Source organism: Peromyscus maniculatus, chromosome 3, assembly GCF_049852395.1.
Source record: "Peromyscus maniculatus bairdii isolate BWxNUB_F1_BW_parent chromosome 3, HU_Pman_BW_mat_3.1, whole genome shotgun sequence".
In the NCBI taxonomy this organism is placed as follows: Eukaryota; Metazoa; Chordata; class Mammalia; order Rodentia; family Cricetidae; genus Peromyscus; species Peromyscus maniculatus.
Window position 1 is genome coordinate 154889191 of NC_134854.1, and position 260281 is coordinate 155149471.

Here is a 260281-nt window from a genome sequence, read left to right on the forward strand (position 1 = left end):
GGAGGATTCCTTCCGGGTCACAATTCGAGGGGAGAGAGTCTGTTGTGGAGGGGAAGGAACGGAAGACAGAGAGCAGACAGGATGTGGAGTCGGGCTGTCCATCCCCAAGGCCCGCTCCCAGTGACACTTCTTCCATCAAGGCTCCACCTCCCAAAGATTCCGCAATCTTCCAAAACAGTGCCGCCAGTTGGGGACCACACATTCAAACACACAAGCTTATGGGGATGCACTTCATATTCAAACAGCAACTCAAAAACAAAACAAACCAATGAACATTGCGTCATATAGCCTGGGATTCTACATTTCTTTCCGTCTCCTAAGTGATGGCCATTGCTGATCCAAAAACCACAACTTAGATGGTAAGAATCTAGGTTATTTTCATCAGGCATTCTTTTATTCATGCATCCTGGTTGATCTGGTTGATAGTATACCTCTAGCTTACATGCATTACTAAAATTAAATAAATAAGTTACTAAATATCTTCTAAAACTGCAACTGTAATGCTTTTCCAGATCCATTTTTGCTTAAAAAAAAAAAAAAAAAAAAAGCCGGGCAGTGGTGGCGCACTTTAATCCCAGCACTCGGGAGGCAGAGGCAGGTGGATCTTTGTGAGTTCAAGGCCAGCCTGGTCTACAGAGCGAGATCCAGGACAGGCTCCAAAGCTACACAGAGAAACTCTGTCTCAAGAAACCAAAAAACAAAAAGCTAGAGCTGGTAGGATGGTTCACTGGATAAAGGTGCTTGCCAACAAGCCTGGAGACCTGAGTTCAATCCCCAGGACCCACATGGTGGAAGGAGGGAACTCCTGCAAATTGTCTTCTGACTGCCACATGTTTGTTGTTGTACACACTCTAGCGTACACATAAATAAATAAACATAACACATTTCAAAAAATAAAGCTTAAATTTGATGCTGATAAAGACAAAAGAGGGGACTCTCCTGAGAGGCTCATGTCCCTCTTTGGTGCATACACTGCTCTTTCCTTTCTCTCATATTTTTTTTTTATTTTGTGAGATTCTATTTTTTTATTTATTTAAGAAATGTTTTATTCATTTTACGTACCAACCACGGTCCCCCATCATCCCCCATCCCCTCCTCCAAAAGGGTAAGGGCTCCCATGGGGAGTCAGCAAAGCTTGGTACAGTCAGTTGAGGCAGGACCAAGCCCCTCCTCACTGCATCAAGGCTAAGCAAGGCATCCCACCATAGGTAATGGGCTCCAGAAAGCCAGCTCATGCACCAGGGATAGATCCTGATCCCACTGCCAGGGGCCCCTCAAACAGACCAAGCCACACAGCTGTCTCCCTAATGCAGAGGGCCTAGTCTGGTCCCATGCAGGCTCCACAGCTGTCAGTCTAAAGTTCGATCTAAAGCCACAGTCTTGACCCCCCCCCCTTGCTTATATAATCACATTTTATGTGTATGAATGCTTGCCTGCATGTAAGCACAATCATGCAGTACCTAAGACGGCCAGAAGAGGGTGTTAGATCTACTGAGACTGGAGTTATAGACAGTTGTGACCTGCCATGTGGGTGCTGGGAATTGAGCCTGGGTCTTGAGCCTGGGTCCTCTGAAAGGGCAGTTAGTGTCTTAACCTCTGAGCCATCTCTCCAGCCCCACCACTACCCTTTCCTTAAGTCTCTGTGGAGACGACTCAGAGGGTAGAAGTGCCTACAGACAAGCCTGCAGCCTGAATTCTAACTCCAGAAAACCTACTCAGTGGCAAAGGAGAAGCAGCCCCACAAGTTGTCCTCTGACTTCCACACATGAGTGCCCTCAAATGTTAGAAAACTTTAAAAAGAAAGAAAAAGGGTCCCAGAGAGCTGGCTTAGCTTTGAGTGCTTGCCAGCTGGGCTATGATGACGCACGCCTTTAACCCCAGCACTCAGGAGCCAGAGGCAGGTGGATCACTGAGTTTGAGACCAGTCAGGACTACACAGAGAAACCCTGTCTCAAAAATCAAAAGCAAAAAAACCCAAAAAGCATGCTTGCTCCTCTTCCAGAGGAACCAAGTTCTGTTCCCAGTACCCATGTCAGGTGACTCACAACTGCCTGTAATTCCATCTCTAGTGGATCAGACACCTCAGGCACCTGCACTTACATGCACTTTCCCACACAGAGATAATACACATAATTAAAAATGAAGTTGGGTTAGAGTGATAGCTCAACAGTTAAGAGCATCACCTGCTCTTCCAGAGGACCTAAGTACAATTCCCAGCACCTACATGGTGGTGGCTCATGACCATCAGAACTCCAGCTCCTAGGCATCTGACACCTTCTTCTGGCCTCTTTAGGCACTACACATACATGTGGTACACAGACATATGCTGAGGATGTCATTCTGTATGCTGTGAAAATGTGTTGCTCTGAGTAGTTGATAAATACAACGCTGATAGGTCAATAGCCAGGCAGGAAGTATAGGCAGGGCAAACAGAGAAAAGAATTCTGGGAAGCAGAGGCTAAGTCAGGAGTCACCAGCCAGACACAGGAAGCAAGATGACAAGGCAGAACTGAGAAAACGTACCAGCCATGTGGCTAAACATAGATTAAAAATTATGGGTTAATTTAAATGTAAGAGCTAGTCAGTAATAAGCCTGAGCTAATGGCCAAGCAGTTATAATTAATATAAGCCTCTGTGTGTTTTCTTGGGGGACATGAATGGGAGCCGGGCAGGACCAGGAAAACTTTCAGCTACAGACATACATGCAGGCAAACACCCATGTACATAAAAACAAAATTAAAAATAAAATAAATATTTTTAAAAGAAAGAGAAAAAGATGCAGGGTGGTGGCACATGCCTTTAATCCCAGCACTCGGGAGGCAGAGGCAGGTGAATCTCTGTGAGTTTGATGCCAGCCTGGTCTACTGAGTGAGTTTCAGAACATCCAGGGCAACACAGAGGAACACTGTCTAGAGAAACAAACAAAAAAAAAAAAGAAAGAAAAAAGAAAAAAAGAAAGAAAGAAAGAGAGAGAAGTTACTTGCGAGCTCACAAATGTTCAGGATTTACTATTGTAGTCTGATCATAAGCTGTAGAGATTACTAGTGTTATAGGCTCTTGTGTCTGGTGGTGGCCGTGAAAACATTATTTTTTTTTCCTTTTTGCTTAAGTAGACTTCTGAAAAGTATTTCTATTCCAAGTTTCATACAGAGAAACTTAATTTATCCTAGCTACCTCCCACCCACCCCATGGAATTAAAAATAGCATACATGGATGTACTTTGTGCCAATTTCCCTTAGGACGTCTGCAGATGTTAACACACACTTCAAAGTCCAAAAAGGAACCTGATTTTCACGCAGGAGTGGGTGGAGAATGGAAGTCCCTTGATCCCCGGGAACAATGTGGTTGGATATCACTGTTGTTTCCTCTACTGAGAATTTCTTTGCTAACAAAGAGTATGAGTCTTTTTATTTTAGTGAAAATTTGATACCTACAGTGAACTTAGAGGCCGTAATTCCTTTACTACCAAAATGTATACTTCCCTAAACCCAGGGCAAGATTAATAAGTTGAACAGGCTAGAGATGGCACAGTGATTAAAACAGTTTCCTGATCTTCCATTGGATGCACATTGGGGGTTCACAACTGCCTGTAACTCCAGCTCCAGGAATCTGATGCCCTCTTTTGTTGTCCATAGGCACCCACACTCTCATAACATACACCCATGCGCACGTTCGCGCACACACACACACACACACACACACACACACACACACACACACGCACACACACAATACATACACATAAATAAAAATAAAAATAGTGCATCTCCCTTTTAAAAACGAATAAATAAAACACTCATTAAAAGGGGAAATTCCATCCACTGAGAACTGGGAGAAGGATTTCAGGTGGGAAGTTCATTCATTACTTTGCTAAAAATGCAAACTGAAGCAAGTGTGGCGGTGCAAGCTGAAGTAGGAAGATTGTAGCCTGGCTCAGCTACAGAGTGAGTTCAAGGCCAGCCCGGACATCGATACCATCTACCATGGTTAATATTGTAAACTTGACAGGATCTAGGATCAGTTAGGAGACAAAGCCTCTGGGCATGCCTGTGATGGATTATCTAGACTAGTTAAACTGAGGTAGAAAGATCCACTTTGCCTGTGGGTAGCACCATTCCCCATGGGCTAGGGTTTGGTGGGCATTTTGTCATAGTACTTAGACCAGTAACTAATATGCCATCTCAAACAACAAACAAACAAATCAATAAAGAAAAGATGGGTTTACCCCTGCAATCCAGCACTTGGGAGGTGGAGGCAGAAGGATCAGGAGCTCAACCTCATCCTTGCTTACATTAAAGTTTCTAAGCCAGCCTGGGCTACATGCAAGACTGCTTCAAACAAAACAAAACAAAAATATTTGTTTTGTTTTGTTTTGTTTGTTTGTTTGTGACAGGGTTTCTCTGTGTAGCTTTGGGCCTTTCCTGGAACTCACTCTGTAGCCCAGGCTGGCCTTGAACTCATCGAGATCTGCCTGCCTCTGCCTCCCCAGTGCTGGGATCAAAGGTGTGCGCCGCCCGGCAAAAATACATTTTTAAGAGGGCTCAGGATATGGTTCAGTGCTTGCCTACAATGTGTGAAGTCCTGGGTTCAATTGCCAGTATTGCCATTTTAAAAAATGCTAACTGATCCAGGTGTAGTGTACTTGTAGCCTCAACACTGGGGAAGCAAACACAGGAAGAAGGTATGTTCATGGCCAAAGTCTACGTAGGCAGACCCTGCCTAGAAGAATAACAGAAAAATAAACCAACACCAAATTGAACACTACTGCTCTATGAATACCAAAAGCATCAGGTGCCTGGGCCAGCAAGATGGCTCCACCATTGAAGGTGCTGTCCTTGCCACCAAGACTGACAACCTGAGTTTGATCCTGGGACCCACACAGTGGGAGGAGAGAACCAACTGTGGGTTCACTCCCCGTAAGGGTAAAAGCAATAACGAAAAGCATACGAGAGTATGCAGGGGCAGTAGGGAGTTTCACGGCTACTCGTCTGCCTGAAGGGCCGAAGGGTTACCAGAGCCTTAGACCCCGCCGGAGCAGAAGGGGTGCAGGGTCAGACCCTCGCTGGAGGAAGACTGCCAAGCCACAGAAGCCCAGCCCACCATTGGCCAGGAGAATAATCAGCTGGCTCACATTCTCTGTCCCCTGCTCTCCTGCTGGCAAGTCCTGTGAGCCGAACTGAACAAGAAGCCAGAGGGGAAAGGAAGTCATCCATGCAGTCTGTAAAGGGCAGCTTCCTGGGGCGCAGAGCCAAGAGGAGAGTTAAGTACACCCGAGGGGCAACATGGCGAACGTCCGGTACACTCGTGACTGGGCACTCTGCTTCCAGGTTACCTCGCTCTAGAGACCCTTCCACCCGTGAACCCGTGGACAGGCACAGCCTATCCTGCAGAGAGAAGGGGTTTGTTTTTATTTGTCTCTGTCTTCTGGGTGTGGGAATCACAGATGCGAGCCCCCAAGGGGTACTGAAGTTCTAAACTAGGGATTTGTGCATGCTAGACAACCTCCCCAATCCCTTGTTTTTGATTGATTAGCTGTTTGGTTAATTGATTGATTGACTGCTTGATTAAGACAAGATCTCACTATGTAGCCCTGGCTGACCTAGAACTCATTATGTGTACCAGTCTGGCTTCAAACTCACGGAGAAATGTCAGCCTCTGCCTCCCAAGTGCTGGGGTTAAAGGTGCCTCCCACCACACCCAGCCTGTTAGCCTTACTTTTAACAATATTTCAAACGTATTCTTTTGCAATTTCATGATATATTCAATGTATCTTGATCATATCTACCCCAATTCTCCCTTCTCAGCCTCCCTCAGGTACACCCCAACACACCCTCCTCCCATTCTATTGTTGTCTCCTTTTTTTCTGGAACCCACTGAGTTCAGTTAAAAATGCCCACTGGAATGTTGACTTACCTTGTTGCTTTGGCCTTGTGTGGGTGACCACAGCTGTTGTGAGTTCAAGAGTGCAGCATTTGTGTCCAGAAGACAGCATTTCACAGCACTCCTCCCCGTCCTCTGGCTCTTACATTCTTTCTGCCTCTTCTCTCGTGATGCTCCTGAAGTCGTGGTGGAACTGGTACATTTAAGGCTGAGCTGTCCCATTTAAGGCTGAGCACTCCAATTGTAGATTCTCCCACAGAGACCATGACCTCCTAAGCCATGTGCTTTTAGCCAGGTCTATGGTACTAGGCATGAATTCCTTCCTGTGGAATGGGCCTCAGATCCAATCAGGAAGCAGTTGTTACTCCACCAACAGCTATATCTTGAATGATAGGTTGACATGGTAGCATGAGCAATCCATCAATGGGTAGGACCACTGAGACCTTTTCTCCCCGAAGTGGTCTCAAACAGCACCCTTGTTCCTATGAAAGCTAGCCAGCCAGGAGTAAGTGCTGTTGTGGAGTATTGTGTTAACTAGGCAAAAATGTGTTACATTTGTTTATGCTGTGGAATATTACTTTAATTGTGTAAAGGTGTGTTACATTTGTTTCTGCTGCATTTGTTTAATGATGTAAGGATGTGTGTATGACTATGTAAAGATGTGTGCATTTGTTTTACCTTGCCTGCCTAAGGTGCCTGAATGGTTTAATAAAAAACTGAACAACCAATAGCCAGGCAGGAGAGGAACAGGCAGGACTGCCAGGCAGAGAGGATAAACGGAAGGAGAATCCTCATTTTGAAACGTGGAATGAAAGAAGAAGGAGAAGAGAATGGGGGAGAAAGAGAGGGACACACCCAGGGCAAGAAGCCAGGCGGCCCCCAGTCAGACACAAGAATCAGTGAAAGTAAGAGATACAGAAGGAAAGAAAAGTAGATAAAGAGAAGCAGGTTAATTTAAGTTAAAAGAGCTAGTCAGAAACGAGCCTAAGCTAGGCCGAGCATTTATAACTAATAAGTCTCCGTGTCATGATTTGGGAGCTGGTTGGTGGCCCAAAAGAAAAAGTCTGGTACAAAGTTCCCTGGTTAGCTCCAGCTTGGTTTATCTATGTCCTATAAAGGAAGTTATGTAGCACCTTCAGCAATATGGTCCTACGATCTAGTTATGATGGGCAACCAAAAGTAATGAGGATATCCTGTTTCCCTAAGTAAAAGCTCATAGGAAGAGAACCCTTGCCTGGTACCCATTTATTAAACCATGTCTTCTGGGGGTACCTGTGTTCCAACTCCCCTTTTTATTCTATTTTTATTAGCTTATAATGTAGTATGTTTACATAAGGCTTTTTTATACATCCTTAGTTTTGGTTAACCCACCTCCCATCTCCTTGTTTTCCCCATCTTGGTTGCATTTCTGTTGTGATAAGAGGCCACGATGAAGGCAACGGATTAAAGAAAGCATTTAATGGGGCTCCAGAGGATGTAGTGTCCTCTGCCCCCCACAGCTCTGCAGCTACTGTATTCATGAGCACAAACTGCTGCCCCCCACCTCCCCCCAACACACACTTTAAACAATTACATCCTGAATTTTAAAAACTGATGGAGAACACAAAATGGCGTGAGGGCACTGCAGGCATAACATGGCGTTCTGTTTAATAGGAAATGTCTTAAAACAGAGATAATAAACATTAAAAATATATAAACAAATAAATCAAAATATAGACTAGGGATGGTGAGGTGCCCGCCATGCAAGCTTGACAACCTGAACTCAGTGCCCTGAACCTGTGTAGTGGGAGGTGAGCACCGGCACTTTCAAGTTGCCCTCTGACCACTACAGGCACCCCATGTCTCTCTCTCTCTCTGCCTCTGTCTGTCTGTCTGTCTGTCTGTCTGTCTCTGTCACACACACACACACACACACACACACACACACACACACACACACAATGTAATTTTTGCAAGTTTAAAATATAGACCAGCACGTATGTGAGCCTTAGTCATCGCCATCAAGTATTATGCACAGAGCATGTGTATGCGTTTGTGTAAGTGGCTTCATAGTAGGTCATCCCAGCATCACTACCACAAACGTGTGAGTGATGCATCATTCCATGCCATGCAGGAAGCTACAGTGTCACTGGGCAATAGGGAATTTCCAGCTCCATTATGATCTCCTGGACCCAGCTGTGTGCAGTCTCTTGTTGCCCTCCATCTTGTTATGTGGTACAGGACAGAATCCCATGCTTTAAGTTAACCACCTGGTGTCCTTAGTACTTCCCAATGCTTTGCAACCACATCTTCAATCTTGTTCCCAAACCTTTCCACATTCCCAAGAACCCCAAATCCATAAGCAGTTTCCATTTCTCCCTATTTCCAACCCCTGACAACCACTGATCTGCCTGCTGCCCAGCTCCATAAATGTGCCTGTTCTGGACATTTCTACAGTCGGTCCATGTGACGCAAGCATTAGTGTCTTGCTTTCACCTCAGATAAAACTTTAGGGTCATCGACATTGTAGCATATATGGATACATCATCCTTCCTCAGGGCTAAAGAGTATATTAGATGCCCTCGGAGTCATATTTAGAATGATTTTAGGGCCATTGAGATGGTTCATTAGGTAAAGTGGCTAGCTGTCAAGGCTGATAACCTGGGTTTGGTCCCCAGGAACATCTGGTGGAAAAAGAAAACCAACTCATTCTGATCTCTACATGTGAGTTGTGATGTGTGTGTCCACACACTTTTGCACAAAATAAACACACACACACACATTGTTTTTTGAGACTATTTTAAGTGTATATTTCAAAGGCGTTGACAATACATGCTCCCACTGTTCAATATACACAACCATATTTGCTCTAGACCCTTGAGTTGCTTTTTTTTTCTTTCACTAGTGCTAGAGATTGAACCCAAGACCTCATTTATGCCAGGCAAGAGCTCTACCTACAGCTAGATCCCGCTTTTTCAATTTCTTTTTCATTTGGAGACAGTGTCTCACTAAGTTGCCCAGGTTGGCCTTCAGCTTGTGACTCTCTTGCCTCAGTCTCCCGGGTGGCTGGGACTTAGGCTTACAGCGTGGCTGTTTGAATGCTCCCCTCTTTCCTGCGTGACCAGAGTCAGGAGCTTGGGAGGAGGCCATCACCTGCACACCAGAAGACAAGGCCAGGGGTCACATCTGGGTGTGACCGTGAGGGTGTTTCCAGAAAACATTAGTGTTTGAGTTTAACTCAGTAATTACCCTCCTGGATGTGGGCGGGCATTATCCAATCTGTTGAGTGCCTGAAGAAAACAAAACAAAGGAGAAACACACACACAGACACACACATACACACACACACACACACACACACACACACACACACACACACACACACCCCTTACAGGTTGAGACCTCTCGTTTTGTCTTCCTTTGCCCCCAGACTAGGGTTTTCACTACCATCTCCTTTGGTTCTCAAGTCTTTGGACAGAGACTGACACAGTATTGACTTACTTTATTTTACTTTATTTTTGATTTTTTTGAGACAAGGTTTCTCTGTGTAACAGCCTTGGCTGTCCTGGAACTCTGTAGACCAGGCTGGCCTCAAAATCACAGAGATCTGCCTGCCTCTGCCTCCCATGTGCTGGGATTAAAGGTGTGTGTCACCACTGCCTGGTCAGCATTGACTTTTCTGGGTCATGTGACTTATCATCCTTCATAAACTATCAGCTAGTCCTCATTTTTTAAAATCTGTCTATCATCTACCTACCTATCATCTATTTATCATCTATCAATAATCTATTTATTTGAGACATAGTTTCCATGCAGCGCAGGCTGGTCTAGTATTCACTATGTAGCCAAGCATAACCTTGAACTTTAAATCAATTCTTAGTTTCCTAAGCAGAGTATTATCAGAGTATTACTTCCAACAGAACCAGGCATGGTGGCACACAGGCCTGGAGTCTAAGCATGTTCTTAGCTATGTAGTGTGTTTGAGACCAACCTGGGCTACATAAGACCCTGTTTCAAAAGAAAAGACAAATTATAGCTCAGCTGGAAGTGACTGAAGATGGAGGCAGGAGGATCAGAAGCTCAAGTTTTGGGCTGGAGAGAAGGCTCAGCAGTTATAAACATGTGCTGCAGGTTCGGTTCCCAGCACAGCATCCACTTGGGGCTCACAACCCAACTGTAACTTCAGTTTCAGGGGATCCAATACCCTTTTCTGGCCTACATGGGCATCACACACTCACATGGTGTGCATACATACATGCATGCAAATGCTCAAACACATAAAATAAAAATAAGTAAATCTTATTTTTAAAGCTCAAAGTCATTCTCAGTTATATAGGGAGTTGAAGGCCAGCCTGGGCTACATAAAACTGTCTCAGAAAAAAGTTACAAAGTGATAATTGTTTAATGTTAGAATAACAATAAGAAAGCCATATATGGGTAGATTAGTGAGAAGTAGAAATCAAGCATGCAGGTTTTTCTCGGCCCCAAAGAAATTCCCTGAGTTCTTGGTGGTCTTGTTCGTTGAGACAGAATGGAGAAGCTGAGGTGTGGGATAGAGTCAGCTTGGGGCGGGGGTAGGGTGAGGAATGGGGTGGGACTGTGGGGCAGGGTGGACGGCCTCAGTCGGCAGCCTCTCTAACTGGACGTAGAGAAATGGAAGACTCCAGTCCACATGGGAGAGCTTCAAAGGTTTGTGTTGTGTTCTTTCTTATCTCACTTCAAAAATGCCTTAAAAACCTCTTTTACAGGATCTAAGTGGGTTGTTTTATAGGCTCCTTTCCCAAACATTAGACCACTTAGCCCCCAAACCAAAGGGGTGCATTCTGGACAGATAGTGACTCCCAGCCTACCCATAAGGGACTGGGGTCCTGAGAAGGCTCAGTCTCCTGGCTAGAGCTCTGCTGTCCTGATTGCTACTCTAATGACATGCCCACTATGTCAAGAGGGAAAACGGCCAGTTTAAGAGTCGTCTTCTGAATTTACTCTTTCTTTACTTTCTTTCTCTTTCTTTCTTTCTTTCTTCCTTTCTCTCTCTCTCTCTCTCTCTCTCTCTCTCTCTCTCTCTCTACCTACCTATCTATCTACCTACCCTTCTATCTATCTACCTATCTATCTATCTATCTATCTATCTATCCATCCATCTATCTATTTTGAGACAGGATTTCTCTGTGTATCCCTGGCTGTTCTAGAACTCTCTGTAGACCAGGCTGTCCTTGAACTCACAGAGACCCACCTGCCTCTGCTGGGATTGAAGGTGTGGCCATCACCGCTCAGGTTCTTTCTTTCTTTTCTGTGATACTAGGGATTGAACCTAAGGCTTGTATATTTTATGTTTGACAAGTATTCTACCACTGAGCTAAGTCCTTGATCCTTTAATTAATCATTAATTTTTGGTTTTTCAAGACAGGTTTTCCTGTGTAGTGCTGGATGTCCTGGATCTCTCTATCTCTGTAGACCAGGCTGACCTCAGACTCAGAGATCTGCCTGCCTCTGCCTCCAGCGTGCTGGGATTAGAGGTATGTGCCACCACTGCCCAGCTAATATTTTTATTTTGAGAAAGAGTCTCATTAAGTAGCCTAAGATGGTTTCAAGCTTTCTCTGTAGGTCAGGCAGGCTTTGAGCTTTCCATTGTTCAGATTCAGTTACCCAAGTGGCTGGGATTACAAACCCACCAGGGCCCACCAGGTCTGGCTTAAATTTACTCTCTTTGGGGAGTGTTTAAATGGAGCTGGGAAGATGGCCCAGCCAGCAAAGTGCCTGCACCTGAGTATAAGGACCTGCGTTCAGATCCTTGGCACCCCTAAAGCCCAGGCTCAGGCTTTAGTCAGCATCTTTAGTCCCGAGCTTGTCTAACTCAGAGCTGGAGGGCTGGGGTGAAAACAGGTATATCCTTGAAGCTCATTGGCTGCCCAGCCTGGCTCAATCCATCAGGTCCAGGATCAGTGCGAGACCCTGTTTCCTAGTTGCATTTCCTGTGGCTGTGGTAAGACACCTTGACTAAAGCAACTTACGGGGAAAAGGGTTTATTTGGCTCACATTCCCAGGTTACAGTTCGTCATTTCAAGGGAAGTCAAAGAGGCAGGGATTGAAACAGCTGGCTGCATCCACAGCCAAGAGCGGAGGGAGAATAAGTGCATGCATGTTTGCACTCAGCCTGCTTTCTCCACTTTTACACAGTCCAGGTCCCGAGCCTAAGGAATGGGGCCTCTCACATGCATGGTGGCCGTTTCCAGCTCCAACATGGCTGGCCTCAAACTCACAGAGATCTGCCTGCTTCAGCTTCTTGAGTGCTAGCTAGGATTAAACTTGTATGTTACTACACCTGGCCAAAAAAAAAAAGTTTATATGGTATCAAATGTGTAAGTTACTCCTAGCTACCAGGCAAGTGTCTGCTTGTCTTTTACCTCTTGGAGGTACCTGAAACACTTCCTCTTTTAACTCTCCATGGGGAGACTGAAAGCCCAGACAATGGCTAGACCAACTGTGGCCCGTAAACTCTGACCCACAACCTCTGCAGTGAGTAATTGACGTCTATCCAGAATCGCATTCACTTTCCAACACAGGACCGACCAGAAAAAGCCAAGTACAACTGCCAAACCAATTGCTTAAGACACTTTATTTCTTGGTAGCCTGCCTCCACCTCCCCTGTTCCAATGACCTCAGATCCCAGCCTATCCAAAGCTGTCCCTTTTCACTCTAAATTTTCTTTTCACCTCCTCTGTCTTCCTCGGGTCTCTGCCAGAATCAAGAGAGGGTGGCCGACACCTTCTGTACCCAGCTCTGGGTAGACATGTCCTCCACACTCGTCCAAGTTGCCGTCATTTGCTTCCATGCCACTGGATGAATAATAAAAGATGCCATAAAGCCACGCTATGAAAAGAGCATCAGTTATTAAACATTTGTAAAGTGCTTTACAGTCACTTTGGTGTGGCTCATAAACACCTCCAAAGTACTGATACCCCCATTTCAGAGCTGAGAAAATTGAGAAGGAACTAGGAGATTAGGTGACTTGCCCAGAGCTAGGAGTGGAACATAAATTTTAAGGTCTGTTGTTCATGCACTGAGTGCAGCCTGCCCTTTGGAATCATTACCATTTTAAAGTATTTGGCTCTGGGTTAAGTGAATATTAAGCAGTAGATCACATTTCAGCCTGGCAGGCGTGAAAGTATTGTTTTTAGTTTGTTTTTCTAACTTTTAGTAGGGGACATATGGGCTACATTAACTCTACTGCGGAGCACAATTTCAAAGATAGTTTCTCTTCCAAAAAAATTTTCACCGTCATTTAGCATTTGAAAGTTCAGCACATGCCATCAGCCCTCTTGTTTTTCCCAAAGTTTTGCCTTTTGCAGGAAAGTGGGTGGGAGGTCACAAATCTAGCCAGGAATATGTTTTGTGATTGTGTCTGGGGATGATTTCCAATCATGAGTGGAGAGGGGATGGGGACAGCATGGACAAAGTTCCTCTGATACAGGGCTCCCCTTTTTCCTTTCTCTCTCTCTCTCTCTCTCTCTCTCTCTCTCTCTCTCTCTCTCTCTCTCTCTCTCTCTTCTTTCTTTCTTTCTTTCTTTCTTTCTTCACCCCCATCCTCCACACCAGCCAAAGCCTTCAGATTGGAAACTGAGATTTACAGCACCTAATTAGAGTATGAGGATGCTGGTCTAGAAGGCAAGGGAGGATAGGAAAGAATGTGTTTTGGTGGCTCCTTGCTGTCTGCAAAAATGTAGCTGTCCCTGGCCCCACCACTCTTGAGTATTTAAGGAGGAGGATTATTGGCAACAACATTTGATCTAATTGTCATTGTACCTGGTCATCCCAGCACAGAAACCCTTGCTGATTAGAGGACATCAGCCAAGGTTAATCAAGTCAGCATTATGTGTGTAGTTTTGGTAACGACTAAATAATAGACCCGGAGGTAGCTCAATTGGTAGAGTGCTTGTCTAGCACACAGACCCATCACTGCATGGACCAGATTTGAGTGGTTTCTAATCTCAGCACTCAGGAGGTGGACTCGGGATGATTAGGAGTACAAATTCATTCTTGACTATATAGAAAGTTTAAGGCCAGCCCAGGATATATGAGACCCTGTCTCAAAACAAACAAATAAATAATAATCTATGTTTGCCTGCTGCGGTGCATCTGCCTGGTCCCTGGACTCTCATGCTCCTGTGTTATCTTGTCTCACCCACTTATAATCCTAACCACAGCTCCAGATCACAGTTCCCCTCCATTGCCATTTCTGATTTCTCCATTTTGTTCTTCTTTTCATCCCTGATCTTATTATATTCCAAGTCTGTAGATGTATGTGATCAGAAAGGTGATGTGGGAGCTGGTAAAGTTTTCTTTGATGTCACAAGTGAAATGGGTCTTGTTTTGCTTTGCTTTTTCAGACAGAGTGTATTACTTGCCTGGACCCCCACCAAGCAGAGTAGGGGGGCTGGCCTGCAAGCCCAGGGATTTACCTGTTTTTGCCTCCCCAGCAGTGGAATCACAATTGTAAGGCTTTAAAAAACAAAACAAAAAACAAAAACAGTTTGGGGGGACTGAATTTAAAAGGCTATCACATCACTTACTGAACCATCACTTACCATCACTTACTGAGTATCCCCTTTTGTTGAAGAAGTATCTATTTTGGCTTACAGTTAAAGAGGGTACAGTGATCATGGCTGGAAAAGATGATGGCAGTGGACATGTAAAGCTGCTGACTCCGGGTAGATCAGAGAGCAGAGAAAGAAATATCTACACTTCCTAACTTTTACAAGTTGTGTCTGGCTGCATCTGTGTTTTCTTTTGTCCCACGAAAAGAAAAGCCAGGGGATTAGAGAGGTTAAGAGCGCTGGCTGCTCTTCCAGAGGTCCTGAGTTCAATTCTCAGCAGCTATAATGAGATCTGGTGCCCTCTTCTGGTGTGCAGGCACATATGCAGACAGAACATTGTAAACATAATAAATCTAAAAAATGGAAGGAAGGAAGGAAGGAAGGAAGGAAGGAAGGAAGGAAGGAAGGAAGGAAGGAAGGAAGGAAGGAAGGAAGGAAGGAAAGAAAGAAGGAAGAAAAGAAGGAAAGAAAAGCCAGTAGTCTTTAGAGCATTGGTAGTCTAGAAGATGTCAAAACTAACCACTAGGCTCCTCCCTCCCTCCCTTTTCCTTCCCCCCTTCCCTCCCTTTCTTTGGCAATGCTGGAATTGAACTCGGGGCCTCACATATGCTAGACAAACACTCCATCACTGGACTATATTCTAGTGCCCTCCCCCAACTTTGTGCTGGTGGTGCTGGGAATCAAACCCATGGCCTTGCCACAACCAGGCAAATGCTCTACCCCTGAGCTATATCCCCCAGGCCTTCTAATCACTGTGTATTGATCACTAACTCACTGCGAAGGCCATTGGGGCTCCAAAGCAGAGAAAGCAAGGATGGAGGGTGGAGGACCAGGTCAGACAAGTCCTGCTGCTCTCTGGGCCGTGTTTTTCTCATCCCTCACAACATGTAATTAGGATTAAATGGGGGTGGGGGTTAGGCACACACTCTAGCCACAGATGGCAAACGATAAAGACGCTAACAGATGAAAAGGAGGCTAAGAGGAGTGCTAACCTTCCAGACATTCTGCATATCGTCAGGCAGAAAAATTAGCCACATGAAAAGGCAAAAACAATCCAGGCTAGGTAGCACGTGCCAGCAGCCGAAGTGCTCTCAAGCTACTCAGGAGGCTAAGGCAGGAGACCACTTGAGCCCACAAGTTCAAGGCCAGCCTGAGCAACACAATATGACAAAAAAACAAAAGGGTACCAAGATGCTGAGGTAACTATTTTTTGGTCGTTATAAAGACACTATGGGGGCTGGAGAAATGGCTCAGAGGTTAAGAGCGCTGCTTGTTCTTCCAAAGGTCCTGAGTTCAATTCCCAGCAACCACATGGTGGCTCACAACCATCTGTAATGAGATCTGGTGCCCTCTTCTGGCCTGCAGGATTATGTGCAGGCAGAACACTGTATACATAACGAATAAATAAATCTTTAAAAAAAAAAAAGACACTATGTACGTAGTCATCAGAAGTATAGAATTTAGTTTCAGCAAATCATATATACTTTCATTTCCTTTATTTCCATATAAATGTATTTTTCCTACAAAGAACAGAGGGGAAAACAAATGTTTACTAAAGAAATTGTGCAGGGCATGGTGGCACTTTCCTGTAATCTCAGCACTCAAAAAGCTGAGGCAGGAGGATCACTGTGAGTTTGAGGCCAGCCTGGGCTATGTGAGACCCTGGCTCAAAAAAAGGGAGGGGAGGGGCAGAGGAGGAAGAAACCTGGGAGGAATAATACCCGCCTTGGAAGAGTATAGAGGTAGGGGTAATACTTGACTTGGTTTTGAAAGATGAGAGGATTTGCCAGGTAAAGAGGGGGAGTTTACCTACAAGCACAGTGGGTATCTTGACTCGCTTATGTGTCTGGCATGTTAAAGAAATGATGAAGAGAGCTGAATACATCTCAGGTTTTGTGGGAGGAAGGCAGGTGTTAGCAACTACTTTCTAGAACTAGCATGTAGTTAGTGGTCGAGTGCTTGCCTCATGTTCTGTCTAGTTGTATGGGAACTTGACACAAGCTAGAGTCATCAGAGAGGAGGAAGCCTCAACTGAGAAAATGCCTCCCTAAGGTTGGGCTGTATGCAAGGGCATTTTCTTAATCAGTGATTGATGGGGAAGACCACACTCTGGGTGGTGCCATCCCTGGGCTTGTGCTCCTGGGGTCTATAAGAAAGCAGGCTGGCAGGGTGGTGGTGGCGCATGCCTTTAATCCCAGCACTTGGGAGGCAGAGGCAGGCAGATCTCTATGAGTTCGAGGCCAGCCTGGGCTACAGAGTGAGTTCCAGGAAAGGCACAAAGAACTGTGAGTAAAATAAACCCTTTCCTCCCCAACTTGCTTTTGGTCACGGTGTTTCATCACAGCAATGGTAGCCCTAACTAAGACACCTATCATGTAACAGGACCTGGATTTGATCCCCAGAACTCGGTGGTTAGATGGTGTGGAACATGAAGAGCCTTGCCATGCCACACTCTGCTGGTAATGTCTGCTAGGTAGCAGGGACAGGTTGTTTCCTGTTTGGTGTTACAAGCCTGTGTGTTGTGATTAAAAGACGACTTGAAGTTGTATGGAGGGAATGAATTGGTGATGTAGGAGCAGATAAGGAGACAGGTAAGGACACTACCTTTGTGCTGCTGTAACAGAAGTCCTGAGACTTAGTCATTTAAGATGAACACAAGTTTATCTCTTACAGTTCTCCAGAATTGGGAATTCGAAAGTCCCTGAGACCGAATCTGATGAAGGCCTTTCTCACTCTTTGGTGGATGGAAAGGGAAAAGAAGGAAATACCTGCATGTGAGAGAGAGAAGAAAGGGGGAGAGGGAGAGAGAACGAGAGAGAGAGAGAGAGAGAGAGAGAGAGAGAGAGACAGAGACAGAGACAGAGACAGAGAGACAGACACAGAGAGACACAGACAGAGACACAGACAGAGAGAGAGAGAGAGAGAGAGAGAGAGAGAGGTGACTTTGAGAAGCATTTCTAAAAGGAAATGGAATCAGGGCATGGAGGCTCGCTCCAGTAATCCCAGCACTTAAGAGGCTGAGACAGGAGGATTGCCATGAATTTGAGGCCGGCTCAGTCTACAGGGTGAAACTCTGATTCAAAAGGGAAAGAAGGTAGAAGAAAGGGAGGGAGGAAGGGAGGGAGGGAATAGGTAGTACATAGTAAACACTGGATGTAGTGGCCAAGGCAGTAGACAAAAGAAAACAGTACCTTGCGGTTCCCCAGCGAAGGACAGACTGAGCAGCAAATGATACGATTTACTAAAATGAGGGAACATGGAGACAGGAGCAGCATGGCTCTCTAGTCCAGTGTTCTCCTGATAAAAGAGTGACTCTTCGTGCTGGGGATGTAGCTCAGTTGGTACAGGGCTTGCCTTGCATCACAAGGCCCAGTGATCAATCCCCAATACCCTATACACCAGACATGGCGCCTATAATCCCAGTCCTGGGGAGTTAGAGGGTCAGGCATTTAAAATCACCCTTAGCTGCACAGAAAGTTCCGGGCCAGCGTGGGATGCCTTTCAGCATCCCATATTCTTGTCTCAAGATGTCATGCTTTTAACAGCATTTAACAGCTGTTCTCTAGGACTGGGCTATAGCTCAGTAGTAGAGTGATTAGCTAGCATGTGCTGGGGCCTGGGTTCAATCCTCAACACTGAAAAAAAAAAAAGGAAAAGAAAGAAAGAGAAAAGGAAAGAAACAAGTTGGTATCCAGAATGTCTGTTTACTGCAAACCTGTTCTGGTTACAATGTGTAAAAACATGAGGAGAATGAACTCTGCAAATGCACAACCAGGGCAAGTGGTCTGAGGCAAGTCGCTTAAACCTATCTGTGCTCCAGTTCCTCCATCAGCAAAATAGGATAAAAAAAAAAAAAACTCAAGAAACTGTACTCTTGAAACAGAACTGGTGTTTGATGCTGGGCTCTCTGAAGGCCACGGTGGAATGCTTCAAGAAGCGTTACTAGACAGCCCTGGCCACCACATGGCTGGAACTGCCCATTGGGTGATCCACCTGGAGGGAGACAGGTGAGAAATCCTAGATGCTCTGCCATTGACTCTGCACACCACATGCCTACACATGGTGTGTGTGTGTGTGTGTGTGTGTGTGTGTGTGTGCGCGCGCGCGCGCGCGCGCGCGCGCGCGTGTGCGTGTGTGCGTGTGTGCGTGTGTGCGTGTGTGTGTGTGTGTGTGTGTGTGTGTGTGTGTGTGTGTGTGCGTGCGTGCGCGTGCGTGCGTGTAGCAGGGAATGTGTGCTGGGCATTGACTCTTCCCACTCCAAAGTGCCTGCTGACAGAGCTCAAGGGCTTGACTACCAAGAAGGCCCTGAAGCCCTGAAGGAGTGCCAGGCTGCCAGATGAGGCCTTAATAAAGTAGGGAGTCCAGGGGGAGACCCTGATTGCCTCCACTGTAGCCAGTGATGCTTTAGTCAAACTCAAGGAGCACGTCCTCTTCAAGGACAGCAAGCCAGGTACCTCGTGAGTTCACACGCAAGCCTATGCCCTGGCAGAGGCACAGGCCTTTTGGAGTAGAAAGCCAAGACAGCTCCTCTGTGTGTGTTATGAGCCCTTCACAAGCCACGTTCACAGACCCTTTATTTCACAAGATAGCCTTATTTCTCGATTGATGTTTAAAAAATTAAAGTGTTTTGCATCGAGAAAAGAGAATTGAAGGTTGCTGTAGATGAGCCAAGTACAGTGGCACAGGCCTGAAATCCTAGCACTGAGGAAGGGGAGGCAAGAAGATCAGGAGTTCAAGGCCAGCCTCAGCTACATAGTACATTCAAAGCTAGCTTACTCTACCTGAGACCTGGCCTCAGAAATTAAACAACCAAGAACATCTTTAATCCAACTGCTTCCTTATAAGACATGTTCCATAGCTACTGGCAGAGAGAGTCTGGCCCCACAGCGTCCCTTACCCAGACTACGGATGGCTGCAGCCTGCTCTCTGGTTGCTTCATTGGAGGAAGCATTTAGGAGGCTTATGCGGGCCTGTAATCCCAGCTTTTCAGGAGGCTGAGACAAGAAGGTCACAAGCACAGGGCTTGCCTGGCTGCAGAGTTGCATTTAAGGCCAGCTGGGACAACTTAGCAAGACCTTGTCACAAAATAATAATAATAAAAAAAAAAAGGGCAGGGTAGCTCAGTGGTAGAAGATGGAAAGAAAAGAAAAGAAAGGAAGGAAGGAAGGAAGGAAGGAAGGAAGGAAGGAAGGAAGGAAGGAAGGAAGGAAGGAAGGGAAAGAAAGGAAGGAAGGAAGGGAAAGAAAGGAAGGAAGGAAGGAAGGAAGAAAGAAAGAAAGAAAGAAAGAAAGAAAGAAAGAAAGAAAGAAAGAAAGAAAGAAAGAAAGAAAGAAAGAAAGAAAGAAAGAGAGGTCTGGGATACAGCTCGGTCAGTAGAATGCTTGCCCAGCATGCACAAAGCCCCTGGGTTCCCACCCTACCTCTGCATAAAACCAAACACCATGGCATACTTCTGTATCTCAGCACTCAGGAAACAGAGATAGGAGGATCAGAAGTTCAAGGATAAGCCTAGTCTCAGATCAGCATATGACTACCTGTCCAGTGGGTTTCCTCTGGGCCAGGCACCTGGGGAAATGGACTCTCACTTGGCAAGGACCAGTAGTCCACAGGACAGCATAGGAATTTGCAGAATTCGGGCAGCTTACAGGCTCTTTTCTCTGTCGTTATATTGGTGATTCTTTAGGTGGTTTTTAGTTCTACTTTGGCAATCACACATGCAATAGCTGTAATTTCCCCTGGAAATTCTGTTCTTTCTTGAATATTTTCTCCCAAAATTCAACAGGGGACTAATGCTTCTCAAATCTCTTATTTGGAATTACTAACTACAACTCCTAATCCTGGGAAATTTTCTGACTCCATAGAGATAGGTACATATGAGAAAACAACACTTGAAACATTAACTATGTCTCACAGTTTTGGAAAGGAGATTAGGGCATGCATACACAGAATAGGGAAAAAGCCTCAGGAATACACATAGTGCCAACTGTTGAGAGTAAGTTCCCCAGACACCAAACATATAGTATAGAATCAATGGTAAGATCTGGTATGCTCCAATGGGGAAAAATACAATGTAAAATATGGTATGGAAAGATCCATCTTTACCATACACAGGAGCTTATATTGGAGGAAGAAGCCTGGTACAGTGAGATGGGAAAAGAGTGCTTTGTCAAAGTCTGCCTTTTACAGAGAGTTTGAGACATGGGACCCTCCTTTAGAAAAGGGAACTGTATAAACACACCTTGCAGACACGAAAGAATTGTCTGGGTTTGAATGTTGTCCTTAAAGCATTGTGCCCATGTCTATTGTTTTTAACTTTGTAACAGCAAGTAGCTGCCAGCTGACATAAGAGCATCTGGGCGGTGGTGGCGCACACCTTTAATCCCAGCACTCGGGAGGCAGAGGCAGGCGGATCTCTGTAAGTTCCCGGCCAGCCTGGTCTACAGAGCAAGATCCAGGACAGGGACCAAAGCTACACAGAGAGACCCTGTCTCTCAATAAATAAATAAGTAAATAAATAAATAAATAAATAAATAAATAAATAAATGACTAAATAAATAAATGACTAAATAAATAAATGACTAAATAAATAAATAAAATTTTAAAGGGAAACAATGGGGGCTTTCATAATGATCATGATGTATCCCTTAAATTATAATGTATTTCTTAAAGTCAAAAGTAGAAGCCAATAATAGAGCTGCCCATGTAACTCTGGTAAGAAATACTCTGTTAAAGTATAAATAAAGATGGCTTGAGCTATCCAGGGCCACTTGAGTGCAATCCACTTGGTGGTCAGAAGTTTCCCTTGTGCTGATGCCCCTTCCCTGTCTCAGGAACTGAACCTGAGCTGAGGCTGGTGTTGGAGCCCACCTAGGATTTCCTAGTGGCTTTACCCAGCAGGACTGCATAAGAGAATGATTGGACCACTTGCTTGTATCTAGCAAGGGGGAAGTCTTTTGCCTCACCCCTTGGCATTGTTATAAAAAGTCCTTTGGAATAAAGTTCCGGACTGGTGGGTTTTGACCCAGGTCCTCCCCAGGCTGTAGCTGTGTGGTCACTACATGAGTGTGTGGGTTCACACGGATCCATGGAATGAAGACACTCGTGTAGTGACCACATAGCTACATTTGGTGGCCAATGTGGGGCTTGAACCCATGACCCTTCTCTTTCTAGCTAAGATTTCTTACTTCTCCCTACTCAAGAGTACCCTGGGTCATAAAAGTGGGGACTGGCCTGCCACAGGCTGGACCCCAGCAAAGGATATCCTTGCCTGCATAGCTAGTTTGAAGCCAGCCTGCACAAAATGAGACCCTATCTGAAAGAAAAAGAAAGGAAGGAAGAGAGGGAGGAGGAAGAAAAGGAGACATTTAGAGCCAGGTGTGGTGGTACACAGCTGCAATCCTGTACTTCTAAATGGAAGCCAGGAGGATTGAGAATCTGAGGCCAGCCTGGGCTACAAAGTGAGACCTTGTCTCAAAAAAGAGAAAGGAAAAAAAAGCAAGTCTTTCCATCCCAGGAGGGGCTGCAGCTAGGTGGAGCAGAGAATCAGGAGGAAGCATCCAAGAACACATAGCAAAAGCTTTTCTCTGTACTCTCCAAATCCATTAACAAAGAGGGGAGCCATTTCCAAAGCCCAAGGCACCTGGTTACTAATCTGATTCTGCTCTACAAGTGGATATTTAAAAAAAAATGCTTGTTAAATCATCTCAAGGCTTTATTTATTCAACCTACTTAAAGCTTATGTAAACCCCTTGGAGATTTGTGTCAAGCTGTTAAGTTGGAAAAATAGGACTTTCAACGGGCCTGCTTTTCTCTTAAAAGAGTTTTGCCTAGACCATGGTGGTGGGGGTGGTTATTAGGAGAATGGAGGGGAGGAAGGAGGTGAGAGATGAGAAAGAAGGGGAGAAGACTGTCATTTTCTCCTTTTGCCTTCATGGCTACTCTTGCTAACGAGCTACTGCCCTCTAGTGCTTGCTATATAGTTTGCATATGAAGTCCAAAGAAGTGTGTGTGTGTGTGTGTGTGTGTGTGTGTGTGTGTGTGTGTGTGTGTGTGTGTGTGTGCGTGCCTGTCTGTATATGCATGTACGTGCATGTAGGTACCTGCAGGGATCAGAAGGGGATGGATGTTCAATCACCTGGAACTGAGTTACACATGGTTGTGAGTACTGGCCACTGAACCCCAGGCCTCTGAAAGAGCAGCAAGTGCTCTTAACTGCTGAGTCATCTCTCCAGCCTCCTGAAGCCCATCTTTTTTTGTTTGTTTGTTTTGTTTTTGTTTTTGTTTTTGTTTTTGTTTTTCAAGACAGGGTTTCTTTGTGTAACAGCCCTGGCTGTCCTGGATCTCACTCTGTAGACCAGGCTGACCTCAAACTCACAGAGATCCGCCTGCCTCTGCCTCTTGAGGGCTGGAATTAGAGGTGTGTGCCACCACCACCTGGCACCCATTTTTATCTTTAAAAACCATGTTTAGGGACTGGGAATACAGCTCAGTCAGGAAAGTGCTGCTGTCCAAGTTTGAGGACCTAAGTTCAGGTCCCAGCAGCCACTTAAAAAGCAGGGTGCAAGGGTACACTCTGTAATCCTAGCACTGGGGAACTGAGACAGGAGGATTTCTGGAGCTCACTGTCCTGTTAGTCTTGCCAAATGGTAATCTCCATATTTGGTGAGACCTTGAATAAAAAATAAGGTGGAGAATGGCGGGGGAAACAAGCTGTGGTAGTTAATCTTGGTTGTCAACTTGGCACACTCAGAAAGACCAAACCTCCAGGAAGAACACCCTCCGTCATAGTGGCCTCTGGACATGTCTAGTTGACGTAGGAGGGCCCACCCCCTGTGGGCAAGACATCCCTAGACAGATGGGCCTGGGCTGTATGAGAAAGGGAGCAAGCCAATAGGCAGGGCTCCTCCATGGTCTCTGCTTCAGTCCCTGTTCTTCTTGCTATCCTGCTCTCCCTCACTGATGAATTCCCACCCAGAAGTGTAAGCCAAATAAACCCTCTTAGGTTGCTTTGCTCCTGGTGTGTCACAGGAACAAGGGTCAGACTAGACTCCCACCCAGCACTGGCCTCTGCACCCCACATACAGGTACATGTGCACACACAAATGTGTGCAAACCCGTCTATATCTACATGGGTCTACCATCCTTGTTTTGTCAGTAAGAACATCGGAATTCAGACATGAGGTGTCCAGCTGACCCAGGTGGCCTACACTCTTAGTTACCCGGGCCCCCTTGACTGGCAAACTCTCTTCCTTATAAGCGTTTCCCAGAAATTTCAGAGCTTAACCAATAAAAAGTATAGCATATTAATAAAAATGCTATATATTACTTCTAATATCATCCCCAGTAAACCTGTAATTGACCGCTGTTCAAGTTTAGATAGTCAGAAATAATATCAGTAATTTTTAAACTTGGTACAATTTTAGAAAATGTTAACACTTTAAAAGTTAGGCCAAATCCCAGTTGGGTTTGTTTGGCTGTGTATTAGAATTTACTAATTTACTAGCCAGGCATGGGGCACATATTTGTAATCCCAGCACTTGGAAGGTGGAGGCAGGAGGATCAGGAATTCAAGATCATCCTTGGCTCCATAGAGAGTTTAAGGCCAGTCTAGGCTACATGAAACATTGTCTTAAACAAATAAATAACAAAAACTAACTTATCATTGTCTCCATGGTGGATTAATATTCTGCTAAAATTCTCCCAAAGGAACTTCTTTGGTCATTGACGGGAAAAGAGAGGTTGTCGTTTAACATGGAACACATATTTTCTTCATTTCATCATTTTGCTGGTGGGAAGAAATTGAAAGCTATCCAGCTGGCCATACCACCTAGGACAATCCTGAGTAACAAGAGATTTATTCAAATATTTAATTGGGGGAAAATACATCTGGAATGAGTTTTATTGGAATTCATATAAAAAAGGAAAGAGAATCCATTAAAACTAGTATCAAACAGTTGTCATTATCTGGAATGAGAAATAGTAACGAACTGAAACTCGGATGGCCTAAACTTATGTTTAGATGCAGGTTTCTAGTTTATACTCAAGTATACTTAATATTTTAGCTAGGAATTATTCTCAGCTACTATTTTACATACAGGTCACTCAAATAACTTAGTTTCTTTTATCCTTTCTCCTCTTAAAAACAAAACCCCAAAAGCCAAGCACACAAAAAGGAAGTGGTTGGGCTGGGGATGTGGCCCAGGAGTAGAGCACTTGCCTAGCATGCAGAAGGCCCTGAATTTGACCTCTAGTGCTGCAAAAGAATTCAAAAACAATTTTTAATTAAAAATTCAGACATGGTAGTGAAAACCTGTAACCCCAGAACTGGGGGTTGGGGGGAAAAGGCAGGAAAAACAGGGGTTCAAGACCAGCCTGAGCTACCTGAGCCTGTCCCAAAAATGGAAAGAAAAAGAAGAAAAGTAGTGTAGGCATCCTTCAAGCTATAGTTCCCACTAAGATGGGCTGGGCTGAAGGAAGACAGGTGCATTTGGCAATGAGTTCTTACATGAACTAAGAGATGCCCATTGTGTCTTTAAATGTCAACATAGATCCCATTGATCAAGTAGTCAAGTCTTGAGTAGCGTTTTCTACGGAGGGATTCTGCCAGCATCCTACCCAAGAGGACGAGGCCTATTACCAGGAACAGAACACCAAAGAGCAGGGTCCCAATGAGAAGCCACTTCTCAAATGAAAGGCCATGCTGGCTTTTTGGAACTCCACTCAGTGATGAACCACCTACACTGACCCTCCCCTTCTCCCAGGAAACAGTCTTGCTTTTATCAGAAGACTCTGAGGTTGTCAAAGAAAGGACCGCAGAGCTCTTCCCATGCTCCACGTCTGAGGTTAGCTTGGAGCCTCCTCGAAAGGGCTCTGTTTCTAAGATGCCTTTCGAGTCCGTCTGTGCCTGAAAGACAGTAGTCGGAGCTGCCTGGTGGGTAACACTTGTAGACACAGGGGCTGCGGGGGGCTGCCAGGTCTCGGTGGTTACAGGTGGAGCTGTGGTGGCCACCCTCTGCTTTAAAGTCACAGGTGCCGCTGAGGCGGGGGCCAACAGAAGTGCAGCCTTCAGAGTGGCAGAGACATCATGGAGAGAGGCAGCAGAGACTGTGGCAGATGGGGCTGGGGCAGTCGCGTCTTCAGGGAGCGGAGGAGCCATTTTTAGTTCTGAGGATAGCTGCAAACTCTGGGAATGGCCTTTGTCTTTATAAACAGGGAGCTGTGGGCTCGCTTCATCAATCTTGATTAGTTTCTTCTGTGAGTGAGCTGAGGCAGGGGACCTCTGAGAAGATATGTCTCTCCAAAGCAGGCTGGTGGGCTTTGGGTAACCCACGGGAGGAGAAGCCCGGGGAGAGAGTGCTGAAGAGGTAGGGCCAAGTAAGGGGGAGTCTTCTGGAGTTAACTTTTGGAGTGGTGAAGTGACTCTGGTCAATGGAAAATCTGGAAGTATGAAGGAAACAAAAGGAGAGTTAAAACGTCCACGCTAAGATACATGTAAAATACAGATGTCACCATGTCCCCCACTGCTGATACTTGATGCCTGTGCTGGTCGGTTGTTTGGTGGTGTTTTGTCAACGTACAGAAAACAGAGTCATGTGGGAAGAGGGGACCTCAATTGAGAAAATGCCTCCTCCATCAGATCAGCTGTAGGCTAGTCTGTCAAGGCATTTTCTTGGTTTAATGACTGACGTGGGCAGGCCTGGCCCCCTGTGGGTGGCACCATCCCTGGGCTGGCAGTCCTAGGTTGTATAAGAAAGCAGGCTGAGAGCAAGTCAGTAAGCAGCACCCCTCCATGATCTGTGCATCAGCTCCCACCTCCAGGCTCCTGCTTTGGTTTCCCTCGATGATGAACTGTGATCAGGATGTATAAGCCAAATAAACCCTTTCCTCCCCAAATTGCTTTTGGTCAGTGTTTTATCACAGCAACAGAAGGCAAATTAAGATGAACTGACAACTTATTTCTCTGTCTCTCTGTCCTATCTGTGTGTGTGTGTGTGTGTGTGTGTGTGTGTGTGTATACACTTGTACATGCATGCTGGAAATGAACACAGGACCATCTTGTACACATTAAGCATGCACTGTACTACTGAGCTACATCCCCAGCCTTAGATACTTGATATTTCATCAAAGCATGTATCAAACAGAAAAACACAAATTGCAAAATAGCACAACAGTGTCTCTCCACCTCGCAGTGTGGTTTATTTCTAGCTTGGCACAGAAGAGAAAGTGGGGGTGGGGCGCATCAAGCTGACTGAGGCGTAAGTGGGAGCAGCAAGGAGGCTGAGAGAAGCATGGTGCAGAAGGCAAGAGGTTTAGGAGGATAAAGTCGGCTGAGGGCAGAGGCAGGGCATGGTGGGGCCGGGGTGGCCTGAGCAGGAGGGGACTGGCAGGGGAAATGCTGATGTGAGACAGGCATTCCTGCAGACTTGTCAACTGCCAATGAGACAGGTAATCACGGGACAGATGTTCCAGCCTGGGCATGGGACAGGTGAGAAAGAGTAGTAGAAACCTTGGGGAAATGAGGAGTCATGGGAAGCAGAAGCTGGCCTTTCACAGTGCTGAGGATTTGACAGAAAGGGGGAGGAGCAGGCTTGGAGGGTCTGGACTCCTTAAAGAACACTGAGCCAGAGGACTAGCGCAAGGCAGATAACATTTCCCGAGTCAACTCAGGGGTGGATGGCTCTCCAGTGTTATCAGAAGAGGGAGGTCACTCAAGAGACTTGATTCGTACTCTCAAAGCTTGGAATTGTAGAGAGAATGCCTTAGGTTATGAGTATGATGTTTGAAACATAATGCCCGCACTGGATAGGCAGAGCAGGGCTATTCAGACCCACTCCTAAGGTGGGGATTTGACTGCCAGAGAACACTCAGGGTTTTGCTCTGAGCCACACAGCTACTTATCACAGTCCAAACTGGAAAAGCTTGTCAAGGCAATCAAGTGCAGTGAGGGGTAATTTCAACTGCTCAGTGTTAACTCTGCTTCTTGGCTATTTTGATAGTATCAGAGCTGCAGGTTGGGGCCGGGAACGTAGCTGGGTTGGTAAGGCACTTGCCCAGCATGTGCGAAGCCCTGGGCTCAACCCCAGGCATGCCATAAACTAGGCACAGTGGAACACACCTATAACCCCAGCACCCAGGTGGTGAAGGCAGGAGGATCAGGTGTCCAAGGCCATTCTCTGCTGCTACATACAGAGGTCAAGGCCACCAGGGGGTATATGAGACTCTGACTCAGACACTAACGAGAACCAGGACAGAAAGAACTTCAGGAAGCACCGGCGGCAGCAGCCTCCTCTCCCCCTTTCTTCTTCAGGGCCCCTCCATGTTGGTCTCCAAAATAGACCTGTCATCTCCCCCTAGCAGATCCAGAAACAACTGCAGAGGTGTGATATCTTGAGAGTGCTCACTAATCCTCACACTTTCCCATGGTTCTTTATTATTTATTTTAGTTTTTTTAAAATTATATTTTAAGCATTTATTTATTGGGGTGGGGGAGGGTGGCACACATGCCCCAGCATATGTGTGTGGAGGTCAGAGGAAAACTTGTAGAAGCTGGTTCTCTCCTATCATGTGGGTCCTGGGGACCAAACTCAGGTCATCATGCCTGGCATCAAATGCCTTTACCCACCGAGCCATCTTGCTGGCCCTACTTGATTTTTTTTTTTTTTTGAGACTGTCTCGCATAGCTCAGGCTCTTCTTGAATCTGATACACAGTCAAGGCTCATCTTGAGCTCCTGATCCTCCTGCCTCCACCCTGTTGGAATTACAGGCATGTATCACCCCACTAGACTACATGAGCCTTTCAAGCCACCACTTGATTCCTGTAGGACAGGGTTTCCCGCCCGCCCGCCACCCACCTTTCTGTGGTTTGCAAGCTGTGAATGAAGTTTACATTTTCAAATGGCTGAAAATAACTGTGAATGAAGTTTACATTTTCAAATGGCTGAAAATAACTGTGAATGAAGTTTACATTTTCAAATGGCTGAAAATAACCAAAAGAATTTTTGACATGTGAAAAACCATACACTATTTGAATTTTAGTGCTCTTCAGCCAAGTTTTACTGGTGTCCAGAATGTTCATTTATTTATAGATTCCCTGTGGCAGCTTTTACACTGTAAGGTCAGTGGTGAACAGATACAACTGGTCGCACATGGCCAGAGGACCTCAAACACAGGCCTCCAAAACCTAAGTACTGTCTGACACTAGACAGAAAAGCTGCTTGACACGTGCCATGGGCTACTGTACTCTCCTCTAAGACAGAAGCAGAAGCTGGGTGTGGTGGCGATGCCCATAATCCCAGCACACAGGAGGTAGAAGAGTCAGGAGTTTGCAGTCATCCTCAGCTGCATAGTGAGCTCATGGCAAGCGAGCCTGGTTTACATGAGACTCTGTCTCAAAATACTTCACTATGGCACTTGAGAATCCGGGTGCTTGAGCTTACCTTTTCCTCCAACAGCACAGGCAGATCGCTCCCTCTTTAAATTTCATCCTTGTTTATTCTTTTTTTAATACATTACTACAGGTGATGTCATCACATTCATAGCACCACTATCTGTAGCGTTAGGTATTTAATATAAATGATGACCCAGGGGTTGGAAGTGTAGTTTATAGTATGCATGAGCCCCCAAGATGGATCCTCATGATCACACACACAAAACAAGCAAACAAAACACACCTCAGCATGTTCCATTTTAAAGATTAAAAAAAAAAAAAGTCAGTTAGATGGCTCAGCTGGGCTGCCAAACCTGAAAAGCCTGAGTTCAGTCAGTCCCCTGGACCTACGTGGCAGGAGAGAATCAACTCTCACAAGCTGTCCTCTGACCTACACACACACACACACACACACACACACACACACACACACACACACGCAAAATAAACAAATAAATAAATGTTATATTAAAAACTTTAAATAATAGTCTAAAGTAAAAAGAGAGCAAGGAAGAGAGAGAAAAAAAACCAAACAAACTCAAGACCATTTAGCTAACCGACCTGCAGTCTGTGTGACATTAGACGTTAGATGCGTCCACTGACAAGAATGACCAGGACAGCTGTTTGCTTTCTCAAGCATGTGCGCTCAGCTATAATGAAAAGGCAGCACTGGTCCCATTTGATAAGACGCATGGGTTGGCAAAGAGCCTAGAACCACACAGAATCCTCCACACCTGCTCCTCTTACCTCGCCCACTGCTGTTTGCCCTGGGCGGGGCTTCTCTTTGTGGACATAAGCCACGGGAGCTGGGAAACAGCCCTGGGCCTTCACCTCTTCTAAGAGTTTTATTTTTCAAGGGATTTCACTGAGTAAAAAAAATGAGGGACTATTTCTTAGAATCCAGCTAAGCAAACAGATTTCCAATTTATTGGGTTTCTGAAACCCACCCATTCTTACAGTCCTCAGTAGAAAAGATATATTACAAAACTATTAAAGACACATTGATGTTAAGCTGCAGTATTTTCATAGACTGAGCAGAATCCACTGTGAGCTTTCAAAGTGTCAGTCTGTAAATATTAGTCAGTTGGTCACAGGAAATAAAAGTTCCTTCAGAAACAAACCACCAAACAGATATTTATGTTTCAGTTCAGTTCAAACAGAATAATTTATGATCAATGGAATAACTCAGCCCATGAACACGGGCATATTTATAAATAGAATTAAGAACATAACTTGTATACATCCTGTTGGAATAAACAGTCCTCTGCATGTGTCCAGGCTCTGGTGTCACTGCCAGGAAACGTCCTTCCACCTGCTCTGTGTTCATTATGCCCCCTGGTGGCTACCACCAGACAGCTTGATTCCAGTTCCTCCTCCTGGGTACTCATCCTTAAAAGCATCCTACGGAGGTAGCCCACTTCCCTCCCCTCTTGCCTCCATTGGCCAGCATCTTTATCTTGTATTTCTTCTTTTACACATTCTAAAAGCAATAACAACTCTACAGAAGTAATTTGAAAATGAGAAGACTTAATCTTCAATTGTAACTTATGTCACCATAAGCAGATCATTAAAACAATCTGTGCTTTTTGCAACTGTTTAAGGAAATGTTTGGCAGGTTGGGTTTCCCTGGGTCTGGAACAAAATTCAGGCAACCCCCAACTCGGGAAACGGAGCAGTCAACACCCAGGTGCCCCAAGTAGTTCATTCCACAAACACCCCAACTTAGCAAGCAGGAGAGAACCCTTCATTCTACTCTACCTCCTGACTCTCAAACTGCTCTCCCCAAACTCCCCCGGCTCACCCATCTCGATGTTCAATTCAAAAACTAGTATCCAGCCTTCCTGTGTTCATTTCCCTGGCCACCAGCAAGTCCTACCAACCTCACCTCTCTCCGTCTCCTTTACTGTCTCCCTGGACCATCTTCTGCCCACATCTGACTTCCCATCAACCAGTCTTTCCATTTCCCCACTGCCTGTAACTCTACTTCCAGGGGATCCGACACTCTCACACAGACATACATGCAGGTAAAATACCAATGCATATAAAATAAAAATGAATAAATCGTTAAAAAAACAAAAGCAAAAAAAATCATTTGGGCAGACAAGATGGCTCAGAGGGTGGAGGCACTTACTGCATAAGCCTGGCAATCTGAGACCTGAGTAAGACACCCAGAATGCACACACAAAGGTGGACAGGGAAGACTAAGTCCACAGGCCTCTTGCTGACCTCCATGCATGCCATGCTATGCGTGTACAAGCACATTCTCTCTCTCTCTCTCTCTCTCTCTCTCTCTCTCTCTCTCTCTCTCTCTCTCTCTCTCTCTCTCTTTCTCTCTCACATAGTAATTTTTTAAAAAGACACCATGGAACATGCCTACTTAAAGACTTCCCACAGCTTTCCCTACACACCTAGAATAAGACCTACCTCCTCTGGATGACAAATGCATGTGTGGTCTGGTCTCTCCACCTCTCCCCTCTCCATACTCTATACAGCTTACTTTGCCTCTAGGGTATCGGAATGAATGACTGGCCTTCAAACATTCCAAATCCATTCTGCCTGAGGATCATCATTGTCCTGGAAGATCTTCCCCATCTTCTCATATCTGGCTCCTGGCTTTTCAATCTCAATCTAGGGGTTACCTCCTCAGTGATCACCTCATTTAGGGGGGTCCCTTGGTGATGATTCTGTCAGGTAATCTCAACTCTGAACATTCTTCTTGGGCATGCATTATGGTTATTATCTCTGTCCCCAAAAGTCAGTTTCAGAACTAAGAACCGTGGTGTCATGTTCAGTGCATCATCCCTGGAGTATAACAAGTGTGCCGATGCACAGGAAATGCCACATAACATTTGTTATTTATTTAATAAATGGAAAAATAGAGTATTAACAACCAACAGTTCTCTCTTAGGCTAGCCTGGGCTACATAGGAGACTTTGTCTTTTTTAAAAAAGAAAAGGTTTCATAACAAACCTGTGTACTTTTAATAATATGAAGGTAAAACAAAATTAAAAAAATACTGCCAGATGCTATTGTAGGAAAATATATTTTTGTTTAATGAATTTCAAATCATGAAATATTTATGAACTCTTTTGGTACTTAGACTCTTACAGGGAATCTTCCACAGAAACTGGAGCTTTAAATAGCTCAGTCACAAAAGAAAGAGGACAATGCCTCCATTACCTCTGATGAGCCTGTAGCTCATAAGTCCCTTTGCTGGCTTCAGTGGACAGGCTTCCTCACTGGGACAGAAAAACAGGTAGCAGTTGGGCTGGCTGGCTGGCTTCCGGGTGTCGAAGATCATCAGATTACATGGTTTGTCCCCTGCAATGAAAGATTTGCAAGCATGGTTTCAAAATAGAACTTTCGAGAGGAGGGAGAGCTGGAGGGGCTTTACTTACTCCAAGGTACTCTGTTCACTTTGCTGACCCCTCAGACCATTTCCTTTTTCTTAGTTGAGTGATATAAAGCAACTTCAAAGGACACTGATTTGGTTTATAAACCCAAGTTAAGGTAATCTTGGAAAAACCATTTTTTTTATTTAAAATTTTATTATTATCCATTTTATGTGTATGTGTGTCTCACCTTCACATATGTGTACCATGTGCATACAGTGCTTGCAGAAGCCAGAAGAGGGCATCAGATCTTCCAGAATTGGAGTTACAAATGGTTATGAGCACCATATGGATGCTGCGATTCAAACCTGGACTCTTTGGAAGAGCAGCCAGTGCTCTGAACCACTGAGCCATCTCTTTATCTTCCCAAACCAATTTTTTAGCAGCATGTTTAGTTCTCTAGAGCTAAATCTTCCATTTGTTAAAATAGCTTTTAGAGGCTAGAGTGATCATTTGTATCCCAGCATACACAAGATAAACATATATGTAGGAAAAACACACATACGCATAAAATAAAAATAAATCTGAAAAACACCCTGCCCTCCCCCCAAATGCCATGGTTTAACTAGGTGTGGTTGTATAGACCTATAATGTCAGCACTCAGGAGATAGAGGCTGGAGAAGCAAGAGTTCAAGTCCTCATGCAGTACAGAGTGAGTTTGAGGCCAGTCTATAAAGGATCTTATCTCAAAGTACCAAAGTCTGTAGACAGGAAAGAAGAGTTAGCCCTTGCCAGGACTCTACTGCTTCTTCCTCCCCTCCCTCCCTCAACCCGAGGCAGCCCCGCCTTTTCTTTTCCAGCAATGTGACTCACAGTGGCATTGGTGACAGTTAATGTCACCGTCACCTTGATAGGTTTGAGATGCACCTAGGAGTTAGTGAAGCACGCTCCTGGGTGTGTCCCGAGCCTATTTCCAGAAAGGATTAACTTAGAGGGGAAGACCAGCCTTGACTGTGGGTGGATTGTCCCTTAGACTGGGAACCTGGATAAGGAAGAACGAAAGTGTGGAAGGGAGAATGCTAGCTGGCGGCAGCACAGGTCTGAAATCTTAGCACATAAGAGGCCAAGGCAGGAGGGTCAAGAGTTCAAGGTCATCCACAGCTACACAATGAGTTTGAGGCTAGCCTGAGCTACATGACACCCTGCCCCAATCAAAAGCTGCGCATAGCTGTACATCCCATAATCACAGTATTCAGGAGGCAGAGACAAAGGGATCATTCCAAGTTCAAGGGCAGTCTAGTCTATACAGTGAAACACTGTCTCAAAAACAAACCAATAAAACAATTTATGTGAAATATAAATATTATCTGTGAGGACTTAATGCTGGATGTGTGGGTGTTTCCTGCAACACAGAAAACCAGGCATTTGTCCTCAATTCTAAGAACTAACAGTTTCATACCTTATTTTACAGTGAAAGTACTCATACAGCTTTGCCACCTAATGGAGCTTAGTTCACAGATTTTGTTCTTTTTCATTCATTCATTCATTCATTCATTCATTCATTCATTCATTCATTCATACTTATCTATTTATTTTACATCCCAGCTGCAGCCCCCCCATCCTCCCCTCTCTCTCTCCCATCCCTCCCCGAATCTCTTCCTCTACCATCTCCATCCAGGAAAGGGCACGTTTCCCATGAATATCAATAAAACATGGCATATTGAGCTGAGCATGGTGGCACACGCCTTTAATCCCAGCACTTGGGAGGCAGAGGCAGGCGGATCTCTGTGAGTTCGAGGCCAGCCTGGTCTACAGAGTGAGTTCCAGGACTCTGTTACACAGATAAACCTGTCTCACAAAACCAAAACCAAACCATGGCATATCAAGCTGCAGTAAGACTAAGCACCTCCCCACATATTAAGGCTGGGTAAGGTGACCCAGTATGAGAAGGAGGGTCCCCAAAGCCAATAAGAGTTGAAGACAGCTCCTGTTCCCACTGTTAGGAGTCCTATAAGAAGACCAAGCTACACAACTGTCACATATATGCAGAGGGCCTAGGTCAGTCCCATGCAGGCTCCCTGGTTGTTGGTTCAGTCTCTGCAAACCCCTATGAGCCTAGGTTGGTTGATTGTGTGACCCTTCCTGTGGTGTTCTTTCCTCTCATTTATTCAGGCGTTAAAATAAAAACTACAGCTTTAAAGTCCTTTGATAATTTGATGATGGCCGTAGACTAGGAAAATGAACATCAACACAAAGGACACAAAATTTTGCCTGTGATTTGATTTTTTTCTGGACCTAGCACTTTATCCAAGAGCCTACTACTATGACAAAATAACTGATGTAAACAGACAGAGGGAAGAAAGACCGGGTGAGCCCTTGGGGCCAGAGGCATCCGTCTAGGCACATCCAGGGTGGTATGGAACTCATGATTCTGAGGGCTGGGATTTCAGGTATGAAATGCTTGCCTCCACCTCTACTTCAGATAAATGTTTATCTCAACGTTTGTAAGATCATTGCTTTAACCTCTGAGCTAGTGAAGCTTCTACATCAATATTTATGTATTTAAAAAAGGTAGAAATTTAAGTCAAATCACTCTACTTTTTAGTAACTACAGCACCAGAAAGCATACTGCTCAATTGGAGGTCATCAAAGGGTTACTTCCTATGGATATCTAGTATAGGCTCTCTTTCCACACCATCTCTCCAAACCCTTGCCAATAACTGGGTATCTTACAAGTCAACCTATTTCTGAATCTAACCAGCTGGGGTTAGCACCAGACTCCGTAGGCTTAAGGGTTCTCTGCTGCAAGCCTGCTGTCCTCCCAGAAGCCAGTGGCAAGTGTCAGCTCTCAGGTTACCTAACTCTGTGACTTGACTACAAATTCAGAGGTTGCCGCAACCCTGTCCCTCCCATTTGATAATCTGCTAGTATGATTCATAGAACTCAAAGAATAGTTATATTTACAATTACATTGTAAGATGAAGGCCATAAATTGTTTTTGCATGTGTGCTGGCTATCAAACTCAGGGCCTTCCCCATATAAAACATAAAGGATAGAAATGAACATTTGGATGAAGGGGTACATAAGGAAGAGTCTAGAAGGGTCATGATTGTAGAAGCTTCAGTCCCCATGGAAGTGGGGGATGTTCCCCTCCTCCCACACAAATATATTCACCCACCTGCCTGGAAGCTCTCCAAAATTCATCCTTTAGGGACCTATATGACAGCTCCATTGTGTAGGCATAATCACTTCAAGTCACTGACCCTTTGGTTCAGTGCACCCTTCCCTGGAGACCAGGGCACAGGGATGAATGTTCCAAGCTTCTGACCAGAGTTTGCTCTTTCTGATGACCAGCAGCATCTAGACCAGTCTGTAGGCCTGTTAAAGTAGCCTCAACTAGCACAAGTGAGTTATAGTTGAAAGGCACTTACAATGAGACTTGTTCCTGTCACTCTGTACATCCAAAGTGTTTAGGAGCTCTGTACTGAAAAGACAGGACAGCCTGTATGTAATCTCAGCTACTCAGAGGCTGAGTCAGGAGACTGACAAGTGCAAGCCTGGCTGGACTACAGATGGGTTCAAAGGTAGCCTGACAATTTAGTGAGCCCATGCCTCAATTATAAAGTAAAGAGGGGACTGGAGAGACAGACGGCTCAGTGGTTCAGAGCACTTGCTGCTTTCACAGAGGACCCAAGGTTCCTAGCACCCAAATGGCAGCTTACCTGGAATAGTTTCAGAGGGTCTGACACCCTCTTCTGGCTTCTACTGGCACTGCACACACATGGTGCACATACATACACACATTCAGGCAAACACTCATGTAGCTGGAGTTTTCTCCAGTCCTGCCCCACAGACCCCACACGTGCTTATAAAATAATCACTCAGAAGCTCATATTAATTGAACTACTCAGTCATTAGCTCAGGCCTACCACTGTCTAGCCCTTACACTTAAACTCAGCCCATTTCTATTCATCTATACCTTGCCTCGTGGGTTATTGGTATTTTACATCCTGTTCCTCATCACGGCAGCTGGCAGTGTCTCTCTGTCTCAGCCTTCCACTTCCCAGACTTCTCCTCTCTCTTTGTCCCGCCTATACTTCCTGCCTGGCTACTGGCCAATCTGCATTTTATTTATCAGTCAATCATCCACAGCACACTCATACTCATAAAATAAAAAATAAACCTTTCTTTAAGTAAAAAGAGGACTGTGGAAAAGAGCCTAAGTGGGAGAGCACTTACCTAGCATACATGTCCATGAGGCCGTGGATTTTGTCCTCAATTACAGTACCGCCAAAAAATAGGGACCTGAGACAAAGACTACGTATACATTCCTCATGCCACGGCCTCACAGAAAGAGAGGTTCAAGAACAGACACCTGGCTTAGTGTCTTGCCCATTGCTGTTTCATGCAACTTGACTGTGAGGTTTTCCAGTCCTCCGTACTAACTAGCACTTAGCAAAGCGTGGCATACTCAACAAAGTGAACACTGTTTTGCACAGAGAATTCAGATAGGGTCATGAGCAAAGCTGAATCACTGCCAGCTCTAAATACACACTTCTCTTCTCAGTTTGCCAATTTGAGGCCTGGGATGTTTGAAGGTGCTGATTTAAATCCTTGAGCCTATGTGTTCTTCTGTGTCACATAAATGTATCAGATTAAATGATTCCCTTCTGGACCAGCAAGATGGGTCATCTGGTGAAGGGGTTACCGTGTAAGCCTGGTGACCTGAGTTTCATCCCTGAACCCATCTAACGGATATATGGACACACTTATCAGCAACTTAATACAACTCTAGGAAGGGAGAGTAAATGTACTCAGGGACGATTCCCAGTCACTGTGTCACTTGTCTGTCTGCTCCAGTGAGAATCACTGGTATAAACTAACCAGCCACACCCTCCAGCTACCTTGTCACAAAGCACTCAGGCCCCAGCAGGCCGTGCACTGACCTGCTATGTCGTGTGTGGAGCAGCAGGCTCCGATGCAGTCTTCCTGAGTTAGCGTGTGTACCGGCTCATTGCCTCGGATCCCTTTTGAAAGAGAAGACTGGATGTCGATGACAGCATCCTCTAGACTCTCGGTGAGGCACTTCTGACCAGCAGACAGCCTCGGTGTCAGCAAGCAAATTACCACCAAAGCATAAGCCAAGCTCTGTTCCTCCCTGAGGAGCATTCTGAACTCCTGCTAATCTTGGTCTCTCTTCAGAGGTCAAGGATGACTCTTCTGGTCTCAGTTTACTTCAGGAGGATTGTATGGATTGCTTTTTCTCTAGAACAACAACAACAAAATAGAAACACATCAGTGACCCTTGGGAGGCTGAAGCAGGAGGATCAACATGAATTCAAGACCCACCGGGGCTATGTAGTGTGAGTTATAGGCCAGCTTGGGTTACAGTGTGAGACAGTTCAGCGGTCAGAGCACTTGCCAAGTCCTATCATGAGGACAGAGGTTTGGATTTTAGCATCCACGTTCAGTGGTTCACAAACTGCCTTATAACTCCAACTCCAAGGATCTGACACCCTCTTCTGACCTCTGCATAGGCACTGGCACAAAGACAAGACAGACAGACAGACAGACAGACAGACAGACACACACACACACACACACACACACACACACAAACTTATCTTTAAAAAATAATAATATTCAAAAAACCAAGAAGAATAAAAAACAAATAATAATAGTAATAAAAGCTGAAAGTACCCGTGAAGAAGTAAAAATGGTCGTTCTGTCTGTGGGGTGAGAGTCCTTCATCTCCAGTCCTTACCCTCAGGAGGAGAAAGGCCATAAAACCGCCAGTGCTGACGGGAGGCTGCCAGCCCAGCACACCGCCTTTCTCAGTAGCAGCAATGAGCCTGTAAAGCCGTGTGCTGGAGGCAGGCACGGACTGTGCTAAGCAACTCACACACGTTCCCCTCTTGAGTCCTTGTACCAGCCTGGCAAGAAGTTGCTTCTCTTTAAATAACAAATGAGAGGCAGGAAGTCTCATGCTTGAATTCTAGGAACTGAGGAGAACATTCTGGCTCTGATAAGGGAAGGTTTAGGGGTAATTTCTTTTTTATCTCCGACATACAAAAGTTAGTTACAGGAGTGGTACATGCCTGTAACCAAACAAGAAAAACACACGACTCTAAAAAAATCAGACTGTGTCAAATACCAACCTCATGGGTAAGCTGGTTTTTTAAGGAAAAATGTTAAATTGGCAAGCCACACCTCACCTACCCATCCTCACGTTTCCAGAATACATATTTTGTTGGCTTAATGCACAATTGTGCTGCTGCTTTTCTTCTGTTCTTTCCTTATCTTGAGACAAGGTCTCACTGTGCAGAGCAAGCTGGCCTGGATTCAGAGAGATCTGCCTGACTCTGCCAGCTAAGTGCTGGCATTAAAACTGTGTGCCATCACACTTGGCTATGGGTATGCGTGTGTGCGCGTGTGCGTGCGTGCGTGCGTGTGTGTGTGTGTGTGTGTGTGTGTGTGTGTGCATGTGCGTGCGCGTGTGTGAGACGCACATGTGTATGGGTGGGTGGATGTGGTTATTTGAATGACAAATGTCCCCTGTAGGCTCGTGTGTTTGAACACTTGGTCCCTAGTTGATGGTGCTTTTGGGGAAGGTTATGAAACCATTAGGACACACAGCCATGCTGGAGGAAGTGCATCACTGGAGGGGGGCTTTGATAATTTATAGCTTTGCCCCACTTCCTGCTCCTCTTTCTCCCCCTCCCCCATTTTCTCTCTGCTTTCCTGAGTGTAGATAAAGATGTTATCAGCCAGCTTCTTGATCCTGCAGCCATGCTATGCCCTTCTGGCCATTACAGACTCTCCTTCTGGAATTATAAGCCAAAATAACCATTTTCTTCTCTAAGCTGCTTTTGATCATGGTATTCTACCCCAGCAACAATAACAAAAAATAACCAATACAGTGTGCACGACCCTACACGTGTGTGCGGAGGTCAGAAGAGGATGTGGAGTGTTCCGAACCAGCGCTCTCCAGCTTATTCCCTTGGGACAGGGTTTCTACTGGAGCTGGAGCTGGGCTGGCTTGCTAGGACACTTTGCACCCCAACCTCCGCATGCCCAGCACAGGGGTTACATGGATGCCTGGTATGCCTGGCTTTTTTTTTTTTTATTCATGTATTTTGTTTTAGGTATGAGTACTCTGTCTGCATGCAAGATAGAGTTTCAGATCCCATTATAGATGGTTGTAAGCCACCATGTGGTTGCTGGGAATTGAACTCAGGAACTTTGGAAGAACTGCCAGTGCTCTTAACTGCTGAGCCATCTCTCCAGCCCCCTCTCACCATTCTTTTTTTCCCAGAGATGAGGACAGAACCCAGGGCCTTGTGCTTGCTAGGCAAGCACTCTACCACTGAGCTAAATCCCCAACCCTGCATGCCCGGCTTTTTATGTGGGTGCTGAGGATTCAAACTCAGATCTTCATGTTTGAGCAGCAAGTGCATTACCTGCTGACTCAGCACCCCCGGCTCCGAAGTCCTGCTTTTTTAACCTTTCTTTGGTCATGGTCTCCGTTGGTAATCTAAGGCAGCATAGGCTCTATCCTGAGAGAAATGCTCTAAAGTGCTTAAGATGGAGCTGAGGGTGTAGCGCGAAGCATATAAGCATATAAGATATGCACAGCATATCTTAAAGCCCATTACAAGCCAGCTATAATAGCAAATTCTTTTGGTTATAACTCAGTTGGTACTGTGTAAGGAGTCTTTTCCTGTCCTGTCAGCCAGGTCCCAAATAATAACATGGAGACTTATTAGTTTTGAATGTTCAGCCTATAACTTAGGCTTGTTCCTAATTAACTCTTACAATTTAAATTAACCAATTTATATTAACCTACAGTCTAACACATGGTGTTATCTCTCTTCCATCTTTCATCTCCTATTTTCTTTCCATGTCTCCTGGTATCTCCTGCATGCTTCAATTTCTCCTCCTCTTCCTTTCTGTCTGCCCAGAAGTCCCAACTATATCTCCTGCCTACCTATTGGCCATTCAGCTTTTTATTAACCAATCACAGCAATACACCTTCACACAGTATACATATACCCCACAACATTTCCCCCTTTTTGTCTAAATAAAAAGGAAAAGTTTAACTCTAACATAGTAAAACTATATACAATAAGAATGATTGTCAGGTAAGAATTACATTTACAATGTTCAGTCTATCTGTATTTAGTAAATTCAAAGAAAATACTCTATTATCTATCTTATCTTAATGAATTTAGAATTTTAGACCTAAACCACTTTCTATCCTAACTTGTATTATTATCTTAAAACTATTTTTTAGACCTCAAAACATTTTTTTAGATAAACATTTTAAGCTTTTATGCTCTCAACCTTATATACTTTATACTTCTTTAGTGAGTTTCTTTTCTGAATTTGGTAACAAGGAAAACTATAATTATAACTATCTAGTCTTCAACCCTATCAAAGACCTGAGAAGGATACAATATTACCTGAGTAAACAGGAAGTATAGCATAAACAACTTCCAAAACTATAGAAATAACAGAAACAGTTGGCTGCCTGGACAGTCACCCAAGGATCCTCTGCAACAATGAAACAGCCATCTTCAGCCTACAGGCCTAGAATATCTGACAGACTTTTCCGTGAAGCAGGAATTATGAAGGACTGTCCTACCTTGTCTTGGCAAAGTTTGGCAGTTGTTTTCTTTGTGTCCTGCTTGTTCAGTTTGGACAGTAACCGTCAGCAACCAAGGCAAGGACAGTTTCTTGCCCAAATAGCTAGCTTTGCCATATTGAAAGCAAACTCCATATGGAGGTTCTTCGATACTCATCATCTTTTCTGAAGTAGTTTGGTGCTGCCAGGAGCGGATGTGTCTCAATGTCATGAAAAGCCTTGTGTTATTAAAACAATTTAAATGCCATATTCTGTAGGTCTCTGAAGTGTTTGAAGACCATCTATCTATCTAAAATATATCTCTGTATGACCTTGAAAATGTACCTAACATGACTACAGGTTTGATTGTTACAGATGACTAACAATCTGTCTTTATTGTTGTATAATTATAAATAGCTTTCAAGGACTAAAACTTTATATTACATTTTTAAATAAGCTGCATCAGCACAATACCTTAAACAAGAATAGAAACATATAATACAGTATAACAAAAAACCATAAATTTGTATCAATATACAAAAATCCATAGCAATGTAAAATATTTGCAAGTAGTGGTTGTTCAAAAGTAGACTCAAAAAGGCACAAAGCTACACAGAGAAACTCTGTCTCGAAAAAAACAAAAAAAAAAAGTAGACTCAACAATCCACCCTTTTATCTCATCATTTCTATCTATATCTCCCTTTTCCCCTTCAGAAAGAGATCCTCAAATCTAATCTCTTTTATTCAGCTCTTTTTTCCTGACCATGACCAAATACAACTCATAACCAACCCTGATAAATGATGACAAACATCCATAACCCACTGAATGACCAAAAACCACTCACCACACCTCTTGGGAATGTGGGCATGATGTTTTCTGGACTGCTTCCTGTTGTCTGGGGGCAATAGCATCTTTAGGCCTCCCTGAGAAAATTGAGGTAATGGCCAAGTCTTGGGAGAGCTAATTGTATCACTTTTCCAGTCTCTGTGTTATGGGAAAGTATAGAGCTTATCTGAAGTCTGGCTAGAGTAGTCTGTTAAGCTTAATCATCTCAGTTAGCAGTTTGGAAGCTGTTCTAGATGCAGAATTTTGAGGAAACTAACTGAGGCATTCTGAAAGGCTGGATCACTGGGCTACTTGTCTTTATTGGTGTCTGGTCCTTTTTTTCAGAAAATACATAAACTTTTAGAGGTAATGTATATATCTGCATTCACACAAGTATGAAATGTGTGGTGTATACACGTCAGCTAAAGATGATTTTTTATTCTATGTTTGAGCCAATAAAAGGCATTTGTTAACTTTATAAGTCTGTTTGGACTTTATAACCAAACCTCTATCCATGCCATATAAAAGGATGGCATGTAATAATAAGTCATGAGGACTCTGTAGCCAACAAGATTTATTATATCTCATCCAGTCTCAGAGCTGTTCCCATAGTAGAGGGATCAGCATATAATATCTATCCTGTAGTTTTGTTTTGTTTTTTTGTTTTGACTTTTTCTCTCATGTCTGCAGCCAAGGTCCTAAGGAGATCTCCCCTGATCAAATCTGATCTTTATTAATTTTAAAGAAAAACCATAACTTGTTGTTTCCTGTGGAACCAAAGGCATAACCTGACTTCCATTTTGAACTTAAGACATCCTTAAAATATATAGGTTGGTTTAATTTAATAGTTTCCATAATCCAATGTCTCTCAGAAGCTATTTTTTTTGTACATTAGCATTTAAAAATTCAAAGTCAACAAAGTGCCATAAGGATTCAGATGCCCTGTGTATTTCCCATTACATGGCTTATTCTTTTTATATTACTTTACTCTTTCTTTAAAGACTTTATTTTTATTATTTTTAAATTGTTTTTTTCTATGACTGTCTATATCTATTTTCTTTTCTTTCTTCAGTTTCTAAGCACATCTGTGTCTGTTCAGAGGTTTTCTGTCTGACTTTACTAAGTGCCTGCAGCTACATACTTGCAGTGTTCTCTGATACATGAGCCAGATCTTAAATTGTTAAGCCTTGGCTAAGCCCTCTGTCACTAGTGCGTGGCCTGGTGACTGGCTCTGCCCCCGTAGGGTCAGTGAGAGCAAGCCCTCGTGCCTGTGGACCTGGCCTGGAGCAAGTCCATCCAGCCCAGCTCCAGTAGGTGCTTCTACCTAGTTTCCCACCACCAAGTAGCACACTGCCCAAGTACTCAGTAGCAGGACCCCTTAAAAGAGCCACACCTGTGTATGTTGCAAGCACCAAGCCTATTCAGAACTTATTCCCCCCCAGCTTTCTCAGGGCCTGTGTGGTTTACATGCCCCATGTTGGGTGTCAAACATAATGAGTCTTTTCCTGTCCCACCAGCCAGCTCCCAAATAATGACACGGACACTTATTAATTATGAAAGCTTGGCCTATGATAGCTTAGGCTTGTTCCTAACTAGTTCTTTTAACTTACATGAGCCCATTTATATTAATCTACACGTATATATAATTCTATCACATGGCATTACCTCTCTTCCATCTTGTACTTCTTGTTTCCTCTCCATGTCTCCTGGTGTCTCCTGTGTTCCTCAATTCTTCCTCTCCTTCCTTTCTTTCTGCCTGGAAGTCTGGCCTATACCTCCTGCCTCACTATTGGCTGTTCAGTTTTTTATTACACAAATCACAGCAATACACCTTCACACAGAGTACAAATATCCCACAACAGTACCGTTCACATAACAGCCCCCAGGCTCTGTGTTTGGTTCCCAGCACAACATACACAGGGCCTGGCAGCACATACCTACAATCCTAGCACTCAGGAGGTAGAGACACGTCAGAAGTTCAAGGTCATCCATGGCTACATGACCAGTCTAAGATATATAAGACCCTGTCTCAAAACAAACAAAACCAAACAGGATATATTTTTTGGTCTGTTTTTTTGTTTTTTTGTTTGTTTGTTTTGTTTACCTGTAAAACTCTAATGAGAGCTGCAGCCCTAGATTAGTGGTATAGTGCATGGTTAGTGTGTACAAAGTCCTGGGTCCATTCCCAAGCACCAAAAAACAAAACAAAGAAAAAAATCTATCCAGGAAGTGGTGGCACACACTGTAGCTGAAATTTTCCTGGTCCTGTCTGGCTCCCATGGCCCTGCAGTCGATAGACCCAAGTAAACACACAGAGGCTTATATTAATTAAAACTGCTTGGCCATTAGTTCAGGCCTACCACTGACTAGCTCTTATATTTAAACTAACCCATAATTCTTATTTATGTTTAGCCATGTGGGTTGGTACCTACTCTCAGTTCTGCCTTTACATGTTGTTTCCTCTGTGTCTGTCTGGCGACCCCTGACTCAACCTTCCTGTTCCCAGAATCCTCTCTGCTTATCCTGCCTATACTATACTTCCTGCCTGGCTACTGGCCAATCACTGTTTTATTTATCAACCAAATCAGAGCAACACACATTCACAGCATACAGAAAGACATCCCCAACAACACGCCTTAATCCCAGAACTAATGAGGCTGAGGCCAGCCTGGTCTACAGAGCGAGTTCTGGGATAGCCAGGGTTACACTGAGAGAAACCCTGTCTCAAAAAAACAAAACAAAACAAAACAAAAATCTCTAATGAAAGAAATAAAGACTATCTAAGCAAATGGAGAGAAAGTCCATGTTTGTGGCAGGAAGACTATTATTAAGATATTAGTTCTTCCTAATATCATCCATCAAATCACTCTGTGGGTAACACCAAAATGATTTTTAACAATTACGTGGAAATGCAGAAACCTGTGAGAGTCAGTCAGCACAACAGTGAAGAATGTCAGCAGACCAACAAACACTTCCTCATTCAAAACTTACTAGAAAGTTACAGTTATTTTTTTTTAAAGTGTATTGGCAGAAGAACAGACAAATAGATTAATGGAAGGAGATACAGGCTTCGAGGAGACAAATACAGACAACTGATCTTGGGCAAAGGTGCAAAGGCAATTCCAATATAGTGTTAGGGGCTAGAGAGACAGCTTGGTGCTAAAGAGCCTTTGCTGTTGTTGTAGAAGACTGGAGCTTGGTTCCCAGTACCTCCTCAGGGGGCTCACAGATACCTCTAAATCCAGCTCCAGGGGCTCCAACACCCTTTTCTGCCCTTTGCACACATGTGTGCATATTTATACACAGACATATAAATAAAAATAAACTAGATTAAAAAACAGTGTTGGAACAGTGGGACAGACACATGAAAAAAATAAATGGAGAAACAAACCTTTTACCTTACACAACAATAAACTCAAAATGGATCTCAGCGATAAATGTATAACACAAATCTATATGATTCTAGGCAATAACAGAGGAGAAAAGTCTTCATGTTCTTTGACTGATTAAATGATGCACTTTTAGATACAACAGCAAAAGTATAATCCCTTTAAAAAGCTGGGGTTTTTTTTACATTGATTTTATGTGTATGAGTATTAACCTGCGTGTATATATGTGAACCATGTGCATGCACGGTGCCCACAGATGTCAGAAGACAACATTGGCTACCCCTGAAACTGGAGTTATGGATGGTTGTGAACCACCACATGGGTGCTGGAACTGAACCCAGGTCCTCTGCAAGAGCAACAAGTACTCTTAAGCATTGAGCCATGTCTCCAGCCTCTGATGTTATATTCAATTAAAATTAAAAACTGCTGCTTTATAAAAGCCACTGTTCTTCCCGTGTGTGTGTGTGTGTGTGTGTGTGTGTGTGTGTGTGTGTGTGTGTATGTGGGTGCACATGCTTGTGCGAACTGGTGTTCAGGATCTTCCTCAATGGCTCTCCCATCTTTTTTTCCAATGGGTTTTTAATCAAACTCAGAGTTTGCTGACACAGCTAGTCTCTCTAGCCAACTTGCTCCAGGATCCTGTCTCTGCCTTTCAAAGACTGCCCAACCTGCCCAGAATTTGTGAGGGTTGGGGATCCAAACTCCGGTCCTCACATTTGCCCAGCAGGTGCTTTTACCCACTGGGTTTTATATTATCCCAGCCACAGAGAAGATATTTGTAAAATACCTGTCTGGTAAAGGCCTAACATCTGAAACATACCAAGAACTCTCAACAATAAGAGAAAAACTAAAAAAGGGAGCCTGGCATGGTGGTATATACCCTTAATCTCAGCACCCAGGTGGCAGAGGCAGGCAGATATCTGTAAGTGTGAGGCCAGCCCAATCTATATATTGAGTTTCAGGCCAGCCAGGACTGCATAGTGGAACCCTGTGGGGGAAAAAAATCCCAGAAAAAAATTCTCAAAAATGGGAAAAACATTTGAGCAGATGTCATTTATATATATATATATATATATATATATATATATATATATATATATGATGACAAACATACTGAAAATGCTCAACATTGTATCATCAAGGAACTATAATTTCAATCAACACTGAAACACCACTACACACCTATTAGAATGGGAAAAGTCCAAGAACAGACAGCACCAAACACTAAGATGTGGACCAACAGGAACTCCCATTACTTGTTGGTAAGAATGCAAAACGATGGGGCAGTGGTGGCGCACGTCTTTAATCCCAGCACTCAGGAGGCACAGGCAGGTGCATCTCTGTGAGTTCGAGGCCAACCTGGCCTACAGAGTGAGTTCCAGGAAAGGTGCAAAGCTACACAGAGAAACCCTGTCTCAACAAACAACAACAACAAAGCCAAAAACAAAACAAAACAAAAGAATGCAAAATGATAGAGCTATTCTGGAAGAAATGGGGTGGTGCCTTTCAAAGCTCATCTCACCATAGAATTCAGCAACTGTCCTACATGTGTTTATCCAAATGCATTAAAAACTGTCCAGGGGATGGAGGGACAGTTTAGCTGCTAAGAACAGATACTGTCTGGGGCTGTCAAACTCCGGCTTCAAGAGGATCTGACATCCTCTTCTGGCCTCTTTGGGCACTTCAGGCTCCTGCACAAACCAGTACACACACACACACACACACACACACACACACACAGTTAAAATTAAATTTTTGAAGTTTGATTCTAAACAAAAAAATCTTCATGGGAATGCTTATAGCAGCACTCTTCAAAATTGCTCAGAGTTAGAAACAATCAAGATGTTATTCCATAGGAAAATGGATAAATAAGACACAATCATGTATTTAAAAGTTATTTAGCAATGAAAGGGAATGAATTATCAAGCAACAGAAAGATAGGAAAAATCTTCAATTGTATATTGCTAAGTGAAAGAAGCCAGTCTGAACAGGTTTGACTCTGAGTTTGACTCGGAATATATCCTGATAGTCTGGAAAAACCAAACCAAAAGTACTAGAACTGGGTCTAGAGAGATGGCTTTGAGGTTAAGTACACAGGCTTTTCTTCCAGAGGATTCAGGTTCTAGTACCAGCATACTCGTGGTATGTTAACTATTTGTAACTCAAGTCCCAGGAGCTATGATGCCCTCTTCTGGCTTCCTTGGGGAGTACACACAGGTGGGCACAGACCTACATACAGGCAAAACACCCATAGACATAAAAGAAAAGAAAAAAGGAGAATCTTATTCTTTCTTTATTATTGGTTTTTTGAGACAAGGTCTCTCTATGTAGCCCTGGTTGTCCTAGAACCCAAAATGTATACCTGACTGGCCTCAAACTCACAGAGATCTGCCTGTCTCTGTCACTCAAGTGCTGGAATTAAAGGTGTGCACCACTATGCCTGGTGAAAAAGAAAAATTTAAAACCCTAAAAGTATATTGGAGCTTACTAAAAGGGGAAGAGGGATGGATAGATGGAGTATGGAGACTTCTCACAGCTGTGATATTATTTTGCATGCTAGCTAGTATAACAAATATCTCATTGTATATCTACTAAAACCCATAGAACTATAAAACACTTCAAGTGAACCCTACGTGAATAATGAACTTTAGTTGATTAACTAACAAAAGTTAGCATACAAAGCCAATCTATGATAATAGGACACAAGTATAATATTTCCTTGGTGATTACATCCAGCTTCTGTGTACAGTAAAAGGGAAATGTATCATTTTCACATGCCAGATTCTATGTACTTTATACAGATCATGTCCTCAAATCTTCACAAGAAATCCAGTGTAGCCCAGCATGGTAGTTCACACCTGAAATCCCAGCACTTCGGAGGATGAGGCAGAGGAACCAGGCTTTCGGATAGCTTGAGCTACCTAGTGAAATCTAAGCCAGCCTGGAATACAGTGAGACCCTTACTCAACACACACACACACACACACACACACACACACACACACACACACACAGAGAGAGAGAGAGAGAGAGAGAGAGAGAGAGAGAGAGAGACTACCCTAATGAGACAGATACTATTTTAGTCCCAACTCCAGTTAAAATAAGAAATAAAGCAACTGTGTGATGTACATGCTTCTTTATTTAATAAAAATAATAAGTGCAGTATCAAATAACTGCCCCACAATTGTGAAGTAGTGTTGCGTATCATCATTTGAGACGTCTGTAAGGAGTAACACCTATGGGAAGTTCTGTGCTCTCTAGCGGTGGTAAACCACAGTTACTGCTAACGCTGCTATGGCTTCTGCCTACATTCTTCTTGACGGAAATGCCGCTTTTCAGTGAGAGGCTAGGGAAGTAATAAATTTTCCCAATGTTCACAGACTTCCTGAATTCTGTCCATGGAGCCTGGAGAGCGGAGAAGGAAGGGAGGAGAGGGAGAGTTTGATATAGTCTGTCCTGGAGCACTTGCACAGAAACATGACCTGTGTGCAAGGAGACAGAGCAGGAGCTGTGCTCTCAGGTGCAGGAAGTAACATCCCTAGAGATGGCGCAGTGGGTAACGGCACCTGCTGCCAAGCCTGATGGCCTAGGCTTCATCCTCGGGACTCTCACAGTAGGAGAGAATTCCCTGAAGTTGTCTTCTGACTTCCACTATGCATCAGGGTATAAACACATATTCATGTGTGCACACACAAATACATGTCGTTGTTGTTTTTTTAACAACAACAAAGGTATTGGCATGGTGGCATTTAACTTTTCACTACAGCACTGGGTGTTGTAGAATATTTGTTTACACTGTAAAGATGTGTCTTTACCAAAGATGCCTTCTGATTGGGTTAATAAAGAGCTAAATGGTCAATAGCTAGGAAGGAGAGGATAGGCGGGACTTCTGGGCAGAGAGAGAGAGAAGCTGAGAGGAGAAATCTACGCACATGATTTTGCTAGCAGACTTGGAGCCAGTTGGATGAGCATACTAAGAAGAGGTAACCGAGCCACATGGCAGAACATAGATTTTAAAAATATGGGTTAATTAAGTTATAAGAGCTAGTTGGGGAAAAGCCTAAGCTAAGGCCAAGCTTTCATAATTAATAATAAGTCTCCAAGTCATTATTTGCGGCTGGCTGTCCAAAGATAGCCCAACAGGAACGCTTGCTACAACTGGGAGGCAGGAGCAGGCAGATCTTTTGAGTTTGAGGCCAGCCTGGCCTACATAATGAGTTCCAGATCAGTCAGGGCTACACAGTGAAAATGCAATAAATTAAAGAATTAGTTTCATTAAAGTTACCCAACAACTGGTTACTTAGGTTTCTAACTTTTTTGTTTTTTGGTCCCCAATTAAGGATTACGTATTAGCACAATCCTGGGGCCAGGACCCAGAACCCTCTACACTGAGCTACACAGCAGCCCATTAAGTTATCCATCAGCTATTATTTGGGGTTTAAGGCCTAGAAGCTCAGCTTAATCTTGCTGAAAAGGGGGACAGACACAGATGGAAGAGAGAAATTCCAGCCTATTAGAGTCACTCAAACTTAACTTGTACGTAGCTATTTCAATTATTGGAAATTATTAACAACATGCTATCAAGAAGTCAATAACTGTTCTCTCTCTGTCTCTCTGTCTCTCTCTGTCTCTCTCTATCTCTGTCTCTCTCTCTGTCACACACACACACACACACAAACACACACACACACACACACACACACACACACACACACACACACACACACACACGCATCCCTGTACAGAGGATCACACAGCAGGTTAAAAAAGGAAAAGGAAAAACAAGCCATATGAGAAAACATGGGAACTTTTCCCTTTGAACAAACCGCACGCTGCTCCCGGAGTGCTTTGGCCTCCCTCTGCGGACAACTTGGAGCTTGTGCCATTTATAGCAGGTGCTTTCAACCCGCCTGCCATCTGCTTTGGGATATTGCAGCGACACACTTTGCAGACCAGACCCTTTTTGCCCTAGCCTGGTCCCTGGGGTCGCTTCGGTGTGGGTGCCTGAGCCGGCCGAGGGAAAGAACAGAACTGCTCCCGGCAGGGGTCGACTCTACCCGAGGCTGGCCAGGGGAGGAAAGAGACGCCTTTACCTGCAAATGAGAGATCCTTGTGGTCCCCGTGGCGCTTGGGCTCAAGGACAGCAAGGTGGCTTTTTCAAAGGACCGGGGAAGCGCATAAGGGTCTGGAGAGGATCGCAGGGATGCTCTGCAGCTCGCACACTGGCTCCGCAGATTTGGTCGTGATCAAGTTCCTGCTTCCGTCGCAGCGACTGAAAGTTTGCACGGGGGAAGGGCGCGTCCCTGCCCTGCAACCCGGAGCTGCTTCCCAGCAACATCCAGCCTGACCGCCCCAGCCGGGACGTGCGAGAGCCCAGGCTCCAGGTCCTCAGCTCCCGGCCTGTCGCCACCGCACCCAGCACACTGCGAGCCACTAAGAGGGAGAAGTCCGGACCCTCCGGGTCATCAAGGGTCTGCAGCTGTGCTGCCGGATGGCTGAGAGGCCCTGAAGGGCAAGCACAGGTGCTGAGGGGGAAGCCACACACCCAGGTGTACCCAACCCGCACACCAGGGTCGCAATCTTCTTGTTCTTGCTTCAGACGCAACCACTCTAAGAGGCAGTCGCCGCCACTTTTTGTTTTCAGATGATGTCTTAAAGGCCTGGCTGACTTGGAATTCTTCGTGTAGGCAAGGGTGACCTTGAACTCCTGATCCTCTGGCCACTATTTCCCAAGTGCAGGTATTAGAGCGGTGCACCACCACATTTGGTTCAGTAACACCTTCTTGGTCAAAGTTCACAGTGCATCCTATTTGGACATAATTAGGAGAATCCTATCTCCATAACTGGAGAACAGGGGGGCCTCAATCACAGCTGGCAGGTCCCCAGCTAACTGTGAGGCAATCCTGGGGGAGGCATTTGGCTTTGGGGGGGATTTACTGGGTGGTTGTTGTTGCTGTGGGTTGTTTGGGTTTTTTTGTTGTTGTTGTTTTTTGTTTTGTTTTGTTTTGTTTTGTTTTGCTTCTTTGAGACCGGTTCTCACCAGTCTGGCTTCCAACTCCATATGTAACTGAGGAGGAACTTTTTTTTATTAAGAGATTTTCTGTTCATTTTACATACCAACCACAGATGCCTTTCCCTCCCTCCTCCCACCCCACCCCTCACCCCCACCCCCCCACCCTTCAGCCCACCACCCATTCCCACCTCCTCCAAGGCAAGGCCTCCCATGGGGAGTCAGCAGAACCTGGTACATTCAGTTGAAGCAGGCCCAAGCCCCTCCCCTGTACCAAGGCTGTGTAAGGTGTCCCCCCATAGGCAGTGGGGTCCAAAAAGCCCGCTCATGCCCTAGGGATGGATCCTGATCCCACTGCCAGGGGGCCCCTTAAGCAGATCAAGCTACATAACATGCAGAAGGCCTAGTTCATGAGTTCCCACTAGTTTGGTTTGGTTGTCTCTGTTTGTTTCCCCAGCATGATCTTGAGGCCCTTGCTCATAGAATCCCTCTTCTCTTTCTTAGACTGGACTCCTGGAGCTTGGCTGTGGATCTCTGGATCTGCTTCCAACAGTTACTGGATGAAGGCTCTATGATGACAGTTAGGGTATTCACCGGTTGATTACCAGGATGAACTTTTAAGTTCTGATCTTCCTGTCTCTACCTCCTAAGTGCTAGGATTACAGGAGTGCAAGTCCAGTTATGATTTGCCTATGAAGATGGATAATAACGATGAAGGCAATGATGTCCTTTGCCGTTGTTAAAATGGCATCCCTAAACAATTAGCATAGCCCTTTGGATGTTAGAATGGCTAAAATGTACTTGCTGCCAAACTAAAGGAATCCGAGCATTGATGGTTAAAGTAGCCCTCACCCACTGTCCCTGTCACCCCTGCTTGCATAGAACCCCAAACAAATGAACCCTCACTGACACGCTGATACAGTTTGGTCTAACTTTCAGCAATGTCTTCACTTTGGCTGGTGTGAAAGATTTCAAACTGCAGTTATAGATGATGATTCTAGGCTGGTACAGCCAACATATAAGCCCAGCTTTAACCAATAGCTGCAGGAGGTATATGTTGCCAGAGAAAGCTTGTGAACAATGGTCCATTGTGTGAAACCAACTTCCGGTAGGTAGACAGTGACCCACTTTCCGGCTATAGCAAAGTGTTGCCAAGGGAAACTACACTCCAGTGTGGATTAATTATGGCACTGGAATAACTTTCCTGCTGCAACAAGATTCCGTCTACGCATATCCCATCTCTGTAGATGATATGGTTGGGGGTGGTGGGAACCAAGTAGCTCCCCACCATTAGAAACTTCAGGTTACAGGGTGTCTCCACACCTGCCTTGTAAGCCCCAAACTCAAGACGGGAAAGCAGGAAGATCAGGTCATCGTGGTTGCATAGCCAGGACTTCATGAGGCCCTGTCTCAAATGACAAAGAAAGGCGGCTTTAGTGTTCTGTGACAGTGGGTGTGTTAGACGTCTCGGTTACAGCAGTGAACCAAGGTCACTGACGAAAAGAATGACTAAACAAAACTTCCGGGAGCTGGACCGGAGGCACAGGTTTGTAATCCCAGCTAAAGGTTAGACAGCAGGATCACAAGTTTAATGTCTGTCTGGGCCACAGTGATTGTACGGCTAGCAGGCCATTTAGTGAGGCCCTGTTTCGAAATACAAAATAAAAATATCAAGAGCTTGAAAAGTGGTTGAGTGGCTAAGAGTTCATACTGCTCTTCCAGAGGACTCAAATTTGGTTTGCCACACGCACATCAGGCAGCTAACAACTGCCTATTAAACATTTTTTTTGAAGATTTATTTTTGCAGGGCATGGTGGCACGCACCTCTGATCCCAGCACTCAGGAAGCAGAGGCAGGCAGGTCTCTGAGAGTTTGAGGCCAGCCTGGTCTACAGAGGGAGTTCTGGGATAGCCAGAGATATATAATGAGACCCTGTCTCAAAATTTTTTTTTAATTTTATGTATATGAATGTTGTGTGAGCATGCCCAGTACCCTGGAAGGACCAAGAAAGCTATTAAATCCCCTGGAACTGGAATTACAGCAGTTATGAGCCACCTTATAGGTGCTGGGAACCAGACCCAGGTCCTCTACAAGAATAGCAAGTGTTCTTAATCACTGAATAATCTCTCCATCAGGTAAAAATTAAGAACCAGGTATATAGCTCAGTGGTAGAGCACTTTCCTAGCATGTACAAGGTCCTACTTTCAAATCACAGAATAGTGAAAAGTACAAAATAAACACTTCACAATTCTGTTGATATGAAACAGATGTTTAGATAGAAACCAAATCCATTGCTACCTCATTGCACAGTGAGGTTTTGTTATGTTTTTGAAACAGGGTCTTCTTAATGCAGCTTAGTCTAGCCTTGAACTCAAGACCTTCCTTCCTCGGTTTCCTGAGTGCTGGAATAATGTTACACTCTGCACTGCTGGGTCCTCCAGACCCGATTGGGATGATGAGAGAATGAAGGTAGGACAGACACACAGACACATGTATAGAAAAGCTGGGATCCAGTAGGTTGAGCTTGCTCTAGTGGAGGACCACAACAGAAACCCAAAGAGTAAGTGCTCTGGGTCAGGAGGGAGGTCTGTGCATACAGCTGAATAAGGAGGCAGACTTAGCTTATCTTGGTAGAAAGGCTCTGTCGGGAGCAGTCCCAGGCTGCAGCCATCCTGGGGGAGGAACCTGTGGTTGATAGTTTCTACATACACAGCATTCGAACTTGGACCGGAGAAAGCCTTCGCCATCCCTCAGAGGCTCATCTCGAAGGCTTTGCTACTCCCGTGGGTCTGAGGCGCTGGGGTCCTTGACATGGTGTGCTCATGTCGACAACATTAACTCAGGGCTTCATCTGCCCCTTGCACATTCACTCAGGGCTTCATCTGCCCCTTGCACATTCACTCAGGGCTCCCTCTGATCCCCACGGCATCACAAGTGTGTCTCACTGGGTCTGGTACCTGAAGGGATTTTTGATCCTCTTCCCTAAGAGTTAGGACTCTCATCTACACAGAGGCACTTAAAAAATGTTTATTAGGAAAATATCTGTTATGTACCTCAAGGGAAAAATCAAAGAATAAGACACGGGGTCTGACCTCAAGATGCTGCATGTTCTGTGAGCAAGACAGATACATCAAAGGCTGTGGATGCACAGAGAGTGTGATAGAAGGTGTTAACTAAGGAAGCTCAGAGGACGGTCTTCCAAGAGGCATATAAGTTAGATCCAAACGGGGGAAGCTCAGCTAGCTAGATAAGGAGGAAGAGGAGGAACAAAAAACTGAGAAATAGCCGGGGGGTGGGAGGGTGGGGTGGTGGTGGCACACTCCTTTAATCCCAGCACTCAGAAGGCAGAGCCAGGAGGATCTCTGTGAGTTGGAGGCCAGCATGGTCTACAGAGGGAGATCCAGGACAGGCACCAAAACTACATGGAGAAACCCTGTCTCAAACAACAACAACAACAACAAAAAACCAAAACCAAAACAAACAAACAAACAAACAAAAAACAACCCCCCCCCAAACAAAACAAAACAAAACAAAAAACCCAAAAAAACTGAGTAATCCAGGGAGAGGAAACCGACCACTCAGGGATCAGACTATCTGGCAGGAAAGTTGCCTGTACATTAAGGAAAAAACAAATATTAGTCAGAATATACTAGTTTTCTCTCTTCTTGCTACATGGAGAATAGATTGAAAAAAGTGAGGTCAGAGGCTTCTGACTTCTAAGAAATGTTTGAACTGGGCATGGAAACAAAGGAGAAATTAGAGAGACAAGCTCTCCACGGGACTTAACAACTAGTTAGATGCACTGGTGAGGCAAGTGGATTTTTGGATGGGAGACTGGGTGGATGGACGTGCTGGGTAATACAAGGAAGAAGAGGCAGCCTGGAGGAGGCACCGGCACAAAGAAAATAAGAAAACTTTAGTCTTGGGTGTATCACACCTCTGTGTGATCAAGAATAAACCACTTCACTGGGAAAATCAAGAGAGGTGTTTCCAAGACAGGAATAGTGGAACAACCCTATAATTCCAGGACTTGAAAGGCTGAGTTAAGAGAATTCTGTGAGTTTAAGGAGAGCCTGGGCTACAGAGCAACCGTGTCTCAAACATTAACAACAAAAACCACAGAAAAGAAAAAAGGTTTTTTTTATAAGATGTGATATGACTCATATATATGAAAGTGATATATGTAACAGAAATTGCTGCTGTGATAAGAGTCACCAATCTCAAATGAAGAAAACTTACAAACACTCATTACATTTTCTTGTCAATGAATTGTAGGTTTCTTAAGGAGGAGGGCTACATCTTGCTGAATCTTTTCTTCTTACCTCTAACATGTGCCTAGCACCTGACAGGTTTCCAGTAAACGCTGAGTCAGCAAATGAGGGCACACTAAATTCCATATTACATTACACCCACCCATTTAAAGTGTATACCTCAAAGACCGGAGAGATGGCTCAGCAGTTACAGTTGTGTACTGCTCTTGAAGAAGGCCTGACTGAATTCAGTTCTCAGCACTCACATCGGGTAGCTAACAACTGGCTGTACCTCTAGTTCCCAGAGCTCTCGTGCCCTCTTCTGGTGTCCACTGGTACTTCAACCCACTTGCCCCTATTCCCGGCTCCAAATAAAGTCTAGAAGGAGGAGGAGGAAGAAGAAGATGAAGAGGAAGAGGATGAAGAAGGAGAAAAGGAGAGGAGAGAGAAGAAGAGGAAGAGGAGGGAGAAGAAGAGGAAGAGGAGGGAGAAGAAGAGGAACAGGAAGGAGAAGAAGAGGAAGGAGAAGAAGAGGAAGAGGAGAGAGAAGAGCAAGAGGAGGGAGAAGAAGAGGAAGAAGTAGTGTGAATTCTAATTGGTATTAATAATAAAAACCCAGAGCCAGATATTGGAGTAAATGCTGAAAGCAAAGAGACAAAGGAGCAAGCCACAGCCACGTCTTATCTCTAGGAATCCTCAGACTGAAAGGGGGAGCTCTTGTCTCCACCCCACCTCATCACTTCCTCTCTCTGCCCAGCCAAATCACTTCCTGTTCCTCCTCCCAAGTGCTGGGATTAAAGGTATGTGCCACCACTGCTTGGCCTCTAGCGGATAGCTCCTCACTCTGATCTCCAGGCAAACTTTACTTGTTAGAGCACAAACAAAATATCACCATGAGGAAGAGGAGGAGGAGGAGGAGGAAAGTAATACTTGTAATCCCAACATTCAGGAGGCTGAGGTAGGAGGGTCATCTGACCTGAACTTGTGTATCAAATACTTAGACCCGCTAGGGAGAGAGAGAGAGAGAGAGAGAGAGAGAGAGAGAGAGAGAGAGAGAGAGAGAGAGAGAGAGAGAGAGAGATCCTGTCTCAAAAACACACAGCACACCAAACCCCAAACAAATCAAAATAATCTCTTATCTTCTAGGAGCCTATTTTGGTCTCTAGGTAAATTTTATGTCTATCTTCATATTCCTACAAAATACTGAACTTGAAAATCTATTTGCATTGTAAAGGGGATTGAAGCAAGAGCCAGTTTTGAAACCATAGTCCCACTTCTTACCACCTGATAACTTTGGAAATTTCATATTTATTGGCCTTAGAGTTGCAAAAATTAAATGACGTGAAATTGGGAGCATGTTTGTGTTATGGCAGAGGAAAGTTAAAAACCAGTATGTCAATTTGGCCCTGCTGGGATTATATTTATACACAAAGTCATAGGACATTTTCTTGTTTTTTTTGTTTTTTGTTTTTTCTTTTTAGATAGGGTCTCATGTAGACCAGGCTGTCCTTGAACTTGGTAGGTGTACCCGAGTGGAACTTTGATCCCCTGATCCTCTTGCGTCCACCACCACAATCTCTGAGTGCTGGATTACAGGCTGTTGTACAGGACATGACCCAAAGCAGTGCCATTTTCAGGATTCCACCTGGGCCTGCTTACCAGAGATAATCACAGCTGGGCTTGCTGACTGTGACCTTTCCTCTTGGAAGGAAAGAGGGGGTGAGGGGGATCATGGAACGCTCACTCTGAGGATTGAGCCACTCAGTCCAACCAGTGGTATGCAATTCTGCCTTAATTGCAGGTGGCCTTGGGGGTGGAGGACTATCTCTGGGTGGGGCTAGAGCGCACAGGCGGAGGGTGAAGGGTGGAGGCTCTGTTTACACACTGAGGGTTGGGTGAGTGATCCCCATATTGGGTGCTGAGCTTCCAGGGAAGCCGCTTTTAAGTCATCCATGGTTCCGCCTCACCCATTGCTCTATAAATAAGCCTAATGAACTTATTGGTTCCTCAGAATGTACTTTGGTGGTAGTTGGGACTGTAGGAGGGTGTAGATGTATTTATATTTCCCCTAGGGAAGGAATTTTAGCAACACAGGCATATATCATAGAGATAGGTGCTTGTACTTTGTTGAAGCAGTTGAGGGACCCTTTCTTCCCTGCCGCCCCCCCCCCCCCCGAAGGCGTTGGGTTACTACCTGTATATTGGATTTGCTCACACAAGCAGTTTCTTTTGTATTATCTGTACATCTTCCTGGCCATTGGTAGTTCCATAGTGACCTGTCAATAACCATCAAGAGCCTCAGACAGTGCCTAGGTGCACTTCCCGTTCAAGAGATGTAAAGCAGCAGGCACTTAAAGTTTTTCTCTCATTTCTAGCTCCTTTCTTTACAGTGTCTTGGCATTTTCTGTATGGTCGCCCAGTGCTAAACCCCCTGTTTTCAAAGTTTAGAAAAGAGCTTTGCTTCTGTACTAGTGTGGATTGAAATTCGAGGTCTACAGACCACCTTTATTCTACATTGGTAAAACGGGGGAAAACACCTATTTTGGTATTTATGGAGGTGGCTCACCTCTGTAATCCCAGATTGAGTCAGGGGGATACATATAGTGTGAGGTCCTATCTCAAAAATAAAAACCCAGTCCATTTTGCAAAGTTGTTCGAAAATCATCAGGATTACAGTGTTTAACCTTGGTTCTCAAAGGTACCGTGTCTTTGGTAGAAAAGGGAGTTACCCTCTGGACACCTTTGACCTTCAGGAGTCCTGGCCCTTTAAGACCGAGCCGCCCCAACCTCCAGCGCGCGTCTCCCCGCCCCGCCCCTCGGATTTGGGGGCGGGACCTCCGAACCCGGAACTGACGGCTACGCGTCGCCGGTGCGGCCAATCGGCGTCCCGGAAGCCGCGAGTTGCGGCGTCTGAGCCAGTGAATGACAGCAGCGCCGCCCGCCGGTCACCGCCGTGGCCCCGCCGGTGCCCCGAGCCGCCTGTCAGCGCGCCCCTGGGGAAGGCGAGCGGCGCGCCTGCCGCCCGAGGGCCTCCCCGCTCTCCCCGGCCCCTACCCCGCTGTCCCTCCGCTGCCGGCGCCATGGGCAGCGAGCAGAGCGCGGAGGCCGAGAGCCGCCCCGGCGATCTGAACGCCTCAGGTCGGTGCCTCACCTCCCGCCCGGGCGCTGCTGGCGGAGCCGGCGGCCCCACCGTAGGCCGGACCACCGAGAAGGCGTGGCCTCCCCCCAGCCCCGGTCCCCTAAACCGGCACGCTCGGCTTCGCCCTGATCTTTAAAAGACGACCTCGGGAACACTCGGTTCCAGGACTCGGCACTGACGCCCGAGATTTGGCTCACTGTGGATGGATCCTACCCAGAACCTCTAAGATCAGGCTTCCTGAAAAATACGGGGTGTCGAGGTTCCCTTTTAGGAGGGACCTGTGAGCGCTGGGCGGTCGCCTTCAGTGTTTGGGTGCAAATGTTTCCAGAAACTGCTTTTTCCACTCAGGTGTCGGGGGTCTGAGGTTTTTGTTTTGTTGTTTGTTTTTAATAAGTTGGTCAGATGGCAGGCAGGGTCTTGGCGTATTTTCTGTGGTCCACATTTTTTTTTTTTTAGCTTTCTCCAAGCGTTTGAGGTAGAAATTGGAAGAGTATTGTGCTAGACCTGTAGTGAGTGCTCAATAAAGCAGTGGTAATTGAAAACCATTTGGTCTTTTTTTTTTTTTTTTCCTTTGTTACTCACTTAGTTAACCTCTGAAACTGCACTAGACTGGGTAAGCTCAGGGCCTCGTTAGTCAAGACCCCTGACCTAAAAAGAATCTTCAGAATGGCTCTCTACTTGGTAACATTTGCCACTCAGAAATGTGGAAGCTAACAGATGTAGGGGATGGTTCATGCTGAAGGGCATTCCTCAAGACCAGTCCCTCAAGACCCGCTGTCTGGGAACTTGCATCTACTAGCTTTGCTGTGTTTCCTTGGAAGACCCAGAGTGTCGTGTCTGTTGATAACGAAATCGCTGTGATGGCCACCTCTGACTTTCTTGCCTCTATGCCCCGCCAAAAGCATAGTTCAGGGGACAGAGCTTGGCGTCCTTTAACACAGTTGCTCATTCAGGAACCAACTGCATAGGCTTATTTCTGATAGAATTTGCTTTACACATGTTTATGTGTAGTATTTATAGTAGCCCCATTTTTACACACATCTTTATCCATTTTATGCATAAAATAATAGAGGTGGACTAGAATGCTTTGAAGTCCCCTTTCCTTTGGAGTCTGGGGAAAGGAGGAATCATGTAATTTATAACAGGAAAGATGTTTTGGTACTGCTTTTGTAAAAATGTTAGATGGATTACCAAGCCAGGATAAACTGTTCCTGAAAAGCAATAAAAGTGGCAGAACACCCCTCCCAGCCACCCTTCCCAGGATAAACTCCAAGCATCAGGAGAGGCTAGTTTCCAGAAGGCGGAGTACTTCCGTGGTATCCTCAGATCTGACTGATGAGCCTGAGTATACCTATTGCCTACTAGAACCTTTGAGTATAAGACACTTTAAGGATTCATTCTTGTTCCAACCAGGAAAATATTTGGGTGAGAAGTCTTGTTCTAGGGAATCCTTGGAGGATTGAACCTCTTCCCTCCCAAGGAACCTGAAATCGACATGCCCCAGAAGTTCCTTCCAATTTTCTGAATGTTGCCCCAGTAATGCTGCACTAAGGCTCACTGGAGCCTTGGGAATAGACTTATAATTTGGGTTTGAAACCAGAGGCTTTGGCCAAACTGGCTCGGTTCAGCACACTTGGCTGGCTTTGCATTCTATGTCACTAAGAAGGGTCCTTGTCCCCAAGGACCCAGAGACTTCAGTGCCTTTCCTAACTCGGTTTCTAGGGCTGTTGGCCTTGGACAAGTCCCAGAAAATTTTGTTCCTTCATTTGTAAACTATGGACATATATCAGGAGATCAGGACAATCAAAAAAAGGAGATGTTAAAAAAAATCTACATATAGGAAATATTTTAAAAATCTGCCCATGCTTTTGTGTGTAAAATAATAAAATACTTGGTTATGCAAGAATTTCACACATGTTATATGTTTCTATATGTTTGAGAGTTTTGGTTTTTTTAATGTATATATAGTAGAAAATAGAAGTCCTGGGCTAGGGCCTTAGCTTAGTGGTAGGGCACTTGCATAGTATTCGAGAAGCTCTGGTTACATTCCTTAGCACCACAAAAAAGAAAGAAAATAGAAATTCCCATAGTCTACCTATGCCAGCCCCCACTACGTAAAAATATTCATTTTTTTTCTTCCTTGGAGACAGTGTTTCATGTACTCTAGGCTGATCTATGCTCCCAACGCTGTAAATTATTTTATTATGTGTGCAGGTGTTTTGCCTGCATTCATGTCTGTGCATCACATGTATATAGTGTCTGAGGAAGCCATAAGAGGGCACAAGATCCACTAGAACTAGAGTTACAAATGGTTTCGCACCAACATGTGAGTCCTGGGACTTGAACCAGGGTCTTCTGGAAGAGCAGCCCTTAACCACTGAGCCATATCTTCAGCCCCTGTTCTTGAGTTTTTATCTTCCTGTCTCTACCTGGAGGAAGGAGATGTGAGCCACTATGTCCAGCTGAATAACATTCCCTCATAGTATTTTGTTGTTTAGTTTTATTTATTTATGTATTTATTTATTTATTTTGAGACAGGGTATTACTATGTAACTCTGGCTATCCTGGGATTCCAGGCTGGCCATAAACTCACAAGAGATCCACCTGCCTCTGCCTCCGGAGTGCTGGGATTAAAGGTGTGCATCACCACACTAGCATTTACTTTTAGGTTTTTGTTGTTGTTGTTGTTGGTTTGTTTTTTTTTTTTTTTTTTGGTTTTTTGAGATAAGGTTTCTCCGTGTAGTTTTGGTGCCTGTCCTGGATCTTACTCTATAGACCAGGCTGGCCTTGACTTCACAGAGATCCTCCTGGCTCTGCCTCCCGAGCGCTGGGAGTAAAGGTGTGCATTACCACCACCCAGCTGTTATTGTTTGTTTTTAAGCCTGAATCCACTTCAACATCTCAAAGACAAAAAGTAGCCAATACCACTCTTGGGAGAAGTAACTTATCGTTTTAAATAAGGATGGCTTTGACGAGAAGCATGTATGTTAAGATCAGAAAAATCTCTGTGTACTGTGAACTACTCTTTCTAGTGACTATGTTGGTGGGCAGTGGTGGCTTCCCATCATGCACTTCCTGATCCGTGTCACTTGATTTGCAGTGACCCCCTCTCCAGCTAAACATCGGGCCAAGATGGATGACATCGTGGTGGTAGCTCAGGGTTCTCAGGCCTCCAGGAATGTCAGCAATGATCCTGATGTCATCAAGCTGCAAGAGATTCCAACCTTCCAGCCCCTTTTAAAAGGTGAGAGGTTCTACCCTGTGTTATCTGGACTTGCCGGGAAGGTTTAGATATGGCCCTGCTACTCTTTCCCCACAAATCTGCATGCCTTACTCTTCTGTCTCTCTTAGGTCTTTCCTTAATTGGCATCTTCTCTGAAAAGTCTCCCTTGACTGCTCTGTCTGAAATTGGCGTCTCTTTCCCTGCCTTTTCTTTGTTTTCTGTAGCACTTAATCACCTCTGAAATATTGTAAAATAGAAAACATTTTTTCATTTATCTGTGTGTGTGTGTGTGTGTGTGTGTGTGACAGCTTGCATATGGAGGTCAAGGGACAACTCTGAGGAGTGTGTTCTTTCTTGTCGTCATGTGGGTCCTGGGGATCAGGTCAGGTTTAGTGTCTTTACCCACTCAGCCATCTTGCCAGCCCAGCTGGTTTACTGTCTGTATTTTTCTGTTAGAATGTGAGTTCCAGATGACAGGAACTTTCTGTTTCTTTCCACCATCGAAGTCCAGCACCCGAGATAGAACCTGCTATAAAATAAGGATCGAGTAAATTAATGAATGGATCAGTGTTACTGGAGGTGGCCCTTCCCCGTTATATTTCCATGAAAAGCTTTTCATTATTTGTGATCTAGACTGTGGTATGGTCTGACTGGTTCAGACTCATAGAAAAGTTCTGTCACCACTGATGCACTGGTAATTAATTCTGGCAACTGTTTTGCATGAGAGAAAAGTATGCTTATGAGAGGAGAGATTACCTACCTGATTAGCATATTTCAAGGTGCTTTATATGACGACCATAACTTTACTGTTTTCGTATTTCCCCATTAAGTGGAGTTTATTTTCTTTATCTTTTGTGTGGGGGTGTGAGAGTGTTGTGTGTATACGTGTTTGGAAGCCATAGGTCAACCTCCAGTGCTGGTCTCAGGAGCCATCCACCTTGTTTTTTGAAACAGAGTCTCTCACTGGGACCTGGGACTTGCCAATTAGGCTAGGCCAACTGGCATCATGGATGTGCCTGTCTACACACACCTAGGCCTGGCATTACAAGTGTGTGCTCCCACTTCCTTTTTTTTATGTGGTTTCTGGGGGTGGAACTCAAGTTCTCATGCTTGCATGAGAAGCATTTTACTGACTGAACTGTCTCCCTGTTCCTGGAAGTGATTTTCTATTAACTGGATGGTGCTTCTGCTATGTGAGTTACTCAGATTCCCTGCCTCTCCCCCCCACAAAACACCCCAAATAAAACCTAAGCAATAATGAGCATAAATAAGGGTTGTGGCTTAGTTAACCTGAATCTTTCTCCCCCCCCCCCATAACAATATCACAGCCTGAGAAATTTATAAAGAAAAGAGGTTAATTTACCTTACACTTCACAATGTTACACTTCACAATGAAGACCATGGCTCTGGCATCCTCTTGGCGTCTGCTGAGAGCCTCCCTGCTGGGTCATGACCCGGAGGAGGCTATCACTTCACAAGGCAGAGCAAGCTGCTAACTTCATCTCTTTTTCTCTCCAAATAAAGCCGTTCCTGCAGTCATAAGGCTCCACCTTCATGGCCACATCCTCTCCTGGTTACTTTCCAAAGGCCCCGCCTCCAAATCCCATTAGCCTGTGATTTGTGGGGAGTAAGTTTCAGTATGAACCTTAGATCTGACAAACAACCAGACAAGAGCAAACTGGTATAACAGACTCGAATAAAGCATCTTATGTAGCTATTTGTATTAAAATGTACCCTGGCCCCACATACATACATACATACACATACCATTCTTGTAATTCTTGCATCAATGAGTTTGTTTAAGTGATTTGTGCAAGATCAGACATCTGGCAGAAAGAGATTGCTTGAGACTTCTTCACCAACGTCAGGTCCTACATTAATTACACCATTCTGGGATGCAGCTAACAAAAACAAAGAGCACATCCAGGTGATCTATATATCGTATTCTTCCCAGCAATTCGCCTGCTTCACAAATGAGACCGTTCATGTTTTCACTCTCCCCTGCACTGGCCATGAGATGAGACTTTGATAAGCCCTCTACTCTATAAGAGAACATATTGTATTTTGTTACTTACCCATCTTCTCATTCATTTTCCCTATCTTGCGGAGTAACGTGATTCTCCAATGAAGCCAACATTAATGAAATTTCTCCCTTCACATAGACTTGCCCAATCTTGAGAAATGTAACAGCTGGATATTGATATTGTACACCCTTCCTGGATCTGCATGGAGTACTGTCCACAGTCAGTTTCCACACGCCTGCTTCCTGTTCTCTCCATTCTCTCACTCCCAAAGTCTTCCAGTCCTTCAGTAGTCTTCCGTGACTTATTCTTGACCTTTTCACCTCTGGGAAACACTAAAAGCAAACCAAAGTTTAAGATATACTTAACAGTTGTTTAATCATTTGAAATGATTCACATGAGAATAAACTGACTAGTAGGGAAAGTATCTAGGAGAAGACTTGGTGTTAAGGGAAGCTAGCATGAGTTAAGGTCATCTACCTTGAATGTGAGTGATAAATGGGATATAAGTGAGTGCCTTGCAGACTGATGCTCCTGGACTTGATTACCTTAGTAACTAGGCTGTAATCAGGGCTTTACCACCATCTAACTACATTGAGGTAGTTATAGAGGAGAGGAAGGCCGGTGAGGAGCAGGTGACTCTGAGTATGTATCTGGATTTGGCTAAGGAAGATAGAGAGGTCACTCAGTTAGAATGGATGGCAGTGTGTGGCTGTGCCCAGACCACAGGCACAGACAAAAGCGGTCTTTACAGAGGCCTGTGTTTCATTTGTGAGTCAGGAATCCCTTGGATAGTAATTGGAAAAGACAGGCAGACAGGAAAACTGAGCAGACTAACGATAAGTGTCCAATTCCCCTCAGTACTTCCCCACGAGAGCCATTTTGTTTTTTTCTTTATAGATTAAAACATTGGGATTCACCTTAAATTCCTGGTCTCTTATCACTGGTTGTGTCACCAGCCCATCTTCAGGTGGTATGGGACATGCTGACCGTAGAGTAGGACTTGTTCGCATTGTAGCAGAGCCTGTTTTGTAAATCACAGCTGTCCCAGGGAGATGGTGTGTGTGTGTGTGTGTGTGTGTGTGTGTGTGTGTGTGTGTGTGTGGGGTCTGGTGTGTGTGGGTGTGTGTGTGTATGTGTATGTGTGGTGTGTATGTGTGTGTGTATGTGGTGTGTGTGTAGTGTGTGTGTGTGTGGTATGTGTGTGTATGTGTGTGTATGTGGTGTGTGTGTGGTGTGTGTGGTCTGGTGTGTGTGTGTGGTGTGTGTGTGTATGTGTGTGTATGTGGTGTGTGTGTGGTGTGTGTGTGGTGTGTGTGTGGTGTGTGTGTGATGTATGTGTGCTGTGTGTGTGGTGTGTGTGTGTATGTGTGTGTATGTGGTGTGTGTGTGGTATGTGTGTGTGTGTGATGTGTGTGTGTGTGGTGTGGTGTGTGTGTGTGGTGTGATGTGTGTGTGTGTGGTGTGGTGTGTGGTGTGTGTGCGTTTGGTGTGTGTGTGGTGTGTGTGTGTGTGGTGTGTGTGTGTGTGTGTGTGTGTGTGTGTGGTGTGGTATGTGTGTGGTGTGTGTGTGTGTGTGTGTGTGTGTGGTGTGATGTGTGTGTGTGGTGTGGTATGTGTGTGTGTGTGTGTGTGTGGTATGTGTGTGTGTGTGTGTGTGGTATGTGTGTGTGTGTGGTGTGATGTGTGTGTGTGGTGTGGTATGTGTGTGTGTGTAGTATGTGTGTGTGGTGTGTGTGTGTATGTGGTGTGTGTGTGTGTGTGTGTGTGGTGTGTGTGTGTGTGTGTGTGGTGTGGTGTGTGTGTGTGTGTGGTGTGTGTGAGCTTGTTTGGATTTTAGGTGCCAAATTGGTTTCAGAGCCTCCTGCTTTGACATTGTTCTGCCTGGTGATTTGAAGCTCTGGCCCCTGCCTGCTGGGCTGTTGTAGGAGTTGCAGGCCACTCATCACTGTTGCCTTTATACTGCCATCCCCTTTCCTGCCTCGCTTGCTTTCAGGATGAGGCAATTTTTTAAAGTAGTAAAAAAAAAAAAAAAAGGCCACCCAGTGAAGGCTGTACCCCCCAGGTTTGATTCAGAAAGCTTTTATTCGAGTTAATGACAGTTTATTCTTTCAAAACAATATATTCAACTATTACAGAGTTCACTATTGTTCCATAATGTCATATGAGGTAATCTAATGCTGGTGGGTGATCTGCAGAGGCAGAGACTGGGCGAGTTTGGGGCTATTTGTATGTCTGAGGTAATGTTTGCATTTTAATAAGCAAGCAGATTCTTTGGTTTTAACTCTTTTGCATAAATATACAGGGTATAATTTATGCTTTACAATACAAATATCTATTCCTCTTTTTCAAATCAAAGAATTTCTATTTTTTTTTTCATAATAACCTCAGAGTTAGCAACTTATTTTCATATGTAAAACACTTACTAGGAAATGGAAGAAAACTAGAAAGTAGCAATGTGGCCATGACAGAACACAGAGGCAAATTGTTGATTTCATGTACGTTACTAAGATTCCAATGAATTAAATAAGCCCTACACATTTCTTACTTAGAATTCAACCACTCATTTTTTTTAAATGAAGCTGACTGTTTTATATCATTCTATAGGAATGAAGCATTCGCAAGAGAAATGCAATATTGTTTTTATGTCAAAGTTACAAAAATATCCTATTCACTTTGAGTGGATGAATAGATGCATATACACACACAACACTGTTTGTGACTGACCTGCCATTTTTGTTCCTGACCTTGGATATAACATAAGGGGTTGTCTTACAGCCTAAGAAAGGACCGTCCTTGTTACCACCCGGGAAGGTCCAGCTTATACAGCACAGATGCTTACGTGACACTGAGCAGCTTTGTTGGGTGTTTGGAGAGTGGGTGTTAAGAACAGAAGGCAAGTGAAGTGGATGTGGATTTATTAAAGAGCCTGGAGCTGGGTGAGGGGGTGCATGCCTGTAGTCCTAACACCAGGAGGCAGAGCTGGGTGAGGGGGTGCATGCCTGTAGTCCTAACACCAGGAGGCAGAGCTGGGTGAGGGGGTGCATGCCTGTAGTCCTAACACCAGGAGGCAGAGCTGGGTGAGGGGGTGCATGCCTGTAGTCCTAACACCAGGAGGCAGAGCTGGGTGAGGGGGTGCATGCCTGTAGTCCTAACACCAGGAGGCAGAGGCAGAAAGGTAGCTGCGGCAAGCCTGGGCGTAAAAGACAATGAAAAGGAAAACAAAAACGAAGAAACAAAGGCAGCCTTTTGTCTCTTCTTGGTGGAGCCCAATCACACAGATCGGCAGTGAAGAGTCTCAGGCCCTTGGAACACTTGGAACACAGAACTATACTCAGCTGGGGGAAGATGAGAAAGAACAAGAGGAAGTGAGGTTTCTTAGGATCAGTTTCTCCACCATTCCTCTCCCCAACCACTCCTCTGTCATTCAGAGATGGAAAGTTTCAGAATTCATCAGACAGCTGTCTCTACCAGCTGCCAGACATCACTGAATTGGAGAATGGTGTACCGAAGGACTGGCTGAGAGGATGGATCTTTTTTATTTTTCTAACTTTCTTTTTTATTAGAATGGGTCTTAATCAGAGGCACAGTCCTCTCTGAATAGCTTCAAGTCTTCTCCAAGGACAGATTGATTCTAAATACAGTTTCTTTCAACACCATGTTGGAAAAGTTGGTAGCTTATTCCTGACTACTTTGTAGATTTATTGATGTGTCTAGTAGCTTTTGGGTTAAGCTTTTCAACATGAGCTCTTCACCAAAAGACCCAGCCTAAATGAGGGAGAGGGAATACCAGGTGGAGAGCTGCTTCAGTCGACGGGGAGCTGAAGTCATCTCCGGCAGCCTCAGTGGTTTGCTCTTACTCACAAGCCCGTGGGCCTGCGCTCTTCCTTGTTTCTTTCTAGCCCATCTCAGAGACGGCTGCCTTCTATTGTAACACCCACACACATTTACTTGGCTTCTGGACTTCTTTTCCTCTGCTGTCCGGCTTAGTGTACCTCTTTTCTCTAGTTCAGATATGTACGGAAAGGCTCTTAACAATTGCTTTGTTTAGATTCCATGGTCCCTCCTAGCTACCCTGCTTTGCTCTTTTGTTCCAGACCTACTTACTAAACGGTCACTATATGCTTCTGCTTTTGCCGCTCTTGAAGTTCTTATTTGTTTTAGTGTGTGCGTGCGCACAGGGCACACACATGCTGCAGCATGTGAGTGGAAGTCAGAGGACAACTTGCAGGAGTCAGTTCTCTTCCTCACTGTGGATCAGGCTTGGGTCGGCAGGCTTGGCAGCAAGCGCCTTTACCCACTGCGCCATCCCGGCCGTCCCACCCTTGCTTGTTTCACTGATTTGCTTCTGTAGAGAATTACTCTTGTTCTCTTTTCGTGCCTGGCATTTTTCCTCAGGCCACAGCTGCCTCTTCTTTTTCATATCTAATGCAGGTTTTCATCCCACTTCATAAATTTCCTTTTGGTGCCGTCACTCTGCTCCAATCCCATGATGCTAGTTTTTTCTAGCTGTTCATGGCCATGCTGGTAGGGTTTTCTGGCTGCTTATTAACCTCTGTTCTCCTCCGCATGCATTGTTGCCTAGTGCTCTTTTGGAGAAACACGATTCTAAGGAATCTAAGTACTTTGAAATGTAGACATCAAGACGATTCTAAGTTTGTATTGTCAACTTTAATTTTTTGTCCTATTTCTCTAGCTATGAGCTGGTTATTTAGCCCTGTACTGTTGCTTTGTTTGTTTGTTTGTTTGTTTTGTTTTCAAGACAGGGTTTCTCTGTGAAGCAGTCTTGGCTGTCCTGGAACTCACTCTGTAGACCAGGCTGGCCTCGAACTCACAGAGATCCACCTGCCTCTGCCTCCCAAGTGCTGGGATTAAAGGCGTGTGCCACTGCACCCTGCCTGAGACTTTTTTTTGAAATCAGATGATAATGTACACTTGAATGTCTTCTTGAAGAGAAAGGATTCTATAAATGTTGAGTATCAGTTGGGTTAAGGCATCGTTAATAGTGTTCACACACATTGTATATCTTTTCTGATTTATTTACTGCCATCATTTACTAAAAGAGAAGTATAAAATACCCAGCTGTGGTTGCCAATTTGCTTTTTTTTTCCTGCCAGATTTTTCTTTGTGTAGTTTGGGAGTCTATTATTAGTCCCACTAATGGTTGCATAGTGACCTTTTTCATCATTATGAGGTTTCCATCTTTGCTGTTGCCCCATCATGCAGTCTGTTTTGCTCAGCTTTCTTTACTTAATTCTTATACTTGTATAGTCTCTTTCCATTCTTCCACTTTTAATCTATTTATACCTTTATGTTGAAAGTGTATATTTTATAGACAACCAACTCAATAGTAGGTTGCTGCTTTTATCTTAGGTCGGACAGTCTGCCATTTAATCATGTATACCTTGATCTGACTATTGAAATTGAAATCAACCATTTAGTTTATTTTTTATTTGTGCCTTGTGCTTTTGTTCCTTCATATGTTTTCTCTGCCCTTTTTAGATCAATTGAATATTTTAGCATTCTGTTTTAGTTTTTCCCTATTTTTGCTTGTTTATTTTTTTTAACAGCATCTTGTTCTGTAGTTGAAGTTGCCCTCACTTGAAACAGTTCTCTTGCCTCAGGCATGGACCACCATGCCAAGCTGATTTCATTTTCTTTTTAGTCTAAAAATTCTAGTGTATCTTGCAGTGTAGGTCAGCTGAAAAATGTCCTTTTTATCCAGGTTTTTATAAAATCCTTAAAGAATGAGTACAAAAAGCACTCATTGTTTTTAAACAGATCCAGCAAGACTGTGGCTCTCATCTTCCAATCCACTCTCTTTACTGCTTATGAAATCGATTGGTGTACTTTTTCAAAAATTATTATTGTTATTTTTTTTGAGATAGATGTTCATGTAACCCAGGCTGGTCTCTAACTTGCTATATAACCAACACTGGCCTTAATTCATGGTCCTCCTGTCTCCACCTCCCATGTGCCTAGGATTAGCATCAGGGCATGTGCCACCTCGCCCAGCTTGAGGGTTTTTGTTGGAATTAATTGTATTGTCATGGTCGCACAATGCCTTTCTTATGCTATCATCCCTTCTACAGTGGCCAGCTTGCATTCTATTATAAGGAAGAGTTTCCTTCTCCCATTTGTTTATTTTTTCATTTATTTAAGTAAGCGTAGAACAGTGGACTCCTCTTTTGTTTTGTTTTGTTGCAAGTAAAGTGATTATTTCCATTCTTCAGGTATTCCAAGTGTGTTTGGCTGCACACTTTTTAGTCTAGTTTTTCATGTCCCTTGATGAATTCCTGCTTTTCCTTGAACACATCCTTAGTTTCTGGAACAGTATCATGCTGTCCTGTCTGACCCTACCGCTAGAGTCAGGCACTCTTCAAAGTATGACCTGGGTCTTCCAGTGGAAGGGAACTTCGAGGACCCATCCTCACATCTCCTCAGTGGACTTAGCTAGGGAATAGATGTATATGTATCTACCTGAATATACATAGTTAACACCAGAATGTGCTTGTTTTTGTTTTTACCTATATTTTAAAAATAACGAGTTCACACTGGTATGTACCATGTATTGTCTTTTTAATTAGGTTTTGTGTGTGTGTGTGTGTGTGTGTGTGTGTGTGTGTGTGTGTGTGTTATGTTTGTGTCAGCAATATGCCACTATGTATGTATGTCGGTCAGAGGACAACTTTGAGGAGTGTGTTCTCTCCTCCCTCCTTTACATAGGTTCTGGGGATAAACTCAGGTCACCAAAGCAGAGCAAGCGCCTTTACCTTCTGAGCCATCTCACTGGCCTGTTCATACCTGTTTGTTTTAATTAAATACTATGGGCTGTTATTTCGTTTAATATTTTGCCCCCACATTTTCCTTCCTGTGAGACTCAGTAGGTCTATGTTAGACAACTTGATATTTCCTCCCAGGCTATTATTGACTCCTTTCCCTTCTTGCCCCCCTTTCCCTTCCCCCTTTTTTCTTTTCCTTTAGATAGAGTCTTTAGAGTCTTGCTATATAGCCCAGTCCAGGTTGACCTACAAGTCATTATGTAGGGCAAGTGGCTTTGCATTATGTGTCCTCCTGCCTCAGGTGCTGGGGTTGCAGGCTGCTCCTAACGCCCAGCCTTCCTGGTTGCTTTCTTTCTCTAGTGCTTGGGCTCAAAGCTGAGGGTGTTAGCAAACAAGCACAGTGCCGCCCGTCTCCATCGCCAGCCCTGGTACCGCTTTCAGTTTTTAATTTTAGTCTTCTTCCTTTTTACCGTATTTTGATTATTTTCATTGCTTTGTTTCAAAATTTAATAGTCTGTTTTATCTTTTGTTAATACTGTTCTAAATCCATCCAGAGTTTTTTTTTTTTAACTTTTATTGGTTCTCTGTGGATTTCACATCATGCAGTCTGATCCCACTTATCTCTCTGTCCCCTCACATCCACCCTCTGCCCTTGCAACCTATCCCCCAAAGTAAAACCAAATTTAGAAGAAAGACCAAAAAAACCAAACCAAACCAAGACACAAAACAAAACCAAAGAAGAGAGAGAGAGGGATTTGTCGTGGAGGCTGCAGTGTGGCCCGCTGCGTCAGACGGTTTCCCCTTTAGTCCATTCATCTTTACTTGCAAGTCTTCCTTGCTAGGAGTCATTGGCCTGGCTCAGGGCCTCTGGCTTCTGCCAGCTCTCACTGGGGCTCCTCTTGGACTTCCTGTTGTCCTGTGTTGTGGGGATCCTACTGTTTGGGATCTGTACATTTGTCCCCTTCATACGTTCCAACAGTTCTTAGATGAGGTAGATGATGGCGTGGGACAACTCATAGTCCTGGTTCTGGGCCTCGGTGGTAGTTCATCCAAAGTGTGTTTAAATCAGATTCTGTATTATTCATCTTTAGATAACCACCCTGAAACTCTTGTTTGTCTGCTTATCATACTATCTGTTTCGAAAATCTAAATGCATTTATATTTATTTTTTCTCATTCATTTTTTTCTCTATTGTGCTTTTTTTTTTATTGGTCAAACATTCCCTTGGTTACAAGTCCTCTTCCTTAGCTTCTTTGCATGACTGAAAGTTTCTTTTTTTAAATTGTAATTTATTTATTTATTTATTTATTTATTTATTTATTTATTTATTTATTCTTCTCTCACATTCCAACCGCAGTTTTCCCGCCCTCCTCTCCTCCCAGCACTCCCACCCCCAGATCCACTCCTCCTCCAGGCCTTTCAGGCATATCAACCAAATGGCATAACTAGTTACAGTAAGACTAGGCACAAACCTTCTTATCGAGGCTGGATGAAGCTACTTAGTAGGAGGGAAAGAAAGGGTGGGGCTCCCCAAAGCAGACAGAGAGTCAGAGACAGCCCCTGCCCCACTGCTAGGAGTCCCACAGGAACCAGCTACACAGCCCTGACATACAGAGGTCAGACTCCTTGACTGTCGCTTCAGTCTCTGGGAGCCACCAGGAGCCCTGCTTAGTGGATTCTGTGGACTGTGTTCCTGTGTCCTTGACCCCTCTGGCCCCACAATCCTTCTTCCTCCTCTGAGGGGTTCTCCAAGCTCCACCTAATGTTTGGCTGTGGGTCTCTGCATCTGTTCCCATCAGTTACTAAATGAAGCCTCTCTGATGATGATTATGTTAGGTTCCAGTCTACAAATATCGCAGAATATCATTAGGGATAATTTAATTGCTGCCCTCCAGCACAGTCGTGTTTGGTTCTATCCTGGGTCTCTCTGGGCCGCCCAGCCTCTGGTTCCTCACTCTCCAGGCAGTGTCAGGCCTGGGCTCCCTCTTGTGGCATGGTGGGTCTCAAGCTGGACCAGTCATTGGTTGGCCACTCCCACAAGTTCTGTGCCCCCTTTACCCCAGCACATCTTGTAGGCAGGACACACTGTAGGTCGAAGGTTTTATGGCTGGGTTGGTGTCCCAGTCCCTCCACTGGAGTCCTTGCGTGGTCACAGAAGATGGCCAGTTCGGGCTCAGTATCCCCCATTACTAGGAGTCTTTGCTAGGGCCACCCTTGTAGAATCCAGGGAGTTTCCATTGCACTAGGTTTCTACCTCACACTCAAAATGCCTTCCAGTTCTAGTTGTCTCTCCCAGTACTCTCTACCTCCACCCCCTCCACCTGATCTCTCTTGATCCCATCCCCACCCACCTCCAGTCCACTGGAGAAATCCATTCTATTTCCCCTTCCCAGGAGATCTATGCATCCCCCCTGTACCCTTCTTGTTACTTAGCCCCTCTAGGTCTGTGTTTTGTAGTATCCTTTACAGCTAATATCCACTTATAGTTATACATACCATGTTTGTCTTTCTGGGTCTGGGTTAATCAGAATGATTTTTTTTTCTAGTTCCATCCATTTGCCTGTAAATTTTATGATGTCATTTTTTTAACAGCTGAATAAATACTCCATTGTGTATATTTACCACATTTTCTTTATCCATTCTTCAGTTGAGGAACATCTAGGTTATTTCCACTCTCTGGCTATTACAAATAAAGCTGCTATGAACATAATCGAGCAAGTATCCTTGTTGTAGGATGGAGTGTCCTGTGGTATATACCCAGGAGTGGTATAGCTGGGTCTTGAGGCAGATTAATTCCCACTTTTTTGAGAAACTGCCATATTGGTTTCCAAAGTGACTACCAGTTTGCAATCCCACCACCAATAGAGGAGTGTTCCCTTTGCTCCACATCAGGATCAGCAGGAGCTGTCACTTGTGTTTTTGATCTTAGCCATTCTAACAGGTATAAGATGGAATCTCAGAGTTATTTTGATTTGCATTTCCCTGATGGCTAAGGATGTTGAACATTTCTTTAAGTGTTTCTCAGCCATTAGAGATTCCTCTGTTAGAATTCTCTGTTTAGATCTTTACCCCATTTTTAAATTGGATTGTTTGGTTTATTGATATCTAGTGTCTTGAATTCCTTATATATTTTGGAGATCAGCTCTCTGTCAGATATGGAGTTGGTGAAAATCTTTTCCCATTCTGTAGGCTGCTGTTTTGTTCTATTGATGCTGTTCTTTGCCTTACAGAAGCTTTTCATTTTCATGAGGTCCCATTTATTATTGTCGATCTTAGTGCCTGAGCTATTGGTATTCTGTTCAGAAAATTGTCTCCTGTGCCAGTGAGTTCAAGACTATTCCCCCTTTCTCTTCTGTCAGGTTCTTTGTATCTGGTTTTATATTGAGGTCTTTGATCCATCTGGACTTGAGTTATGTGCAGGGTAATGGATATGGATCTGTTTTCATTCTTCTACATATTGACATCCAGTTAGACCAGCACCACTTATTGAAGATGCTTTCTTTTTTTCATACATATTTCTGGCTTCTTTATTTTAAAAAATCAGGTGTCCATAGGTGTGTGGATTTGTGTTTGACTCTTTGATTTGATGCCATTGATCAACCTGTCTTTTTTATGCCAATACCATGAGGTTTTTATTACTATAGCCCTGTAGTACAGTTTGAAATTAGGGATGGTGATACTTCTGGAAGTTTTTATTGTACAGGGTTGTTTTTAGCTATCCTGGATTTTTTGTTTGTCCATATGAACTTGAGTATTGTTCTTTCAAGGCCTGTAAAGAATTGTGTTGGAATTTTGATGGTGATTTCATTGAATCTGTGGATTGCTTTTGGTAAGATGGTCATTTTTACTATGTTAATCCTACCGATCCATGAGCATGGGAGATCTTTCCATTTTCTGATATCTTCTTTGATTTCTTCTTTTAAAGACTTGAAGTTATTGTCATACAAGTCTTTCACATGCTTGGTTAAAGTTACTCCAAGATGTTTTATATTATTATTGTGAAGGGTGCTGCTTTCCTGATTTCTTTCTCAGGCCTTTTGTTGTTTACATATAGGAGGGATACTGATTGTTTTTTTGAGTTAATCTTGTATCCTTCCACTTCTCTGAAGGTGTTTATCAACTGTAGGTTGGTAGAATTTTGGGGGCCACTTATATATACTATCATATCATCTGCAAGTAGCAATACTCTTTTTCCTTTCTAATTTGTATCCCTTTGATCTCCTTTAGTTGTCTTACCGCTCTAGCTAGAATTTCAAGTACTGTGTTGAATAGTTATGGAGAGAGTGCACAGCCTTGTCTTGTTCCTGATTTTAGTAGAATTTCTTTGAGTTTCTCTCCATTTAATTTGATGTTGACTGTAGACTTGCTGTAAATCACCTTTGTTATGTTTAGGTTTGTCCCTTGTATCCTTGATCTCTCCACGACTTTTATCATGAAGGGGTATTGAATTTTGTCGACTGGAAGTTTCTTATAGGCTAATAACATTACACGTTTTACGGTTTCAGTTGTGTTTTCCTTTGAAGGATGCTAGACTTTGCTGTGTCGTACATGTTGCAGGTTACTTATTTTTGAACTTACTTTTTTTTTTTTTTTTTTGGTTTTTCGAGACAGGGTTTCTCTGTGTAGCTTTGCGCCTTTCCTGGGACTCACTTGGTAGCCCAGGCTGGCCTCGAACTCACAGAGATCCTCCTGGCTCTGCCTCCCGAGTGCTGGGATTAAAGGCGTGCGCCACCAACGCCCGGCTGAACTTACTTTTTTTCTCTTTTTGAGACAGTCTTTCTACATAACCCTGGCTGTCCTGTAACTCACTGTGTAGACCAGTCTGGCCTTGCCTCTGCCTTCCAAGTCCTGGGATTAAAGGTGTGTACCATGCCCAGTTCTGTTGGAGATTCCTTAGACCCAGTGTGACTCTTTCTAGGCTTTTCTGTTCCCTAGTTCTGTTCTCCAGATCAGTCTTTTAAATTGTTTTAGCTTTTGCGATAAGGGTCTCATGTAGCCCAGGCAAGCTTCCAACTTGCTGTGTAGACAAGGATGACCTTGAACTCCTGATCCTCCTGTCTCTACCTCTCAGGTGCTGGGATTACAGGTATGGGCCACCACAAGTAGTGTAGAGCAGTCTTCAGGGTATCATATCCTTGCTACTATGGGATACTCTGAGCACTCTACCTGTGAGAACTCCACCTGTGGCCCCAGGTTCCATGAACTTATCTACTGCGACTAGTGGTAATATGAACTATTCTTGGCTTTGTATGAGATTGAGAAATTGTTTGGTTTACCACTTTCCTGTGGTCGTTTCTCCAGCTTCGTGGAATTCATTTACTTCATGCATTTACATATTAGTATTAATTGGAGATTCACGGGCATCCTGGTACAGAGTTCAAGGGTCCCTTTACTGAGGTCTTGCCTCTCCCACATTCTGCTATGTCAGCTTGAGACACTAGTTTTTCCAAGACTGTTCCCTTTCTCTAGCTCAGTATGGAAGCTGGACTTTTCTCAGAGATGCTCTTTGCTATGGACTGAATGTCTTTAACAGTTTCAAACTGGAGGTTGCCATGGAATCCTATGATGGTACAGGGAGATGGAGCCTTGGGCCTCTAAGTGATTTACTTATAAGGGTGGCACCCTTAGGGGTGATTTTCACGCCCTTACAAGAGAAGATGAAAAGAAGAGCATGCTTGTCTTTGCCAGCTGATGAGACAGTAAGCAGGCTGCCATCTGTAAACTAGAACCAAGTCTCCAGGCTCTCAGGCCATGGATGTTCCAGGCTTCAGAACTAGGAGAAAGATTTGTTGTTGAAGCCACCCATCCATGCTGTTCTGGTTACAGCTGCCATGACTGAGTCACCTCCCGGGTCTACATCCTGGAAACTGCCTTTAGGCAGTGAGCTAGGAAAACAGTGGCCTTTGTTTTCCTTCTCTCGGGGACCAAAGTCTGGCCCTCCCTGTTGTATTGCATCTGAAGAGTAGCTCATATATTTTATCTGCTTTCTATTTGTTTACGACTAGAAGGCATAATAGTAGTTAATTCATTGTAGAAATCCGCAATTTCTACAAAAGTATAAAGAAACTTTTTAATCCATGTTTTTTTTTCTATTTTTTTTACCCCTTCTTTCATTTTCAAGCCTCATGCCTGTCGCCTTTAAGTCATTTTTGCAACACCCTGCTAAGTATCTGAGTGTTCAGACAGCACAAATACAAATGATACAACATGGTCTCTCCCTTTAGGGGTTTGGGTAGTTTTGTGAGCAATTTAGACAGCTAAATAGCTCACAGTTATATAGTATGAGTAATACTGCTAGTATACTCAAAAGTATAAAAAAAGTATATAAAAGTATAAAAAAAGCATGAGGGAGGATTATTAATTTAGTCTGTTAGTTTGGAGTAGGTTTCACAGAAGGAGAAACATTTGAGCTGGACTCCAAGGGATGAGTGAGAAGTTTCTATATAAAGATAGAATCGGAAGGGCATTCTTGGTCTTAAAATCTTTGATATAAGTAAAAAGAAGCTATAGAAAGCCAAAGTAACTCTTTGCTAAAATTATATTTGGGATATACTGTAATCTAGATAGTCATAGGTAAGGAAGTGAAATTCTGATTTCAGCTTAGGCCTTTTTTCTTTCCCCAACTTTGAGATAAGTTCTTCCTGTATAGCCTAGACCACGATAGAAAAATACCTTAGTATTGGGCCATCCCTCCACTTCAACAGTAGACTTTGATTTTAATTTCAGTTACTCTTATGGCAGCTCAGCTTGCTTACGGTGGATCACGTCTGTAGTTCCTAACACTTTGAGGCAGAGGCAAGAGGACTGCTGAAAGTTGGAGGCCAGCCTGGGCTGCATAGCAAGTTCCAGATCTACTTGGGCTCCATAGTGAAACCCTCTCTCAAACAAGCGAGAGTTTACACTTCAGAATAACGGCAGGCATATATACTAATTGTTCATTTTTATTTACATTTGTACTTTGTGTTATATTCTGAATTTAAACAAAAGTAAGTTCCTGGAGATAAATCATTGTAAACAGTATAATCTCCTGTCTGAGCTAGTTAAAATACTACTGAAGTGTAACAATACTCGAGATGTTTATTTTCTTTGAAGCTCTAGTTTGTCAGTGATGCGTGACAGCCTGAATAAATAAGGGTGGGTGGCATAAAATTCTGTCAGTCTTTTAAGTTTCTCTACTTTTCAAAAACCCTCATATAAGCTATTTTAAACATACTAACATCTAGGAGTGAAATGTTAATTTAGGGAAGGTGAGACTTTATAAATATTTCCAGAATTGAAAAAAATTTCTCTTCCACTTCCCAAATTTTAACTGATGATTGGATAGCTTGTTTTGATAACAACCTTGCAGTATTCAGAGTATCTGATTATAGATAAGGTTCTTAACTCCTGAACAGAAGGGAAGTCGTATCCTAGATTTAGAACTGTGCTAAATATTTATTTAAATATTTATTCATTCATCTAAACAAATTTATTCATTCTTTCTGTTCACCAGATATTTTTTAGGCTAGAGATACAAAACCAGAAAGCATGACTGTGCTCCATGAAGAGTTCCTGGCCTGTTTGGGGGAACTGCCATGGTAGCACATAGTAAGGGCTCACAGTTGTAAGCCTGTAGGGACCTAAAGGAAGGAAAGTTATTCTGAAACTTAAGATTGGTAAGAATTAGAACAATGTGGGAGAACTTCTATTAGTGATCTTGCTAGCGTGGATTAAGCATGCCTTATTCTAAATGCTTCGGGAAATCAATGTTTCAGGTTTTGGAGTTTTTCATATTCAAGTCATAGGCTTGAAATGCTTTGAAATCTGAAAATTCTGAGCACTGACACCATGTTCAAAAAGTTTCATATTTTAGGGTGTTTCCAGTTTTTGGATTAAGGATGCTCAACCTGTAACCTTTCCCCCACCACCAAAAGCAGGGTTTCTTTGTGTAGCCCTGGCTATCCTAGAACTTGTTCTGTAGACCAGGCTGGCCTCAAACTCAGAGATCTGCCTCCCCTGCCTCCCAAGTGCTGGGACTAAAGGTGTGTGCGATCACTGCCTGGTGCAACCTGTAATTATTTCCAAAATATTACTGTGCATAAGAAGCTCCCAGGTGTAACTGGGCGGTGGTGGCACATGCCTTTAATTCCAGTTCTCGGGAGGCAGAGGCAGGTGGACTCTGAGTTTGAGGCAGCTTGGTCTACAGACAAGACAACCAGGGCTACACAGAGAAATCCTGTTTTGAATGCCCCTCCCCACAAAAGAAGCTACTAGGTGAAACTTTTTAAAATGCTGATTAATGGTCAGACCCTGGCTCCAGATCCCCTTTCAGCAATTGAGATATAAAGCATCTGTTTATTACACTAGCATTTTAAGTGACAGTGAATGGGCATATGGACAATACTTTGGAAAGACTAATGTTCGAAGGTGGTGAACTTGAATTCTGCTTATTGTCATGAAATTGTTAGATTGTTGGGCTAATGATTTCATTGGGTTTTTTTCCTTTGTGGAGCTCGGGATTGAACCCAGGGCCTCAGGCAGCCTCTCAAGTGCTGTGCTATGGAGCTTTGTTCCTCAGCCCCTAGAGGTTTTTAAAGAGGTGTGGTTTTGGAAACTTGTTACTGGACTTTGGGTCCTGAGGATCAGTCTGAAGTCTTCAGGTTTGGATACAGGTACTCTAACTCTCTGAACCATCTAGCCAACCCAGCAGTTCTGGTTTTGACAATACTTTTGCCACTAGATGTCACTAGACTAAAGCAATTGGCCAAAGAAGTGTCTGCACCCTGTGCTGTGTTTCCAGAAGCTCTTGCTAAGAACACAGGCTTCAAGCATCTGGATTTCTTTTTAGAACCAGGTCACAGCTCATTTCAAGTGCAAGGTAGTTGGGAAAATATACATGTTCTGTGACTTACTAGCAATCTCTAATGATTCTTTTAGTGTTTATCAAGACAAAAGGAAAAAATTCTGACCACAGGGAAGTCTGTAGTGACTTACATTATGTGTGTAGAAAGCCCCTTTCAGTCTATCACTGTGCTGAAAGAAATAATTGAGTTTATTGGAGACAGTTTAAATATCTATCTGCTGGTGAGTGGATCAACAAAATACCATATGTCCAGGAAATAGAATAGAATACTATTCAGCACTAAAATGAAATTAATGGATGAACTGCAAAAACATGATACATGGATTCAGGAGAGCCAACCCAAATCAGAGGAGACCCCCTCAGCAGAGTAGAAGGAAAAATAGACATGAAGAAAGTATCTAAGTAGAAGTCAAGAGGTAAGAAGGCTTCAGTGAAATGATCTTAAGTTTGCAGGTTATCCTTGGTCCTGCCTTCAAGTCTGGGCAACTTTGGACCTGAGTCTCTGGATATTGGGTGAAGATGGAGGCATGCCATTTATTTTGTTTATTGTTAGTTGTTTTGATAGTCTCATACATGTATATAACCTATTCTGTTTACTCACTTTCTATACCCTCTCTTATCTTCTCTCATTCCCATGAACTCTCTAATACCCCGTCTCTTTCTTAGTTGACTTTTGCTTTAACTGAGGCCATCTGTGTGACCATAAGATTGGAACTATCCCTTGGAGCCTGGTAGGATCACAAGTGTGGACACAACTGAAGGCAACGAGTCCCTTTCCCCAAATCTATTAGTGCTGAACTATTTCTTGAGTCTAACATCTAAGGTTATTTTATTTTGTTTTTGTTTTCTCAAGACAGGGTCTTATGTAGCCCAGGGTGGCCTTGAACTCACTGTATAGCCAAGAATGACCTTGAAGTTCTGGCCTTCTTACATCTACCTTCAAAGTGCTGGGATTTCAGGCATGCACCGCCACCCCCAGTTTTATGTGGTGCTGGGGACCAGTCTCAGGACTTCATGCCTGCTGGGCAAGTGCTCTACCAGTTGAGCCTCCTCCCTCCCCAGCTCAGGTGGTTACCATTAAGCAATGCTGCCCTGGGTTCTTGTGTACATGTGCTTATATAGCGTTTTCAGTTGCTTAGGGTCAGTTCCTAGCAGTGGAACTGCTAGGTTATATATCACAAACTTTTCTTTAATTTTACCAAATTGCCAACCCTTTTCAGATTGGCTGCACTATTTTGCATTCTTTGAGCAGTGTTTAAGTATTCCATTTCCTCTGTCTTTCTGAATATAGCCATTGGAGTAGATATGTAATGGTATGCCTTTGTGGCTTTCATTTATATTTCTCTAATGATGAGATTCTTTTCATTTTCATTAACTATTCATGATTCTTTATAAATTAATAGTTATTTAAATCTTATGCCCATTTAAAAATTGTTTTTTAACTTATACAAGAATTTCTTTATACATTCTGTCAATATCCCCCTTTATCATGTTTACAGATACTTTCACTCTAGTCTGTGACTTCTCTTTGTATTTTCAAAAAAAAATTAAATATTATTATTTCATATGTATATGTTTTATTTGCATATAGGTTTCTGTGCTACGTTTGTGTCTGGTGCCCTTGGAGGCCAGAAGGGTGTCAGATCCACTGTAACTGGAGTTACAGATGGTTGTGCGCCATCGTGTTCACGATGGGAATCAAACTTAGGTCTTCTGAAAGAACAGCCGCTGCTCCTAACCACTGAGCCATCTTTCAGCCCCCCTGTATTTTACTGGATATAGAATACCCAGGTGACAGAATCTTCGCCAGGACTTTGTCTGTGTCTCTCCAGGCTTCTGTCATTTTAGATAAGTCATACTTTTCTCCTGTGCTCAGGAAGTCTTTGGACTTTGGTCCTTAGCAGTTTGTGCCGTGGCTAGTTCTTGGCTTCTGTCTTTGTCCCATAGAGGGCTCATTGAACTTCTTGATTTTGTGGATTAATATTTTCATCAGCCTTAGTAAGCTTCTCTCCTGGAATGCCCATTGTGTGTGTTGGCATGTATGATGTTGTTGCATGGACCTCTGAGGTGCTCTTAATTTTTCTGAACTGTGCTTTCCTCCTGGTCTTTAGAATGCAGGGTGTCTGTTTTCAGGCTCTGACTCTTCTGACATCCCAAGTTCCTGAGCTGAGTGTTTCAGCTCAGTTATTATATTTTTCACCACCACAATTTCCATTTGATGTGTGTGTGTGTCCTCTTTATTGAGACTCTGTTATTTGTGGATTCATTATGTTCACATGTTTATTCAATTATTTCATTACGATTCCCTTTGGTTATCTACTGTAATAACTGCTTTGGAAATTTTGTCTGGCATATCTTACACCTTGGACACTGAGCAGCTATTTCCATTACTGTTTCCTCCACTGAGTGTGACTCACACGTTTTTTTCCTTTGAATTACTCTTTTAAGGTTTTGATAAGAACTGGACATTTTAGAGGCTGGAGAGATGGCTCAATGGTTAGGAGCACTTGCTGCTTTTCCGGAGGACTTGAGAGAAAAGGAGTTTCTCTTACTATTATTTTAAATAGTGTGTGTGTGCATGCATATGTACTCACATGTTCCTGTCTGTGCGGGTGGAGGCCATAAGAAGATGTCATCCTCATCGATGTCATCCGTCTCTTTTGAGACAGAGTCTTTCACTTGCCTGGAGCTCAGCAATTAGATCAGCCCGGAGATGTCCTATCTCAGCCTTCCAGAGTGCTAGATTTTAAGTGCCTGCCCACATCAGGCTTTTATTTTTTAAATGTGGGTGCTGGTGAGGACTTTACTGTTGTCTGTGGGTGCTGGTGAGGACTTTACTGTTGTCTGTGGGTGCTGGTGAGGACTTTACTGTTGTCTGTGGGTGCTGGTCAGGACTTTACTGTTGTCCAAGTGCTGGGGTTAAAGATGTGCACAAGTGTGGCCAAGTCTGTTTTCCTTGTCCATGTTGAAAGTATGTCCTGGCTGGGCCTCAGGAGGCTGAAGGAAGAGGACCACAGCTTCAAGGCTTGCCTGCACTGCAGAGGAAGACCTTGTCTCACCCTGCCTCCAAATCTCTATCTTCAAATACTTTTTCCTTCTTTCCTTCTTTCCTTCTTTCCTTCTTTCCTTCCTTCTTTCCTTCCTTCTTTCCTTCCTTCTTTCCTTCCTTCCTTCCTTCCTTCCTTCCTTCCTTCCTTCCCTTCTTCTTCTTCTACTTCTTCTTCTTCTTCTTCTTCTTCTTCTTCTTCTTCTTCTTCTTCTTCTTCTTCTTCTTCTTCTTCTTCTTCTTCTCTCTCTCTCTCTCTCTCTCTCTCTCTCTCTCTCTCTCTCTCTCTCTCTCTCTCTTTTTTCGAGACAGGGTTTCTCTGTGTAGCCCTGGCTGTCCTGAAACTCACTCTGTAGATCAGGCTGGCCCCAAATTCACAGAGATCTGCCTGCCTCTGCCTCCCAAGTGCTGGGATTAAAGGCGTGTGCCACCACTACCTGGCTTCAAATGCTTTTTTTTAAGCAAAGTTTAATTTCACTTTGATTGAAAAGAATTTGCTTTTTGTTTCTTTTATCCCTTTCCCCTTCTTTTCTGCATGCTTATGGGTTATGTCTTTTTATGGTCTGATTTTTTAATCTTTATTGGGGGCTTTAAAAATTCACATTCAGATTTAAAAACATGGCTGTCCTCGGTCTCAACACATGACTGTCTTTTTCATGATTTGGGAGAGTCTTAGGTCATGGGCCGTGCTGCCTCCCACTTCAGCACCCATCTTCAGTTAACCCCGTGTGTATTTTACTACCATGCACTCCAGTTCCTCTTTATCTTCATGCTTTGTTGTCATGGTTTTCTTCCATGTATGCTATAACCCACAGTGTGTGACAGCTGCCTTTGCTTTGGATGGTGTAGGCTTTGTAGGCCACCTGGACTTTGCTATAAGATAGCAGCCATAGACGATGGATAAAGAAGGAGTGTGCCCGTGTTGCTATGTGACTTGACTTAGAAAATCCCAGTGGGTGAGACTTGGTCCTTATATCGTGCCTTGTTGACTCCCACTTCAGACAGTCAGTGATTCAGAGTGATTAAAATAAGAAAACGGTGTTTCCTATTTACTTTCATTTCAGCCATGTCTGGAGACTCCTGTTTCCTTAGGTAGATCCAGGTTTCTGTCTTCATCATGATCCTGCCAAAAGAACTTCCTCTACTGTTTCTCTTAGGGTAGGTCTGCTGGTAATAAGACTCTTGCCTTTGTCTTTTGTTTTCTGATAAGGTCTTTATTTCTCTTTAATTTTTTATAACTTTACTCTTTTAAAGAAACATTTTATTTATTTTATGTGTATGTAAGTCTGTGCATCACAATCACACAGTGCCCAAAAGCCTAGAAGGAGGGCATCATATCCCCTAGAACTGGAGTTACAAATGGTTGTGAGTTACCATGTGGGATGGGGTGGTGGTTTGAAAGAAAATGACCCCCAAAGGGAGTGGCTTTGTTGGAGTAGGTGTGACCTTGTTGGAGGAAGTGCATCACTGTGGGGGTGGGCTTTGAGGTCTCTGTCTCAAGCTTCCCTCAGTGTGACAGTCAGTTGACTTCCTGTTGCCTGTAAGATGTAGCACTCTCAGCTCCAGCACCATGGCTGCCTGCACGCCACCGCCATGCCCCATTATGATGATAATGGACTGAACCTCTGAAACTGTAAGCTGCCACCACAATTAAATGCTTTCCTTTATAAGAGTTGCTGTGGTTATGGTGTCTCTTCACAGCAATAGAAACCCTGACTAAGACAGGTGGGAACAGAACCGGGGCCCTCTCAATAGCAAGGGCTCTAACTGAGCCATCCCTCCAGCCCACTCCTCAGTTCTCAAAAATAATTCTTGTTTTTCTTCTTTCAGTATCTCTTTTCTGTGTCTAACTTAAACAAATTTTCCTTTAATGTTTTTTTAAAAATTAAGAGATAATTTAAATACAGCAAAATGCACCTGCTTTAATATGTAATTCTGTAAACATTGATGGATCCATACCCGACAAACATGGTACATAGTAATTCCACTATTCCTCAGGACTTCTCCCATGTACCTTCTGGTCCATCTCACCCTTACCTTTGTGTTCCACTGCCATTGATCTGCTTCCTGTTCCTTGAGTTCATCTTTTCTGGTGCTGTATGGAATCATACTGTGTGTGTCCCTTTGAGTCTGGCTTTTTTTCACTTAGAGTAATGCAATCAAGAGTATGGATGCATACTATCAGTAGCTTGCTCCCTTTCATTACCATTGTTTGATTTTATGGATGAGCCATAGTTTGTACATTTTCCAGTTGGAGAAAATTTGGAATGTTTCAAATATTTGACAGTTATAAACAAAGCCATTATAGTATCAGTTTTATGGATGTTACAGTGTATTCCAGGATTGCGTTTTAAAATATTTAATGAAACCAGATGTGGAGGTGCACACCTTTAGTCCCAGCACTCAGGAGGCAGAGGCAGGTGGACCTCTGAGTTTGAGGGCAGCCTGGGCTACAGAGTGAATTCCAGGACAGCTAGGACTATACAGAGAAACTGTCTAGACAAAAAAACCAAACAAATTTAGTGAACCAATATACACTTAAACAAGGACTATCTAAACATTCAGTTCATAATATTCTTTCAACACCAAGCATTATTAAGAGTTTTTTTTTTTTTTCCAAAACAGAAATGTTTTCTATTCTCTTCATAGGACAGTATGTATTCACTTAGAAATTAGAACAATCTTTTTTTTCTAAGCTGATCTGGTTCCATGTGTAACATGATTTTGTGTCACTTAGCCCTCTGGTTTGAGACCTACATGCATCCCATGTTGGTCCTTTTAGAGTCTGGCCTATGCAACTGAGCACTTGCATTGCCCACGCACGTGCAGGCTGGGTCCTTGTCTTCTCCACAGACTGGATCTTCTTTTCTGCATGCTATATTCCTTTCAGTGCAGTTCAAGTTTAATAAGGCTTCTTGGCAGCACATTCACTGGAGTCAGCTAAAACCCTAAAGTTTTGTTCACATGCCCTGATGTTCAGCCACACCTCTCCATCATCTGTTTTTACAGCCAGTTTTTAGATCGTTCTTGTAAAATAAATATTCATTCAACTCTGTTGTGCAATCAAATTCCATATTGTTGAAGCCTTTTTCTTTTTTATGATTTCTTATGAATCCAAGTGGGATTATTCAAATGATCTTAAAATGCTTAACAGGGTAGAACCCAGATGAGAGAGCTGTCGGAGCTCATATAACACCTTCGTCTACAGAGCAAGGACTCTGTCTGGTAAGAATTTTTTAAAGAAATTACCAAGGTTCATCTTAGAATTTTGGGAGTATATCACTACATTATGTGCAACAGGTAAGAGGTAATGTTGGTTATCTATTGAGACTGTTTTATTTTAGTTTTGAGATAGAGTCTAAAAGGCTGGCTCAAACTCACTGTATAGCTGAGGATGACCTCTAGCATCCCACCCTTCTGCCTTACCTCTCAGGGCTGGGGCTCCAGGGATGAACCACTATGCCCTGTGCGGGAACTAACTCAGGTCCTTGAGCAGGAGGCAAGCAGTCCACCAACTGAAGTATATCTTTAGCTCCTCTTCTGTTTTTCTTTTCTTTTGAGAACAGTCTTCTGTAGTCTAGTTTCAAACTCGGTAGATAGCTGAGATTAGCCTTCAACTCCTGGGATTACAGGCATGTGCCACCGTGCTTTGTAAAATTCAAGATTAAGATTATTTGTTTTCTACAGCATTTGTAGTGAACTCATCCTAAGCAAGTACTCTATCTCTGAGCTCTATCCCTGGCTCATGTGAGACACCACTTAGTATTTTATTATCAGCACTGTGCTTATTCTGCTTATCATCAATGCAGGATTTATTATGATAGTCTATTCCTTACCATTCTGTATATTTATTACTATTATAATGCTTACTTAAAACACAGAGGTGTTTTTTCCTGAGACTTTAAGCACTGTGCTTATTTTGCTTATCATCAATGCAGGATTTATTATGATAGCCTACCATATGATTCCTTACCATTCTGTATATTTATTACTAGTACAATGCTTACTTAAAACACAGGTGTTTTTTTTTCCTGAGACTTTAAGCACTGTGTGTGCTCTACTTCTTAAACATAATTACAGTAACCAGAGAGAGGAAAATCACACTGTTGAAAAGAGTAAAAATTTGCTTTTAAGACTTGCCCCAAACCTCAAATAGGAAGGATAATAGTGTCAAGGCTGCCAGTAATTTAGACTATATGATATCAACAAAAAGGAACAGTTGGCGATGAATAGTTAATAGCCAACAACAAAAGCAGTGTATCTGTAAGCAAAGTAAATCTAATAATGACATCCACTGCTGTTTTTGGTTGTAGTCATAGACCCAAGGTAGATAAGCCTATCAATAAGGCCACCTGGCCAGACAACATCCCATAATTATAAAATAAGGGAAAACAGGACAAAGGATCAATGGTTAATGAAAGGAAACCAGGTGTACAAGGAAGACACACAGAAGAACAGGTAAGAGCTGCCTGAGACTGCTCGGAGCACTAGGGAGGGCTGATCTTAACACTGTGGCCAGATCAGTGTCAGCACCTGCAGCATCTAGAGAGACTAAACACAGGCAACTCCACACAGTAAGGGTGTTACATGGAAACGGGAAAAAAGTTCCCAGATAGGAGCATGACTCTCTTTGGTTAGCAGTGATTGAAGTCAGTCCTCTTCCAGTGTGCAGTAAGTTCTGGCAAGGAGCTATATTTCTGAGGATTATTTATTTTGGCCTTAGTTTATTCCTATTTTGACTTTAGTAACTCTTAATTGAATCTCAGTCATTTCAGCTTAGGGATAAAACACCGGTTGTTGAGGCGAATGCTGTGAGTTCAGTTAGAAAGTATGCAGAAAGAGAACTATCTATAACCAAAGTACTTCGATAGGCTCAGGCATATGTACACACACACATACATGCATATATGTGTGGTATGTGTATGTGCATTTGTGTGTATGTGGGTATGTTCACCCATGCAACTTTGTGTGGAGAAAAGGATCTGAGGAGATCTTTCCTCAGTCACATCTCTACCTTACTTTTAATTTGTATTTATTTATGTGTGGTGTATGTGTGTGCGCAGGTGTGTATAGAGAGGCCAGGGGAGGACATCTGGTATCCTGTTCTATTACTGTCTTCATTACTCCTTGAGACGGGGTTGTAGAAGGAATCTTAAGAGTTCTTATTAATAGCCGGGCGGTGGTGGCGCACGCCTTTAATCCCAGCACTCGGGAGGCAGAGGCAGGCGGATCTCTGTGAGTTCGAGGCCAGCCTGGGCTACCAAGTGAGTCCCAGGAAAGGCGCAAAGCTACACAGAGAAACCCTGTCTCGAAAAACCAAAAAAAAAAAAAAAAAAAAAAAAAAAGAGTTCTTATTAATAAAATCAAACCCGAGGCCAGTTATTGGGGTCAATGCTGGTAGATCAGAGAGACAGAACAAGCCACAGCTATCTCACCTTGCTAATTCTTCAGCTGGTCCTGTTTCCTCAGCCTGGAAGCTTCTGTGTCCTCATCCCAATGGCTCTCAGCTGAACTGCTGCTCGAAAGCCTGAAGCTTAACCAGCCAAATGCTGAACCAGCCAAATGCTTCTAGTTTCTGGTCCTCACGCCTTATATACCTTTCTGCTTTCTACCATCACTCCCTAGGATTAAAGGCTCGCTTTCTGGGATTAAAGGCATGAGTCACCATGCCTGGCTGTTTCCAATGTGGCCTTGAACTCACAGAGATCCCAGATGGATTTCTGCCTCTGGAATGCTAGGATTAAAGGTGTGTGCTATCACTGCCTAACTAGTGGCTTTTCTGTTCTCTGACCCCAGATAAGTTTATTAAGGTACACGATATTTTGGGGAACACAATACCACCACACTGGGTCTCTCATTGGGACTGGAGCTGGACTGGCAGCCAGCAAGTCATAGTGATTCTCCTTTCTCCATCCGCCACAGTGGCACAGGCCCATTCCTACCCAGCTCTTTTTTGATAGTTTATTTTAACACCAGTTCCAAACTCAAGGGCCTATACTTGTACAGCAACTACTCATTCACTAAGCCATCTTCCAGCCCCTCTACCTTATTTATTTATTTTGAGGTAAGTTCTCTTACCGAACCTGAAGCTTGCCCTTTTGGCTAGCCTGGTGGCTAGCCAGCTTTTGGGATCCTCCTGTCTCCACCCACTGTGCTGGGGTTACAGACTTGTGCTGCTGTACCCAACCTGTTTTTGTTTTTTAATGTGAGTTCTGGTCTTTATATATATGCAGAAACTACTTTACCCCTTGTAGCAGGATTCTTAAAAGTTCTTATTAATAAAATCAAACCTGAGGCCAGTTATTGGGGTCAATGCTGGTAAATCAGAGAGACAGAACAAGCCACAGCTATCTCACCTTGCCAGTTCCTCAGCTGGTCCTGTTTCCTCAGACTGGAAGCTTCTATGTCCTCATCCCAATGGCTCTCAGCTGAACTGCTGCTGGAAAGCCTGAAGCTTAACCAGCCACATGTTTAACCAGCCAAATGCTGAACCAGCCAAATGCTTCTAGTTTCTGGTCCTCACGCCTTATCTATCTTTCTGCTTTCTACCACCACTCCCTGGGATTAAAGCCTGGCTTTCTGGGATAAAAGGTGTGTGTCACCATGCTTGGCTGTTTCCAATGTGGCCTTGAACTCACAGAGATCCAGAGGGATTTCTGTCTCTGGAATGCTAGGATTAAAGGTGTGAGTGCCACCATTTTCTAGCCTTTGTATTTAGTGGCTGTCTGTTCTCTGACCCCAGATAAATTTATTAGAGTACACAATATTTTGGGGAACACAATACCACTACAACCCCTGGGCCAGTTCCCCAGCCCTTACAAATAAATATATTTTTTATTATGCATTTATAGAGTTTTTTCCCTTTTGTGCAGGTGAACTCAACCCAAGACTTTGCACATGCTAAGCATATACACTCACCAGTTCTCACCACAACTTCGAAGTAGTTGGTTTTGATGTTGTTTTGCTAGTTATTTGGTTGGCTGGTGTTTTTGAAACAGGGTGTGGTGGTTTGAAAGAAAATGGCTCCCAAAGGGCTTGGTAGTGTTAGGAGGTGTGGCCTTGTTGGAGTAGGTGTGGTCTTGTTGGAGAAGTGTGTCTCTGTGGAGGTGGGCTTTGAGGGTTCATATATGCTCAAGCCACACCCTTTGAGACAGTCCACTTCCTGTTGCCTGCATATTAACATGTAGCAGCTCCTTCTCCAGCACCATGTTTTCCTGAATGTTTCTGTGCTCCCTGCCATGATGATAATGGGCTAAACCTCTGAAACTGTAAACTGCCACAATTAAATATTTTCCTTTATAAGAGTTGCTGTGGTCATGGTGTCTCTTCACAGTAATAGAAACTCTAACTAAGACACAGGGTTCTTCTTTATCCTTCTCCTTCTCCTTCTTACTCTTCCTCCTCCTCTTCCCTCTCTGTTTTCCAGACAACATTTCACTGTATAGCTTTGGCTGTCCTGGAACTTACTCTGTAGGCCAGGCTGGCCTCAAACTCACAGAGATCCACGTACCTCTGCCTCCTGAGTGCTGTTGTTAAAGGTGTACATCAACAACAACTGCCTGAAACAGAGTCTATGTACCTCAGGCTGGACTTGAACTCACTGTGTATCCCACGCATCTCAAACTTGCAGTGATCTTGCCTGAACCTCTCAAATACTAGGATTAAAGACATGTAACACCATACCTGCTCTGCAGTTTTGCACATCTTTGCTGGAGTCTTCATTAAGCGCAGCTCTAACAATATGACTCCTTAGAGTGTTTGGTCGCTGCTATACTTGGGCACAAGCTCCTTAGCTAGGTATGGAAATCTCGAGTGGTCACCTCCTTCTCGCCCATTGCTTGCATCTCTCTTGAGCTCCAGAGCAAAGTGACAGCCATCTCTTGTCTTTATGTCTTGCAAGCCTTCACTTGTGCGCTCTGGCTAGAAGCTGTCTTCTTATCATTTCTTTAAGAGGGAGATTTGTACACACATGAGGGCTACTATGTGCCTGGCTAATGTGCCTGCAACAAAATAGCTCATCTCTGTTCTGGAACTTACATTTTTTTTTCTCTTTTTGAAACAGGGTATCACTATGTAGCCCTGGGTGTCCTGGAACTTACTATGTAAACCAAGCTGGCCTTGAACTGGCAGAGATCTGCCTGCCTCTGTTTCCCAAGTGCTAGGATCAAAGGTGTGCACCACTATTCCCAGGGAGAGTACTTACATTTTATTTGTTCATCTTACTAGAATGCAAGTTTTTCTTACCCCCCCCCCCTCTCTGAGATGGAGTTTCTCTGTGTAGTTTTGGTGCCTGCCCTGGATCCCACTCTGTAGCCCAGCCTGGCCTTGAACTCACAGAGATCCGCCTGCGTCTGCCTCCCAAGTGCTGGGATTAAAGGCGTGCGCCACCCCGGCTCAGCCCTCATTGCCCCTGCCCCCCTTTTTGAGCCCTCTCCAGAGTGAAACTGACACAGTTAAGTAGATCACAGAAAAGCAAAGGAGGAGACATTTGAGATGGTTACTGTGGTTGTGCAGGGAGCTACTGAAAGTTAAAGTGTGCGTCCAAAGTGTAGAGGAAGAAAGTGTAACAAAGGCAACCAGAAAACCATGATATGAGTAAGGAGAGTCAGGATATGTCAGAGCTGGGATCAGCAGACACTTCTGAGACCATGGGCATGAGGGTGTTAGGAAGGAGCGAAAGCAGTCATGAGGGGCTCAGTCAGCTTCCTGGGCTTGCTGAGGTCATTCCAAGGTGTGACAGCAGAGCTGTGTAACACCTCTTTGCTTTGCTATTTTCTGTCATAAAGGAAGGGTAATAAACTGGAAATGATAGGGCACAAGTCACTAAAACCCCCGACAGAAATCGGGAGTCCCGGGAGCTGATGGAGGATTTTTGCCCCTCCTTCCACTGTATTCTGCCCCCCCCCCCCCCGTTGCCCTCCTCTCCTCATCCCTTCTGTCGAGTGTATTGAAGGACTTTGTGAATGGAATTATTAACTATGGTTTTTAATGAATTGTGGAGAGCAGGAGAGATGCCCAAAGCTTAGACACAGGAAAGAGAGGAAGTTAAAGCGGGGACCCCACTGCAGCTTCTAGAGATCAGAGCCAACTCTTTCTACCTTCAGAGCGTGCTGCCTTCCCAAGACTAGTATCTCCAGTCTTTTGTCCTTTACAAACTAACACATTTCAAAGTAAGCCCCTGTATTAGTCAGGGTTCTATTGCTGTGAAGAGAACCATGACCACAGCAACTCTTAAAAAGGAAAACATTTAATTGACACTGGCTTATAATTTCAGAGATTTAGTGCATTGTCTTCATGGTGGGACATGGCGGTGTGCAGGCAGACATGGTGCTGGAGAAGGAGTTCAGAGTTCTGCATCTTGATCCGCAGGTAGTGGATCCGATTTCTGGTCCTTATGACAGAGCAGTAAGCATGTTTAACCACTAAGCCATCTTTCCAGCAAGCCCCCCCCCCCCCCCCCGCAAAAAAAAATATGCCACAGCTTTGAATGTGTTGGTGTCATGTTTCCTGTTGCAACTGACTTGAGCTTCTGAGATCTCAAAGTCCACCCATACAGTGACACATTTCCTCCAACAAGGCCACACCTCCTAATAGTGCCACTCCCTATGGGCCAAGCATTCAAATACATGAATCTATGGGGGCCATACCTATTCAAACCACCATAGGCCATAAGAAAATCAAAAGATGTAGGAGGATTCTGATCTTGACCTTATTCAATATCATGCCAGTTGATTAAGCTACTACCTGAAGAACCCAGATGTACTATGCACTCACTGGAGATTTGCTGATTAACTTTCAGGAAAGAGGTAGAGACATAAGAATCACACTTGTAGATGATACTGGATAGATTATCTAACATGAATGGATGCCAGAACTAAGGGTCAAAATGGTCTCCGTAGACTCAAAAGACAGGCTGAAACCACAATAGCATTTAAAATCTATACCTCAGCTTATACATTTAAATTAAAAATAACCAGTTGTACATGGATGTGGCACAAATGACAATGACATTCAGTGCAGATTTTTAATGGTCTCAAGTCTAAAGAGTGGCCATAGGCACAGAACTTGGTCCCAATGACTGCTGGAGGCTTTTCAGGCTAAAGAAAGGAATTTGGAGGCAATGCCTTGAGATTAACAACTGCTACTATGGTTTTGTTTGTTGCAACAGGAAGCATAACACTGGCACATTCAAAGCTGTGGGATTGTGGTGGGGAGGAGTTGCTGGAGAGGTGGCTCAGAGGTTAAAAGTGCTTACTGCCCTATCCTGAAAACCAGAGATCAGATCCCAGCACCTTTACAGCTGCCTGTCACTCCAGCGCCAAGGGATCTGGTGTATGTTTCAGCCTCCACGGGCATTTGCACACAGTTGTACATACTCTCCACAGATATACACATATAAGTAAAAGGAAAATAAATCTTTTTCTTAAAAAAGCTGTGTTTTGGGGTGATTGGTATGACAATGGTCTGAGATGGGCAACCCAGGTAGGTAGCCACTGTAGTTTTCTAGCGATTGTAGCTGAATGTTTTCCCGTGTCCTGCCCAGTCTGAGCAGCTGCTCAGACCCAGGTAAATACACAGAGGTTTATATTAATTAAAACTGCTTGGCCATTAGCTCAGGCCTACCACTGTCTAGTTCTTACACTTAAACTCAGCCCATTTCTGTTAATCTATATGCTACCACGTGTTCCATGGCTTTACCTGTTGCCTTTACATGCTGCTCCCTGGATGGCGGCTGGTGTCTCCTGACTCAACTTTCCTCTTCCCAGCATTCTCCTTGTCTGCTTATCCTGCTTATACTTCCTGCCTGGCTACTGGCCAATCAGCATTTTATTTATCAACCAATCAGAGCAACACATTCACAGCATACAGAACATCCCACAGCAAGTGATAGACTGATTAAAGTCCTGGCTGAATTAGGAACAGTAAAAGGAGCAAATCTGAAATATCTTAAGAAGAGATGAAAGACTGGGTAGATGGAAAATGAGAATGAAAAGCAAGAGAAAATATACCTGACTGGGGAAGCAGAATGATGGCAGAATTGAGAGGAGAGATTAATTGGTTGAAATGTCCCATCTGAACCACGACTAGTAGATTAATTTCAGTGGTGTAGTGTAGGGAGGACGGCATGGCCTAACACCTTGAAGCACCTCTCTGTCTGTGAATGAACTCTCGATGAGGTGGGACTGTTTGTGGAAAGGAAGAGCAGCAGGTGTCCTTTAGACTTGATGTTTTCTAAGTTGATTTTGCCCTGGCGGCAGCCTCCCAGTCAGGGCAAACACTGCACTGATGTGCTTAGCACACATGGACTGTTATGTGCAAGGCTCTTGGGAAGTGTGTGGGGGGGTGGATGAAATCATTGTACTATTATTTCAGTGTGTGTGCCAGGGAACCATCCATCTAAAGTGCTTCTGCATCTTTAAACCAGGGTGAGTACTAATAAGAATTTATAGCACTCTTGTTGGAAATTGCTACCCTCGTTTAGAAGCCATTAACAGTTGTGTTGATAAAATAATGTTTTAAATGGAGCATATGAAACCCATGCTTAGCAGCTTTACCCTTCCAGAATACTAGCTTATAAAGTACTCATCAGAGCCTGTGGGTGGGATGAAGTCACCTGAGCAATTTTCTGTAATTACAACCTTCAGAGCTGCCTCCTTTGTCCTTTTCAGGTTAACTTAAAACAAACTCAGCAGCCACAGCAGTGCAGAACCTGTGATTTTCATTTTCTCTCTGAACGTGTTTGTGTGTGTGTGTGTGTGTGTGTGTGTGTGTGTGTGTGTGTGTGTGCGTGTGCGTGTGCGTGTGCGTGTGCGTGTGCGTGTGCGTGTGCGTGTGTGTGTGTGTGTGTGTGTGTGTGTGTGTGTTGCCAGGAATGGAACCCAAGAACTCTTGCATGCTAGTCAAGTGCTGTACCACTAAGTATACCACATCCTGGGATTTTGTTAAATAGTCACAGTTAAGGGGAAGAGAGTTTTCTATTCTTGTTCCTCCTTCAGTTTACTCCAATTTGTATTTCTGAGAATGTTGGAACCCACAAACACCAAGCAATCTGCCCAAAGATTACTGGGCTCTGAGTGGCACCTCTCCAATCACTTCTAAATTAACTCCTCTAGCATGCCTCAAGAACCCCAGAAAGAAATGTCAGTGTCGTGTCCTGTCAGAGCTCTGTGGGTCGGGCTCCTCGTGCATATCCTGAAATGTGACAGTATCAGCCAGCACAGAGGCAGCTTCTGCTTTCTGATGCTTAGACCCAGAATGATGACTTTCCCACTGGAGATTCTAATACGGAAGGACCTACATACACTACGGGTAGTTGAGGCCAAGGGGACGTGGAGGGAGGATCTGAACCGGATATAGTTAGCTAGCGCCATCACTTCCTGCCACACTTAAACACCAGAACCTTATTTTCTAGTGAGGTCTTTGAATTTTAGATTGCTTCATGTATAGAATAAAATTGTTGGCTTTCAAAAGCACTTAATTGGTGCCTTGCCAGAGTGTATAGTGGGGAGTAGTGTGACACATCCTTCCTTGCTTTTTTTATCTCTTCTTTTTGTCCATCCCTCAAGTAACAAAAATGATCTAGAATAGTCTGGGGCTTGTATTTTGTTTAGTATCTATTAGCTCTTTCTTACAGCACTCAAACAGAAATATCTTTTCAGGGGTTAAAAATGATCAAGTCATCTTGTGATGTTACCCTTTTTTTGTAACTCAGGGGCAATATTCTGTTTTGCTAAGGCTGTCTGGAAAGTTCTTTGAGCGCACGTATAGGGCCTTAGGTCATAGAGATGTTTCAGAAGATCTGTGAATACATCAAGAACATGGGAAGAGCAAACAGAAGGAAGTTAATCATCTTTGTTGCTTCAGAACTGAGCAAACATTTTGGGAGAGCGAGGTTCGTGCTGGACATCACTGAATAAGAATGAGTTGATGTCACAGTTGGCCTGAAGCAACTTTTTTTTTCATACAAATAGTACAACATGGTGGGGAGGAGAGATTGAAAGTAAAGGGAAAAGAATTCTAGGGGAAAATAAGCTGGAGAAGGAATGTAAGAATGACTTACTTGTTGTGAATAGACTTACTATGGTATAAAAGCCATGTTTTTCTTATCAGGAGAGTCTGCCTTAGAACAGAAGCTGAGGAAGGGGGGATGTTTTCTGGCTCCTCTCCTAGCTCAGAGGGCTGCTGTGTGCTGATCCCTGAAGAGGGTTGTGAAATTGTCTTGACTCACTGTCTAGGAGGAATGGCCCCTGTTGCTCTTTTGGTTCAAAATAGTCCTGCAATAAGTCTCTACGACGTGGTAATATGGAACTCAGAGTAGTCATTTCAGCAGACGTGTTCAGACACTGGAGGAAGTGCCACCATCTCTGTCCCTCCCCCCAGTAAATAGATGAATTTATTGGAAATTTGGGCAGCCAGATTCAGGTGACTTATTGTCCATATTTGTAGAAACTCAGCAGTGTCAAGATTGACCAAATGTAGGGGGAAGTTACCTGGAGTGATCTGAGTAAATGTCTATGGTCCAAGCTTTCTTAAAGTGGAGGTGTGGGTGGCAGGTGCCACTGGCATCTTCAGTGGACTCGTTTTCATTGTGTGTGCACCATGCTGTGTTTGGAGCTGGTGAACTGCTCACTAAATACCAGTAGTGCCCCCAGTTCTGGGACAGTTAGAAGAGGCACTCATTCTTGGGATTTTCTTGAGAGGCAGGGGAGACTGAAGACAAGATATAATACCAAACAGTACAGTTTTCTTTGTCGTTTGTTTATGTAAAAATCTTGGGAAGTTTTAGGAAATTGCACACTTGTAGTGCAACATAGCTTTCCTTTAAAATGGATTTTATTTCTCAAAAAAAAAAACTGCATAAAATAGTTTGGAAAACTGGATGGCAGCAAAGACATTGTCAGGAAAGAGAGAAAAAGGCACATGGCTTCTTAAGTAGCCTGCTGTTTCCCAAGCGGCACCAGCTGTCTAGTCCTGTGGGCTCTTCCTCTACTTCCTAAGAGGTGGGAGGCGAGCGGCTCATGGTGGAGACAGGGGTTGGAGGAAAGAAGATCCAGGACATGGGGAAGAGGCAGGCATGATGAAGCAGTTGGGATTGTATGACGAGAGACAAGAGAGATTGTGAAAGATGGAAGTGAAGAAACTGGAGATCTCCTGTGATGTTGTCAAGCTTAGAACAGTGGTACTTCTGGGACCATTTGGAATGTCACAGATCTGAAGCTTCCAAGAGCAAACCCTCTGAGATAATAGTACTATTTACAGACTGTCACCTGCATGCCAGAATACAGTGTTTAATGTCCCTTTGCAGGTTTCAGCTTACAAGCATAAGACATGTGTCTTCCTAGATGTTGAGCCACCATTCAGTACACTATGTCTTTTGCTTTCATTGTGGTTTCTAGTCTCAGCAGTCGTTTACCCCCAGATTTCACCAAGTCTGACCCGGAGAGTCATAGTTTTCCACTGATCTGGACTTTCTGAAAGTAATGCAATGCGTTATTGGAAAAGCTATGCACCATCACTAGCCAAGCATTAGCTTCAAATTTGCCAGATAAAATGCTATTAAGTAAGATGCACAAATAAAGGAAAAATTTATGAAATATGAACAAGACTCCCTAATCTTTGTTATCAGCTTATAACCTTGGTTTTGCACCAAGGCCTAATTGAGCCTAAGAACACTTCTTGGACTGCTTCCCCAGCATTCATTCGGTTCTGCAGACAAACCTTTAGTTGCATGCTTAGTGCTGGCTTTTTAAGACTGGCCAGTTGTCACCCTAGCAGTCTTTCTTCAAGTGAAAGTTTCGTTTGTGTCACAGGCTATTTCTCTGAGCACCCAGTGTGTCACACCATCTTGTTAATTGTCTAAGCTTGCTAACTTTTACCACAAATAGAAGTTACCTGGTCAACCACATGACTATAGAGAGTTCCTAGTTATTCCCAAATGTTGCCTGGGGCTGAGGGCAAGGTGTACCAAACCCTCTATGGGAAGTAGCACCATGGCTTGCATCAACTCTATATCCTAGAGTTTAAGGATTCCTCCTGTGGACAGAGAGCCTTGTTCTCAACAGAGATTGCCTCAGTAGAGATCACTAATGCTTATCATAGGATTATTTAGAAATTCTCTTTCATTTATAGTCTCTTGGCATATAGAAGAAGTAACAGATGCTCTCCATTCAGTTATATCAGATTTTAATAATTTTACCATATTTGTTTCAGATCTTTTGTCCCTTCAAGAAAAAAAGAAATAAACTTAAATCTCCCATCTCATGGGTAATGGCTAATTTTGATTGTCAGCTTGAGACTCTTAGAGGCCAGGTGGCACATGCCTCTAATCCTAATCATTAGGAGGTAGAGACAGGATCAGGAGTTCAAGGCTAGCCTCAGCTACATAGCAAGTTTGAGGCCAATTTTTGGTACATGAGATACTGTCTCAAAAACAAACAGTAATAGTAAAGAATTAATTAATTTGTCCCACGTTTTCACTTTGCCACACGTAATTTACCCTTCAAAGTGGTTATGCCGATTTATACCCTTGCTTCCTATGTTGAGTTCCTGTTGCTCCATGTCCTCAATAAAAGCTGATATTGACCAGCTGTTCCATGCTTACTGATTAATTTAAAGGTAGTGGTGTGCCTAGCAACCACCACAAGCAAGACTGCTATAAACCTGACTTTCTAATTCCAGCCTTCCTCCTTTAAAAGGATTATTTTACTTCTGCGCCACAAATCCAAGATAACTATTCCATAGCTTTTTATGCTCAGTTTTTGATAACAAAAGATTATGATTACTTTAAAGAAATGGAGAAACAACTACAAAAAGGAAAATTAAAAAATTCTACCACATAGGAGTAGCCATTAACATTTTGTTATGTGTTTCCTACTTGTCAAGTGGATAGGCACTGGGGCATGCATTTGCTTACAGTTAGAATTGTACTGAATGCATATTTTACGTCACAGTTTTATTAAAATTACATTCCGGCTTTTGCCATATCATTTGTAATATTATTTGAAAACACCAACAGTATTTGCTACCTTTGGGCAAATATGTTAGTTTAATTATTCTTTTGTTTGAGGATGTTCAAATAATACTGGAGCATGAAAATAAAATCTAGCCATGTAAATCCTCATATATGTTTCTCTGGAATAGCTCTGTAGGAGAGGTCAGGGAATGTTGACGGGTTTGGATCCAATAGGTTGTGAACACAGCATCTAGGAAGGGAAACATGGCTGAAAGAGGAAGATAACATGCCCCAGAACCAGGGCATCCATTCACTTTCTCTCCTGTGTGAGTTGAGTGGTAAATCTCCTCTTGCTTCAGTTTGGGGGTCCTTTTGTTACTAGGGCAGTGCTTGAGCAAACATGTGCCCTTCTATGAGCACCCGAGAGTTACTTGACTTATAGCATACAAGGCTCATAGGATCTCAGAGCCGGAAGGGACTTTGTTTCTGACTTGAGTGATATGCTAGTTACTTTTTCCTCCCTCCCTCCCTCCCTCCCTCCCTCCCTCCCTCCCTCCCTCCCTCCCTCCCTCCCTCCCTCCCTCCTTTCCTCCCTCCCTCCCTCCCTCCCTCCTTCCCTCCCTTCCTTCCCTCCCTCCCTTCCTTCCCTCCCTCCCTTCCTTCCCTCCCTCCCTTTCTTTCTAAAAAGATTTGCTTTTATTATCTTATTTATATGCATGTATATATGTATTTCTGTGAGTGAATGCCATTTGTAAATGCAGGTGCCAGAGGAAACCAGAAGGATCTCTTAGAGCTGGAGTTACAGGAGACACCCAGTATAGGTGCTGGGAACTGCCGCTTAGCCACTGAGCCTGTGAGAGATGGCTTTTTCCTCAAGCCATTTCCTTTTTCTTTGCTCTGACAAAAGCAACTTCCAGAAGTGTTGGTTTACCTCCACTGGCTCACAGTGTGAGGATACAGTTCCACACAGCAGGGAGACAAGGCAGCAGCTGGGCCTCTTGTATCCAGCCAGGAAGCACAGAGCGATATTTGTGCTTGTTCTCAGCTTCCTCCTGTTTATTCAGTCCTGAAACGGTGGTGCCTGAATTTAGGGCAGGTCTTTTCACCTCAATCCTAACCCAGTTTAGGAACTTCCTTAGAGCCTTGCCCAGAGGTTTGACCCCTGTTTGGTTCTAAAGGCTGTCAAGTTGGCACTATTAACCATCACAGACGTCTGGTTTGGAATGTCTTCCTGAAGTAGACTGTTGGCCTTGTGTGGCCAGAGAGCTCATTGTAATATAAGGCAGCTGTTCCCTTACTGGACAGCTGTGATTAATTGAATCTCCTCCTCCAGATGAACCTAAATCTGGCTTTCTATAACCTTCACTTAGTCTTAGTTTATGATGAAAGGTTACCTAGGGCTGAGGGGATAGTTTAGTGGTAGATGACATGTTTATGCACAAGGCTTTGGGCTCAATGTACACCTAAAATGATTCCTAAAATAATTTTGGAAATATTTTTACTTTATGTATTTTGCATTGGTTTCTACTATTATTAGCATGAAAACATATGTGTGTTTGGCTTGCTTTTAAAGTCATAAAAATTTTAGCTTTATTTAATTTTATTATTTTCTGTAAGAGTACATGCCTGCATGTGTGCATGTATGAGTGTATGCCCACATGTGTGTCTGTATGAGTGCATGCCTGCATGTGTGTCGGTGGTTAGAAGAGGGCATATCCCCGGAACTAGAGCACCAATGCCTATGAGCTGCCATGATGATGGGAATAGAACAGACCTCTGGAAGAGCAGCTGGTGCTCTAAACTGCGGAGCCAACTCTCCAGCCTGCTTTTATTAAATTATTTATTTTCTTCCAATGTATTTTGCTTTGTCTTGTCTGTAGAGAAAATTATGTACATAAACATTGGTAGGATAGGAGAACTTTCTATGTATTTTTTTTTTTTTTTTTGGTTTTTTTTTGAGACAGTGTTTCTCTGTGTAGCTTTGCGCCTTTCCTGGAGCTCACTTGGTAGCCCAGGCTGGCCTCGAACTCACAGAGATCCGCCTGGCTCTGCCTCCCGAGTGCTGGGATTAAAGGCGTGCGCCACCACCGCCCGGCTCTATGTATTTTTATACTCAATGGATAGACAGGTCCAAAGTGTCCAGGGCACTACTCATTTTAGAATTTTTTTAGAAGTCATATATAAGAAGTGGTTTGAATGCTCATAGTCCTCCTTCTCCATTAACAATAGAAACTACGTTGTCCTTTCTTTCTTTTTTTGGTTTAAAGATGTTACATACATGATCTCATCTAATTGCTTTATAAATATCTGGGTCAGCATTTCCTCATTTGCTAATGAGGGTTGCTGAGACTGAAAAAGCAGTCAGAGCTGAAATTTAAATACAAGTTTAGTTTGAAAGCCTGTTGATTTCATCAGTTTGCAAGCCTGTTTCCCTAACCAACATGACCTTTACACACGTGCCTGTTCAAAATGCCAGTGTGATTTTCGAGTACTGAGTCACTTTGTCACACTGGCAGCATGAGTGTGATTTCTGGAGCTGTGTGGCTTCTGCTTGTTTCCCTTGTCACTCTCACATGCTCTCTTTGCTTTGGGGACATCAGAATAGAACCTCCTTTGGTGGCCCAGCTCTCCCTGTACCTTTGTGATGCCTTTCTGCTTCTGGAGAAATGGAAGTACAAAACGAATGAAGAGTTACAGAGAATCACGTAATGTTTCTTATGAATGTTATTGACCCACATTTTCTACAAAGAAGCATGTTTTCACAGCTGTGTGCCTTAGGGACAGTAGGGGGCAAGTCTGAATCTTTTTAACTCAAGTATTTTCTATAACAAGGGTACTGATGCATGTGTTCAGGGACTTAGAATGTAGAAGCCCATTCTTTCAGCCCCAAGGTGGGAATCTTTGTGTTTATGGTTTCATAGAGATTCAGATATATTATCACAGTGAACTTGGGGCCAGAGGTCAGAGAACTAACTAATGAACCCACTGATTGTGTCATTTATTGCTGTAGGTCAGTCAGACTCTGACCGGATGATGACGGGATATGTTGTGTGTGTTTTCATGGAGTTGCTAGGGGAAGGAGCAGAGTTTACTATGCGGTATTGTTGATCTTCGGTATCGTCTTATCTTGTAGCTCCATATAACTGCTTTTCTGCATTTTCAAAGGCTACACCAGTTTACAGATAAGGCCTCACTTAGAACCTGCACATATCTTCAAATAAGGGTGAGGTAAGCTTACTTCAGAGGCAGGAATGAGTTCATTTCTTTGCAGTGACGGGAATAAAATGTCTGTCATACACTGGGTGTGGTGGGGACACACCTATAATCCCAGCACTCAGAAAGCTGAGGCAGGAGGATTGCAGCAGGGTCATAGACTTGCCCGGGCCACATAATGAGTTCCAGGCCAGCCTGGGATGGAGTACAGAGTGAGACCCTGTCTAAATCTCTCTCTGACACACTCTCTCTGTCCTTGTCTCTCTGTCTGTGTCACACACACACACACACACACACACACACACACACACACACACTAAAGTGTAGTTACTCAAAAGGTAAGTACATTTAAATGCAGTGGGATGGTGGGTATTTAAGTTTCTTAGATGTTGTTAGAGAGTTTGAGCGAGCCCTGGTCCAAGAGAGTGCTGTCTTAGTCTGTTTGTGCTGATAGAATGAAACACTCAAGAATGCATACTTTAGAAGGAACATTAGTGTAGTTTTTACAGTTTTTGTTTGTTTTTTTGTTTTGTTGTTGTCTTTCAAGACAGGGTTTCTCTGTGTAGCTTTGCGCCTTTCCTGGATCTCGCTCTGTAGACCAGGCTGGCCTCAAACTCACAAAGATCCGCCTGGCTCTGCCTCCTAAGTGCTGGGATTAAAGGCGTGCGCCGCCGCCGCCTGGCGTAGTTTTTACAGTTTTAAAAGCTGGTCTACACAAGATCCGGTGCTTACAACTTAGTGAGGGTTCAGGAATCAGGCTTTGCTCTGACGCCATACCAAACACAGAAGCTGAAAGGACAGAAAGAGACCTCCTCTGTTGAGCCTTTTATAAAGGAATCTTACTGCCTAGCCACCTCATACTGTCACAAGTTTAGAGGGACATATTCAAACTGATAGCAATCACCTAGTGTGTAGTCAACCCTTCCCTTAGAAAATGAAAATCTGGGGGGCTGGAGAGATGGCTCAGCAGTTAAGAGCACTGACCACTCTTCCAGAAGACCCAGGTTCAGTTCCCAGCCCCCACATGGCAGCTCAAAACCATCTGTAAATCCAGTTCCAGGGGATCTGATACCCTCACACCAATGCACATAAAAAAAAAAGTAAATTATATGAAAAAGAAAATGAAAATTTGATGGGCCTAGAGAAATCTCAGTGGTAAAGAGCATTTGCTCCTCTTTTAGAAAACCTAGGTTTGGTCCCCAGATTTATAACCATCTGTAACTCCAGTTCTAGGGGTTCTAATGCCCTTTGGCCTCTGAAGGTACCAGATATGTACATGATGCACATGCATATATATTCAGGCAAAGCATTGTTATGCTTCAAAAACAGCAAAAATAGCCAGGCATGGTGGTGCACACCTTTAATCCCAGCACTGAGGAGGCAGAGGCAGGTGGATCTCTGTGAGTTAGAAGCCAGGTTGGTCTATATAGCAAGTTTCAGGCCCACTAGGAATACATAGTGAAATACTGTCACACACACACACACACACACACACACACACACACACACACACGCACACACACACACACACACGAATTTTTGAGGGCCAGCAGATAAAGACACTTGCTACCAAGGCTAATGACTTAGTTAAGTCCCTGGAACCTACATGGTGGAAGGAGAGAACAAATTCCCCCAAGCTGTCCACTAACTCCACACATGAGCCCTTGGATATATGTACCCCTTCTCTACACAAAATAAATAAAATATCAAAAGAAAATTACGGAAAGTGAAAATTATGAAAGTTGAGACTTGGAAGAAAACTTGGTTTAAGAACTCTTGTTTCCAGGCAAGGAAATGTAATTTTCATTTTGTTTTCTGTCTGTTGTCTCTTTTCCTCTCTTGGCATTCTTATTACAGGAGTACTATAGAATGCGTTTGCTTAGTAAAATCCAAAATTAATTGTAGTTGGGCTTTTCTTTGGGCTGCCTGCTCACAAAAAACGACCCAGAGACTTATATTAATTATAAAAGCCCAGCCCTAGCTTAGGCCTGTTTCTAACTAGCTCTTACAACTTAAATTAACCCATTTCTATTAATTTACTTTCTGCTTTGTGGCTTTATTACCTTATCTCTGCACTGCCCATCTTGCTTGCTCTGCATCTCCACCTTCTTCCCAGTGTCATCTGTGCCTGGAAATCCTGCCTAGCTATTGGCCATTCAGCTTTTTATTAAACCAATCAGAGTGACACATCTTCACAATGTACAAAAAGATTATCGCAAAACAATCAATCAGCCTGATTTAGTGTTAGCTACACACAACCTAACATGTATCATCTCATTCCTTTCTGAGGCTCACTGGTTGCAGTTCATTCCCAGTGCACTGCAGTGTCCTGTCTATCAACTTCCGCTTTTCCACGCTCTCAAACTGAACTCTGAAGCCATTAACCTCCTAAGTCCTTCTGCCCCAGCAGTGGCAACCATTATTCTCTTTCCTTTCTCTAGGAATTTCACTGTTCTGTGAACTTCATGAAAATGAAATTAGATAGTAGTTGTTCTTTTCTGGCTTTCTTCAGCTAATGAAATGTTTTGAAGGTTCATTATTTAAGTCTGAGTAATGCTGAGACCAGACTTCAGGAGTCAGTTCTCTCCTCTTTTCAGAGTCTTGTGCTCATTAGACAAGTCTTTTGCTTCCTCCTGTGAGTTACCTCCTAAGTATTTGAGGCTTTTGATGGATTGTTGTTGAACCTACTTTCTTGATTCCTGTGCTTTGTAGATTTTGCATTATTAGTTCATGAAAATGCAACTGACTTTTGAGTTGACTTTGTATCACCTTATTTTACTAAGTTTTGTTTATTAATTCCAACAGTATTTTTGACCAGTGTTTAGGGATTTCTACACAGAAAATCATCCCCATGATCAGAAGCCACTTCATTTGTGCCTTCCAGTTTGAACACATCTTCTTTCCTTGCTCAACTGTTCTGGTTGACACTCTAGTATCATGCTGGGTAGAAGGGCTAAAACATGGGCTTACTGCTTTGTTTCTGATCTTATGTCTGCTCTGTTTTGTTTTGTTTTGTTTTTTGTTTTTTTTTGAATAATTATTTTTATTATATTTCAGGCCACGTGTCAGTCTTATTTTTGGAGACATCATACTACTTTGCCTTTTTTTGGTGGGGGTGGGGGGGCTCTTGTGCCCCTGTGTCCTCTCTTGCATCTGACCATCAAATTGTCCTTACTTTCTTTTTATTTCTGCCTTTTTTGTGCTTTTTTAAAATAGGATCTCATGCAGTCCTGGATGATCTTGAAGCTGCTGTGTAGCCAAGGCTGGCCTTGATCTCCTGATCCTCTTTCCCCCATCTCCCAAGAGCAGGATTACAGTCATACACATCACCATGCCTGTCTATATGGTGACTTTCAAAATAAAAGACATTTCCTCGTGATGTGTCCTAGGGTGCTCCTTTATAGCCTGAAGTCCAAACCATGGATCTACCTGCTTAGGTGGGCTGCCCTGCTGATGGCAGATCACCTTAAGAGCCACTCATGGGAGTTGAGCTATTTCCTGTGTGAGGATCAGCTGATGGGGCCACAGTCCTGCTTCCAAGGACCTTAGGCCTAGCCATTCAGGGCAGGTTGCCTGGATGTTCTGCAGCGTTGCTGACTGACACCTCTTTGCACCTTTGTGATCCAAAGCAGTCATCAGAGATCTGTTCTCAGATCCCTAGTAATGAGCGGACACATTCATTTGTGTCTACTCTTTTCCATCAGTTCAGTTCTTCATTTGCTAGGTTTATAGCTTTGTGCATGGAGCTGGGGAGTTTGGGAGGGGTAGCTGCTACCACACTAAGACTAAATTTGACTGAAATTAACTTCAAGTTACTGAGCAAATCTACTATGGAAGTAATTCTCTGTCTGTCTGTCTGTCTCTGATTTAAAAAGGTGAAGAAATGTAGGAGGGTTCTACCTACTTCCAACCCTCCCCCAACACCTTTGGTTTTCTATAATCAAAACAATAGCCACCCTGAGGCTTGCTACCTCATTGTGGTAGCTTTGCTTTATTCTGTAGTCTGAAATGAGGTGTCTCGATCTTTATCCCTGGCTTGCCTGGAACTCCGTATGTAGCCGAAGCTGGCCTTAAACTTACTGCAGTCCTCTTATAAATGTCTGCTACCTCGCCCATCTTATGGTTTTGTTTTGCATTCCCCTGATGATTAGTTATGTCTGACATCTTTTATGTATTATATCTATTATGTGTTATTGGCTGGCCATTTTTTTGTTTTGTTTTGTTTTGTTTTTTCGAGACAGGGTTTCTCTGTGTAGCTTTGCGCCTTTCCTGGAACTCACTTGGTAGATCAGGCTGGCCTCGAACTCACAGAGATCCACCTGCCTCTGCCTCCCGAGTGCTGGTATTAAAGGCGTGCACCACCACGCCTTTAAGATTGTTTTGAGAAATGCCTCTTTAAATTGCATTTTAAAAATTAGTTTTATTTTAGCTCCTATTCTAATTTACCTTCTTTACCCCCCCCTTTTTTTTTTGGTTTATTGTTTGTTCATTTATTTATTGGTTTTTGACACAGGGTTTCTCTGTGTAGCCTTAACTGTCCTGGATCTCACTCTGTAGACCAGACTGGCCTTGAACTCATAGATCTGCCTGCCTCTGCATCCCAAGTGCTGGGATTAAAGGTATGCACCACCACTGCTGTCTGGCATTTTTTTCTTTTTCTTTCTTTTTCTTTTTTTTTTAACCTTCACATATCTAATGTCTGCTTCTGGTGGTCACCTTGAGAGGTGGGATTGTGTCTTTGGTATTTCCTATAAGGCTAGTACATAGTGATATGTGCCTAGCACACACACAATATAAGTTAGCTCAGCCCTACAGACAGAGTTTGGAACCCTGCTCATTTGGCTCCTGCAGTAGCTGGGAGTTGGAGACTTTGGGACAGAGAGTAAAGGTGTGTAAGTGGAGCATGTAATCTGTGTCAGGTGTGGCATCATGTAACTCTTACAGTTACCCTTAAGGCACAGAACATGAAGAGCTGGAGCGTGAAGAAGCGTGATGGCTGCTCCACCATTACACAGTACTCAGTGACAATATCTGGATCACAACCTCATGTCTACCTGACTCTAGAGCTCATCTCTTTTCCAGTATCGCTCTGTGTCTCTATTTCCTACCAGATGAGTTTAAACAGAGAAAAGGCCTGGGAGTCTGGAGATTGTTCAAGAAGAGAGAGGACTCGAATATTTGACTTAGCATTTCACAATCTCCCTTTTCATTCAAATAGCTAAGTTCTTAAATGGAGGGGACATTTCTTGATGACACTGAGGTGTCATTTGTGCCTACAGATCACCTGTGGAAAAGCTATGTGTACTTGGGGTCTGACATCCTCTGATCTTGTTTCTTTGGTCCATATGCCATGTCCAACTAAGCACTTAACCTTGTCTGGAGGAAGAGCTTCTCATGCCCTGACACAGATTCTCTTGAGGACCGAGTGCTACTTCAAAATTCTTGATTTTTTTTTTTCTGACAGGATTTCATATAGCCCAGGTTTCAACTTGCTGTGTAGAGAGGATGAATTTAACTCCTGGTCTTCTTGCATCTACATACCAAACAAGGTTGGAATTCTAGTCATGCCCACCCTGTTCAGTCTATGCCTGAACCTGGGCTTTGTGTATACTCATCAAGCACTGACCAGCTGAGCTACCCCCTAGTCCCCCCAGCCCTACCACTCTGATTCCTAGAGAGGAAGGAGTGGGACTAATGAGTTGGCAAAGCAGGGGAAGGCACTTAGTCTGCACACACACACACACACACACACACACACACACACGCACGCACGCACGCACGCACACGCACACACACACATACACACACAGACACACATACACACACACATACACACACACACATACACACACACATACACACACACATACACAAACACACATACACACACAGACACACACGTACATACACACACACAGACACACACGTACATACACACACGTGCACACACACACACACACACACACACACACACACACACACACACACACGATGCACACCTATAATCCTAGTCCTGGGAGGTGGAAATGAGTATCTGTGGGATTTTCAATGGCAATTTGAGGAGGACACTAGCATTTAGCTCACACAGAGGGATTTTTCTTTCTTTCTTTTTTATAGCATGTTGTTTAATTATACCTTCCCAGTAACTTTTGCCAAAGTAATAGAGTCTACTTTCTAGATTCTGTCATTAAAAAAAAAATGTGTCCAACATCATACTATTAATTTTCTAATTTTACAACTAAGCTCTAAGGGTTGAGAAATTCAGTTTGGCAGTGGCCTAATTTAATAAGCACATGGCTCTGTACTGTGCTTTATGTTTTAACTCTTACGATGTTTAACATAAAAGAACTCAGAAAAATGGGCCCCAAATTTCTAACACCCGAGATTTTTCCACTTAGCCCTTTACATGAAGTTGGCAGTTTGTTGGCTCTATTAACATCTGTCTGGATCCTTACCTCCCCAGTCCCTGGAGTCCACTCCTCATTTTGTATAGAAAGAGTGGTTTCAACATGTTCTTAGGAAATATGTCCAGGGTTTGCCATTTGCAAACCCACCACTTAAAAATGGAGTCCATTAGGCCAGGTTTCAGTTCAGTAAACATCTGCTTTGTGTGAATTTCTGTCATGAGCTAACGACAACTAGAAAACTAATAGCAGTGGCTCTGTTCCTAGCTAAATTAGAAACTTTATTTAACATGAAAATTAACCGTAAGTATGTGGACAGATGTCTTTTATGGAAGGAGGTGTTATGATGTCTGCTTTTTTTTTTTTTTTTTTTTTTTGGCTTTTTGGTCTTTTTCAAAGACAAAGTTTCTCTGTGTTGCCCTGGATATCCTGGAACTTACTTTGTAAACCAGGCTGACATCAAACTCAGAGATCCACCTGCCTCTGCTTCTGAGTGCAGGGATTAAAGGTGTGCACCATCACCACCTGGCTAATGTCGTTTTTTTTTTTTAATGGCTCAAAATATATTATAAAATTTGATTTGTGGAACCTGGATGTATTTGGGTATTCTTTTACTTCCTGGTTTTCTATAGTTTGAAAATTGTTCAATAAAAGGTAAAAAAGAAAAATCCCACTTACAAGTAAATTATTTAAATGTAAATTGTACCCTGGCATATAACTCATTACTTTGTTTGACACAATCTTGTGTGTCACAGGTTAGTTTTGGATTCATTACATAGTTGAGGATGAACTTGAATTTCTGATCCTCATGCTCCCGCCTCCCAAGTACTGAGTCCCATGAACATGTGAGCACTGTGCAGCATGCCTGAGGATTCTTGACACAGCACAGCTGAATGGCCCACTATGTATCATGCTGTTGGGGAAGAACTTTGGGTTGAGTTCCAATGTACGAAAATAGCAAGGGCCTGATGGTGGAAGGGAACAGGGTGAGTTTTGGCATGGGCGACCCAGCACTTGCCCATCATCATATGTCTTACACTCCTTGTGCTCTAGTGTAAGAACAGCACAATATGGCATAATGAGTGATTCTCAGAATTTGCCACCTGGGGGCAGATGTCACAGGATCCCCAGTACCCAAAAGGGAGTCTTTGAGGTCAAACTATGTTTGTGATAAGTATTTGGACATAATTTGCAAACCAGTGTCAATCTCAGAAGTGTGTAGTAGAGTTTCCCAAGATTCTGTGAGGAGAAATGGCAACTTACACGCAGAGGAGATAATAAGATCTATCATTTTCTATTAAGCAAAACATTGAAAAGATTATAGTGGGTATAGGTCAATAGTCACCCATGCTTGTCATATTTATAGTCATGTTAGTTAGGTTTTCTAGATATACAGATATATATATATATAAGATGGATAGACAATCTTCAAACACTTTATAGACCAAAAGAATATAGCATTTAACTGTTTTTTTTTTTTTTTGAATATAACACACATTTAATATTCTACAACACACATACAGACACACACATACACTGAAAGATCAAAAAGAATTTAGTAAACTCTTTTAGCCATTTTGAATTTTTACCAAGCCCTATGTGAATTACAGTTCTTCTACATTTTGATGTCCATGTTTAATGCTTCCGCTGTTTGGTGGGGTGAGGGTGTCATTGCGTTCTCATTTCAAATCACAATTATTAAGTGCCAGTTTTTTTTTTTGTTTTTTTTTTTTTTTTTTTTTTTTAAAGCAGGAACTTGTTTATTAAACATCAGCACACCCTTTATAAAGCACCAAACCACAAGCCAGCTTTCCTTCTACCAGTCACAACAAAGGTCACGTATCCATGAGCCTCTCTGGGCATAGCTCAGCACGATGATCAGGAGGAGGCTAATAACTTAGAATTCTGTTGACTTGAGACACTATTGTTCCTGGCAGCACCAGTCTACTCCTGAGAGGATGTTGGGCATTGAAGACACTCCATATGGAATTTGTCTTCGTCTTGGCAAAAATGACCTGTCGGGCATAGAACTGCCCTTGCCTTGGCTGCTGACAGTAAGCACTCTGTCCATTCTGGACGAGCAAGACATAAGGAAAAGTCACTGCTGAACCTTGCCAAGACCGGGTAGGACAGTCTTTCAAAACTTTCCTGCTTCTGATAATGGTCTGTCAGATATTCTAGACCCATAGTCAAGAGTAGATGCCCCAACGTTGTAGAGCAACATTGGATGACTATCCGGACAGTCATAGGTCTTTGTCATTTCTTGCAATTTTTCAGAAGTTGCTTGCTTGCACTTCCTGTTCATTCAGGTAATATTATTTTACTTCTCAGGTCTTTGATGGTTATACTTATATTCCACTCATATCTTAACTAAGAACATATCAGGTACTAGATTTATATTCTTCAGGATAGGACAGCTATTGGAGTAATCTCTGTAATTTGCCATTTACCTGTATTCTGGACATCTAGTATGTGTTTCTTGCTTGATGTTGTTCTTGTTGGTTGTAGTTCCATATTTGTTTATGTTATTACCCTTTCTTTCTCCTGGACAATACTTGATAATCATTCTTATTGTATATGCTTTTGTATTAGGTTTAGAACCTTCTTATTTAGACAAAAAAAAAAAAAAAAAAAAAAAAGAAGAAGAAGAAGTGTAGTGGGCATTCGTTCCACTAATGACTTGGGGCTACCTAGCCGGATAGAAGCGGTGCTTCTTGTCTGCCTACATAACCTCTTAAGGAAGTGGGGGGGGTCACACTCTCTCTTGGGTGGTGAAGGCCAGGTCATGGGGTATGAAGTAGCATGTGATTGGTCTCCAGCTTTCCAAGGACTCTGTAATTGGGTTTAACATATCCTGTATTTGTGAATGTATTTCCTCATTTCTTATCTTAATAAATCCCTGATACCCCTTAAATAGACTTTCAGATTTTGCTAACAAAAGACTTCTGAAAATATAAACCAGTATTACCCTTCTGACATTTTTGTTTTGGAAAATAGAAATATTTTCCTCAAAATAGGTTATATGTTAATCTGTGAAGTGCTGCTATTATTTCAAGTATTTTTGAGAAGCATGCAATTATTTAACGCTAAAGAATTTTATCAGTCTTAACTTTTAATAGGTTAATAACAGTAGATACAATGTCAGTAATTATTGAGGATATATAGGAGGGGCTTGCTTGATACCACACTTACAGAACTGTTGCCTTGGCAAATAAAAGTCCATGGACTTAAGTTCTAGTCAGGACTTTGCCCTCTGACCAAGTGTAGTAGCCTCTGTAACTGAACTGATTTCTTTTGAAGTTGATGGTAGTAATTTTACCCTGACCTATGCCCCTATAGAAAAGCATGGTGGTTCAATATAAAAGTGTTGAGAACATAGTCTTCTATGCTTATTGGTGTTCTACAGCTAAGCCAACTAATGTTAGGGAAAGATGCAGCATTTCAGGCCCATTAGCTGGCAGTCTGGCTTTTGTTTTAATTTTGGTATCAAATTATTATAATTTCCTTATATATTTTTCTCAGTTTCTCAGATAACCACATTAGTAACCAATAGGAATTAAAATTAAGTAAATGCATCTTCCTTCCTGTTGGGGAATATTTTATAAGATATATATTACTTTTGTTTATATTGCATTTGTTTAACTCTATGAAGCTATGATACTTTGTCTAAAATACCTGATGGTCTAGTAAAGAGCTGGACAGCCAATAGTGAGGCAGGAGAAAGGATGGACAGGGCTGGTGGGCAGAAAGAATTAATAAAAGAAAAAAAATCTGGGAGAGAAGAGATCTAGGAGCAAGAGAAGGAGGAAGAATCAGGGGCCAGCTACCCAAGCTACACAATGAACAACAGAGTAAGAAAGAAAAATATACAAAAATAGAAAGATAAAAGTCCAGAGGCAAAAGACAGATGGATTAATTTAAAATTAAGAAAAGCTGGCAAGAAACAAGCCAAGCTAAAGCCGGGTATTCATAATTAAGAATAAGTCTCCATATGTGATTTATTTGGGATTTTGGCAGGCCCCCAAAGAGCTAAAGAGAAAGAAAACAACCAACGACACCTTCCTTTTCATTCAAGAAGAGATGTCTTCCTAGTACTTCAGAGTAGTGTGGTAAGGCCAGGAGCATGGTCTGAGGGAAGCCACTGCTCCTTTCATGATGATCAGAAGTCACTCGGCCTCTCTGTGTCCTGGCTTCCTTGTGTGGAAAACAGGGCTAAGGAAGTAATGCAGAGGCAGAGCCTGGCCAAAGCAGCCCGTGAGTGGTCGGCATTCCGTAAAAGAGCAGAAAACACAAGATTCAAGTCTCTTTCCTGCCTCCGTGAACCTCAGCTAGGTTAGCCACAAGTTTATCAGCAGTAATTCTCATTTCTCTTTTCCCCTCTCTCCTTTGAAGGGCTCTTGAGTGGACAGACATCCCCAACAAATGCCAAACTGGAGAAGCTGGACTCTCAGCAGGTGTTACAGCTCTGCCTACGGTACCAAGATCACCTGCACCAGTGTGCAGAAGCGGTTGCTTTTGATCAGAACGCTCTAGTCAAGCGAATCAAAGAGGTAATGCATCTGGGGCTGGGGGAGGGGTGGGGCTACCACCCCAGACTCATGGCAGTAGTAAGACATGCTGGTGAAGATGGGTCCAGGTGAGGCCAGCCTGGTGTTTGACTCCTACTTCACAGCTGACTTGGTCAGACTTGCTTAATTTCTCTGAGCATGAGAAATAGGCCTAGTAGTAGCAAGGTTGAGTGTGATGAGACTTCTCAGTGACTGTTAGCTGTATTAGTATGTAGAAAGTCTTGCCATCATAAATTTGCTCTAGTTATATCTGTGTTTAGCTTTTTTCTTGTATATAATTTCTATATTTTTTGAAGTAGATAATGATTTATTTTGAAATGTAGGAGCCTTGACATATTCTTTGCTCTTACTTTTCACTCTGTTAGTACATGAAAAGTTCAGTGGCTCTTATTGGCTATATATGATTATGCCTTTTTAACCCTAAATGTTTTTGTGACTATAGATGCAGTATCATTCGTGTGAAATAGCCTATAAACGAAGAACAGGGTACAGCCTGGGCTGCAGATTTGTGGGAGACTGCTTGGTTAGCAAGCATGGGTCCCTGGATTCATCCTCAGACCATGTCAACTGAGATGGTGGATGCGTACATGTGATCCCAGTGCTCAGGAGGTTAAGACAGGATCAGAAGTTCAAGGTCATTCCCAGCTGCATAGCAAGTTGGAAGCAAGCCTTGATATATGAGACCCTATCAGTAAATAAATAAATTTAAAAACATGGTACATATGTGTAGTGTCTAATAACCATAGTAGGTTCTTTGAGCCCTGAAATGATTTATTGACCAGACGGATGACATGGCAAAGTTTTGAGAGCACCGAGGAATAAACAAATATGCATTCCGAAATTTTTTCATATGAAGAGGAGTTCGAGAGCTTTATCTGGGAGAGATTGCTTGGAAGGATGGCACCACTGGGTTTGTTCAACTGGCATGGGCCCATCAACTCTGCGAAGAGAAGATGGGTTGTCTGTCACTACACATTGTTTTCTAATTAGTGATAAAGACAGTTCGTTCTAGGAGATTCTGAAGTAGTCATGTTACAGTATCAAGTTTCAACATTTAGCATTATTTTTCAAGAAAGCTATAAATATATACATTTTTATCTCATGAGTAAATGACTTGGTCAGTCAGACTTACATCACAGTCACAAAATGCCTGGCATAAATTTATCTAGTTTCAGCACATGGCCACGTAGTTCCATGGTTTCTAGGTCATGGTGAGGCACAGCAGCATGGCAGGAAGCATGCAGTGGAGCAGAAGGGTTCAGCTTGTGACGGCTGAGAGGCACATATCAAGGGGCCAAGGATACAACATCCTTCAGTGCATACCCCAGTGACCTGCTTCCTACAGCTAGGCCCTCATCTTCCTGTACATGCCATCAAGCTATCAACCTACCAAGGAGTTAGTCCTGATTATATCAGAGCCCTCATGATCCAGTTACCTCCCAGTGATTGGATCCATATGCTGGACCCCAAGTCTCAAAATCAGAACATTTTGAGGAGGACTTCATGTCCACATCATAGCAGATGCTATTATCTGGCTCTGTTCAGTTTGAGCTTCCTCGCTGCTCAGCATTGATGTAGACACACACACACACACACACACACACACACACACACACACACACACACAGACAGGGTCTCATGCAGTACAGGTTGACACATAGCTTAGGGTAGTAACTAAACCTATGGTCCTCCTGCTTCCACTTTCTAAGTGCTGGGGTCACAGGTGTGCACCACCACCCCCAGTTTATGCAGTGCTGGGAATGGGACTTAGGGCCTGGGGCATGCTAGGCAAGTACTCTACCAGATTCACTATATTCCCAGCCCTGGCCTTTCAAATATTATAGACTTTTCTATTGTGTTATGATCCATATAGCTCTTATCCCCAAACATGAGTATGCATAGGTATCACTTCAATTTGTTCATTTGAATGATGTGTTCTCCCCTCCCGCATTAGGGTGTGGCCCATGAATCATTGTTTTAATAAGCTTGCCAAATGATACTTAGTGCTGCCCTTCATTAGCTAGGATGTGGGAAGCACTGGTATAAAGGGCTTCTTTCCAAAACAAGTCCTAAAAAATTCATCCCATGTAGGTTAAGCTTGCATATTCATCAACACACCTTGGAAACTCAAATCACAGACACTTACAGTTCTGCATACTATTTAAAGTTCTTAGGAGTCTCACAGTAAAGATAACCAGTACATTCCAAACTAATTTCACCTCAAAACACTTGCCTTAAGTAACATCTGTTAATATCCCATAAAAGTAAAGCTTCTTATTAGCATATATTCACTGTACAGAATAATCTCTTTCATTATGACATTTTCATAAACGTGTACCATATAATTTGATCATATTTACCTCTCAGTTACCCTTGTTTGTCCTTCTTCATGCCTCTGCTGACCTTTTCAAGTAGTTTCCTTCTATTTTCTGTTTTAATGCATTTTTCAATAGTATTTTTTATTTATTCTTTAATTTCAGAGATATATACAGTGTATTTTGGATTATACCTATTCCATCTCCCCCTAACTTCTCTCAATGCCCTCAGCATACACATCCCTTCTAACTTCATCCTCTTTTTCTTTTTCTGACCCACTGAGTCATAGTGAGTGCTGCCCATGTATGCATGGGCATCTGCTGGAGCATGAACAACCCCTACCAGAGGCTACACTCCTGAAGAAAAGTGATTTATCCTCTCCCAAGAGCCATCAACTGCCAATATCTCCTCAGCTAGAGATGGGCTTTATATCTCCCCGATTCCATGATGGAATGTTGACTGGCTTGTTCTTGTTTAGGCAACCATAGCTGATGTGAGTTCATGAATGCAAGGGCCCTGGCTCTTAGGATCTTTCTGCCACCTCTTTTGTATTATTCCATGAGCCTTGGAGTAGCAGGAATGATACCAGTGCCCATTTAGAGCCAAGAACTCCACAGTCACTTACTGTCTGCTGGGACTGATCTAGAAGTGTCTTCCCTTCTAGCTGGCTTTTGAAGTGCCAGAAGGTGCTATGTAGGCTGTTGGGGGATGAGAGTGGGGGTCAGTCATCAAGTCTTACCTAGCTGTGATCCCTGTGAGCTATGGTACCAACCAGACAGCAATGATATGTCTATTGGTACAACAGTGACAGGAATGTTACAGGGTAGCCAACCATTTTCTGATTGGAAAATACTGATGCCCAACCTCTTTCTAAGTTAGTTAGACCAAAATCTTAAGAGCATTGGCCAGAGGGAAGGGAAAGCTAGGTGCCAATATTTTTATGAAACAACTCTACGTGATTTTCATATGGAGCCAGAGTTGAGAACCAGTGTTTTGGAGCACTCACATAAATACATTAAACGGAGTTTAAAATTCTATTTGAGAAACTTTGAGATTCAGTTTGAGTAGTCACAGTATAGTGAGCATCTCCAGTGCAAAATCCATAATCTGAAATTCTCTAAAATCTGAAAGGTTCCCACAAGTGTAAAATTCTGTATCTGAATTAATGTGATGATCACATTCAATACACAGGCAGAGGGATGTGGGTGTAGCTCAATGGAAAAGCACTTGCCTAGTATCCCAGCACTCTAAACAGGCAAACAAACACTGCACAGGCATGCTAAAAATACCATATATAGCCATCTCCAAGCTATGTGTGTAAGATACATATGAAGCGTAAGTAAATTTCTTTTTTAGAATTAGGTCCCATCCACAGACTATCTCATTAAGTTTATGTGGCTATTCCCAAATCAAACAGCAATAAAACCTCCTGAAACACTTCTGGCTCCAAGTGTTTCAGAGATGGGATAGTCAATCTCTAGTCACTCAGCATTGTTACAAAACAAGGAACAGTTCTCACAGTGCTGAACAGTACCTCAGCAGCTCTTAGGGCAGAGGGAGTGACAGTTTCAGGATCTCACTGGTGATGTCATGTGTCCTCTGTGTTTCAGTGGGTGAGTGTTAGCAAACCCCTGAAACATGCATCCATCTCTGCTCACTGAAAACCCAAGGGTTGGGATTAGTCACTTCCAGATGAATAAGGCAGAACACATAGTTTTGAGCAAGCACAGACTCTCTGCACTTACTCCAGATGCTTCCTACAGATTTGGTTGGAAGTGTGAAGAGGTGACATAATGCTGTATGTGTTGAAAAGTAGAAACTTAGTAATCCCTAAGAATAAGCAGACATCCATAAAGCTACAGCCCCTATGATCACTTTGTTCACACCAAAAGGAAACTAAGCTGTAACCATTTTTGATTCACATAAAACAATGTCAAATTTAGATAAGCCTTTGGTATGAAAATTGGGTGGTGCTCTTGAATGATAAATTTATGTTTACAAATACATACATGTAAAGGGGGAGAACAAAGAGATGGCTGCCTTCACAGCCTGTGGGGGACTTTTGATTACACTGTGAGTTTGCATTTGTGTTAATTAAATAAAATTAACCTTGGGTCAGGAGGCTGTGTTATCAACTAGTTGACAGAAAGTAATAGCACCTCAGAGGACATCCTGGAGAGATACACAGGAAGTCGTAGAGTGGGGTTTGGAGTGGCGCAGCTTTTTCTGGTTTGGTACAGGTCTTCTGTGGTTGCCAGCAAGGGGAGAGGTTTAGCTAGTTGCTACTCAGCCTCTCTGAGCTGGCAGGTTTTCACCCCAGCCTTTGACTCTCGAGTCTTATTCATAATTAAAATGACAGGGATTTAGTGGATTTAGTTAAAGCTTCATTTAGCACCAGTGACAGGGCCTGCCTGTGGGAGCAGAATTCTTGCCAGGCTAGAATACTAATAGACCAATAACTGTGGAGTTGCAATTGCTGGCTGAGATAGCAGTAGATTAGGGCACAGCCAGTGTGCCAAAATTAAAACATTTGGTGCACCATGTGGGGTACCATTTATGATTGGTATTTTCTTTGGGCCACCAACCAGCTCCCAAATAAAGACTTAGAGACTTAATATTAATTATGAATGCTCAGCTTTAGCTTAGGCTTGTCCCACCAGCTCTTTTAACTTAATTTAACCTGTTTCTATTCATCTACATTTTGCCTTGGGGCTTTTTAACCTTTCTTTCATTCTGTATGTCCTACTTTCCAGCTTCCTCTGTGTCTGTCTGTCTGGCCCATGTCATCTCCCTGTCATCTCTTTTTCTTTTTCACTTAAGCGTAAATATTCCTCTTCCTACTTACTCTCCTTGTCCGGAAGTTCTGCCCATACCTCCTCCCTTGTTATTAGCTCTTCAGCTTTTAATTATACCAATCAGGTGCCTTAGGCAGGTAAGGGAAAACAGCAACACATCTTTACACAGTTAAAGAATGCAACACATCTTTGCAGAGTTAAACAAATGTTCCACAACAACAGTCTTACAGTAGACCTTGACCACTGGTTTACTTATTGGCTGTAAGGTGACCCTCTACCCATCACTCAACCAATATTGCTGAGCAACTATGGCATACCCACTTAGAGGGAGGTCCCTTGGGGATTATAGGGAAATGTGACCTAGTCCCTATTCTCTGAAAGGTTAGTCTGGCTGAGGAAATGAAAATACCAGGACACAAATATAAAAGCTACTTCACTATCAATGAAGTCCTGTCAGCAGAGTGCTGCCAATGGGGAGGGAGCATTCGGGATATCCTGGAGCACCTGGGCCTAAGAGAAGTAGTAGAGAAAACAGGTCTTGTGAGATAAGTGTAGACAGGTGGGAGACATCTTGACAGTCTTAGAGGAAAATTAGCTTTGGGACTTCAGAGACAGTGAAGAAACAGTCATATTTCTGCATTAAGGACCATGGCATATTGGCATTGAGAGGACCTTGGAGATCCCCTGGTCTAATCTCTCATTATTTAGATACATAAATTGAAGTCAGTTAAAGCAGCTTGCCCATAGTCATAAAATAAGATAGTGACTGAAATTAAAATACAAGTGAATAAATATCAGAGGGAATTTTTATGTTTTTAACTGTCTGTGTGTGTGTGTGCGTGTGTGTGTGTGTGTGTGTGTGTGTGTGTGTGTGTGTGTGAGAGAGAGAGAGAGAGAGAGAGAGAGAGAGAGAGAGAGAGAGAGAGAGAGAATATGGAGAGGGAAACTCCACATGAGATACATTTGACAAAATTATAGCTGTCACTTCCACTTCTCTTTTTGGGATTTGCCATGTTGGAAATCTGATGTTTCTATTTGTGAGCCATTGCACATAATGGTTCTGTGAACACCAGAGCCACACAGCAAGGTTCTGACCCTCACACTGTCTCTAACCAGTTGTGTAGCCTCAGACTGCTTTAGACTGGTTTTCTCAATCCTTGAAAGCTTCAGTCTTCTGGTCTGTTCAGAGATGTAAGAACAGCATCTGCCTCAGACAGCTTTGAGGAGGGCTACATGAGTTCCCCGGTACCATGCCTGGAACCGGGCCTGCTGTACAGTCAGTACCGTAGTGTCAGCTGTCATCTTCAGTGTGTGTGGTGGCAGAGAGAGAAAGGCCTGACTTGCCATGAATTCCTCATGTGAAGTTTCTAGTAGTAGGCTAAGTACTGGCCCATTCAGAACCCTGTCCTCAACAACCCATGCGATAAAGACCAGGATAGGGACAAGGCAGATATTTCTGTGAAATGTGGTTTTCCACAAACCCTGAGTGATATCTTTCATGCCAGAAATATGTGATTTTTGGGATTTTTGTAGTTAATTTATCTGTTTGGTCTGATTCTAGTAATGCTTGTGAATAGCAAACTGGTTCACTCCCTAGGAAGCTTGGATCTCCCGGAGATGTGGAAATAGATGGTGGTAAAATAGTGGTCCCTGGCTTCTAAGCAGTGGACACATCCTTCTGGTCACTTTTGGAGGTTTTCTTGGTATCTTGTCATTTCTGTTAAAACTTGAAGGTGACAGACACTTTACATTTTAGGCTACATCTATTTTTGAAATTCAGGTTTACTGAAAGGCAAAAGAGATTGCTTGCCAACTAGTGTGTTTTTCTTTGGGGATAGGGGTTGAACAAAACTATTCCTTCTAGCCAAAGCTGCCACATCTTTGGGCATTCTGCTGGGCCTGCTGCAAAAGACCATCACAGCTGTGCCTGTTGACTGTATTTCCCTTCCCTCATAAAAGGAGGGGGTGGAGAGGGTCATGGGATCCTCACCTGAGTGGCCAGCTGCTACTCTCAACCAGGTGCATGCAAGTCTGCATTAATCGCTCATGGTCTTGAGGGTAGAGTAAAGGATATGAGTGGGGAATGACGAGGGGAGCAGGCTCCATCTGTGCAGCCCTGGGGGGGCCCTTGTCCATGCTGGGTGGTGGACCTTCGAGTGTGGGGGCTTTAAGATGGCCTTTGGTCCTGCCCGTAACGCCCCAGCCCTGCTCTGTAAGGAAGTCTAATAAGCTTGTTGGGTGAACTTTGGTGGAATCATATCCAGATTTGTCCTTAGAACTTTAGGAGGAGGGGTAGATGCTGTTTACAGGGTTTCTGTCTCTCCCAGGGAAGGAATTTTTAGCAACAATGAGGAACTAGGGAGGAGGCAAGTGGCAGAAGACGCAGCTGAGACAATGGAGCTTCTCCTGTCACACTGATCTGGGTCATGATTTGGTCACATTTCTATTTTAGCTGTTGTCCCTGGACACATTTTCATAGCTTCTTACCTAGGATAAAGCTACTAGGCACATTTTGTTGCAGTTAATCTGCTATTATGTTCTTGTTTAAAGACCTTAAGAATAAACTCTGGTCTGATTCTGGTAAGGCCTGTGTTTTTAATTCTTAGGTGCATTGGCATTAATATATCCCATTAGCATAGGATACTGAGACACATTGGAAGGAGTTCTGGTGAAGAAAGAGTTGCAATCCTGCTCAAGCCACATGAATACGTAGATTGGAAACAGACCCTGAAGTTTCGAACTCACTGCACAGATCAAGAAATGTCAGTCCTTAAAGTTTACTGGGGACTTGCCCAAGACTTTTCTATTACTGAATGACTAAAGTGATATCAAAAGATGAATTGGTGTATATGTGTGCACATGTATGTGTGCATGTGTACAGAAGCCGGAGGTCAACCTGAGGTGTTTCCCTTGTTTTTTGAGACAGGGTCTGGATCTCACTGATTAGGCTAGGCTGGTTGGCAAACCCCAGGGGTCTCTCTAGTGTGCAATTACAAGCAAACATCATCACTCCCAGCTTTTTAAAACATGTGGGTTGCGGGTCAGATTCAGGGCCTCATGTTTGCATGGCAAGCTCTTTACTGACTGACGGGTCTTCTGACTGCTACTGCTCCTTTCCACTCTTTCTCCTGTGAGGTAAGCATCCCCACTCCACTATCTAAATCCAAGATACTTCACAATAGGGAACTTTTGGAGCATTGACCTGAAGCAAATAGTATTAGATTTGGGAGCATTTACATTTCAGATTGCTGGTTCAAGGGTGTGCAAATGGTAAAGTCTATGCAAATATTCCAAACTCCAAAAAAGCCCTCCAAAATCTGAAGTACTTTGAGTACAAACATTTCATATAAGGGAAACACATACTTATATTTTCCTTGTTTGGAACCCTTCACTTCACTTTTAGTTACTTTTTTTTTTTCACATAATGGACACTCAGCTGATGTGTGGAGGAATATGTAGGAGCTGCCATTTCTGAGTCTACACCCAGGATATGGGGTGTGTGTGGGTAATGGGAGCCTGCAGGGGTTTCCTTCTGTAATGGAGACCTGGCTGTGGCCATTTGCAATGTGAGCTGACTGCCTGTACTATGTGTCCTTGCAGGATAAAGTAAGAGTGGTTAATAGTACATTGAACCCTTGTCTAAGCTGGCATTATTGTTCGCCCTCTCTGCCTTCAGTTCACAGTCTGAGTAGCATGAACTACTGACCAGGCAACTCTGTCTGCCACTGTACACTGAATCTCTTTCAAACACCATCAGCTGATTCCTGCCCCTGCTTTGAACATGTTCTGGCTTCCATTTCTGCTTTCTTGACCTGAAATTATAAAATGGGTTGAGAGTGCTGGATGGCTGGCTTCTTTTTGTTGAAATATCTAGACAAAGCATTTACGGGAAAGTTCACTTTTTTTTTTTCTGTTTCACACATTACTCTGATATAAATTTCAGGTTGAGACTATGCAGTGTAATTATTGCCCTCCCACCACCACCACATATCCTCTGGGCAGCCTTTCTTTGCAATAAGAAATACAGCCGGTCCCTTGGGCAGCAGGAAACGTAGATGGGAGAGTGGACGCACTCCGGTTCTGGGGTAAGGCCTGCTGTGCAGGGCTTCCTCAGGCCTGGCCCCATGCTCTTTTCCACCATCCTGCCCTGCCAAGACAGGAATCCTGGAAGAGGGCCGAGTTGAATTTATTACTTGCCTGTTGGAAATGCAGGCTTGTGTTTTTTGGCTAGGCGTGAGCACAGCCTGGTTATTTGACTGCTCCTGCTCTGAGACTTAACTCCCTTTCCATTCCGGACACTGATTTTGGAGTATGTATGAGCAGCCCTGCTTACTGCCAGTGTGTCTGCCCCAGATGTGGCCCTGGACAGCTGCTTGTCAGCTCTCCTGGGGCTAGCCACATGTGCCAGGCTCTAGACCTGTCTCCTTCCACCACAGACTGGGCAGTGTTAGAGGCTTTGGGGGTAGCCTCCTCCTGTACGGAACCCCAGAAAATGCCTGCAGTCTATAAACTAGTGGGTGGGTAGTATTATAGACACTTAGTTTATAGAATTGGAACTGGGACTTAGAAAAGATCTTCCCTCTCCTACATGTCTTTATTAAAATAATAAGGAATATTAGCAAATTTGGACATTAGTGCTACAATAGTTTAGATCTTAAATGTCACCCAAAGGCCTGTGTATTAAAAGTTTGCTCCCCATTGGGAGGTGGTGGAGGTACCCAGAAAGCAGATCTCCAGGTTGTTCATGAGTGCCAAACCCTTCAAAGAAATGCCATCCTGTGTAGTGTTAACCTCTTGCTTCATGGCCACAGAGTGAATAGTTGTCCTCTTCTGCAAGTTCCTATATGCCAGCCTTGTTTTGGGAAGCAAAGCATTTCCAGAAAATTCCATGTTCCCTGTCTATCTTACAAGTTACTGTGGCACAAATTTAAAGACTAGTCTAAACATCTAAGCTGGTTCTATGAAGGTTTGTTTTTCATAGTGGTGGGAAGCTGACTCACTGCTGCAGTGCCTACAATAATGCCTGGCTTGTAGGAAACGATGAGTACAGTTCAGTGAACAGCTTCCTAGAGTCTCGGTTACTCCTTCCAACACATTGATAAGCTTTCTCGTTCTGGCAGGGCAAAGAACAGTTTTGAGAGTTGGATTAGAGCTGGGAGGCTAGGCTGCAGCTGGAAACACACCTGGCCTGTGTCATCTTTCAGATGTTACAGGAGTGTAGCTTGTGCTGATGTCCAGAGTAATCTTTCTTGTTAGCAGATGGCTCTCTGTTGAGTTCAGGTTTCAGGTTCCTTACATCTGTGACTTGTGATCTCTACAGCATCTACCTGGCAGAATGTCATGGATTGGCAAAGACTGGGAGGGCCTCATGGGTTGAGCCTACCAGTTTCACATACCTCTGGCTTGAACTCAGTTCCGGGAGCCTGGGAATGGGTGTGTGCTCATGGTTAGACTCAACTTGGATCTGTAGTTGGAGCATCTGTGTCATCTTTGGACTTCCACTCCTACAGTATACATGGTGCAAAGTTGCAGACTCAGTGTCAGGCCATAGTGAACTCCACACGGGGGAGGAAAGTGGATAGCATGAAAGAAGATGAAGGTTAACAATTACAAAATAAGGTAAAGGGGAGCATGCACTGTCAGTGGTCTACAAGTCATAGACGGAGTGACCTGGGTAGGCCTTCCTGGAAGGAAACCTCTGTGGACCTCCTAGCTAATAGAGAGAGCATCAGAAGACCTGGAACTATCTCTACTTGAAAGTCACCAGGCTTGTTGACCAATGTCAGTCAATGCCCAGGAGTCTACTCCTTGCCAGTCTTTTCACCGCTGAACCTTCTGCACGTCCGGAAGTCTCCTTTGTTGCTGGGAGGACACTTGCAGACCAATACCACCCCTTAGAAAAGCATCTCTTCCTACTTCCAGACCTTGAAGATTCCTAAAGGATCTCTTCAGGGGCTGGCCCCAAAGCTTGGGGCAGCAGTGGATTTGCTTCTGCCCATGCTGACAGGCTGCATGCTAATATCATAAGGCTTGGTTGGCATTTTGGTGAGACACCACACTTCCCACTCTGCACATTGGTCAGGAGGGCTGCTTGCTTGTCTCAGGGCAGACTACATCACTGCTGGAAATTGCCCATGTAGGAAGGTGACAGCCGGACTGTAGATCACAGCAAAGACTCTAAAGGAGGTCTGAAAACAAAACTGTGATTTCTGGAATGAAATTCATTTATCTCAAATGCAGCGTGGCACACAGAAAGGAAGCGCAGAGTGGTACTCCAGAGAAGTGAGAACATGGCTTCCATGAGGGCTTCGGCCTGCACCCCAGAGGACCACAGCCCGTGCGCTTCTTTCTCTTCTCTTTTTGCTAAGACTTGGATTCTCTGTAGTCAGATACTCACCTGCCTTCCATCTAACATGTATTGGTCAGAACTGAGGTCTCCAAAATCCACCAAGTTCAGGCTGCTGGCCAGCCTCCACTTCTGTTCTGCTAGAGGAATCCATGCCCTACCTCTCTGCTGCACCTGTTCTCCACCAGGCCGCCAGCCAAGCTGTATAAAACCATCCTAGTTTCCCTGATCAGAAGGAAGCCCTTGTCTCTTCCTTAGTTAATGCCAGGAAAGTGTTTCCTGGATCAATTTCACAGTGATGCTGCATAATTACCTCCACTGAGTAGGGAATGATATGGGCCTCTGAACTTATCAGGCTCTTAGCTCATGAGCAGCCATCCAGTTACTGTATAGAAGCTCCTGACTGCTGGCAAGGGTGGCATACTAAATCCTTAGTCAGTGGCCACCATCCCGTATTGAACATTCACGTTCATTCTGCAGGCGGATGGTAGAGGAGTTTGGTGAGGTACCTCTCTCCACCACACCTGAAGTCTACTCTCTGGGTCACAGGGCAGTGCTCCTACTGTGAGAGCCTTAGTAAGGGATTACAGAGCACTTAGCTAATCCAGTTTGCCACTGTAGAGACGTCAGCATGGGTGGGAAAGTACCAGAGGGTTACTTAACTCAGACTTCTATTTCCTTCCATCCTAGACCTTGGAACAAGGAGTCCTAAAATGACAACTCTGCATGTTTGGGGGTCTTCGTCTGTCTGACTGTCTCCTCCAATTCCCACTCTGGCCTTTGGGGCCCAGGACTTAGCATCAGCCCTCCACCCCCAGGGTCTCAGACTTAGGGCCTCAGCTGAGAACGGCAGTGTGGAGTGAGACTCTCAGACTTGCACCGAGCCCGCAGCTCCTGCCTGTCTTCTGTCCGTCCGATCTTCTCTCTTGCTCCCATACGTTCTTTCTTACTTGCTGCTGTTTGTACCTTTTAAAGCCCAGGCTAGGGGGCATGATCTCCCTGATTTTTAACATGTTTTGTTTGGGGAACTGACTGATTAAGGTGTTGAGATTTCTTTCTTAGCCAGACATAAAACAGAAGGGAGGCCAGTGTAAGGAGAATCTGGGCAAGCCATAAACTAATGATTGGAACCGAGTGACGACGCCATTTGGATTCCCTAGCTGCTGCTGTCTCCTCATTCTCTCAAAGGCGTGAGTAGAACGTGTTCCTCTCCTGAGACACTTGGATAGAGTATTTGACCAAAGGAAATGGGGTCATTTCAAAATGTCCAGTATGCGGTAATCAGTGCCACCCGGCCTGTGGTGTAATTCATGGAAACCTGGGCGACAGTCTGCCCATTGTTTGCCCTTGTGCAACAGGAAGTGGCAGGGCAATGGGGAGCCCAGGAGGAGGTTCACGCACTGCAGAAGGGAGTGGCCGGAGCCTTGCTCAGCCAGCGGCTTTCTAAGGCTCACCTAAGGGCCCGCCTTCTCCTAACATACACAGGGACGTTCGCTCGTTGAGTGTCGTTTGGTCTTTGACCTTATTTAACAATAGATTTTTGTTTCCCTTATAGCTAGAAATGGTGTCCTGAGAAACTTCATTTTAGATCCCAAAGAATTATAACTCAGTTGCAAGGCAGAACAAATTATGGAAAAGAAAATGTGACCAGCAGGCTTAACTGTGCACTGGACTATGCTGTGGTGGCTTTTGAAGTCAGGACATCTGGAGTTGGGTGTTGGCTGCCCATAGCAGCTGAGTGACGTGAGACAAGGGGCCTGCCACTCTTTAAGAGGAAGGGTGGATTGTGACGTCTTGAGGGCTCTCGGCCCTCCTCCGCTTTGTCATGAGGTCCCTGGGGCCTAGCAGGTGGAATGCCTATCTGAATGTGTAGTGTGTAAAGAGATGCTAGCCCTGCGTGTTCACTCAGATTTGCTTTGTAAATAGCCACACTAGCTCTGGGAATGTATTGCTTTTGTTTTTTAAAAAGTAAATGTTGGTGTTTATATTAGAAATCAAGTGTTTTCTTACTTTACTTGAAAATTCATCCATTATGGGTTTTGAAGAGGTATCACAAACCTCACTCAATGTGGTATGGATTTAATTAAAAGAAGCTAACATCTGAATTAATGGTTCTGTAGAAAAAAGGAGTGAACAGAAATGAAGTGGAGGTGTCTGTTGGTGAATCTCTGCTCTACTGATTTAGCTGGGTGCCCTTGGGCACATTTGTCTTCTCAGGAGCCCCAACTTCCCATGTTTAGCAGAAAAATGAGAGTCCCTTGAGGATTGCCATGGGACAAAAGTAAGGTGTCTGGACTGTACAACAGTGTCTGCTGTTTGGCAGGCACTCGGGGGACAGGAGCTGTAACCTGCAGCGTAGCTCATCACAGTTGTTAAAATAAGGAGTGAACCAGTGAGTGCTGTACACTGGCTCTACCTTCCAAGTCAGTCTGTGGGTTACCAAAAGACGACGCAAACCCAACAGTGTGCTTCATTTTCTCTATGTCACGTTAACTGCCATTTGCTGGGATGGGGTTTCGTTGTCTAATTTCCAGAGTAATAGTATACGGATGAGATGAGTGGCTGGAGTTTATTCTGAAAGCTGCCGATGCAGCCTATTCAAAACTCTCCCACTTGGGAAACAGGGTCACTTCAGAATACCAGTATGTGGTCACTGGTGCCATTCAGCCTGTGGTATAATTAATGAAAACATCTATCCATTGTCAATTGTGCAAGAGAGAGTCATCCAGAAAAGACTCTGTGGAGAATGCTGAGTCCTCTGTGGGAATGGAATAGGCCAGAGAACACTTAGGTGACCCCGAAAGGTTCGGGGTTGAGCCTTTTGATTGTCTGAATCCCCACTAGACATCATGATGTGGAAGTGTGACAGGAGTCAAGAGTGATGATGGGCCAGCTTTGAGTGACAACAGGGTTGCCTAGTCTCTGAAGTGGAGACAGCTAATGGATGGAAGCTGGCGGAAGGAACCTAAGCACCCAGGGTGTGGAATGCATACCTTAAAGGTGCCTCCAGTCAGGAGCATAGAGAAGTAGCCTGACTGCCAGAATCTTCTTGCTGTGTCACAGACGTCAGAATGTCATGCTGTACTCCTGAGGAATCCTTGGTTTTTATTGAAAAATAAAAGAATGTGGCCAGTATGAGTCAGTTTCCGAACAAGAAGGAAGGGGCGCTGAGGCTGCTTCAAGTCCTTCATTGTGGATTAAAGTGTGGGGCTGGACATCCAACTTTTCCCTTGGATGGTGGCTCTTGTGACCTTGGGTTTGTAATGCTTTCCCTGCATTGGTCTGCAGTGGTTTGTTTGAGGTCCACTGGACAGTGTTTAGTTTAGGACTGCCAAACAGGTTTCATCATTGTGAACTCTGATCCTTTGCAAGTGACCACCTGGAGTCCAGTGTCAGGACAGGCTCCCCGTCTAAATCAGATTTAAGAACAGCCTCAAGGGATTGCCTGGTGCTATTACAGGTGTGGAAAGAAGTTCAGGTATTGGGTTCGTTTATTTCTTAAGACTCAGATCTGAGTCCCATAGCTCACTCATTTACAGGGTACAGTTCAGTGGTCGTTAGTGTAAGTGAAAGATTCTGTAGCTAACACAGCAACCCCAGAACACTTGCCCTACCCCAGAACAGGACACACATTGTCACTCCCACTCACTGTCCCACCACCTGGCACCTCTTCTACGGTCTTCTCTATAGACTGACCATTTGGGCCCTTACATGTGAAAGGAATACTATGACATGGGACCATGTGTGCCATGTTTTCTTCACTTAGTGTGACACTTGTGAACTTTATCCGAGTCACAGTTTTACATTTCATGACATTATGGCCAAATGATACTCTGCTCTATGGACACACCACATTTTGACTCTCCCTTCCTATACTGAAGGATACTTGGGTTATTTCTGTGTCTGCTACTGCGAAGAATGGTACTGTGAACACTAACATAGGAAGTTAGGCATTTCTGCAGATTTTGGTTTCCTCCTGTATTTTCCTGGGAGTTAAAGGCTGGCTAGTGATAGCTCTCTAGACCATTTGGAATGCCTACTGTTAGAGAAGGGGGACCAGCTTCTCCACACTATTGCTGGCACTTGTGTGGTGGACTAGTTGCCATTTTTATGGCCCAGGGTACTCTTGAGTAGGGAGAAGTGAGAAATATTAGCTAGAAAGAGATACCTAGACGACAAGAGGAAAGAGAAAACACAGGGAAGCCTCGGGAGGGCCTAGATCCTTATCCACCAGCGCAGAACTTTATTCCAAAGGGCTTTTTATAACAATGCTAAGGGGGAGGCGCAAAGGACCTGTCCCTTGCTAGATACAGCCAAGTGTAGCCCCTTCCAAACACCTGGTACTCAGGCCCATGGGCCAATCATCCTCTTATGCAGCCCTGCTGGGTAAAGCCACCAGGAAACCTAGATGGGCTCCAACACACTTGCTGTTGTCTGTCTTTTGAGTTGAGGCCTCCTATTGGATGAGAAGTAGTCTTTCTCTGCTTTGATGTTCCTTCCCTAAATGACTAGAGACATCAGCATCTTCTCATGGGCGGCTGTTTCTGTCTTCTCTGGGGAAATGACTAGGCTGTAATTACACCTCATACTCTGCCTGCAGGGCAGTGCGAATTCCTGTTGCTATGCTAACTGCTTTCAGCTCAGAGTAGATGCACTGAAGAAGGTCAGCGTTAAAGCGGTTTTCTTTGAATGTGGTCGTGTAATTTGGGAATTTAATTTTGAATGCTATGAAGAACAAATCTCCAAACATACTTGCCCATCCAGTGAGCCTTGTTGTAATAATATGACCTTGCAGTTTATATCTCTGACAAGTCACACTTGCATATATCATCTCATTTGCACCTTTTTAAAAGGTTTAAGTGTGTGTGTGTATGCCTGTGAGTAGGTATGCACATGTGAGCATGGGTGCCCTCTGAGGCTAAGGGCATTGGATCCACTTGGATTGGAGTTACAGATGGTTGCGAGCCTGACATTGGGTCTTCTAGAAGATCAGTACACTCTCTCTCTTTTTTTTTTAAAGATACATTTATTTATTATATATACAGTACTCTGTTTGCATGTATCCCTGCAGGCCAAAAGAGGGCACCAGATCTCATTACAGATGGTTGTGAGCCACCATGTGGGTGCTGGGAATTGAACTTGGGACCTCTGGAAGAACAGCCGGTGTTCTTAACCTCTGAGCCACCTCTCCAGCTGTCTCTCCAGCCCTCATTTATACTCTTAACATCACTCCTGTGAGATAGAAGAGAGGAGTGCTGCTCTCTTCGTTTTAGAAAGGAAAAGCCAAGACTCATTTCTGAAAGCCATGTAAGTAGCACAGTTTACACCAGTGACTTCTGATTTCTGTTTCTTGTGGCAATAAATTAACAGACCACGAGCTTCTACTGACCTGGATGCTAAGAATGTCAGAGAGCACCTGAGGCCTATGGGAGGGGTCCCCCACTTTGTCAGAGCGGCCTGCCTGATGTTCCCACCAATGCTTTTGAGAAGTGTCTTGACCTTCAATTTTCTGTTGCCTTTAACTATAAAAACTTCATGAGATGATCACCACAGTAGAGCGCTGTTTTTAGGGTAACCTGAATCTGTTCTCAGGCCACAGGCACTCGTATTTGGCTCCAGAATAAACTCTAAGGTAAAAGCCGTTTTGTGTTGACAGTGCCTATCGCCAAATAGGCAAAGCTGGTCATGGCCAGGTCCCAATAGACCGTTAATGACCTCAGAATTCACCAAGTGAGTGAGTGTCATTTTCCCACTTAGCTCTTCAGGAAAAGAGCAGAATCACGTGTCCCTGCATGTTCTTGCATTATCCATTCAGAGAGGGAACAAGGCTGCGATAGAGGAGGAACTGGAAACATGACAGGCAGCTGCTGGTCCCCCACGGCCTGTTGCTCCCTAAAGCTGTGTTCCTAATGCGTTCTTCTTGGGAAAGAGGATTTTTTTTAGAAGAGTATTCTTATACATTAAGTCCTTATTATCGTTTTAAGATTTATTAACTTATTTATTTACTGTGCATGCAGTATCCTGCCAGAGTGTATGCCTGTAGGCCAGAAGACGGCACCAGATCTCATTATAGATGGTTGTGAGTCACCATGTGGTTGCTGGGAATTGAACTCAGGACCTTCAGGAGAGTAGCAGTGCTCTTAACCTCTGAGCTGTCTCTCCAGCCCTGGGAAATAGGATTGATGTGCAGAGAAGGTGAGCTATCTATTGGGATCAAGTCACAATTGACCTTGAGGCTGAAGTTAACAGAGATGTCACAGTAAAAGCTGAACGTTACTTTTTAAAACATTACTTTTAAAGAATGAGAAAAACAGACAATTTTATATATTTTCTTATTTAAGCCCATAAACAGTTTTTGTTTTGAGATAAGGTCTTGCTATCTTGCCCAAGCTAGCCTCAGTCTCCTGAGCTTGGCCAGTTTTCCTGTCTTTTCAGTGCTGAGAGTACAGATGTATAATGCAGTATTCAGCTCACCTTTCCTTTCCACCTAAGTGTTGGAGAAAAATTAAAAACTTGCTTTTGTTTTGGGTGTCACTATGTCACTGGCTGGCCTTGAACTCAGACACCTGCTGCCTCTGCCTCTCTAGTGCTGGGATTAAAGGTGTGTTCCCCCATGCCTGGCATGTTTTCAGAATGTCTTACAAAGGGCTTGGGATGTGGCTCTGTTTGCATAGCATGTAGGAGGCCCTGTGTCTACTCCCTAGCACTGAGAAGATATTTCTAAAAACACCTGGACTCGTGTGTTCTTACATCCTAGTTGTATTGCTGTCCTGTTGGGTCTGACCAAGTAGTTGTAAGAGTCACTTATATTCATAGCTGAAAACAGCAACTGGAAAGACTTGGGGCCAGGGCCAGAGCATGTGCCCAGCCTGGGTCATGGGTCCCATCCCTGCTACTCCAAACAGATAACAAAGAAAGGACAGGAAGGACTTGTGGATAACGAGAACTCGGCTTCTTTGGTGGTGTGAGAGAATTTAGCTCTGTTGGGAAACTTGGAGGGGACCAAGTTGTAAGATTTCATAGGTCAGAAGTTCATGACAAAGATGAAGTCTTGGGAGACACACAGTGGGAAACTGTAGTGTGATTGGGCACGGCCTGAGGATGGCTCTGGCCTTGGAGATGAGACACAGCACCTCCACCTTTGCGACAAGGATACTTGTGTGTCTCTGTACCCTTCAGCTGCACACCACGTTTTCCATTAGCAATGCTTTCCAGTCTAGATTTCTAGACTGCGTTCCTGTTTCAGTTCACAGGATCAATTACCTAGCTTGTTTTCTGCCTCTTCTAGACAGTGCCTACATTCTATCAGCACTCTGGGGCAGGACTCTGCTATCTCCAGTGGAGGGATGAGGAAGCTGAGGCTCAAGCTGTTAAGTAACCGAAGCCTCCAAAGGTGATCGGCCATATGTGAGACCAGGCTTTAGACCCAGGTCTGGCTGATCCTCAGCCTTCACACGTGCTGTGTATCTGCCTGTCCCACTGGAATGGCTCTTTGGCCTCCTGCTTATTGTATTGTTCCTGTGGTAGCCCTCTCTCCTCCTTCCATGCTCTGAGGGCCTGGACTGGAACTTGGAAAAGCCTTCTTGTGTCTGCATAGGCCATCTGCTTCTTTCCTGAATATGCCCACCCCATGCTCCATCGGCTCTTCGTGTCCTAGGTTCCCTAGTTCCTCTGAAGGGATGGAGCCTATTCCAGGCAATCCTTAGGTCTTCCCTCCAGGTCAGTGGCCCATTTCCAGTGTCTTCATTGTTCCCTGCTGCTTACACACACACACACACACACACACACACACACACACACACACACACACACAGCAGAGTCATTTGATGTTTAACAAAACAGAGATACACTCCTTAGGGATTTATTTTATGATCATGTAAAAACCTAGCTCTCACCTCAGAAAATAAGATAGTTTATTCAGAAGCCCAAAATTCGTGACTGGTCTGGGAACACTAATTCGGGTTACCCTGAATGCCGTATTTCAGTTTGGTAAGAGCTTTGTGAAGGTTTTGTAGTGGTAGGACAAAGAAAATCATCTAGATTCTGCAATGTGAGAAAACATGCAGCATCTAAGCCAGGCTTATTCTGCTTACGATGACAGTCTCCTGTTCTATCCGTTTTCCCTGCAGATGACATAATTCTATTCTCCTTTTATTCCTTCTTAGAGCTGAACAGACTCTAGTGTGTATGTCCTGCATTCCACCATTCATCTCTTGATGGATGTCTAGACTGACTATTCTTTTTTAATGTGTGTTCTTGGTGCTGTAGACATAAGGGTTTATTTCTGGGCTGTGTTCTGTCCATTGGTCAGTGTGTCTATTTTGACTTCTGTAGTTTCACAGTGTGTCTTGGAGTCAGGTATTGTAACACCTCCAGCTTTTTCCTTTCCTCCAGGGCCACTCTGCTCAGGCTCCACTGTGGCTCATCCAAGTTTCGGGAGCACCTTTCATGTGTCTGTGCGGAATGGCCCTGGTGTCCTGATAGAACTTGATGGATTTTTTTCTTAATACTAATTGTTTTTCTGGATGTACACCTCTCAGTGGTGAGATCCTGAGGGTAACTGAACAGTGAGATCCAAAGGGGGCAGCACCTCTTTCTTATTCTGGTGTCACCCCCCCCCACAATGGCAGAGGCTTATGCAGAAATTAGAGACTGCTTCTCCCTGGCCTGGCACAGTGGCTCTTACCCACAAAAGACCCATGCTCGGGCTTCTAGTAGTTTACCTCCCTGCCAAGCTATGGGCATGACGTCCATGTTCTCCTTCAGCTGCAGCAGAAGGGATGGAGGACGAGGCAGCGGTGAGCTGCTCACTGCAGTTGGCGACTGACACACCCACCAGAACAGACCAGAACACAGGCATGTGACCACAGCAGGAAGGGTTTAAAACACGGTTGTGGAGCATGAACAGTCGTTCGCTGTTTATTGGAAAATTAAATTGTTTGTTTAAAGAGTTGGGCTTTCTTCTAGAAGTTCCTGTAACCTAGTTACGTGCAACTTTTCTCTTTCCGGGCCTGCTTGTGTTTCCTGGAACAGTAAAGTCGCGTTAACAGAGAGTGAAAAAGTCAGGTTAATGTGCACAGTAAATGGTGGGGGTGGACGGAGTTGGGATTTGAATGTCCCTGTCCTGAGAGTCACAGTCTCTGGAATGGTACCTACATTGTTCACCCACAGAAGTGCCATCTCCACTAGGCGGTATCTACATGCCCAGCTGGGTATGGGGCCTGCAGGGAAGCGTGTGCATCTTAACAAGCACTTCACAAGACGGTTGTAAAACCGCTGAACTGCATGCATGTCACGGTCCATGAGTTGATTGCCAAGTACTTTAGCCATGGCCCACAGGAGCCTGGGAGGTCCATTCAGGTAAACTCTGACTTTGTGTGTCTGTCCCTGTGGTTGGGTGGATGGAGAGCAGGGGAATCTCCCAGCAAGGTAGGACGTCACGACTGGAGATGGTTCCGGAGTGTGAGCAGTTGAGCGAGCTGCGCTGGCCACACCCTTCCACTCCCCTGCCCTCCCAAGAGATTTATTTGGGGGCATCTTGGCAGACCCAGGGGCCAGCCCACAGGAGCACTGAGCGACTGGCAAACTGCTTCCTAAGAGCTAAGTCGTTCATGGGCAGGTCCTCGGAAGGTATCACTTTCACTCTGAGTTCCCATTCAGGTGGATTTGGGGTTTTGTTCTGCCCCTCCGACCAGCTCTCCTTTTTCTCCTGAGTATTTGAAGACCAGCAGGAAAAGTACTAATACTGTTTGCCCTCCACCCCCGCCCATTTCACTGTGTAAAAATAGAAGGATTGGCTTTCTTCAGGCCTGGCTTTGATCTCCCATCTTTGTCAAGACCTTTTTCGAAGGTTCTCCGAGGTACGACATTCTGGGCTCCGTGCTGGAGCCGGGAAGAGAGTGAGTGGGCAGGGGGAATGGTGTTGTATTTACAAGTATGGGGTGAGAGGAGGGTCTGCAAGGTGTAAGCGTCTGGTAAGGAAAGGGGGCATATGTATAATGGGGTCCTTGCAGAGGGGTACAGGCATGCAGAACACAGGAGGCCCCCCATCTTCTCCAGTGACAGATCTGCGGAGCTGAGAAAGGGGCATTCCAGGCAGTGTTCAGGGTCTGATGTCCTGTCCTCCACATGGGCGGGAAGTGCTGCTGGCACTTTGTGTCCTGGCATAGGAGCTGTGCCCTCCCCTGGAGTTTCCCCCGAATGATCACAGCTTCACCAAAGCCACTCTGGGAGGAGGGGGATGAAGACCGGGTTTTGAAAGATCTCGGTACCATGAGTCCTGTGCTAGATATCTGTGTGCCATTCTGTCTTTCCCGAAACTGTGGATCACAGTCGTGTGTGTCCTTTAATGACAGACAGATGGTATGAAAACTGGTAGGTGATTTCCTCCTGACATGTGAGGTGCGAGCATGCACAGCTGTATGGTAGAGGCACTGCCAGTCAGGCTGTGGGACGGTCAGTGCCTGGTAGTCCTCGGCTGCAGCCTGAACATAGGCTGGGACTAGATGTCCGGTGCTGCTGTCCAGGTGCTGACACAGTGACCAAGATCTGTTCACCTCAATGGAGCCAGACACAAAAGATACAGTGTGAGAGCTGGAGATTGGGGTGCCTGTGTGAGGTACTTGGGGTATGAGTGGGTATGAGTGGATGCAGGGTGGGGGACCACTGTCTGCCCTGACTATGCACTGGACACAGGCCAATGTAGATGTAACCAACCGTCTTATTAAATAAGAAACACAGAACCAATGTAAAAGAGAAAGCCAAGAGGTCAGAGCTCAGAGCTAAAACCTTACCCTTCCTCCTGCAGTGCTCCTACCTCCCCAAAAGAGAGCTACTTCCTGTGTGTCTGTCTTTAAATAGTCTTTTTTTTTTTTTTTTTTTTTTTTTGGGTTTTTCGAGACAGGGTTTCTCTGTGTAGCTTTGCGCCTTTCCTGGGACTCACTTGGTAGCCCAGGCTGGCCTCGAACTCACAGAGATCCGCCTGGCTCTGCCTCCCGAGTGCTGGGATTAAAGGCGTGCGCCACCACCGCCCGGCCTAAATAGTCTTTTTGTTCTGCCTTCTCATTGGTTGTAAACCCAAACACATGACTGCCTCATCACTGCCTGTAAGTACAGCCCTCCAGGTCTTAAAGGCATATGTCTCCAGTGCTGGCTGTATCCCTGAACACACAGAGATCTACCTAGCTCTTCTACCAAGTGTTGGGATTAAAGGCGTGCACCACCACCACCACCACGCTCTTGCTATGGCTCTAATAGCTCTGACCCCCGGGCAACTTTATTTATTAACATACAATGAAAATCACATTTCAGTACAAATAAAATACCACCATAGGCCGCACTGCTGTTAGATAAAACGTTTCCTCAACACATTCATCTTAGCTCACTGGAGGGGTTACTTTATGCTTTTTTTTTTGTTTGGAGAAAGGGTCTTACTGTGTAGTTCTGTTTGGCCTGGAACATTCTATTAAAGGTATGTGTCTGGCTTAACTTTAAATTCTGTAATTACACTTAAGTTAAAATGCATATTGTACTACTATGCAAAAAGTTCTCCTCATATTCCATATTCTGCAAGCTTTTTCCTATTAGTTTAAAATGTTACCTTTGAAACTTAATAGATTTGTTTTTTTATGTGTATGACTATGCCTGAGTGTATCTGTGTGCAACGCACACACGCAGGAGCCCTTAGGGGTCAGAAGAGGGTGTCAGATCTCCTGGAGTGGGAGTTACAGGTGGTTGTGAGCTGCCATGCAGGTGCTGGGACCCGAACCCTAGCTCTCTGCAAGAGCAGCATTTGCTCTTAACCCATGAACCACCTCTGGCCCTTCCACGCTGTTGCTGCAGTGCAGCGCCAGGCTCGTCAGCGGCACCCTCCACTCTCCATCTTGTCCCAGCGGATATCTTGGTGGGCAGTGACAGGCCTGGGGGTCCTTTTCTGTGATGACAAAGCCTTTTCCTCCCAAGGACCTGTCTGAGTCTGTTCTGCAGTTAACTTTTTCCTCCCTCCCTCCCTCCCTCCCTTCGTCCCTCCCTCCCTCCTCTCCTTCCTTCCCTTTCTTTCTTTTCCCTCTTTCCTTTCTTCTTTCATAAAGAGAGAGAGTTCTCCGTCAAACAGTGACAAGGCATCTAGCACAGTGGTTCTCAACCTATGGGTTGCAACCCCTTTCCCAGGGGTGGCTGAGGACATCGGGAAACACAGATGTTTATATACATTTCATAACAGTAGTGAAATTATAAAGTAGCACAGAAAACAGTTTTATGGTTGGGGGGGTTACAACGTGAGGAACTGTATTAAAGGGTGGCAGCATTAGGAAGGTTGAGAGCCACTGTCCAGGCAGAAGTCTAGAGGAAGCTGACTAGTGTCAGAGGCTGTGGCCGTCTTAGGACTGTTGAGACCTACCCGTCCTGGGATGTTTGGGAGTGTGTGTTACTCATTCCCTGTTGAGATTTCTCTCTGTGAAAGAGTCCTGGGTCTGGTGAGGTGGCTGCATGGGTAAAGGTGCTTGCCGTCAAGGCTGATACCCTGAGTTTGAGCCCCGAGACCCACATGGTGACTGAAGAGAACCTATACTCCCCAACTTGTCCTCTGACCGCTGCAAATGCAGCATGAGAACATTGTGTGGAGGAGCTGATGGGCTTTGTCAAGCGAGCTGCTGAAATGTATGCCTCTGTCCCTTTCTCCGCAGGAAGAAAACCACTCAGCACCATTTCTTTCTTGTCACTAATTACACTTTGTTTACTCTGTGTGTGCACAGCTCATCTGTGTATAGACGAGTCAGAGTGTGCCTGTGGAGGGCAGAGGACAACTTGAGGGTCAGTTCTCACCTGCCGCCATCTGGGTTTGGGGGAACACATGGCTCACAGAGCCATGCATCAGCCAGTGCAGGGTTGTCCCTAATACTGTAATAGATAGAAAACACCCCATGACCTGCTCAACTCATGCTCATGTGGTACGTAAGTAAAAAGAGCTGCCAGTCACATCCATGTCCAGAACTCAGCCACATGCAGAATGGCACAGGAGGTGTTGAAAACATGCAGCTCTTACTGGCTCAAGGTTGTGCTAGCTCAGTAGTTCTCAACCTTCCTAATGCTGCGACCCTTTAGTACAGTTTTTCGTGTTGTGCTGTCACCAATCATAAAATCATTTTTGTTTCGACTTCATAACTGTAATTTTGCTACTGTTATGAATCATAATGCAAATATCTTATATGCAGGATATCTTATTATATGACCCCTGTGAAGGGATTGCACCCCTCAGGTTGAGAACCATTGCTCTAGACACTGTAAGCCGAGTATGTTTTTTTGTTTGTTTGCCTCTTACAGATGGATCTGTCCGTGGAAACCCTCTTTTGCTTCATGCAGGAGCGCCAGAAAAGATACGCCAAGTATGCAGAGCAGATCCAGAAGGTGAATGAGATGTCGGCCATACTGCGCCGCATCCAGATGGGCATCGACCAGACGGTACCACTGATGGAGAGGCTCAACAGCATGCTGCCGGAGGCCGAGCGCCTGGAGCCCTTCAGCATGCGGCCTGAGCGTGAGCGGCACTAGCAGGCGTCTGCCTCCCGGGCAGCTCCTCCAGCCTCTGCCTGGGCCCTGACGTTTGCTTAGATGCGGTTGACCTACGCGGACTTGCCCACGTGGTCATTCTTGATAACTGAAGTTGGGACAGTTGAATTCCTTTGAATTCTTTAAAGAACTCTGCATCGAGAGTTATTTTTATTTTGCTCAGATTTTTTAATTAAAAGTATATCTAGACTAGCTACTGTAATGAAACTGGAGAAAACGTTAAGAAGCCATGTTCTCCTTGGCACCCTGGGAGACTTTACTCAGGCCCTCTGGGTTGTGGTTGCAAATATAAGATCTAACTGAGTCCAGTTATTGTTCCCACGAAAGCTCCCGTCACATCAAGGAGGTATCTGCAGTGTCATCCTTTCCTGCTGGGACACTGTCTCTTTGTTTCCAGGTACCATGCCCCTTTTGTGGGTCACTGGAAACTGAATTCTCCCTTCACTCACTCCTGAAGTTGTTGTCTGTTAGTAACTGCTTTCCCATACCGAGTCCAGCCTTCCGTCACCTCGGCAGACCTCGGCCTCCGTAACAAGGTTGGCACCAGCATTTCATCCTGTCCACCAAGGGTGGTCGTTCTCTCACTCCAGAGACCCACTGAGCTCTGCTGATGTGCCAGCGATGAAAGGGGAGACAATGCAGTCTCTGCCCTCCATTGTCATCTGTAGATCATGATGCCGAGGAAAGAGCTGCTGCCCATCACAGGAGTTCAAGGAGGAAATGCTCAAGGGAGGGAGGGGTGGAATGAATGGAGGGGGCAGGCCTGAAGACAAGAGCTGGGGGTCTGAGGAGATCAGGGCTGGGAGCCTGCAGCCTTCACCTGTTCCCTGTATTCCTCCAGAACCCAGAGGTGATTTATCAGGAGTCAGAATAGCTTTCAGTGTTTTTATAAGATTAAAATTAATCTGTTTACTTTATTGTGTAGCAGCTAAACTTGATCTGATTCTAATCTTACTTTTTAATTTTTAATTTTATTTATTATTGTCATTTTGTGTATCATGTGTTATGTGTGAATAGGATGGACCTCTAACGCATGCTTGGAGGTCAGAAGACAACTTTCCAGAGCTGCTTCCCTCCTTCCACCTTTATGTTGATTCTGGGGATCGAACTCAGGTCTCTAGGCTTGTATGACAAGCATCTTGACCCACTGAGCCCACAAAATCCTGTTTCTTAATCAGATACTAATTTATAATGTTTTTAAAACCCAAAATAAAATGTAGGGCATAAGATAGTTGAATGGCAGAGGAAGCATGAGTATTTAAACTACAAGAAAGAAAAAAGATTAATTCAGAAATAGGGAAAAATAGTAATGTTTAGTCATTTCTTTTGTTGTGTTGGGGTTTGAACCAGGTCTGACTGTGTACTTCCAGCTGCCTGGGGTTCACTACAGGCCACGCTGACCTTGTGGCTGCTTCCTGCCTGGGTCCATAGTGCTGAGGCTACAGGCACTGTTTCACCACGTGTCTAGAATGTTCCGGATGACTAAATATACAAAGATTGTCTATTTCCTTAGAGCTGGAAGAACCCAGGCAGGACCCACCTCTTTCAGGGCAGCCTTTTGGTCATATTCTGCCTCCCTTCTTGGGGCTGCTGCCTTCATTCCCCGTGTGAAGTAGGTGAGGTGGGTTGAGAGAACTGGGGAGCTGCAGCAGCAAGCGGGTGTGGGCCATTGTTTGACCTGTGCTGAGCCCCCGGTGAAGGTGATCTTCACGTTTTTTGTCTCATGACTGGAGCTCTAGCCATTTCTAGAGCAATTCCCAGTGTGGTACAATTTAAAACAGATGTTGTGTACCTCAGATCCTATTCAATACCCTAAGATGGTTCTAGACCATGTCCTGGGTGAAGGAAGCGGCAGCCTACACTGAATAATCCCTCCAGGGTTTCCAGTATACTACCCTTCTGTCTTGTGCATGCTCAGTTGTCAGATAATTGAGGCTCTAGTTCCAAACTGAGTTCTGATTCATTGATCTTTTCTTCCATAGCGTTTCATTCTATTTTTGATTTTTCATACTGCTTTAGTACTATTTCCACAAAGTATTTTAATATGTGATGTAGCTAAATGAGGCCCCATTTATCCTCAGAAGCACTTTTTCCTTTTTTCTAAGATTCAGATGGGCAGAAAGTTGAACAGCAATGCAGTAGCACTCATGTCTTCACTAGACTGGGGCATTTTTAGACTCCCACCACATGGTCTTCACTGAGTTTCTGGAATATTTAGAACCCAGCTCTATGCACAGAGACATGCTCATATCCCTTCAAAGAACGAAGGGCTAATTGTCGACAGAGCTGTGTGAACAGTTCAGGCTTCCACCGGCACCATCAACTTTACTCTGCTTAGTGAGTGCCTGAAATGCCGCTCACACTCAGCCCCTGAGGACCGGGCTCTTCTGCCATCTCCTCATTTCATGGCAGAAGGGTTGGGGATGAAAAAAGTTGGAGCAGCTAGCTCACTTTCTTCAAGAAATCAGGGTAGGGCTGGAGTTATGCTGGGGATTCACCTAGTTGCTGTGGGTGGGTGAGGTGGTGTCAGCTTGGCTAAGCCAAACCATTTCCCAGAAGCCCTCCTGGTCTCCTTTAGGGTGGCATTGGCCACCAGCAAAGTTCTGATGAGATCTGGAAGAAAAGGGTGCTGAAATTTGTCTCGGGTCAGGCCCCGTTCCATTTCATACACATACTGGGATGTGCTACAGCCTGGGTTGTGTCAGCTTCTTTGGAACGTTCATGCACATGGATGAAAGCTCCCATGTGAGGAGAAGCTGCTGAGGGCTTCTGAGGTCCTTTTCCAAGGGAGTCTGGGAAGCCGAGTGATGTATCAAAACATCCTTATGCTGTCTCTTGGTCAGGTAGTATCCTCTGACCTATCTGGCCAGTACAGGTTGTTGTGGAAATAAAACAGCCAGGAGTTGTCAGGGAGCCCAGGATGGAAGTTTCTGTCCTTGATTCTTGGTAAGCCATCTTTATTTCCCTGAGCCTCAGTACTAGTTTGGAGCTAATATCCCTCACGAATGTGAAAGGCCCAGTCCTCAGAAAATGGTACTGTTGGGAAGAGGTGGGCCTAGGAGATGGGGCCTGGTGAAAGGAAGTCAGGTCATTGGCAAGCATGCCCTTGAGAGAAGAATGTCCCCTTTCCCATCCACTGTCAAGTCTGTGATACTCAACTCTGAGTCATTTGTCCTGGTTTTTGAGATAGGATTTCGTGTGACCCAGGCTGCTGGCTTTGAACTCCCTATGTAGCTGAGGATGTGACTTTCAGATGCTGCAGCCTCTTTCCCCAAGTGCTCAGGTGACAGACAGGTGTCACCACACCCAGCACTTGGAGAGCATCTTGACCTGTTTAGATGCTGTGAGCTCCCAGGATTATCCCTCCCTCCTCCCTCCCTCCCCCCCTCCCTCCGTGCTTTGTAGACCAGAGTTCCATCCTTGCCTCTAAGACTCTGTTTTGCCTCCCTGTGATGTGCTTATCTGTATTTAGGGACAAACAGCACCGGCTGCAGGTTCTTTGCTACCATGAAGGGTAACTGAAGCTGGTCATTATGTGCAGATGTTTTTAATACCCGTGGAGTGGCATTAAAGCAAGTAACAACGAGGTACGAGGTCCCGTGGCTCTCACTTCTAGTCTCAGTGCTTGGAAGGCTGAAGCAGGCAGATCACTGTGAATGCAAGGGCAGCCTAGACCACAGTGAAACCTGATATCCAAAACAAAAACGAAACCACACACACACACACACACACACACACACACACACACACACACACACACACACAAAGCATGCTACAATCTTAGGGCCTTGTGGTGATGTTTCTCTGGCTACTTTCAAGTCAACTTGACACAAGCCAGAGTCCTTTGTGAAGAGGGTACTTCAGAAAATGTCCCCACTTGAGCCCGTGGGCAAGTCTGAAGTACATTTTCTGGACTGATGCGGAAGAGCCCAGTTCACTGTGGGCAGTGCCACCCCTGAGCTGGTGATCCTGGGTTAAGAAAGGAGGCTGTGGGGAGTAAGCAGCACCCTCCATGGCCTCTGCATCAGCTCCTGCCTTCAGGCTGCTGCCCTGTTTGAGTTCCTGTCCTGACTTCCTTCCATGATGGACTATGATGTGGAAGTGTAAGCCAAATAAACCCTTCCCTCCCCAACTTGCTTTTGTTCATGGTGTTTCATCACAGCAACTCAACCCCAAGACATATCTTTGTTTCCCTCAAAGTTGTATCATTAGTAATCATATATATGTACATATGCATATATGCATGTATAAGATTTCTTACCTTTCAGAAGTTAACTCCTCAGAATATAAAATATACCATGAACCTAGATACCTAACCAGTGTTGTCTGCAGAGTAAATATTTGGTGAGATGAGTTTCGGGAACATCACAGGCTGGAACAGAGAAATGGTTCCACTGCTTGGGTTTTGTGGTTTCTTTGGTTCACGTGCCAGGGAATCAAACACAGGGCCTTGCACATGCTACTTAGGCACTGAGCTACATTCCCAGTAGCGGCCTGGAGCTCTCCCTTGTGTCCCTGCCTCCATTTGTATTTGTATTTGTGTGTGTGTGTGTGTGTGTTTCATAGAACTGTGGAATTGGTTCTTTTCTTCCATCTTCACATGGGTTCTGGGAAATCTTGAAATCAGGTTGGCATGTTTGCATCTCACTGCTAACGATTTTCTTTATCTCCATTCTGTCTGCCTTGTACTGACAGCATTTCATCTCTTTAGTGTATACTTTTGATTAAACTGGTGAGGCTAAGCTTCTCATATGATCAAATATCTAAGTAGAAGTCATTGAGACATATATCATATATAAGATGGAGAAAAAATTGTTGTTGTTGAGATAGGGTCTCATAGAAGACAGACTGGTCTCCTAACCCACTGTGTGGCCAAGGATAACCATAAACTCCTGAAGTTTCTACCTTCAAACCCCGAGTGCTGGGATTTCCATTGATAGCTGTAATAACAGCTCCCACCTTTTAAAAGGGTTCCTGTGAGGAGAGAGGGATAAGAAACTTAGATAGAAAAATAGCAAAGAGGAGAAAGAAACACAGGAGAGCTTTGGGAGGACCTGGATCAAAACCCAACAGCCCCTTCTGCCTCTTCAAAAGGCTTTTTATAACAATGCCAAGGGGCGGGGCAGAAAACCTCTCCCTTGCTAGATCAAAGCACACTGCACAGCCAAGTGCAGCCCCTTCCACACACCTGGTAACCACCCCAGGTCAAATCATCCCCTTAGGCAGCCATACTGGGTAAACAAGCTCAGATTTCAGACCCTGAGTGATTGGGACCTCCACAGATAACCATGTCTGGTTTATATGGTGCTAGGGATCAAATTCAGCGCCTTATGACTGAGGTGAGCACTCTACCACCTGAGCCTCATTCCAGGGTCCAAGACAGTCAAGAACTACCCTTCCTGAGTTTTTCCTGGAAGGACTATGGAGTCCTGTCTGTAGCAGGTAGACATGCAGGCAGCTGTCCTTGTACACCCTGAAATCAGGCAGGTAGAGCTGCTCCAGTGTGCAGCAGGAGGGGACACGGGCCAGCATCCAGCACTGTTCCAGGTGAATGACATATGTGATGTATCACCTGCCACTTCCATTTTAAATGGCTAAACTCTCATGTGTGGTTCTGTGACTCCCTTCTTTTGCAGCTTCAGATAGGGTGGCTCCCATCAAGGTAAGAACTGCCAGGAGAGGTAGCTTTTCACACTTATGTATAAACAGGTACCAGTTTTGATTTTATTTCATCATATTAACATACATGACACATCAAAATGAGAAATGCACAACTGAACCATTCAACAGCTTGCTTTACTCCAAAGAACACTATATTCATATTAAACATTTATAGTCTTCCCACTCTGACTTTACACACGGTCTCAACGGTTTCCAGCATTTCTCAGAGTCTAGTTTTGCTCATTCAAATCACTGCTCTGCATCACTGCAGAGGACTCCAGGCTTCCCTGTGCTCACATGAGGAGAGCCAACCACCACGCCTCCCACAGCGTGCCCCAGAGGCAGCCCTTTCCGCGTGGTAGCTGTGATTCCCAGAACTGATAATGTGACATTAGCGATGAAGACTGACAGCTGAGAGTGTGACTATCCGCTACACAGAAGGGACCATGGCCAGAGGCCCTACCTGACGCGTGGCATAGGCAGCGCATGCCCGAAGACACTGACGCCAAACCCCTTGGTCCTCCGGGAACATCCTTAACGACGGAGCTGTGGCTTTCACTTTTCAGTTATGTCTTGCCAGTGTGACCAGATTTTAAGAGGGTGGATTCTCACACATTTAGTGTGTGTACCAAAATTCACTGTGAAGCTTTGGGAGCTTCTGATTACATAAGAGATTTTGATGTACATCAAAAACACAGCTTGCCGAACAGAACCTCCACAGAGTGGCAATCTGCTCCCTGGGCAGCGTCTGCTCTGCCATCATCTTAGGCCCAGACACAGCTTATCTGTACAGAACCAGTATGTCCATGAGGCTCATAATCCCCATGATCAAGCCCTTCAGCTTCAAACCATGTCACTCTCTGCTGGCTTTAGCAATCACTATAGGAAACATTAAGTCACATCCTAGCCAAAAGACCGTCCACTTCACAAACACAGAAAAACCTGAGATATGAGTCAGCCCCTTGCTACACTTCCAGTAAAGAACCATGACCATACCTGCCCACACCCACACCCTGCTGACGTGAATTAAGGCTGTACTCTAGAGGAGAAAACGCAAGCCAGGAAGTTGAAAGGCAGATGTGTCAGACTGTCATGAACACACTTGTTCTTACTACCTTCTTTTCTCAGCTGCCAGGATTGTGTCCACACAGTGATTGTATGCCAGGGACTGAGAAACCACTGTGGTCCTCCACTCTGACGTGTCCCTTCCTTGGAGAGCAGGCTGGGACAGCTTTTGAAAAGAGCTTTCCTGTATTCACAACTAAACAAAATCCAACAACTCCTTTGTAACATTTCTAGTGTGTTTTATACTCAGAATAGTTCTTGCTTACCAAAGCCCATGGTAGATTTGGAAGTCTAAGAAGATTCTAGAAGTAGTACCCTTGTTGCATACCACAGGAAAAAAAGGCCACCTAAGAAATCGGTTTCCTGCTTCAAGTTTTACCTTCCCGAATCTCCCTATAGTTTTATTCCATGTCATGAAACAGAACTAAAAAGCATGTTTGGGCTGAGAATCTGAATGGGCTGTCACTCCGGCTACCAAGCCCAATGATTCACATTTACCTCTAAACCAAGTCTGTGCTCAATTTATGGATTAACAATTCCACTTTAGAGAATTCTTTGATTATGATAAAGAGGGAGGGGACTGTTTAGTGTCCCATCCCTGGCTTACGTCTCTAAGCTGCCTGACTGCCCAGTCTCTAGCTGTGCTGAGCTCTGGTTGGTCCCCTCTTCGATAACGCTGAGAAGGGGGGTACATGGCAATTGCTCGTCCAGGCCTACTGGGATTTTGTGCATAGACAGTATGAATTTGTCTGGAAAGTGACAAGTTCCTTACTTATTCACAATGCCTAGAAAATGGGCTCCTAGTCATGGTAGTGGTGATGGCCCCAATGTCTTGTCTGAGGTACTGGATTGGTTATAAGTAGATCTAGGCAAGGCTCCTAATAGTTCATCCAGCAGAATGATGTCCATGTCCTTCAGCTGTCAATCAAGCTTGGATTTATGACTCAGCTTTAGACAGGATCATTTCTCTTGGACTTCCCACTAGGGTCTGTCCCTCCCTAAGAGGGTCTTTCCACCTGACCCACAGCTGGCTCAGTCTCAGCGCTAAGGTGCACTAGGGAAGGGCCTGGACAGAGATGAGTTCTGGAGATCTCTGCTGCACATGAAAATGGGAGGGATTCTGCCCTCCACCATCAAAAACAAAACCCTTGCTTTTGTGGGAACAAGATGTGCAATTCACTGAACAAAATCTCTTCTCCTGGCTGGGGGAGTTCTAACATCTACCCTTCCACTCTTCTGAGAGAATTAGCTGTTCTCAGTGCAGGTGTTGAGAGAACAACTGTATTGATCCGTCTTTTGCTTTTACACCGTAGCTCTATATTCCAAAAATATATATGTACATACATATATATATTTCAGATTTACAGGGAATATTTTTGTGAACAAGAAACAAAACAAAACAAAACATCAACAGAGGTTGCATGGGTCTTTCTTCTCAGGAGACCTCAATGATTTCCATGCTGCCTGAAAAGCTAGACTGACTGCCCACTTTCCCCAGCTCTTCCCTTGACCTGTTCTCTGACATGAGGCTCTCTCCAAATTCCATTTGGCAGCTTCTGCGCTTAAACTGCTTTTCAAAGGGGCTCTCTTCATGCCAGCTCCGCCTCGAGTCAGCTCTGTCACTGGGCTTCTGCCGCCTACGAACAGAATAGACTTGGTCGCTGCAAGTGGGCAGCTGGCTACAGCTGTAGGCAGAGTAACTGGTGTTGCCTCCATAGATGGTTGAAGCAGAGTAGAAGTGTGAAGGCTCTGTGGCAAAATACCAACTGTTGGTCAGGGAGGGGGCAGAGGACTGGGGAGCCAGAATATCCGAATGCCAGCCCTTGAGCCCGTGCCCTGCGGCGGACTTGGTGAGGTGCTGCTGGCTGGTGGAAAGGCCGAAGAGGAAGTTGGTGTGGTAATTGTCCTCCACACTCCCACTCCGATGCAGCGGGGAGAAGAAGGACCTCTGGGTGGCCCCACCACTGCTGGCTCGCACTGAGTGCAACCTCTTGCTCTGGCTCTCTGAAGGCCTGCTGAGTTGGGGCTGCTTGGGGACGTGGGCCTCCTCCTTATCTGGGCTGGTCTCTGGAGTCTGCTCTGATACCTCCTGAACAGGGGAGAACTGGCAGAGCTTGTTGGTCCCATCCAGTGTGGCAGATGGTTTGTAGTATTCCAAAGCATCCTCTGATGAGAAGCCGTGTAAAGACGCTGCCACACTGGCTGAATACGAAACGGATTTGATATCGAGAGAGAAGGAACGCTTGAGCTTATTGCTGTCTTCCAGCTTCTCTGAGGACAGCTGGAGCCCGCTGAACGCCTGTACCAGTGGACTGTCCTCCAAGAGGGAAGGCTGTAAGCTGGGCACATTGGCAGGATGCCCAAGCCTTTGCCCCGCGGCCTCTGAGGTAGAGCTGGCACAGGGTGGACTGAGAGCCAGTGCACTCTTCCATCCGCCCTCCGAGGCCGCAGGCTCACTGGGTTTGTCCAGGTGCAGCAGCTTGAGTTTGCTCTTTGGCCCTGACGCTCCAGTCTGCTTCTTAATCGTCTTCTCAAAGTCCATGAGTTGGCCCAGAAAATTAAAGTTCGGAGATATGGTAGGTCTTTTTTCTTTCACAAATCTATAGAGAGGACAAAGCAAACCCCTGAATGTTACAACTGTACTTTGTCTTGAGGACACTAAGGGCAAGTAAGTGACAGGACATTACTATACCTTCCCAATGCTTTGGAAGAGAGTGCATTTCTAGGTCCAGGACCAAGGTGGAGAACACCTGACTAGGGAGCTGTGGCAGGCTAGGGCACAGCCTCCAGGGAGCCCCTTATTTCTAAGAAGCCAAGGCTTCCAAAGCCGTCAGTAAGAGGAGGAGTCGCTCAGCTCCGCTCCCTGCCCCACACTGACCAGCCCAGCAGGGCTACGCCATTCGGCAGCATCAACACTCCAGGATCCCCTCCTGGGCTCCCACACTCGGGTCTCAAGACAGTTCCCACAGGGATGGCCCCAGATGGCAGTGTCAGGGCTGCTGTGGGATGTTCTGTATGTCCTGTGGGAGCCCTTCTTGGGTTCTTTGTGGCGTTACCCAGCAGGTCCGCATAGAGGATGATTAGGACCATGGGCCTGAGTGCAGGTGTCTGAGATGGTCTGCACTTGGCTGTGCTGGGGGATGGTCTGTATGTCAGGTTGTTCTGATTGATCAATAAATAAAACCTGATCGGCTGTGGCTAGGCCGGAAGTATAGGCGGGACTAACAGAGAGGAGAAATAAAAGGACAGGAAGGCAGAAGGACTGACTGCAGCCGCCGCCATGACCAGCAGCATGTGAAGATGCCGGTAGGCCACCAGCCACATGGCAAGGTATAGATTTATGGAAATGGACTAATTTAAGCTATAAGCACAGTTAGCAAGAAGCCTGCCACGGCCATACAGTTTGTAAGCAATATAAGTCTCTGTGTTTACTTGGTTGGGTCTGAGCGGCTGTGGGACTGGCGGGTGACAAAGATTTGTCCTGACTGTGGGCAAGGCAGGAAAACTCTAGCAACACAGGGCACTCACTACAAAGCGGTCTCTGGTGCTCAACACCGTCCTGCTGCACTGGGTTATCCAGTCCTTACCCTGCTTATCTAGACCAGGTCAAAAGTCCTAAGGTCCAGTTGCCCCACAGTGAACAAAGCTCCTCAGTGATGGAGCTGGTTTCAAAGCCTCAAAGACTGTCTAAGGCCTGGGCCCATTTTTGTGACCCCCATGTTAAAAATTTCCTCAGGACATCAAACCTCACAAAATAAAACTGTAATGTGTTATTAGGGTGTAGGCCTTCTCCCTGGCTTCAGCCTAGGCAGAAGGGTGACAGGGACAGAGGCCTAACTGTGAGGGGAGAGCTAGTGCAGAAAAGAGGACCCCTCTCTTCCAGCAAGCCAGGCTGTCTAAGCAGCTCATTTCTTTATTCCAGAATTTATAGTTTAGGAAATTCAAATATTTAAAAAAGCCAACCTAGTATTTCTATATTCTTTCTTTTTCATATGAAAACCAACTACTTCTTGCCAACAGGGCATGCAGTGAACTCAGACTCATTTGTCCCAGAGAAGACACCAGTCCTCAGTGGTCCTGCCAATTTCTGCCTTTCCCACCAAGATGAATGGAGAAAGCGGCCTAGTCAGAATTACTATACAGAACCTGGCCAGTTAGACAGGATAGGAAGTTTTGTTCAGATTCTATACGTGAGTGCATCAGGCTTTTTCAAGCAGAAGTACAATCAAGCAGAACGGACTCTGAGGAGCACTGTCAATCAGAAAAGGCCATGCTTCTCTAGCAAAAAAAAGAGGAAGAAGCTCTCCTGATCTAGTGTTACTAAAAAGTAGCTGGGGATGAACCCCACACATTAGAGAGAACTACAGCTAAGCAGAACCGTTCTCTTTCTCAGACTCCACAAGACCATGAGTCACCAGGAACCTGTGACGAGTGTGACCAAAATCATCTTGGTCTGCCTTCACCTGGTCACCCACCTTCATAGCTCTTCCTGTTTCAGGGAAAATGAAAAGCATGTCCCAGAAGACATGCTCCTGTCTGTACCTGTAAGCCTCATCTAGAGACATGTCCATCCTCTTCATGATGTAGGCGATAGCAATGGTGGCAGAGCGAGAGATCCCAGCTAAGCAATGAACCAGCACACACCCATTGGAAGCTTTCGCTTTCTCTGTGGAAGCAAATTTAAGAACGGTCACTAGGAATCTCTTCAGTAGGGAGATCTATACTCAGCGTGACTCTGAATGTGACTCTGTCAGCGTCTTCACCTGAGACTTCAAAGCAGGTCTCCCCTGTGTAGTCTCCTAGTTATCTTTTAGTATTGTTTATTAGGAGGAAGGGGAAAGGCAGTGATCTTGCCATTAAGGTCCCAAAGGGTTATTAACAAGCAATGAGTTACTACCTCAGACTGCTTGGCTCTTCTTTCAGAACTTTCGCCATGTAGAAGGTATGTGTGCAGGAGTCAATGGAAGACAAGTCAACCTCAGCCATCACTCCTCAGGTGGACTGTTTTCAGACAGTCCTTCACTGGCCTGGAACTCACCGATAGGCTAGGTAGTTGGCAGGCTGGCCAGCAAGCCTCAGGGCATCCTCCTGCCTCTGCTCCCCAGTACTGGGATTACAAGCAAGCACCACAAGCCCATCCTTTTCACACGGGTTCGGGGTCAAACCTGGGTCCTCAGGCTTGCACAGCAAGCCCTCTAACAGGCTGAGCATCGCCCCAGCTATCTGCTTAACTCAAAAATCATGAATACGCTGGACCAGAGCGCTCTGCTAGGAAGCAGGAGTTACTAACATATTGCATCATTTTAACTCCCCGGAACGTATGAGGGACTCAGGGATACATTAGAAGCAAAGCCAGGGGGATTCACACAGGGCTGCCCTCTTTGCTGATGAGGAGCTTCAAAAGCTTACACGTAGGAACAGATGACATTATCCCAAATGGCCTGGAAGCAACTACCATGACTGATTCTGTTCTGAACAACTACACATGTGCTCAGCCATAAAGCTGTTGCCATGCGGCCAAATCCTCCTCTTTTCATTTATTAGTTAAAGCTGAGGTTCATTTTTTTTTCTTTCCAGGCAGGGTTTTTCTGTACAGCCTGACTGTCCTGGAACTCACTCTGTCAAACAGGCTGGACTTGAACCCAAAGATCCGCCTGCCTCTGCCTCCCAATTGCTGGGATTACAGGCGTGAGCCACCACCACTGGTGGCGAGGTTAAAGTTCTTAACATACAGTTATACACTAGAAGAGATACAGACTTCTAGTCGACATGATTTATTATTCATTATATGCTAAGCAATTTAAGAGTGCGCAAAGAATAAGCAACAAGCAGCATCCCAGCTGGAAAAGGGAGTCCAAGAGGAACAAATGAACACAATCTACACTGACACCCAGAACCAGGCTAACATACTTAACACCCGGGCCTGCGTGGAACTCTGTGTCATCAGCCACCAGCACTGATCTTCTACTCCGTATTCTCTTTTTCTTGGGTTCGAGCCTCAAAGCTAAGGTTTCCACCTAATGGCAATTTCAGTTCTCTGTCATAGCCATTGTACTTCTCCTATGACTTGACTCTTCCCCCTTTCTTCTGTCTCAAGTATATGGGTGAACGTGTATATGTTGATCCCAACCCTAGCTGGAAGCTGCTCCACATCATGATGGGAAGCAGGCTTGGAAGGCTAAGAGAGAAATGCAGTGTAGACCACTGCCTAGCATGTTTAAAGCTCCAAATCCCATTCCCAGCATGCACACTAAAATACTTTGGTTCCAGTTTTCCTAACTGGAGTGTATTTTCTATTACTGCTAATAATGATCTGGGGCTGGAGGGTGCTTCAGAGCACTTGTTGCTCCTGCAGAGGACTGGGGTTTGGCTCCCAGCGTCCACACTGCAACTGTGTGTAACTCTAGCTGCAGAGTATTTGATCCCCAATTCTGACATCCCCAGCAACTAGCACATACAAACATGAAGGTAAAACATGCATGAAGAAAAAAATCTAAAATAACATTTTGAAATAATTATTATCTTAAAAAATTGACTAGTCGGGCATTAGTGGCACACGCCTTTAATCCCAGCACTCAGGAGGCAGAGGCAGGCGGATCTCTGTGAGTTCAAGGCCAGCCTGGTCTACAGAGTGAGATCCAGGACAGGCACCAAAACTACACAGAGAAACCTTGTCTCAACTCCCCCCCTCAAAAAAAAAGACTATAAGAATCTATCATGGTCCTGTTCTTATACTCTTATGCAAGCAGTTAATACTGTCTGGCACACATTTTTAAAAGATTATTTATTTTTAAAAATGGGGAAATGGCTGGAAGGTTCAGCAAGTAAAAGTGTTCGATGCATAGCCTAACAACCTGAGTTTGATCCTTCGAACCCACAGTGGAAGGGAAGAACCAGCTCCCCAAAGTTGTCCTCAGCCTCCACATGTGTGGTTGCACACGTGTGCCCACACTCATGATTCATATATACACAATAATAATAATAAAATTAAATTAAAAATTCTGAAGGAGGCTGCAGAGATAAAACTGACAGTCATACAGCCGCAGCCCGAGTATCAATGAAGCCACATCAACAAAGGAGATGCTGTGTCCAAGTAGAAAGTCAAAACTGACCTGGATTGTCCTGACCTCCACAAATGCACCATGTCACACGTCTGCTGAGTCATACACATACTTATGTCCAATACATACAAGTAAACAGGTATTTTTTAGAATCCTGACAGTAACATGCATTACAGTGTTAATGATACATTTCCTTTCCCCTTCAATTTTCTGTATTGTGCTCATGCTGCTTTTACAACCACAATTCATCTGATAATTTTTTTAAATTAAATATAAAAGTGCTTATTCTAGAGTGGGCTCATCTGCACATAGGTCTTGACAGAGTGAGTGTGAACCCAAGTCTTAGCATGGAAGTCACACGCAAAGACCTGGCAGAGAGGGCCAGGACCATGCACAGGAAAGCCCTATCAGTCCTGACAGGGCACTCAGAAAGCAGTCTACCTTGGCTGGCACTCACCAGCCAGGTCAGAGCTAACTGGAGGTGGCTGCAAACGTGGGAGCAGGGGGGTTCTCGGGGGTGTCAGGCTGAGACACCTTTCTGTGTAGGAAACTCAGGAGTCGCTGCAAGTTCGGGAGGAAGGGACAAGAAGACAGCGATGGAGAAACTGGAAACAGCAGCAAGTGAGGACCACAGCAATCCGGGAACAACGTGTAGGTTTAAAAAAGGACAGGAACCTTTGCTCTAACAACAGCATACACAAAAGGAGAGGGCTGAGAAGTTAAAAACTGAGGACAGACTGACAGTGAGGAGTCAGAGAGCTCAAACAAGGAGGTGATGGCCAAGGGAGGTTGGATCTACAGACAGGAGTATTGTTAGTCAGAGAGGGTAGCCTGGGCCTGTAGTCCCAGCTACCTGGGTGGAATGTCTGGGCCCCAAAGTTTGAGGCCAGCCTCAGCAGCACAGTAGGAACCTGTCTCAGAGAAAGCAAGGGTAGAAAAAAGAAAACTACAAACATTTCTTCAGAGCTACCTCAGCGCTTAGTACTTTGTAAAGTGTTTGGTGCATGTAGATTATCTGCTTTAATCCTCACACCTTCCCAACAAATTAGGTCTATTACCTTCAGCCTCTCTTTCAGAAAACAGGCACACAAGAGTTTTAAGTTAGTTACACACAATCACTTAACTGATAACCAGGGAGGAAGGACTCAAAGTTTGGCTCCAAAGTACATCCTTTTAATCAACTCTCTATGTTGCCTCAGAGCAGAATCATAGAGTTGGTGGGGGTGGGGTTGAGCAGGAGCTTGGATCATGTCTCTGAATCAACATGACATGCAATGGGAACATTAATCACATTAATCTTTTTTTTATTTAAGGGCAAAAAAATTGAAAGCTATATTGAATATACTTCTTAGCAGTGCAATGGGAAAGTATTAGTTTAAAGAATTTTCTTTATGATTGTTTTAATGTGATACAGACTAGCTTCTGTTCATACATGTGCAAGCATGTGCTGGAATTTCGCTGGACTCAAAACTTCATGAAACTATTGATGCATAGACTGAGGCTCAGGAAATCCTGTAACATATAAAATGACTTCATATATAATGGGATGTTTTCACAGGACCTAACTGTGTTTTCACAGGGAAAACACAGGACCAAGTATGAGGGACTATCAGCCACATTCATCAAATGTTTTCAAAAGATTTGAAAAGTGGGAGGGTAGGAGTTAGTTCTGAAAACTTAACTGATTTTTAAATACTTGCAACAACACATAATCATAGATCCCGCAAGGCTTAACCTTGGTGCTGTTAAAAGTTAGCCAGCAGGTCACAAGGCCAATCCCCTAGGAGCAGCATGGCACACGTCACCTTGACCATGAGTAAGTGAGCAACATCATGTGCTGCTTTCAGACTGAAATCTCTAAAAGAGGCACAAGTGGAATGGAGTAGCTATACCTGTCTGCGACACTGTGATTCAAAGGCTTGACCCTTTGTCATAGCTACATACCAATGAAATCCACAGACTTGTCCAACCAGGGCAGGATTTTTTCACAAAAGCTGTCATTCACAGGCACTCGCAGGAAGTGAGATTCGGGTATGAAGTCAGGCTTTGGACAAGTATTGCTGGCATTTAACACATAGCCAATCCCATTCTGTTGCATCAGCTCCTATAGAGGGAAAGAACAATTAAAGAAACGAATTGTACTAAGAATCATTTTGAAAGATTGATGCTTAATACTATGACAAATATTACCAGTTTCTCTGCAATAGTTATTCACATAGTGAAATCCAAAAATCCAATGAAGTGGCGTTTACATATTCACAGTTGAAAGTGAAAAAAATTACGGACATCAAAGCCATTTAAAATAATATGCCTGAAGAGCAACCACACATGGTCAACACAGTCAAGTCTCAGTTGTCTCCACTGCTAGAGAGCGCAGAACAAAGAACACAAGGGAACAACGGTGCACACAGCTCTCTGCCCACATGACCAGGCTGCGTGTTCTCGAAGATGCAGGCCTGGCCATTCTTGTTGCTTGGCTTAAACAATCTTTCTGAAGGCTGTACTATTTATGTGAGTTTATACCTACTGGATACTGGAACGTCCACAGACCTTTCACATTCAAACGCCAGAAACCAAAGACAGCATCCTTCTCCCTTTTTTGTCCTAACTCCTGCTTTCTCTCATCCCAACACTGATGGAAGTCATACACTGAGAACATCCACCCTGCCAGCTAGCAAGAAAATACCACATGGCTCCTTTTTCTTCCTCATAACCTCAATTACTTCTTCCATTCATTCTCTCTCTTCTCTCTATTACCATCCACCATTCAGTCCTCAAGATAACTTTTTTAAAAAGCCACTAGGGAGCTCCTGATGTGTGGGGTGTATTTCCCCTCCAAACCATATTCTTTACAACAACTAGGGTAACTTTTTTTTTTTCTTTTTGAGACAGTGTCTTGCTGGGCATCCCAGCCTGGCCTCAAACTCTACACTCAAATGATTCTCCAGCCTCAGCCTCCAAAGTATCTGGAACTACAGGCACATGCAACCACACTCTGCTAATCTTTCTTACAACTAAGAGTAGGCCAAGTGCTCCTGACATACACAATCCCATAGCATGGCATGTGTACTCACCCACCCTTCCATGTTTAGAAGGCTCTGCTCCCGTCTTCCTGATGGCTTTCTTCTCACTTTCCCCACTCACCCTGACCTTATCTATGAATTCCTTCCCATGGACATACAACCATTCCAAGCTCCATTCTTGTAGAGTGCTGTGTTCACACCATTATAACAACTCAGCATTGTATACTGTGTTAACGGTTGACTCCTGTCTCCCTATTACACAGTGAAACACTGAACAAGGTCTTGTAGTGATCTTGTTCTCCTGTGTAACTGCACTAACAGGAACTTGTCATTTGATAAACACATCGACCACTGACCCGATGACTAGGCAAGCAGAAGCAGCCCCGCTCTGATCAATCTTCCCAATGCTGCCTCTACAGACATCTTCTAAGCCTGGAATATTACTCTAAGCAACCCTGGTCATTTCTTCTTTTTCTTGGAATACCATCTTTTTTACATTTTTCCAACTACTTTAAAGACAAATGGTAGTTTCCTTCCCGTTTATCTTCCTAAAACATGCTGGATCTCTCTTCTCTTCATTTTGCACACTTGGTATAGTAAGTGTATTTTATTTTGTACAAAGGATACAGATTGTCTGTGCAACCCTTTCTCATTCCTGAGATAACATCAAGAAACACCTTTGGCGTTCTAGGATAGACCAGTCTCTTCTTTACACCAGAGCACAAGGCCCCTGGTGGGCTCATTTGCTCCAATTAAGCTCAGGATCAGACCATGAAGATCTCAATGGTGTTCATCACAACCTTTAATCTCCAGTGCTTGGGGCAGAGGGATACTCGTTTTTCTCTAGGTGAACCACAGATACCCTGGGTTTAACTAAGTACCATCTGACTCACTGTGGGCCTAGCATGTACCTGGTAAGGAGACCAAAGAGACCCAGTGGAACTCAATCAGCCTCTGAGGCTTTTCTTACTACTGTCCTTAAGGAACCACACTATACTTCTTTCTCTTCTTTGCCAATAGTGTTAATTACTAAGTTACATTATGTTAAAGCAAAAGGAGGGGACTGGAGAGGCGGCTTAGCAATTAAAAGCACTTGTTCTTGTACAGGACTGAGGTTCTATTCCCAGCACCCACGTGACTCACAATCATCTCTAACTCCAGTTCTGGAAGCTCTGACCCCTCTTCTGAACTCCGTGGACACTGAGCATACTCATGTTACATATTTATACATGCAGGCAAAACTCACATATATAAAGAACAAGTGAAGCTTTTTGTTTTGTTTTGTTTTTCGAGACAGGGTTTCTCTGTGTAACATTCCTGGCTGTCCTGGAACTTGCTCTGTAGACCAGGCTGGCCTCGAACTCACTGAGATCCACCTGCCTCTGCCTCCCAAGTAGTGAGATTAAAGGGATGCGCCACCACTGCCTGGCTTATTGTTTTTTTTAAGAAGCAAAGGGAAATAGTGGCAGAGTGTTCTGTCTACCAACTCAATAATGAAGATACAGACTCCTTATAAAACCTATTACCAGCTGCTACCTAAAATTCCTTTGGGAATAAGATAGAACTTTATAATAAAACAAGACCAAATTTTAAAACAAAAGGCAAACCAAGTACTAACATGCCACATAAAATGAAAACGTAATCTGACTAATAAGTAAATTCCATAGTGCCTTCGTGTGTAGATTTGTAGTTACTACATCAGTGGGAATGTCAGTTAAAGAAGGAAATCATTAAGGATGACACATACTTGAAATGTGATCTATAGCTTAAAATTACATATTAAATAATTTATACGTAACATGAAAACAGGAGCAGGGCCATCTGGGAAAGGACGAGAACTAACTGTGTGGGACAAAGTACAAAGTACACAATACATGAATGAAAATGTCTTCATAAGCCTACCACTACACAATTAAAGAGAATTCCAAGTCAGCCGGGGTTAAAATGATTAGTAAAACAAAGGTACATTAACACACTGATTTATAATGCAACTTCTCTCCTTAGCTGAGTAGTTTCTAGGAAACCACACTAAATGCAACTGTTTTTACTTTTTGAAAAAAAAGCAAGATCTCACAAAGGACTGGAGATGTAGCTCGGTGGTACAAAGGCTGCCTAGCATATATGAGGCTCTGGGTTTATTTCTATTACCAAGATAGATAGACAGATAGATAGATAGATAGATAGATAGATAGATAGATAGATAGATAGATAGATGATAGATAGATAGATAGATAGATAGATAGATAGATAGATAGATAGAAAATAAAAGAAAGGAGGAAAACAAAGAACTTAGGAAACAATGTCAGTACAGACACCTCTTCCATTACGAATGCCTCCCAAATATTTATAGCTGCTAATTTAGCTGAGGTCATACAAAAACAAGTCTCTTCTCTCATTCTTATTCCATCAGAACATGTACTATTTTAATTAATGTACATAATTATAATAGCAAGCAGGCTAGCCCAAACAGGTCTGAGGGCAAACAACTGACTCTGGTAAGTACACTACTCAAACAGAGTGGCAGGTGTGCTGCAGGAAACCCACAGGTAGACAGAGGGCCCAAGGACTGCACAGTGAATCTCTCAAGTTAGTTGAATAGTTTTAGGAGTTCAATACAGCTCTATTAGTTGTTCTCTTGATTGATATTTCTTTAATATTTTGCGGAATGTGCATATGAGTGGCTGATAGGGTATATTAATTTAATATTTTTTTTTTATTTTCGTGTGTAGGTTTATGTATACAACATGTACACAGATGCCCATAGAGACCAGAAGAGGGTGTCAGATCCCCTGGAACTGTAGATAGAGGCAATTGTAAGTCAACCATGTAGGTGCTGGGGACCAAATCTAGGTCCTCAGCAAGGACAATAAATGCTCTTAACTGATGAACCATCTCTCCAGCCCAAGGCACTGTCATTTTTTTGTTGTATGTTTATGAATAATAAGTATTTTGTGAAATGATTATTCTTCCACATAAATGGACACTAATGCCTTTGTTATAAATTAGATACATTTATGTAATTTTTATTTTATTTTGCCACATCATATAAAATATATGCAACTGAATAATTACTCTGTTCTGTAATTAAACAGTACAATCTTTAAACTTCTAAAGAGTAGTCATCTTACACTGTTATTTAGCTTGGACTTTGAACTACTGCTAATACGTGCCCGTCCAGTGATAAGATAAACCTCTGGTCTTCAATACCTTCTGACATCATGGTGCTTGAGTTCTTCGGACTCAGCTTCACTGCTTACCCTCATGACCTCTAGCCTACCATCTAATATCTACAAAGCTTACAAAATTGCCATTGTCTGAACCCACTCTTGGACACCCTGCCCCTCTTTCCTGTTCACTCTCTTATTCCATCCACTCCACCCAGAACCCTTCAGCCCTTCACTCTGATGACCCTACCCACTTTTCCTGTTCTTCATCCCCACGGAGTCTGCCTTCCTTGTCCAACTTCAACTCCAGAGGCGATTGCTACAACCACTCCCTTGTTTCTGTCCTCAAGTCCTGGCCGCTGTATCACTTCTTCATGCTCGTCAGCTCTAACTTCTAGGTAACATCGATCCTCCACTGAATCTGCAAGTGTGCGCATGGAGCTGCACAGGGCTATGGAAAAACCTTAGCCATGTCACCTGCTTTCACTTTTGATTCAGACTCCTCAGCAGTCAAGGCAATCCCTAGCCATGTGTTCCCCCCTCTTGTGTCATCCCACCCACTTCCCTCCCCCTCAAAACTTCTACTATATTCCTGCTCATCCTTACTCTCAGCTGATGGAAGATCTCGTTTTCCTGCTATACGGGAAGACCAATTACAGGCAAATTTCATTCCACCCACCACATAGACCTTCTACCAGCACACACATCTGTAATTCTATCTTCCCAACGGTTGTTACAGATGAACAGCCAATGTCCATAAGGTCAGTCCCTCTGCTTGCTTAGTAAATTCAATCTCTTCTTATTCAAGGATATGATTCCAGCAATTGTTGGCCTTTCGTCTACATCAATTTTCTACTCTCTTGGACAATTTCCTCTACTAACAATCAAACAAGTATTTCTCCCATCTTAAAAATATTTCTTTGCTTTAAGCTCCTCTTTTTAGCAAAATTCCTTGTAAGAGTTGCTTATGCTGGTATCTCCATTCCTTTCTGCCTATTACTTCTCACGCCCATTTATCCCACAAGCTCTCCCATCCCTCTAACAAGACACAGATCATAAATTACCCTAGATCTCCATGTTGCCCTATCCGATGGCCAATTCTTAGCTTTCATCTTTCTTGACCTACAGCACCATCTGACACACTTAATTAGACCCTCTTCCTGGATAAAATCATTCACTTGCTTCCTGGACTACTAGTCTCCCTTTCTTTCCTGCTTCGCATTTACTTCTATTCTGAACCTGAGAAGGTAAGCAGAGGAAGAGATCAGAAGAGCTGCTTAATTATAGTCAGGTCACAGAAGTCTTAAATGTCAAAGCAAGGAGTCTTCATGCTACCAGGCTTCAACTCATGCCTGGAGTTTTAGCCTTCAGGAGGATAAAGCAGGAGATTGCATCAAGTTTGAGACTATCCTGGCCTAAATAGTGAGTTCCAGGACTTCCTGGCCTATAGAGTAGGATGCTGTCTCAAAAACAAAGCAAAAATTTTTTAAAAATTAAAATTAAAAAGACATCTAGGTGTGACATACACCTGGACAGCTAGAGCTACAGGGCAGAAACTTGTCTCATCAACCTTGTAATCCACCACATTTACTGCTAAGTAAAAAGAATTTGATCAAAGGATGATGAAAACATGATTTATTAGAAACAATTCATAAATAGTGTGGCATGGACTAATGAAGAGACTGAGTCACAAACCCCAGAGCACAGCCCAGCAGGTTTCACTCCTGCAGTGTCCTGGGTTGGCTTCCTCTCCTCCCTCAGCTTTAGTTCCTTCCTGTTAATTAAGGCTAACGGTAAGGATGGTATAATGAAGGTAACAGTATGAGGACATACAATACGTAACATATAAAGTCTCACTAAATACTAAGTCATTTTATCCTGTTTTTAAAACAGCTTGTAACTGGGCATAGCCACACATGCCTATAATCCCAGCACTCAGGAGGCTACAGCAAGAAGAAAGATCACAAGTTCAAGGCCAGCCTGAGCTCCATCATGAGAAATCCTTCTTCTGTTTCTTATAGGAACAATTTAAGTTAGACGATATATAAAAAATATATATATATCAATATATCTATTACCCAAAAAGCCTGCAATGTAAATTCCCCCTTAATTCAAACTTCTCTTGCTCTTAATTGGCATTAAGCTGAATAAAGCAGGTCAGATATAAGAAAGGTTTCTCCTGCAAGATCAAAAATAAACTTAAACAATGTGTTCTGTTCTAACACACAATTAAAGATGTTCAAAAATGGGATTTATAGCCAGGTGTGGTGGTAAAGATCCAAGCACTTGGCAAACAGAAGTAGGAGGATCTCTGTGAGTTCATGAACCACCTGGTCTACATAGTAAGTTCCAGGACAGCCAGGATTCCATAGCAAGACTTGTCTCAAAAGAAAACAAAAACAGTAATATGTATGAGTCAAAAGAGAACATTTAATTCTGCTACTATAATTTTCATTATTTTTTTTTGAGATAAGGTCTTGATATACATAATAGGTAGCCCACTTTGGCCTGGAACACTCTAGCCCAGGCTGGCCTTGATTCTCAATTCTTTTGCCTCAGCCTCTGAAGTACAGGGGTTACAGGAACACACTATCTCATTTGGCACTTCATTTGTTGTTTTTGGTTTGTTTTTTTTTTTTTAAGTTTGTCTCCTATATTATGAAATAAGCTCTCTCTACAGTTAAGACTAATTTTTAAGTACAGATTCTATAATCTGTTCATAAGATCATGGAGTCTATGGAATACTGATTACAAGATGACCTTACTAAAACTAGTCTTCCCTCCCCCGCCCCCCCCCCACATACAAGTTCTTTATGTTAAGCAGCTAGTTTGAGAACAGAAGATCCCATTGAATTATATGGGCATTGAACTTCTGGATAATGTTACTTTAATTTTCCTTTCTGAAGTCAATTCCATGGCACTTTGCATTTGCCACTCAATTTGCATTCAACACGGACCTCAAGTTCTACCTGCTCTAGCCAGGCTTTCTCAAATATTAGCGACCACTGGATCTACCACTCACTTACATATGCTATCCTATGATGACCATAATGCATGCTCCCATCCTATAAGATGGACTAGGTCATTTCATCTGAATGTCATATGAGTACTAAGAGTCAGAAATTACCAGTTTTCAGGGGGAAGAAACCACGATTTAGTGACTTGATTAAAGTGATAGAGCAGTTACGTGGAGAACTGGCATGCAAAACTGTTTCTACCCAAAGCTGTCTCTCAGCCATCATGTGGTACTGCTTTAGTATTGGGAGTTATGCCGAACCACCTTGTTGTGTAAATTATTGTTTAACAAGTAAGTCTTTCTTATCTAAACAATCAATGTGTACACTGTACAGTGTTCTACACATGGTACCTACAATATTTTTAATGATAATTTTGGTGATCTTTTTATCTTCCTACGTCATATACTTCCCTGAGAAACCGCCAAATGAGCACTTGACAATGCTGTGCACAGGCTATTACCTAACACCTGTACAAAATAAATAAATCAGCACTAATCCTACCTGAAGCATAATAAGACAGTGTGGGAAAAATCAAATTTTGCATGTTAAAAGGCCACAATAAAAAAACCACGTAAAGAATGCTGACAACAACCGGGCATTAATGGTGCACACCTTTAATCCCAGCACTCGGGAGGCAGAGGCAGATGGATGTCTGAGTTGGAGGCCAACCTGGTCTATAGAATGAGTTCCAGAATAGCCAGAGCTGTTACACAGAGAGATCCTGTCTCAGAAAAAAAAAAAAGGAAGGAAGGAAGGAAGGAAGGAAGGAAGGAAGGAAGGAAGGAAGGAAGGAAGGAAGGAAGGAAGGAAGGAAGGAAGGAAAAAGCATGCTGGGGACAGACAGTTCAGTGACGGCTTAAGTGGTTCACTCCAGACATACAGCAGTTTCAGGCAGCTCTCAACAGACGATTTTATCAGTGCATTCGGAGTATTTAAGTATAAAATGTAAAAATTCCTCTAAATTTTAAGGGATAAGAGAGAAAAATAATCAAGAAACCTGAGGGACGGCCATACAGCTGAGTGGGAGAACACTTGCCCAGCACATACAAGGCTCCAGAATTATAAGAGAAAAGAAAAAAAAAACTCATCATTCAAATAACCAGAGAGTCTCAAACTTCTCTCATTCCAGATAAGAAATGGGCACCGGCAAATGACTTTAATACAGTACAATCAACTGTTCTCATTTCAACTAGTAAAGACCAGAGAACAAGAAAACAGTAGAAGAAACAAAAAGTACAGTGTAAGAGGAAGGAAAAGGATACTTAGCAACCAGTGACTTCTCATGGTTTTTAAACAAAAGGCACACCTTTAAAATGCGGGAAATAACTAATTCATGCCAACAGTTTAACCTTACTGTCCACTAAGATACCTAAGGCCTCATATTGCTCTTACCATCTCAAGTCTGACCAGTCCAAATTGAGGTGTGAAGTATAAAACACATGGCAGACTTCAAAAACTTGATACAAGGAAAAGAACATAAAACAAATTTTTATATTGACTATTAAAATACTGACTTAAGTGAAATGACTTAACTCAGTGACTTAACTAAAATTAACTCTAAATTGTCACCTTTTTTAATAATGCTGCTATAATATTTTAAATTATGTATGAGCTTGTTTTCTACTGAACATCCCTGATAAAGAATTAGTTGTACAAAGAAACCAGGAGGGGGAAAAAAAACCCCTCAACTATGATCCAAAAGACTGTTGGGATCTGTCAGTCCTTCCGTACAGCCTGATACAGAGAATTCTATTTTCCAGAAAATGGCTAAGCTCTCTGCCACTGAAGCCAATGACAAAGCCTAGGGTAAATGAGTAACAACTTGGGGCCAGCCTACATCCCAATCCTATGTGGGTTAAACACAACAGTGTAAACAGCCTGAAAGTTTTTCTTTTCTTTTTTTGTCAGCGCCAAGACAAGAAGACCTCACTATACAGCCCAGGCTGGTCCTGCAGCTCATGTTGAGATTACAGATGTAAGCCATTGTTCCTGAGAGCCAAGCACTTTAAATGTATTACAGTACATATTGAAATTTGGGGTCAACCTATTTTCAACAATTTAGCATTGCATTATATTCCCTCCATTATTATATTATTATACCATATTAGCTATGAGCCTCCTAAGAAAATATCTGTGCTTTTAATACATTTTGGTGACATACTGTGTGTGTGCACATGCACATTCACGTGTGGGTGTGGGTGTACACGCGCACACGTAGAAGCCAGGGGACAACCTCAAGTGTTACTCCTCAATAGCAATCCACTTTTATTTACTATTCAGATAGGGTCTCTCACCAGGACCTGGGGCTTGCTGATAAGACTAGGCTGGCTGCCCAGAAGACCCCAGGGATCTAACTGTCTGCATCTCCTCCATGCTGGGATTACAAACACATAGGGATGGAATTCAAATTCTCATATTTGTGCTGCAAGCACAACACACACATACACATACACACACACATCTATATATACACAAATATATGTATCTATATGTATGTGACATTTGTTTATTTATTTAGTGTATATGTTTAAACACCATGGAGCACATATATAGACCAGAGGACAATTTATAGGAGTCAGTTTTCTCTTCCCACCATGTGGGCTCTAGGTATCAAACTCAGGTTATTAGGGTTGGTATCCTTTATCCACTGAGCCATCTCCCTGGCCCAGCACTTTATGATTTTTTTAATATTAATAACATCATACCTGTGCTGGACAGTTTTATGTCAACTTGACACAAGCTAAAGTTATCTGAGGGGAGGGAACCTCAATGAAGAAAATGCCTCCATAAGATCCAGGCTAGCCAAGCGGGGTAGTGCACGCCTTTAATCCCAGCACTTAGAAGGCAGAGGCAGGTGGATCTCTGTGAGTTTGAGGCCAGACTGGTCTACAGAGTGAGTTCCAGGACAACCAGGAATGTTACACAGAGAAACCCTGTCTTGAAAAACAAATAAACAAAAAGATCCAGGCTGAGTGCAAACCTGTAGGGCATTTTCTTAATTGATGTGTGAGGGCCCACCCCATTGTGGTGCCATCCCTGGGCTGGTGGTCCTGGGTTCTATAAGAAAGCAGACTGAGTAAGCCATGAGGAACAAGCCAGTAAGTCGCACCCCTCCATGGCTTCTGTATCAGCTTCTGCCTCCAGGTTACTGCCCTGTTTGAGTTCTTGTCTTGACTTTCTATGATGAGGAAAAGCAACATGGAAGTGTAAACCAAATAAACCTTTTCCTCCCCAACTTTCTTTTGGTCATGGTGTTTCATCATAACAATGGTAACCCTAATTAAGACAACAGCCTTGTAGACTTTTGTTTTTTGTTTTTGTTTTTTGTTTTTTCAAGACAGGGTTTCTCTGTGTAGCTTTGCGCCTTTCCTGGAACTCGCTTTGTAGACCAGGCTGGCCTCGAACTCACAGAGATCCACCTGACTCTGCCTCCCAAGTGCTGGGATTAAAGGTGTGCACCACCACCACCCAGCTGACCTTTTTTTAATGACTTGAACTTCTAAATTTTAATAAAAAGGAACATATCATTATGGAAGATCATTAAAATTTTACCTTCAGAGATCTTGAAGAGAAAATAAGCATATACTATTGTTCTTGGAACGTTTAAGTCAGGAGGTTGAACATGAAGATCCTTTATAGTTTTTAATTGTGATTTCAAAGAAAACGGCCCCCAAGAGGAATGGTGCTATCAGGAGGTGTGGTCTTGTTAGAGTAGATGTGGCCTTATTGGAGGAAGTATGTCACTGTGGAGGCAGGCTTTGAGATCTCATATGTCCTCAAGCCATACCCAGTGAGAGACCCCTTCCTGTTGCCTGTGCCTCAGCTACCTCTATAGCACCACGTCTGCCTACATGCCACCACATCCCACCACCATAATACTGGACTAAACCTCTGAACTGTAAGCCATCCAATTAAATATTTTCCTTTATAAGAGTTATAGTCATGGTGTCTCTTCACAGCCATAGAAACCCTAAGACAATGATGCTTGTGAAAGAGTCAATCTGCCATGTATCTGTAATCCCAGCCTTCTGAAAGGAGTGGCAAGAGGGTCAGAAGTTCAAAGTCACCCTCAGCTAAATAAGCTCAAGACTAGCCTAGGCTTATGGACCCCGTCTAAGAAAAACAAAACTTAAAAATAAACAAAAACAAAATTGGGCCATGTTGTGAGTTCATTTAACACTTTTGGAATAACAATTTTTTCACATAGCAAAATTAAAGTGGCTAACTATTGATGTATTTATCGCCTGTATACATTGTATATAGTTACTGTACTTATTGTATATAGTTTTTCTTATATTAGTTATAAACTTTTTTATCTTAGACAAAAAAGGAAAAATGTGGTGATATTTTATTTTGCTCTAACAAATAAAGCTTGCCTGAAAATCAGGAGGAGTTAACCATAGAGGTCTGGAGGTCTGTACAGATAGATAGGAAGTAATAGAGCTGGGTGGAGAGAGGAAGTGACAAGGAGTGGCGGAGAGCTCTTTCTTCAGAGGATTTTGTAGGGGTAAGAACTAGTGGCTTGCTCTGCTTCTCTGATCTTTCAGCTTTCACCCCAATATCTGGTTCTGGGCTTTCTATTAATAAGACCAGTTAGCAATCTCTGTTACATCTAACTAAATCTCTAAAATCTTCAGCTCAAAAGGTTCTTGTCAACAGTAAACCTCATGGTCAAAGACAAATTCCTGTCCAATGTTTCAAAGCTGCTCAGCCTTCCAATGCTTCTTAGTACTCTCTCTCTCTCCCCTCACTTCCATATCTGTGGTAAAGAGGCTTAGTGACAGTCTTCCACAGTGGCTTCTGGCTGAACTTATTGTTCCATGAACACCCCCACACACACCAGACAGTGTTTCGCTGTGTAGTTTTTTGGTTACCTGTCCTGGAACTCATGTAGATCAGGCTGGTCTTGAACTCACAGAGATCTGCCTGCCTCTGCCTCCCAAGTGCTGGGATTAAAGACGTGTGCTACCACCGCCTGGCTTCCATGAACTTCTCTAAGTCCATTCTCCACCCACAAAGACTACGTGTTCTGTTTGTTACAGTTAGAAGTCAAGGCAGCAAGTAAAACCAGAAAGCTCGCATTTCCCTATTCTCAATCCAGGTTCTGGTTTGAATGCCATCACCCTAGGAGTGCTCACTCAGTTGTTAAGTTGAAAAGGGTACAGAGAAAAATCAATGTGTCATTGTCAAAAATAAATAATACAATGATCTGTAACAACTATTTGTACTAACTCACTAGTTAAGGTTTACCAAGAATTAATAGAAAGAAACCTTAACTAGTACTCTAATTTTATTTTTTTACCTGGATTAAATAAACCAAACATCTCTAGCTTTGCCACAGGAATACATGTGACTTTAGAAAGTTAATTTTGTTTCTGTAACATAGTTTACTTATCTGTAAAAGGGGATTAATAGCAGTCCCATGCTCAAAGGCACTGTGACCCCACCAGAGAGGTTCTGTTCATATATAAGCTGTCAAGTCTTAAGTAGGCAGACCTCATCACAGAGGAGCAAACACATGAATAACACACTGTGAAGGCAAATCTTACAGAAGCAGGGGCTCTGATGGAAAAGGAACAGAAATAATTCACTGTATTTTTCCTTCTACAAAACTTTGTTTTCTGTGCTAAGAAGACTACTGTGCACTCTCCAGCCAGCCCAACTGTTCCCATCATTCAAGGAGAAAATGCTCAGGGAAATTGATGCCTTCATAAAGTAGCGTTCTCAAATCACCAAGAGCTGAATTAAGATCGCTAGTTGCTTTTTCAATTAGCAATACCATAAATTAAGAAATTTTAGAGAAAAGTCACTTTTCCAAACAGGAAGAGCACTTTCACTTTTTTTAGCATTCCTGCTTAAGAGCATATAAACTGTAGAATCAGATTATAGTTCTAATATTGTTATATTTGTACCATTATACACAAAAGCCTCCACCCAAAACAAACAAACAAAAAAAGCAAGTGCTGGGAGGTGGTGGCGCATGCCTTTAATCCCACCACTTAGGAGGCAGGGGCAGGCAGATCTCTGTGAATTTGAGGCCGGCATGGTCTATACAGTGAGAGTCAGGACAGGCCCCAAAGCTACACAGAGAAACCCTGTCTCGAAAAAACAAGAGAAGCCTCCATTCAGAAAGTGTTTCTATAACAGGGCACGGCTGTTCAGTGCTGTCCACGGCTCTTCAGCAAGACTCCACGTTCCTCTCTCTGTTCAGCGAGCTTCAAACACAGTGGGACTAACAAAGCACACTTCTGAGTCTCTCCCCTTGACATCTGAGCTCATCTCTCCCTATTCTCCTGCCAACTGTCATCATGAGGACCTTCCTCAATCCAGACCTGACCCGAATCCCTTTCTAGTATGCTGCAAAAAACAAAACAAAACAATAACCCAGTGCATTATAAGTGTAGGGCACCCAGTTACAGTAATAGAACAATTAATAGCCCAAGAAGACAAAGCTGATGGTATGAAAAAAAAAAAAGAAAAACATCTTATTTCAAGTTTCTTAAACCTATGAGGAAAACAAAAACAATTTGGGTGTCCTATGGCAATAAGTAACACCAAACAAAGTAATATGGGAAAGATAATGGACACTTAGCCTGGCGGGGATGTCACACTAACGATGTTCCTCCTTTCTGGGATCACAGAATGTTCCATTGCTGCTTCACCAGCTGCTCCCAACAGATACATAAAGAAAGGCGTTTTGAAGCACCCACCTTGTTGAGGACATCTCGCTGGCAGCCAAGATAGAGATTGGGAAGAATTCGAGTTGGCCCAATGTTGGCAACAGGTAAGCAAGGCTGAGATATGCAGGTAGGGACTAGAGTGGATTTTCCTTCACAGAGGCCAGGGAAACAACGAGAGAACTCAGCAAACCCACCTAAGAATAAACATTGTAAGATTATGCCATGTACAATATAAAATAAACCAGCCTTATGGGAACTACTTGACTAAAACCATTTAAAACAGAAAAATCACCCCATCCAAGGACTGAGGAATCTGAAGGCAGACATCCACGGCTGGGCCCCTGGTGGAGCACTGGAAGTCTAATTAGTGAGTAAGAAGAGGGTTTATATGAGCGAGAATTGTTGAAACCAAGGTTGGATAAAGCACCGGGACAAATAACCAAATGAATGGAAGCACAGGATCTATGAACCAAAGGCTGAGGGGCCCCCAACTGGATCAGGCCCCCTGAACGGGTGAGACAGTCATTTGGCTTGATCTGTTTGGGAGGCAGCTATGCATTGGTGCCAGGTCCTGGGCTCGTTGCATAAGTTGGCTGTTTGAATCCTGGGACTTATGCAGGGACACTTGGCTCGGTCTGGGAGGGGGAAATGGACCTGCCTGGACTGAGTCTACCAGGTCAACCCCGGTCCTCGGGGGAGACCTTGATCTGGAGGAGGTGGGAATGGGGGGTGGGCTAGGGGGAGGGGTGGGCGAGAGGGGGAGAACAGGGGATTCTGTGGCTATTATGTTGAACTGAATGGTGTTGCAAAATAATAATAATAATAATAATAATAATAATAATAATAATAATAAAAAAACAGAAAAATCAGATGGTACAGAGCCAAGCAGATTACACTGCCTATGTGCACATTCCTTCCCACAGTTGCTGATGCTAAATGATGTAGAATCCAGCACTGAGTCTAGCTTATAAGGCTGTAGTACGGACGGACAAGTTCTGAAGGCAATGAAAATAAACCACTGCCTTTTTCAGACAGTCTCTTGATCCTCACATACTCTATGACATGTGATCTCCCTTTCTCTCTCCATAAAAATGTTATTTATGGGACATTAAAGAGGATTTTAAATCAATAGCAAAGAAGTAAAAAACAATTATTTACAACAGCAAACAGATGGGTATTTTAAAAAGTGATAACTGAATGTTATTCTTTTAGAATAAAAATAATGCTGTAAGCTCTCCCAAGATTTAACTTTAAGTCTTCCAACCACACAGATTACTGTAGTATTGTGGTAGGATTAAGACAAGGCCATGAGCCAGGCAGTAGTTGCGCACACCTTTAATCCAGGACTCAGTAGGCAGGGGCAGGTGGATCTCTGTGAGTTTGAGACTAGAATGGTCTAACAGAGTGAATTCCAGGACATCCAAACCACACAGAGAAACCCTGTCTCAAAAAAGTAAACAAACAAGACAAGGTCTTGATTAACCTAGGCATGCTTCACACTCACTATGTGACTAAGGATTACCTTGAGCTCCTCCAACCTCGGCCTCCCAAGTGCTGGGATTCAGGTTGTACCATCCTATCTGGCCATTTTTCTCAAGATATCAAAAACTTGCCTTACTCTTAAAACTTATCTCTATTACAAGGCATTACAGTTCTGTTCACAGTTCGTCAAGGCTCCATAATTACCACTGATTTCTGGAACCCCTGCTCATTTTTCTAAGCACTACAAAGAAGTATTCACAGATCCTAAATCATTTATAGTATATGAATTCTTGTGGCAAGAACTTTGGGTTCAGATCTAGAACTTGGGGTTGTTTGGCCAGACTCAGGCTTTTTTTTTTCTTTTTCTTTTTAAAACACATCTATTTAGTGAGTGTGTATGTGAGAGAGAGAGAGACAGAGACAGAGAGAGAGACACAGGTATCAAGGCCAGAGGACCAGTTGCTGGAGCCTTTTTCTGCCATGTGAGCTCAGCAAAGGCCTTCCCCTACTAAGCCACCTCCTTAGTGCCAGCCAGTCCTGTGGTTCCAGCTTGTATTCCTAATGAACTGTCCTATGGCCTTCAGTAAGTATCGCAGTCTTGCCACAATTCAATGGAGAAAAATCCACATAGCATTCTGAACTCATCTGAAGGGAGAAAATGTGAGGAAGGTCTTCTCAGGAATTTGCAATTTAAATAAACGTTCCTTTCTATCCAAATGAAAATACAGGAACCAAATTGTTTCTAATAAAATTCCTTCCTATCCAAACCTTTTTTTTTTTTTTTTCAAGACAGGGTTTCACTGTGTAGTTTTGGTGGCTGTCCTGGATCTCGCTCTGTAGCCCAGGCTGGCCTCAAACTCACAGAGATCCGCCTGGCTCTGCCTCCTGAGTGCTGGGATTAAAGGCGTGCGTGTGCCACCACTGCCCGGGTCTTACCTCTTAATCTCTCAACTCAGGAACCTTGAAGATTAGAATTATGGAAAATACTTGTTCAACTCAAGTATAATCCACCAGGACCTGTTTCTACTGTCTATGTTCAGTCCAGGGTCCAGGAGCAGTGAGCTCCAACAGCAGGAATTTGCAACAACATTTAAGCCACAGCAAAGTATAAGACAACATTCCTACCTCCAGTCTAAGGATCTATAACTTTTTTTTTTTTTTTTTTTTTTTTTGAGACAGGGTTTCTCTGTGTAGCTTTGCGTCTTTCCTGGAGCTCACTCTGTAGACCAGGCTGGCCTCGAACTCAAAGAGATCTGCCTGCCTCTGCCTCCCAAGTACTGGGATTAAAGGTGTACACCACCACCGCCTGGCAGGATCTATAATTTTAAAACTATTCTTACACATGAGGAATTGGAAGGTCTAAAGCTAAATTGGTGGATAGAGCAGGGGATCAGTTCCGCTGTAGAGATCCAAATTACTTTGTACGATGGACAAGGCACTCAAATCTACACCTGTATGGGTTTTATTTTTCATCGTTTCCAAACATGACTCCCAGCCCCGTAGAACTTATTTCATATGGCAGGCACACCATCACTCTGCCCTGAACCGTATGTGCGTGTGTGTGCGCACACACAGACACACAGACATACACACACACACACACACACACACACACACACACACACACACACACACGCCCAGTGATCACACAGTAGGGAAAGCAAGAATACAAGCGTCTGCAGTCGAGTTCACTCCTGGCCCAGCACATTCCAGATGCGGTCTGATGTGGTGAAGTTACTGGATCCCCAACTCCTAGTCTCCTCATCTGTAGAACAACAATAACTCTGAAAGGGACACTTACTAACACGCCGGCAGCACTACTGTGGGCAGCACACAGCAAGCACTCAAGCGGCGTCAGCGGTTCTTATTCGGTGACAGCAACCATCCCCCCAGCACTCCATAGGATCCTCCTAAGACACCAAGTGGAAGAGCAGAGCCGCAAAAGCCTTAGAACCTCAGGTCACATTCCCAAAGGGGGAAGCCGAAAGAGGGGATTTGTCCACAGAGTAAATAAACACTGCTTGTATCTCCTGAGAGAATCACAGCTCCTATTAACATATTAAGGACTTAAAATGTTATCTTCAAAGAAAATGGTTTAATTTACTTAAGCCAAATAAGCTTTTACAAACTGATTTAACCATGGAAGTCCCTCTAAAATCTTTAGCTGATAGTGGCATTCTATACAAGTAAATGCTAGAGTACCATCAACTAGACTTTCTCTACCTACGAGTATAACTGCAGATGATCTCCAAGGTGGGCAGCAAGGGCCCATGGATGTCTGCTGTTTAGATGTATAATTGTACCCCTCAGTGTTTCTAGTTATAGAATACAGTTCACATAAGGCATGGCCGCTGCAAAAGGTCTTACAACAAATAGTGAAGGTTCTCACTTTTTTGCTCAGTTTATACCAATGGACAGGCACTATTTTGATTATAATTGATTGTATGATAAAATTTTAACATCTATATGTTGTTGTTCAACCTAAGAATTTTTTTTTTTTTTGGTTTTTTCGAGACAGGGTTTCTTTGTGTAGCTTTGCGCCTTTCCTGGAGCTCACTTGGTAGCCCAGGCTGGCCTCGAACTCACAGAGATCCGCCTGCCTCTGCCTCCCGAGTGCTGGGATTAAAGGCGTGCGCCACCACCGCCCGGCCAACCTAAGAATTTTAATCTCTGGCTCCAATACAGTTCATAGAAAGTCTGTCATTTAAGACAACAAAACCATTCTCAGAGAAGGAGAATCCAAAACAAACCTTGAATCACGTTTTCAATTTGTAAATAATCATACTGAAAAGTATCAACAGAATATACTGAACAAAAACTATGACTAGCAGAACTGAGATTACAGGTGTGGCCTACCTGCCATGCCTGGCTCTACAGGTATTGTCTCAATCTTTACAACATGCTAGAAATAATTACCATTAGTGTTCCTATTTGCATACAAGAGCACAGAGGTTCAGAATTACATCTGTAATCGTTAGCAGAGCTATGGTATGAGTCTACTTCTTAAACCTCTAACTTCCCCTTGTCTGCAGGGACAGCCTCACTGTTACCTATGGTGTCCCAATCCTTACAACTGTGATTTGCTAGTTCTCAGTAACAGTCCAATAATGGTTATGTCCCTTCCCCCAAACTGATGGCAAGAGTCTTGCCTTCCCCAAAGAGAGGGTATGAGGGTGAGGGTGAGGGTGTGTGTGTGTGTGTGTGTGTGTGTGTGTGTGTGTGTGTGTGTCTCAGAAGCTTTGGTCTCTAATATGACCAGAGATAAGAGACTTACTAAATACAACTGTTGCTAAAAATCTCTTTCCTGGGGAGATGTAAACAATGTCTATTATTAGGCTGACTTAGAGAGCAATGGGTGAGGGGTTATGGGCAAGGGCATAGGTGACCGTAAGCAGCCACCCTGGAAGGTTTGTATAATGGACGACTCCCCCATAGCCCTTTCTCTAGTCCTCCAACTATATACTCTAGCCCTACCCAGAGACTCAGAAGCCACAAGCAGTTGAGGCAGAACTGCATATAACTGGTTGTGAGGGGTAGTAGGATACTCAGATGAGGGTCCCATGACCCTGCCTACCCCCTACTTCTATGAAGGAATGTCAACCATCAAGAAGCCCAGCAAAGATGATCTTTGGCAAACTGGCCTGATAAACTTCTAAAGATAGTGGCAATATGGCTTAGAGGATAGTCATGTACAACAACTCACATGGAATCCATAACAAAGGTCACAAATAACCAGCTAAAATGTCAATACACCATGGTTTGTTTGTGATCAGATTTACAAGCTGACAGTAAAGCTAAAGCTTTGTCTTGGCTTCCACGGGGTGTCTTTCAGAGGGACACACCTCTGCATCCTCCAAGAACAACTCTAAGTGGGAAACAATTTGCAAACAATCATATTAAGCCAGACAGCCTAGCTGTTCAAGGTCCAGCTGTATCATTAATTAGTACAGGAATCCTAAGTCACTTTAACTTCAATGTACCTCAAAAGGATGGCTCTAGAAAATTCCACGGCAGGAAATAAAAATAAATGACAGAAACCACTGTTAAACCTCAAAAAAAAAAATGTTAAACCAACAATATATGATAAAAATGCTTTATAAAATAAAAGGAACTTTGGATCTCTGCACAGAGGTAGACACAGGCAGATCTCTTGAGTTTCAGGCCAGCTAAGTCTACATAGCAAGTTCCAGGCCAACCAAGGCTACATAATAAGACTTTATTGCTAAACAAAATATACTCTTGTCTGAGTATTTTCGACTAATATCTAGTACAAACACTAATAGCCAGAATTTGAAATATTAAATAGTTTTCAATGGAACATCATTTAGTGCTCAGTCTGGCTTGAAATGTCCTAAACTGTGCACTTTCAGAAAATCCTACATCAGCCTGAGTACATTTTTCTGTTCTTTATCTACGACAATCCCCACTCTGCTGACACCCTCCTTTATGGACAGTGTTTTCCACTCACCGACCTTTCATTCACTGTTGTGTTCCAGTGACTCCAGCTTCATTTCATTAACAACAGATGAGACACTGCAGATCTACCCTGAATCTTCAGAAACTGCCGAAGCTTCATCAGTATCTAGGTTTCAACATGTCTAAACTGTCCCTTTTCCTTTCAAAGATGCTCTTGCAAACAAGACTACATCAAAAGAAAAGCACACACAGCTCATTTATGTATACTTTGTTCCCAAGGGCTGCCAGATACAAACTAAAAGCAGCAAGTCATCTGACTTCATCATAAGGCTCGCTGTCCTAAGCAATCCATGTTTGTGTATTTTAAAAAACTTGCAGTATTTTAAAAGTTATCATGGACTTGTCTCATTGATATTACCAACTACCTATGCTCCCTACATTTTACGCTGTTTGTCATCTGGGAGTGTAGAAATGTGAAATGGCAGTAACTCACACAATTGCCCTGTATGCAGCTGAACTTCACAGTGACTGTGGCTCTAAGTCTGAACAGGTAGTCACATACATTCAGAGGCTCCTGGTCTGGACAGAAATGGAGACGGAGAGAATAACAGACACACTACAAGCATGCTGTCAGTTAATCTTGCACCATCCAACCAAAAGAATGCATGTGTAGAAATAAAAATCTATTATTCTGGACAGAGAAAACATGTGGTCAAGCTTCAATTATATGTCACTGTGCTCTCACTCAGCCTGGAAAAAGTTCTTCCCTGAGGCACTTCCTAACACCACCAACCAGAAGTACTATCATCTGTTAAAAAAAAAAAGAGAGAGAGAGAGAGCGAGAGAAAGAGAGAAAGAGAGAAAGAGAGAAAGAGAGAGAGAGAGAAAGAAAGAAAGAAAGAAAGAAAGAAAGAAAGAAAGAAAGAAAGAAAGAAAGAAAGAAAGAAAGAAAGAAAGAAAGAGGGAGGGAGGGAGGGAGGGAGGGAGGGAGGGAGGGAGGGAGGGAGGGAGGGAGGGAGGGAGGGAGGGAGGGAGGGAGACATGAGCAGCAGGCAGCATGCTCCTCAGTAGCAGCATGGAACTAAAAACTTCCCAGAGTTGGGGCACTAAACATGGCTCCCAGAGCTGGCAATAAACGTGCCTTTGAAATGAGATTAGACTCTCAGGGAACCAAGGGGTAGGAGCCAGGACCAGCATGCCATGATCTAAATTACACAGCAATGTTTTTGCTCACACAGACAGAATAGGTTACAGATACACAGTAAAGGCAGATTGTGATGGAAAACAGGTCATAGTGTGTTTAAAAATATTAGTAAGCTTGGGAGAGAAAAGGAAGAGGGTAGAAAAAGTCCTTTAAAAATAGGGTAATAAAAAATATAAACCATGTAAAGATGGAAAATACACAGTCTGGATACTGTATATTATTGTTTTGTCTTTACATTTTGTGACTGCTAATGAACAAATGATAACTGCTGAGAGACATTTGATTATGAAAGCTGCTAGATTAAACCAACCTATATATTTTAAAAAATAACTTGACTTCAAAATTTAAGTCAAAAGATATGTAACTTTGGAAAAGAGGTTCTGCTTTTATTTCCACAGGAAATAAGAGGTTTGTGGATTCATTCTGGGTTAAGAAAAATCAGGTTTAATTGAAGAAGATCCCTGAAAAATCTCTGATGGGAACAGATGGCCCAGATAATCCAACGCTTCAGAGTGCCTCTGTTGCAGTTTCCTCTGAGTTCTATATCTAAGACAGCTTCAAAGCTGCTGGCTGAGATGATCCAGGCTCATAGATTACTCCAGTCAGGACTTGACCATAATCCTAAATTTTCTCAGGGTCCCCCACAGATTACCAGTGCCCCCAATCAGCAGGAAGTAGTCTAGAGAACTATGCTCACATCCCCAAAAATAAATTAGGGATGTTTGTCATCATTTAGAGAGGTTGGTTACAAGTTGTTATGGATAATGGTCAGGAAAAAAGCTAAACAAAGGAGATTGGATTCAGGAACTTGTTCTGAAAATAAAAAGGGGGGATATAGAAATGATAGGATAAAGGGGTAGATTACTGAATCTACTTTATACTGTATGTATATTTCTACTCTTGTTTAGGGTATTATGTTTATGCAGCTAATTTAAAAATGTAATATATAATTAAGAAATACAGATTAATAATCATCTACAATAGCAAACTTATAGTCCTGTTAGTTAGGTTTTCAAGGTCATACAGAGATACATAGGCAATCTTCAAACACTTTAAAGACCTACAGGATATGGCATTTAAAATATTTTAAGAACTTAGGACAATTTTATGGAGCTGATTCTCTTTCCACCTTTCCATTGTTTCCAGATGTCAAACTCAGGTTGCCAGGCTTGCACAACAGGTGCCTTTCTTTACCTGCTAAGCTACCTTGCTGGCATCTAATTTAGTAGTTCTGTAAATTTCACTTAGTGTGGTGACACATATCTATAATTCTAGCACTTGGGATGTGGAGCAGGAGCAGGAATTCAAGGTTATCTTTGGCTCCTGTCAAGTTCAGAGCCAGCCTGGGCCACATGAGGCCCTTATGTTTAAAACAACAACAAACACACAAACAACAAAAAGTAAGTTCTAAAAAACTCATACTGGTGATTGGGCAGAAGTATGAAGGGTCTGGTAATTGTGAATTTGTGTGTGTGTGTGTGTGTGTGTGTGTGTTGTGATCTGTCTTGTTTCTCCAGCTATAATTCATTGTGAATAACACTCTTATAATCACTTCACCATTTACCACAGTGCCTAGCATATAATTAGAATTCAGCAAACGTTTATTGAATCCTTTCTTGTTACAATGAATAACTGTTGATGGACACAAATTTTGTGTATTTTTAGTATTCAGAAAGGATTTCCTGATTCCATTCAAAAACAGCAGTAAAGCTGGCATGGGTGGGGCACAAAGCCCGCTTCCTATTTGTAGACTACAATGTCCCAGAGACTCGTAGATGAGAGAAAAGGCACAAAGCAAGAAAAATAATTTCCTGCTATTAAAAGGAAAAAGGTAGAGGTAGTGAATGCCATTGGGTCATCCAGAAGCAACCCTGCATCCTTGTATGTCTTTACTCGGGGAGCTTTCACAAAGACATGGTGAGTAAAGTTTCTCAGACATCCTAAGTGGCCCAGGACATGTGACAGTGTGCCGACGTCCTACCTTTGCAGCTCAGGGTCTCGAGGGCACAGCCTGAGAAAACCTGGGGGACAATGGTTACAATCACACCCCAAAGAGGATGAGGTGGCTGCTGGAAGTGCCTTAAGTGATCCGAAATATGATTATCAATCAAGGTAATTTTATAAGTTAAGATAAAAAGCAAAGCTAAGTCTCCACTCCAGAAAATGATTCACTCAATCCAACTAACTAGTACACAGTCATGAACCATTCACTCTACATGTCCGTCACCTTTCTATGTGCAGTTCAAAACCTCCTAATCTACTCCTGGGCAAGCTCCTCAAGACCATCTGTGTATTGTACTCTTATCAACAGTCTTCAGCTGGGTCTGGTGGGGTAAGCCTGTTAGCCTAGTTATTTAGAATCTGAGACTGGAATATTGCAGATTCAAGGCCAGCCTGGGCAATTTAGTGAGACTCTGTCTCAAAAGTAAAAAGATAACAGCGGGGAGTTTAGCTCAGTGACAGCGTTTGCCTGCTATGCATTAGGCCCCAGGTTCAATCTCCAGCAGTGCAAACAACAACAAAACCCTGTCCTCCCCCTCTGACCAGCTTCACAGTTTCAAAGGAGACTTCAAAAAAAGGAGCAAAGGAAGAAAATGATCCCTATTCAATAACCCAAGCGACAATAAAAACCACTGGGATACACGCTTACAAAAAACAAACAAACAAAAAATTCAAGATCCTGGTGTGTGGTACACACCTTTGATCTCAACACTTGGGAGGCTGAGGCAGGTGGATCTCTTGTGAGTTTGAAGCCAGACTGGTCTACATAAGGTTTCAGGACAGCAAATGTTACACAGAGAGTGTGGGTCTCAAAAACAAAAAGGAACAAATAAAAACAAAATCATCAATGAGCATGTACTGTGATCTGGACACAGTGCTAAGCAGAGGGGCCAGTGGACCAAGACAGAGACCATTTCCGGAGTTCACAACTTAGTGAGACGAATTTTAACCAAATGATGTAAGATGAACACTTGACTAATTGTGTTTGGTAGCTAACAAACTGTGGTAACCAACTGTACCTGGTAACCAGGAGAAGGTTTAAAATGACACTGAATGTAGGACACACCTAGATAAGTGGCAGAGAAAGAGACTCCAAGGCAGAGAAGAAAAATTTTCTGTTGAGGTCCAGAGACCATAAAGCTGCAGATTTAAAGCAAATGGGATAAAGACTGATGGTCTAAAAAGGGAGGGAGGAAAAAGGAAAAAAAGGGTAAGGGGGAAGGAAGGGATGATACAGAAGAGGGGAGCAGAGCATCGAGGAGAGAAGAGGGGGAGAAGAAGGGGAGGACAGGGAAGGGAAGAGGAGAGAAGGAAAGTGGAGAGAGCACATGGCTCAGGCAGACAGGCAGACAGAAGTCAGCCTCTGTTAGAGTTAAGGATTCTATAGTTTATCCTAAGATTAAACTGAAAGTGAAACAATCTGGAAATAAAATATATTTAACTTTGGCTCCAACTCTGCATTCTGAGCTGGAATGTGGCAAACAAGATAGAGGATGTGAGAACAGTTAGAAGCTCCTAGAACATTCTGGAAGATAGATGGTATTGGCTTGACTGAGGTCACAGAAAATGAAGACTTCTTACAGATGGGAGAAGAAAGACCTGATGATTGTAAGATGACAGATGTTACAGCCAAATCTCTGACAGCTCACAATGCATACCACATCTAAATAAACTCTTATATTTAAAGAGCTTGTATAATTTCATCTCAATTCCCATTTCTTCCCCTTTACAGAAAAATCCCCACCAATCTCCTCATAATCTTCTAAATCTATCATTCCTGTCTGTTTTGTTTCTAAAGATCAAGTTATATAGCCTAAACTGACCTTGACCTCATAATTCTTCTGTGTCAGCCTATAGTATGCTAGAATTAGAGGTGTGTGCCACCACTCCCATGTTTTGTGGTGTTGGAGATTAAATCCAGAGCTTCATGAACACTAGGGCAAGCACTGTACCAACTGAGCTGTACCTCCAGATCCTGGCTTTAAAAAAGTTAATGTAGTATTTGCAGAAGGGGAATGTGTCACAGCACATATACAGAAGTCAAAGAACAACTCCATGGGGTTATTTCTCCTTCTACCTTTTTATGGGTTCCGGAGACTGAATTCAGGTCACCAGGTTTGTATAGCAGGAGCTATCATATTGCACTTCTCCCCCACTGAAATTGAAAGAACTTCCACACTCAAATATCACTCAGTTTTCAAGGATCAACTAAGATTCCATTGCTGTAACTAAATCTTGCCCTGTTTCTACAGAACTCACACTGAACCATCTCTTATCACTCTATCACACAGCACATAATCATGTGCTTCCTCTTGTTTCATTCTGTTTAGACATGTTTCCCCAAATTAACCAGGAGACTCGAAAGGGTAGGGACAAGCCTTTGTTCTCCCCGTGACCCCTTCCCTGGAGCCAAGTCCACAGCACAATCACAAATGTGCCCATCGAATTCTGAAGGCTCACCGTAAAAAAGCCAAATATGCCTAAACCTGGCATATCCCCAGAGTACATAACAACACAAACGGAGTAAGAGTAGACTGATGTCACTGTTGTCTTCCAGGTGCTTTTGTCTGGCTTGTGGAAATGTCGGAATGAGGAAACAAGTACCTACTTCAGTTGGCTCTGTAGCCCATTTTATCAAAGACATAGTCTCAGGCATTATGTCTTAGTCACTGAGAGCTAGAAGTGACAAACACGCTGGCAAGTAACAAGTGCAGGAAGGACAGTCGAATGTAATAACTTCACCCAAACTGAGAGAACACCAGGCAAACACATGGCAACAAGTAGCAAAAGTGATTCGGTTTTTTCTAATTTGCTTAAAGTATAACTGGCAAGTGAAACTTGTATGTTTATAAGTAATAATTTGATATAAATTCTGAAATGTTATCATACTTTATATACTCTTTTTTGTGGATATAATATTAACACATTCTATTTTCTTAGCAGATATTATTAACTATACTCACCATGTTGCAACTTCCAGAAACCTATTCAACTAGTAACTCAAAAGGACTGTATCAACATCAGCCTCATCACTCCTACCACCTACCCATTCAACTGTTTCCTTTTTGGTTTGTTTATTTATTTTTGGTTTTTTGAAACGGTTTGATACAGCCCAAGACAGATCACCTTAAACTCCTGATGCTTCTGCTTCCACTTCCCAAGTGGTGTGTTTACAAGCATACACCACACATCTGGCTTCAATTCTCTGCTTCAGTGACTTTTAGACTCAATATATAAGTGAGTCTGATGCAGCATTTATCCTTCTGTACCTGGCTGATCTCACTCAGCATAATTCTTTCCTGGTTCATATTATAGAAAAGAGCATGCTTTTTTTGCCCCCTGAAGTCCTGAGATTGATCCCAGAGCCTCGTCTATGTTGGGTAAATATTTTACGACAGTGCTGTAACCCTCAAAAGCCTTTGCTTTGTAAGGCTAAATAATTCCATTGTGTATGTAAATGTAAACACCTAATTTCAGTGACTCTCAGTCACTACAGGTTTTTGTTTTGTTTTGTTTTTGACAAATAGAAACCAATTCTGAATAGCTGAAGTGCTTTTACCGAAATATATTTGTTTCAATCTTTTACCAGATGCTACGAGTTTTGGTATGGAATGACTGAAGATGTTATTTCATTTTCAAAAGGGAAGAGGCATCAAACTAGGTAACAGAATTAATAATAATAATAGCACAAACAGGAAATCTGTAACCAGAAAAATCAGTTCTATTATGCTTTCCTTGGGAAGTGCAGTAATTAATTCTGTAAAACAGAAATTTAACATTTATTAACAAAGCTATTAAATCACTCTAGACCCCTGTTTAAAATACATAAAGACTCAATATACATTTGTTCACTTCAATCTACACTAGGCAAAACTTTCTAAAAAAAAAAAAAGTAAAGTAAAGTATTTGTCCTTTAATCACAGCACTATAGCCCACAAAATACTTAATAAAGGTAATTTTCAATAATTACTCAAATCTACTATTTAGCATAGTATGTAGTTATACTTTTATTTGATGAGCCCCTCACTGGCTAAGATAATTTAATGCTTTGAAGTTTTTTATGTACAGTAATTTTTATACATTGTTTCATTCCATAAAATGTGAAGATTATGACTCTAAAATCCATAAGAGGCTGAAAGAGCTACTAAAAAATATCCTTAAGAAAAGCATCATGGGCTGGAAAGATGGCTCAGTGGTTAAAAGCACTGGCTGCTCTTCCAGAGGACTTGGGTTCAATTCCCAGCACCCATATGGCAGATCACAGCTGTCTGGAACTCTGGCTCTAGGGGATCTGATACACACTTGAACAGACATACATGCATGTGGTGATATATTGTCTATTAAATAAAGCTTGCCTGAGGATCAGAGGCAGCTATTAGATTAAACATAGAGGCCAGACAGTGGTGGCACACACCTTTAATCCTAGCACTCAGGAGTCTGGATCTCTGTGAGTTCAAAGCCACCTCAGACTACATGAGATTGATTCAGTCTAGGAGAGAAACAGAGCCAGACAGTGGTAGCACACACTTTTAATCTTAGTACTTGGGAGTCACGGGCCTTTAATCCTAGCACTTGAGATCTCATGCTTTTGCTACCAGTATTTGGAAAGCACACACGCCATTAATCCCAGCACTAGGAAGAAAGTGATATGGCTAGGTGGAGAAAGGCATATAGGGTGTGAGGAGACAGGAAACTTAGGCCTTTTGGCTGAGGACTCAGAGGCATTCAGTCTGAGGATTCATGGAGACAGCATCTATTGGCTGAGGAGTTGGTGAGGTGAGAAGTGGCTGTGGCTTGTTCCTTTGTCTCTCTGATCTTTCAGCATTTACCCCAATATCTGGCTCAGGGTTTTTATTGTAAGACCATTTAGGATTCATGCAACACATGCAGGCAAAACACCAATGCACATGAAATAAATAAATTTTAAAAAGAAAGAAAGAAAAAGCATCCTAGGCCAGGCATGGTGGTTCATGCCTTTAATCTCCACTTTTGGAAAGCAGAAGTAGGACCATCTCTATGAGTCTGAGGCCAGCCTGGTCTACATATTTCAGGACCACTGGGACTACATAGAAAGGCCTGTCTCAAAAAAAACAAAACAAAAAGCCAGAAAGAAAAAGCACTCTTAATTCCCAATCTAGGCTTAAGAAAATTATAGAAGATTCTGGAAATACTTGTAGGTATGAGTCTTAGGCCCATTGGTGAGAACTTTGAAGAGTTGAGTCACTGAGCCATTATCTGTATATGAAAGTCTGTGATTCATCTGTGAGTTTCATCTGCTGTACAGTTAGCCTGTTAGGACAGTTAGGACAGTTAGGACAGATATGAGCTAGGGACAAATGAGCACAGCATTTGTCCTGTGTTCAATTTTCTATAATCACAGGAAAGGAAAGGGGGACGGGGAAGGGGGAAAGGGAAGGGAGTCTGTGGGCCTATCTTTTCTTCTGTCCTTCCTTCCTCTACCCTTCCTTCTAGAAGTAAGACAATGATGAGATTCAACCCAGGATCTTCCTTGTTAAGCACATACTCTACCACTGCACTACACTCAAAGCTGCCCTTCTGCATTTACTCAGGGAGGAAAGAGAGCCAGGCATGGCTACACCCACCCACAATTCCAACACTCAGGAGGCTGAGACAGAAGACTGAGAATGCCATAGGTTGTGGCAGCTCATGTTGGTAAGATATAAAGAGGTAGAAGTGGAGGCAGGAGGATCATGAAGTGTGGGTATGTCTCAAGACTAACGGGGGGTGGGGTGGGGTGTAACAGAATAATATGATTTATCTGTAGATTATCTTTTAACATACTTGCTATCAAATTAATCCATTTCTGCATCTTTTTTACATTAGTATAAAATGAAAGCCTGAGCCAAGTGGTGGTGGCACACGCCTTTAATCCCAGCACTTGGGAGGCAGAGCCAGGTGAATCTCTGTGAGTTCGAGGCCAGCCTGGTCTACAGAGCGAGATCCAGGGCAAGCGCAAAAACTACACCGAAAAACTCTGTCTTGAAAAACCCAAAAAGAAAAAAAAAAACAAAAAATAAAAGAAAGTCTGAGTTAAAGGAGCTTTTTCTCCTATATTTATTTCAGTTCTGTGAAATAAATCTAGCACTCTTAAATAAGGACAAGGACAAAAAGACTAAGATGATAAAGTGAACAACAGTGTGTAAGTAAAAGCCAAGAAACAAGTTTGTTTTTTCAAGTTTTCTTAAGGTTAACAAAACCAAAGTAGTTGATCCATAAGTCAATATTAGCAACTTCTTATTTTTGTCTTCTAGTTCATAATGATGATAGTCTTAAAAAAGACCACTGAAACATATTTCACATGTATTATCTGATTATCAAAAAAAAATGTTCTCGGAGTAAATGAAACATTTTTTGATGGCTGGGAAAGAAAAAAACAAAAAATGTAACTCCAGTTAAATGACTTTTCTGAAGACAGTCAGCCATGAGGAGTGGAGTTTTTAAAAGCATAGTCCCCATTTTTCTCAGTTTCATGTAGTATGTCAATAAACATGTCAGAAACCCAGGAACCAGTGCTAGCTTGTGGTGATATATTGTGTACCGTAATAAAATTTGCCTGAAGATCATAGAACAGAACAAGCCACTAGATTAAACATAGAGGGCAGGCAGTGGGGGCACACACCTTTAATCTTAGCACTGGCGGGGGGGGGGGGGGGGGCACAGAAATCAGTTTGGATCTCAGTGAGTTCAAAGCCACCCTGGACTACATGAGATTGACTCAGTCTAGGAGAGAAACAGAGCCAGGCAGTGGTGGCACACACCTTTAATTCCAGTACTGGGAAGCACACACACCATTAATGGTTGGGTGGAGAAAGGTAGATAAGGCGTGAGGAGACAGGAACTAAAGGCTTTTCGGCAGAAGCGTCCCTTTCAGCTGGAAAGCCTTTTCAGGATGAGGAGTTGGTGAGGTAAGAGGTAGTAGCTGTGGCTTGTTCCTTTGTCTCTCTGATCTGTCAGCATTGACCCCACTATCTGGCTCCTGGCTTTTTTAAAGACCGTTTAGTGGTTCGTGTTACACTAGTCTGGGCACCACGGCCATCAGAAGACCCTGACTCCTCCAGAGCACCCACTCTCTTCTTTTTCTCCGTCTGTCTTGCTTTTCTTCAGCCCTTCCTCTGTCGATACCTGAGGTTCATATATTGTCAAACGCTGAAAAGTGGCTCCTCTGTGGTCTCTTACAGCCCATCTCTCCCTCCCTCACGTCACAAGCTGGAGTTTGCCTTCTGCAGGGCAAACAGCAGGAGTAAGCACTGGATGAGTCCTGAGCAAAGCGCTGCCTCCCTCTTGCTCTAGCTCCAGGGACTTCTCACCACCGCATCGGACACTCCTCCCGCTGACTTAGCACTCCACACATCCGGGAAACATTCTTGTATGAAATGGGAATGAGGTGTTCTGACTCAGTGTGACGTAAGGTTGGTCCAACTGGTCAGACTGAACTCCTATTCTTCCTTGCAGCCCAGTGAGTGCCTCTCCCAAAGCCACACACAATTGATAACCTTTTCACAAAACAAAGGAAGGTCCTCAGCAAAGGGAATAAAGGACAGTAAGACATCTACCCAGAAACTCACTGTGAGCACACCTACAGAAGGGCTGTCTGCTGACCAAGCTGTCAGGTCAGAGCTCCCCACAGGGAAAATGTTTTAAAAAGTAGGGTGGGATATCCTGACAAACTCTTTAAAAACTGGGACTAGGGCTATGATTCAGTAAACACTACGCTTGTCTAACATGAGTGATCCTTACATTTTTAAGGTTAGTGAAATGAGATCACAACAAACCTTGAACTCACTAATAGTACTCTGAGGTAAAGTCCATCACAGTGGCTACAAAATCTTGAAAGGAATTCCAAATTTACCCTGAGTTGAACTCGAATAGTTGTTATATCTAATCCACTTATATTCACCTTTAAAATGTGCCTATCAGGATGGTAAGAGGCCAGGGGTTGACTGGCTCAATGTTAGAACATACACTAAGCATTCCATACATCTAGCAACAGAGACAAGACAAAATATAATAAATCTTAGTCACAGACTTCTGTAAACTACCATACAGAGAGACTGGAGAATCACAGCATAAATGTAAGGTGTGGTTAGAGATGACCTGAGGGGTGAAAGGCAAACAAAACAAAATAAAAACAAACAAACAAATAACTATCCTTGCTCCTAGAGAATTAAAGCAAAAAGGTGTGACAGAACTGGAGATCTCATCTAAATCTGCATGGAGTTTCACAGTGTTAATATTTAAAAACTATTCATACAGCAGCAACTGACCAATCTTAATATTGATGTGTTTATATTTCTAATAACTAATTACCAATAACTAATCAAGCTCACTGCATCCTCCTTCCAATAAAGACCAAAAGTAGAAAATGACAATGTCTATCAATATCTTTCCTTAGGTCACATTTAAAAAAACAAACAAGCAAAACAAACAAACAAAAACCATGGCTGGAATCTGCCTGGTAGCAGCTTTCTGTTAAGGTCCTCTGCATTGGTCAACTGTATTTTCCCATTCTGTGAGCTAGCCCCAGGGAGAGCCAGTCTGCAACAGGTAAGCCAAGGATGAACAGTTTGTTTTAATTCCATGAGACAGATGCACCTGCCACACTGCTCTTTCTCAGGGAGAGCAGTCATTCCCATGTGCTTTATAAATTACCCAGTTGCTTAGCATTTCTATATTGAAACTTTTTCCAAGCACAAAAAACAAACAAAAATCACACACAAAAATCCACAAGTAAGTAAGTTTTAAAAGTCTAGCCAGGCAGTGGGGGTACACGACTTTAATCCCAGCACTTGGGAGTCAGAGGCAGGCAGATTTCTGTGAGATCCAGGCCAGCCTGGTCTACAGAGGAGTTCCAGGACAGGCACCAAAGCTACACAGAGAAACCCTGTATCAAAAAATAATAACAAAAAAAAAAAAAAAAAAAAGGACAAAAAAGTCTACCTAATAATTAGAGAAAACAGTCTACATAATTTGTTTTTTATTTTATTATTCATATGCCCAAGAAGGTGAGCTTATCTGGAGTCTCTCTCAAGTGTTTACAGTAACAGTCTGACATGGTGATGCTGGTCTGGCTCTGGCCACAAGGTAAGAATTCATAATAGCTAAGCTGTAGATCACTCAGTGTTCCAACACAGCAGGAACACAGAAAATCATCAGACACAAGCAGGTGGCTCTGAGCTAGCCATATGTGATATTTCCAGCTAATAAATACCAAGAGGCATTTTAGCCAGGTCAGATTATACTGACCAAGCCAGGTGTGATGGTTCACACCTATAATTCCAGTACTAGGGAAACTGAGGCAGGGGACTGCTTCAAACTTGAGGCTTCATAGTGAGACCGGGCCTCAAAAGCAAACAAACAGAAAACAAAGCAAACACCATGGACTAATTTAATGTGGAGGAATAACAGTATTCAAGATCAATGGAACCATTAATCAAAAGCTGTAATTCACTTTACACACGAGTTGTGATACTGCTTTCATACAACAAAGTAACAGACCAAGTCCTTTCCACTGTATCCAGACTCACCTGCAAGCAGGTGAACAGAGTTGAAGCTCTTCTCCAGTTTACCCAGAAGTACAGTGAGAAAGCAGTCTGACGATAGAGAAGCAACATCTTGGGAACTCTGATCATAAACTACCACCTTCTGGTTGCAGTCAATGTCAACCTAAAATGCAAATGTGAACTTGTTAAAAAGGAAGGTGAGAGCCTGGCCTGGCAGTGCACACCTGTAGTCCAGCACTTGAGAGGTGGAGGGGAGGAATCAGGAGTCAAGGTCATGCTTACCTAAGTCAATGCCCAAGCCCGTTTGGGCTACTTGTGACCCTGACTCAAAAGGGGATTGGGAGTGGAGGACGGTTTCAGAAAAATAATCTAACAAGCCACTGGCTTTGTAGGAACTCACATTTTACTGGTTTTGAAACAATTAATAGCTTCTTATTTTCAATTATTAACTTGAATAAAATGAGATTCAATCAATTTACAGGGTAAAATTAGCATAGAAGTGGTTAAGTGATTTTTTTCAAAGGCAAAATTGCTGCTACTTTTACAATTTCCTGAAAACTTGATAAAAGGGTAAAGTTGACAAACAATATAATTTGCAAAATAAAAATAACAATCCTTCACCTAAAGAAACATTTATTAAAATAGTTCCTATAGGAGACTGACAACTTGAGTTCGGTCCTCAGCACCCATATAAAAATTTGAGCATAATGTCTCTCGTGTGTGTGTGTGTGTGTGTGTGTGTGTGTGTGTGTGTGTGTGTTTTCTTCTGGCCTCCATGTATTTGCATGTACACACACACACACACACACACACACACACACACACACACACACACACGGTTCCTATGTAACAAGAAAAATCTATTAAGAGATGCTATTTATTAAAAGATACACTTATGAGGAGGTCAAGGCCATCCTTAGCTATATAGCAAATCTGAGAACAATCTGAGCCATATAAGACCTTGTCTCAGAAAAACAAAAGGAAAGGGGGAAGAAACAGCCTTCCCCAATATGTGCACAATACTTCATTATCCCAAGAGTAATTATTTCCTTAACATAATGTCTTAACTAATATTACTACATATAGATGTTACTTTCACTTCTAATAATTAGTTCTAACTTTCAAAGCACTTGAAAAGAATGACTTTCAGTGGATTTGGAGAAAAGACAAACTGTTGTTTAAATTGATAAGACAATTTCATCAAGACATTAATACATAAATAAACACAGTATTATTTTTCCTTCCCCTGACATTTTTGAGACAGGATCTAGCTATGTAGCCCAGGCTTACCTTGAACTTGGAGTGGTCCTCACCCTCAGCCTCCCATGTTAGGATTACAGATAGACATAAGCCACAATGCCTGACTTAGTTTAAAATATTCTTAATGTGACAATGTGATTGTTAATTTATTTTTAGTTACGGCAAAACTGCCAAAATCTAAAAAGCAACTCAAACTTCCTCAAATTACTTTCTGTACTTTAAAATGAAGTTTCAATTAAAATATTTCCTCAGTGTCCACTTACTTAAAAAGTGTAGTGGATATCTGTTCTATCTATGACCTTGAAACATGCCCCTAGAAATGTAGCAGGTAACTGTCCTACCTACCTATGTCCTTGAAGTACCTGCCCCTGGGGCGTGGCCTCGGGCCTACCCTTAAGACCTGAGACACACTTATGCCTCACTCTTCTCTCCCTCGTGGGCTTGGATGCTGGGACAGACTTAGGTGGAAGAACAGCATGGGGCTGTACCTCAGCCTTCCAGGACCCTATGATAAATCTTCTATTCTGTAGTAAGTCTTCCTTCCTAATAAATTCCTTTACCCTTTAAGTAGAGTGACTCTGTGGATTTCTCAAAATAAAAAAGTCATGAAGATTTTACCTTATGTTTTGCAGAATGCTGGATAAGTTCTGTAATTAATACTTTGTCCTGTTGCAACCTTCGCTTCATCAGCTTGGAGCAGTTGATATTAATGGCTTCCAAAATGTGGGATGTATTGTATTCCACAAATGGCCGGCTATCAATTAGCAGCACTTTTTCCGTTCCACTTTCCAGCAGAGCCACCAACCTCTCAGTAACGATTTGAGTTCCAATCATCTCATGGGCCATGACAACAATAAGTCCTCTTTTCCCACCTCGTTCTTTAATTTGCCCGATGATGTAATGGTGGTGTGCTCAAAGGCTCAGCCACTCCATTGTACTAAAAACGTATGAGGTCAGGCTAGTGGTGACTGGCAAAAGGGGAGTTAAACCCATTTCAGCAAGGGCCCTCCAGCTGAATGTCTCTCTCTTTCCTGTTGACGTGCTCATGCAAAGGACTCCTTCCACAAAGCAGCCCCTCACATCTGATTCATAAAGAGAGGACGGGAATAACCATCCACAACAAAAGATGCTTTGGGGCAGCCAGGGCATTACATCATCCTTTACCTTTGCTCCCTCACTCCAACAGCTTTGCACTGGACTGACAACCTATATGAAGAGAGAAAGACAGAAAACAAAACATGGGGTCAGAAAAATAAGAATGAGTGCCAGATTAGAGAGCGTATGATTCATAATATTTACTTCATTAATCTAATTCCATACTTAATGCACTGTTTCATTTGAATAAACAAAAAAAGATTAAGTAGACATGGCTTCAGGAGGGGGAAAGTGGTATACTATTAAATCAGTTAACCTCAAAATATAAAAACTTCAAGAAAACAAAACATAGCTTTCATAATTATAATCACCTGAGATCCTAATGATCTACATGATTTGTATGAAATTAAAGGGGCTAGAAAAGGCAGCTCAAGGTATTACTATTCCAAATGGTTTTCTTCCATTTTACTTATTTATTCCTTGAAAACAATACACAGAGCAATAGCAAAGAATCAGGTTTGTAATTCCACATTATTAGGAAAGAAAAAAAAACCACCAAACTTTTTTCTCTTGGCTTAAGAATTACTGTGATGAGCAGACAGCGCAAATAGTAGCCCCTTGAGAAGGGTCAAGAAAACAAGGTTCCACAAATTCCAGTTACCTTTTAAGAAGAAAAGGGACAGCAACAACAACAAAAAAAAAAAAAAAAAAAAACCCAGCTGATCTGCTTGTCAACGGGACTACAGAAGGCCTGTGATGTACACAGCCCTATGGCAGGTGGTTTCACAGCCATGACCCTGGCCTATCTCCTTCCAGAGTCCATCTCTCCACCTCAAGTTCCCTGACCTGTCAGAGACTCCCCTTCAGTTTTCACATCACATTCTCGGGAGAATCACTGACTTCTACCTTATAAAATCTCACCGCTGTGGTGGATTGACAGAAAATGGTCCACACAGGGAGTGGCACTACTAGAGTGGGTGTCACTGTGGGGTGTGGCTTTGAGGTCTCCTATGCTCAAGCTACACCCAGTGTGGCACAAGTTGCTTCTCCTCCCTGAGGATCAAGATGTAGAACTCTCAGCTCCTTCTCAGCATCATGTTCGCCTGCAGGAGGCCATGGCCCACCATGATGGCAATGACCAAACCTCTGAAACTGTAAGCTAGCCCCAATTATAAGAGTTGCCGTGGTTGTGGTGTCTCTTCACAGCAATAGAAACCCTAACTGAGACAACCCCTTAACCTGAAACTTGAAGATAACATACAGAGCCCTTAAAATGCTTCCCCCATCTCATCAAACTCTTGTAAGAAACCATTTCCTAAGTAATACTAATTGGAGTGTAGTGGTCATAATTGGGGCCAGGTTCTAGCCTTTGACATTCTTAGATTTGTATTTATCCTGGTCATTTTCCTTACATGAAATATTCTCTGTCTAAAATCAGATATTTACTGTTGGCATCAACTTCTAGAGATGAACATTTGGTGGAAATTGCTTGTATTAATTTCTTACTTCCACCATGCTTATAGATAAGACACTCAATTCAACTTTCATAATAAGTAAAAGGTTTCTTGTTCCAAAAACAGTTTAGTATTATAAATATTTGACTGCCTGATTTCAGAACAAAATGGTAGAGATTTCGATCATCTGAAGGTCATATTCTCTAATGGCCTGGAAGTTACTGGTTATGCAGCTTCTACAAAATACAGATGCAGCAGTGACTCTATCTCTTCACAAATATGTGTTCTGAGGACAAAACTGCCTCCTTTTTCTAAAATCCACCAATGAGGGTGACCATGGATCAAACAGCAGGGAGGAGGAACGCACTCAAGAAGGAAGCACTGGTGAAGGCAGCATGACAGTGCCTGTTTTTGATGCTAGGACTCAAGGGGCTGAGAAGGACGGAATTTTGGATTCCAGGCCAGTCTGGGCTATGTAGTTAGATTCTCTGTCTCAGATGGGGGAGGCAGCATTGGTGACCAAAGCCCACTCCTATCTGGAATCAAAAAGACATCACTGAGGCTAGAGATATGGCTCGGCCGTTAAGAACTCTAGCAGCTCTCAGAGAAACAAAGTTCAATTTCCAGCACCCACATGGTTGCTTACAGCTATCTTTAACTACAATCCAGGTGATCCAATGCCTTCTTCTGGTACCTTCTCAAGCACCAGGCACACACATACAGACAAAACATCGAGGCACATAAAATACATACTTTTTTTTAAAAGAGACATCACTGGGTAGAAGAAAGCAGAAGTAATTCCACTCTCCTATACAATCCAGCTACCACCTTTCTCACAGACCCTGACATAGAGGCACCTGAGAAACCTTATTTTACAAGTCCTACATTTAATATATTTTATGTCCATGTCTTGTCTTCTAAGCACTGTTTCATTACATTGTATACTCTATTTTCAATATATAAAAAAATATACTTTTATATCAGTGAGGAATAAGAGTCACCTCTAAGTTCAACTGAAGAAGCTAGAGCAAGAGATTTGTCCTGGCAATAACAAACTTTGGCCGTCCCCAACACGTCCACAGCACTGAATACAGTCCTGACTGCTCAGTGACACAGATCATGGCAATGCAAGGCCCTACCCTAAGAATGTCTAACTTTCAAAGCAGAGCTCCTACTCCTGGGTTCCCCAGCTTCCTCTCAGCCCCTCTCCACACTGGGACTGGACTGGGAAGAGTGATGCGGTGTGTGCACAGGATGCCCCGACGGCACAGAAAGCAGAAATCTGAGAACAAGAGCAAGCTGATTCCACCCACAGCACTGAGTCTCTGCGTGTGGCTGGCTGCTCTCAATGATAAAATCAGGATGAGACACAGCAGTGATCTGGGTTAGGAGACAAGAGGAGGGGAAGACAGCAGACATGCACAGGCTGAAATAGAAAATGCTCAGCATTGCTTCCCTTAGCAGACAGTTCTACCAGGCATGAAACGGCCGACCTGGCTGCTGCAGGTACAGAAAGACTCCTGTCGTGACCAAGAAAGGATCTTTCTCTGCTCAGTCACTCTAATACAGGATATAACTTAAGCAAAGGGATGAAAGTGATATAAATTTGTACACATTCAGTACTGTGCCAAAGCCAGCTAGAGTCCTCTTGTCCCTTTAAGCCCCAAATCTGATTTTTCTGTAGTCCTTATTATGTGGCAGAACCCTGACAAAGAGTTGTAGAGTGAGGTACGAATGGCCTTAACCTCCTTTCTTTATAAGTAGAAATTTTTAATTAAATACCAAGAGTCTGCTTCTACCCTGCGGGCTGAGGTGTATCTCAGTGGACAGAGTACTTGTTTATCAAGCATGAGGCCCCGGGTTCAATCCTTAGTACCCCAAAGCCAGATGTGGTGCTGCACACCAGTAATTCTAGCACTTGAGAAGTAGCAGTAAGAGAATCAGGAGTTCAAGGTCATCCTTAATGACATAGAGAACTTGAAGCCAACATGGGCTACATGAGACCTTGTCTCAAAAATAATGATAAAATACTTTAAAATTTCTCTTCAATTGCTGCTCATTCTCAAGAATGGAACTCAGAGGCATATTTGTGATGGTTTTGTTTTCAAAGTTTTGTGCTTAAAATGGGATTTAAAAAATGGCAAGCAAATGGTTCATTGTGTGCAAAACCATCCACCTAACCTCCACATGTTCTTTTCTTTGTCTGTGTGTGGCATGTGTGATGTGTATGTGAATATGGGCATAAGCATGCCACCATCAACAGGTGGAGGTCAGAGGACAATTTCTGGGAGTTGGCTCTCTCCTACCATTACCTAGGGGTTCTGGAGACTGAAGCTCAGCTTGTTAGGCTTCTTATATAGCAAACACTTCTACTGGATGAATCATCTTGACAGTCCTCCCCAAAGTTTCTACTCAAAGTCCAAGGCATGAATATTCTTAAACTGAATTGCACGAGCCTAAATTCTTTTTTTTTTAATTTTTGAACTCCCCACCCTTGTCACCCTGCCCAAAAGAAATGAGGAGGAGGGCGGGGGGAGAAGGGAGAAGGGAAAAGGGGAGAAGAGGGGGAAGAAGAAGGAGAAGAAGGAGGAAGGGGAAGGAGGAAGAAGAGGAGGAGGAGGAGGAAAAGGAGGAGGAAGAGGAGGAGGAGGAGGAGGAGGAGGCGGAGGACCAGTTTGCTCTGGCCATATACTCACCAGAGCATGGTCAAATTCCCAGTGGTCAGACCCTTAAAGAAAACTGAGTTCTTTTCCACCCACACCCCTACCAGAAGTCATCAACTGTGGAGTGCTACACTTCAGCATCCTTATCACAATTTTTTTAACTCCCAAGTGCTGGGATTAAAAGTATGTGCCACCAGTGTCTGGCCTCTATGGTTAACTAGTGGCTAGCTCTGCCCTCTGATCTCCAGGCAAGCTTTATTTGTCAGAACACAAACAAAATATCACACAACACTCCTTGATGGCTTTCTGTCTAGGCTGCTACTTTTTTGGGGGAGGGAGGATAGGGGTTGTCACGGAAGCCTTCTATGTCCCTCTTTCTCAACTGTGAGTCTGCAGTCAAATACCACTACAAAAGTAGTTTCCTTATCTTTTACAATCAGAAGGAACATGGATCGTGGACTTACACATGGTTTTTGGCAACAGAACGGACCACAGACATCCACATGGTCTCCTGTGTCAGCATGTGCCATGGACCTCAACATGGTCTCTGATGGCAATACAGACCAGGGACATCAACACAGCACCCTGCCACAGCACAGGCCATGGACACCATCATGGCCTCCTAGGCAACACAGGCCATGGACACCAATATGGTACCTGGTGATAGCCCAGCCCATAGACATCAACATGGCCTCAGGTGGCAACACAACAACAACAACAACAAAAAAAAAAAAAAACGAACATCCATTCGGCTTTCAGTGGTAACCTGGGCCATGGACATCAACATGACCCCTGGCTGCAGGAGGACCATGGACTCAGACAGGTTTTGGTGGCATCACAGCCTACAAACATCAACATGGTCTGAGACAGCAGCACAGGCCACAGTCACATCGCCTTCGGGTAACACAGACCACAGACAGTCACATAGCCTTCGGGTAACACAGACCACAGGCATCAACATAGCGCCCAGCTCAGCCTAAACTCTTATAACCTACTATTTAGCCAAATTTCAAAGCTTTTACTTCCTTCTTTCCATTTTCAATAGATATTTAAATGGTTAAAAAAATCTAAAATTGCATGTGTAACATGTCTACAGTGTGTATCAGTTATATTTTGATGAAGGTGTTACAAATTGCCATGATACTGAAACTCCTAACACTACTCTGAAGTTTTTAAAATGCATATATTGTAAATTCTCCTCACCTGTTCTTTTTACACCTAACTGGTGACCACTGCTAACAGTAGCCTCTGATTTCTTCCTAAGATTGTTTAAAGTAAGCCGGACGGTGGTGGCGCACGCCTTTAATCCCAGCACTCGGGAGGCAGAGCCAGGCGGATCTCTGTGAGTTCGAGGCCAGCCTGGGCTACCAAGTGAGCTCCAGGAAAGGCGCAAAGCTATGCAGAGAAACCCTGTCTCGAAAAACCAAAAAAAAAAAAAAAAAAAAAAAAGATTGTTTAAAGTAAATACAGAAAACAGAAATGTTATTTTTCTTCTCCTTTGTTCAAATAGTTCACAAAACATAGTTTTTATACCTTGCTTTTTCCTTCAATACTCCAATTTGATTTTTTTTTAATTCATTAGAAACTGAATCAATCAATATACCCATTCAATCAATATACCCATGGGTCTTCCATATATAGCATTTCAGAAATCTTAATGAATTATATATAGATAACATAGACCTAAAAGACAATGCCCTCAAGCCAGGTGGTGGTGGTGCATGCCTTTAATCCCAGCACTCCAGAGGCAGAGCCAGGTGAATCTCTGTAAGTTCGAGGCCAACCTGGTCTCCAGAGCGAGATCCAGGACAAGCACCAAAACCACACAGAGAAACCCTGTCTTGAAACAAACAAACAAACAAACAAACAAAAAGACAATGCCCTCTTTCCCTAAAACTATATCTGTTCAATTAGCTCTTTATCTAGGCACCTAAAAACTAAAAAGCACTATGTCTTGGTGCTGGAGAAGTGACTTCGTGCTTAAGAGCACTTGCTGCTCTTGTAGAGGACCTGAGTTCAGTTCCCAGCGTCCACGTGGTCGTTCAAAGTTGCAGGGAATCCAACAACTACTTCTGACCTATGTGGGCACTGGGTAAGCACATGGTATATATACATACCTTCAGGTAAAACACTCATACAAAAAAGGAGAAAGGAGGAGAAAAAAGAGGAGGAGGAGGGAAAGCAGACAGGCAAACCAACCTTTTCTTGGGCTGGGGCGATGGTTCAGTGGGCAAAGTATTCGCTATAGAATGAAGACTGAGTTCAGATCCATAGCACCTATATAACACCAAACAGGTACCGTAATCCCACTGCCCCTCCAACAGCATGGAGGCAGACACAGGAGAAACCCCAGAAAGTAACAGGCCAGTGACCTGATGTTCGCAACAGTGAACTCAGGAGGCAGAGGCAGACGGATGTCTGTGAGTCGGAGGCCAGCCTAGTCTACAGAGCGAGATCCAGGACAGGCACCAAAACTACATGGAAAACTACATGGAAAAACGCTGTCTCGAAAAACCACACACAAAAAAAAGTTCCCTTTTTCTTTCTACTCATGATTATTTTATGTCAGTAACAACAAGGTCTGCTACTGGGCACTGCTGCCCTGGACTCACCCACATGGCCTACAAACATCTCAAATGATGTTCTGGAAAGCGAGAAGGCAAGGTTCCTGCTGTACACTCAAACTTGCATTTTAAGCATTTCCTTTACAAAGAGAAATGCTCAAGGGAGGGAGAGCATCCCTAGGGCTATGGGGTGCTTCAGAGTCCTACTCTTGAAGAAAAAGATGTACCCTTGTTTGTCCCATGAGAGTTCAGGTTCAAATTCCCAGAGAGTCATGGGAAGGATAGACGTTTATTACGCTACAAACTATGCTTAATCTCCATCCCCCACAATAAAAATCAATAAGACAGACTACAAAATAGAACAGACTTTTAGGGGAGCTCTAAATGGATGTTAGTAACAGGAAATTGTACAAATCTACAGGGAAGACTAAACTTGATGCCTGGTAGCAAGCAAGAACACTGTAGGCTTTGACTGTTGCCGTTCTACAGGGATTAAAGCTATTGTCTGGGAGTCAGAGAACTGAGGGTGTAGTCTGGTAGCAGAGTGAGGCCTTGGATCAATCCTAGGCTCTGTCAGCATAAAAACTGTAAAAACAAAACAAAAAACCTGATAGAAAGTCAGTAAATATGTTCAATTAAAACAAACTAACAAAAACCCATCTTCACCAAAACTGCCTTGAACTTAACATGCTTTGTCCACATTTTCTTGCCCCAAACTTGCAGACATAAATACTGACAAGTGATAGTGACAGAGTAGACCGCGTGAAGAACACCTACCTAGACAACTAATGTTAGACAAGGAGACAACAGCATGGTCCAGTCCAGCCTCTCACTGACAGACAGCACTGCTAAAAGCGTCCATCACGTCCAGGCTGTTTCTACGTTTCTGGAGAACCTCAGACGAAGGTAGAGCAGCAGCGACCTTTCAAAGATTAACTCTCCTTGGAGATACTGGCCAGCCAAAGCAGAGCCAGATCTATGGGAAGCCTTCAAGAGGTTCTGCTAGCCAGGAGAACATACTCTTGGTACGGGCTCAGCAGGAGCTTAAGTCTTTCTTCTCAGGATTGCTTCCTGTTTGTTAAGCTGACCTGTGTCAACAGCTGGCTTCTCATTCCCTGATCCACCTGAGCCCTTATCCTTCTTCCCACACTACCTTCCCCTTTCCTCCATTACCCATACTCCCTCAGTGATCGACATCTCACGTTTCCTCCTGTCCACTAGAAAAGGAGCCTGGATATGAGATGGTCATCTGGGAGTAGGAATGCAAGGATCCCTAGAAGGGAGCCATCAGGCAAGAGGATACTTAGGGGATGGTTTAATCTGGGAGCACAGAAAACATTTTGGAAGACTTTGCATGATAAAGGTAAACTGGTGCTGAGAAGAGAGAGATTTACAAGCCAGGATCCAGTGAGAAGGATGTATGTGTCCTGTACTCTTGAGCACCTCCCAGACCTGCTGTAAATAAGTCAATTAGTGATTACTGGACACCTAAAATGTGCCAGGCACTGCTGTGAAAATACAGCAATAAATGATAACTATCATTATAAATTATAATTGTAAATGTATTGCCTACTTATAAATTATGCAAATAAAAAATTCTTGCCCTCTTAGAATTTTGTACTGGGATACTGAATTAGTCATTTTTCCATTACTCTAAGAAAATCTTACTGGGTTATGGTGGCGCACGCCTTTAATCCCAGTACTTGGAGGCAGAGGCAAGTGGATCTCTGTGAGTTCGAGGCCAGCCTAGTCTACAAAGTGAGTTCCAGCACAGTCAGAGCTGTTATTTAGAGAAACCTCGTCTTGAAATACCATCAATACAAAACAAAACAAAAACCTGAAACAATTAACTTGTTAAAAGAAAATATTGTGTGTTCATATGCATGCACATGTTCATGTGCCAAGGGTCAGCCTCAGTTGCCATTCATCATATGCAATTCTCTTTGCTTTTTGAGACAGGGGCTCTCCCTGCAACCTAGGGCTTGCAAATTGGGGTAGACTGACTGACCAGCAATCTTTACATTTAAATAGATTTTGATCATCTTCTTCCCCTCCCCCAAGTCCTTCCAGGTCCTCTTCCCCTCCCTACCCATCCAACTTTAAATTCTTTCTCAAAACCCAAAAATCCAATACAACAAAACCAAGGAAACAAAACCACACACCGCCCCCCAAAAAACCACCAAATTATAACCAAACCAAAGCAAGCGCACGAGCACACACACACACACACACACACACACAAAAAAAAAAAAAAAAACTGTGGAGTCCATTATACGTTAGTCAACTACTCCTGAACATAAGGTCTGTCTGTCTGGAGTGGTTGATGTACCCAGTGTCACTCTATTGAAGAAACATGGTTTTCCCTCTCCCAGCAGGTATAAGTGACAGTTCAGTGTTAAACTTGACCCTAGTGGCTAGGTTTTCATTTACTCATTCATTTTTTTAAAAACAAAATAAAGTAAGATAAAACAAAAATTACCACATTGAAGTTGGACAAGACAAATCAACAGAAGGAAAAGAGCCCGAGAGAAGGCACAAGAATCAGTGGCTAGGCAGTGGTGGCGCACACCTTTAACCCCAGCACTCAGGAGGCAGAGGCAGGTGGATCTCTGTGACTCAAGGCTAACCTGGTCTACAGAAATAGTTCCAGAACAACCAAGGCTACACAAAGAAACCCTGTCTCGGAAAACAAAAAGCAAACAAACAAAAGACTCAGAAACCTACTCACACTGATACACTTAGGAATCCCATAAAAACACTAGACTGAAGCTATAATATGTGCACGTTGCCTTAGTTTCTGTGAGTTCACATGAGCTTTGCTCATGCTGATTTAGAGGACCTTGTTTCCTTGGTGTCCTCCATCCCCTCTGGCTCTCATACTCCTTTTCACCTCTGCTGGAGGGGGGCAGCACTGGGGTGGGAGGAGGAACTCCCTAAGCTCTGGGGGGAGGGATTTGATGGAGACGCCCCATTTATAGCTGAGTGTTCCAAGGTCTCTCACTCTACAACATACCCAGCAGTTTCCATGGCTGCTGAGTGTTGAACTCAGGTCCTCCTGCTTGCATGGCAAGTGGCTTACTGACTGTACCATCCCCCAGTCCCCAAAAAAGCTATTTGGCTCCGAGTTTGGGAAACTCCAGTCAAACACTGAGCAGATCCCCCGCTCTGGGTACTTCTTGTGGGCGTGTCAGACAGCAATGGCCAAGAATGTGAGGCCAAGCAAACTTCTCAGATAACAAACCTGCGTGCCAAAAAGAAGCCGGTGGCCCATAATCCCTTTGGAAGGCAGCCCCTTGTGACCTAAAATTTTCCCACCAAGATCTTACCTCCTAATTACTCTACTACCTCCCATAACACTAACTTGGGGACTAAGTCATTAACAGATGAACCTTGGGGGAAGTATTTAAAATGCCAATTATAGGAGGTACATATAATAGACAAGATAAAATATGTTATGGTAGTCAAAAGTGCTATGGAGAAAAAATAAAGCAGAGTTAAGAGGGAAGAGATGCTGGAGAAGGCTCAAACCAATCCATCAGAGACCTTCCTCCAAAGAGATCACTGAAATAAAATCATGAAGGAGGTGAGAAAGCAAGCTAAGGAGATACTTGGAAGACTGCAGCTCTATGCCAAAAGCTTGATTGAAAATAATGAAGACACTGGCCAGAATAATCCTGAACTAGGAAAATTGTAATAAAAGATATGGCAGATCTTCTGTCTACAGAACTATGGCTATATTTACTGAAATGACACATTTCCAGGCATTGAGATTTTTAACTTTAGAGTGAAATATATACAAGTATGTATGTAGGTGAATCTACACACATACTAAACTAATTTAAAACATTTTCTCCCTTTAATACTGCAAAGAGAGGTGCTGTGGTTCCTAAATTAGTGTATGTCTTAGCCAAGACATAAAGAAACTGTACAGGAGCCGGGCAGTGGTGGCACACACCTTTAATCCCAGCACTCGGGAGGCAGAGGCAAGCGGATCTCTGTGAGTTCAAGGCCAGCCTGGACTACAGAGTGAGTTCCAGGAAAGGCGCAAAGCTACACAGAGAAACCCTGTCAGACAGACAGGGAACGCTTTGTTGATAGAAAAAAATTATCACCAAGTGCTACGATGGGGCAAACATGGATAATCTGGAAGCAGTCTAATGGAAGAAAAGTTATAATTTAATTTCTCAGAGAGTGTCAGGAGCCCAAGAGCAAGCAATGGAATACAGTATGGTGGCACATGCCTTTGAGTCCAGCACTTGGGAGATAGAGGCAGGAGAATTAGGTACTCAAAATTCATTCTTGGCTACAAAGGGAGTTTGAGACCATGCGGAGATATACATAAGCTTGCTTTTAAAAAAAAAAAAGGAAAGCATTAGCAAATGACACACACACACACACACACACACACACACACACACACACACACACACCTCTTCCTGTATTTGTTAGCAGGACTGACTTAAAAAAAATAGTTGGCGGTGAGTGGACAGATTAGAAGATGAGCTAATACAATATATGAAAATTGATGTTAGCCCTCAAGGGGTGAAAGCCTAGCTATTGCTTCACAAAAGAACTTGTAAAGATTGTAAAGAATTCTTATTGTAGGGTACGGCATTTGCCTGGCATGCTCAAGGACCTCCAGACAATAAACACATATGCATACATACATACACACACACACATTCTTTTAAATAATAATAATGTTTAAGAAAATGTGAAAACTAATTTTGTGTGTTACTGGTGACTGAACTTTATGAATATAAACCACTGTCTACAGCACTGAATTATAGCTCAGTTGCCCCAAGAATTAAAGGTTAAATCATATACTTGTGACTAGAAACCTGAATTATAGAACACATCAGTTGAGGTATACATTTGAATATAAAATATTCAAGGGACTTATACTGATACTCTTGTTAGTTAATTAAGCACTAATACTCTTAAAATATATTTTGAGTGTTAAAAGTTTCCAAAGCAAAGCTACTTAAACAAATCACAAATGTAATAGAGTATGACTTTTCATTCCTCACCAGAAAGGTGCAAATTCTTCTGGCAAAGTAAAGCAGTAGGGTTAGATCACCACTGTCAGCTCCTACGTAGACAAGCACAACAAGGCTGAACACATTCCAGGAATGGCCTTCAAGCGCAGACCACACCTGCTTCCAAGGCCCTGGGGCTAAAAATAATTCTGGGGCCTCAAAAATGGGATGCCAGCCAGGCCCAGGGGTAACTGCTGGCCCCTTGCTCAGCTCCACTCAGTGAAAGCAAGAGCTATAAAACTGTTAACATACACACACACACACACACACACACACACACACACACACACACACTTCCTTCTCTAGGTTTCTGTGCCAAGCACCTACAACTCAGGCCAGCTCAGTTTCTTTGCAGCTTCCAACCAAAACTAATCCTAGGAGTTTAGAAAAAATAAATAAAAATGAGATTTCATGATGTATTGTTTTTTAAAGGGAAAAAAATTGGACAGGACTCAGGAGACCTTGTTCCTAATTTCAACATTACCAAAATGTTCAAAGGCCCTACAGAACATGTCACTGACCACTCCTCAGCCTGTGTTGGTGTAACATGTAAAGTGAAGAACTGAGTGATCACTAACAATGGAACAAGAAGGTGCCAGGGATGTTCTGATCACCCAAGTTATGTAAAAATGTCACAATTTATATCCTCACATTAAAAGGATAACTCTGGGGCAATGGGTCCACAACCAGCATAGCAACTGTTCCAAATCATCCCTTTTATGGCTGGGGATTCCCAAGGCTTGGTCTGAAATAACCATTTCCACTTCTCTGCCAGCCCCAGGATAAGAGGAAGTCATGCAGCAGAGAAAGATGGGTAACACCGTTGTTCACCCACTCCGGGAGCCTCGGCTATACTAGTTCTACACACACAGTAGGTACTGAGAGTTCAATGGCATAAATAAAGGAGCTATACCACCAGGGAGAGAACCACAGAGTGACAGGACCAGGGCTGGGCGGAAGACCGGCAGGACAGCAGGAGAAGCAGGGATGCTGCCTGACCTCCTGGTCTCTTTCTGCAGATCGTCCTTCTCACTGCTGTCTGTAGTGGGTAGCCATTCCAGCTTGGTTCTGGAAGTTCCAACCCCCATTGAGACTCTGGCAACTGTCACGCCTACGAGGCGGGGCGAGGGGAGGTGCCTGGGGACCCGAGAGCTGGATGGGCCAGCGCTCGCTCTGGGCGCTCTCTCGGTGCCGGAACGCTGACCGGTGCAGATTGACTGTGCAGAGCTCCGGAGAACACCGCTGGACTGCATTACACCTTCCCCAGACCCTGCGACCTACCCATTACTTAATTTGTGAGTTACGCCATTTAATAAATATCCTTTTAACTATGTGGAGTGGCCAAAATAATTTCTCCAATATATGGCGCCCAACGTGTTGGCAAGAGTTTCTACCTAAAACCTGAGAAAAGATTCTAAAATGGAGCTAAAAACAGCTTCCTAATTGTCTCTCTCAAATGAGCGGCAGCTGCCGGTTTGAGTTACTGGCGGGTTCCTGGCGTGTGCGCTTAACCTTCAGTAAGGCGGAAATGAGGCCTCTGCAAGTGGCACATTAAGCTGCGTGGTGGATTTAGCCTTTACTAGTACAAAACAAAAAAAGAGGTTTCTGGACTACACGCTGCTTGGATAAAAGCATAGACTCATGATAGCTCCCAGAGCTGGCGGTAAACGTACCACCGCCATGTTGGGAAGCTGAGGTGGGCGGAGCCAGCAGCCATAGCGCTGTTTCAGTCTTACAAATGCTGCAGTTTAAAGCAATAGATTCACAATAAGACAGATTCAGATGGAACAAGACTTTAAATGCTTTACAATGTGTGTAAAAATGTACATAGGCTTGGAAGAGAGAGGAAAAGGAACATAGACAGTTATATAAAGAAATAGAAAGTTTTAAAATAATAAAGTCTTTAAAGAGAAAGTAAAAGTAATATAAAAAATAAGCCATGTAAAGATGGATATCACACAGAGAGTCTGGATTATATTGTCTTTGGGATTTTTAACTACAGAAAGACATTTGATTGTAAAGACTGCTCAGTTAAATCAATGTGTATATTTTAAAGGTATTTCAATTTTGAAATTTATGTCTAAGGATGTTTTGCTTTGGAAAGGAGACTCTGCTTTTGTTTCTACAGAAAGCCAGAGGCTATGGATTTGTTCCAGATTAAGATACATCAGGTTTGACCAGCCAAGACCACCTGAAAGGTCTCTGATGACACCATGGCCCAGATGATTCAACATCCAGAATTGTTTCAAGGCAACTGGCTCAGACGATACAGCCTCACGGACTACTCCATGATCCTTAAATATTCTTTGTGTCCCCATAAGATACAGCGCCCCCCTCCAGCAGGAAGTAGTAAGAGAAGCTACGCCCAAATTCCCAAATATACCAAGCTGGCTTTGGAGATGTGTAAAAGTTAAAAACCTTCCTTTTTAAAAAAAAAGAAAAGGGGAAGTGCTGTGGGATGTTCTGTATGTCCTGTGGGAGCCCTTCTTGGGTTCCTTGTGGCGTTACCTAGCAGGTTTGCATAGAGGATGATTAGGACCATGGGCCTGAGTGCAGGTGTCTGAGATGGTCTGCACTTGGCTGTACTGGGGGATGGTCTGCATGTCAAGTTGCTCTGATTGGTCAATAAATAAAACCTGATTGGTCGTGGCTAGGCAGGAAGTATAGGCGGGACTAACAGAGGAGAAATAAAAGAACAGGAAGGCAGAAGGAGACGCTGCCAGCCACTGCCAGGACAAGCAGCATGTGAAGATGCTGGTAAGCCACGAGCCACGTGGCAAGGTATAGATTTGTAGAAATGCGTTACTTTAAGATATAAGAATAGTTAACAAGAAGCTTGCCACAGCCATACAGTTTGTAAGCAATATAAGTCTCTGTGTTTACTTGGTTGGGTCTGAGCGGCTGTGGGACTGGCGGGTGACAGAGATTTGTCCTGACTGTGGGCAAGGCAGGAAAACTCTAGCTACAGCTGTCTTTCTCCTGTGATGTTTCTCATTCTCTCATCTAACTGCTCTTCTCTCACCCCTGCTTTTCAATGGAATACTGTGAGCCGCTGTCTCCTCTTCTCTCCCTTGCTCCTCTTCACAGTTCTCTCTTCACAATTAAAAGCAGGCCTCTAGCATTCAACCAACGGTGAAGCTCTTACCATTAACTCATTTTCTGTGGTGTGTTTCTTTTTTTTGGGGGGGAGGGCGGCGGGGGGGTGCTGCAAAGGCCTTTGATATGCTGCTGTTGTATCAAATAAGCACAACTGTTCAGACTCGACTATTTTGACACAGTCACCAGTGGGTCTGGTGGTCTTTTAAACCACCACTTAAAATCTTTATTACTGTAAAACTTTTTTTTAAATAAAGTTTTATTTTAAAGGAGGGTAAAAAAAAAAAATTCCAGCATGATGTTTCATACATAGCTGGCTCCACAAAGTAAAGTTTATTAAATCTCTGTCTTATGCTTTTATCAGCCCTTAAATACTGTGACAATATAGATACAAAGATCAGGCCTTGACCTAAACCTCAGAGGAAGAAACAGATTCTTGAGGCTTCCACAGTTGGATATGTGTAAAATAACACTATATAGATTATTATACAATCCAGATTCATATTTGTAAAATAAAAAATATCCTCAGAATGCGTGGACAAGACAAGCTTCATCAAGGAGTGAGGGTACCCGTGGCCCGCCAGTCACCTGACCCTCCAGTGTAGATGTAACCATCTTGTTAAATAAGAAACACAGAGCCGATTCAGAGATGAAAGCCAAGAGGTCAGAGCAAAAGCTAAGAGCTAAAAACCTTACCCTTCACTGTCGCTGCTGTCCTACCTCTCCGCAAGAGACCTCCTTCCTGTGTGTCTGTCCTTTTTATTGACTTTCTGTTCTGCCTTCTCATTGGTTGTAAACCCAACCACATGACCTCCTCGTCACTGCCTGTCTGTACAGACCTCCAGGTCTTCTATGGTTGGTATTGAGATTAAAGACGTGTGTCTCCATGCTGGCTGTATCCTTGAACACAGATCTGCCTAGCTCTGCCTACCAAGTGCTGGGATTAAGGTGTGCACCATCACCGCCCAGCTTCTGCTATGGCTTGCTATTAGCTCTGACCCCCAGGCAACTTTATTTATTAACATACAAATAAAATCACATTTCAGTACAATTAAAATATTACCATATTTTCCCTTTTCTATTTTAATAAAAAGGAAAAAGGTTATAACTAACATAAGAAAAACTATATACAAAAGTACAATAACTATATACCATATATACAAGTAATAAATACCTAAACAATGTCTAGTCCATTTGTATTTGACAAATTCAGAGAAAATAATTCCATTATCTATCCTATTTTGGTAAGTCCAAAATGTACCTAATTCACTTTCTATCCTAACTAATCTTCAACTATAACTAACTAATCTTCAACTATAACTAACTAATCTTCAACTACAACTCACTAATCTTCAACTCCCTCAGAGACCCAAGAAGGAAATAATATTACCTAATAAAAAATAAAAACAGGAAGTGCATGCAAGCAGCTTCCAAAAAAAATGTGTAGCCCAGGCTGGCCTTGAACTCATGCTCCTCCTTTTATTTTATTTTATTTTTTATTAAATGTTTATTTATTTATTTATTTATTTATTCATTTATTTATTTATTTATTTATTTATTTATCATGCATACAGTGTTCTGCCTGCATCCCTGCAAGCCAGAAGAGGGCACCAGATCTCATTACAAATGGTTGTGAGCCACCATGTGGGTACTGGGAATTGAACTCAGAACCTCTGGAAGAGCAGTCAGTGCAGTTAACCTCTGAGCCATCTCTCCAGCCCCTCTTGTAAACCGTTATTTTCAGCTGAGCCCAACCTGACCAAGAAGGAACAGCAAAGAAAAATAAGAAGGCCAGAGCACAAGGTGTTCTTTACAAGTCTTGTGTCTCAACTCCCATACAATCCTAGCAATACAATTAAAAAAAAAAAATACTGGATTATAAACCACAGAAAATAACTGCAGAGTCAAAAAAAGAAAAAAAAAAGATTGTCTAGAAAACACCCATTCTACAATGCAAGTCTGAGAGGATATCATTTCTGCCTTCTATTCTTCGGGTTACTGTCTTTCTAAGAGGTCATCAGCCATCTTCACACAGCAAGATGGCCTTGCCCCCATAACCCAGAGGTGACATTAGGTTCAGACATGCCATACATAGCAAATACTGTCCAAGTTTCAATTTCTAGCTGAAAAATACCAGTGTCAGCACTGGCTTATCTTAAAGTAATAAAAGGCATATTGTGGGACAAGCAGAAGAAATAGTTAATCTCATATAAGTATAAAATAATTAAGTATAGCCAAAATGACATTTTGAACGATTATAAAAAAGAAAGCCTTCCTAGAAAAATTTTAATTTCAAGATAACTTTTGAGGGGGAAATTGAGACATGAACTAACTCCCAGAGAGAAATGAGGAAGAAAGTTCCAAATGAGATAAATGTATAAACTCAAAGAGAGACATAAGCAGATTTTCCTGGCTGGAGCACAGTGTATCAGTGTATAACAAAATAAGTTAAGGCAGAAGGGGCTAGCTGGTTAAGCATCCTGGAAGGCATATGCCATCCAAGCCATGAAGATAATGTGAAAACATCCCTGGAGGAATTTCACTTGGTAACTATTTACAATGGACAGAACAGAAAACTAGAGCGAGGAGACTTAGATATCGCCCTCATGGCTTTAGATGCGTAAGGATGGGCTTGGTCTAGAACAGTTACTGTCGAGTCTGACATGAAAAGAAAGCCCTGAGAGACGCTGCCAGTCTAAATCTAAGGCAGTGTGTCTGGTACTAAAGCAACCTTTATTAAGTTACAGACTTTCTGACTGACAGTGCCAATGAAAATGGCCATCTACACTACATCATTAAATTATTCTGTGATAACATCTGAAAGATCTTGGTACCCTAATCTGTCCCTGCTTCAGATGAGCTAATATAAACTAAATGAGCATTATGTCCAGGTTCAAGTTTCTATTTACACATAAAATGAACTGGACATTTTTTTTAAAAAGGTTAAAATAAGCCAAGCATGGTGGTGTTATAAATCCCAGCGTTCAGAAGACTGAGGCAGTAGGATCTTGAGTTCAAGGCTAACCTGAGCTATATGAAAGATGCTGTTAAAAAAAAAAAAAAAAGATGAAACTAAATGCTGGTATCATAATTCTCTTCTGTAAGTTAAACGCACAGAGAGAGAGAGACAGAGATTCATCTTCAGGCCCTGAATTTTTTTGTTTACTCTTAATTCATGTCATGCTAAGAATGTTCAAAGGAAGAAAGATATAGAAACTAAAGTACTGTGCTCTATTTTCTCAATAATCATCACATCCAAAATCAGATTTTTTGGAGTGCCATGGGCTTCAGTCAATGGTAAATGGTAATATAAAAGAATTGCCTAATTGGCAGGGCAGTGGTGGCGCACGCCTTTAATCCCAGCACTCAGGAGGCAGAGCCAGGTTGATCTCTTTGAGTTCAAGGCCAGCCTGGGCTACAGAGTGAGATCCAGGGAAGGCACCACTACTACACAGAAAAATCCTGTCTCAAAAAACCAAAATAAAATAAAATGCCTAATTACAAATTTCTATGTCAATTACCCTACAAGATACAAGGTACTCATATGTGCTATGCTTTGAAAATGAAGTCTCCCTCTACCTGCCCCCACAAAGACTCTGTCTAAAGCTGATGGATACAATCACTAAAAAGTGACCGGAGCATCCCCCATTTGTCAAGTAGAAGCAAGAGAGTCATTAGAAGTTCAAGTCCATCCTCAACTACATAGTGACTTGGAGAGCAACCTGGTCTAAGACTGTCTCAACAAGCAACAGCAAAGAGAATCTTTTCAGGCCCGCTGGCTCGTGCTTGTAATCCAAGCATTCAGGGGCCTAAGATAGGAGGACAGCCACAAGTTCAGAGCCAGCCTGGTCTACACAGAGTGCTGAAGGCCACCTGGGGATAGACACCAAGACCCTTTCTGGGGTGAAGTAGAGGATAACCCGACATGAACACTCTCATAGTAAGATGACATTATTGGGAAATGGAGGAAAATTGGAGGTAGGTCGCAGCTGGAGAAAACATGCCACTGAGAAGATGCCCTGGAAAAACACAAACTTGTTCTTGGCCTTCTCCTGTCTCTCTATGCTTTCTGGCTGTCATGGAATGAGCAATCTTTCACCATACCTTTCAACCATGATGTTTTCTTCCTCACCTAAAAGCAATGGCCAACTAACCATTTACTGAAACCCTAAACCAAAATAAATCCTCCTTTTACATTGTTTCTCTAGCACAGCTGTATTTCACACAAAGCAAAACAAATAGATATGGGGCAATGTTTCTTTTCTATATGTAAAATTAACAGGAAAAGTACACATTAAGTTTGGAATGAGAGAAATTTGTTATAAAGCAGATTACAGGTTTCATGAAACTGTTAGGGCTTAACACTAAAATACCTGATTTCACAATCTCATCTAATATGTAGTAAAAGGCATAGTTAGACCTCAAGAATAATATTCACACAGCTTTACTGTTTAACCCTACTGTACCAACTCTTAATTAGGTTCAAAAGAAACATCATCATTTGCTATTAACACATTTAACTATCACATACCACTAAGTGACAGAGCAAAGGTAGTTTAAGCACAATACAATAAATGTTCAGCAGTGTTCATTCTTTTTAATTCTGGGGTTAGACCTTAGCTAATCTGTAAAACCCTAAGAAAAACACATGGTTAGGAGTACAGATGTGTTCATTTATTGGGTACTATGTATGTTCAACTTATTTCCTACTTCCATTTAATCACATGAATTACTTGGACACTTGATAAAACTACCCATCCAGTCCTACATTTAGAGATTAATTCTTGAGTCTACAATACAAATGTGAATTTATATTATTAAAAATGTCACTGGAGGCTCGTAGGATCAGGTAAAAATACTGTCCTATAGGTATCTTTGGCCTTTCTTTCAACGTTCACATTGATTCAGTTGGTAAAATGTACAGATTTTCTGTCTTTCTTACCTGAGGACAAAAAACTAGATTTGAAATTAAAATGCTGATAAGATAAGCCAGGTATAGTGGGGTTTGCGTGTTAGTAACCCCAGCCTTCAAGAGGCTGATGCAGGAAAATCAGAAATTCAAGGTCATCCTCAGCTACAAAGTAAGTTTAAGGCTATTCCTGAGCTATCACAGGGTGGCAGGGTATAGCAGGCTTTTTTGGACAGCCAGCCCCCAAATCATGACATGGAAACTTATTATTAATTATAAATGCTCGGCTTTAGCTTAGGCTTGCTTTTAGTCAGCTGTTTTAACTTATATTAACCCATTTCCTATTCATCTATGTGCTGCCCTGAGGCTCATTTACCTCATCTGTGTACTGTCTGTCTTTCTTTTTTTTTTTTAAAGATTTATTTATTTATAATATACACAGAAGAGGGTGCCAGATCTCATTACAAATGGTTGTGAGCCACCATGTGGGTGCTGGGAATTGAACTCAGGACCTCTGGAAGAGCAGTCGGTGCTCTTAACCTCTGAGCCATCTCTCCAGCCCTGTCTGTCTTTCTTTACTGCTTCCAGTGTCTGGCTGGCTGGTCCCCGACTAGCTGGACCCTGGCTCCCCTTTTCTCTCTGCCCACCAGCCCTGCCTATCCCTCTTCTGCCTAGCTACTGACTGTTCAGCTTTTTATTAGACCAATCAGGTGCCTTAGGCAGGCAAGATGAAACAGTATCACATCTTTACATGGTAAACAAATATTCTGTTCCACAATGGGGTGGGGGTAGCACAAAGAATGAAGAATCCCAGAGGCAAAAGCATTTCTACTTCACTGGTGTCTTAGGATTTCTATTACTATGAGGAGATATCATGACCAAGGCAATTTATAAAGAAAGTTTAATTGGGGGTTTGCTTACAGTTTTAAAGTGTTAGTCCATTTCCAGTGTGGCAGGGAGCATGGCAGTCGGCAAGAAGGCCAGCATGGCACTGGAGCAGCAGCTGAGAGCTCAAATCTGATCCAAAAGTTGCAGGCAAAGAGAGTGAGGGTAGATCTGACATGGGCTTTTGAAACCTCAAAGGCCATCCCCAGTGACACACCTCCTCCAACAAGGCCACACCTCCCAATCCTTCCCAAACAATCCACCAACTGGGAAACAAACATTCACATATATGAGCCTATAGTGGGAAGAGTTCTTATTTAGACCACCGTATCAGGTCACTGTGAGAATACAAAACAAAGTGTGCTTTAAAAAAAGTATTTCATAGATTATAGCATTTTTTGAAAGAGGGAATAATTATAGAAACAACAGAAGAGTATTTTAACTAGTCAGTAGTTCTAAATATTGGCTGCATATTAAAATTACCCGGGAGCTCTAAAATATCTTAAACCTCAGACCTATAAGTCACAATCTCTGAGAATGAGAACCATTATCTATAGTTTTTACACAAGCAAGCACAGATGGATTCTTTTCCAAAAAAAGTTCAAAGGACAGTCTTTTGGAAAACAGGACTTAAGAAGGATCGATAAGAAATTCCACAACCTGTGTCTTGGTCTAGTATAATGTGTTCTAAAGTTCTGAGGAGATGTTGAAGTAAGAGACCAAGTTTGCCAACAACACCACCTCTTTAATTTCAAGGAATTGGGGGAGGCGGAGGCACAGTAATTCTACTGAACAAGCAAAAGGTGGAAAGGATATGCTGGGGCAAAATTCTATCATGGCCTACTAAACAGTTTATGCTTGAAGTGATGTAATTCCCAATCTTTCCTCACTGTATGTTAGACACAGATATAACAAGGAAATGTTTTCAAAAATTGGAAGGAGGCAACACAGAGCTCAGTATATGGATTCAAATAAAAGATTTGTTCCCTTCAGAAATATCCCAGTACTGAGAGCCCTTTACCCTCACAGGGTCATGGAGGCCTTTGGACTTCCTCCCTCTAATCTGATCCAGTTAACATAAGATGCTGAAGAAAACCAGTATTTGAACCTCCAGCCAGCCAGTCTATATTACATTAAAGAGCATCCTTACTCTTCTTAGGGTCGGTTTTTATTCATAGCATACCATGTAACATACAACCAAAAGAACATACACTAGCAAAGGCTTATTCCATTTTCTCCCTCATAGAGTGGATCTAACTCAAGGCTCCCTCACTTATCCAACAATTTTTGAGCATTTGTATTGTGCAAAGCTTTTTCCTTAAGCACTTTTGGAGGACATGACTTCCTCTTAATCCACAGGAGGAATGAATGAAATATATATGTGGAAATATAATGACGCTGCTAAGAATGGAAATGAACCTGGGCAGTGGTGACACACACCTTTAATCACAGCACTAAGGAGGCAGGGGCAGGCGGATCTCTGAATTCCAGGCCAGCCTGGTATACATATCGAGTTCCAGAACAGCCAGGGCTACACAGAGAAACCCTATCTTGCAGGAGGGAGGAGTAGAAATTAAAAAACAAAAAACAAAAAAATCCAGAGGCAATGCCTGGAAGCAGAGTTCATGAGGCTTTCCTCCTTCGACTCCTTAGATACTACACAAGCAAACTCTGGCCAAAGGAAGTACGGGAGGACTAAGAAGATCCGTGGCCAGAAAGCATCTATTAATTCTGGAGATAATTATTTTTGGCTTACCCTGAAGGCTTCCTGCTTTCTGCAAGACACAATTTAGTACAACCCACCTTTAGGAGGCAGTCAGATTGTCCAGTCTTATTGGTAGTAGTGAGTGAGAGAGAAGAGGAAAGGACAGTTCTGTTTCCTCAAAGTACACAATTTCCATACCCTAACACAACTACAAACACAAAAAGGGGCATAAAAAAGATATCACCTAAGCCTTACAACTAATTGTTATCTTACAAGGATATAGTAATGTTATTTCTATCCAGCAACATCTACCTCAAGGCACAACCATAAAGGAGGAGAAGTAACAGAACTCTTATGAAAATGAGTTTACTTTATTGAAAGGCCCAATAGGGTAAGCAAATGGTCTAAGCTGTTGAGAGTTGGTCATATAATAGAGACAGGAAAGTAGTTGACTGTCAAGACCTCAGGCTTTTTAGTTTACAGACTACTTCACAGAGCCAAAAATGTTTGGGTGTGTGCTTTCCTAACAAGTATCTCTATAACTCAACAGTTCTCAACCTGGCGAATGACACTTTCACAGGGGTCACATATCAGATATTTACATTATGATTTACAACAGCAGCAAAATTACAATTATGAAGTACCAATGAAAATAATTTTATGGTTGGGTCACAACAACAAGAGGAGCTGTATTAAAGGGTCACGGCATTAGTGAAGAACCGCTGCTCTAATTAAAGGTGATACACCACAAACCTTAGCCTGAAATAATGGTGAAGACATTTCTAGAGAGTGCCTTAGTGAGATATGGAGCCTAGAACAGAATATATATAACAGAGAGTTGAAGATATAAAAGAAAAATGTACAAGAATATAGTACTATAAGGCAATTAATGGCTGCTGGAAGAGAGGAGAATCAGGGATGTGACCCTCAGAAGCTACTCACACTCTAGCAGACAGCCCTACACCCATACACATACTGCCAGCATTAAGTAGACTCTGTAGGCTTAAAAAAGAGGGGGGGGGGAACACATGAAATTAGGAAGAAATAGTGGGTGATGGTGAGGATACAGGCGGGGTTGGAGGGGGAGGGAATTGGGGACAGACTTGATCTAGACACATTATATGCAGCTATACCACTCTTGGGGCATATACCCAAAGGGCTTTACATCCTACCACAGAGATACTTGTTCAGGTGTCCCTATTCATAGAGACATGTGTAGTGGGAATTTGCTCCACCCATGACTTGGGCTATCTGGCCTGATAGGGGTGGTTCTTTTTGCCTGCCTATGTGAACTCTTAAAAGGAAAGGGGAGGGGGTCTCAAGCTCTCTCTTAGATGTGGAAGGCTTCATGGCACAGGGATCAGGTGGCATGAAGCAGCCTGTGATTGGTCCCCAGCTTTTCAAGGACTCTGCAACTGGATTTACCTTATCCTATATCAGTGAGTCTGCTTTCCCCATAGAACCCCTTAATAAATTTATATATATATATGTATATATATATACATATATATGTGTGTATATATATATCTAAAGAGAGAGAGAGAGACTACTAAGGTTCTCGCTACAGACATGAACCACGTTCATTGCTGTTCTATTCATAACAGCATGAATAAAATTTTCAATCAATAAAAGCAAATAATAAATAAGCCCTTTCCCCCATACATATAAGTTGCTAATGGCTATAGTCACGGTGTTTTGTTTTTTAAGAGACTGTCTCATGTAGTTCAGACTGGTCTAGAACTTACGATGTAGGGAAGATGATCATTTATTTGCCACAAAAATCACTTAAGTCTGTCATTCACAGGGGCTATAGGGAAATTGAGAGAATGGGATTTTCCATAGTACATGACTTTTGTTGCTATTATAAACTAAGAAGCTATACATTAACTAGATTCTTAAGTCATTTATAGAATAAAATGTAAATAACTGCTTTAATTGAACACTTCAAAGAGTTTCAGTAGAGTTTCTAGGCAGCATTTAGAAACTAGGTGGTAATGGAATTAGATATCTTCTTATACCACTTAAAGCAGTCATTAAGTACATATACAACTTATTCTTAAAAATGCAACTTAAATTACAAATGTTTTTTGATTCTTAAATACCTAAGTTAATGGCATAAATCCTAAAGTTCTCTCAATACTGATAAACCAAACAAAATATACCAGGAAACCAGACATAGTAGTACTTGCCTAGAATTACAGCTACTCAGGATACTGAGACCAAAGAATCCCAAATTCTGAGCCTGCCTGGGCTATACAGCAAATTCAAGGCCAGTCTGGGCAATTTATGAGACTCACAAAAAATAAAAAATAAAGTCAGGCATGGTAGCACAACCCTGTAACTTAGTAGTTCAGAGGTAGCCAGGCTTACACAGAGAGATCCTGTCTCCACCAAAGAAAAAGAAGAGGAAGAGGAGGAAGAGCATGGATGAGATAACGCTTCATGGTAGAACACTGGCCTATGCTGAAAAGTTCTGGGAACAATCCTCAACATCACCAAAAACAAGTAACAAGCATAAGTAAACTGCATTTCTATAAAATTGGTTTTGGTATAAGATTAGTAGTTTGGGGGCTGATTTTTAACAAACTCTCATACACAGTACAGTGTTACACACATACCAGAATTGAGAATATGATTTTTAACTCATTATGTATCCAAGTTCATATAACTTTTGACAAAACTCCATATATATAAAGAACCAGGTTTTGTTCTAGAAACAGAAATAGAAGCCACTTGGTCACATCTGATGTACCTGCTTATTGACATGCAATTTTTAATATAATGCAGAAGGAATCACCTGTCATTAGTTGTCCTTTTATCTTATCAGAGCAAATGTGCAGCATGAATGCTGTCATCAAATAACAAATGCCGGACAGAAGGTGAGAGTGGCCAGGGTTCCCACAATGGCGCCTAAAATACATCTTATGTTGGACAGGAAGGCGTTTCCTTAGAAGTCTGCACTAAAGGTATTTATAGACTATACACACATATCTTTCCTAAAATTAAGATATAGAGGCTAAGTTATAGCTTAGTGGTACAGCACTTTCATAGTATGCAAAATGTCACAAAAAATTATTTTTAAGTGTAATTACTTTTTCATTCTCAATGAAAATTTAGAAAAGTAATGAGCAACTATCAAAAGCCAAGACTTAACTTTAGAGAACTTTAATCTTCTTTACCATCCTGTGTTGGGGATATCACCCAGCAATTAAGATGACCACACAGTACCCTATCCTCTCAAATCCTGTCCATTCTTCTGATGATAAAATACTAAGTGGTCAGAAGACCAAAAGAAAAGAATTATCCCAGGGCTGGCAAGATGGCTCTGCAAGTCAGGTGCTTACCCCACAGGCCTGAGCTAATCACACACTTCTGAAAGAGTTGTAGTAGCAGGAAAAGGTTTCTAAGTAGAACAGTCTGAGTCTGATCCCCAGAACTCATTTTAGGTTGGAAGGAGAGAACCAACTCCACAAGGAACCACACACACACACACACACACACACACACACACACACACACACACTGACACTAGCACACCTGACTAACACACAGACACTGACTCTAACACACACTACACAATAATAAAATATATATTAAAAGTTACCTCAGATTATCAAATGCAATGCTCTGTTTTAGAGTTGAGAAAATCAATGCTCAGGTGCCTCTAAATTAACTCTACAACTGACTGGCACCGAAGCCTGTATAATTGTCCCTAAAATAATGAAGAAAGCAGATGCAGTGTTTTAGGAGGAACACTGGAACAGTCTCCAGATACAGACAGCTGTTCAACAAGTTACCACTGCTCTCCTTTCTGCCTAACTGCAGCACACACTTAACTATTCAACACACCTTTCTCCTGCTCCAAAAAGCTAACAGAATCCCAGTTTTAAGCTGAAAACGAGGTGCCTCAGCCAGGTGATACATAATACACACTAAGCCACCACTTCCCTAACTCCACATTCACTGGCAACATCTCTCTTGTGAGTGGGGACAATCATGCAAAACAATTCAAGCAAACAAGACTTGAGAGGAAATAGACAAGTTTCTATGAAACACTGTTGAGTTTTAGTATGGTTTGGTTTTGGTTTTGTGAGGCAGGGTCTCACTATAGCACAGGCTGGCCTAGAACTCACTATATAAACTACACTGTCTTTGAATTTGCAATCCTCGAAACTTCTGTCTCCCAACTTGATTACAGGCATGTGCCAACCACACGAGGCTTAAGAGCCTGATTAGGCAGGCACAGTAGAAAGGACCACTAGCTCTGTTCTCTTCCTCCATCCTGCTTTGAAGAGGGATATGAGGTCTAAACTAAAGCAGCCCTTTTGTGACCAGGCAGCACAAGTGTCAGGATACTAAGGAAGCGTGAAAAGATGGCCGAGTCAAGGACTGCAGAGAACTAGGGAGCTTGATGACACTGCGAAGCAGCCTAACAGATGCTGACATCTTGACTGGACTCTGAACTGCTTAAGAAAATTATGAATGGCTTGTGGTTTAAGTCTCTGAATGTATAGCTGAAGGTAGACTTGAATTAAAAATATTTCCCCCCCTGTGGCACGCTGTGCTTTTCCTGCTTAATCTCACCCATACATACAATATATTCTGCTCATACTACATAAAAATGGAAAAGAAGAAAGAAGGCGGCAACGATGACGACGAAGATGAAGAAGACAAAGGAGGAGAAGAAAAAGAAGAAATAATGCAGGAATACAACACTGCTCCTGTACAGAAGATCAATTTAATTACTCTGCAGCTTGATATGTGGCTTTATTAAATAAATGCCATCAATGGAAAAACTCTAGGATAAAAATGATACATTTTTGTATCATGTTTGGCCTTGAGTATTGGCTTTGGTCTTTCCTTCTGCCATTTCAAATCCCTTTTAGAAACAGCACCACATATATAACAAATTGATAAATGGTATCTACCTGAACTAAGCTCCTGTCTTTAGTCTTAGCTCCGTATTAAGAAAATGTAAAGCATTAAAATATCATTCTTTAATTTGGATCCTCAAACTTGGCCTAGTTAATATTTGCATACACTGATGACTGTAGCCTAACACTTCAAACTCTTCACGCTCATTACACTGCTAATTCCCCCAACTGTAACTGAATACATGGGACATAACAGAATTTGAGTACTGGTAAGAAATTAAAAGACCAGTCAGGCATTTTAACTTTTAATCTATTTTGATGTTTATCTCTGACTCTGGATACATTCATTCCTGTACTGCTGTGCCCAAATCCAGTTTCCAAGCACACCCTGCAGTCTTCCACTAGCCCCCCTCCTTCAATACTTAGCTCCATTCTCTGACCGCAACCCAGGAGTATAGCAGAATATGAAGATGCAAATATCCACTCTTCACTCATAATTTCTCCTTTCAAATGTCTGTTTTCAGTTATCCCTCTGGGTTCTCAGGAAAATTAAAATCAACAGCCTCCCTCTGAGTTGAACAGACCAAGTAACACTAAAGGATGTGATCCTCTCTATCCTCTTGTCACTCAAAAGAAAAAGAGATCACTGATTTTAAATATGGATAAAAAAAATAATATGGGGCTGGAGAGATGGCTCAGTGGTTAAGAGCACTGACTGCTCTTCGCAGGACCCACAATTGTCTGTAACTCCAAGATCTGACACCCTTACCCAGACATACACACAGGCAAAAACAACAATGCACATAAAATAAAAATTTTAAATTAGTGTGAGCATGTGTAAGTGCACCAATGGGAAGAGTGCATCTTAATGTTTTGGGAGTGAAATGAGAAGAACACAGAGCACTTCCACAGCACACCTAAATACAATGCCTGTCTTCAGGGAAACACTTAGGCAACTGTTTGAGTTATGAGTTTTTCTCAGAGAACTCCATTCCGATTTAAAAGGATAACTTGCAGACAACTAGAGTAATTCATTTTCTCTGAAATAAATGAAGTGAAGCCTCTACCTTCAAAACTGTCAATACTGATAGCCAATAATAAAGTTCAGAATTCTGGAAAATAAATTCACTACCAAGATCTTGACTCCTTTCAATCTCATATTAAGGAGTAGTGCTTGCTTAATACTGTATAATCAAATGTGAATTTTGAGTGAAAGTTCAGTAAAATTCAGTAAATCATTATCTTCCAAATGACCATGCATATTACAAAATGAGACATGGGTCAAAGATTCCTAAGAATCACAAGATGGACCAATAGATATTTAATATTAGAGAATACAAAAAAATCCATGTAGTCTCGGATTCAACATTGCAACTAATCTTTAATATCCATATTTATTTTAAAAGACCACTAAACAGTCCATCTTTTTCAACTATGTATTTGAGTATAGTCTGATTTCAGTCTTTACATACTGTAACTAAAACAGCAGGTCAGATACTGAATTTAGAAGTTACAGCTATGCAAACCAAGCCATTCTATATTCTAGTCTATTCTGTTAGCCAATACATTAAAAAGAAGAGCAAAATACAAAATAGGACTACATTTTTCAATAGATTTTGGAAACATTATCATTAATGTTAACTATTAGTATTAAGTAAAAAAATATTTTAAACATTTTAATTTCTGATGTGTTACATAATGACATAGTTCACACAAAGATACTTGGAGTACTCAATTTTTAAGAGATAAAGATGTTTTGAGACTAATATGCTTGAAAATCACTGCTTTATAGCACCATACTCCCCTCTCCCAAAAAAGCACACAACAGAGTACCAAGTTGGGCATGGTGACACATGTACCTATAATCCCAGCACATAAGGGAGACAGAAGAGGGGACCACAGACTCAAAGCCAGCCAAACTACACAGCAGAAACCCTGTCTTTAAAAAATAGTCTTAATGCTGGGCAGTGGTGGCGCACTCCTTTAATCCCAGCACTCGGGAGGCAGAGGCAGGAGGATTTCTGTGAATTTGAGGCCACCCTTGTCTACAAAGCAAGGACAGCCAAGGCTATACAGGAAAAAAAAAAAAAAAAAAAAAAAAAAAAAAGATCTGTAACAGGCTTTCTTTCAGGCCACCAACCAGCTCCCATGACACAGAGACTTAATATTAGTTATAAATGCTTGGTCTTATCTTAGGCTTGTCCCACTAGCTCTTATAACTTAATTTAACCTGTTTTTCCTCATCTACATTTTGTCTCAGGGCTCTTTATATTTCATTCTGCAAGTCCTACTCTGTGTCTAGCTGGCTGGTGGCTGCCTGGCTGGCTGGTCCCCAGGCACCTCCCTCTCTTTCTCCCTTGTTCTTCTCTCGAACTTAGATTTCTTCTCCTATTTATTCTCTCTACCTGCCAGCCCTGCCTATCCCTCTACTACCTAGCTACTGGCCATTCAGCTTTTTGTTAGACCAATCAGGCTCCTTTGGCAGGCAAGGTGAAACTGCAACCCATCTTTACATAATTAAACAAATGCAGCATTAACAAGTGTAACACATCTTTACATAGGTAAAGTAACATTCCATATCAAAGATCAGATTGTTAACAACATGGCATGACTCACTAATAAGGTGATATTAACTGTGAAGTAAAGGATAACCATGCTACAATCTACCGACCCAGAGAGGCTAGGCAACACCAGGGGGGATGCACAGCTCTCCCTGGGAAGGCCGAACAGAGATGCCCTGGTGCGACTGAGGGCAGGTGGGCATGGGAGCTTGAGGGATTGGGTTGGGGAGGGTGGAGGGGACAGTGCTGAAAGAGACGACCGGAAAGGGGCCTTACAGAGTTGGGTAGAAGCCAGATGCAAGAGAAGCTTCCAGGAGTCTGCAAGGATGGCCCCAGCTAAGACTCCTGGCAGCAGTGGAAGCATAGCCTCAACTGGCCGTCCCCTGTAATTAGACTGGTGACTATTCTGGTTGTCACTAGAGAGCCTTCATCCAGTGACTGATGGAGGCAGATTCAGAGACCCATGGCCAAACACTGGGCCCTGCTTGGGGAACCTTGCTGAGAGGGAGGAGGGATAACAGGAAGAGGGGGGTCAGGAACATCACAGGAAAGCCCACAGAAACCACTAGACTAGCTCATGGGAACTGAGTCTGAACCAACCTCCAGGAGCCTGGATGGGACCAACCTAGGCCCTCTGCACATTTGCAACAGTTGTGTTGCTTAGTCTGCATGTGGGAATCCCGGCAATGGGAGCAGGGGCTGTCCCAGGGCTTTGACGGCTCAGGAACCTATTCCTCATGCTGGATTGCCTTGCCCAGCCCGAATATGGGGGAGGTGCTTGGTCTTACGGCAGCTTCATATGCCATGCTTTGCTGAAGCCCATGGGAGGCCTGCTCCTTTCTAAGTGAATACAGAAGAGGGGTAGATTGGGGGTGGGGGGGTGGGGGGGGAAGGGTAGGAAAAAGAGGGAGGGGAGAATGAGGTTATGAGGTTGAGATGTAAAATAAATAAATAAAAATAGTAATACTCCAAAAAAAATAGTCCTTGTATTTATACACACATACAAAGGATAAATCAGAATATTTTGACTCCAATTCTAGCAACACTTCTTACTTTGTGATTCAACTAAATTACTCAGTGTCTATCTCCAAGGCTGTAGTTTCCTCATCTACAAAATAGAAAATTCTGAATAAAAATCACAAAATATGTCAAAGCATATACCATAAACTATAAGATATTACTGTAAGATGTCAAAATTGAATTTTAAGCACTTCTTACCTTTCTATAAAACTTCCCTCATCTTACAATTTTGTTACTAAAAAATTTACAGAAAATGCAAAATAGAAATCTCTAAGTAACCAATTAGTTCAAATGCCAAAACATCTATTTGTTAGGATCAATCCACGTGAGTCTATTTAATGGGTAATTGGGATTTATTAATAAATAAACTGGGGGAATATATTCATGAGTACAGAACTGAGTAAACAGCAGAAGTCATCCTCTGTTCTGTCCAGGAGTGAATACACCTGGCCTTCCAGTGTCCTATCACACTGAGAAGAAGAACAACCGGACCCCTCTCCCTTTCCTTTTAAGAGGTCACGTACGAAAGCAAGAAGCACCACCTCTTTCGGGCATACAGCCCAAGGTCATGGGCAGTGCGAATACCACTACACTTCCCCTTTCTGACTAAGTAAGAAAGTCCTAAACCTAATATCAACGATATACAATAACAACAATTATCAAGTATTGCCTAGGAGAAATAAAGGGTAGCAACATAAACAAAAGTGAAAATACAACCAACAAGAACATCAAACAAGAAACACATACTAAATGTCCAGACCATAAGTAGATGGCAAACTACAGCGATTACTCCAATAGCTGTCCTATCCTGAAGAATCTAAGTCTAGTACCTGATATGTTCTTGGCTAAGATACGAGAGGACTGTAACTGTAACCATCTAGTCTTCAACCCCATCAAAGACATGAAAAGGAAAATAATATTTACCTGAATAAACAGGAAGTACAAGCAAGCAGCTTCAGAAAAATTGCAAGATTGACAGAGACAGCTGGCAGCCTAGACAGTCACCTAATGTTTCTCAGCACCGTTGAGGCATCCACTTTTGGCTACAGGCCTAGAATACCTGAGAGACCATTATCAGAAGCAGGAATTTTCAAAGACCATCTTACCCTGTCTTGGCAAGGTTCAGCAGTCACTTTTCCTTGTGTCCTGCTCAACCAGAAAGGACAGTGTGCTTACTGTCAGCAGCCGAAGCCTTGGGAATCAATTAGTTGATTCAACCACATTTTAAAAAATGAGTTCAAAAGGCCCAAAAACTACCAATAAATCAGCCCAAGTTCTTTGGTGGGGTATTGAGATACTGCTATTTGGATTTATTTGTGATTACTATAAATTATTGTTGGGCTGACGATTTGAATTGAGATCAGGAACACCTACATCTTTTTTCCCCCCTAAACCAAGTTTTAGTATTTTTCATGCTGGCATCTTCCAGGTGTGAAGGAAGGAAGACTTTGCTCTAGCAGTACTACACATATCTCCCTAGTGCTCAAGCCAGCGCTACTTCCCCCATCCACGGCAGCACCTGGCAATGAAGAATTAAAATGTATGTTTCCTAAATGCCAGTGTAGGGCAATGGGCTCTGCACGGACTCCTGTTCTCCAGGCTAGCATCTGTAGACTGTCTAGGCTGAGTTAGTGTATGTAGCCATATGAGTGCACGTGGCTACCATGCAGACAGGGAGATCTGGACCTCTGCAGATGTGAGGTACTATGTTCATTTGTAGACTTTGTGTTTGAGTTTACAGTTAGGAGACGTGTCACCCCATTGGTTCTTTTTGAGCAAGCAAAGGTGTTTTTTTGTGAATGAAGAAACCCTGCCTCAAGTCCCGAAGTACCCATCTTTATTGCGTCTATTTTTTGTTGTTGTTGTTTTTGAGCCAATTTGAAGCAAGTTTTATTAAATACTGGCCAGGATGATGGATAAAGGTCAACTCCATACCCAGGATTCCCAGAGTACGGCTCAAAACATCTAATTTATTGTGTTTCTTTCTCCACAATGATACTTGGTAATATATACTTCAACACATTGTGTATTTCCAAATACATGCAAATATACAGAAAAGAATAAACTCCAAGGTATCCATTACCAAGCTTCAACAATATTAAATTGTTTTTATCCCTGCTTGTACTTGTGTCTATCCTGAAATTTTCAAAACAAGTACCATGCATATACTCCTAAATTTACCTTTAACAGACCAGAGTTTAATATAATGATAACATATAGAATTCCATGATCAAGTTTCCTAAATGTCTCAAAAGGTCTTTGATTTCGGTTGGTTTGTATATCAGTATATCATTCTTACTAGCTGTTTTTTCAAATGAATCAACATTTTAAACTGGAGCTATGAAGGAGAAGGAAACAATACCATGTTCATGTTTCATATGTCATATACAGTTCACAAAGCAACGTCAAGAACGAGCTTCCTAAGTATGCTCCTCCACCAACCAAATCACAAAAAACAATATACACTGTAAATCATCATGTGATACATACACTTGAATATTCTGAGAAATGACTACAAGAGGACACAGCTCAGCTGCTCAGTGAGGGAAAGAACTATAAATTATGAGAAGAAAGAGGTGACAAGAATCAACCACCTGCCAATTCAAAAAGGATGAAGTCAGGTCAGCAACAAGGCAAAACTTCAATGAGTCAGCAAATGTTTATCAAAAAATGATAGTGCTAGGTACTATCCTAGAATGTTAGTTATGTATTCAACAAAACTAATACACACAAGACCTGGAATGTTGCTCAGTTGGTAGAGTGCTTGACTAGTATGCAAGAGGACGGAGGCTCAATGCCCAGGACTGAAAATATACACCAAAATATGTTGTGGAATATTACTCTATGTAAAAGTTATGTTGCATTTGTTTATGCTGCTTTTGTTCAATGACATAAAGATGTTTTACATTTGTTTCACCTTGCCTGCCTAAGGCACCTGACTGGTCTAATAGAAAGCTCAATGGCCAAGAGCTAGGCAGCAGAGGGATAGGAGGGCTGGTGAGCAAAGAGAATAAATAAGAGGAATCTACACTTGAGAGAAAGCGAGAACGAGGTAGAAGAGAGGGAAATGCCAGGGGCTAGCCAGCCAGGTAGCTGCTAGCCAGTCAAGCAGCCGCCAGACAGACAGACACAGAAGCAGGAAAAGTAGGACATAAAGAATGAAAGAAAGGCAAAAAGCCCTGAGGCAAAACATAGATGAGGAGAAACAGGTTAATATAAGTTATAAGAGCTAGTGGTACAAGCCTACGCTAAGGCCGAGCATTCATAACTAATATTAAGTCTCTGTATCATGACTTGGGAGCTGCTTGGTGGCCCCAAAGAAAGCCTGTTACAAAAATAGATATATAATACAGACAAGTAGCATGTATCTCTCTACATGTATTCTCATAAATACTAAGGGGGAGGAGTGGACTATTAAAATTAATTACTCTGCTATATCAAAACACATATGGTGAACCTTTTTCCTATAAACTGTACCAATCAACTACCACTATCATACAGAGATACTAGGTAAATATTTTCAAGGCACACAAGTCGGGTTAGTTTTTTGTTTTGTTTTAACTATTATTATTGTGTGTTTGTGCACAAACACACACACACAGTGTTCAGGCTTGTATGCCATGGTGTGCACAGAGACAAGAGGAAAACTTTATGGAGTGGGTTCTGGGGATCTACCTAACTCAGGTTGCCAGGTTTGCATGTATTTGGGATGACTATGCCCTTATCCAGTAGGCTATCTCAGGTTAATTTTACTTACATAAACCACAGATCCTCAGCATTTATATCCACAAAGCTTTTCTAAATGAAGTACCTACAAGCCCAGCAATAGAGAGGCAGGGGCCAGAGGATTGCTACAAGTTTGAGAATAGCCTAGACTACATAGCAAGTTCCAGGCCAGACCAGCCATAGTTACACAATGAGACCCTATCTAAAATTTAAAAAATTCCTTTCTTGCCATAAAAGTTTCTTTCATATACTTATCTACAATGTGTCAGAATATGACCTTGAGAAAAACTGGTTAAGTACACACAGAATAGTTTTTGAGACATTTTTTCTTCCATAGAGAGATACACAGTAGAAACACTTTATGGAGAGCTGGAGAAGCGGCTCAGTGGTTAGGGGTACTTCCTGCTCTAGAAGGGGGCTGGAGATCAGTTCCCAGCACTCAAGTCTGATGGCTCACAACCTTCTATAACCCCAACTACTAACTCCACCCAGCTCCTGAGGATCTAGCCTCTTCTAGCCTCTTCAGTCACCTGTACACACAGCATCCATTCACACAAATGCACACACATACATAAACACGTAAAAATAAATCTTTCTTTAAAAAAAAAAAAAGAGGGACACTTCATAAATTTCTTTATCTTAATTTCAATTCTTTACCCAAATTTTAAAGGTGTAAAAAAAGAAATGGGAAAGGGGATGCAATGTTTCTTACAGAATGCTTAAGCAAAATACAGTGACGTGGTGGCTTGTGTCTATAATCCCCAGCATTCCAGAGGCTGAGGGAGAATTGCTGTGAGTTCAAGGACAGCCTGGGCTACATATTGAGTTTCAAGCTAGTCTGGGCTACAGTATTTTGACATTATCTTTTTAAAAAGAGGGGGGAAAAATCCATGGGAGCAACACCTGTAATCCATTATTTCAAAGGTACATGCAGCAGGACCACAGGTTCAAGCACAGCCTCAGCTACATATTGAGTTTTAGACCACCCTAAGCGATATGAGAACCTCTCTCAAATAAATCATTATAATATCATAATCAAAATAAATTATTTAGAAGAACTAGGAATGAGATAAACATATACCTCACTTGGTGAAGTGCTTGCCTAGCATGTTTGAGGCCCTGAGTTCAATCTCGAGCACCACCCAAGGAGTGATGGTGAAGGCCTGCAATGCCAGCTCTTGAGGTGGGGGCAGAAGGATCAGAAGTTCAAGGTCATCAATAACCTGGGACACATGGAATCCTGTCTGAATAAATAAAATGACTAAAATAATGACAGAAGACTAACTGGGGACTTCCCTAATCTTTGTTTTATTACCAGTCACCTGACAGGACTTTCCAAGTACTGTTTACTTGTTTATTGTCCTTATTATGTTGCCCTACTGTCTTCTCCTATTCGACTGCAAGTTTCATAAGGGCAAAGACTTTTCAGTTAATAGCATTCAATCATAAATTTGCTGAATAAGCAGAAGGAAGAACAGTTACTATTCAATCCCCCTAGTTTCCCTGTTTCAACACACAGTATACACAGCCATCCATTAAGGTCAGGGTCAAATTTTATTATCATCTCTGAACTACATCCTTGAACTTTCCAATCTCTTTTCTTCTTACACAGTGAATCTGGTCCTTACCAACTGTCTGAGAACTGTTTATCTTTGTGTGCACACAAGTGTACCTTAAAATTCTTATAACCTTTCACTCCTTAAGGGCATAGACCTGGCCATCCATGTAAACAGGGTACTTTATCCAGGTGCATGGTGGTGCACACCTTTAAGCCTAGCACTCTGGAGCCAGAGGCAGACAGATCTCTGTGAGTTTGAGGTCAGCCAAATCTAAATAGTGAATTCCAGGCCAGCCAGAGCTACAAAGTAAGATCCTGCTTCAAAATTAAATGAAAAAATAAATAGCATGCCTTTAATGGATATTTTTTATTTGCATATAAGTTAATTTGGAAATTTACCTAATAACTTCAACATTTTATCATTTATCTCTCCCAACTCAAAAGGAGCCATGAAACTGTAGTGGGTCCTTCTATTTTAAACTTATCTCTGGGAATTAAGTTTTTATGCTTTCATCTAGTTGTATAATCATGATAATCCATTCCCTCAACCCTAGATTGTATTTTTTATGTAACAACAATAACAATAATAAAAAACTGACTTTTCGGTGACATGAGACCTATGTAATTAACTAATACAATCAGGAAGGAGGTGACATTTTATTATTTTCTTCTTTTGTTGAAACACCAATGGGTATTTTTCCACTTATGCCTTTTCCTTTCATGCCAAGATGTATCCCATTTCCTCCTATATTGGTCATACCCTGGCAAGTTTCTTTTTTTGTGCCTGTCCTCAATGATCTGCCTTAGATCCTTCTTTGAACCACTCTTGTTTTCTCCAGTCATTTATTTGATTAAATTTCTAACCTATCTCAGTCAGACTGTGCATAAGAATGACTTCTTAAAGTATAAGCCTGATTCTTTACCTTCAACCAACCTTCATGACCCTTCCTTCACAAAGCCAATCCTTTATCTATCTAAAGGAAAGAAATACATAAAAATAACAGATTACACAATAATCAGGGGGACATGACATCTGGCTTTGAAATATATGTAGCTCTGGGCAAGTTTTATGATTTTGCTTAAGCCAACATTAGTAAAGAGTTTTCTTCTATGATGGTGAGTATCAGTCTCACTTCTAAAATCTGATGAAGTTATCATTTTAAAGACAATCAAGCATCATGTATGTTTTGTTTCCTATGAGGCCTTCTTAACATGTTCAATCTGTTGAAATATGTCATAAAACTTGTTTTCTATTACTCTTGGTTATCTTTTAGGGCAATTTTAATCCAAGTGAGAGTTCCCTATATTAATCTACTTCAAGTTATGCTATCTCCTGTTGGAGAACTCAAAGCACTGAAGTGTCTTTATTAGTCCAGGTAAGACACAACAGAAAACTGTCTGTTGGAAATTCCAGGAACACATGAGACCCCAGGATAAATTACACTAGTAAATTACAACAAATTTTATTTGGCAGGACTTTATGATTGGTTGAAAATAGAAAAGGCTTAATAATGGACACTTATATAAACTTGCTTCCTCAATATGTGAAGCCCATATAATGAAAATTCTATAAAATTCAATTTCCTAATTCAGGCAGTTATAGAAAAAAGCCTATTTTAAAATCTCAACATCATTCCTGCCCTTCTCTTACCTCTAGCCAAAGCTCTCCAAGCTTCTCAGACTTACTTTTTTTTAAGGGGGAGGGGAGCATGAGTTTACATCTGGGGCCTCACCTAACTCCAGCCCAGACCTTCTCTTAAACTAGCTGAGCTCAGCCTCCTCTTTTCCAGTCCACAAATAAACTGTTGATGTGTAAGAACGGGTAGGGGACTAGGTTACCAAATCTTCCTTTTTGCCCCCTTCTCAATTACTATAACTAAGCCTTTGACCAAACAGACCAGGGGATTCACTAGTTAATTTCATATGAACATTTAAATTTTGTAGGTACTCAATTACATTCACCAAGCTGAACCAAAGGGCAGGAACTTCCAAACTGAACAGAGTAGGGGAGGGGGCAATGTGTACCTCTGTCCCTGGCCCTGTCCGTTATAATTTACCATCTAAAACACTAAAGTAAAATCAACACCATTTTAAGACACCTATTTCACGTAAGTTGCTGACATACCAGAGATTAAAACAAGACAAAACAAAAACTGTAAATATCATTACCAACAGTTTATACTTTTTAAATATCAACTTATTCACTAATTACTAAAACTCTAAGCTTATTTCTAATTTTCTCTTCATGTAGGACTCTGATAAAAACAAATTACTGCACCTAAAAACTAATTCAAGCTGCAGTTAATTAGCCTGAATTCGTACATAAGATGGTACATGTTAACAAAAAAATAAATAAATAACAACTTCCCACATTGTCTTCAAACACAGTAAATTCCACAGCTTTATTTTTAAAACAAAGACAAAACCCTTTTGCAGTGCCTAGTCACGTTTTGACTAAAACACACAGAGCCACAAATACTTCAGTTTTCAATTTATTTCTCCAAGCTGCTGGTCTTCACCAAATACAGAATTCTACAAATCTTAATTATAGCCTCCCAAACTGTGCTCACCAATATATGTGATTGTCAAGTAATTAAAAAGTAATTAACTGCTAGGCTTTTTTATCCTTCTCTTGAGATTTTACCTTTAAAAGTCTCTTCTTAAGGAGATGAAAAGGTGCAGGTCTTTTACGGAAGCAGTTGCCAAACCGTCCGTCCCACAGAGTGGCTAAGGAGGCTTTTCCCCCTGACAGTCTATTTCCCAAATGGTTAGAAAGTCTTTTATGGATGGCAAATTACACACACACACACACACACACACACACACACACACACACACACACACACACACACACACAGACAAGAAACATACCTGGTCATTTTCGAAACAGGTTGGATAGGTTTGATTCACTTGTAAGAGCAGAGTATTTACTTATAATCTTTTGAAGCAAAGTGGCGGCCGGAGCACTGCGTAAATAAAAACTTCAGAGGTTTTAAAAGCCTCATCTTAACTCACTTCCCCTTGCTTCAAGGGGACGGCACTGCCAGCCCCACAGCAAATGAGATTATGCAACAGGTTTTTCCTCTCTAATCACGGGCTGATTAGAGGTGTGCGTTCTCCAAACAATCTGAGACACCCAGGACTTCAAAAACACCAAGGATCTTTGCAACAGACGTTTAAGAAAGTTCTTTCGAATCCTGCAGTAGCCATTCATTTGAAGATCTGCTTGTACTTTCCCCAAGTTTATGACCAGCTTTCTGTAGGAAATGAAGCCAGCACCCGCTCTACAAGAGTTTGCATACAGGTCCCCCTCGGTGGTGGTTTGTTTTTTCCCCTTCTTACATGAAATACACAGACCGTCCGTCGTCTCCCCGTTTGTTTTTGCTTATTTCTCACACTTTTATAGCTACTGTAAATCAAGAAGTCACCGAGGCACCGTTTGCCCCCCAACACGATGACGGGAGTCCCAGAATGAATCTCGAGGTTTGGGGGTGGGTTTTTTTTTTTGGGGGGGGGGGTGAGTTTGAGGAAGCGCCACCGCCACTCCCCAGGTGGCCTCGCTGCCTTCCCCTAAGGTGAAGCTGGGCTAATGGAAACCGTCAGGCCGGGGCCCCACTTGGCAGGCGTGTTGTGTAACCGTGGGGAGGAAGGCGGCAGCCGCTTCGCCCGCCCAGGTGCCCGCGCCCCGCGCCGGGGAGCTCGCTCCGCTCGGCGCGGCGAGGCCGGGACGCGGGGGACCCCGGAGCGGCCGTGCGCCCTCGGCGGCTCGGCCCGACCCCCAGCGCGGCCTACGCACCGCCACCCCCGCCCGCCGCCCCGGGCTCCGGGCTCCGGGCTCCTCCGGACTCCTCCGGGCTCCGGGCCGCCGGGGCCCACCGGCCCCCGGGGGGAGCGCGCGGCGGCCGGCACGAGGTGCGGACGCGCCTCCCCGCCGGCCCGCGGCCCGCCGCGCGCACTTACTTGAGGGGCCGCCGGGCTCCAGGCTCGCTCGGAGGGGCGCGAGCGTTGTCACGGCGTCGCCCGGCCGTCGCCGCTCGCGCGTCCTCCTGGCCGCCGCCGCCGCCGCGGCTTCTCCTCGGAGGGGTGGGCGGGGAGCTTCAGCGAGCGCCCGGGCGTTTGCAACTTTTCTTCACTTTCTCTTCCACCGCCCCCCGAGAAGGCAAGGCAAGGAAAGAGGGGGGAAAAAATTTAAAAAAATGTCGACAGGGATGAAGAAGTGGAGGAGGTCAAGTCGGGGGTCCGCGCGGGAAAAGTGGAGAGGGGGAGAGTAAATGGTTGAAAATGGCATGAAAGCCCCCCCCCCCAAAAAAAAACCCGGTGACACCCGCAGGAGGGGACCGGGGGGGGCAGGGTGGGGGTTGGGGAGAGAGAAAGAGTCGCTGGTCAGGAAACTTCAAGCGCGGATGAGGTCATTGGTTTAAAAATAAAGAGATGGCGTCACTTGAAACCAATCCCAGTGAATGAACTCAGCGGAGCCCGGGGGGGAAAGGAGGAGACAGGCGAGGGCCGGGCGGGGGGCGGGGGCGCCGGCGGCCGGGCGGGGCCGCGCCTCGCCCGCCCGCTCGCCCGCCCGCCCCTCGGCGCTCGTCCCCGCCAGCCGGCCGCTCGGGAAGCTGCGGGAGGAGGGCGCGGGTCACGTTCCCGGCCGACCCGGCGGCTCGCGGGCCGGGTCAGCGGCTTGCTGCGCCCGCCCGCCTCGGCGCTCCGGGTTCGCGGCCCTGGAGCGCGGGTCCGTCGTCCGCCCGCCCGCGCGCGGGGGCTCCTCTCTCCCCCGGCAGAGGAGGCTCCCCTAAGCCCCCCACGCTCGTGAAACGAGAACACGGTGATCTGAGACTGGGGCGATCGCTTTGTAAGAAGGTTCTGGAACCCGCAGTCCAGGGCTCTTCTCCCGGGAGGGAAGTTACAGGTACTTTAAGGGAAGTTGCACACACGTGTTGTCAGACATGCACCTATGGCTCCGTCCTGGAAAGGAATGACCCCACACCGATGCATCCTCTTTTTACGGTAAATGCGGCCAAGAATTATTTAAAAATCTCTTCTGCGGGCCCACCCCACCCACGAATAAGTCAAATGTAATAAAAACTTCAAGGTGTTTGGGGGGCGGTAAGTCCCAGCACCCACGTGGCGGCTCACGACCATCGGTAACTCCAGTTCCAGGGGATCCCGTGCCCTCGACTGACCTCCGTGGACACCGAACATGCACGCGGTGCACAGACACACGTGCAGGCAAACCCCCGTACACATAAAATATTTCCAACATCGGTAGGTAGCACGGCATCATCTCTAAGTCACAGCAGAGTTCGCTTTCTCTCAGAGATGCAAGACCTAGCTGATTGAACCTCCAAGTCTCTCGTGCTTTTCCCCCCTCTTCAAAGTAGCTTTGTTTTGAGACCCGACATACTTTGGAAAACTAGAGATCTGAGGTGGCGACAACCCAGGACTCTCAGTCACTGAATAAAACAATCGAAGCTTTATTCCGGTGTTCTTTGAGCATTTGCGCATGAAGCTGCTTTTTCTAAGAAAGACTCACGTGGATATCATATAACAAAGATGAGATTAATGATGGAAAAGCACACTTCGAGTGGACTGTCCCATGAGCCAGATTCCGGTGGAGGAAGAATCTACACCCCCAAAACATGCCGTTTGCAGTGTGCTGAAGTGGGCACTCTGGCCCTTCAAGCCAGTATGCTGAGGTGCACCGATGTGGACATTGCCTAGGGCACCTTTTTAATCGGCAAAAGAACTAAGGAGCGAGTTTGGAGTGGATTAGAAAGAGTATACCGTTCAGATAGTCCTTTTAACCCTGCAACAAAGGTGCATCCGTTATGACTGGCAATCATTAATCACTTAAGGTAACCATTATGGAGTGTTCATCTTCCAGAGGAAGAAAAGGAACCCGTTTGGAGGCGAGGACAGCGGACGACTTCAAGCTGTGGGTGCCGCTTGGAGGAGGGGGCGCCTTTGACCTCGGGCCGACTTGAGTGGAGGGCGAGTGTCCGGCGGCTCTGTCCTCTCGTGGCGGGACGTGGTACTGCAGCTCCACGGAGCCGGTGCCTTAACCACCTAAAAGCCGGATTTTGGAAGTTTGGAGGGAAGTGGCAGGTCAGAGGCGTTGGGGCTTCTTGGAAGGAAGGCACAGAGGTGCGGAGCGTGGCTCTCGCCTGGATAAAAGACTCCCAAGAATTCGATGGTGCGTGCGGAAGCTCCAGTAGCTTCGCTGTAACTGACACATCTCCGAAGTTACTGGCTCTTCCTTCATTCATACAATTAAATCGTAGTGTCCTCCCTGCGTGTGGTGGGTGCTGTGAAAGCCGTTCTGGGGCATCTTCTCCGGATATGATCTAACTAGAGATAAGACATGGATTAAAGGTGGAGGCAGCCTCAACTACCGAGTGAGATCATTTCTGAAAAATAAAAATAAAGCCTGGCATGGTGGTACAGGCCTTTAATCTCAGCCAGCTGATCTCCTGAGTTCAAGTCCAGCCTGGTCTACATTTGGAGTTCCAGGCCAGACACAGCAACATTTTAATACCCAGTCTTAAATAACAATAACAAATAAATGGAAAAGAGCCTAGAGGAAAAAAAGAGGTGAGAGATGTAAGAGTGATTTGCGGGAGCGGGAGGGGGCAGGTGTTGAGACAGGTTCTAGATATGTAGCTATGGATGTCCTGGAATTCACTCTGTAGACCAGGTTGGCCTTGAACTCACAGAGATCTGCCTGCCTCTGCCTCCGAGTGTTAGGATTAAAGGAGTGCACTACCACTTCCAACTGTGATTTTTTTTTTTTAAGGGAAATCATCTCAGGAACAGTTCAGACCTCCTAAGAGAATAATTAAGGTTTAGTTTGTGGTAAAAGACTAAGTGAAAAGACTATTTTTTATTTTTGCTTTCTAAGACAGGTTCTCCCTCTGTGGCCCAAACTGGTCTGGAACTCACTATATAGCCCAGTTTGGTCTCAAACTCATCACAATCCTCCTGCCTCAGCCGCCTGAGCACTGGGTTATAGATATGAGCCACCACGCCTTCCATGAAAGGACTGTTTTACAGGAAATATGGGATAAATGAAGACATGGAAGTTAAATGGATAACGTGTGTTCAGGTGACAAAGGAGTGGACCCTCCCCATAGTCAGAGACTTGGTTTTTGGCAATTGGATATGAGGTCAAATTAAAGATATTCAGAGGTACATAATAGAAGCACTTGAATGTTAGGATAAACACTAGACCAGCAGAGTAAAGAGAAACCATTGAACAAATTTACTTTACTAAAGAGTACATTTCTCCACTCCTCCTCCTTCACTGGACACACACACACACACACACACACACAGAGAGATAACAAGCATGAAAACTTTTTTATTCCATTACAGTTTCATCAAAGAATATTTACCTCTTGGTTGTTGCTGTGTTGAAATCAGAGTCTCAGGTACAAGAGACTAACCTCAAACTGAAGATAACCTTGAACACCTGAGCCTCCACATCGAGAGAACTGTAGGGATGGGCCACAATGTCCAGCAAAGAATATGAACTTTTAAAGCATAAGTTAATAAAACGTGAAAAAATGTATAAGATGTAAGCTCTAATTATAAGATTTTCATGAAAAATATTTAACCTGATTGGAAGAACTAATATAGTAGTATTTAAAAAGTATAGTGAATGTGAGCCGGGCGTGGTGGCGCACGCCTTTAATCCCAGCACTTGGGAGGCAGAGGCAGGCGGATCTTTGTGAGTTCGAGGCCAGCCTGGGCTACCAAGTGAGCTCCAGGAAAGGCGCAAAGCTACACAGAGAAACCCTGTCTCGAAAAAACCAAAAAAAAAAAAAAAAAAAAAAAAAGTATAGTGAAGATATCAATTCTCCAAAATGACCTACAAAATTAAAACAATTCCCAACAAAATCCCAGAAAGAGTTAATAAGCTTAAACTAAAACAGTGCCCAACACATAGAGGACTGAGTTAGTGTTGGATTCCCAAAAGGCCAACAAAGAACTCAAACTCTTAGGATACCAGCAAAACAGGCTCTGAGATCTTACAATCCGATAACATGAAAGAAACTGTTTCACTTCAGTACATGTCAGTTTAGTGTTGTTCTTAGCATAAAATAGGAGCACCAAAATATTTAGTTGGAATTAAATATGGAAAGCTATGACATATACCTGTTTTTTGTTTTTAAAAAGTCAAGACAGGTGGATTTTGAGAGTTTTAGACCAGCTTGAGCTTCAAAAGGAGACCCCATCTCAGGGAAAGAAGGAAGGGAGAAATGTTCCTTTTTTTTTTTTTTTTTTTTTTAATGTTCTGGTCTGGCCAGTATAATGGTACACAGATAATTCTGGCACTCAGGAAGCTGTGGCTGGGCCAGCCTGATGATTCAGCAGGTAAAAAGCCTGCTGACCAGAGTTCCATCCTGGGACCCACAAGGAGAGAGTGGGCTTCTGATTTCCATTTGTCTTCTGGTCTCCATACCCGACATGTGGCATATGTGTGCACACTCATCACATACATACACAATAAAACACTTTAAAAGAGACCGTGGCAAGACGGTTGAGAGTTAGAAGCCAACCTATGCTACAAAGGGAGACCCTGTCTCCAGCAACAAACAAACAAAACCCAGTGTAACTGTCCCCTTCATGAAGATGGGCTCTGTAAAGACTATTGACTCTGTCTTTGGCTTAACAGGGAACTGGCAGAGGGTGGTTTCACAGAAAGCAGTCTTGCAGTCTTGAGATTTCAGTGAGTTAGAAATAGAAAAGCATGGAAAGAGCGAGGTACCATTCTTTCAAAAGGCTTGAGAAAAAACAGGATAATATCCACTAAAATACAGGGGTGCAACATTAAAACTCTACAGTCATTGTGATCTGACAGCCTACCTAACCTTCTTGCTTCTCTGGGTCTTTGTTGTGTGTTTGTTTGCTTTTACATTTATTTATATAGTAGGAGTGTGCCATGGTACACTTGTAAAGGTCAGAGAAAAAAAAGTACTGTTGGAGAAATGGAGGGAAAGTGTGTTGAAACAGAACATTTGACTTCAATAGTATACAGTCTGGAAAAAACATTTGGGAGCTAGATTACATTAGGATCCAGCCAAAGAATTTACATGTTGTAAGTAGCTAAAAAAGATAGGAATTTTTATCATAAAACAATATATATAAATTTATTTTCATTATAAAACTATACATATACATTGTAGAAAGCAAATTATACACAGTGTAAAGAAGAAAGTAAAAATCTTTATTGCCACAGTCCAGCTGCAGCCTGGGTTCAGGTCCTGATGGGTAAGGGGCATCGACATGAAGAAATGAAGTGTCCAACCACCAGATGAGTTTCACACAAGTGACCGCCCAGAATAGCCCCAGACATCTTTATTTATACATCAAAAACAAGCATGTTTTTCCAGCGCTAACAAACAAGTTTTTCCCATCCTCCAAACTTTAACCTCTGGCAAAAACAAATATATCAAGTATGTTTTTCCCTACCTATATATGAAAACATCCTTAAACTAAAAACACTTATCATTTTATTAAGTTGGCCAACTATCAAGCCAGGTAAATCCCATCTTTACAAAACTAAAAGATGATTGACATAGGCACACTTTTCAAGAACAGCAATATCGTTCGAAACACATTTACAGAAATCGGGACGATCTGCCACAGATCCTGTCAGCACTAAATCAGGTCAGCTCCTGGGATCTGAAATAACAGCTGGCATTCCCAGACAAGAAACCTTGAGTAGCATCAGCTCCCAAAGAATTTTAGGGGACAATATTCTAGAAAAAAATGGGGTTTCCAGGAATGATCACATCTGTCCCATGCATGATTGACAAAATGGTACTAAAACCACCAAGAGAACCACCAATATTACAGGAGAAAATAGCGTGCAGGCCACACGGTCCCAGCGGCATTCTGTGCTGTCCCAAAGCCCACTGGTCTTTGCCGAGTGAGACTAGCCCTGTGGAATTTTGCCTCATCTGGAGACCCGTTGGACAAGCACTCATATACTGGTCCAAAACTAGGCCACAAGGCTCCCAACACTTTTTCACCTGGTCTGGTGGCCTTTAACTGTAAGCTCAGCACTCAGTAGGTGAGGCAAGAGGATTAAAATGAGGTTGAGACCAGCCTGAGCTACATATCAAGATTCTGTTTCAAAGAAGGGGGAAGGGATCACCTCATTCAATGGTTACTTGAGAAAAAAGAGAAAGCTTTTTTATTGTTACATCTTTTAGTGCCATGTTTTCTATCTCCTCCTCCAACTTTATTGATGTGTTATTGGCAAATATAAATTATATACATTCAAGGTATACAGTGTCATGGCTTGATAAATGTAGGCATTGGAAATGATTACTATAACCATCTATCACCACATATTACTAGCATCCCCTTTCACGATATTTTGCTTTTCTTCTTTTTTAATTATTTAACATAGTCATTTATTATAATATTCATAATAAAGTTTACAAATATGTGGAAAATACTAAGTAATTTATCTTTTTTCTTTTAAGGATTTTTTAGTGTGAATGAGTGTTTGCCTGCATGTATAAATGTGCACTACATACATGGCTCATAGGTCAAAGGAGGGCATGGTATCCCCTGGAACTGGAGTTACAGATGTTTGTGAGCTTCCTTGTGGATACCAGGAAATGAATCTGGATCCTCTTCAAAAGCAACCAGGGCTTTTAACTGCTGAGCCATCTCTTCAGCCCTAAGTAACTTATCTTTTATGCAAAAATTTGTCTCTAAAGTGGAACTGCTTATTTGAGATGGTCCTATTACAAGTTTTAGTTCCCAAGGCTAAAGCAAGCAAGTTTAAACTAAACATTTATGGACTGCAATAGTTTTTACCTTTATTATGTATCTTGTCCTGTAATTTCAACATCTATCGTAACAATTTTCTCCTTTTTCTCTTAATAGAATAAGTTTTTTAATTTCTGTAGAAAATAGTTCTATTGTCACACTATCCAAAGATGATTTGTGGGGACATTTGAGTGTCTCATCCATCTTAAAAGTGTCGAGACAGCTGGGTAAGAGTAGAGTTGGAGCCGCCTTAGTCTGACCAAAGCACATTGGAGAAACTAGGGGAGGGAATGAGGAAGACAGGGACCCCATGCTGGACGATGGCAACAACTCAGGTGTAAGTCAAAAAGAGGCGAGACTGATGCAGGGGCGATGGACATGGAAAGAAAGGGACAAACCCAGGACACAGTGCAGGGGAGGCCTGAGGGGACTTGACGATACACACTATGGAAAGTCATGAAGATGAGTGATCAAAAATCTCAACTTCAGCAGTTTGCATAGGCCTCCAATTCCTCATCCAATAAAGGGAGTGAAGAAATGTGGGAGGAGTCAATGGATGACATATAAAATGCGGAGCAAAACAGCAAGAATGCATTCTTATTAAATAGTAGCTGTTAAGTTGGGCAGTGGGGGTGCAGGTCTGTAATCCCAGCACTCAGGAGGCAGAGGCAGGTGGATCTCATGAGTTCGAGGCCAGTCTGGTCTACAGAGTGAGATCCAGGACAGCAAAGGCTACACAGAGAAACCCTGTCTAAAAATAAATAAATAAAATTAGTTGTTACTGTTACTATAGATGTTGAAACCCAATGACAAATTAGGAATAAAATTTAGGGGCAGGAACTCAGTGGTTAAGAGTGCTAACTGCTCTTTCAGAGGAGAGTGCCATGTACTGCCTTTAACTCTAGTTCCAGGAGTTTCATTGAACTTCTTTGAAGGCAGTAGTTCTTTTTTTTTTTTTTTTTTTTTTGGTTTTTTCGAGACAGGGTTTCTCTGTGTAGCTTTTCGCCTTTTCCTGGAACTCACTTGGTAGCCCAGGTTGGCCTCGAACTCACAGAGATCCGCCTGGCTCTGCCTCCCGAGTGCTGGGATTAAAGGCGTGCGCCACCACCGCCCGGCTAAGGCAGTAGTTCTTAACCTGTGGATCTCAAACCCTTTGGGGGTCAACGATCTTTTCACAAGAGGTCACCTATGAGCATCAGAAGGCACAGATATTTACATTATGATTCATAACAATAGCAAAACTACAGTTATGAAGTAGCAATGAAAATAGCTTTATGGTTGGACCACAATATAAGGAACTGCATTAAAGGGTTACATCATTAGGAAGGTTGAGAACCACTGTGTTAAGGGCACTTGTTATTTTATTGGTATACCTGGAAAATCCAGATTATTCTGCTAATTAGCAGTCTCTCTCTCTCTCTCTCTCTCTCTCTCTCTCTCTCTCTCTCTCTCTCTCTCTCTCTCTGTGTGTGTGTGTGTGTGTGTGTGTGTGTGTGTGTGAGTGTGTGTGTGTGTGTGTGTGTGTGTGTGTGTGTGTGTGTGTGCAGGTGACTGTGGAGGCAAGAGGTCAACAATGGTGTCTTCCTCAACTGCTGTTCACCCTATTTGGGGAGACAAGGTCTCTCACTGGACCTGATTCAGTTAAGCTGGCTGGCCAACAAGCTCCAGGGATTTGCCTGTTACCACCTCCCCATTACTGGACTTTGAGATGCATATAACCAGCATTTTGGGTTTAGTTTGATGTGCTCATGTGTACATCAAATGTGTGCTTGTGCACCCTTCAATGACATGATTAGTGAGTTGAAGTCAAAGGTTAACTTCCAGGATTGGTTCTCTCTTATCACCAGAAGTCCCAGAGATTGAACTCCGATCATCAAGCACTTTTTGCCCACTGAGTCATCTCGCTGGCTTGCGCCAATGCTAGGAGCCCAGACTCGGGTCTTCATTCTTGCAAAGCAAAGCAAGCACTTTTCCAACCTCCCCGACAATTAGAAATTGTAATTCCCTTTGAAAGTGTAAATCCCCTTTCCTTATAACCTAGCATAGGCCAGTGCCTGAAGACAAAGACATAACCCTTTTAGAACAGTGTTCTACTTCCTACACAGAAAATGCCAGGAAAGTTAACCCCTGCTTTGTCCCTCTGCCTTGCAGGTCCTGATTAAGCAAACAACGAATGGGCAATTCCAAGTTGAAAATTTTTATACACTTTCCTAAGATTTTTTTTCTTCTGATGTAATCTGATTCTGCTTCATGTTATGGAGTAATCTTTTTGTACGCTGTGAAGATACGGCTTTGCCAAGGTACCTTCTGATTGGTTTAACCAAAGGCTGACTGGCCAATAACTAGGCAGGAAGAGGTTAGGCAGGAGAGCCAAACTGAGAGGATGCTGGGAAGAGGAAGAGCGGAGTCTCAGGAGTCATGAGGCAGATGCAAAGCATGCCATGCTGAAAAAGGTGCCACCCTGTGGCAGAGGGTAGATAAAAAATATGGGTTAATTTAAGTTGTAAGAGCTACTTAGTAACAAGCCTAAGCTATTGGCCCATCATTTATAATTAATAATAAGTCTCTGTGTGGTTATTTGGGAGCAGGCTGGTGGGACAGAGTTGACTGGTGATCCCAATGAAAACCTCCTACAGCTTCATACCAAAATATTTGCAACCAAACACAATGAATGTTAACTAACTACAAATCTCTAAAGAAACAGTGATCTTAGCCGGGCGTTGGTGGCGCACGCCTTTAATCCCAGCACTCGGGAGGCAGAGCCAGGCGGATCTCTGTGAGTTCGAGGCCAGCCTGGGCTACCAAGTGAGCTCCAGGAAAGGCGCAAAGCTACACAGAGAAACCCTGTCTCGAAAAACCAAAAAAAAAAAAAAAAAGAAAGAAACAGTGATCTCAGTAGACCTTGTCCAGCAAGGGAAAGAAAGATTTATCACTAGCTGTAACACGAATTTCTAAATGGTCTTTTAATTTAAAAAAAAAAAAAAAAAAAAAAACTCGGACCAGATATTGAGGTGAAAGCTGAAAGGTCAGAGAAGCAGAGCACTCCTCAGCCTGAAAAGCTTTAGTTCCTGTCTCCTCATGCCTTATATAGTGCCTTATATACCTTTCTCCACCCACCCATATCATTTTCTGTCTCAACTTTCCTAGTGCTGGGATTAAAGGCATGTGACTCCCAAGTATTGGGATTAAAGAAAGGTGTGTGCCACCACTGCCTGGCTCTGTTTCTCTCCTAGACTGAGTCAATCTCATGTAGTCCAGGGTGGCTTTGAATTCACGGAGATCCAGATGGATCTCTGCCTCCTGAGTGCTAGGATTAAAGGTGTGTGCCACCACTGCCTGGCTTCTATATTTAATTTAGTGGCTTATTCTGTTCTCTGATCTTCAAGCAAATTTATTAGGGTACGCAATGTATAGCCATTCCTTTTTGTTGTTGTTGTTTCTTTTTTGGGGTGTTTGTTTTTGTTTTGTTGTTGTTGTTGTTTTGGGCTTTTTTTTTTGAGACTGGGTTTCTCTGTGTAGTTTTGGTGGCTCTCCTGGATCTCACTCTGTAGACCAGGCTGGCCTCAAACTCACAGAGATCCGCCTGGCTCTGCCTCCCGAGTGCTGGGATTAAAGGTGTGCGCCATCAGCCATTCATTTTTATAAATGATGATGTTGTTTCTGAGACTAATCTGCCCTACAGATGCACCATGGGCTTCACCACTGCAGCACATTTCTTTGAACAGCCCCTCAACAGCAATGTCTTCAGTTCAGCTTCAGTTGACTGATTAATGAACAGCAGAGTCTGTCCTCAGACAGGTGAAAACTATCAGGTTACAAGGCAGATCGTGTAAATATATCAGAGGTGGGTTCCCCCGCCAAAAAAAAAAAAAAAGAAAAAAGAAAAAAGAAAGGGGAGGGTAAAAGGCCTTGAATACTATTTTAGGAACGCCAAAGATTCAGACCCTTGTAATTAGCAAAGAACCAACTTCGATGCCTTTGGGTTTCACTCTAGAATTCAGTATTTCTATCCTTTGAGTCCCTTTGCTTCAGGTAATATAGATGCACTCAAGACAATGTTAGACAAATCTGCAGTGAAATGTTAATACTTGATCCAGTTTTCGAGTCGCTGGGAGGCTGGCTTAGCATGAGATCAAAGGGGAACTGGCTTGAAAAACCAGGGCAGGACAATACTACATTGTTTTATATCTTTGGGAAGAAGAGAAGACAGTCAACAAGTATCAAGTAGCTATGGCCCAGCACTGTTTCTGCTCCCATCTCACTTAATTCCCACAGCAATCCGAATGCATAGTCTTTCTTAGGCTCACTTTAAACTTGAAGAATTGAGGCTCTGAACAGAAGCGAGAGCTCACAATCCAAGTGAGGCCGGTCCACACCTCCACCTCCATCAGCTGCTCTTACCTGCTTCCAGCTACAAAGTAAGGGACTTGAGTTAGCCTCTGAGCTCCTCAGGTTCTAACTGTGTGCATGGCCTTTGTGGTTGGGAAGAAAACGGAAGACAGGGAGGGGCCTCGCCATGGGATGGGACCTCTTTTTCTCTTACCTAGAAAGCACAGCACTTACCTGTACGTTTTGATTCTCCGTCCCTATGAAAGGACAATACTGCTATTGTTCCCACTACAATAACAACGGGTGCTTCGTGCCTGCAATCCTTGTATTCAGGAGGCTGAAGAAGAGCATCACTCTTCAACTGAGGCCAGGCTAGGCTACATGGTGAGTTTTAAGTCAGCTTGGGCTGTAGAGTGAGACCCTGTCTCCAAACATGTAACCGGGAACACACACATAAATTTAAAGATACTTTCCTGGTTTCTCCTTTCTGTGGACCTTTTTAAAATGAATGTTCATTTCAAAAAAACAAATCAAGCAACATTTGTTGATGATACTTTATTGTGTCTTCTAGTTATATTATGAGGCTTTGCCAGGCAGCAAGGCAGTATAAGATATAGTCTGTGTCCTTAGGGAAACTACAGCTAGCTGAGAAGCACGGCTACCTTGAAAACATACATGTACAGTGCAATGCTGGACTGAATGGTCCAGACAACAAGCACTCTATGAGTACAAAGAAAGGGGAACCGGAGGGAGGCTAAAAAAAAAAAAATCCATGAGAACGGGGACAGAGTGCCGTTCACCTTGCACTGTGGGCTAGGCTCTCTTGGCTTCTCTGTATTGTGAAATCCTGGTATGAACCTTTCACATAGTTCAAACACTCTGGGCTGTGCGAGTGCTGTCCTTCGTATCACGTCATCTAAATGCCACTTCATCTTTATTGGCACTCTTGGGAGGGTAAAACCCCAGTGGTATGCAAACACCGTCATGGTTAATTGCTTCAAGCCATGGGAAGTTTCGTGCAGAACCAGTTTCTCAATGGGACAAATGTTGTGTCAAGGTGTAAGGAGCTTGAGAAACTGTTAGAGGCAAAGCCTGCTGTGGCAAGAACCAGATTTAAATGGGGGCACTTCCTTGTCTGTACCAGCAAGGGTCAGTCTCTGGCCCTCCACCTGCTCTTCAGCCCTTTGACTCCTGGCCCTTGTCTCCCAGAAGGAACTACTTAGTCAAGCCATTCTGCATCCATTCACTCTCATATTTCAATCCATCGATAAGATGCTAGATATGAAAACTTATTCCAAAATTCTGGACCCTCTCCCTTAGAAAACTAAGCATCAAATCCTACCTTAAATATAATATGGGAATCGGATCCCAAAAGATGACGTGACATAAAGTAGTCACCATATGTTTAGTGTGTGTTTTGAAACAATACTAGATTTAAAGAATATTTCCCAAATTATTTTAAGATAAAATCAACACACAAGAAACAGTAGCTAGGTGCATCCACCAGAGTATTACCATCAAGTGCTAAATTAAGAGAAAATAGAGCCCAATGTAGTAGCTAATGTTGCATTCCCAGCATTTAGGAGGCTGAGGTAGGAGGATGGCAAGTTTGAGGCAAGCCTGAACTATATAGCAAGACCCTGTCAAAAATAAGTTTAAAAAGAAAGAAAGAAAAGAAAAAGAGGAAGGGTAATGGGTTTAGTGAAGTGATAAGGAAAAGTTTCATGGAGACAAGGATTAGGATTGGCATTATAGAACTGGAAGAATTTGGACAGTCAGAGAAGAGAAATTATGACATTCTAAAAATGAGGAAAACCACACTGGAGGCAAGAACAATGGAATGTACATGCATGAAAAATGGAAGTCATCAGCCTATCTTGGGGAGGGTGGTGTGAAGCTGGACTTAGCAACAATTCGTGGGAATGACCATATAAATGAGACTAATCCAGGGACTAGGGAAGTAGTGTTTGTTTAGCATGTGTGAGACCCTAGGTTCCATTCCACAGTACCACATGCACCAACATGATGTGCTCGTGCCTGAATACTAGCAATTGGAAGGTGGTGGCAGGAGGATCAGAAGTTCAATGTCAATCTTGGCTACAGGGGGAGTTTAAGGCCAGGATCCTTGTATCAAAAAAAAAAATCTGATTCATTAAAAAACAAAGTAAACATGTAAGTGCTGGTTATATTCCACTGGGTCTCTTGCCACGAAGTAACAACAGCTTAACCTGTTAAAGTTTACAGTGTTCCAGATAGTATGTTAAGCACTTCACTAATATTAAATCGCCCATCCTCGATACAGAAAAAGGTAAGTCCAGAGAGGTCAAGGAATTTGCTTCGGGTCACAGAGTTAGTAAGTGGAAAAGTCTGGGAGTAAGCCAAGTGAGTCATTTCAAACACGGAGTCTGAGCACAATACTAAATTGCCTCCACACATATTATCTCATTAAATCCTCTGTGACACAGGCATCGTTATCCTCATTTGGCAAATGAGGATCCAAGACACCAGGAGTCAACCAATTACTCAAGGTCATTCCACTGAACACAGGGCTACAATTTGAAAGCAGCTCTATTGCAAACCCATTAAACTTTCCATTACAATATAGCCGCCTGGCAAAGGTACTGTCCAGATAGGATCAAGTTATGGAAAATTCTGACAGGCCAAGAAGAGCAAGCAGCCTGGACAGGAACAGGGAAGAACGTCAGGGTTTTGAACAGGCATGACTAGATTAATGAGGGTCAGTCTAGGTCTAGCCTCAGCTGGTCATAGGAAATGGGCTCAGGGACAGGGCAGAGAAGACACTAGATAATATCATGGATGGTAAGAACATCGAAATGGGCAAGGAAGAGAGAAAGACAGAAAAAGGATCAAAATGGGTCACAGGAAATCAAATGAGGGAAGGGATATACACAACCCTAGTTGACATTAGAGGTGGTAAGTATGTAGACGTGGACAAGAAGGAGGAACAGAAACAAGATCAAAATGAGAAAGAAAATCTGATTGTCTTTGTGGCTCACTGGTTGAGAGCAAAAGCGACCAAAGAGGACTTTGAGTCTAAATGACTCAGTGGGTTGCTGACGAACACAGAGACGTCATACAAGGACCTGGTTTGCAATGACAACAACAAAAATTTGTTTCTAAACATGTTACAATCTGGGCCTGAAAGCACTGGCTGCTCTTTCGGAGGACCTGGGTTCGATTCCCAGTACCCACAGGGCAGCTATGAATGATGACATAACACCAATGCACATAAAATTAAATTAAATTTAAAAACATGGTACAATCTATTTTATAAAACAATGGCCTACCGGACTAATCAGTAGGTAGTTCAGGGATGCAGGTTTGGGGGTCTGAGATCAGGTAGAGAGCAAAAGCTAGAGAGCAGAAGTTGTCAATCACAGCTGACCAGAAAAGGCTATCCAATGGCCGGGGAAGAAGCAACCAGGAGCACACCAAGCCCTGCCTGGGTTCAATACACTGGTCAGGTCAGCTAGCGCCTGTAATCAGGAGCTGGGGAGGTGAAGCTGTAGGATCAAGAATTCAGTGTCAAGGCTGGAGAGATGGCATAGCAGTTAAAATCTGGCTGCTCTTCCGGAGGACCTGGGTTTGATTGCCCCCAGGACGAACGTGGCCGCTGACAGTCATCTATAACTCCAAATCCAGGGAACCCAATGTCCTCTTTTTGCCTCCAAAGGCACTGAGCACACCTGGTACACAGACATACATGAAGACAAAACATGCATGCACATGAAAAAAAAAGTTTTTTTAAACTTTTACAAAAAAAGGAACTCAAGGTCAATCTTTTCTACATAGCAAGTTTGAGGTCAGCCTGAGTGACATGAGATCCTGTCTAAAAGGTAATAAAAACAAAACAAAACAAACAAACAAAAAACCCAAAGATTGGAATGAGCCAGAAATCAGCACAGCACAAAAACAGCAAAACCAGAGAACATGACAAATGGTCGGAGGCAAACAGACGAGAGTGCGTGGGACAAGAGGCAAGTGACAATGAGGGAGAGGTGACCGCAGAGCAACTTCCTGCTGCTTGGGTAACCTAGGGTATTTCCTCCAAGAGCCAAGTCCAGCTTCTCCGCCGGCCGGGCCTACAGAATAATCAGCAACTTCCTCCCCTAAGAGAGTGATGGGTAACATCAGCACAAGGACAGACTGAAGTCATCAGAAGGCCTGACCCTGGACTGTGCACCTCAGAAGGCCTAAAATGACACCCTAACAAGAACTATCTCCCCAAATGTAAGTATCTAGATATTCCCTGAAAAATCTCCACTTCCATTTTAGCTTCTTCGCCATTTGTCCTTTTCTCTAAAGATCTTCCCTCCCATCAGGTATGGTTTTGCACATCTATAATTCCAGTCTTTGGGAGGCAGGAGCAGGAGGACATCAGCCTTGGCTATATGTCACCTATGGGGCCAACCTATGCTACATGAGACTAATTTAAAAATTTCTTCCTTCCTTACCCAAGTTAGTCATCATAATACTGAGGGGGTGAAAGTACCTGTAGCTCTGATGTCCTTGGCTCCTGTAGGTTTTTCAATCTGGAAAGCAAACAGGGCCATCGGTTGTGAATAACTTGCTACAAAGACTCTTCTGGTGAAGCTGGATATGGCAGTACTCGCCTGTAATCCCTGAACATGAGATTGAGGCAGGAGGATCACAAGTTTAAGACCACATAGTAAGACCCCATCTCAAAAAAGAAAAAAGAAGGAACAAACCAACTCCTAAACTCCTCTTCTAGCATCTCTGCTTCCTGTCCTTTCACCCAGGGCATTAAGAACATGATATGCCGGGCGGTGGTGGCGCACGCCTTTAATCCCAGCACTCGGGAGGCAGAGCCAGGCGGATCTCTGTGAGTTCGAGGCCAGCCTGGACTACCAAGTGAGTCCCAGGAAAGGCGCAAAGCTACACAGAGAAACCCTGTCTCGAAAAACCAAAAAAAAAAAAAAAAAGAACATGATACACTGGCCAGCTCCCCACCCTTTGTGACCTCTTCTGCCTGGCAGAATTAAGAAAGTGAGACTGCGCACTTTAGCCAACGCCCAGGAGGGACTTGCCTCAGACAAGTGGGAGTCCTGTGTTTTCAGCTCCTGCTTGCTGTCTTTTGGACATGTCCCACAAGGCTCTAGGGTATGCCCTCTGACTCAGAGGTCACCTCCAAGCCTATATCCAGTTCTTCTCCCACAGTCCATATAACTCAACTCTAAGTCAGGGATCCTCCACAACCCAGGATGCTTTAGTGGGTTCCTCCTGTCTTGAAAGTAGCAAGGTAAGGAAATGGGGCCCAGGGTTGTTAACCGGCTTGCCCAAGAGCATAGGGAACGAGAAGGAGAGATAGACTTTCTGACCCACCCTCCAAATCAGCTAGACAAAGGTCCTCAGTAAACAGTTTGGAATTCTATTTTTATTGAAGCATTTCCCAAAGATTGGCCTCTTCTACAGTCTTTTTCTTACAAGATGTTTATAATGTCTGGAAATGCCAGTTTATAGTTTAAAAGGGAATGGGAACAGCCCTAGTTGGTGAGGAGGCCCATTGGTTACCCACAAAACCATGTCAGCCAGCCTTTTACACTATGGCCAAAGCCCAGATCCATGCCTGCCCTCGACCTTTTTATGGCAAAGCTTAGTTGAAGGCCCTGCATACTAGGCCTTTCTAGGCCTTTCCATCATTACATCACATTGACCTTGATGCCTTCCACTGAAATCCTTGATTACCAAATGTCCACAGGCAGCTAGTCAGCTTGGGATGGGCCCTGTACAGCAAGGCAGCAGAATGACAGGCCAGCTCATCAGAAATGCATTTATCAGGCAAACTTCAGGGCAAACTGGCTCATCCAGATCATCACTCAAGAAAAGTAGTTCTGTGTGAAGCTTCACATGATATGAAATAGATGTAAGAAAGGCTGTCCCATCACCACACTCATTTGGATAGGCATCTAAGGTCAGGGCATCACACAAACAGACCCTCCCTTCCCCCAAAAGTAGAAAGGTAAGCAGACAAACCTGTTCTCATTAAACCTACATATTTTTCCTATGGGTTTTTTTTTTCCAGGATCTCATGTAGGTCAGGCTGTACTCCAACCTATAACAATTCTCCTGCCTCCTGCAAGTTTAGAACTACTAGATCATAGAATTATACTTCTAAAAGGAGTTTTCAAATCACCTAACATAGCCCTAACTTAGCAGAACAGGAAAGTAAGTTTCTCATTACTAGAATAGAGTGCACTCATTTTTCTACAAGCTAAAATTGCACCATTGGCTCTGGTGAAGCTGGTGGTTAACCTAAAACCCATAATATTTTTCATATAAACCACTGCTTGGATCAAAATTTTTTCCATCCCAATAAATTTCTTAAATTTTTGTGCAGCTTACATTTGCCTTTCAATTCCATTTTGTTAGTTTTAACTCCATATTTCTGCCTAGAGTTTTAATTTGGAACATCTTAATTTTACCAACTTTTTTTTTTGAGAAGAGAGAAAATCTCTTGTAGTATATGCTTTACAGAATGCCTGAGAACTCATATTTAATCACTCTCTTTAAAAGTCTTCATTTTTATTTTATGTATATCAGTGTTTTGCCTGCATGTGCACATTGCCCATGGAGGCCAGAAGAAGACATCTGATCTCCCAGAACTGGACTTACCGATTGTTGGGGCCACTGTGGGCATTTAACTGAGCTCCACTGAGAGACTAGCCAGTGCTCTTAACCTCTTGGTCATCTCTCCATCCCCACCCCGCCCTGACTTTAAGTTTTTATTTGTTTTACGGCTAAGCCATTCTAAATAAGGCTCTACTTATGAAAACAATTTAACTTGGTTAACTTCCATTCGCTTAGTTTCTTTAAGGATGGCTGATTTTCTTTTTACATGACAAAGCTCTAAAATATGGGTCTTTCTTGTGTAATACTGAAGGCCGTTGCTGCAGGGAACAGGAATGACTGAAATAGTGTAATAAAAAGCTACCTTGTAGAACTCCAGAATTTGTAGTGTGGGTGGGTGGGGTGGGGGGTGGGTGAGCCCACGTGTGCGAACGTGGAGGTCAGAAGTCAGCATTAGTCTTTCTTACTCACTTTCCACTTTATTTTTGGTCTCTCACTGGGCATGGAACACCCTCCCCCCCCCCCCCCCCCCCCGCCAGTTTGGCTAGAATGACGGCCAGCAAGCCCCAGGGCCCTCCTGACTGCTCTCTACCAGCTCTGGGACTGCAGTGCATGCTGCATATATGTCGAGCTTGTTCACTCGGGGGCTGGGAGTCAGACTCAGGTCTTCCTGCTTGCACACCGAGCGCTTTACCAACTGAGCCACCTCTCCAGCCCTGGAAGGTTTATATGTGTGTATCTTTGGATACGTAAGTTAATAGTGTATTTTCCAATAGTCATAAAACCCAGATACGTCAAGAATATCAGAAGTAGGAAGGAAAGGATTTCCTTATCTCTTTATACCACAAGGATATCTGCTACATGCAAAAGGACAATTAAAACTTGGGTAAAATGTTTATGATTATTTTATATAATGCAAGCACCTGGCACCTAATCTTCTGAGCCCTGTTCCTTCATTCTTCATATCTAGTAAGAACGGCTAACGTTTATCAAGTTCTCACAATGTTCCAGATGCTGTGCATACACTTTATAAACTTTAATCTTCACAATTGTCATGATTTTAAAAAGAATTAAACACAAGGTTCCATTCATGTTAGGGACCAAATATTCAAGTATTCTACCTTCAACTATTCCTTCAGCCCAAGAGTGACTTTTTTTTTGAGACAAGTTTTCATGTGTCTCCAGGCTAGCCTATGTAGTCAAGGATGCCCTTGAACTTCTGATCCTCCTGCGTCTACCTCCCAAATGCTGGAATTACAGTCACTCACCACCATACCTAGTTTATGTAGTACTGGGGATCGAAGCCAGAGCTTCATGCATGCCGAGTAAACTCTACCAACTGAGCCACATCACTAGCCTGAGTATTATATTGAACAGGTCAAATTTCTTGCTTGATTTAACTCACATACCTATGATAGATAGAGCTTTATTCTCACCAAGTTATTGTGACTCCAGAGGCCAAAAGCTTACCCACTATTATGTATTATTAGTCCAGGTCCCCAAGGATAACCATTGGGCCATGATGTAGGTAAGGTCCTTATGAGTCATGGAAGTCAAGGAAGGGAGGAGAAGAGAATGGGAAGGAGGGAGAAAGGCTGATGATGGAAGAATCTAAGATTGCACTGCTGTAGTAAGAGCTCTTTCAGACCAGTGGAACATCTTAGAGGTAACATTGTCTGCCATTGTAGTTCCTCATTCCTCAGACACAGACTTGGCTTGCTGTCCCTTCTAATTCAGCAGTAAAGCAGGCTTTAAGAATCACAAAGGGAAACCTGGAGCTTATGCAGGGACACTTGGCTCAGTCTGGGAGGAAGGGACTGGACCTGCCTGGACTGAGTCTATCAGGTTGATCGCAGTCCTTGGGGGAGGATTTGCCCTGGAGGAGGTGGGAATGGGGGGTAGGCTGGGGGTAAGGGGAGGGAGTGGGAGGGCGGAGAATAGGGGAACCCGTGGCTGATATGTAGAACTGAATGGTATTGTAAAATAAAATAAAATTAAAAAAAAAAAAAAGAATCACAAAGGACTGGAGAATTGGTTCAGTGGTTAAGAGCACTTGTTACACCTCCAGGGGACCCAAGTACAGCTCCCGGCACCCACCTCAGGTACTACCAATGGCCTGTGCCACTCCAGATCCAAGGATCCAACGCCTTCTCTGTGTTCCTCACACACTTGCACACATGTGGTACACAGACACACATACACATAAATAAAAATAAAAATAAACCCTAAGAAAACAAAGAAAAGACTAAAGAGATAGCTCTGGTTAAGAGCACTTAATATTCTTTTTTAAATGTATTTATTACATTTTTTAAAAAGTATTTAAAAAAAAGAATAGTTGCCATGCTTTGAGAAAACTAGTTAGGTTTTCCAGTAATTATGAGAGAAATATAATTAAATTCAACTTTACAACAAAATAAAACAAACAAAAATGTCCCGATGTAAAAAAAAAATAAAATAAAATAAAAATAAATGTATTTATTTATTTATTTATTTTATGTGTTTTTCACATAGAATATTCTATGTGTCTTGATTCCGTTCATTCTCTGTCCCTTCGAACCTGTCCTCTGTCCCTGCACACACACCCCAATAAAACAGTATTCAAGAGAAAAAAATAAAGAAAATAAAATGAGAAAAAATTTTAAAAGGGAAGGAATTAAAACTCTTGTCATGGAAGCTGCAGAAGAGCACTTGATACTCTTCCAGAGGACTGGGGTTTGATTCCCAGCACCCCGTTTTGGCTTACAACCATCTATAAGTCCAGTTCCATGGTATCCAGTGCCCTCTTCTGGCCTCCAAGGTCCCAGGCACAAATGCAGAACACTTACATACATGCAGGCAAAACACTTACACATATAAAATAATAATGATAAATGTTTTTTTAAAGAAAGAATCATGGTCTCAGCAAGAAGCCATGAAAAGTTTCCGAACACCCTGGGGAGCACCTGGTCACGTGCGCTCCCCTCTGGACAGCACGCTTTCATTGCTGTTTCTTCAAGCAAACATGCGAAGTTTATCTTCAGTAATAGCTCCCTTGCTAAGCTACTTCAGGATGCTCTCATCACGGACCTATACAAGAGCATTCATTTACCATCTCCTTACTGCCAGCCTCAGTTCCCTTAAGATGGTCCCCTGCGGTGCTCCTGGAACTATCCCTCCCCACACAAAATCCAACTATATGGGAACTCAATTTCAGAAACTGGGTGGAGACATCTTGTCACTCTAATGATGGTGTGATGACCCTCTAGCAGTATATAGATGACAAGAATCTCACCAGCTTTCATTAACTAGATTAGTTTCAAATTTGCTTTATATTCGTTTTAGTAGGGCCATCATTTATGAAATTTATATATGGGCTATATATATATTTATATATATATGAAATTTATATATATAAATTTATATATATATATATATATAAATTTATATATCTGGTTACCACCTGTCATCCATATACTTAAAATTCTTTCCCAAGTATTTGATCATGGTATACCAGGACCCAGCCACTCCCTACTTCTTCACCATTATGTCGGACACCTATTCCTTGGCATTTAACAATTAAAAACTACAGCACCGTTTCTGCAAGCCCATGCTCATGTCCCTCCCTTTCCCTGGAATGTCATGATGGCTTCTCCTTTTCCTCTGCCTTTGTGCCTATGCCAATCTCATTTTAGATTCAGCATGGCTGCCACCAACTTTCTAGAGTTCACATAGATCCTAGTCCAAAGATGATTTAGTGCAATCCCTAGCCCAATTCAGGAACCCTCTCTAAAGCATGCAACCAGGGAAGAGATCATTTATGATTGAACAAGACAACCAGCTATACCTCATGGTCATACAAGTCCATCATAACCACTTAAAAACATCTTTTTAAAAAAATTGTTTATGGGTGTTTTGCCTGCATGTGTGTCTGGGTGAGGGTGTCAGGTCCCCTAGAACTAGAGTTACAGACAGTTGTAAGCTGCCATGTGGGTGCTGGGAATTGAACACAGGTCCTTTGGAAGAACAGTCAGTGCTCTTAACCACTAAGCCATCTCTCCAGCCCCTTAAAAACATCTTTTTAAAAAAACTGTTTATGGGCATTTTGCCTGCTTGTGTGTCTGAGCACTACTTGTGAGCTTTGTGCCTGTGGGGGTCAGAAGGCATCAGATCCCCTGGAACTGTAACAACAGACAGTTGTGAGCCTCCATGTGGATACTGGGAATCGAACCCGGGTCTTCTGGGAAAACAGCCAGTGCTCTTAACTGCTGAATCTTTTCTCCAGCACATAACCCCCTATTTTTTGAGACAGCTTTTTCCTGTGTAGCCCTGGATGATGAAGAACTCAGTATGTGCCGGGCACTTGGGAGATAGAGGCAGACAGGTCTCATTGAGTTCGAGGCCAGCCTGGTCTACAGAGAGAAGTCCAGGACAGCCAGGGCTACACAGAGAAATCCAGTTTTGGACAGAAAACCAAAAGGGGAGGGGATGGACTTGGTACGTAAAGGGGCTGGACTCAGAATAATAGCAACATTTCCACCTCTCTCAAGTCCTAGAAGTAGAGGTGTGCAGCACCATGCCTCGCTCTGTACTTTTTGCTCTGTTTCATCGAGGATCTATTAGTTCCCCTCTCTCCACCTTTCGGGGGCTTAGCAGTTAAAAGAAACAGCAGTCACTTGAAGAAAGTTGAAAGAACTAAAGACAAGAGCACTTACCTTAAACTCCAAGACAGATGGAGAGTCAGAAACCTAAGGGAAACGTTCCCTTGGCAAGTTCCATGGAGAAGACTCTGAACCTTTAGCTTGATGTCTGGAGGGAGTGGAGGCTGGCTAGATGAGGATGAGGATAAGGATGAGGAAGGACAGAGCTCAGCAGCTAGCTCCTGGTCATTTCCTTCTGTTTAATTGCTGTGAGTTCACTGTCTTTTCATTTCCGAGCCCCCTACTTGGGACTCACACATGTTTCAAGAGGTTTTCAGAATGCCTGTGGACTTCAGGAAGGAGGCCAAGGCAGCAGATTCAATCCATGATAAACCACACAAGGATTAGAATTTAGCCAAAGGATCTTCTGTTATTAAGATTCTAAATGTTTTCCTTGGTACTTTTTGGAAACCACCCTTTTTTGCAAGGCTGAAAAATTGTATCTTCGAATCACATGCATAGATGGGAGATAGTAGAGAGGGAAAAATAGTGAACCAAGATTGCCTGCAGAGCCCTAAAGCTGCTGGGATTGTGGGATGAGAAAGATGGCCGACGTAAGTCTTCACATCCATATTTAAATGGGCATCCTGCTGCCTACTCTTAGGCGACTTAGAGGACTCAGCATGGAGGCTGAGTCAACATGAGAACATTGTCCAGTGGTTTTCAGCCAACAGTTTACTTTGAGGAAGCACAAGGACTTGTAATAATTGTGAACAAATCAGAATAACAGGAATGACTAAAAGACTCATTAGGAATGTTTACACTGCAATATTGGGAATGGAAACAACAATCAAAATGGTACTGGCCATTATGAGTCATGAAGTTGTCTTACTAGCCATTGTAACTCTGATCAAACAAGCACACAATTAAATTTTATATTAGAAGTTGAGTATAGACCATCTGGAAATATAAACAAGAAGAGAATGATGAAAGGAATTTAGTTCCATCAGATTTCAAAATATCCTCTAAAACTGCACTAATTAAGAGAGCTGTTACAAACAAAACCAGACAGGGCAGATCAATGGGGAGAGAGAGCCAGTCCACAAATGGACCCACATACCAACAAAATTAGTTTATAATAAAAGGAACATTCCAGGGCTGGTGAGTAATTCAGCAATAGAGCGTTTGCCTAGTATGCACAGAGCACAGGGTTCAATTCCCCAATACTGCAAATAAAATATTCTAGATCAGCAGGAAAAATATTCAGAGTATTATAATAATAAAAATTTAAAATCAAAAGGATAGCAAATCTATATTTTGCTCTTTAATAAAAAATAAATCTCAGAGCAGGGCATAATGGCATATACCTGTAATTCAACACTCAGAAAACTAAGCAGGAGGATTGTTACCAATTTAAGGCAAACCTAGGCTACATGAGGAACTCAAGGCTAACCTAAGATAGAGAGCAAAACCATATCTCAAAATAAGTAAGTAAATAAATAAATGCTGGGTTAAAAACTTAAATATAAAAATGAAATTATGAAGTTATTAAAATAAAACAATGAATTTGTGTATATCTTTGTATATAATCTTGTCACGGAGAAAACTTTCTCTGATTATAGCATAAAATTCAATAATCACGAGGAATTGTTAATAAATATAACTTAAAAATAGAAATTTCTGGGTTGAAGATGTAGCTGAGTTGATAGAGGTGGCATGCTTGCCTGACGTGCACAAAGCCCTGGGTTCTGTCCTCAGTACCACAGAAAGCAGGCATGGTGGAACAGGCCCATAACCTTTGCACCTGGGAGGTAGGGGCAGAAATATCATAAGCCAACCTTGGCTACATAGTAAGTTCAAGGCCAACTTGGGCTACTCAAGACCCAGTCACAAAAAAAGGAATACTCCTTTCCCAAACACATTGATAAGCATGTGGGGAAATGTGCAAATATTGGTGAGAGAATATGTGTTTGTGATGCACTTAGAGGAAAATTGCAGTCTGAAGAGTAGTAGGCTCAGTTGTTAAAAGCACTTGATTTTTTTTTCCTAAGATGAGGTCTCACTATGTAGCTCTGGTTGTCCTGGAACTCACTATGTAGGCCAGGTTAGCCTCGAACTCAGAGATCCAGCTGCCTCTACCTTCTAAGTATTAGGATTAAAGTCATACACCACACACCTGGCTTACACCTGATGCTCTTGTACAGGACCCAGGTTCAGTTCCCAGCACCTACATGGCAGCTGAAAGTCCTCTCTAACTCCAGTCCAAGGGTACCTGACACCTTCTTCTGACCAATGAGGGCACCAGGTACCCACAGGGTCTACTTATATACATGCAAGCAAAACACTCACACACATAAGATAATAAACCTAAATAAAGGAAAGCAGTAATATCTGCAGAAATTGATTTTGCCACATACCGAATTTGGGGCCATCCTTGAGACCCTGCCTTCGCCTCACACACACAAAATGGAGTATAGCTCAGTGATAGAGTGCTTTTGCCTAGTATGCACAAGGCCCTGGGTTCTATTCCCATCACACATAGACACAGTTATTGTCACTTTTCAGAGACATTACAATAGTGTGGATTATAATTTGGGGTGAAGGGAGAGCTAAGCAAATGTCTGGAAACACGTACTGGGCACTGTCATGTAGCTGTGCTGTTTATTTGGGGAGATATCTCAACAGCTACTTTGTTACCCACTGCCCCAGTATGATAGAAAGCACCCTGCAGGGAAGCAAGTCATTGGTCATAGGTGAGAGACTTAACATCAGATTCCTTCACAGGCATGGGTTATGGAAGTGGTTAATACACACCAGTGTAGCTAGAGTTTTCCTGCCTTGCCCACAGTCAGGACAAATCTTTGTCACCCGCCAGTCCCACAGCCGCTCAGACCCAACCAAGTAAACACAGAGACTTATATTGCTTACAAACTGTATGGCCGTGGCAGGCTTCTTGCTAACTGTTCTTATATCTTAAATTAACCCATTTTTATAAATCTATACCTTGCCACGTGGCTGGTGGCTTACCAGCGTCTTTTCATGCTGCTTGTCCTGGCGGTGGCTGCAGTGTCTCTCCCCTCCGCCTTCTGCTTCCCAGAATTCTCCTCTCTCCTTGTCCCACCTACTTCCTGCCTGGCAACCTACTTCCTGCCTGGTCACTGGCCGTCAGTGTTTTATTTATATAGAGCAATATCCACAGCACACCAGGCCCTCACACTGTAGTATTCCTTTCTGTATACTATACCATCTTATAAATGGTCTAACACAATAAAATAAAATTGCCCTAAGTAAAACAAGGAACTGCTAAGTACGTGTGAAAGGACTGAGTCCATTGCCACTCTCACGTTCAAATCCTCAGTGGTCCCCAACTGCCTTCAAATCAAGTCCACTCTCCCAAGCCCGCCATTTAAAGTGCTCCATCACCTGTCACTTGTCTACTTCTTTGGCTTGGCTCCTGACTGTTCTCACCTCCTGGTTGCACCCAAACCTACCTGTCTGCAGTTCCCCACTCTACTCCACGCCACTGCACCTTTGCAAATATTCCTTTACTTGCCTGCTTGAAAAAATGTGTTCCTTTTTTGAGACGGCTCATATATCATCCTTTCAAGAGACTTGCCATTGTGCCTCTCTATTCTATTTATACCTGTATTATCCAACTTAACACACTACCCTGCGGTTATTCATTAAATACTCATTTATAAGAATGTAATCTCAAATCCCCACTACAGCTCCTTGAGGGTAGAGACTCAGTTTAGAATTTAGTTTTATTGGGGTGGGTGTATATGCATGTATGTGTTCCCCTCCCTTCCCCCTCCCTTCTCCTCTCCCTCTCCTGTCCTCATCCTTCCCCCTCTTTCTTCTTCTTCTTCTCCTTCTTCTTCCTCCTCCTCCTTCTCTCTGTCTCTCTGTCTCTGTCTCTGTCTCTGTCTCTCTCTCTCTCTCCCCAGTGCATATGTGGAAATCAGAAGACAACTTGTGGGAGTTGGTTTTCTTTCCATGTAAGTTCGAGAGAACCAACTTGGGTTATCACCCTTAGCAGCAGGCACCTTTACTTCCGGAGCCATCTTGCCTGCGCTGGGAGGATGTCTTTGTAGTGTTGATGTTTACTGATACAGAGACAAACTGGGTACGACCTGCACCTCTCCCTCTCCATGGCTTTGGCACTGGATTCCTGTAAGGACTCGTTCAGTGCGGACTGCAGAGCTGGCACCGACTTGCGCAGGGGAGGGTTTACTTTCAGAGCCCTGTATACATCATTCCAGTCTTGACAGGGAGCTTTTAGGCAAATGCTTGAACTTTCTTCCTTCGCATAGCAAGCATCTCTCCAAACAAGCTTGGATGGTAACTTGTTTTCTTTGGCAAAATGATTAATGGGGACAATTACTCATATGCCTGGTTGCATGACATTTCCAATAACATTGCAGTTTTGTTTATGGAGTACTGGGTAAAAATACCCAGGAATTTATTACCAGTGGAGAGACCACCTGTCTGCTAGAGGCACTGAAAAGGAGACCCTGGAGAGGCAGCTCCCTTGAAGAGTACTCAAGAGAGTCTAATTCTGTCACCAGCCTCCCCCTAAGTCCCCACAAATGACCTCTTAGCTTAGCAATAGCACCTGTGGAAACAAGAGAAATGCCTTGGGCTGGTTGGGGACCCAGAGACCCTACAGGCAGCTAGTGAGACTGTGGAAGCTTCTCTCATGCCTGAGCATAGAGGAGTAGAGGAACTGGGCAGCCAGGAGAGCCAAAACTTTCAATTGAGGGACAGAAACAAGGGAAGCTGGCGGGGCAGAAACATGTGACATGACCGGAAAAGTAAAGCAAGGGTAGCTAGTCCACACCTCACCTTGCTTGGGACCTGCAGTGTGGGGCAGGTGGGGGCAGGGAGGAATGATGAAGGGAGGTGCTGATGAAGAGGAGGCACCAGCTGTCTGTCCTCTGGCAGCCATAACTGGGCGGGAAGGTTAGAAGCCTGCAGTTAGGCTTCATCTGCATGAGCAAGAATAGAGATCAACCAATTCCACACTTTAAAATCCCTATGCTAAACTAGGTGCTGTGTGAGCATACTTGTAATCCCAGGACTTAGGAGGCAGAAACAAAAGAATCAGGAGTTCAAAGTCGTCCTCAGATACGCAGCAGGTTCAAGGGCAGCCAGGACTACATGAAACCCTGTTCAAAAAAGAAAAGGGAAAAAAAATCCTGTGTTGCGTTATAAAATGAGTTCTATAAGAGAACTGATTCTACCAACTCTCAGTTCTGATACTACTACCTTATTAGGGAAGCACGGGAACTGTCTGAACAACTCAAGAACAAACAGGAACAAAGCTTATTGGCTACAGAAAGTACATTCTATGCACGGAAGAGAGCACGGTGGTCACTTGTCCAAAAAGTTCTAGCAGAAAGCTCCAGAAAAATACCAGATTGGCCCAGAAAGGTGGCTCAGCCAGTAAAGCACTTGCCACACAAACCTGACAACCCGAGTGTGACCCCCGGAACCTACATAAAGGTGTACATAAAGGAGACTCAACTCCACAACGTTGTCCTCTGACCTCCACACGCACACTGTGGCATTCATGTGCACACACAAACTAACAAGATGATGATGACGATGATGACGATGACGATGATGATGATGATGTCAGGCCAAACCAAGGATGGAAACAGGTGTAAAAGGAGACTATTTGCAGGACCTTGGTGGCACATGCCTTTAATCCCAGCACTCAGGAGGCAGAGACAGATGGATCTCTGTGAGTTGTGAGTTCGAGGCCAGCTTGGTCTACAGAGTTCCAGAACAGGCAGGGCTACATAGACTCTGTCTCAACAAAACAAAACAAAACAAAACAAAACAAAACAAAACAAAACAAAACAAAACAAAACAAGAGAGATATAAATTATTCATTCCACTTAGATTAAAAAACAGGTTAAAAAGGGCTGAGGATGCAGCTGTTGGAAAGGCTTGCCTAGCATGTGCAAGCCTCTTGTTCAACCCCCAGCACTACAAAAACAAAACAAAACAGACAGGCAAAACTGTGACTCATCCATCCCAGGAAGAGACAGAGCAGAAGTAGCTCAGGTGTGTCCTTTGGGAAGAGCACCAAGGAGAACACCATGTGGTAAGGCCTGTTGATTTAACTAGAGGGTTGGAGACAAGGTCTCATGCAGCCCCGGCTGTTCTTGAACTCCTGATCTTCCTGTTTCCACCTTCTGAGTGCTAAGATGACTGGCACATACCGTATTGGACCAAGGCCTTTCCTCTGTGCATGCATGTGTTTTGGATATCTTAAATTTATTCTTTGACAATTTCAAACAGGTATACAATGTATCTTGATCATATCCAGCAAACCCCCCTTACCAGTCCCCACCCACCCTGGGTTCTGCTGATACTTTCTCCTCCCTGCTTCATGTCCTTTTCTTTTCAGAGCCCAATGAATCCAGCTAGTGCTGCCTGCATGCATACAATTGTGGAACCATCCACAGGAGCATGGGTAACCTAGCAATATACTACACACTCCTAAAGGAAAAGGACCCCCCCTCCCCCATCGACTACATCAGCTGCCAATAGTTCCTCAGGTATGGGAAAGCCAAATGAACTCCTCCCCGCTCCATGCTGGAATGCTGACTGACTTGATCTCATGCAAGTCTTGTGCTGGTAAGCACAGCTGTTTTGAGCACCTTGACCGCTGCCCACTGCAAAAAGAAGCTCTGACCCAGGTTGAGGGAAGCACTAAGACATGGCATAAATGTAAGTATTTAAAAGGCAGTTTGACAGCGAACAACAATGGAGGTCCCCCAGGGCCATGGGCTTTAGACCAGAGCACCAGGCACAACTCCCGCCTCAAACCCAAGCAGAAAACAGCTGGTTGTCCTCATAACAATCATGTCGCTATGGCACAGGAGGGCATCTCGCCTGGCAGGCTGGCACTGTAATAAGCAGGGTCCACTGCTGGGTAAGCCCACTGATGGCTTTTCTTCCTTAATCAGGCTGCATAGCACCTTCCAGCACTATGAAGATTGACTAGAAGGGAAAAGGTTTTCAGGTCAGTTCCAGATTGATTATGTCTCCATATCCTGCAACCCAAGTGTGTTATATCTTCAGCAATAAGATCTTAGCATTAGAAAGACCTTTGCAAAGCTGTACCATTCACCTTCGACAAGTAAGACTGAGTCTGTAAAAGCCACCCACAGTGAGGAGAGAATTTAACATGGGCTGGATTACAAAATAAGCATGAAAGTGTGTCATCTGAAACCCGTTTGAGATCATCTTGGAATGCATGCTTTTTAAAGGGTATTTCACATAGCGAGCAAAAGTAATCTTTAGTGATTTGGATGACGTTCTTAAGCAAAACCTGACACCTAAACAGAGTTATACTAACATTTAGGGATAGTGTTAGCTGAAACAACTATGTCCTCTAACAAAATACTCGTGGTGACAGAATCATGTGCTAGGCCAGAGGTGATGGCTCACACGTGTAATCCTCAAGTCAGAAGGTTGAGACAGAAGGTTTGTGAGTCTAAGGTCAGCTAGACTGCACAGTGAGAACTTGCTCAAACAAATAAACAAAAGTTGTATATTAGATAGCTGAGGTCCCAAGTAGCAATACCTCCATTCCAAAGAGACAGTATTAACACAGATTTTTGAGGAGCACTTGGATGCTATACTGTTCAGGTATCACTGAATTAACCAGAGAAGATAGATAGTAAATACCTTCAAATTTACACAGAAATTTCAGGAATAATTCTATGAATCAGAAGAATTTGAAGAATATATACTATTTGGAGGACATTTGAAGATATGTGCTGGAGTGGAAATATTTTTTCAAATAGGGTCTCATGAAGTCCTGGCTGGCCTAGAATGTGTTATATAGCCAAGGTGGCCTTAAACTCCTGATCCTTCTGGCTGGTCCAGGTGTGATAACAGGCCTGGTGTTTTGTTTTATCATTATAGATCAAGCTGGCCTTGAAATGGTAGCAGTCTTCCTGTTCAGGCTCCTGAGTGCTGGGCTATAGGCCCATGCCCCATACCCAGCCCTAGCATGGAAATCTTATATGTTTAAAAAAGAAATCTGTAGCTGGGGATATATCCCAGTGGCAAACCACATGCTTTGCAAATTCAAGTCCTTGGTTTGATCCCACAAGAGAAAAACAAAACATATAAGCACAGATATGTGAATAATGTGTGATCTGAAACTGAAAAACCAAAATATTTGTATGTTATAAAATAATGTTAGAATCCAAGTCAGGATATATTGCTGGAACTCAAATTCTTCTAAACATTGCCTGTGGTCCTGTGAAAACATATATATGGTCATAACTGTGTCTATAGGATCCCAATAGTTAAGTTTAAAAAAAGTTTTGTTTTGTTTTTCAAGACAGAGTTTCTCTGTGAAACAGTCCTGACTGTCCTAGAACTCATTCTGTAGACCAGGCTGGCCTCGAACTCACAGAGATGCATCTGCCTCTGCCTCCCGAGTGCTGGGATTACAGGCTAAAAGATTTTTTAAATTTAAATTCAGGTGTGTGTTTTTATGAATGTATGCCATGTGTGCAAGTGCCTTCAGATGCCAGCAGAGGGCATCAGATTCTCCCCCCACAACTGGCCCCAGATCTAGAGACACAGGTGACTGTAAACCCCTACCTGGGTTTTGGGAACTGACCTCCAATCACCTGGAGTAGTAGGAAACATTCTTAATCATTGAGCTATTTCTTCAGACAATTAAAAAAAAAAAAAGATTGGTTTTGTTTATGAGACAGAATCTCACTGTGAATCTCTGGCTAGATTAGAATGCACTATTTGAACCAGGCTGGGCTGGAACTCACAGAGATCTGCCTGCCTCTGCCTCCTGAGTGTTAGGATTAAAAGTGTGTGCCACCCAACTTTTATTGTTCGTTTGTTTGTTTTTGAGACCGTGTCTCAGACCATAGCACCAGCTGACTTCAAACTCTTGGTGATCGTCATGCCTCAGACTCCCAAGTGCTGGAATTACAGGTTAGAAGCTACCATACCTGACTCCAATAATAAATTTTAATTTACAATTTTCCCCTCAGAAGTGGGGGAGCTGAGCAGGGGTGCAGCCCAATTGGTAGTGTTTGCCTAGCCTTCATGAAGGTCTGGGTCAGGTTCTCGAGCACAGCACTCACCAGCCATGTGGCCCACAGTCGTACAGTTTGAACAGTTGCCATTTACCTAAATGATGCCCTAGGTCTCCTCAAACAAGGGCACGTTTTATTTATTTTTTCTACTGGGTGGGGGATAATGGCTCATAAAAAAAAAAGCAGCAGTATTTCAAGTAGAAAGGGGGTAGTATTTAAAACAGAAATCATAAGCCAGGTATGGTGGCTCACTGAGGAGGCTGGGTCAGGAACAAGTGCCATGAGCCAGTTCAAGGCCAGTAGGCTACCTAACAAGACTTTGAGTCTGAGGCAAAGCTTTAGTACCCTGCTGAGGAGGAAGAGGTGGCAGAAGGTTTGGATTGGGGAGGTTTTGGTTCTTTGGTTCGTCTTCTCTTCCTTATTTTTCTGCTGATGATTGACTCTCGCTTTCCCTTCAGGTCAGCAATAGTTTCAAAACTTCTGGGCTTTAGTTTTTAGCGTTTTAGAAAATACATAGTATATTTATTTATTGTTGGGGCATATATGCATATGGAGGTCAGAGGTCAGCATCAGTTGGCTCCCTCGATTGATCTCAACTTTATTTTTGAGACAGGGTTTCTCACTGTACCA

The 260281-nt window shown here is 43.2% G+C and overlaps 3 protein-coding genes and 1 long non-coding RNA gene across 10 annotated transcripts; 2 read left to right on the top strand and 2 right to left on the bottom strand.

Moving 5' to 3' along the window:
- Window positions 1-24290: 24290 nt before the first annotated feature.
- Window positions 24291-50461, bottom strand: Mansc1 (MANSC domain containing 1). Of its 2 annotated transcripts, none has more exons than XM_006976541.4 (4): window positions 50143-50461; window positions 37158-37476; window positions 32060-32200; window positions 24291-25889 (listed from the first exon to the last, which is right to left on the bottom strand). In XM_006976541.4, the coding sequence occupies exons 2-4, from the start codon at window positions 37378-37380 to the stop codon at window positions 24985-24987; spliced, it is 1269 nt and encodes a 422-aa protein (XP_006976603.1). In that variant the 5' UTR covers window positions 37381-37476; window positions 50143-50461; the 3' UTR covers window positions 24291-24984. The 2 variants fall into 2 exon arrangements, with proteins under 2 accessions (XP_006976603.1, XP_042130123.1); XM_042274189.2 differs by lacking the exon at window positions 50143-50461 and adding an exon at window positions 37912-38137.
- Window positions 50454-52744, top strand: LOC143272550 (uncharacterized). Of its 2 annotated transcripts, XR_013050202.1 has the most exons (3): window positions 50454-50571; window positions 50694-50788; window positions 51564-52744. It is a non-coding gene; the product is annotated as an uncharacterized LOC143272550 (long non-coding RNA). The 2 variants fall into 2 exon arrangements; XR_013050201.1 differs by having other exon boundaries at window positions 50571-50788.
- A 5432-nt stretch (window positions 52745-58176) lies between these two features.
- On the top strand, window positions 58177-138455 carry Borcs5 (BLOC-1 related complex subunit 5). 2 transcript variants are annotated; one of them, XM_006976540.4, is made up of 4 exons: window positions 58177-58447; window positions 61549-61692; window positions 112324-112481; window positions 137277-138455. In XM_006976540.4, exons 1-4 carry the CDS (start codon window positions 58390-58392, stop codon window positions 137502-137504), a joined length of 588 nt encoding a protein of 195 aa, XP_006976602.1. In that variant the 5' UTR covers window positions 58177-58389; the 3' UTR covers window positions 137505-138455. The 2 variants fall into 2 exon arrangements, with proteins under 2 accessions (XP_006976602.1, XP_076424210.1); XM_076568095.1 differs by lacking the exon at window positions 137277-138455 and adding an exon at window positions 112942-125406.
- Window positions 138456-143217: 4762 nt separating this feature from the next.
- On the bottom strand, window positions 143218-228690 carry Dusp16 (dual specificity phosphatase 16). Of its 4 annotated transcripts, none has more exons than XM_076568092.1 (7): window positions 228187-228690; window positions 187696-188283; window positions 185842-185980; window positions 167224-167387; window positions 153254-153413; window positions 148791-148914; window positions 143218-146848 (listed from the first exon to the last, which is right to left on the bottom strand). In XM_076568092.1, exons 2-7 carry the CDS (start codon window positions 187921-187923, stop codon window positions 145684-145686), a joined length of 1980 nt encoding a protein of 659 aa, XP_076424207.1. In that variant the 5' UTR covers window positions 187924-188283; window positions 228187-228690; the 3' UTR covers window positions 143218-145683. The 4 variants fall into 4 exon arrangements, with proteins under 4 accessions (XP_076424207.1, XP_006976601.1, XP_076424208.1 ...); XM_006976539.4 differs by lacking the exon at window positions 228187-228690 and adding an exon at window positions 227098-227889; XM_076568093.1 differs by lacking the exon at window positions 228187-228690 and adding an exon at window positions 226871-227043.
- Window positions 228691-260281: the final 31591 nt, after the last annotated feature.

Excerpts from the sequence above, each read along its gene's own strand:
- Mansc1 (XM_006976541.4), bottom strand. The coding sequence starts at position 37,380 with ATGCTCCTCAGGGAGGAACAGAGCTTGGCTTATGCTTTGGTGGTAATT. Across the intron at positions 32,201-37,157 it reads CTCCACACACGACATAGCAG|GGGACAAACCATGTAATCTG; the intron begins GTCAGTGCACGG and ends CTTTCATTGCAG. Across the intron at positions 25,890-32,059 it reads GAGCTACAGGCTCATCAGAG|ATTTTCCATTGACCAGAGTC; the intron begins GTAATGGAGGCA and ends TCATACTTCCAG.
- Dusp16 (XM_076568092.1), bottom strand. The coding sequence starts at position 187,923 with ATGGCCCATGAGATGATTGGAACTCAAATCGTTACTGAGAGGTTGGTG. Across the intron at positions 167,388-185,841 it reads CTCTGTTCACCTGCTTGCAG|GTGGGTTTGCTGAGTTCTCT; the intron begins GTGAGTCTGGAT and ends GTTTATTCTTAG. Across the intron at positions 146,849-148,790 it reads TCTCTAGATGAGGCTTACAG|ATTTGTGAAAGAAAAAAGAC; the intron begins GTACAGACAGGA and ends TCCTCTCTATAG.
- Borcs5 (XM_006976540.4), top strand. The coding sequence starts at position 58,390 with ATGGGCAGCGAGCAGAGCGCGGAGGCCGAGAGCCGCCCCGGCGATCTG. Across the intron at positions 58,448-61,548 it reads CGGCGATCTGAACGCCTCAG|TGACCCCCTCTCCAGCTAAA; the intron begins GTCGGTGCCTCA and ends CTTGATTTGCAG. Across the intron at positions 112,482-137,276 it reads TAGTCAAGCGAATCAAAGAG|ATGGATCTGTCCGTGGAAAC; the intron begins GTAATGCATCTG and ends TGCCTCTTACAG.